This window comes from Rhinoraja longicauda, chromosome 26 (assembly GCF_053455715.1).
Source record: "Rhinoraja longicauda isolate Sanriku21f chromosome 26, sRhiLon1.1, whole genome shotgun sequence".
Lineage (NCBI taxonomy): Eukaryota > Metazoa > Chordata > Chondrichthyes > Rajiformes > Arhynchobatidae > Rhinoraja > Rhinoraja longicauda.
Window position 1 is genome coordinate 23,759,570 of NC_135978.1, and position 288,358 is coordinate 24,047,927.

The following is a 288,358-nucleotide window of genomic DNA, read 5'->3' on the forward strand; positions in this document are numbered from 1 at the left end:
AATAGATCTGAGGGATGATTTTTTTTCCACATAAAAGAGTAGTTGGTATCTGGAATAAGCTGCCAAAGGAGGTGATGGAGGCACGAACAGCAACATTTAAGTTTAAGAAGCATATGTACAGGTAGTTGAATGAGCAGAGCATACAAGGAAATGGAATTAATGCAGGCATGTGGATTAGGCATGATGGTCAGCATAGACAGGCTGGGTTGAAGAACAGAAAACAACGGAGATGTGTCCAGAGAAGTTTTGCTATTTAGAAGAGCATTGGTTTCCTATAAAGGCAATGATTGTTTTATAAAATATACTCTATCCATAGGAGGTCTATTCCAAAACATGAAACATGATTCAATTTACAAACACTGAATATGAAAATGTGGCAAAAATTCAATGTTGAATTGCCTGCATCGTCCATTATAGTTATTGGGTTTATATATATTAGGGGTTTGCAGTATTTACTAGGATTAACAACACACAAAATAATCATTGTACTCTGAACACAGAACATTTTGGAAATAAGATCAGAGTGAAAGCTCAATCATAAATTCATCAAGCATTCACACCTTTGATGTCCTGTTTCATTCAAGACCAGTCTGGACTATGCTTTCTCTGGGACCACTCACCTACAGCTCTGCAGAGGGGCCAAACAATTAAAAATCAGCTAATGGTTCCCTCGTATCCTTCAAAGACAGACATGTTTACTGTTGTACAAGGCCTCAATCAATAACAAAAAGCAAATGCTCGAGTGAAGCAAAGAGTTAAAGTGTATTAAAAGACATGTGACTCAAGCCTGAAATGTTAATCCAAGGCTGGGAGTTTGAACTTTCACAACTTTAAGTACCAATCCAATGTAGTTTTGGGACAAGATTATTATTGTATGTTATTATACATATATTCTTGTGAATCTCCTGCCACAACTATATCTTAAAAGTCTCAGCTACTTCAAGTTGCAATAGCATTATTGGCTGCAGATTTTTTTATTTACAAAAAAAATTAACAATATCTAACTTCCTCTACTTACTATGTCTATTTTATAGATTTAGTAATTATAGTACCAAATTAATTGACAGCTTTTTATGTTAAACATATTAGTTCATAGATTTATATTCTTTTATGCAGCCCAAATAGTAGGTTGTAAAAGGCTTCAAGTTTCAGGTGTCTTCCAAAACTTATGGTTTCCTGGAATTAAACAGCATAAAGTGCTATTCAGGTTTTCAAGGAGTTACTTAATGTAGCGAATTTGCTTACGTTAGCAAAGATGTGCTCTCATATATTCCGGCTTTGAAGGGAACGGGCTTAATCAAATTCCACAAAAAATTTAATCAACAACTTTCTGAAATCAACGGGACATGTGCACAGGCATGGCATCTTCACCACACACTACTGGCAAATTAACCCTTTTGGAAAAATTGTCCAAAATCAGCACCTTTTAATTACATATTCCTGCAGCAGACTCTCACTTAAATGGGAAGTTCTTGTTCTATGGTTTCTGGTGGCATATTTATATACCTGTTTAAATTTGAAATTTAATTTCAAAGCTGGTATCTCACTACTGCCGAGATGAATACATTCTCTAGCGATTACAATCTGTACAGTACTACATAGTAGTGTTTGTACCACAGCCACATGTTCAAAACATAGACTTCCTGTGAATTGTTCAGCAAATTATTTATGAGGAATTACTCAGATTTATTTGGCTGTAATTATAACTCTACCCAAGTGAAAATATTCATGTGTCACCACTGGCAAGAGTGCCCAATTACCATCTGTACACTTAAACAGTCAATTTTATATGGGGTCAGACATTTATAATGGTAAAATATGCACAAAAAAAGAACATTTTTTTAAAATGAGACCAAATTATATTTGCATAGCTAGTCCAGTTATCCCCCCCACCCCTCCCTCCTGTCAAACTACCACTGGTCTCTAATCAATCTGTTCAAGACTATGGGAGATCAACTGAGAAAAAGTGTCATCAGAATTTCTTCCCCCAAATTATATTACAGGTAACAAACCTCTGGAGTTGGTTTTGGAATTAGCTTACCCCCCCCCAAAAAAGTCACCATTTAGTTTAGTTTCAAACTATTTATGCCATTTATTATATTTGACCCTTATGATCTTATTACCTTGTGATTGTATAAAAATGAAATTGAGTTGTTTAGAAAAAAGGCACTGTGTCTACATCGCAATTTGACCAGCGATTAACATTGAAAAAATTTACTTTTCAAAGAAAATGTAACACAAGGGAAAATGAAGAGGTGCAAGGGCATACGAGGTAAATCTCAAGTCATCCACCTTCTTGCCCTATATTTCCGACTTACTGTGTCACCTGAGAAGCAATGTACTTTAATCTATGTTACCCACAATTGAGTGCTGAAGCTTTATAAAGGTTCTAGATGTCCCAAAAACTTTCAGTATTCCAAATTTTAAAACATTAGCGGTAATGATTAAACAATGGAAAAACGACATTTCATACAAAAGTAAAATAATGAAGTCGTAGAGTTGGTGTTAAAGTATCAGGTGTGATCACCACAATAAATGCAGGACCAAAACAAGAAAGCATATGGATGACATTTTTACAAAAACAGTACCTGGATCAGTCAAGCGGTCCATTCTCTAAAGTCATCATAAAGTTCAGACAATGATAAAAGTCTGGGGTCTAGAAACCTTAACACTACAACAGACCAACACACCTGCTTTGCATTGATTCAATTTTGGAAAAAAATTATGTTGCTACAAAATTTAGTTACCATTCTGCACATTTTTTTCTTTTTTTATACAGTCGTAACAAATTAAAGTTACTGATTTTGTTTTATATATACAAATAGGCAGGTGACAGGAACTGACCCAGCTAGAGAATTCTCTCCTCAGTCCTGTTACCTGTCAAAAATTCCCTCCCTCCCCCCACCCCCCCATACACCTCCCCATTTAGCCCTGGCTTCAAAATGCATGATAGGAAATGCTTAAGATGTCCTTTTTAGTTATAAACACAGTGAACATACTTTATTTACTGTACAAGTACTCTGCATCCACAGCTTTGCTGCGTTTTCACCACAGACAAGGTGTGGTCAACACTAACTCCTGCCCCTACTAAAATGTACATTGAGCCAATAGATATTTGCTGCTCTCGCTCCCGACTTTATAGCAACCTACTGCAAACTCTTAAGACGATTATAGATATTTTAGTACAACAAATGCTTTAAAGCCTGAAGGTAATATAAACCTTCCTGAAAAATTAAAAAAAATACAAAATATAAGACAATTTATACAACATTTAAAAACTTACAATAAATTAAGATGCAGGCATTTTTGGATAACTGCCCGTGGCTTTAAAACCCATCAAGCAATTAAGGGGACACCCTGGGGTCCCTCAGACACAATTTCATGAATCCCTCCATGTTTTCCTTGAGTAATGTCCGTTTCCCTTCCCACAGAATCCTGCTCTCAATGACGCTCTCAAATGACATCCTTTTTCCAAGAGTTTGCCCTGAATCCTGGGCAGCCTGGTCTACAACATGCTTGTGATAAAGTTGTACAGCTGCGTCAGCACCACAAAATGAACAGGGAGGCAGGAGCGGCGGTCCTGAGTGGCAGGGTCACAGGTCAGCCAAGAAAGAGCGTTGTACTGTTCGAGAACAAACCTGTCATTGGAAAGAATTTTACAATTTGAAACAGTCTACAAACAAAAATTAAAATAACAACAGCATTTACAAGGTAGATAACATGCCAGCACTTCACGATAATTTTCATGCTGTTTCTAAAGGAATAGAATTAACAATTGCAGCTGGGCAGACTATAAATACACACTTAAAAATAGTACGAGAATGCAGTCCTGTGTGCAGACAACCACATTAGTTGTTCTGAATTAACATGCTGAAAATCAGAAATGTAACTATCAGCTTCAGTGGAACGTGGATACAACATTGTTCAAAACAGGTTGATTAATATTTTTTTGGTTGTCTACTAGTTTTGTGTGACTCCCAAATAGTGATCGTCACATATAAATCACATTAAAAAGGCATCAGTGTAAAATTGAAAAAAAAAATTCCCCTGCTTAAGGAACTAATATTTTGTTTTAAACTTCACAAAAAAAATCTGGTTGTACATCAGTCTTGCAAAACAGAACTTTTAGAATAATGTGCTGTCCCTTACCTGAGCACATCAGAGGTTTGGTTTGAATCAAGTGGGTGGGAGTGCTTACTATGGAGCAATTCATCTGAATGCACTGAAGGCACATGGAGGTGCAAGGAGGCCTGAAAAACAAAAATATTTACACCAGTGAATTGAGAAATGTATAGGAGGTCCAGCTCGATACAGTGCTGCTGTACCTCATGTGCCAGTAGATGGCAGCAGTTTTTATTGGCAATTACAATCTCCTGGCACAGAACTACAGCTGGTAAATCTCTCCTGAAGTTACCAAATTAATTTCAGCAAAATTTACTCCTTTCACTCATTACGTATCCCTGATTTAATTAGAAATATTAATAAACATTAAAAATCTGCATGTAGTGCATCCCTCCACCGTTGACATTTGCGATTGGGCAAGGTGCTGTTTTTGCTCCTGTGCTGACTGCCAGCAACAGAAATGCTTACAGTAAAAGTAAGGCGTCCCCAACAACTGTAATAGATGTTGAGAAAGATAAACAGCAGCAACTGGGACTTTGGAGGACAAAAACTGAACTCTTTTATGATACCATTCTGGCAATTCTCCAATACAAAACCTGGCATATTTTTTTTAATCAGGTTTGGCTCCAAAGTTTTTTAGAACAGTAAATATTAGTGTGTGAAAAACATTAAAATCAACATTATGTGCAGAACTTGTTACCAGAAGTGTGTGTTCCATCACATGCCTGGTAATTCAACACCCAGTGCTAAAATACACAGAAATCAACCAGAGCCAGATTCTTCAAAACCTGTTGCTCCGTACAAACAAGCAATTGTCTGAGCAATTAGCAAGATGCTATAGCAATTTCCTACACAGGAATCTTAAATAATTTTCAAACACACTGCAGTTTTCCTGAAAACACAAACAAATAGTGACATGACTTACCTTGAGAAAAAGTGGACATTGGTTCTGTGCTTGAGGACAGGCTGACCAAAACCAATCGGGAAGTGGCCCAGCCTTGGCTGTCGAGACAAAATATCCTAGTGCCAGGGGCTGCTGCAAAATGGTTACCTCGTCATGAGATTCTTGGCGGTCCGTGCACTGTCCCTGAAACAGTTAAAACAAAAACTTAGTCATGATAATTCCAGCAGGTTAATTGTGGTAACTGAGCTCATCCACCCTACAAAGTTTTAAAGCCTTGTATTTCTGAACATCACATAGAATAGTCCTTTCTTTCGATCTAACTTCTGGCAGGGAGAATGCTACACATGCACAGTATTTTCGCTTGAAAGACTAAATGGTTAGTTGCCCGAGAGAGAGAGAGAGAGAGAGAGAGAGAGAGTATTTTGGGCTATCTTCTTGAATCATTTTGGCCCCTGGTGCAGAGTTACTTCCTCGAGCTGTTAGTAAGAGAGGGTTTTGACTATTTGGCAACAAGTGAACCAACGCCCGTGAATGGAATAACACCCAGGTCTACAGTGGGATGTATGTTGATGAGATGATGATTCTTCCATGTTCACTTGTCCTTCTAATTAAGAGGTAATAGTTTTCGGAGGTACAATGAAGTAACATAGAACAGTCAGGCACAGAGCAGGCTCTTCGGCCCACAATGTCTGTGCTAAACATGACATTAAAGCAAAGAAATCCCTTCTGTCTACATGCGAATCATATCCCTCCATTCCTTGCACGTCCATGTAGCCATCTAAGAGCCTCTTATACGTCACCCATTCCTTCTCTCCGGAGATGCTGCCTGTCCCACTGAGTTGCTCCAGCATTTTGAATCCACCTTCGATTTAAAACAGCATCTGCAGTTCTTTCCTACACATGTTCTTTACCGGTCTATTTGCTTACATTGTTACCTTCTGGGAGCTATCGACTTGGACCCGAAGATCCCTCGGTACATCAATGCTGGTAAAAGTCCTGCCACTAACTGTATTTTACCCTACTTTTGTTCTCTCAAAGTACAACATTACACACTTGCCCAAATTAAATTCCATCTGTAACTTCTCCCCCCATATCTGTAACTGATTTATAGTGGCGGCGCCTAACGGCTGCGGCTCGCCAGCAGTCTGTTCGTCTTTTTTCCTTTTTTTTTTGTTGTGTGTCGGTGTTGGGATGGTTTTTGTATTTTTTTTTTGGTTGTGTATGTGTGGGGGGTGGTGGTGTGGGTGGGGGGGGGGTGGTGGTGTGGGTGGGGGGGGGGGTGGTGGGGGAAACTTTTCTCTTCCTCACGGCGCGGGGTGCGGCTCGGCTGCGGGGCCTAACATCGCCTGGTGCGGCTCGGCCGCTGGACTTAACAGTGCCCGGTGCGGCTCGGCCGCGGGACTTAACAGTGCCCGGTGCGGCTCGGCCGCGGGACTTTTCATCGCCCGGTGCGGCTCGGCCGCGGGACTTTACATCGCTGGTGCAGCTTGGCCGCTGGACTTAACAGTGCCCGGTGCAGCTCGGCTGCGGGACTTAACAGCGCCCGGTGCGGCTCGGCCGCGGGACTTTACATCGCCCGGTGCAGCTCGGCCGCGGGACTTTACATCGCTGGTGCGGCTTGGCCGCTGGACTTAACAGTTCCCGGTGCAGCTCGGCCGCGGGACTTAACATCGCCCGGTGCGGCTCGGCCGCGGGACTTTACATCGCCCGGTGCAGCTCGGCCGCGGGACTTTTCATCGCTGGTGCGGCTCGGCCGCGGGACTTAACATCGCCCGGTGCGGCTCGGCCACGGGACTTAGCTGCGCAAGGCTTGGTCGCGGGGCCTTTCATCGCCCGGCTCGGCTGCGAGACGTTTCAGCGCCCGGTGCGATTCGGCCGCGGGGACTTCCATCCCCTTGCGGGGACTGTGCGGGTTGGTCGGGGACGAGCTGTCTGTCCGTGGGCGTGGGGAAGAGAGTGGAAGTTTTGTTGCCTCCATCACAGTGAGGGGGTGTTTGGAGTCACTGTGATGGACGTTTGTGATGGGGTTATGTGTCTTGTGTTCTTTTTTTCTATGACTGCTATGTAGTTTCGTTCGGTACTTCGGTACCGAATGACAAATAAAGCTCTGTTATACTGTTATACTGTTATATCTTGCTGCATCGTTTGACAGCCTTTTTCACTGTTCATAACGGCAACAATTTTGCTGTTCTCTGCATTTACATTTGCAACCCATCTACATTTAGGTCAAAATCAGTTCTATGTATCAAAACGAACAACAGGTCTTTGCACTAATCTCTGCGGAACACCACTGATCTCACAGGTCCACCAGAATAACATCTCTATTGGTAAGCCAGTTCTGGGTCCAAATTACATGTCACTGCATGAGTATCTGCACTGCGTCCATGCTTCTTAATCTTCTGGATCAGCCTACCATGAGGGATCTCATCAAGTGCCTTACTAAAGTCCATATAGACAACATCTATTGCCTTTACCTCAAAAATCACCATTGTCACCTCTTCAAAAAATTCAATCATGGGCTTATAGTCACTGGGCTTATATTCACTGGAATTTAGAAGGATGAGAGGGGATCTTATAGAAACATATAAAATTATTAAGGGATTGGACAGGCTAGATGCAGGAAAAATGTTCATTTTGGGCGAGTCTGGAACCAGGGGTTACAGTTTCAGAATAAGAGGTAGGCCATTTAGGACTGAGATGAGGATAAACGTTTTCACCCAGAGTGCTGCGAATCTGTGGAATTCTCTGCCACAGAAGGCAGTGGAGGCCAATTCACTGGATGTATTCAAGAGAGAGTTAGATATAGCTCTTGGGGCTAATGGAATCAAGGGAGAAAAAGCAGGAACAGGGTACTGATTCTGGATGATCAGCCATGATCATATTGAATGGCTGTGCTGGCTCGAATGGCCGAATGGCCTACTCCTTCACCTACTTTCTATGTTTGTATGTTTGTCCCTAATTAACTAATTACCTTCCAAATACAGGTCTCAAGAGATTGCTCCATGTACATCCTGTAGATACTACACAGTAGCCAAGCTGCACCAATGGTAGAGGGAGCAGATGTTCAATAAGTTGCAAGACAATCAAACTGGAACATGTACTTTATTTCTACAACTGAACCACTAACTAGTTACTTCTCTCGACAGAATTTCTTCCTAAACACAACTCCTATCCCCTTACTGGTACCTTTCTAAAAACAATAAAAAGGAATTAAAACAAATGCTTGGTGGATAACTAAAACATTTTTTAAGTTGGAAACATAGATAGCAAATTCTCCAGTTAAGTTTTGAACGAAACAAAGCAGAAAACAACTTGCTGTGAAAAGTCACAAATGATACAAAAGAACTGGAGAGTATTGAAGTGTTTAAAATCTTTCTTAGAAATTACGATCAAACAAAGGTAAATAAATGGGCATTTAATAAAAGATGCTTGAAAGGGAGTTCAATTCCTGGCACATTCGCAACAGTTCTTTGTTAACATATTTTCAGAGATTTCCAGTTAACATAAATTCTGCCCAGGGCAATTTAATCATGCTGGAGTTTGGCAGCTGTTACAATGCTCTGGTGGTGTGATAAATGTCAGGGCACATCACAGATACACAGAAAACAAGGACAAACTGGGTTCAGTGGGGGGACAGACATGGAATTTGAGACAATTACTAGGGATCCCAAAGAAAATCTAGTGACATATTTATTGTCTGATATCCAGTTTATTAATACAAACTCATCCACGACAGGGCAAGTTTTTTTTTGTGGTGTAATTTCCTTGCCTCAATGCTAAGTCTGCTAATTTGACCTTGTACCACTTAATTTAGTTTATTGTTTATTGTCACATGTGCCATAGGTACAGTGAAAAGCGTTTGTTGCATGCTATCCAGTCAGAAGAAAAACAGCAAAATGCCTGCAAAGTCCTATCAATGATAGTTCGAGGGTCACCAAAGAGGTAGATAGTAGTTCAGAGAGCAGTGCTGAACTACTATCTACCTCTTTGGTGATCCTCGGACTATCTGATTGGACTTTCCTGGCTTTACTTTGCACTAAACGTTATTCCCTTATCGTGTACACTGTAAATGGCTCGATAGTAATCATGTATTGTCTTTCTGTGGAATGGATAGCACGCAACAAAAGCTTTTCACTGTACCTCGGTAAATGTGACAATAAACAATAAATTAAACTAAGTGGCACAAGGTCAAATTAGCAAACTTAGCATTGAGGCAAGGAAATTACTTCATAAAAAAAGTAATCAATAAGTGGAAAGCGCTTCCCTCCAAAGTAGAAACTTTGAGTTATTAACAAATGCTTATTAATGATGAATCTTAATGGATGTACCAAATAGCTCTACTGTGACTTGGGAGGAGATTTACTGAAGTATCATTTGGAATTTATGTTTAACAAAAGGGATACGGATGTAGATGCGACATGGTTTACCTTGCTTGTATCACCGCCGTGTGGATAATGCGAACCTGGTGAATGTGCCGGTGGTGTGGGTGGAGATGCTGGCAAGTTAATTATTAGATCATCTTCTGGGTCCAGTAATTCAAAGATCCCGAATTCCTCTGCAAATTCAAATAAATTATAAGAATAATGGAGCATAAATATGAACACATTTTCCCCATCTTCCAACATGGCAATCAACACCAAATTAGATTAGTTGAGTTGCCAGAAATTTGACATGACAACATTTTTTCTCATGTGGTCCAACTAAAAACGACTGAAGTCAGAAAAAACAGATCCCACGAACAAACGTTGGATAAATATATTCCACCACAGCATGTCATGAGTGAACAGGACATAGTAACACAAAATGATCAAACAAAAATTGTTACTAGGCCAATCTCCAAGATACCCCAATTATCAGAATATGATTGCATCATGGCCGGGTATGGTAATTCCAATGCACGAGACTGCTGAGTGTGATCGACTCAGCCCACTCCATCATGGGCATGTCCCTCATCACCATTGAAAACATCTACATGAGGGCAGCAACTATCAACAAGGATCTCCACCATCCTGGCAATGCCCTCTTCGCGCGCGTGCTATTATCAGGCAAGAGGTACAGAAGCTTAAAGTTCCACACCACAAGGTTCAAGAACAACTGCTTTCCTACAACCATCAGGGCCTTGAACCAACTTGTACAACCCGAACCCTACCTCAGCAACGGAACGCCTCTTGCAATAACATGGACATAAAAAAAACTGTGTTTGGCATGATGTCTTGTTTTTTTGCAGCCAATAAGTATGGAAAGAGAAACAGCTAATGTTTCAAGTTGACGATCAGTCATTAGAACTCATGTTTAGATTTCTGTTGAACGGTCTTTAATCTGAAACGTTATCCATTTCTCTTTTCACAGGATGCTGCATGACCTACTGAGTTTTTCCGGCATTTCCTGGTTTTCTCTAGTAATGCATTTGAGTAACCATTCAAAGAATGAGTTAGCAATTAATCAACCATGTCGGCAGATTGGTTATTAAAAATTAGGAACTGAATTTTCCCATAGCCCGCATCAAACTTCAATCCCAAATTCTGCTTCGTCCCTTTTATCCTTGTGCTTTTAACACTTCCCTCTGATGAAACTCACTGGATATTTTCACTGTTATGCCAATTATTGATTCCAGTGAATCTATTATTCTTCAATTATACACATCAGGAAAAAATGTATCCCCGTATTCATACACATATTTCCCGCAGGAGGAGAAAATCAAGTTGATTTTCAAGGGCATCTAGTTTAATCATTGTACAATGAAAAGCTTTTTGTTGCATGATAATCAAGGGCAATGAACCTAACGAGACTTCCCAACCTTGTGTAGCATTTCAAGAGAGTTAGATTTAGTTCTTAGGGCTAAAGGAATCAAGGGATATGGGGAAAAAGCAGGAACGGGATACTGATTTTAAATGATCAGGCATGATCATATTGAATGATGGTGCTGGCTCAAAGGGCCGAATGGCCTACTCCTGCACCTATGTTTCTACAGTTATCCTACCCAAGATATGCTAACAAGGATCATACTCTGAATCCAGGGACTTCCTGTTTTTGTTCAACTCAGCTACTAATTAGGTAAATGAAGCAGAGAGCATTTAAAAACTACAAACAGGCTTTAATTCATTTTCATTTTAAAAATGGCAACAGATTGATCAACTATGCTACCATCCAATGGAGGTCACCAAACATTCCATAAACAAACAAAACCAAAACAAGAATGAGAAATCACTTGCCAATTAAAACAATGAAAAACTTGCAAATGCATGGTAAGAGAAAACAGACAACACTAACCAACATTTATTTCGTAGTTCCCAGTTTGCACCTGCACCATTGCCGAGGTTGGAAACACCAGAATGTGTGTGCATGATGTATCCTGCGGTGTGCTCAGTTGCGATGTCTGCATGTTGAGAGATGTACCACGGCCAAACACTGATCCCACGGACACAGAGTCTGCACCAACGGAAAACAGTCTTAAACCAACACTTGAAGATGAAGACTTTCTGTTAAGTATTTGACAATTCATCACAAAGTAACATTATTCCTAATAGCTTCAGGATAAGGACCTTTAGTTCCCAATAACATGCTTTTTAATAGAATTAAATGGCTCACATGATTCACAGCAGCACTCTAAAATGTAAAATGTGATTTGCAATTAGCAACATATTAACCTCGTGAATACTTGAGGTGCTTCTTGAACCCCTGGTTTCAATTATTCAGACTAGAAAAGCTTAGGAACCAATAAATTATGCACTCATCTCAATGTACCACATATAACTTTGAAGATTCTGTTGTGCTATTTGAAGGAGTAGAAAACTCCTTGCATCCTGGCCAAAATTCACCAGAGCCATGAAATACAAGTTACTCCTGCTTCCCAGACAATCATAAATGCAGCTTCCATTAACAGTCAACAGCTGTTCAACAGTTAATTCGGGAACAATATCATCAAGATGTTTTGACAACAAATTTTGCTCTATAATACTAGTTATTTCTTAAACATATCCATAGGAATCCGTAGGAATAAACGGGTCCTTTTCAGAATGGCAGGCAGTGGAGAGTTGAGTGCCGCCCGCAAGGCTCGGTGCTGGGGCCACAACTATTTACAATATATATTAATGATTTGGATGATGGAATTACAAGTAACACTAACAGGTTTGCGGATGACACAAAGCTGGGTGGCAGTGTGAACTGCGAAGAGGATGTTAGGAGGTTGCAGGGTGACTTGGACAGGTTGAGTGAGTGGGCAGATGCAGTATAATGTGGATAAATGTGAGGTTATCCACCTTGATGGCAAAAACAAGGAGGCAGATTATTATCTCAATGGTGTCAGATTAGGTAAAGGGGAAGTGCAACGAGACCTTGGTGTCCTTGTACACCAGTCACTGCAAGTAAGCGTGCAGGTACAGCAGGCAGTGAAGAAAGCTAATGGCATGTTGGCCTTCTTAACAAGAGGATTTGAGTACAGGAGCAAAGAAGTCCTTCTGCAGTTGTATAGGGCCCTGGTGAGATCACATCTAGAGTATTGTGTGCAGTTTTGGTCGTCTAATTTGAGGAAGGACGTCCTTGCTATTGAGGCAGTGCAGCGTAGGTTCATGAGGTTAATCCCTGGGATGGAGGGACTGTCATACGAGGAAAGATTGGAAAGACTAGGCTTGTGTTCACTGGAGTTTAGAAGGATGAGAGGGGATCTTATAGAGACGTATAAAATCATAAAAGGACTCGATAAGTTAGATGCAGGAAAAATGTTCCCAATGTTGGGGAGTCCAGAACCGGGGACACAGTCTAAGAATAAAGGGGAGGCCATTTAAAACTGATGTGAGAAGAAACTTTTTCACCTGGAGAGTTGTGAATTTGTGGAATTCTCTGCCACAGAAGGCAGTGGAGGCAAATTCACTGGATGAATTTAAAAGAGTGTTAGATAGAGCTCTAGGGGCTAGTGGAATCAAGGGATATGGGGAGAAGGCAGGCACAGGTTATTGATTGTAGATGATCAGCCATGATCACAATGAATGGTGGTGCTGGATCGAAGGGCCTAATGGCCTCCTCCTGCACCTATTTCCTATGTTTCTATTTATAATATATAATAATTTAGACCCAACTTCCATTTTCTCACCCCGTGGTACAGGGGGTAGTGGCATGGACCTTCTTTTACCCTGTCAAAGCTTGCCAGTGCTTGCACATATGGAAATGCATTTTCTTAAAAATGCTACAGAATTTTACCCAATTATATAATAATAATAATAATAATAATAAATATATCAATAATAACAATAAATATATCAATAGATTATTTGCATGCACTGTCACTGTCAATTTGAGTTATGGCAAGAATGAGTGGTCTGTGCTGGTTAAGCATTATTCCTTAACATAACAAAGCACTTTAGTTTTCTGGTAACTAATGTCCCATAACAATGAGGAGAAAACTCAATTACCTAATTACTTCATTGATGCAACCAAGCCCTCCAGTCTCAATAGCCATCCAGTCTCAATGGCCCTTTGTGTGGCCCTAATCACCTGCTTCTTTCCATTTCAATTCTAACATTTGGCCTAGTGACAATACATCTTTTATCAACACTCAACTCTCCGATAGTTATAAGCATTAGCAACTCAGTCAGACCCATCACTCATTTTTGTTGCCTTAAGTAGTGATGGACAACGCTATCTGCTGTTGCCATCTGTGGCCTGATGGTCCGCACATGTTGGTAATAATGTAGAGAATTCTGATAGAATGACTCAGTGACTACAAAGCACAATTCATGGCAGCATAAAAGAAAACTTGTTGATAATGGCTTTTTTAATTCAGCTTATCTTGTTCTCCGTAATAGAAGTCAGAGTTTAAAAAAATAGTCCTTCCTACTCAAGAGTACCTGCTGCACCAATGTAAAAAGGGAATGGTTACCAAATCAAAGGAACAATGAATATTCCATCTCACATCTGTTTTGAATCGTATACAAAGTTGGCGAGACATTATTCCACGATACACACCATTTGCCCCACTTCGTCAGTCTTGATGTGGTTGGCCTAATTAAGATTCTGATCAATTACACTCAGAATTCATTTTCCAATGTTCTATAGATTCAGGAGTGATCATTTTCCAATGTTCTATAGATTCAGGATCAGTTCCTGTGGATTGGAGGGTAGCTAATGTTGTCCCACTTTTTAAGAAAGGAGGGAGAGAGAAAACGGGAAATTATAGACCAGTTAGTCTGACATCAGTGGTGGGGAAGATGCTGGAGTCAATTATAAAAGACGAAATTGCGGAGCATCTGGATAGTAGTAACAGGATTGTTCCGAGTCAGCATGGATTTACGAAGGGGAAATCAGGCTTGACTAATCTTCTGGAATTCTTCGAGGATGTAACTAGGAAAATTGACAGGGGAGAGCCAGTGGATGCGGTGTACCTTGACTTTCAGAAAGCCTTCGACAAGGTTCCACATAGGAGATTAGTGGGCAAAATTAGAGCACATGGTATTGGAGGTAGGGTACTGACATGGATAGAAAACTGGTTGACAGACAGAAAGCAAAGAGTGGGGATAAATGGGTCCCTTTCAGAATGGCAGGCAGTCACTAGTGGGGTACCGCAAGGCTCGGTGCTGGGACCGCAGCTATTTACAATATACATTAATGACTTGGATGAAAGGATTGAAAGTACCATTAGCAAATTTGCAGGTGATACAAAGCTGGGTGGTAGTGTGAACTGTGAGGAAGATGCTATGAGGTTGCAGGGTGACTTGGACAGGTTGTGTGAGTGGGCGGATGCATGGCAGATGCAGTTTAATGTGGATAAGTGTGAGGTTATCCACTTTGGTGGTAAGAATAGCAAGGCAGAGTATTATCTGAATGGTGTCAAGTTAGGAACAGGGGACGTACAACGAGAACTGGGTGTCCTAGTGTATCAGTCACTGAAAGGAAGCATGCAGATACAGCAGACAGTGAAGAAAGCCAATGGAATGTTGGCCTTCATAACAAGAGGAGTTGAGTATAGGAGCAAAGAGGTCCTTCTGCAGTTGTACAGGGCCCTAGTGAGACCGCACCTGGAGTACTGTGTGCAGTTTTGGTCTCCAAATTTGAGGAAGGATATTCTTGCTATTGAGGGTGTGCAGCGTAGGTTTACTAGGTTAATTCCCGGAATGGCGGGACTATCATATGTTTAAAGACTGGAGCGACTAGGCTTGTATACACTGGAATTTAGAAGGATGAGGGGAGATCTTATCGAAACTTATAAGATTATTAAGGGGTTGGACACGTTAGAGGCAGGAAACATGTTCCCAATGGAGTCCAGAACAAGGGGCCACAGTTTAAGAATAAGGGGTAGGCCATTTAGAACTGAGATAAGGGAAAAACGTTTTCAGTCAGAGAGTTGTGAATCTGTGGAATTCTCTGCCACAGAAGGCAGTGGAGGCCAATTCTCTGAATGCATTCAAGAGAGCTAGATAGAGCTCTTAAGGATAGCGGAGTCAGGGAGTATGGGGAGAAGGCAAGAACGGGGTACTGATTAAGAAAGATCAGCCATGATCACATTGAATGGCGGTGCTGGCTCGAAGGGCCGAATGGCCTCCTCCTGCACCTATTGTCTATTGTCTATAATTGTACAGGATAGATGGGTAAAACCTTCAATTGTTGAAGATGGTCATTGCTTGGCACTGATGTGGCATGAATGTTACTTGCCACTTAATTGCTCATATCTGAAATCTTGTATGGATGTTTATCTAGGTCTAGGACTGGCAAATACTGCTTCAATTTCTGAGAGATGCAAATTGAATTAAATATCGTGCAATCATAAGCAAGCATCCCCACTTTACACCAAACCATGGAAAAACATTGATGAAGCAGCCAAATGTGGTTGTGTTTGGAATACTTCCTCAAGAAATGCAACAGTATCCTTGCATCAAAGTGGTGCCATTTATTACATCTTTCCAGCTACCCAAAAATCCAGGGCTGCCTGTTTTCACATTGAACTCTATCTGCCACACTCAGTTAATCTTACAACTATCCTCCTCACTGTTGTATTACAAGGTTTCGCCATCTACATCGACAAACATTGTTATTATCTTCTACTCTCTAAAGAGATAGCATCAAACACTACCTCCAATCTGAAAAAAAACCTTATCTATTGTCTGCAGCTTAATCAAAATCATACCGGTGTAAAATTACATCAGCATGCAACCAATCTCATAGCTTCAAATTAATCATTAATTTATACATCAATACATTCTCTGAAAATTCTTACCAGGCATGATCACAAATGATCCCTGTGGTTCCATTGCAACCAAGCAAGCACTAAGGATGCTTGGAGAATCAGCTGCAGAAATACCACACATCCTGCATGTCTCCTTTAGATGCCGGCTGAGGGACTGCAAAGTACGACGACCAAGTAAGCAACTCCAGTCTGCAGGAAATGAAGACCAGCATGAATTGGCAAGATGGAACTTGGAAACACAAATATGCACAGGAGATCAAGAAATATTTCTACTAAGGCTCTCACCATCATTTTGCATGTACATTAATTCTACAAAATTGCATTAAAAATGGAAGTTACTTTTGAGGATAATGATGTTTCAGCTTTGAATGACATTCCATCCTTCGCTGGATGCAAAAGTAGAAATATACATGCAACTCTACAATGTCTTTCAAGGACATTAGATTGCCTTAAATTTAATTAACCTCTTTTTGAAGTATAATCATTGTTGTATTGCAGGAAACATGGCAGTCATTTGCTACACAGATAATGTAAGCAATGCGACAATGATCGGACAATCCCTTTTAATAAAGTGAACTGAAGGCTACAACACCATTATTGACTATTTTGCTCTTCTTAACATCTATTCGATTTAACATTTCATTTGAAAGTCAGTTCTGTCAACTATGGCATGCCGCCTCAGGACAATGCTGGAATGTCAGCCTAGAATATCATGTTGGAAGCTCACTTGAACTCACAGACCAGATACAAAGAGGAGAATACTATTAACCAACTTAAAGCTGGAATGGTCTTGTAGATATTAACCTGTAGTTTAATACACTAAAGTCTCTTCCAAACCATAAAAAGATATATCATATTAGCATCCCCTTAAGTAAACTGATAGGCTGGGAACTTGTTGAGAAAATTAAGGATTCTGCATGTTCCGGGTCAGGTTATAATACTGGAGAAGACAGGAAAAAAAGAGTTTCTGTTTTCAGTTACTATCCAATAGGCCTTGCAAGGAAGTGAATTTACAGAAGACAGAAAAAATAAGAATGGATTCAGCTCTAATCTCTGCCATTTATTTAAAAACAAAATACTGTAGATGCTGGAAACTGAGAAAATTCCAGAAAACCCAAGGGTCAGGTAGCGTTTGTGAAGAAAAAGACCCAACATTCTGGTTGGTGAATTTTCGCAACAATTTTGATGAAAGGTCGACACAATGAAATGTTAACTCTATCTCTCCAGAAATACTATCTGAGTATTTTCGGAATTTTCAGTTTTATTTCAGGTGCAGGTTATTTGACATTTGAACACAAACTAATTTTCTATTGTAATCTATGCTTTCATATGAAGAAAGATTTAGTGGGGGTTACTGGTAGGCACAGTTACAAAACTCATAATTTTTGTATGACTTTCCAGTGTTTCAGTTTTACTGATTTGTCAGAAGCATTGTAAACTGATTGTATTCCCAGTTAAAGTGAAAGACTAAAATATCATACAAAAGTTTGCAGTCACTTTGGCTGCACTCTCTCAAGTTCATCACTGAAATGACATTGATAGCTGGTAGCTGGTTGAGCTGCTGTCTCACACCAGAGACCCGGGTTTGATCCTAATCTCAAACGCTGTCTGTGTGGAGTTGGCACATTCCTCCTGCAACTAACTGTGTGGGTTTCCTCCAGATGCTCTAATTTCCTCCCACATCCCAAACATGTGTGGGCTCATAGGTTAATTAGCCTTTGTAAAATTGCCCCCAATGTGCAGGGAGTGGATGAGAATGTGGGATAACCGAACTGGTGTAAGTGGGTGATTGACGGTCTCTGGGGACTCTGTGAGCCAGAGCCCACTTCGAAGCAGTACCTCTAAACTAAACCAAAGCATTTGATCAGCATCCTGTTCATTATGGTAAAGTATTATTCGCATTACGTTTACGCCCTCATGAGTAGCTCATTTGAATGGCATGTCTAATTTAAGTAAATTCAATTCTCTTAAAAATGGCGCAGGTTTCTAAATGCTCATAAAGCTTTAAGACAACTAATCAAAATTTCCTCCCTTGATTCATGAATCAACACCCAGGAAGGCAAAAGGTTAAAAATGTATTTTACATATATATATATTTCTATTAGGATCAACAATAAATGTTAAAATGTTAAAATAGCAATAGCAAACTAGTGTTTTAAAAAGGCACAAACCTATAAAAAAACTAGGTAAAAAAACCCCTAAAAAATATGAGCAGTTCTTCCATAATTGTTTTCCTGGAGAGTCCAGATAGTGCAGTGGATTGATCAAAAGCAACAAAACACAGCATTGATCACAGGTTGCAAGTTATATTTTTACAAATGTAACCCCTCAAAACCAAATGCTGCAGCCTCAAATTTCAAAGTATCTTCCAATTTATGTGGCTCCCTCACTCTGCCAGACCCAAATTCCCTACATGGTAGGGGAAAAAAACTACATCACATGATTACAATATTAATCTTATAAAAGAGCACAGCACCCAAATAAGCGAGATCGGTATCTCAACTGAGCATGCACAGGTCATAGGTCGCAAGGGCTAAACATTCTTGCCAGCTGATCTGCTGCGTGTATACAGGCCTGCGTTTCATCCGTATTTTCCAATTTTGCTTTGTAGAGGGAAGAAAATACTGCTTTAAAGATATTAATTAGGTGTATTTATGGTTAATTTGTACTCCGGTAGACACAAAATGCTGGAGTAACTTGCAGGCAGCATTTCTGGAGAGAAGGAATGGCTGACGTTTCAGGTTGAGACCGTACAGGAAGGGTCTCGACCTGAAACGTCAGCCATTCCTTCTCTCCAGAGATGCTGCCTGACCTGCTGAGTTACTCCAGTATTTTGTGTCTATCTTCGGTGTAAACCAGCGTCTACAGCTTCTTCTTACACCTTAAAAAATCCCCACGCTTGGTGCTTCATTGCGGGTACAGAGCTCCCTCCCACCCCAGGCAATGTCATTTGTGCCGCCGCCCAGAGTAGACACGGGCGCTGCACAAACGCACCCTCATTCCACACAAACCTCGCTCCTCTTCACCCTTCCGTCGCTCCCAGGTGCCAGCATAAGCTGTGTTCACCAGCGCTGGCTCCCTGTAGCCAGTTGTTTGGGTCTTGCTCCCTCGATGCGTGTTTCCGATTGCAACACACGTAACCTGATGGAGCGACACCCGGCAGGTATATACCCGCCTGTCCCAGGGACCACTCTCACAGCAGCGCTGGCTGTGAGGCTTGAGCTTGTCGGGTGCTGCTCCGTCAGGTTACAGGCGTTGCAATCGGAAATGCGCAGCGGGGGTGTGATCGAGGGAGCAAGACCGCAATGAAGCACCAAGCGTGGGGATTTTTTTAACGTGTAAGAAGGAACTGTAGACGTTAGTTTACACCGAAGATAGACACAAAAAGCTGGAGTAACTCAGCGGGACAGGCAGCATCTCTGGAGAAAAGAAATGGCTGACGTTTCAGGTCGAGACCCTTCCTGTAGGGTACAAATTAATCATAAATACACCCAATTCATATTTTTTAAAGCAGTATTTTCTTACCTCTACGAAGCAAAACTGGAAAATACAGATGAAACGCAGGTCTGCATACACGCAGCAGATCAGCCAACGAGAATGTTTAGCCCTTGCGACCTATGACCTGCACATGCTCAGTTAAGATACCGAACTCACTCTTTAGTGAAAATATTTGTAGGAAGGAACTGCAGATGCTGGTTTAAACCGAAGATAGACACAAAAAGCTGGAGTAACTCAGCGGCACAGTAACGGAGATAGAGTTCAGGGATTCGGCCAGTGTACGCCTGGAACAGGTTTTGTTCAACGTACCCTGCAAAGAGGCAGGCATAGCTGGGGGCCACGCGGGTGATCACCTTGGACTTGGAGGAAGTGGGAGGAGTTGAGGAAGTGGGAGGAGTTAAAGAAGTTGATGAGGGTGAGGACCAGCTCCGTTAGGCAGAGTAGAGTGTTAGTAGAGGGAAATTGGATGGTTCTGCGGTCGAGGAAGAGATGGAGGGCTTTAATGCCTGCCTGGTGGGGGATGGAGGTGGAGAGTGATTGAACGTCCATAGCAAAGATGAGGGAGTGGGGGCTCGGAAAGTGGAAGTCATTAAAGAGATGTAGGGAATGTGAAGTATCTTGGACATAAATAGGGAGAGATTGAACCAGGATGGAGTCGAGGTAAGAGGAAATCATTTCCGTGGGACAGGAGCAGGCAGAAACAATGGGTCTGCCAGGGCAGTTGTGATCGTGGATTTTGGAGAGAAGGTAAAACCGGGCTGTGCGGGGCTGGGAAACGATAAGATTGGAGGCTGTAGAAGGCAGACAGCCAGAAGTGATGAAATCAGAAATTATTTGTGAGATTAAGGCTTGGTGTTCACCTGTGGGATCATGGTCCAAGGATAAGTAGGAGGAGGTGTCTGAGAGTTGTCACCTGGCCTCAGCCCGGTAGAGGTCAGCGTACCAGACAACCCCGGCACCTCCCATGTCGGTGGGTTTAATTATAATGTCAGGTTTTCTGCTGCAGAGTGAGCGGAGGACAGTATGTTCAGAGGGGATGAGTTTAGAGTAGGTGAGGGGATTGGAAAAGTTGAGAGGTTGATGTCACGCCGGCAATTAGAAATAAAGAGGTTTAGCTAGAGAACTCTATCTCTGTTACATTGCTGACTACATCAGTGCTACCTCCTGCACCCATGCAGAACTCATGGACTTCATCAACGTCACCACTAATTTTCATCCTGCATTCAAATTTACCTGGAACATCTCCGAAACCTCCCTCCCCTTTCTTGATCTCAACAGTCTCCATCACAAGAAATGGACTATTGACTGACGTCTATTACATATCCACTAATGACTCCCACAACTATCTCGACGACATTTCTTCCCACTCTGCTTCCTGCAAAGACTCTATCCCAATTCCTCCGCCGATGCCGCATCTGCGCCCATGATGAGGTGCTCCATATTAGAACATCCGAGGTGTCCTCATTCTTTAGGGAATGGGGCTTCCACTTTCCCATCATAGATGAGGCCCTCACTCGTATCTCCTCTGTACCCCGCAGCTCCGCCCTTACTCCCGCTACCCCTTCCCCTAGTCGCAACAGACGAGTCCCCCTAGTCCTTACCTTCCACCCCATCAGCCGTCGCATACAACACATAATCCTCCGATATTTCCGCCACCTCCATCGGGATCCCACCACTAGCCACATTTTCCCATCTCCATACCTTTCCACCTTCCGCAGAGACTGTTCCCTCCGCAACTCCCTGGTTGACACATCTCTTCCCACCCAAACCACCCCCTCCCCAGGTACCTTCCCCTGCAACTACAGAAGATACAACACCTGTCACTATACCTCCTCCCTCGTCTCTGTCCAGGGACCCCGACATTCCTTTCAGGTTAGGCAGAGGTTCACTTGCACCTCCTCCAACCTCATCTACTGTATCCGTTGTTCAAGATGTGGATTCTTATACATCTGCGAGACCAAACGCAGACTGGGCGATTGTTTCGCGGAACACCTTCTCTCAGCCCGGGTGGATACTTTAATTCTCCTCCCCATTCCTACACAGACCTTTCTGTCCTCTGTCTCCTCCATTGTCAGAGTGAGGCTAAACGTAAATTGGAGGAACAGCATCTCATATTTCGCTTGGGCAGCTTACATCCCAGCGGTGTGTTGATTTCCCTCACTTCAGGTAGCCCCGGCATTCCCTCTCTATCCCTCCCCCACCCAAGTTGCACTAGCTTCTCATTTTCACCCTACAAACAGCTTACAATGACCTGTTTCCTTTATCATAGTTACTTTTTTGCATATCTTTCATTTATTGTTCTTTATCTCTCCAAATCACTGTCTAGATCTCTCGTTTCCCTTATCCCCTAACTAGTCTGAAGAAGGGTCTCGACCCGAAACATCACCCATTCCTTCTCTCCAGAGACGTTGCCTGTCCCGCTGAGTTACTCCAGCTTGTGTCTATCTTAGTGAAAATATATGGTTGTTTCATGTGTGTACGTATAATGACAATGGTTCCCCCATTAGCCACCTGGAACAAATACTTCAAGAATGAAAACCTTTTGTCAATACAAAAAACACAAAAATTGCTAAATAAATACACAATATGCCTGCAAGCAAAAGGATGGAGATTTACTGTAATTTATTTACCTTTCAACTCTCCATGTCCTATTCTCCCAAGGCGTCCAATGACAACCCTCCAAGGCAGTGATGTCATTTGCATAATACCCAAACACCAGTCCCAGAGCTTTTGCAAACCCATTCGCCTGGGTGAGCCTTTCCGCCTGCGAGCCCTGTCAGATAAAACAAATCACCCTTAAACCGAGTTAAAACCGATCCACTCACAACCCTCTCTCTTGAAAATGTAAGGACATTAATAAAGACCACTACCATGCTATCAAATTGAGCACTGCACAAATATCCTCAACACAATTCAGACACAAGAAAGACTGCCGATGCTGGCATCTGGAGCAAAAACAAGCTGCTGGAGGAACTCAGCTTGTCAAGCGACATCTGTGGATTTTTCAGGTCAGGAGCTTGCATCAGGACTGATATTACAAATGGCCACTATAAAGAGGTGAGAGTGAGGGGCAAGGGCTACAGATGGCACTAGTTGAGAAGGAAGATAATGGGCAGGTGGAAGAAGGATGGAGTCTGGAGATAGTCAGTGGCTGGTGAATGATAGTTAGAGAGAGAGATAAAGAGGGAAAAAAGGGGGGGATGGAGCCAGGTGGTGGGAGGCAAAAACAGAGCCCAGAAGGTGATAAGTGGAAACGCAGAGAGGCTGGAAGCTAATGAATTAGGATAATTGGAACCAGCAAGCTGGAGGTGGTGGTCAGATGGAACCCGTTTAGGAGATATGGGATGGAGGGAGTGTTTAGGAAAACCAGAAGGTGTGCACGGGTGGTGGGCAGATGGTACTCGGAACTAGGTAGGGGAGGGGAATTAAACTGGGTGACGGGGTGGACCATGCAGGGGGTACCTGAAAGAGAAAGGAGCACGGGTGTGTAGAGGACATTAGTTTAACTTGGCATTATGATCAGCACGGACATTGTGGGCCTTAAGACCTGCTCCTGTGCTACACTGTTCAATGTTCTAAACTTCAATGTTCATACCATTGAGTTGCTGACTTGTAGTTTGTGTTTGGCCTCACCTTGGCAGTGGAGAAGGCAGAGGACTGACAGATCAGTGTGGGAATGGGAAGGGGAGATGGAATGGCATGCAACCAGGAGGAAGGGATGGCCGTTGCAGACAAAGTGCAAGTGTACTACAAAATGGTAAGCTAGCCATGCTTGGTCTCGCCAATGTACAGGAGGCGACACCTTGAATACAAGCAGGTGAGTGGTTGAGTCATATAAAACAGCTTCACTTCTTGTAGGGAGTTAGTTGACCTAGGACAATTGGCCTGCATTGGGAAAAACATCCAGCGACTTATGCTGAGTCGCAGTCAGGCAGGTGGCCCGACCACTCAAGCTTAAATAGCCTTAACATTTACCTATCAGGCTAAAAAACTGGCTCCTTGACCAAGATTTGGATCATTTTGAAGAGGATCCATGAAAGTATACTGACACCTAAAGTCCTTATGTAGTTCAAGAAATTTCATAGCATTTAATTTGAGACAGATTACATCTATAAATTACAATGAAAACAGGGGGTCAGAGCACTGAATTGAGTCAGACAGGTAGACACAAAAACAACTCTTGGAATTACAGACCTTGAGGCAGTACCATAAATGTTCAGCACAGATAGATTAGAATGTTTTAAAAAGTGACAAATTCTTATATTTCCATCTCAAATCGTATACAATACATAAGTTTTCATGGTGAGTATTCAAAGAAATTGTTACCAGCAAGATCAACAAGTCTGTGGTGCAATATCCAAGGCTGAGGAACTGAAGACGTTAGGCAAGGCCACAGAGCTTCTTAATAGGAGTCATTAAGCCATAATTTACATGTCGTTTGACATCAGTTTATCTTATGCTTGGTGATAGTTTCTAGTGTTTGATTCGTTTTAATATTTGAACATCTTTAGCCTATACTAGCCTTGCTACATGGACATTGAATGGAAAGTACTGCCACTAGACTGGGTCACTAAACTGGCTTTTGACTATACGGGGTGAATCAGTGCATAGTTTGACATTCTCCGATAGTCTACAAACCTGTTTGGTACATCGATATTAATGACGCAGGTTTCCAACAGTTCTCCATAGAGATCTGTACACGTTCCAAGCAGCCACCTCTGGTCATGTGACAAGCAATAACCGACAAAAAGAACATTGTACTTCTGGCTTGCTTCTCCAAATGTCTCCCCCAGCTCAGTCTGCTTATCCTTCACTGGAGCCAAAATAAATGGTGGACTATAAATACGTAAATACTCTGGCCTCTGTAGGAAAAAAAACAGATTCAGAATTAGTTTATGCTTTAAATACTTCAACTCTGTAAATTGTTTAATGATTAGGTACACCTCTTATTGTGTCACAAATACAAAGCTGAGGTCATGAGCGTATTCCCATTCTTGAGTGTAACACTTGCTGGAGCTATCCCTATTGTTATCAACACATGGTAATAATGTTGGTAGTTTTGTTTTCAATTATCTGGTGCAAGTGTGAGTGTCCTACTCCTCACAAGAGTGGGACAGTAGTCACTGGATATACTAGATTAAATTTAAACAGTGCTAGACCAGCTCAGCAGAACTAAATGATGACTTCATTCCAAGATGCCTGACAGTTGCAGAACTGCATCAGTGCCAATGCCAAGAGGCACCAATATTCTTCTGCATTGCTTTTGTAGCAGAAATGTTATGTGGTAACAGTTAATACAACCCAGAAGGACCAAAAATAAAGTCAGTCATAAATGCAGTCAGTTGAGATGATGGTTGCTAATTTGGCCTCTATGTCCTTTCTCCAACTGGGGGTTAGCACCAGCAATGAGCATATCAAAATACCAACTATGCTCAATAACATTAGCAATTCAATCTGGAACCATATGGTCTTTTCCAAAGAGGTGGAAAGACTCTAAGGGGAGTAAGAGACACCTGTGGCTGACAAGGGAAGTCAGGGACAGCATAAAAATTAAGGAGAGGAAGTATAACATAGCAAAGAAGAGTGGGAAGACAGAGGATTGGGACTCTTTTAAAGAGCAACAAAAGTTAACTAAAAAGGCAATACGAGGAGAAAAGATGAGGTACGAGGGTAAACTAGCCAATAATATAAAGGAGGATAGCAAAAGTTTTTTTAGGTACGTGAAGAGGAAAAAAATAGTCAAGGCAAATGTGGGTCCCTTGAAGACAGAAGCAGGGGAATTTATTATGGGGAACAAAGAAATGGCAGACGAGTTAAACCGTTACTTTGGATCTGTCTTCACTGAGGAAGATACACACAATCTCCCAAATGTTCTAGGGGCTGGAGAACCTAGGGTGATGGAGGAACTGAAGGAAATCCACATTAGGCAGGAAATGGTTTTGGGTAGACTGATGGGACTGAAGGCTGATAAATCCCCAGGGCCTGATGGTCTGCATCCCAGAGTACTTAAGGAGGTGGCTCTAGAAATAGTGGAAGCATTGGAGATCATTTTTCAATGTTCTATAGATTCAGGATCAGTTCCTGTGGATTGGAGAATAGCAAATGTTATCCCACTTTTTAAGAAAGGAGGGAGAGAGAAAACGGGTAATTATAGACCAGTTAGTCTGACATCAGTGGTGGGGAAAATGCTGGAGTCAATTATAAAAGACGAAATTGCTGAGCATTTGGATAGCAGTAACGGGATCGTTCCGAGTCAGCATGGATTTACGAAGGGGAAATCATGCTTGACAAATCTACTGGAATTTTTTGAGGATGTAACTAGGAAAATTGACAAGGGAGAGTCAGTGGATGTGGTGTACCTCGACTTTCAGAAAGCCTTCGACAAGGTCCCACATAGGAGATTAGTGGGCAAAATTAGGGCACATGGTATTGGGGGTAGGGTACTGACATGGATAGAAAATTGGTTAACAGACAGAAAGCAAAGAGTGGGGATAAATGGGTCCCTTTCGGAATGGCAGGCAGTGACCAGTGGGGTACCGCAAGGTTCGGTGCTGGGACCCCAGCTATTTACGATATACATTAATGACTTAGACGAAGGGATTAAAAGTACCATTAGCAAATTTGCAGATGATACTAAGTTGGGGGGTAGTGTGAATTGTGAGGAAGATGCAATAAGGCTGCAGGGTGACCTGGACAGGTTGTGTGAGTGGGCGGATACATGGCAGATGCAGTTTAATGTAGATAAGTGTGAGGTTATTCACTTTGGAAGTAAGAATAGAAAGGCAGATTATTATCTGAATGGTGTCAAGTTAGGAGGAGGGGGAGTTCAACGAGATCTGGGTGTCCTAGTGCATCAGTCAATGAAAGGAAGCATGCAGGTTCAGCAGGCAGTGAAGAAAGCCAATGGAATGTTGGCCTTCGTAACAAGAGGAGTTGAGTATAGGAGCAAAGAGGTCCTTCTACAGTTGTACCGGGCCCTGGTGAGACCGCACCTGGAGTACTGTGTGCAGTTTTGGTCTCCAAATTTGAGGAAGGATATTCTTGCTATGGAGGGCGTGCAGCGTAGGTTCACTAGATTAATTCCCGGAATGGCGGGACTGTCGTATGTTGAAAGGCTGGAGCGATTGGGCTTGTATACACTGGAATTTAGAAGGATGAGGGGGGATCTTATTGAAACATATAAGATAATTAGGGGATTGGACACATTAGAGGCAGATAACATGTTCCCAATGTTGGGGGAGTCCAGAACAAGGGGCCACAGTTTGAGAATAAGGGGTAGGCCATTTAGAACGGAGATGAGGAAGAACTTTTTCAGTCAGAGGGTGGTGAAGGTGTGGAATTCTCTGCCTCAGAAGGCAGTGGAGGCCAGTTCGTTGGATGCTTTCAAGAGAGAGCTGGATAGAGCTCTTAAGGATAGCGGAGTGAGGGGGTATGGGGAGAAGGCAGGAACGGGGTACTGATTGATAGTGATCAGCCATGATCGCATTGAATGGCGGTGCTGGCTCGAAGGGCTGAATGGCCTACTCCTGCACCTATTGTCTATTGTCTATTGTCTATAATAGTGTGCAATCCAAAGTAGTGCAAGAAAATATTAAATTACAATAATGGAATAACTAAATGAGGTAGGATTAAGAGTAAAAGTGCAGGGCAACACCTCTGAGAAGGGACGTGAAAGTGGTGATTAGTTTAGGAGTCCAATAGCAGTGGAAGAAGCTATTCCTGCCTTTCAAATTCCTGTATCTTCTTCCAAAAGGTATAAGAGAGAAAAGGAAATGGCCAGCACAGCAAGCATCCTTGACAATACTTTCAGCCTTTCTGGCGCAATGCACCATGAAGATGGACTTGATGGAGAGTAGTGACGATCCCATGATGGAGAGTGGTGACAAGCCCATGATAAGCAGCGAAGGTGGTCATCACTCTCTCTAGGTTTAGGTGATCAAGCGCAAAGCCGTTGCCCTATTAAGCCGAGATGCATTCTGTCGGACTACCTTCTTTGTGCATCTGTAGAGGTTCGAGAGAATTTACGTGGACATACCAAATCTTCTCAGTTGCCTAAAAGTAGTAGGAATAAAGGCATAGACTATTTTCTAAATTTGATGAGAATCCAGAAATCGGAGATGCAAAGGGACTTGGGAGTGCTGGTGCAGGATTCCCAAAAAGTGAATTTGTAAGTTATCATATCATATCATATCATATATATACAGCCGGAAACAGGCCTTTTCGGCCCTCCAAGTCCGTGCCGCCCAGCGATCCCCGTACATTAACCCTATCCTACACCCACTAGGGACAATTTTTACATTTACCCAGCCAATTAACCTACATACCTGTACGTCTTTGGAGTTGAATCAGGAGTAAAGAAAGCAAACTCAATGCTTGCATTTATTTCAAGAGGGCTTCTCTACAAAAACAGGGATGTAATGTTGAGGCTCTATCAGGCACTGGTAAGGCCACATTTGGAATATTGTGAGCAATTTTGGGCACCCTATTTGAGGAAGGATATGCTGGTTCTGGAGGGGGTCCAGAGAAGTTTACAAGAATGATCCCAGGAATGAGTAAGTTAACTTAAGATCAGTGTTTGTCGGCACTGGCCCTGTACTCGCTGGAGTTTAGAGGAATGATGGGGGGACCTCATTGAAACATACAAAATAGTGAAAGGCTTGGATAGAGTCTCGGACTAGAGGTCATAGCCTCAGAATTAAAGAATGTTATTTTAGGAAAGAGACGAGGAGAAATTTATTTTGTCAAGAGGGTGGTGAATCTGTGGAATTATTTGCCACAGTTGGCTGTGGAGGCCAAGTTAGTGGATATTTTTTTAAGGTAGAGATAGATTCTTAATTAGTACATGTGTCAGAGGTTATGGGGAGAAGGCAGGAGAATGGGGTTAGGAGCGAGCGATAAATCAGCCATGATTGAATGGCAGAGTAGACTCGATGGGCCGATGGCCTAATTCTACTCCTAAACTTTATGACTTTATGACCTTAAAACTAATATGCTGGTGTTCTTTCTTGAAGTCAGATTAGTGGCAGTATGGATGCTGAGGAACATTAAGCTGTTGGCCATCCCTATATCAGCTCCGTTAATGAGGACAGGGTTGTGTTCACCCGCTTCCTTAGGTCAATAATCAACTCTTTACTCTTGCTGACGTTAAGGGCTAGATCATTGTTCTGACACCATGTTCACAATCTCTTTCCTCAACTACACCTCTTCATGGTTGCTGATCTGGCCAACAACGGTGGTAACAATGGCAAATTTAAAGATAAGGTTAGCCTTCTATTTGTCCACACAGTCATGGGTGTGGGGGATTAGAGGAAAGGACAAGCATACAACCCTCAGAGACAGCAGTGTTGAGGATCAAAGCATAGCATCCTGACATCAGTACTTATTGTCCAGGTGATCCAAAGCTGAATCTAAGACAAGAGAGATGGGTTCTCTGTGATCCTATTTTTCTTTTGCGTGATTTGCTAGATTGTCTGGAAAGTTGGTATAAATATCGTCAATAGCGGCACGGTAGCGCAGCGGTAGAGTTGCTGCTTTACAGCGAATGCAGCGCCGGAGACTCAGGTTCGATCCTGACTACGGGTGCTGCACTGTAAGGAGTTTGTACGTTCTCCCCGTGACCTGCGTGGGTTTTCTCCGAGATCTTCGGTTTCCTCCCACACTCCAAAGACGTACAGGTATGTAGGTTAATTGGCTGGGTAAATGTAAAAAAATTGTCCCTAGTGGGTGTAGGATAGTGTTAATGTACGGGGATCACTGGGCGGCATGGACTTGGAGGGCCGAAAAGGCCTGTTTCCGGCTGTATATATATGATATGATATGATAATTTCCAGTCTATCAATTACTTCATTATGGTCGATGTTAAAGTTAATGAGTGATTATCACTGAGAACGGTCACTATTTTTCTTTTGAATGGTAGGGTGGTTTTCTTGAAGCAGATGGGGACAGTAGTCTATTGAAGTGAGAAGTTGGAGATGTCAGGAAGAACTGTAGATCGGCGCACGATTACAAAATCCCTCCAGAGGCTCCATCTGGGCCGTGCGCTTTCCAAGAGTTTATCCACTCGAAAGCTGACCAAATTTCTGCCACAGAGATGTATGGGGCACAGACAAATGATACAAGGGTGATCACTGCAAGAAGATTGGAGCAGAGCAGCAAGGTTGTCTTGCCATGTAGGGAGTGTAATGAAGGCTTACGAGACTAATTCCTGGAAAGGCACTATGAGTATACAAAGAAAAATAGGCTCAATTATGCTTGTATTCATGAGAGTTTTGCAGCGTAAAATAGAATCTTAGAGTAAACATAACATTTTTTAATGCAGCACACAGGCTAGATTCAGAAAGGACGTTCCCATGGCTGGGAGTCAAGGGTGTCAGCCTCAGAATATGGCGAATGCCATTTAGAATTAAATATAGCATCTGAAGAATTCTCTACCACAAAAAGGCAAAAGTGGCCAAGTCATACTATGAACTCAAGAAGTTGTTAAGATATATTTCTTACTGTCAATGCTTCAAAGGACGTCGGTTGATAGATGGAACAGGGTACTGAAATGAATAATCATTCATGGCAATACTGAATGTCCTACGCTTCCTATGCTTCCACATCTGAGACACAGATTTTTAAGCTATCCATTCATAGTTTGTGATGTGATTGTCCATCCATAAGAGCATTCTAAACTGGGGAAGCAATTAAAAGTAAATCACATTGGTGGGTCTGGTGTTCCATATAGGACAGACTGTGTTAGGGATGTCAGATTTCCCTCCCTGAAGATTGGTGAACCAAATGGATCTTCACAATGATCTAACTGTACAACTAGCATTTTTTTTTACCATTTCTATCATAATGTTAAGAAGTGAGTTCGAGTCAGTCAAAACTGTCCAAGGGAAACAGAAATAAACTTTGAAAAAAAGTAGTTTACAGGGCCATGGGGATGGAGCAGGATAGAACAGATTGCACTATAGGGGGGGGCTGCCATCTCCTCCTCACCATAACAATCCTATGATTCTGTTTAATTATTTTAATTTAAACTCCCCAGCAACTGTAATACGATTCAAACTCATCCCACTGGGTGATGAGCAAAACACGTGGATTCCTGCCACATATCCTAACCACTAAGGTAAGTGGTATTATTTTCTCCTTTCTATTATGGACATGGTGCAACAGCAATCCCTACAAATACTTGAAACACTTCAAAATATATTAAAGCTATCTAATGTGTACTCGATATGGTTCAGAAATCAGGGAGAGTGATTTTGGAAGCAAAAGAATGCAGATGTTGGAAAGCTGTCAATGTGGTTTCATGAAAGGAAAATCACACTCAACTAATTTATTGGCATCTTTAAAGTTGTTACATGTGCTATGGATGAAGGAAAAATAGAGGAAATATTATACTTAGATTTCCACAAGGCATCTGATAAAATTATTGCAAAATAAAATCATGGTGTCAGTTAACGTTCTGGTGTAGTAGGTAATGATAATTGGCTGGCTAACAGGAAAGAAAAAGCAAAAATGTGTATTTTTCTAAATGTAATGAATAGTGTACCTCATGGCTCAGTGCTATTGCCTCAACTTTTCACAGATTTGGATGAAGGATCAAAGGTATGGTTGCCAAAAGTACCAATGATAAGTAGGAAAATAAGCTGTGAAGTGGACATACGAAGGCCTCAATGGGATGTAGATAAGTTAGGCGAGTAAGCACGGACCCGGTATTAGGAGCATTACTGGCAAAATACAAAACTGTCCATTCTGGAAAGAAGCATAATAAAGCTTTGTTGTCCAGGTGGTGAGATTAAAAGCTCCAAGACACATGATTTGTAAAGAATAGTACAGAAGTAATCGTAAGACTAGCAGGAAATTACCATTTATTGTAAAGAGAAACAGGATACAAAAGTTTGTTATGATTTGACAGTCATTGTTTAAAAATAAAGGGTTTCGCCATTTAGGCAGAAGTGAGGCCAAGCATTTTCTCTCAGAGAGTTGCGAGTCCTTTGAATTCTCTTCGTGGAATGGTAGAAGCAGAGCCTTTAAATGCTTTTAAGTCAGAGATAGTAGGATATTTAATTCATAAGGAGAAAGGTTATCATTGGTAGACAGGAATGTGGAGTTGGCGTTATAAACAGATAAACTATGATCTTATTCAATGGCTTAAATCTGTTCCTAATTCTTTGTATATCAGAAAATTCCATGTGTTTCCGATATATGGTGACTTTGATAAAGGTTCTGCAAGTTAAGCTAGGCACCACAAAATTGCCAGGCACAAGTTTAATTGGATGCTTGCCAATCGGGACCAATGGAAAAATGTAACACATCCATTTCTTGCTGCCTGGTGCAAGAATTATAGAAGCAACACATTCAATTTAGAGTTCAAGAAAGCAAACAGACAAAGTTATTATTGTACCATCAGTGGCATTTCCCCTAGAGCTAACCAGAATTGCTCCAGACGCCAATGGTATGTACAATGTTCAATGAAGTATGTTTTTAATAAAATAGTCAGACACATTACTTACATCTGGACTCTTTAAGGTGCTGTCTAAGGCCAGTCCTGGGCCAAAACCAGTCAGTGCTTTGACATAGGTGGAAGGTGGCAAGGATCTCCGACATTGCGTGAACACAGAAAATGCCAATGATTTAAGGTGCTGGGAATAGAGGTGTCGATCATCATTTTTCACAGGTTGCAAAAGATACTGACATGGAACAATCTGAGAAGAAAAGGATAGAAAATCTGTAAGTGAATCAAGATTCAATTTACAGGAAATTGTAGTAAATCTTAATCAAATACACAGTGTAGTTCCAGCCTGAAAAAAGTATACTGGTCTCTTCTTTTACCAGAACAGATATGTTTCATAATACTGATCCACCAATTTACAAGAGCAATACAAGGGCACTATTCTTTTTTAATTTCCACTTGGGAATAGATAGTAATGCCAAAGGGACTATGAACTAATTCTCACATTATAAACATGTTTAAACTTTGAAAACAATTCATAACATTTTGGAATCCCAAGAAATTCTTCAAGACACCATTATATTCCAAATGTACAATATTCTGGAGAATAATAACAAAGCTCAAACAGGCCAAACATTTCAATGGATTTGGCGCTCAGCATTACAGGGAATCATCTTGTTTCCTGTTTAAATGACTATGTATAAACTGCAAATGCAACAGCCTGCAACTGTCAGGAGTAGCAAAGAGAGGAAAAGCAAAAAGACCGAAGTCATTACAAGTCCACTAGGTCTATACAGTACTGATCACTGTATAAAAATCAGAATCAAATTCATCTTTCTCTTTTTTCCCCCGATAAGTAATGTCCCACAAGAATTCTATGCTGGGTGAGTAGTTGCTCAATCCTCACAATTGATTTGTATAACACAAAGTGTAAAAGCCATTTTGTGTTTATTAGTTATTTTTGCATATTAATATTATTACCTTGTATCCTGCTGTAGTTTGGACACTATAGAGTTAATGCAATGCTTACGTAGGGGCTGGGCGAAGCTAGAGTGCGGGCAGTTGGGTATGTGCTGGGAGTGTGTGCGAGTCAAGAAGGTGCTAACAGAGGTTCAGCCAAAGGTTCCGCCAAAATATTCATTAGCCAAGATGTAATCGGCTGTAAGTCTTGTTGACGAGAAGATTAATACAGACTCCGCCGAAGTTATATCTGGCAATTCGTATCGATCGCATAGACTGTGGTAAGATATGGAATTTTACCTAGCAAATCAATAACCAGTCGATGACAAGAGATATGCCAATATGTTTATTGCACCTTCAAAATAAAGACTAACTGTTCAAACATCGAGGAGGGTCTCTGTTATTGATAGCTCGAGTTATAAGCTTTATCGCTCACCATGCAAGTGGCAGCTTGGGAGCTAATTGATAGACGTTTGTACAGTTTGTATGTTCTCCTCGTGATCTGCGTGGGTTTACCTCCGGGTGCTTTGGTTTCCTCCCACACTCCAAAGACGTATAGGTTTATAGGTTAATTGGCTTGGTAAAATTGTAAATTATCCCTAGTATGTGTAGGGTAGTGTTGGTGTGCAGGGATCACTGGTCGGCGCAGACTCGATGGGCCAAAGGGCCTGTTTCCGCACTATATCTCCAAACTAAACTAATAAAATATATGTATTTATAACTAAGGTATCGCAGAATGCTGGAGTAACTCAGTGGGTCAGGCAGCATCTCAGGAGAGAAGGAATGGGTGATGTTTCGGATCAAGACCCTTCATCAGACTGTAATTTTATAACTATAATAATAAGATGTAAATTTATAACTAGATAGTTGCAATAGAAAGGAGAAACCAACTAGTTACTAAATGCTTTGGTTAGATTTCTTCTGGAGTACACTGGAGATTAATCGATTTTTAAATATTAAGGAACAAGCAAACTGGTAATAGTGCAGTAAAGTGGTGCTGAGCCATGATGTGATTGAATCAGACCTGGTACTTGGGGCTTCTGTTGCTTACATTCTTATGAAAGGAGAACACTTTACAATTTGGGATTGTGGATGCTCTTAGCCTCTGCTACTGCTAAGTGAACTTGGTTGGCATTAGAAAACCTTCCCTCTCTCCATCTAAGAAATCACATTTTCAATTGGTAACCTGGCAGATTACTTAATTGAGTCTAGCAATCCATCTCCTTTCCTTTGTTGTATGCCACAACATAGGAATGTCACCAAAGCACAGGTCACCTAATACAATGCTCCCATTCTACCCATCCCAAAGGGCAAATGAAAACACTTTGCATGAATAATTAGTCTTACTATTTGCTTCAAACAACACAAAATTAAATTCTTAATAAAACATTAAGAATCTCACCAATAAAAACAAGAATCAGATACTCAGACCAGCTTGCTCTTGGCACAAAAGGAGTTTGATCACAAATACACAAACGCATTATTTTGTTCAGATTTTGCACTGCAGAAGATCAAATCATGCAGATTGTTTGTATACAAGCTGAAAAGAGAGTTCAAGTTGCCTGCCCCAAACATTTCCAGCCTAATTAAACCTAGCGACTTTCAAAGCATTCTTTTGACATCACTGACTACACCAGCATCTCGAATTAAGTCATCATTGCAGATGACTTCAATTTTACCAGGAACCCGATTAATTTGTTGCTGCATTTTGCTAAAAATTAGTATGAGGCACTGAAAACAAAATTGGGAAATATTTTCATACCACACATTCTAGAAAGGTAATAGGCCAGGTGAGTAATAGCAAATATTTACAAATAATTTGATTCTGTTCAAGTCATGATAAAAGAGCACAAGAGTAAATATACCCCCAATTTTTTCCTTGCTGTAATCAAGTATACCTAGTGCTCCAGATATCTTTATAAATTCCCTAACATTGGATAATCATTGAATTACAAATAATTTCCACTCCTCAAACACATTTATGCAGCATAATAGCATAGCTGGTAGAGCTGCTGCCTCAGAGCGCCAGAGACATTTCAGGCTTCTTCAATCCTGATCTCTGATGCCGCATGTTGAGTTTGCACGATCTCGCTGTGACCGCATGTGTTCCCTGGGTGATCTGGTTTCCTCCCACATCTACAATACACGAGGGTATGTACATTAATTGGCCTCTGTAAATTGTCCCTGGTTTAGGGGGTAGATGAGAAAATGGGGTAACACAGAACTAGTGTGAACAGATGATCAATGGCCGCATTGGACTCAGACTGAAGGGCCCGTTTCCATGCTGTATTTCAAAATTAAACTAAATGTGATATAAGCAATATCAAATGCAGTGGTATGATCCTACAGGTTTGGTTTGGTTTGAAATGATAGAACATTGCAAGCAGCTCCCAATCATGGAACGAAAAGCTATGGTTTGCGTGCTAAAGTCTGCAACAATATGAAACAAACCATTTATAGTGTAAATCGCAGTGCACCAGTTTCTCTTCTAGTCAGTTTTACATCTTAAAGAACACCACCCACCTGTACAGATATTGCATTTTTGATGTTCTGGGGTAAGATATTAATCATTTCCAAGTAGCAACGCAATAGCCCGAGTGCCCAAACATTCGAAGACGATGAACTGTCATCTTCCGTATTATACGTAAAAGGATCCACAATGTATACAACAATAGATGGTGGGTACGTGATAGCATGTGATTCCCCCTCAGTTGGGACCCCGATTTTATCTCTTTCCATGGTGCTGCAATGCAAACGAAAAAGGAAGCAAAATCAGCAAAATAACTGCATGTTATTAACCAAGATGCCTCTGTTATGAATACATAGGATGCCATAGTGGTGAATGTGTGACATAATGGCAGAGCATTTAGTGCTACTGGTACATAGGTGACCCAGGTTCGATCTTTGGTGCTAACTGGGTGGAGTTTGCACATTCTCCCTACAATCATGCAAATGCCCCTCTGATCACTTCAGTTTCCTCCCGGATTCAATAGGTTGATAGGTTAATTAGCTGTATAAACGGTGACTGAAGAATCAGAGGAGAGTTGACAGGTAGCTGAGAGAATAGTTTACAGGGAAATAAATTGGGGATGGAATGTTTAAAATACGCTGACAGCCAGCATGCACCATGGGCTGCATGGAGTTTTCTATGTTGCAAGGAAATATTAGAAAAGCCAATTGCCATTCCTTCCATGAGGTACGTTTAAATTCACAATGAAGGAAAAAGGAGAAAGAATTGGAAAATCCCAAGGGCAATCAATTTAGCCCGTCTTAGTCCAATTCACGGTAGAAATATGTTTTCATACAAAATATTTTCATTTTGTATATCCTAAACAGCATTGTCATTCAGTCAATGGCAGATATCGGTTACAGAATAACTAATATCTCAGAAGATTTTCTTCTCTGATTGGAACTGTAACCAATCACATGACTGGGGGCGGGTAAAAGGCGTTTCATGCTTTACACAAGCCAGTATTACTGATACCTACAAAATAGTTCATTACTTCCAAATGCAAAATAAATGTTTTTTTATTAAATCCAATCTTCTCCTTCCTTTGGCCAACCAAAGCACATTTTCAGTCATGGATACACCAAACACATAACCACCGGGCCTCATTTACATTATCCAGAATTGCATGCATGTTATATTCTGCCATTTTTGCCAATTTCCTCCATTGTCCATGTAAAATATTTAACCGCTTTTGGGAGGTCTTCCAATAAAACCAAGGCATGTCTAGGTTTAAAGCCGTCTGAAAGGCATTTATCACTTTGGTGGTTCATTTAGTAGACACTAATTTATCAATTTTATGTCGAAATCAAGACAGCAATTTCATCTCCAACTCCTCAAAAATTCAAATAGGAAATAAAATATCTCTAACTGTCGTCTCCCCAAGAAGGAATACAAAACATGAATTATGAATCAGTAAGCCAACGAGGGCACTGTAACAAAAAAGCATTCAAACATTCTATTCTATTTCTCTGATGGGAATCCAGTAACCCATTATTAACGGTTGCTCACTGATTATATCAACTGTACAGATTATTATCTGTATTTTATAATAATCCTGTATTTTGGATGCCAATCAGTGGGAGCCACAAAAAACACATGAAAAAGTGATTTCCTATGACATATCAGTACAAGCAAAACCAGGGCAGGATTACTCATACCCGATTCATCCCATCCTAACCAATTGAATTGCTGTCAAAAAGTCTGGACGACAGTTCTGATTTTAACTGATAAAGTGCATTAAAAACAAGGCTGTGTAACACGATGAGCTAATTTATCCACCATCCAGTTATAATGGCAAAAAAAATGCTCAAGTTAGAGGATCTGTAAACATTTCAGGTTCCAGCTCAAAATGGCTTTTATATACGAATTGGATTTAAAAAAAATTCTTAGATCTGCGATAAAGACACGGCCTTTGGTAAAAGAGTACGAATTATACAAAAAGGATACTTTAAAAAATGTACGGCTCTTTAAGATTTATTTCAGCATTTTTCCCATGACTGTTGTTCCTATCTGTTACTGACAAAAGCACAAGGAAAATAACATTTCCAAACTGTGGTTGGACTACATCTGCTGTACTGAGTATAGCTCTGCATTTCTTTACACGCCTGACTTATGCCTTGTTGATGATGGAAATGCTTTGGGGTGTCAAGGGCTGAGGATAGGATCGCTGAAGGATAAACCAATGTCCTACTCTCAGAAACAAAGATATATATGTGGCTGGTTCAATTGCACATCTGGTCATATATGATTCCCTATATGTTAATAATGTAGGACTTGGCAATGGTACCTTCATGAATGACAAGTGGAGGTGGTTAAGATTCTCATGCCACATACCATCCTGATTTGGAAATGTATCCTCCTTCAATATCATCACTGGGTCTAAATTCTAGAATACTTGACCCAACAACAGGGAGGGTACCTTCTCGGGTGGGAATTAGTGATAGGCAATAAATGCTGGTTTTGCCAGACATGTCCAGGCACTGAAAACTAAATAATGTTTACCTTGAACTATAGTACAACGCGAGTTTTATTCTATATTTATGGGGAGGGGGTTTAAGCCTGCTAAATCTGAAATGCACCATTTTGTACATGAAAGATGTTCTTTGAAATTTTTGAATCAGGATAGAAACAAACTTTGATATTATCTAGTTTGCACTCAAAAATAATAAAAAAAATCTCTCAACATTTGTATGTGAAATTGACTGCAGCGCAATATGAATATTTTTCAATGCCAGCTCTCTAACCTCTCTGGAGGTTCCTGATGCTGCTGCCCTGCTCCACCTGTTGCTGAGTCAGTAGACATTCCAGTATTCTGCTGGGATAGTTGTCCACTCTGGGTGTTTGATCCCTGTGTTGTCACAGCACTGGACGAGTTGTTCAAATGTGCAAATGATGAAAAGGAGGATGACTGTTTCACAGCAGATGATGCACTGGCCAAGGGCACACTCGAAGTGGCAGTAGCGACTGTAGAGGCTACAGCAGTGTTTGTTAAAGTACTGGCAGGTACAGGAGTGGAGTTGGAGGTTGCAGCAGATGGAGCCCCAGTAGAATTCTGTAATGGAGTCTGAGAAGTAGTGGACCGAGTGGGTGGGGAAACAGGGTTGGGTTGTAACAATAAAGAACTGTCCAGTGTTTGACCAGCAAGATATGGGCCTGAAATAAAAAGATATGTCTTTGGTAAAATATTGAACATATTTGCAAGCTCCTTACAGAATGCATAAAACAAATTAACATTAATTTCAAATCTCAAACACTAATCAAAGGAACTCTGAATATAAAAGTAAAAAATGCTGGGAACATAGACATCTGCCGGAATCCTTAAAAAAAAAAAAGGATAAATTCTGTTTAACTTTGAGGTCAAGATTTTTTGATAAATGCCCTAACCAGAATTTTGTTTTGTAAATGTTTACTTCCTGATGTTAACACATTCCCAAAACTTAATAAGCTGCACACAAAAGGAAGAGTAGAAACCAGGTCCTAAATCATTTTTGTACAAGATAGCAATGGTGAACAGCCAATGACTACTAGGAAATCTCTATCATTTGCAAAGTACGGTGGCGCCGCAGTAGAGTTGCTGCCTACAGTGCCAGAGACCCAGGTTCGATCCTGACTACGGGTGCTGTCTGTACGGAGTTTGTACATTCTCCCTTTGACTGCGAGAGTTTTCCCCGGGTGCTCCGGTTTCCTCCCACATTCCAAAGTTGTACAGGTTTACAGGTTAATTGGCTTTGGTAAAGATTGTAAATTGTCCCTATTGTGTAGGATGGTGTTAGAGTATGGGGATCACTGGTCGGCGTGGACTCGGTGGGCTGAGGGGCCTGTTTCCAAGCTGTATTCTAAACTAAACTCGATAAATAAATTGCAATTTTCAGTATTTTATCTGATTCAGTAATAGAAATTAGACAATAGTACCATATGGAAAGGAGATCAAGATAATAGTCCACTTTAAATTAATCTGACCAAAAAATTATAATGCCGTGTTTAGTTACAAGTACTCACCTAGATCATGTCTGCACATTTGAGCGTAAAGCTTCAGTTTGGAAAATGCTTCACTGCTGGCGTTCACACAGTGCTGAGAGAACCAATCATTTATGGGCTGCTCTGCAATTTTCAAGGCTGCTTTGGTCCCCACTTTCATGATGCCATCAGGATGCAATTTTGAAATGGGCCTGTGCTGCCCAAGTCTGCAGGACTACATTTCAAACAACATTTTTTTGAAATTTCGGCCACAATTTTCCAGCAAGGTTTATTTTCAAACCATTTTGTCAACTTAAGAGGCAAAAGGAATTTAGCTTTTAAATATTTAGATACATATACATAAATGATGACTTACCTCGTAGACTGCACTGAGATCACGAAAAAAACTCCTTGCTCCATTTAAAAGCGCTTCATTTTCTGGACATACCACCACATACCCAATATCCCTCTGTGATCCGTATGGTTCAAGGAGTAACTTTTCCCAATACGGCAATGCAAATGGAGATAACACCAGAAAATCACATTCATAGCCCAACATAAATGTTGGGATGGGTAATGGCTCTGGAGACTCGTCTGTACCTGTGTGAGGAAGGAGCCAATTAGTTTAGTTTAGTTTGTTATTATTGTCATGGTACTGAGGTACAGTGACAAGCTTTTGTTTGCATGCTATCCAGTCAAAGGAGATTATACATGAATACCATCAGGCCATCCACAGTACACAGGTAAAGGATAAGGGTACAACATTTAGTGCAAGATATAACATGATAGTCCGAAAAAGTCAGATTAAAGATAGTTCAAATGTCTCCAATGAGGTAGATAAGGGGGTCAGGACTGCACTCTAGATGACGAGAGAACTGCTCTGTTGCCTCGTAACAGCTGGGAAGAAACTCCCTGAATCTGGAGGTATGTGTTTTCAAACCTGAACATGTTGCCTAATGGGAGAGTGGAGAAGAGGGAATGACCGGAGGGGGGACTGGTCTTTGATTATACTGTCAGCCTTGAAGGCTGCATGAAGTGGAAGGCATGTTGGTTTGTGTGATGGGCTGGACTACGTCCACAACATTCTGCAATTTCTTGCAGTTTTGGACAGAGCTGTTCCCAAATCAGGTTCTGATGCATCCCGATAAAATGCTTTCTACAGCACATCTGTAGACGTTAGTGAGGGTTGTTGGGGGCATGCCGAACATCCTAAGCCTTCCAAGTGTTTTCTTGGTCATAACTTCGATGTGCCTGGTCCAGGACAAATTACTGCTGATGTTTACTTCGTGGAACTTGACGCTTTTGACCATCTTTATTTCGGTGCATTCAATACTTACTGGGGCGTATGTACTGCTTCACTTCCTGAAGCCAATCACTAGTCTGCTTTGTTGTCTTGGCACCAAGTTACACGGTTACAAGCTTCTCAATCTCCCTTGATAATTCCATCTTGTCATTATTCAATATCTGGCCCACTACTGTGGTGTCGTCTGCAAATTTGTAGATCGAGTTGGATTGGTATTTGGCTGCACAGTCATGAGCGTTTAAGGCATATATTAGGAGGCTGAGAATCCATCCATGCAGTGTTAGGAATTTTCGCAGAGGTCGATTTGTCACCGATTATACAGTCAGTTGGTCAGGAAGTCGAGGATCCAGTTACAGAGAGGAGTGCTGACTCCATGTTCCATGACTTTGGAGAGGAGCTTGGTAGGAATAATGGTATTGAAAGCAGAGCTATAGTCGAGGAATTGGAGTCTGGCTTAGATGCCCTTCTTATCCAGGTGTTCCAGGGATGAGCATAGGCCAAGGGAGATAGCACCAGCCGTGGACCTGTTGCGCCGGTAAGCAAACTGTAGTGGATCAAGGCTGCTTGGTAGGCTGGAGTTAATGTGTGCCATAACCAGCCTCTCGAAGAACTTCATGTTGGTGGATATCAAGGCCACTGGATGGTAGTCTTTAAGCGAGAGATCTTGCTTTTCTTTGGCATGATGACAGTGATCTTCTTGAAGCAGGTAGGTACCTCAGAATGGAGTAGGGAGAGATTGAAGATGACCATGAACACTCCTGCTAGTTGGTCCATGCAGCTCCTCAGGACATGGCTAGAGACTCCACCAGGGCCAGTTGTTTTCCATGGGTTCACCCTCAAGAAGGCCGATCAAACTTCAGCAACAGTAATCCTGGTAACTAGGCACACTCAAGTCATGCGAGATGGATGTCATCGCCCTGTTTGCCTTCTGCTCAAAGCGAGCATAGAATACGTTAAGTTCATCATGGAGGGCCACACTATCATCAGTGATGCTGTCTGATCTCGATTTGTATCCCGTTATAGCATTCAGGCTTGCCACAGTCGACGGATGTCTGAGTGGTTATGCTGGGACTCAGGTTTATCCTAGTCGTGTCGCTTGGCATTTCTGATGGCTTTACGAAGATCATAGCAAGATTTCTTGCAGTGCTCGAGATCATTTGACTGGTACACAGCGATCTTGGCCTTCACCTACAAATGGACCTCATGATTCATCCATAATGGGGATCACTTGTCTTCCAAGCCACACATCCCTCTAAGCACTTACTGATGAAGTCTGTCACAACAGTGGCATAATTATTCAGGTCTGCCGCAGATTCCCTGAATACAGTTCAGTCCACCAACTCAAAGCAATCGTGAAGCATGACCTCCATTTCCGCAGATCAGCACTGACTGACTTTCTGTACCGGATCTTCCTGCTTCAGTTTCTGTTTATAGGCAGGGAGTGGAAGAACAGCCGGGGAATAGAGCAGCAGGCATTTTTTTATGGATGTATAGCAGTGATCGAGTGTTCTGGCCCCTGGTGGGACAAGAAACATGCTGATATTATTTTTGTAGTATGCTCGAGGTTGGCTGGATTGAAGCTCCCGATTTTAATGGCCACGGCTATGGGATATTTTTTCTCATGGTGGAGTACAGTTCATTCACAGCAGGCTTGACATCATGGGAAGGGATGTAAATTGCTGTCAGGATAGCTGCGATGAATTCCCTTGGTAGGTAGTAGGGATGGCACTTCACCATTAGGTATTACAGGTCCAGGGAGCATGAGCTCACCAGGACTGCCATGTAATACTCCTATTGACATCTTATCCATACAATACTCAGTAATACCCCTGTTGACATGTGCACTACATCAAGGCTTTTTGAACAATACTACAGAATGTGCTATTGCTATACTTTGAATAAGGCTTCTTTCAAACACAAAGAATCCCAGAATCTTTTCCATGTGATCAAGTGGGCAATTATTTTGATTTACAGCCAATTAAATTTTCAAACACAATATGATCGCTTACCCTGTTGTTTCTAAATATGCTGATATAGATCAGTTACCACAATTGCTTACATAAGATCATATACTAAAACAGCTCATTCTAAAGCACTTAGATCACAGTATTGTCAATAGTACTCCAAGAAAAAGGAAATGTTCTTTACGATTATTCTTTTTGTATGACCGGCATAGAAATGTACTTAGTTCAAGTTTGGCAAGTCAGATGTGTCAGTTCAAACCCCACCCCATTGTTTTCAATTCATAATCTATGCAGACATTTCACACCAGAAATTAGAAATGTTCAGATGGATTGCTTAACAAAATCCTCTCTAAACTCTAGGGGTTATGGTTAAAATAAATTGATGCCATTTTTAAAGGAGCAATTGAGCTCACCAGAACTCTTGATTTTTCTTTTATTGCAAATTGTTAACTGGTGGTTATTTTGTTATTATTTATAGGGCCCTGACGTGCACAAACTTGCTAATTCCCAAACATGATTAACTTCAAGACAATTTACTCGCTGCAAAGTGCTTTCAAGCATCCTAAAATTCACTACAAATGCAGATCCTTATTATTACAACATCTATCGCATTACATGATAATTGGAACACAGGTTAATCAAAATTAACTGATCATAAAAAGGAAGAAATTCTCAGACTCAATATAATTCCATAACACAAATGTGGTTGCAATATTGGGAAAGACACAGATAACAATCCAGTATCAAAAGCAAACCTCTGACTTTAAGATTCATAAGCATTAGCCATGTTAGTGCAACCAACCACGGTCTGAATATAATTCATGCTACAAAAAACTGGACTGTCCTTTCAGCTGCATGCATGTCTCGCTTTAATCCACCAGACCAAACCTAACCTAAGGTTCATTCTGGTCCTAACTCCTAAAGAGTTTCTCACTCAGAGACACAAAAAACTACAGATACTTTAATCTGGAACCAAAATCAAACCGTTAGAAGAACAAGGGTCAAACAACATCTGTGGGTGGGAAAGGAACTGTGACAAAAAAAAAACAGAGTAGAGAGGGAAGAGAGCTACTATGAAGAGGAAAGGTAGTGATAAGTGAATCAAGAGATGAGAGGTGGAAGCAGCTAGGTGGGAGAGGGAGGAGTGGATTTGAAAGACACATGTATGTGGGTGATAGAGAGAAGCAGACAAGGAAAAATAAGTGGCAGAAGGAGCAACATCTTGGATCGGAGGGAGGAAGAAGAGGAGTGTGCAAGTGGAGGTCGCGGCTAGTGCTGAAATCTGATAAAGATGGCAATGACAGGAACCATTATGGAAGAGAAGATCAGATGGAACCACATGGAGAAGGGGAATGGATGCGTAAAGAATGTGGGTATAGGGGGATCGACGGGGAAGGTGGGGGGAAGGGATATGGGAAAAGGAATTAAAAAAGGACCAAAGATAGATTGGATAGAAAGAAGGGACGATAGGAGAGAAGAAATACCTGAAATTGCTAAATTCAGTGTTCATGCCACTGGGGTAGACTACTCAGGTGGAATAAGGGGTGTTATTTTTCTGCTTTGTGTTGGGTCTCATCCTGGCAGTGAAGAAAGTAGAGGATGGACAGATCAGTGTGGGGCTGGGAATGAATGGGCATTGAAATGACATGCAGACGAGAGCTAGGGATGGCCATTGCAGAGTAAAGGTGCTCTGCAAACCAGTTGTCCAGTTGCACTTGGTATTACCAATGTATGGAAGACCACATCAGGACAACCAAATGCAGTAGATGAGGATAGGAAGAGGTGCACATGAATCTTTGGGACACCCAGAAAGGCTGATTAGGTTGCTGAATAGTAGAGAGGCAGGAGGTGCAAGAGCAAGTGTGGCACTTCCTGTGCTTGAAGGGGAAAGGGTGAGGGGTCAGGGAGGAATGAGCAGACCGGACAGCCAAGGAGAGAGTGATGCTGGCAAAAGGCAGAAACGAGTGGGAAGGGAAGATGTAACTAGAGGCAAGATCGTTTTGCTGCAGAAATGATGATGGATGATGTGCAAAATGCAGAGGCTTGAAAGGTGAAAGGATAGGACCATGGGAATTCAATTCTGTTTGGAAAATGCAGGGGAGGGGAGAAAGCAGAATTCCAGGAAATTGAAGAAATATGAGAGGGCTCTATCATCTGCTGGGCTCAGGAAGCCACGTCTATAATGGAAAGTGTAATTTTGAATGTAGATGCAACAGAGACTTAGAAACTAGAAGAAAGTGATGGCATCTTTACACAAAAACTGGGAAGAGATGGGAGTTCAGGTACTTGGGGAAAATCAGTGGGTTTGTATTAATATCAATGGATAGTTTTATCTCGAGAAGACGGGCATTCAGAAAAGGGGGAGAAACATTAGAAATGGTCCGAATGTATTAGAGAACCAGGTGGGAGTAGTGAAGGTGATAAAATTGACGAGTTCTGCACCCATGAAAGCAGCACCCATACAGTAATCGACATAACGGAAGACGACTTTGGGAATTGCACCAGAGAAGAAGAAAAGACTGTCCTATATTCAAAAGGTAGACCAACGTAAGTGCCCAAGGCCACAACTTTGTTTTGTACGACGTGAGAGGATTCAAAAGAGAATTTATTCAGAGTAAGACCAAGTTCTGCTAGGTGGACAAACATGTTTGTGGAAGGGAAAGGCTTGGATCTTTGTTGCAGAAAGAAGAGAGTGCTAAAACTTCCTGATGGGGGATGGAGATTTATAGGGACTGGACATCCACAGTGAAGATGAGGTGGTACAGGCCAGGGAATGAGAAATTGTCAAAATGGTGGAGGGTATGCAAGTTGTCCCAGATGCAGGTGGGAAGGGACTGGACAAAGGCCGATGGCACAACTGTTTAAATTCCAGAATTTGTTCATCAACACTGAAGAGAACCAAAATATATCTGCTCTAAAGCTGCCATCAATCTGAACTCATTACAATAAAGAATAGCATCTCAATTTAATAGAATTCAGCAGCTCATCACACTTCAGGTCCTCTAAAATACCTCTGCCACAGACTTTGCAACCACATACATGATAATAATCAAGAGTTAAAATTGTCAGCTGCCATTTCCACAGATATGTTCAAATTTGTTTCAAATAATCTGGGACTTCACCCTCTGTTTAAAACCTGAAAGAGATTAAGTTACCTGCAATGCATACTAAACTAAATTGATAAAAACTTAAACATTAAGTATTGACAAGCAGAAAAACCTGTCTTTGACAAATAAACTGTAGAAATAAACGGAGAATTGTTTCTGTGTAACCTCCCCACAGTAAATAGACACCATTGCCTCTTAAGAATAGTGTATCATTATCACCATGGGTGGCCACTGAAATAGACAATCAAACTTCTTCTATTGACACATGCTATGATACTTTATTAAATAATGTAACGTACAGTCTTTAATATTTGTAGCTTTCAGGAACAGAAAATAAACTTCTAGCTTTTAAAACGACCTTTCTAGGAAGGCAACTATCGCATGATAGCAGAACTACCTGTAATTACTTTTTGCTAGAAATCAACTCTCCACACTGGTCCCTTGATCCCTGGTCCATTGGCTGACATCAATTATGAAATTCACCATTAGGCCAGTGCAGCTACTGGTCAATTGAGGAAAGGGTTGATGCAGATCATGACCTCAAACTTGTATGAAATTTCTGTGGTCTACGGGGCAGCAGATAATCCTTGCCCCATTGGACTACATACAATAGGACCTCAATGCATTGCAGACACCATCATTCTCTCAATAAAGTTCGCCAAATCAACTGGAAGGATAAGCGATCAAACATCTCTCTAAGCCAATAATCACAGCGCTTAAGCCAAAATACAGTCAGTTCTAATGAACAGCCCGCATCATTCACATCCACTACAACAAACTCCCCAAAACAGTTACTGCATTTCAAAATCTGCACAGGAAGGGATTTTCAATCGGAAAGAGGAAAAGATTCAAGGATGTGTTCATAGCCTCTATAGGAAAATGCAAAGTACTCATCGACTCCTGGGAATTAGTAATAGCATTTTGTGCTTATATAGCAACTTCTGGGAATCCCTGGCCCATGAAGCTCAAAACAAAAAGGAGCATTCAGAATGATATTGGGATCCTTAAGTCTATGCATTTGGAGCCCAGGATAAGAGGAGTGCATTACCTTACAAACCATCAACTCACTGGCCTGAGCCAACACCTCCTGCCCCATCCGTGCAAGAGTCTTAAAGTTCCCACAGTCACAGTAGAATCAAAATATCAGAGTGGAGGCAAGTTACCCTTGATCCCAAGTCCCACGATAGTCCTCAAAATTTTGATTTCTTGATCATCCCAAAATTTAATTATTCAAGCGTGACGCTATGCTATGCGAGGCCCTAAACTGTGGATATCTCCCCTAAACCACTCACTCTCCCTTTCCTCCTTTAGCATCCACTTCTTTGATCAAGCATTTGGATCTCACTATATATGATCTAATAGTTCAATGTCAAATTTTACACAATAATGCCTAAGCACCTTGAGATGTTTTGCTGCAATAAAATTTGCCATATAAGCTCAAAATGCTATTGGTAATCATGATTTCATGATGGAGTTAAATATAGTAAACTGAATAACACAACAATAACTGGCATTGACATTTTGCAAATAATCTACATCCAATGGTAGCAAGTTAAAGATAGACAGTATTTTACCATAAGAACCCCGGCCAGCCAATTTGTGGAACTGTTGCCAGGTTAGAGGCCCTTGAACATGCTGTATGCTCTCCCATGACCTGACTGCTCGTTTCTTTTGAATGGCATCCTGCAGAACAGGTTGTAGTGAGAGAAGCAGGCGCAGAAGATCTTGTGAACACAGCATGCTGACGTCCACAGCTTGAGAGGGGGGAAAAAAACAAATTTTACTGTCAAAAACAGGAAGTCTCAAAATCTCAGAATGAATATAGTTTCCTTTTAGGTTAAAAATATACTATTTGTAATAAGAGATGAACACAAAGCATAGTTTATGCCATTTAATCAGTATTAACCCGCTTAGTTTAAAGTGGGTTAACATTCTAATTAATTAAACAGATGAATACAAACACTAAGTATTCATTCCTGATGGCATTTTCAGGGATCCCTTAACATTCAATGCATGCAATGAAAAGAACAAAACACTGGTTAAAATAGAGAAGCATTTTATAATATATAACCTTCAAATATATATATATATATATATATATATAAGCTTCAAATTCCTCGGTGTTAACATTTTGGATGACCTATCCTGGGCCCAGCACAGATACAATCATGACGAATGCATGCCAACACCTCGACTTTATTCGGCATTTAAAGAGATTCAGCACTTCACCAAATACTCGAACAAACTTCTACAGATACACTGCAAAAAGTATCCTGGCTGGTGGCATTAGAGCCTGGCACCGCAACACCAATGCACAGGACCACTAGAGGCTGCACAGAGTTGTGGACTCAGCACAGGTCTAGCTCTTCCCAACATCAAAATCATCTAAATGAGGTGTTGTCGCAAGAACATAGCATCTATCTTCAAGGATCCCCACAATCTGGACCATGCCCTCTGCTCAATGGAACCACCAGGCAAGAGGTACAAACGCCTGAAGTCCTACACCATCAGGTTCAGTAACAACTACTTTCCTGCAACCATCAGGTACCAACCTGTACAACTCTAATCCTCACTCAGCAGTAGAACACTGTAGACCACCTTTTGCACTACAATGGACTTATTTTCCCAATGTTTTTTGCACTAATGTCTTATACTTTGCAATGTCGTTTTCTTTTTACAGTCTTGTATAATTTATGTTTTTGTGGGTTGTCCAAGTTTATGCAAGCAGGAATAGCACGGTACCTCACCATTCTTGTGCATTTGACATTAAACATGATTTGACTTAATTTTGCATTCACCCACTCAGTTAGGAGTGATTGAGAAATGATTATACCAGGCAATGAGAACAAATAAATCAGAAACATCACATTGGTCTCTGCAGCTGGCAGGGAATATGTTATAGGATCTTACCCAAATCTGAAATATTAAGTTATTATTTAGTGGCATAAATCAATGGCTTCCAACATCTTAAGATTTTGGCATAACAAGGGAAATGCTGCTTTTGCAACTACTTGCTGTGCAAAATGTTTAAATGAGCTAGCCAAATGGTCCCACTTGACATGGTTATTTAGTCCAAAGGTTGATTCAGACATTAGATGCAAAATAAACAGCAGTTATTGAATACAAAAGTGTTTACACTTCATATTTAATTGTCTGAGATGATTTTTGGGACATCCCAAGGATGTGAAAACAATACATCCATCCATGTTCTCTCTTATTGTCATATTATTTGTTATATATCTTAAATAACTCCAAATCAAAATTTTAATAGTTTGAAAATATGATCAAATTTTGCTAGCAGAAAGGGGATTGGGGTAGGTGTGGGCTGACATTGAGTACAAGAATCAGGACATCATGTTGCATTGTACGAAGCATTACCTAGAATGCAATTGGAGTATTATTTGCAGTTCAGGTCACCACACCATGATTCGATTAAGGATGTGATGAAGATTAAGAGGTGGTAGAAAAGATTCACAAAGGGATTGTCTGATCTGGAGGGGATCTAAGGCGAGCTTCAATGGGCTAGGACTGTTTTCCCTAGAGTGAAGGAGGCTGGGGGATGAACTTACAGAGAGACACAAAATCATGAGGGGCATAGATAGGGTAGACAGACTTTTCCCCAGTATAGGGGAATCTAATACTTAAGGGCATAAGTTTCAGGTGAGAGGGGGAAGATTTAAAGGAGACCCAAGGGGCATTTTTTTCATACAGAGGATATTGGATATGTAGAACAACTACCCGAAAAAATGGTAGAAACAGGTACAATTACACTTTAAAAGACATTTGGACATGCATGGATAGGAAAGATTTATTAGAGGAATATATTAGAGGAATCAGGTAACGAACTAGCTTAGATAAGTATCTTGGTCACCATGTGCCAAAAGGCCTGTTTCTGTGCTGTATAACTCTCTAACATAATAATAATAATAATACAAATCACATTGGACATTGTAAAATTACCATACAAGGCCATAACAGAAAGCCTCCGGTGCACTGTTAAGGGTATAAATGTGTGTGTATGTAAACAATCACAGAGAGAGACTGCACTAGCTGCCCACTGGATGTTTTTGCAACTAGACTCTCTCCCACCTTGGTGAGTGCAATAAAGAGGTTAAACAAACTCGGTTGTCTGACTGTTTTCTGTTAATAGGTCACAGACTATAACAATGGTAGAAATCCTTAAAGCAAAATACTTTTGACAGCCGTTCCCATTTCCAAAATGTTAATTAAAAATTCTCCCAGATCTATTCTTGCAAAAATAAAATTTAGTTAAGAAAACATATTATTAGATAAAATATTATATTATCAGTTATGGTTTGGCATCTCTCAAATAAACCAATCAGATGCCAATCACTTTCTTTGTTCAGCGGTTAGAACTTTGACAATTTTTCCAGTACACAGATCCATGGAATCAACTGCCAAATAATTTGTATCATGTTATTGCTCTGTTTAAATAAAATGCTCAAGAAAAAGCACATTTTTGAATTAGTTGATACTTTAACTAGATCAATAATGCAAAATTACAATTGAAATCTAGCAACAACATTCGAACACAATAATTATCAGTGACTATCTGATGCATCCTTTTAGTTTTATCACTAAAAGCTTAACAGAAATAAAAGGCAACTGATGCAATTATTCATCGCAACAAGAAAATATCCGACATAATCATTAATTAGAAAACAAATGTTATTTGCTTCTGAACTCTGTATATACCCATCAATTTCAGAGCAACTCACCATTTCTTCTTGACCATAGATGTAAACATGAGCTTTTCAAGAGCGTTTCATCGAGCTTCCCTCCCGACATATTTTCCATGAACTGATATCCCTGTTCCAACGCCATGTAGCATTCCCTGTGATAATCTTTATCCTCCACACGTACTGGTGGTCCCACTGTCCGCAATTTTGCCACCATTGAAGGGTCCGCTGATCTCAACGGAGAGAATGGATTAGTGCATTGGTCCTGAAGTAGCAATATTAAGTCATCAGGCACTTTCAAAGACTCTTTGGGGCCTCCTTCTCCTTGTTCTAGAGAAACATTCCTGAGGTCCTCTAATCGTTTTTCAGCCTCGCTACTGCAATCTGTGTTTCGTCCAATGATATCCACTTCATCCTCCAAAAAGAGCCCAGAGTTGTTTCCAAACCTTCGGTTCATGACAGCACTAAATCCACATGTGCAGGAGATCTGAGATTCTTTGGTAGGGTCTGGGATGTATAAGCCAACATCGGCTCCTTTGATGTTCATGTTGCAGACACAGATGCAGCAGCTGTCGAAACTACAGTCTTTAAAGAGATTCATAATGGAATCAGATAAAATTAAGTTCACGTAAAGGCTGTGTGCCTCCGGGATGGATTGCACTGTTGCAGGTTCTACGGAATTTAACGGGCGACAAGTTGAAGGTGTTGAGGCGGGCGAGTACAAATCGGAATTCTCGTATTTCACCGAGCCTTGGACACTGGCTGGACCCCCACAACCACGAGGAGTGCGTGGCGTCCTTGGTGTTCTTGGAGTCGGTGCAGAAATGCGTGGAGTGGCAGGTGATGGAAGGACACCAGCACCACTATTACTGGGTGGAGCACTATTCGTCACTCCAAATGGAGTATGCATTTGTGGTGTGCAAGTCTGAACGTAGTCTTGATCCATACCACTGCCAACACTGGGAATGTTACTGAAAAGAACAAATTAGTTAAACCAAAAGCAAAAACATATTCGTTTCCAAATGGGAACTCAAGTTTAATTTAAAAGAATAAAATAGGATAAATGCTGCTGTTTACTTATTCTACAAATATGGAAAAATGCATTTCAAGTAAACATTCATCTATCAGTAAATATTGCAACAGATGGACTTTCAAAATTATTACAATTCCTCTAAAATATCAAATTTCATAAAATCAAACAAATTGTGGAATTCTTTTCCCCAGTTAATTCTGCACTGATTACTACCGATTTAGTCAGATTCAATCATAAACCAGGAAATCCTGCACTACAGTTGAGATACATAACATTCCACTTTACAAATGGTAAACATAAATTCAATTCCTGTTCTTCTCATTACAAATCTAAACTCTCAGTGGGATTAGCTATTCTTTTTGGGAATAACAGAGAGAACAGTTGTGCATTCAATGCAATCCCTTCACTATTTTGAGAGATGGTAGATGTAAAATGTAGAGATTGTGAACAAAGACTGTGAAAACAAAATCTTCATGTCGCTGGCCAGCATGAGTTTAATGACTGTCACACAATAATGAGAATTATCATTAAGCTCATGTTACCCAGCAAAAGAGACTAGAGTACATAAATCTCTTATAAGCACTGGATGCATGGAGGGCCAGCAGAACAGATAAAACAGTACTTACTGCACTTTAATCATTTTATAAATTATGACAATTTTTATTCCCAATGACAAGCAAAATAATTGATTTCTTAACCTCTCAAATTAATATCAACATAAAGAAAAGTTACCCAATGGAGGAACTCAGCAGCTCAAGCAGCATCTGTGGAGAGGTGATTCCCTTCCCCTCTTACAGATGCTTGGGTTCCTTCAGCATTTATTTTTTTTTGCTCAAGTTGCCACCATTGGCAGTCCCTCGTGTCTCCTCCGTCTTAATATTGAGAGTTTGGCAAAGTGCAAGGTACATATATTGCACAGGGAATAATATGCTGGCCACTGCAGTTTTACATTAAAAATGGTGACAGCAGATGCTGAGAAAGTAGCCAATTAGGCAACGTGATCAATGGAACAACTTGCTAAAATAAAAATTAAACTACTCCCACCTTTGCATTACTCCGTACCCTCGTCTGCACTAAACTATTACACTATTATTCCTGCAATGAATAATAACTGCAATGATTTTTGTCTCTATTTTCAATGTCTAAGCATTTCATGCTCTTAACCTCTCTTACAGAAATTTTAATTCATAATTTTTCAGTGACATCGCAGCCACTGGAAATTGTTTTGTCCTATGAAAATGGTTCACAATATTATCAATTCTCCCCTGACCCAGTGGACACAATTACTTCCTGTTTGAATGCAGTTTATACATTTGTCTGAACTTGATTTAGCAATAGTTCAACTTAAACTTACATGTCCCGGATATATGGCATGGGAGGTACAGGAGGAAGCAAGTCTAGCTTGCCAACAGTCCACGAAGGACGATAAATACACTCCTCTAGCAGTTTCACAGTAGGCATGCACTGGCTTGGTAAGATTTTCAGTGGTGCAAACATAGTGCAGCCCACATAACCTTGGCACTTCTCAGGGCAATAGACGTAAGAAAAGTCCTAAGGAAGAAAAATAGGAAAGAGAACTACAGACCACATTTTGGATTATACACAAGAATTAATGTTGGGTTTTCATGCAGAAAATTGCCATTGTTTTTCATCCCCCTCAAGGATTTTGGAATGACTTCCCACAATAAATGCAAGTTAATATCTTGGTAGTCATGACATTGAAGTATTTTTGAGAATGGGAATGAACACCTTTACAGTTGATATAATTAGTGTAATCCATTAAAATAGAAGTAAAATAAAATTATTTGCAAACCTAAAAGTTTTATTTTAATTTTTCAAGAAAGGTACATATATTTAATTTACTTACCTTGATCTCAGAGGGTTTAGGGCTACCCATCCCCTCCTCTACTTCAACCTTGAAATGATTCAGGCTTGTTGTAGTAAAATGATGGCCATCCAGAGTCATTCCTGGGTTGTTGTCTAAGCCTCCAAACTCTTTGCAGTTAATATTCATTGGAGAGTAACCTGGACCATGTTGCTCCAAGGATGGAGGTGTGGGAAACATTTGCTGGAGATCTGCAGAACCTTTGAGAACAAATTAAATTCAGAACAAATTTGGTGGAAAGAAAATCTAAAAGTCACAAGAATGAAACAAAATTCTCAAGTTAAAAGTTAATAGGGCCAGAAACTGGTAAAGCTGTGGTTAGTCAACTGTTGGAACTTTTGAGTCAAACATTTACCAAACTGTACACCTCACCTTCTCCACAATATTGCATGGTTCATAAACATATTCCACTACCCTTTCAACAGATACTGGGAGAATGCATATAGGCTTGACATTTAAGGCAGAACAAGCTGTTCTGTTAATCTTAACGAGGAATATAACTGGCCAATAAGATTTCAACATTTTAATAAGCATCAACCACTGGACTCAAGAATTACATGTAAAAGCTTTTCCTTGATCAGCGCAAAGGGACAAGCAACTCCTACACTAGTATTAAACAAATATTTCAGCTGTTTCAATCAGAGTAGGTCTCAGTACAGCTGAAAAAACAGTACACCTTTTTCCTTTTGAAAATGAAAACATTAAATACAAATTTCTAAAATAGGTATTTTGCTTACTTATACAGGGAAAAACATCAAAAGGCCCAGCTTTTGAATCCCTGTTGCCCATTTTTTCATCCAATCCAACGTGTGCAGATCGAGAAATAGCCTGCTAAAAATAATTAGATGAAGAGTCACTTTTGAAAAACATGCATCACTAAACAATGCCTTTTGATGACTGCACCTACTAGCATTTCGCCATTCCTTAATGATCCATAATTAACATTTCAAGACCAACTTGCACATGTATTAAGTAAACCATGAAACTTCCACCATTTAAAAAAAAAATCTACATTCTTTCAAGTAAAAATGCTTGGTTAAGTGGGTATTAAATTAACATTTCCAGTGGCACAAATCCAGAAGGTTTTAGAAGCAAATGTCCTAAAATAATAGAATCAAATTGATGTCTCCTCTCAAAAAATCAGCATAATTTACATTGGGTATTAGATGAGGCTCATATCAGAAATCACCGCACGGTATCAATCAGAATGTCGTACCAAACCTGCTGCCATGCATGTTATCTGCACAAGTCAAAGTTCAGGTCACTTTATCTATCTTCCTAATGTAACTACTGTAAAAGCAAGGGAAACAAATAAACCAAAAAAATATCTCACCACAAGTTCATCATCGTCATCAAATAGATTGTCAAGGTCTTTGTATGAAACAACCAGATCAAGCTCATTCATGAGACTGGTGGATGCAGTCCGGTTGTGCGAGGGTGACTTCTGTCCATCTATAATATTTAGAGAAAACCTTTTAAAACTTAATAACTTGAGGATTTTTTTCGTTTATGGGACAAGGATGTTACCAGTGAGGACGCATCTAATTGCTAAATGCATGCAGCCCTCTTCTACTGCATGTTGCTGCCCTCTTGTACTGCTTTAAGCAGTGCAACAAAGGGTACTGGTGGAAAGGTGTTATGTTGTGGAAGATTGGCCATATTATTCCTGTCAATATAGCATGCAACTTTGTTGTTAGCATTCCCATCCACCATGGAGATGGTCTTGGTTAATGTCCTCCAATGATCCAAATGCCTGCAATCTTAGCATGTTCCACAGAAAAACTGATGGCCTTGAGAAGGAATTTAAAAAGGAGAATCTTAAATTCCCTGTTAAATTGACAATGCTTTACAACATTGTTGTTTCAATCTAAGGTTTGTATTTCAAAGGAAGTTCTAAAGCTGTTCAATTCAAATGCTATCTAGCACATCTACAAGTCACAAGGGACCTTTGTATTTATAAAGTCTACAAAGTAGTGAAGCATATAGAAAAATAGTCTATTTTGCCAGAAGTAAGCAGTCATATTCCAAATCAAATGAACGTTTTTGACATGCAAAATGCGATTGAAGTTGGTTTAATGCATTTTCGAAAGGTCTTTGTTTAATTTGGATGTAAAAGACAGATATCTGAACATCAAATTCCTATCTGCTGCTAAACCAGCCCCCTAGTCTAATGACAATCATAGAGAAGAAATTTAAGTTTTCGCCACCCAGATAAAGAACAAGATTGGACTCAGTTGTGGTTTAACTACCTCTTCAATTTAATTCTCCGCTTAGACTACAGAAAAAATATATGGCAGTGGAGCAAAATTGCCATTCCACCACTCTCACCCAGTGATAAGATGGTCAGCCTTAGCGATATCAATGTAAAGAAACTCCACACAGATGTCATACCCCATAATATGAACTAAATATGCAGTCAACACACTCCAATTAGCTCTCAAAAACACTGGAATTATAATGCTGCTGATGCTGTCTGTAATTAATTTGTTATCAACACGTCTTCTTTGAAAAAGTATTTGTAAAATTCCAAACAGACATCTACATAATTGTAATCACAATTTAAGATAAAGGAGAATATAAAATAAACAAACTAAAAAAAAGATCCTAAGTTTTATTCAAAATATGGTCCCATCTTTCAGTTCAAAAGAAAGTAAAGACCAAAGAGCAAATAATTTTCTAAAAGTGGAAAATTATTAAAAGAGGATAGTCTCCTCTGCAGCAGTGTTTTAGATCTGACTGATGCCTGCATACAATAAACCATACCCAAACTAGCACACAAAAAAATGGTCTGACCACTATTTGATTAATTTGTGCACAACAGTTTTAGTCAAAGCAAATGATTTTTGACTATTACAAATTTTTAAACATGAAAATACTTTCAAACATACTATCAGTGAACAGCATTGACTTGGGCATCACCATTGACTTGGGCATCACCATATTTCTTAATAATTTAGAAGTAGCACTAATAATTAACTATAATAATGCCCAGCTTCCAAGAAGAAAATACACTGAAGTAAATTAAATCCAAGGGTTTCTAACCTAAACATTTTAACCTTCCTCAGTTTGCTGTTCATTTCCAGCTCTCCAAAAAAAATCCTGAATTCATCTCAAAGTATACAAAATACTTCTGTAATTGATTTTTGAGAGAGAAGAAAGACAAAGCAACAGGATAGAGTAGTAAAAAATAACAGTCAGTCATACCTGACTTTGTTCCGGAATTGAATAATGACATAGCATCCTCTCCTTCTACTGATGATATAGAGTGGGAAGTGCCACCACTTTCACTGTCTCCCTGTAATACAGAAATTGAAATGTATTTATATATCCATGAACACAAACACTAGTATACGGAGGACTCTCATGACCAGACAGTCATTAATCTACAACTTCAGCATTTTCATTCAATTGGAATTATTTAAAATGCTTTTAAACATCAGTCCTATTGGTTACATCAAGCGCAGGAGAAAATTGTCGGAGAAATGTTTGGCAAATTTGTTGCACTAATATGCCTGTTGCAAGCAAGAATTTTATCATTTTGGTCCTGGTGCACATGACAATTCAACACTAACTCAACTTAAAAAACCTTAAACTAGCAAGTCCTCTCAACAGAGATTTGTATGGTGTCTATCCATACAAATTAATTTGCAATTACATCTGCATCGCTACATTCATTTCTGCTGTAGTACACAGCATTTGCTATTGTAACATAAAGAATTATGTTCAATAAATTATGGTTTAATCCTTCCTGAAGCATTGCGTGTAACATCCCCAACGTACACATTCTTAAGCCTCTATATTCCTGCTCAAATTCCATCGCACATCACGGTCTACTCACCTATTGCTCTGTGCTTGTTGAACCGTGGTGGCTTCAAGTTCCACGAAGTGCACAATTCAGAATTTTCTTCATGTTTGAAACCCTTCCCGGCTTTACTGCTTCCTATTTCTGTAAAGTCCTCTACACCTGCCACCCCCAGTCAATACCTCAGTATTTATCTTTGGCTTATTACCTGTGAATCTCCCTTTCCCTGCACTGTTCCTTTGGTGTGCATGCTTTCAGTCATCTAGGCTGCAAGCTCTGGAATTCCAACCTTGTAAATTAACACTTTAACAAAACATTTTGGTTGTTCGCGCTTTTGTGTGACAACCTAAATTTATTCTAAGCACCTTGGGATGTTTTTGTTGCATTAAAATAGAGGCAGTTGATGTTTAAAGAAACACTCATGGAGCAAACACAAAAGACATGTACCTGCTCCAGAAGAAAAACAGGTTTAAAAAGTTCTTGAACTAAAAAAACAAAACAGCACCTCTCAAAATTTCTTATGCATTAGTTTAGTTAGCGTTTCTGAGGAGAAAAGCAGCTTTATTTCTGTACAAATATTTTTTGTCCACAATTCAACACCTCAAACCCTTTTCAAATATTTAATTTAATATAAATTGTTCTGACCAAATATTCAAGTCATGTTTCATGCATAAAAAGCATTTTGACCAGTTCATGTTTGAAAAGGGAATACAAGTATTTCAGTTGTACTTTTTATAATATGTTTTAAACACTGGAGCTATCCATGCCTATGTGTAATGAAATTGTAGTGATATTAATTAACTGCACAAACTGAACTATTCCTGAATTGCAACATTAATGAAAAAACATTTATCATAACTCACCTTCTGTGCATGTTTCCTTCCAGGATCTCTCTCAGTGGTTTGCTTGTCTTTCTTATCAGGAAAGCTGAACTCCTCATCTCCATCATCAAATGCATATGGATCAACTTCAGACTTGGAATCAGCCTCCAGATGACAACTTTTGTAACATTGGTTTATTCTCTGAAGGTACGCTTGAACCCGTTCTTCAGAAATCTTTAATGGCTTATTTGAGCGCACCACCAACCTATTAAAAAAAGTTTTTTTTTAATTAGTCAACCTGCCTTAAAGCAGAAGAAACTGAAGATTCATTTTCTCAGTCCATCTTTTTTTAAACCATTCTTTATCTCAAACCTTCAATAGCTGAGAGCTTCGAAGGGCTTAGAGTCCAAAGGTCAATAGTAAATCTTGAAAAGAGTGCTTTATTTAAAAGGAAGTTTGCTTATATTGTTGCTTTCAACAAACGAGGATATTGTTCCAATCGACTTCTACAATCTTCTTCAAAAATGTATCAAGCAGTCACCACTGAAGGATCTAACGCAGCAAAGGGCAATATTAGATGAGTGTTTACCCCTTCCTCAAGGCTTTGTCCCCTGCTGTTTTTAGTATACGTTAATGATTTACATTTAAGTGTGAATATTGGGCCTGTCCTTGAAAGCAAGGAGGAAAACACCAAGATATTGACAGACTAGTCAGCAAACTCAAAAACTGACAGATAGAATTTAACTCAGAGAACTATGACGTTTTGTAATTTACAACCATTGTAGAATTTCTAAGACTGGCCTGGATCTGGATTTTGTATATTAAGAAGAGTAAACCATGGGCAAGAATCAAGTACAGGTGGATTTTACTTATCAGTCCCTCCCCCACCCACTATTATATCATGATGGGCGAGGTCAAAAGGCTTGATATGGCAAGTAAATGCTGCATCATGCCTAATCAGCAGCTACTAACTAAATATTGTTTAACTTTAAATCTCAGGAACTAGTAACTCGGGTAACATTTATTGAGCATCACTGGCGACAATGCAATGGCAGCAGCTTATGTTGATGATGCATCAATAATGGCTTTACACAAGCAATTCCAGGATATTATCTCAGCATTGATGAAGGTACACTAATATAATTTCCCCATCAGAACGATGGTGTACCCTTGTTGAATTCTCTGGCACTTCCTATCAATAGAGCACAGTGCCATCACTATGCACCAGCAGTAAAAAGAGGAAGGCGAGTGCCCAAAAATAAATGATATTCAGGTCACAATGTTTCTGTGTTAATCTAAAACAAGAAAATGGTGAACATTCCACCACATTCACGATTCAAAAATGCAAAGAGTTTTGTTTTGGTTTCAGTTAAACCATTTGCTACAAAGTCCCAAGCCTCTAACCATTTTCCTTTTGTAATCAAGGAGATGATGTGACTGGTGCACTGAAGTTACCGGTTAATAAGGATAAGAGGGGATCTTATTGAAACATAAGATTATTAAAGGATTGGACACGCAAGAGGCAGGAAACATTTCCCCAATGTTGGGGGAGTCCAGAACCAGGGGCCACAGATTAAGAATATGGGGTAGGCCATTCAGAACGGAGATGAGGAAAAACCTTTTCACCCAGAGAGTTGTGAATCTGTGGAATTCTCTGCCTCAGAGGGCAGTGGAGGCCAATTTTCTGCATGCTTTCAATAGACCATAGGTGCAGGAGTAGGCCATTCGGCCCTTCGAGCCAGCACTGCCATTCACCGTGATCATGGCTGATTATCCACAATCAGTACCCCGTTCCTGCCTTCTCCCCATATCCCTTGACTCCGCTATCATTAAGAGCTTTATCTAACTTGAATCCAGGGAATTGGCCTCCACTGCATTCTGAGGCAGCTTTCAAGAGAGAGTTAGATAGAGCTCTTAAAGATAGCAGAGTCAAGGGATTGTTTATTGTCTATTCCAATCCTCCCTTACCTCCTCTTCCCATTTACCCACCATTCCTCCCTCTGGTTCTACATTTCCCTTTCCTTTATCAGGTTCCACTTATTTGCAGCCCTGCATTTTCTCCACTTATGAGACCATCTCCAACTTTCTCTACCTCATCTGCCAATGAACACCTGCTTTTCTGGCTCCACCATCCATGTTCCGCCCTTCCCCTCATCTCTTTCTACCAGCTATCTCCCCTCCAGTCCAGTCCTAAACCCGAAACGTTGTCTAACCATTTTGTTCAACAGATGCTGCCTGGCCCGCTGAGTTGCTCCAACATTTGCACTTTGCTCAAAAGATATCGAGTGTCATTTCATGTGCTGAGACAGTGGGTAAACTTCATTTTGTTGAATAGGTCATTACTTGGTTCTCTCATGATTGAAAAAACTCTGTTGTTTTCTGTCTTGGCCTGGATGATCATTGATGCTGTTACAGTAGAGATTGTGTTGCGAGGCTTACACAATAAACCTGTGCATGGGTATCTAATTTTATAATTCTCATTAGAAAGGTATGGAAACATTGTAGAAAAGCGTAGACTTACAAGCGAGTTTGCAATATGCGAGTTAAAAATAACATCAGGGTCGCATCTCTGTTTATGCGATGTTATAATGACCCTGTTGAGAGCTGTTTTATTTAGTGCTCCATTTTGTAGAACGTGCAAAGACAGACACATCGAAGAAAAATTGGATTTCTTGCCAACATATTCAGAAGCCCCGAGGTCAGCCCGACCAGGCACCCTCTGCACCCCGAGGGTATGGTGCATGGTATTCAAGGGTTGAAGTCTGAACGTACAGCACTCCGCTCACTCTGCAGCAACTTTGACATTAGAATCAAACCCGCCAACAAGGGAGGTGCCGGGGTTGTCTGGCGTGCTGACCTCGACCGGGCTGAGGCCAGGCGACAACTCTGACACCTCCTCCTAATTATCCTTGGACCATGATCCCACAGGTGAACACCAGGCCTTAATCTGACACAACATTTCTGATTTCATCTTTCTGGCTGTCTGCCTTTCTCAGCCTCCAACCTTATCGTTTCCCAGCCCCGCACAGCCCGGTTTTACCTTCTCTCCAAAATCCACAAACACAACTGCCCTGGCAGAACTATTGTTTCTGCCTGCACCAGCCCACGGAAATGATTTCCACGTACCTCGACTCCATCCTATCCCCCCTGGTCCAATCTCTCACAACCTATGTACAAAATACCTCAAATGCCCTACATCTTTTTAATGATTTCTGCTTTCCGAACCCCCATTCCCTCATCTTTACTATGGACGTTCAGTCACTCTACACTTCCATCCCCCACCAGGAAGGCCTTAAAGCTCTTTGTTTCTTCCTCGACTACAGAACCATCCAATTTCCCTCTACTAACACTCCACCTAGCGGAGCTGGTCCTCACCCTCACCAACTTCTCCTTTGACTCCTCCCACTTCCTCCAAGTCCAAGGTACAGCCACCCGCATGGGCCCCCTCTATGCCTGCCTCTTTGCAGGGCATGTTGAACAATCCCTGTTCCAGACAGACACTGGCTCTATACCGAATCTATCTCCGTTACATTGATGACTGTATCGGTGCTCCTCCTGCACCCATGCAGAACGTATGGACTTCATCAACTTCACCGCCAATTTTCACCCTGCACTTAAATTTACTTGCACCATCTCCGACACCTCCCTCCCCTTTCTTGATCTCACAGTCTCCATCACAGGAAATAGACGATAAACTGACGTCTATTACAAACCCACTGACTCCCACAACTATCTGGACTACACTTCTTCCCACCCTGCTTCTTGCAAAGACTCTATCCCCCTCCTCCCAATTCCTCCATCTACGCTGCATCTGCGCCCAAGGTGAAGTGTTCTACACTAGGTCATCTGAGATGTCCTCATTCATTAAGGAACAGGGGTTTCCCTCTCCCATCATAGATGAGGCCCTCACTCGTGTCTCCTCGGTACCCCGCAGCTCCGCCCTTGCTACCAACCCCCCCCCAGTCGCAACGGAGACAGAGTCCCCCTAGTCCCTACCTTCCGCCCATTAGCCGTCGCACACAAATACATAATCCTCGGAAATTTCCGCCACCTCTAACGGGATCCCATCACTAGCCACATTTTCCCATCTCCACCGCTTTTCACCTTCCGCAGAGACCGTTCCCTCCGCAACTCCCTGGTTAACTTATCCCTTCCCACCCAAACCACCCCCTCCCCAGGTACCTTCCCCTGCAACTGCAGAAGATGCAACACCTGTCGCTCTACCTTCTCCCTCGACTCTGTCCAGGGACCCCGTCAGTCATTTCAGGTTAGACAGAGGTTCACTTGCACCTCCTCCAACCTCATCTACTGTATCCGTGGTTCAAGATGTGAACTCTTATACATCGACGAGACCAAACGCAGACTGGGCGATCGTCTCGCGGAGCAACTTCACTCAACCCGCCTAAACCTACCTGATCTTCCGGTTGCTGGACACTTTAATCTTCCTTCCCATCCTCACACAGACCTTTATGTCCTAAGTCTCCTCCATTGTCAGATTGAAGCTAAATGCAAGTTGGAGGAACAGCATCTTATATTTCGCTTGGGCAGCTTACAGCTCAGTGGTATGAATATTGATTTCTCTCACGTCAGGTAGCCCCAGCATTCCCTCTCTCTCTATCCCTCCCCCACCCAAGTCGCACTAGCTTCTCATTTTCACCCTACAAACAGCTAACGATGGTCCGTTTCCTTTATCATCGTTACTTTTTTGCATATCTTTCATTCATTGTTCTTTATATCTCCACATCACCGTCTATATCTCTCATTTCCCTTATCCCTAACCAGTCTGAAGGGCCTCGACCCGAAATATCACCCATTCCTTCTCTCCAGAGATGCTGCCTGTCCCGCTGAGTTACTCCAGCTTTTTGTGTCTATCTGAAGTCATAATAAGCAATGTTCTCCCCAAAAATGAAGATTTTTTTTTCAATATAATTATTTAAAATCACTCCACACAATAGATTTTAAAATTCAAACTCCAAATCTAACACATGAAAATCAGTCTTTAATTTTGGTTCCTGGAAGTTACAGTATGTCAAATAATTGTGTTTGTTTACCCTTTCCGTGGTAAGACAACAATTGGCTGAGACTGCGTAATGGTTCCAGTCTGGTAGGATATTGTGGCTTGTTCTATCAAACAAGTGAGGATCTTTCTAAGGATATTACCTTTATTTCTAAAGGTAAAAATAAAATCACTTGCTGTGCACATCTCAGAAATGGGAGGACTTTATATAATCTTATAATTAAGATTATAATTCTTATAATTAAGAGTTGTATAAAATAACTTACAGCCATGTCAGATATGCTTAAAGTAGCTAAAAGATTTTAGGACACCTACAGAGAGGGTTGCAGATCCCTTCAGCAAAAGGGTACACTAATTTTGATTATATCAAACAACTATATAATAGATAAGATATGTGATTCTCAACAACATCGGAGTTCTGATCTTAACAAACTAAAATAATTTCAATATCATAAGCCTTGCACATCACCCAAAGTTGACAAAAATAAAACTTTGCAGACTTTGCTCCATTTGCCCAAAATACTTTGAATACTTGCTGAGGTTCTGGCCCATAAGCACATTTAGTAGCAGGGTGAAAATGGAATTCAGCAAGCAGCTTAACATCTGTACTTGGAAAGTTACTTGGAAAGCAAGATCTGTACTTGGAGAGTTTCTGGGGCATTTGGATGGGCAAGGGCTGATTAGGGATAGTCAGCATGGTTCTGTACGTGGGAGGTCATGTCCCACAAATCTGATTTGAGTTTTTTGTAGACGTGACCAAAAAGGTCGATGAGGGCAGAGCTGTAGATGTTGTATACATGGATAAGGCATTGGACAAGGTTTTGCATGGTAGGCTGCTCTAGAAGGTTAGATCGCATGGGATCCAAGGAGATAGTTGAACGGATAGAAAATTGGCTTCATGGAAGGAAGCAGAGGGTGATGGTGGAAGGTTGCTTATCGGACCGGAGGCCTGTGACCAGTGGTGAGCCTCAGGGTTCAGTGCTGGGCCCGTTACTGTTTGTCATCTACATTAATGATTTGGATAAGAACATACAGGGCAAGATTAGCAAGTTTGCTGATGATACAAAAGTGGGTGGTTTTGCAGATAGTGAAGATAGTTGTGAAAGATTGCAGCAGGATCTGGATCGATTGGCCAGGTGGGCTGAGGGATAGTTGATGGAATTTAATATAGAAAAGTGTGAGATGTTGCATTTTGGGATGTCTAACAAGGGCAGGACCCTACACATTGAATGGTAAGCCTCTGGGGAGTGTTGTAGAACTGAGGGATCTAGGAGTGGAGGTGCATGGTTCCTTGAAGGTTGAGTCGCAGTTAGATAAGGTGGTCAGAAAGGCTTTTGGTACATTGGCCTTCATCAGTCAGAGTATTGTATAGAAGTTGGGAGGTCATGTTGCAGTTGTATTTAGAGTGTTGTGTTCAATTCTGGGCACCATTTTATAGGAAAGATATTGTCAAGCTTGAAAGGGTTCAGAGATGATTTACAAGGATGTTGCCAGGACTAGAGGGACTGAGCTATAGGGAGAGGTTGAGTAGGCTGGGTCTCTATTATTTGGAACGCAGGAGGATGAGGGGTGATCTTATAGAGGTGTATAAGATCATGAGAGGAATAGATCAGATAGATGCACAGAGTCTCTTGCCCAGAGTAGGGGAATCGAGGACCAGAGGACATAGGTTCACAGTGAAGGGGAAAAGATTTAATAGGAATCTGAGGGATAACTTTTTCCACACAAAGGGTGGTGGGTGTATGGATCAAGTTACCAGAGGATGTAGTTGAGGCTGGGACTACCCCAACGTTTAAGAAACAGTTAGACGGGTTCATGGATAGGACAACTTTGGAGGGATATGGACCAAGCGCAGGCAGGTGGGACTAGTGTAGCTGAGACATGTTGGGCGGTGTGGGCCTGTTTCTACACAGTATCACTATGAGTGATAGGATCAGCAGAAAGAGGATGGTCTCCCATATTTTGTTGCTGGAAGACCATCAATTCAGTGAAGCATGTTTGTCGGTCTGCCCAAAACATGGTCTCCCAGCACAGCAAGATGTCTGCCAGCGAATATTCTGACTGGTCTATTCCAGACTGCAGGAATACACGATGTGGGATACTTTGAAGTTTCATGCAACCAACGGGAAGGCTATGTGGACGAGGACCACAGTCTAGGATCCTTCTGCTGCTATCCAGTAGGGACACCCCTCAAACAGGGACGGGATATCACCCCCAGGAGCTGAAAGGAATCAGCAAAAAGAGAAGCAAGCTGCGCAATGATTGAAGACCCTCTTAAAGATATGGAAACTTTGGACAAGAGTACATGAAGCAAAAGCATGTTTTGCTGGAGGTCTTCAATGCTAAATAGACACTGAAATCAAAAAGGGAATTCAAAGCACATTTTCATCCATAAAACGGTGAAAATGCCCATCTTGCCACAGAGAATAGCTGTGGCAAATTATTTTGATGTCTTTCAGATAAGCACAAGGGAGAAGGAAAGTGCTGATAGATGAGGAAAACCGAAACTTAAACCCTGTCACAGCTGTGTATTCCACAAAGAACTCACACATTACACGATAAAAAATAAATAATTTTGGCAATAGATATGAAGAACAGTCATGGTATGAGACCAGTGGCATAATGGCATACTTCAGTAGAGTGTGAACAATGGCTGTGTGGAGTAAAGACAATTCCATGTACTCTGTTCCACAAATGGTTCTGATCAAAATTTATTGAACAGAATTCACTGTTCCATTTGACAAAAATACATCCAATATTATAAAGCTTGCGCTGATCAGTTCACACCTAATTTCAAAATTTTCCAGCTTCAAAATATCAAAATTAATAGTTGTTCTGGGCAGACTGTACAAAAACATTACAGTAGTCATGTCACCACAGTCAGAGGATGGGTGAGGTGGTCTTATTGGAAATAAGAGAATCTGATACTTGTGGATAATAATATGGGCGTTTACTGAAAATTCCAACTCTCAACAAACAAAACCTTTTCAAAAAATTAGTTTTCAATTTACTTCATTTCAAGGTCAGTTTATTGTCACGTACCAATTAAGGTACAATGAAATTTGAGTTACCGTACAGCCACACTAAGTGAAAAGCAACAAGACATACAACCACATAAAAGTTAACATAAACATCCATCACAGTGGATTCCACATTCCTCACTGTGATGGAAGGCAATAAAGTTCAATCTCCTTCCTCTTGGTCGGGTTTCTGCTATGAATAATGGAAATTAGTAAAACAAAAAAAGGACATCACAAGCAAAACTTTTCATTCCAATAAAACACTGACAATAATTAGTCAAATAAGCAGTTTAAGTGTAGTCATTATATAACTGAACTAATCAACTGTGATAGTTTGATATTAATTACTTTAAAGATCTGGAATCTTTTAAAGAAAATACATCAAATGCAACTGTGCTGCTGTTTAAAAAATAATGGCTAGCTCATGTTGCTCAGGAAACTAGTTATTACTGGACTCTAGAGAATATCAAATTATTCTGGCAATAAAATTACTGTGAACTCCTCTGTACCAATGAAAAAACATTCATAGAGTCGTACAGTGTGGAAACAGGTCCTTTGGGTCAACTTGCCCACACCAACATGTCTCATCTATAGTCCCACCTGCCTGTATTTGGAGCTTATCCCTCCAAAGCTGTCCTATCTATGTACTTGTCCAACTGTTTCGTAAATGTATTCAGTTAACTCAGTATAAGATGGATAATATTTAGAATGTTTTAATCTGTATGTTTCAACTATTTACTATAGAAACTGCAACTGCAATACTTACTCAGAGGCAGATTGAAATGCATGTTCTGAGTTATTTGCTGCAGCGTACTCCTCCCTGTATTTATCTAATGGCAGCTGTGGTGTTGCAAAATCATTTTCCGCATGACAGGGCAGTCGATAACACTTCCACGTGACAGCAGAGCCTTCATCGTCCAAATGAATCGCACTGTTGCTGTAGGTTGTAGGCTCCATCACTTCAGGAAAACCTAATGGGAAAGCCTGAGTGGGAAGTGTATCCATCCGATCCTCAACAGCTTTGGTTGGAAGTAGTGGATCTGGTGCGGGCATCTGGCAGAATGATTGACTGTGAGGCGTCAATGGATTTTTAAATGCATCTCCAACATCCTCACCCCTCTCACACGGATGAGGACTGAGTGGTGGTGGTGGTGGTGAATTTGCCATCTCTCGCATGTGTAACTGAGAGGATTTTGTTGAGCTATGGTCACTAGGCCTTGCATTTGGATACCTTCCTCGACTGTCTTGCGGCCTGATTCCAAGTCTGTGATTTCCTGAGTCCTGTTCCATTGAAACATCATCACATGTTGAATTACGATGATGGAATGGAGTTAGTGGTCGCTTCTGTTGTTTATCCCCTTTTTCTTGCTTGTCATTTATTTTGTGCTTGAGTGCTGCTGTCAGTTGAGGGCCTGGAGGTTGAGACTGTCCTTGCATACCAGTGCCTCTTTTGTTTTTATGCCTGAAATAATATTTATAAGGACAAAATATATATTTTAAAATAGTAGTTATGTTCACATCAAGGTGACTAAAGCTAAACCATTCAAACAAAGATAAATCATTCAAACGGGGGAGGGGGGGGAGTTACTAATCGAGAAAATGAAGGCAGTGTTTCGTGTTAAAAACAGATTCGATTATATTACAAAAAGTCAGAAATGAAGACCTACTTACCGTTATCTAATGATATACCCACGCATAAAAGTTAGATAATTTTTATTGTCTACACCACCTGGTTTTCCCCACATCATTCCTTCTTCAAAACATCTGCTACTGAAATACGTCATCCATATACTCAAGTACTTCATCTCAAATTCAACTTTTCCAGGACCAGCCTCAACAGTCGAGAAACCAGCTCATTCTAGACTCTGCTAATCATCTGACATTTTACATATCCAAGTTCTCAACCCTGCCCTTACTAGTCTACAGTAAAATCACAGGAGAATCATGAGTCAATAGAAAAATGATTTTCTTTGTGTATAAATGCATATTGGGTATAACACTGCAAAATTTCATCTCTAAAAACCATATCACTCATTTTATTTTCTATGGATCAAAATTTGTGGGTAGGAAATAATTGTAACCAGGGGCCATAACTAAAACCATTGTCTTTTCAAAGTTTGCAGACAATATGAATTATGGAAATGTAGCATAGAACAAGGAATAAATTAACATGCTTGTGTAACAAACTAGTGACAGACACGTGAGGAAAATGAAATTTCATGGAGTAATTGTGAATTAATACATTTTGGTAGGAAGAACGACAAAAGGCAGTTTGAATAAACAGTTCAAATCTTAAAATGATGTTACCAAAAGAGGTATACACACAAATCTTTAGAAATGGTGGGACCTATTGTTTATAGAGTTGTTGGCATTATATATAGGGTGTAAAATCAAAAGAGTTATACTAAACCTCCAATAAAACAAACTGACACCATCTGAATTGGAAAGTTGTACTTGATTTTGTCTAGTTTCAAAAAAAGATGCAGATTAGATTTTTTACGTTTTACACAAAAAAGAGACTTATATTATTTGGACCTGAAACGGAACAATATCCCTTATGCGTTAAAATAAATGGAGAAACCATCTTACAGTAATGGTCAAATTATTATTCAACACATTTTTGACCTTTTTAGTTTTCCACTATAGGCTTCCTTTCAGTGTCATGGCAGTTTCACAATTCTCAACCTCAGCTTTCACCTCTTTGCCAACATTAATGAGAGTAATTACATATCCAAAAGTTGTCACTGAAAGTTTCATTTAAAAATGATCGGCTTGACATTCTGTTGAGATGATCCAAATTCAGCTATGTTCAAGAGCAGTACTGGCCAATTACTGGGAAAATTCAGAGATGCTAAATAAGTATCAACTCAATTTAGCAGCCACTCTAATCCAAAACAACAACTATTACGGTCTCTTTACATGTTGAAAAGTAGTTTTGTGCAGCACCAGGATTAACTGGTTACAATAAAATACAGGAGATACTCTCAACAAATAGCACCCTTACAAATATTTGCAATATCAGAAACTTCCATCTGAAGAATGCTATTCAGCATGCTGGATAACTTTGCTCTTAGCTGATAAGCTATGCATGTCTATTATGTTATTTTTTTTTTATACACATCTTCTGACAGCTTGAACTACTTTTTAAAACATATAAATTACATTCTAGAAAGTATTAGTAATATTGGTACATAATATTTTTTTCCTATCTTTTTTTAAACATTCAAGTATTAAGTAATATTCCTGTACCTTGAACAGTTGCAATTCACTCTATGCATGGCTTCAACAAAATCCCAGGATGTTTCTTTGTCTGGTGTATCTTCTTCACAATCATTCACAGTGGAAAATTTTCGCCTAAAAGTGATCAAATAAGTTTGGTTTTGATCAATTTTAGTACTGAAGATTTTACCCAAAATAATGTCAGACTACCACAATGAGCAGCTCCCAGCCTATATGCAGGGTTATACCATAGTAATTTTTCCTGCTTAATTCATAGAAGAACTAGTCTATTGTCCTTAGCTTCTAATTTATAAATTCCCTTCATTTTCTTTGATCTACCAAATTCACGCCCTGTAATTTGATTCTATGAATGGAGTTATGGAATGCCGGAAATTATGTTTAAAAATAAGTCTAGAGCAAGTGAATAATACCAAATATAAAACTACAGTAATTTCAGAAATAAAGGACGTTGTAGAAAGTGGTGTCAAAAGAGGGAAGGTGAACAGCCAGAAGTAGTTGTGCACGTGGGCACGAACGACGTCGGGAGGAAGCGGAAGGAGGTTCTGCATCGCGAGTTTAAGGAGTAAGGATGAAGACTGAAGAGCAGGTCTTCCAGGGTGGTTATCTCTGGACTGCTTCCTGTACCTCGTGCTGGTGAGGGCAGGAACAGGGAGATAGGGGATATGAATGTATGGCTGAGAGGCTGGTGCAGGGAGCAGGGATTAAGATTTTATAGACCATTTGGATCTCTTCTGGGGTAGGGCTGACCTGTACAAAAGGGACGGGTTACACCTTAACAGGAGAGGGACCAGCGCTCCGGCAGGGTTTGCTAGTGCTACACGTATGGGTTCAAACTAAATAATGGGGGGTAGGGGTTGACAAATAGGGAATATAAAGATGGAGTTAAAGGGGAAGTGATTACAGGAAAAGTTGCAAAAGACTCCCGAATTAATGGGAAGGAAAGTTCGAGAAGGGATAAGAGAGTAAGGTCAGGGACAATAGTGAGAGGGGAGGTGAATACCGAGGTTAAAGTATTGTATTTGAATGCGCGAAGTATAAAAAATAAAGTGGATGAGCTTGAGGCTCAGTAAGATATTGGCAAGTATGGTGTTGTTGGAATTACAGAGACATGGTTGCAAGCAGACCAGGGCTGGGAGCTGAATATTCAGGGGTATACGACCTATCGAAAAGACAGACAGGTGGGCAGAGGAGGTGGGGTCGCGCTATTGGTAAGGAATGATATTCAGTCCCTTGCAAAGGGTGACATAGAATCAGGAGATGTAGAATCAGTATGGACAGAACTGAGGGATTGTAAGGGAAAAAAGACCCTAATGGGAGTTATCTACAGGTCCCCAAACAGTAGCCTGGATATAGGGTGCAAGTTGAATCAAGAGTTAAAATTGGCATGTCGCAAAGGTAATGCTACGGTGGTTATGGGAGATTTCAACATGCAGGTAGACTGGGAAAAACAGCCTGGTCCCCAAGAAAGGGAGTTTGTGGATTGCCTCCGAGATGGATTCCTAGAGCAGCTTGTACTGGAGCCAGTTGTCATAGTAGAGGCTTTTAACTTTCCCAATTTCGACTGGATCTGGCATAGTGCCAAGGGCTTAGACAGGGTGGAATATGTCAAGTGTGTTCAGGAAAGCTTCCTCAGGCAAGATATAGAAGACCCGAACAGGGAGAGGACAAAGCTTGGTGTACTTTCAGGGAATTGAACAGAGTACAGTGCCCTCCATAATGTTTTGGACAAAGACCCATCATTTATTTATTTGCCTCTGTACGCCACAATTTGACATTTGTAATAGAAAAAATCACATGTGGTTAAAGTGCACATTGTCAGATTTTAATAAAGGCCATTTTTATACATTTTGGTTTCACCATGTAGAAATTACAGCAGTGTTTATACATTGTCCCTTTTCAGGGCACCATAATGTTTGGGACACAGCAATGTGTTAATGTGCGGGGATCGCTGGGCGGTACGGACTTGGAGGGCCGAAAAGGCCTGTTTCCGGCTGTATATATATGATATATGATATGATATGATAGTCATGTTTAGTATTTTGTTGCATATCCTTTGCATGCAATGACTGCATGAAGTCTGCGATTCATCAACATCACCAGTTGCTGGGTGTCTTCTCTGGTGATGCTCTGCCAGACCTGTATTGCAGCCATCTTTAGCTTATGCTTGTTTTGGGGGCTAGTCCCCTTCAGTTTTCTCTTCAGCATATTAAAGGCATGCTCAAGTGGTTTCAGATTGCATAATTGACTTGGCCATCAAGAATTGACCATTTCTTAGCTTTGAAAAACTCCTTTGTTGCTTTAGCAGTATGTTTGGGATCATTGTCTTGCTGTAGAATGAACTGCCGGTCAATGAGTTTTGAGGCATTTGTTTGAACTTGAGCAGATAGGATGTGTCTGTACACTTCAGAATTTATAATGCACTACCATCAGCAGTTGTATCATCAATGAAGATAAGCCCAGGCCATAACACCCCCACAACAGTGCTTCACAGATGAGGTGGTATACTTTGCATCTTGAGCAGTTCCTTCTCTCCTCCATACTTTGCTCTTGCCATCACTCTGATATGTTAATCTTCGTCTCATCTGTGCACAAGACCTTTTTCCAGAACTGTGGTTGCTCTTTTAAGTACTTCTTGGCAAAATGTAACCTGCCCATCATATTTTTGCGTCCAACCAGTGGTTTGCATCTTGCAGTGTAGCCTCTGTATTTCTGTTCATGAAGTCTTCTGCAGACAGTGGTCATTGACAAATCCACACCCGACTCCTGAAGAGTGTTTTTGATCTGTCGGACAGTTGTTTGGGGATTTTTCTTTATTATAGAGAGAATTCTGTCATCAGTTTGGAGGTCTTCCTTGGTCTGCCAGTCCCTTTGCTATTCGCAAGCTCATCAGTGCTCTCTTTCTTCTAAATAATGTTCCAAACAGTTGATTTTGGTAAGCCTGTTTGGCTGATGTCTCTAGCAGTTTTATTCTTGTTTCTCAGTCTCATTATGGCTTCTTTGACTTTCATTGGCACAACTTTGGTCCTCATGCTAATAAACAGCAATAAAAGTTTCCAAAGGTGATGGAAAGACTGGAGGAAAGGCTAGATGCTGAGTGCTCTCTTATACCTGCATTAAGGAGGCAAGTAAACACACCTGAGCAATTACAAAGGCCTGTGAAGCCATGTGTCCCAAATGTTATGGTGCACTGAATTGTGGGGACTATGTATAAACACAGATGTCATTTCTACATGGTGAAACCAAAATGTATAAAAATGGCCTTTAATAAAATATGACAATGTGCACTTTAACCACATGTGATTTTTCCTATTAAAAATCTCAAATTGTGGAGTACAGAGGCAAATAAATAAATGTTTGTCCCAAACAGGGCACTGTAAGTAACTGAAGTGTCAGTGAGCCTTTTGGTACCACCGAAAGCAGTTCTATTAGCTTTAAAGTAGTTAAGGGCAGGGCTGGTCCACAAGCTAAAGTTCAAAATTGGGGCAAGGCAAGGCAATTGGTTGATCATATTGGACAGAGAACCTCCAAAGTTGATTGGATTACGATCTTTGTGGGCAAAGGGACATCGGAAAAGTGGGAGGCTTTTAAAAGTGTGTCAGTGAGAGCTCATGGTATGCATGTTCCTGGTAGAGTGAAGTTGGGAGTCAGTTAGGATTGAAGAATCCTGGATGATGAAAGAATCTGAATCTCTGCTCAGGAAATGAAGGAGGCATGGGTCAGGTATAGGCAGCTGGGATTTATGAATCCCTGCCAGTGTTAAAGTAACTTATCTAATTTGTGTCATAACATTTGTGAAACTGGAGGAAGTGTCAAATCTGCAAAATGAAGACAAGCATAAAAACCATGTGCCAGTGAAATGGTTATGCAGGAAAGCAAAAGTTTTTATATATTTTGTGAAAACAAAATGGTGAGACTATCGCAAAGCAATCTTTAACGCAAGCAAAAGGTAGTTTGAGATGTTCCCTCTTCACCAAGTTAAACTAACTACAAGGTTGTAACAGTGGGTGGAAACATGACAACATTAGTTTAGCTTGGAGACACAGCATCTAAACAGGCCCACCAAGTCTGCGCCGACCAGCGATCACCCAGACACTAGTTCTATCCTATACACAGAGGACAATTTACAGAGCCAATTAACCTACAAACCTGCATGTCTTTGGAATATAGGAGGAAATGGGAGCATCCGGAGAAAACCCATGTGGCCACATGAGGAACATACAAACTATATACAGACACCAGCCATAGTCAGGATTGAACCAGAGTCTCTGGTGCTGCAAGGCAGCAACTGCACCGCTGCGCCACTGTGCCGTACATCCTGCCAGGCTTCTAAAATTAAAATAGTTTGACTGCTATAGGACTTTAATTTAGGTGAGACTATCTTATGGAGTAGAAATATGCAGGCAAGAACATTGTCGTTCAAAAGTAAAGAGCATCAGACTTGAAGGCAGCCAAGGATAGGCTAACTTTACTTTGCAGGAACACTGTGGGCCATGCGGTAAAGCTGTTTGTGCTGATTTAATCAAAGAATCATAGGGCTGTAAAGGGATGGAGGGGGCCAAAACAATGCAGGCCGGTTTAATGAAGTACTCACTTTTTCTGCGTTCTGTTGAGATTACACTCCTGCCACACATTTTCTACCACCTGATTGGCTAATTTTCTTGGGATTTTCCCACCATGCCCAGAATTTTCCATATTAAATCCCTCTGGTACAGAAGTAAGTTTTGTCCATTTCTGGGTGGATTGAATTTCAGCTAGAAGAGAGAAAATGTGTAATTAACAATTCGTATAATTTAATTGGCAAAAGACCATGAAACAAGGATGAGTATCTCAAAGGGGATTGTACGGATAACATTTAAAAAAGGTAATCAGTGTATTTATTGGGCTAATTTGTAAAACTATGGATAGAGAGTTGAGGTTTAGTACTAAATTAGACAACTCTTAAAGGGCATAGAGAGATGTACTCAAGAGAGAGTTAGATTTAGCTCATAGGGCTAACAATCAAGGGATATGGGGAGAAAGCAGGAACAGGGTACTGATTTTGGATGATCAGCCATGATCATATTGAATGGAGGTGCTCGATCGAAGGGCCGAATGGCCTACTCCTACACCTATTTTCTATGTTTTATTATCAAATTGCCTCCTTTTGAGAGTCACAGAAAATTACAAAAAACTACATCTCAACACTTCAAAAAAACTGAAGCAACAATAAAGGCCAAAAAAAACCTTAATTCAGCTCAGTATGTCTTTTCAAATAAAATTATGAAATTAGTTTATCTCTATTTCTAAAAATGGTAATGTATCATCAATAAATCTCTCCTAATTACCTGTTTCAGTCTCTTCAGGTGATGTGGGTGGAGTCAATGTCACAGAGGAAATAGCAGGATCCCTCATTGGGGCAGGCACTTGGTGGGCACTTGGAAATGTAGCTGTGCAATGCGAAGATCCAGTGGAGTTGCTCAGAACAGTTGGCGCAACATCAGGCTGAGGCACCAGGACAAAGCAAGCTGGATACACCATCCGCACACCAGCTGCAAATAGAATAGAGTGCACGTTAACAAAAAGCGCAGTCTGTTTTTAATTAATTCATGGCACATGAGCATTCCTGGAAGGATAAGCACTTATTGTGGATTCCTTATTATTCTTGAAGGCTGAAGTGCAGCAATCAAGAGGAGGGAGAGAGGGGGGGAGAAGAGAGGGGGGGGGAGAAGAGAGGGGGGGGAGAAGAGAGAGGGGGAGGAGAGAGGGGGAGGAGAGAGGGGGAGGAGAGAGGGGGAGGAGGGAGGGGGAGGAGGGAGGGGGAGGAGGGAGGGGGAGGAGGGAGGGGGAGGAGGGAGGGGGAGGAGGGAGGGGGAGGAGGGAGGGGGAGGAGGGAGGGGGAGGAGGGAGGGGGAGGAGGGAGGGGGAGGAGGGAGGGGGAGGAGGGAGGGGGAGGAGGGAGGGGGAGGAGGGAGGGGGAGGAGGGAGGGGGAGGAGGGAGGGGGAGGAGGGAGGGGGAGGAGGGAGGGGGAGGAGGGAGGGGGAGGAGAGAGGGGGAGGAGAGAGGGGGAGGAGAGAGGGGGAGGAGAGAGGGGGAGGAGAGAGGGGGAGGAGAGAGGGGGAGGAGAGAGGGGGAGGAGAGAGGGGGAGGAGAGAGGGGGAGGAGAGAGGGGGAGGAGAGAGGGGGAGGAGAGAGGGGGAGGAGAGAGGGGGAGGAGAGAGGGGGAGGAGAGAGGGGGAGGAGAGAGGGGGAGGAGAGAGGGGGAGGAGAGAGGGGGAGGAGAGAGGGGGAGGAGAGAGGGGGAGGAGAGAGGGGGAGGAGAGAGGGGGAGGAGAGAGGGGGAGGAGAGGGGGGGTTATATATGTTATATAGTATATATGAGTTATATATGTTTTGATATGGACTGCTAAGAGTTGATCTCTTGGTACCCCATTAGGGACATGCTGCTACCCAGAGTTAGCATTCCATTCATTCTCTCTCTGTTTTCTGTTTTCTGTCTGTTAATCAGCTCTCATTGCAAACTGATATATTGCGTAATACTATTTGCTCTAACCCAGTTCAGCAACCTCCTGTGTGGAAAAACAGTCGCTAGCCAGCCACCCTTTGAGCCTGCTCCATCATTCGTAACCTCAGCACCATCCTTTTTCTCGATTCCTTCTCTGCCCATCAATCTCTTTTTCAAAAGAGCACGAATCCCCACAGCCCTCTGGATTAGAAATTCCAAATGTTCACCTCCTTCTGCATAAATTTTTTTTTCTCATCTCATTCTTGAAGCGCTATTCTTTATTCTCAAATTGACCCCTCTAATCATAGTCTCCTCAGATGGGAAAGATATCCTCCATACATAGAGTCTGTCAAGCCTACTTGTGAAGTACAGATCTACAATATTATAGCCAGGTGTAGTCACGACCTATGGCTTTGGCTACATGCCCCTATGATATCTGATGGATATAACAGATAAAATCAAATTGAATGCACGTTAAACAAGTTGATTTAATAATTACACAATTTCCTCCATTGGCATCAGTCACTGGATAAATGAAAATATACTATTTAGTCAAATGTTTTCTTATGTCTCTAACTTCTCTTTTATTAAATCTTTTTATTGCCTTATGCAATGTATAATGCACAAGTGGATTTCAAGGAAATAAACTTAGGCTTTCATCACCTCTATAGGCCACTTATTCTTGCAATATTCATAAACCAATCACCAAAAAAAGTGTAATTATTGCTTCATGTCACCTCCAGTTAGAGTCAACAGCAAAGCTCAAACCATTTAAACAAAATAATCACAATACATATCAATACCAGACAATTCATTTCTAAGATGCACTTCCCAATAACTTTAAAACCAGATCAATCAATAAAAAATAACTTTATTGTCATATATATCATAGAACAAAATCAATAGTCTCTGTTGTCAACTAACTTCTTCCTTCTATACTTCGTCTAACAGCTGAGAAATTTCTCAAGATAAAGAAAAACAGATTTTTGAAAGAAAGACGTCTGGAGAAGGGTCTTGCCCCGAAACATCACCCATTCCTTCTCTCCAGAGATGCTGCCTGTCCTGCTGAGTTACTCCAGCTTTTTATGTTACCAATCAATTGTTAGGTTTTGCCTGATGATATTACACTGGTGAGAATCATTGGTATAAGTTACACAACTTTAAAAGATTTTCACTAGCAAGAGAAATAGAAACTTAAATTACACAAAAAAAAATGAGCAGGTCCGGCAGCATCTGTGGTGAGGGAAAAAGAGTTAACATTTTAGATTGATGACCCCTTGATTAGCTCTTGGCTTCCTGACCCCTTTATTAGCTCATGACTTGCAAATCTCAAACATTTTCTATTTATATTTCAGACTTCCAGCATTTGCATTATTTTAGTTTTCAGTTATTGTGCAGTTACTGTTTTTTTAATGTTTGTATTTACATTTTAACTCTTCGCCACTTTTTTTTACCAACAATTTACAAAAAGTTGAATTAAAACCTTAAAACTGCCTCAATATTTTCATTTCCACTTACCGACAATGACTTCTACAGCTGCTATTGAGTCATCATCCCAATCTAGCTCCTCCTGTTTGTCATCCGTAGCTTCCTTTGAACCCGTCTTGATTGGATAGAATTGCTTCCATTCTTCTATCAGTTTAAGAGTGGGAGGATCAGACAGCTTGAATGACTGACCTGTCAGTGTACCATTTAATCCAAAGGGGCTGAGGATCACTGGAAGATTCAAAATATGTTGACAATACAAGTTAGCTATGATTAAAACTCAACCAATGGATTGTAAATATCCATCATTAAATAAAAGTAATCTCTGTGGAATGTGTTGAGGCTCAGCAAGAGGGGAAGAATATGAATCAAAATTAACAAAATTACATTAGTGCAAAAGACCAAAAGATCATTAAAAAAAGTAGTTTTTAAATAGTATCTTCTGGTAGAGCTGCTGCCTCAACACCACAGACAATGGTTGGATCCTGACCTCAGGTGCTCTCAGTGTGGAGTTTGCACTTTCTCTCTGTGACTGGGTGGGTTTCCTCCAGGTGGGCTGGATTCCTCCCACATCCAAAGTCATGCGGGTTTGTAGGTTAATTGGCCTCTAAGTCACCTCTAGGTAAATTTCCCCCAATGTGTAGGGAGTGAATAAGGAAGTGGGATAACATAGAACTAGTGCAAACAGGGACTCGATGGCCGGTGTGGACTCAGCGTGCCGAAGGGCCTGTTTCCACGCTGCATTTCCCAATCAACCAAATAAAGCACAGGATATTTTGCAAAATGAACAAGGAAATTTATATCTCAGTTCTCTGGGAGTCAGATTGACAACTTTATGCCAATTAAGAGTGTAAATTGTTTGGAAAAACCTCTCATGCATACTTTTAATTATATTTTCATGCATACTTAGAGTGATATCTATCAGCAAGTAACTCAAACAAAAAAAGCACTTTTTGTGGAATAGTGGTTAAATATTCAAGTACATCATAATACAGGGCCATGAGAGCAACCAAAGACACAAGTTAACTTTTGATTCACTTAAAAGAAATGTGTTTTTTTAATACACATTTTCTTCACTGACAACCTTAAGATTAATTTCCTTACTACTTGTTCATGGAGCCCATCACTACCAAGACTACACTAAAAATACCCTAATGGGAGTTATCGACAGGCCCCCAAACAGTAGCCTCGACATAGGGTGCAAGTTGAATCAAGAGCTAAAATTGGCATGTCGCAGATGTAATGTTACGGTGGTTATGGGAGATTTCAACATGCAGGTAGACTGGGAAAATCAGGTTGGTAATGGACCCCAGGAAAGAGAGTTTGTGGAGTGCCTCCAAGATGGATTCTTAGAACAGCTTGAACTGGAGCCTACCAGGGAGAAGGCAATTCTGGATTTAGTGTTGGGTAATGAACCTGATCTGATAAGGGGACTCAAGGTAAAAGAGCCATTAGGAGGCAGTGATCATAATATGATACGTTTTACTCTACAAATTGAGAGGGAGAAGGGAAAATCGGAAGTGTCAGTATAGCAAAGGGGATTACAGAGGCATGAGGCAGGAGCTGGCCAGATTTGACTGGAAGAAGGCCCTCGCAGGGAAGACGGTGGAACAGCAATGGCAGATATCCCTGGGAATAATGCAGAAGTTGCAGGATCAATTTATCCCAAAGAGGAGGAAAGATTCTAAGGGGAGTAAGAGGCCCCTTACTAAGGGGAGTAAGAGGTTGACAAGGGAAGTCAAGGATAGCATAAAAATAAAAGAGAAGTATAACATAGCAAAGAAGAGTGGGAAGCCAGAGGATTGGGCTCTTTTAAAGAGCAACAGAAGTTAACTAAAAAGGCAATAGGGGGAGAAAAGATAAGGTACGAGGGTATGCTAGCCAATAATATAAAGGAGGATAGTAAAAGCTTTTTTAGGTATGTGAAGAGGAAAAAAAAATAGTCAAGGCAAATGTGGGTCCCTTGAAGACAGAAGCAGGGGAATTTATTATGGGGAACAAGGGAAATGGCAGATGAGTTGAACCGGTACTTTGGATCTGTCTTCACTAAGGAAGATACAAACAATCTCCCAGATGTTCTAGTGGCCAGAGATCCTAGGGTGATGGAGGAACTGAAGGAAATTCACATTAGGCAGGAAATGGTGTTGGGTAGACTGATGGGACTGAAGGCTGATAAACCCCCAGGGCCTGATGGTCTGCATCCCAGGGTACTTGTGGTGGCTCTAGAAATCGTGGACGCATTGGTGATCATTTTCCAATATTCTATAGATTCAGGATCAGTTCCTGTGGATTGGAGGGTAGCTGATGTTATCCCACTTTTTAAGAAAGGAGGGAGAGAGAAAACGGAAAATCATAGACCAGTTAGTCTGACATCAGTGGTGGGGAAGATGCTGGAGTCAATTATAAAAGACGAAATTGCAGAGCATTTGGATAGCAGTAACAGGATTGTTCCAAGTCAGCATTACGAAGGGGAAATAATGCTTGACTAATCTTCTGGAATTTCTTGAGGATGTAACTAGGAAAATTGACAGGGGAGAGCCGGTGGATATGGTGTACCTCGACTTTCAGAAAGCCTTCGACAAGGTCCCACATAGGAGAATAGTGGGCAAAATTAGAGCACATGGTATTGGGGGTAGGGTCCTGGCATGGATAGAAAATTGGTTGGCAGACAGAAAGCAAAGAGTGTGGATAAATGGGTCCCTTTCAGAATGGCAGGCAGTGACTAGTGGGATGCCGCAAGGCTCGGTGCTGAGACCGCAGCTATTTACAATATACATTAATGACTTGGATGAAGGGATTAAAAGTACCATTAGCAAATTTGCAGATGATACAAAGCTGGGTGGTAGTGTGAACAGTGAGGAAGATGCTATGAGGTGCAGGGTGACTTGGACAGGTTGTGTGAGTGGGCGGATGCATGGCAGATGCAGTTTAATGTGGATAAGTGTGAGGTTATCCACTTTGGTGGTAAGAATAGGAAGGCAGATTATTATCCGAATGGTATCAAGTTAGGAAAAGGGGACATACAAAGAGATCTGGGTGTCCTGGTGCATCAGTCACTGAAAGGAAGCATGCAGGTACAACAGGCAGTGAAGAAAGCCAATGGAATGTTGGCCTTCATAACAAGAGGAGTTGAGTATAGGAGCAAAGAGGTCCTTCTGCAGTTGTACAGGGCCCTAGTGAGACTGCACCTGGAGTACGGTGTGCAGTTTTGGTCTCCAAATTTGAGGAAGGATATTCTTGCTATTGAGGGCATGCAGCGTAGGTTTACTAGGTTAATTCCCCGAATGGTGGGACTGTCATATGTTGAAAGACTAGAGCGACTAGGCTTGTATACACTGGAATTTAGAAGGATGAGAGGGGATCTTATCGAAACATAAGATTATTAAGGGGTTAGACACGTTAGAGGCAGGAAACATGTTCCCAATGTTGGGGGAGTCCAGAACCAGGGGCCACAGTTTAAGAATAAGGGGGAGGCCATTTAGAACGGAGATGAGGAAAAACTTTTTCAGTCAGAGAGTTGTAAACCTGTGGAATTCTCTGCCTCAGAAGGCAGTGGAGGCCATTCTCTAAATGCATTCAAGAGAGAGCTAGATAAAGCTCTTAAGGATAGCAGAGTCGGGGGTATGGGGAGAAGGCAGGAACAGGATACTGATTGAGAATGATCAGCCATGATCCCATTGAATGGTGGTGTTGGCTCGAAGGACCGAATGGCCTATCTCCTGCACCTATTGTCTACACAAAGGTGCTTTCAAATCAAGATCATTCACATCAGGAAGAAGCGGAACGTTTGTCAAACTCTATGTGAGATTAGAAAGACTGCAATCTCCTTGCCTACATCGTTTGGCAATGGATTTGGCATCTTCATTCAGTAACATTTGACCCAGCCAAGTATTGTTTCTTTTCTATTATCCCCAAATATACAAGAACCACTCCTTCAAATTCTGCTAGAAGCATGCTTTTCCTACCTTGGAAGGGATTGGAGGATCCTTGGGCAGCAGTAACATGCTCTTCACTCAGACGGTATACTGGTTGGTGCTGGTTTATTTCAACACTGGTACAGACTTTACTATCCCCATGCAAGAAAAACATGAAGGAACAGGACAAGTGCTCACTAGAAAAGGGAAATAAAGACAACAGTTAACTCTGAACTAATTCAACAATATCAAATATAGTAACCAAAAAGAATAAGTCTCGTCTATATTCAGATTTCCACATAACATTTAAACACTATTAATTATAGAAAGTGACCCATTGTTGCTCACCTCCTGCCGGCAGCTCCAGGCCTCTTTCTACCGCTTGTGTAAATTTCAGGTATTGACCAAGGTGAGATTCAACATTGTTCCCTCCTTGTGTTTTTTTTAAATAAGAGACTTTTGGTAAAATGGGACCAGGTCAGTTTTAGCTTTGCTTGCTTATTGTCACATGTACCAAGGTACAGTGAAAAGCTTTGTTTTGCACACTATCCAATTAAATCAGATAATACATTGAAGCCAAACTCAAAAACAATAAGTAGTGCAAAGGAAAATAAACATAGGAGAATATGGTTCTCAGCATTATAGCACACTAGTTTCAAAGGCAAAGTCCAATGTTCACAATGAGGTAGAGAGGAATCGGGACTGTAGCTTATGGAAGGACGGTTCAAAAGTCTGATAACAGATGGGAAGATGATATTCCTGCATCTGATGGTGCAAGCTTTCAAGCTTCTGTATCTTGTGCCTGATAGGAGTTGGGAGAAGGAGGAATGGCCGAGATGGGAAAGGTTTTTGATTATAAGAAAATAACTGCAGATGCTGGTACAAATCGATTTATTCACAAAATGTTGGAGTAACTCAGCAGGTCAGGCAGCATCTCGGGAGAGAAGGAATGGGTGACGTTTCGGGTCGAGACCCTTCTTCTGACTGAAGTCTGAAGAAGGGTCTCGACCCGAAACGTCACCCATTCCTTCTCTCGCGAGATGCTGCCTGACCTGCTGAGTTACTCCAGCATTTTGTGAATAAAAAGGTCTTTGATTATGTTGGCTACTTTCCCGAAGCAGCATAAAGCCTACATGGTGGTGAATCTGGTTTGTTTGATGGACTGGGCTACATTCACAACTCTCTGCAATGCCTTGCGGTCTTGAGTAGAGCTGTGATGCAAACAAGCTGTGATCCTACCTGACAGTATGCTTTCTATGGTACACCTGAAGAAATTTGTAAGAGTCATTGGTGGCATGCCGAATTTCCTCTGTCTCCTGAGGAAATAGAGGCATCGGTGTGCCTTCTTGGCTATTGCCTTAATATGGTTGGTCCACGATAGATTATTGGTAATATTGATGCCAAGAAACTTGAATCTCTTAACCACTTCCACTTAGGCATCATTAATGCTGTTGGGGCATGTACTCCATATGCTTTCTGCATTCAAGTCTTTTACCCAGAGTAGGAGAATCAAGAACCAGAGGATAAAATTTAAGGTCAGAGAGTAAAAATTTAGTAGGAACCTGAGGAGCGACTTTTTCATACAGTAGAGGGTGGTGGGTATATGGAGTGAGCTGCCAGAGGAAGTAGTTGAGGCAGGTGCTATAAGACATTTGAACAGGTAAATGGATAGGAAAGTTTTAGAGAGATATTGACCAAACTTAGGCAGGTGGGAGCAGCGTAAATGGGGCACCATGGTCGTAATGGGCAAGTTGGCCTGAAGAGCTATTTCTGTGCTGTCTGACTCAATGACTCCAAGTCGATAACTAGCCCCTTCCTCTTGCTGACAATGAGTGAGAGGCTGTTGTCCTGACACCATGTTACTAAGTTCACGATCTTTCTTTCTGTGCTGTCATGTAATTGTTCGTGATCCGGCCCAGCACAGTGGTGTCATCTGCAGACCTATAGATGGAGTTAGATCTGAATTTGGCCTCACAATCATCAGTGTATAGGGTGTACAATTGGGGACTGAGATGCATCCTTGCTGGACACCAGTGTTGAGAATTATCGTAGTCGAGGTGTTATCACCTATCCTCACTGATTGTGGTTAGTGGGTCAGAGAGTCGAGGGTCCAGTGGCAGGTGTGCGCTGACTCCTGTGTCCAGGAGTTTGGAGATGAGTTAACTTGTTTTACTCTACTCTTGAAAGCAAAGGGGCACAACTCACATACAGTAACCAATGTGCTACCACTAATAGTGTGAATGCTCTTAAAAATTTACCAGTTGGGATTTTAAGCCTCAATAATGAACTGGCAAATAGTCAGGATGGTTAAAACATTAGTGCTACTGCTTCGCTGGCATATTCGAGATAGCCTCCAGGCACCACAGCGAGTCCACAATGAGAAAATATAACGTAATGTGGTTAGGCTTTTTTTCCCCTTTAAAAAACACCCTAACCAGATGGCAACAGAATGCTCAAAACAGAGAATCAGCAGAACACAGGTAGCACTCATTAACAGTTCCTCACAACTGCAGGGGCTGCTGCTGGCTTGAAGCCGAAAAGTATGGCCAGCAATCCTGTACTCATTACATTACTCCGAGACATATTTTATTTAGTATACCATTAGAGGAAAACCTTGGAACATCATTAAATTCCATTACAGTATTGAGAGTTAGGGATTTATGATTGCTATTATTGTTCACATAATTGCAGCAAATGTAGAATTCCTACTTCCTAATAAGAGAATTTAAGACAAATTACACTTCAGTGCTGCCAATTGTGGTTATCAAATCAGATATGCGTTTCATGATTAAAGTAAAAAATGATAACACAAATGAAATTTTAAACACATTTTTGCTATTAGATAAAGCCCATTAAAGTAATGGCAACCAAATTCATATAATCAAAATTACTCAAAATGTTGGAATGTCAAATGTAACTAAAGAGAAAGATTTGCTCAAATATACATGACCCCTCAAAATATATTAATTGATGAGGTCTATTCCAACACCTCCACACCCCAATCAGTAATTGGATACAAAGCATAAATGAGACTAATATTCTATCCGAATATAAGAAATACAACAACACAATCAATGTCTGGAATCATATTTTATCTGCAAGCACCTAGCTAGCTGCCATAATGCCATCAGTCCAGATAAAAGTCAGACAGACAAAAAGGCGACAGACAACACACAGAAGGGTTTCTAGCTCTTACTGATAATCGAGTCCCTCGCAATTTAACAGCATAGGCTGTCAGAACATATTATCAATACTTCAATATAAAATGAACTACAAACAAGTTCCATTAATCTGCTGACTCAGTCCAATGAGGAGAAAAAAAAATCACAGGGGGAAAAAAGTGATCAAAATTTTAAATACGCAGAAAGGATTTCAGGTAAAGGGTGGCTTGTGGTAATAGATTTTTTTTAAAAGACAACATCTTGAATATAAAACAATCTGGACCACATTGGCATTGCTGCAGAAAACTAACTGAACAGTGCACTCCATTTTAATAAATCCAGAACAGTACTGTGACTTATCTTCACAAAAGCTGAAGTGTATAAAACAGATGGTAGAAAAAGTAGAAAGGCAGAGTATTTTTTTACATGACAAAAATTTTTAAACGTTGGTGTTCAGTGAGACCTAGGTTTCTTGGATGTGAATTACTGAATATTAACGTGCTAAATTCTCAACCAATCGGGGTGGAAATGGCATATTAGCATTTATTGCAAAACAGTTTGAGTACAACAGTAGGTATATATTGCTGAAAGTATATACAGATCTGGTGAGATCATATCTGGAATACTCTGTACAGGTCCGGTTTTGCTACGCAAGAAGGAATATACTTGCAATAGGCAGGTCTGCAGAGAAGGCTCACTAATCAATTCTTGGAATAGGGGAGGGGAGGGCAGCATTGTCTAAGAAAGTGTAGAGGAAGCAGGGAGTCTGCAGAAGGACTTGGACAGGTTGGGAGAGTGGGCAAAGAAATGGCCGATGGAAATGGCAGTGTCACGAGGTGTGCAGCCATTCTCTTTGGTAGTAGGAATAAAGGCATAAACTATTTTCTAAATGAGGGGAGGATTTAAAAAATCAGAGGTGGAAAGGGATTTGGGAATGCTGGTGCAGGCTTCCCAAAAGGTTCATTTGCAAGTTGAATCGGTAGTAAGGAAGCCAAATGCAATGTTAGCAGTCACTTTGAGGGAACTAGAATATAATAATAATAATAATAATAATAATAATAAGCATTTATTTTATATAGCGCCTTACCAGAAGCTCAAAGCTCTTTACAAAAACAATCATAACATAAAAACAAACAGACAAACTATCCTAACGGAGAAGCGGTGAATAAACAGCGCCAGCGTCCTCTCACGTCAGGGTCCGGCAGTATACAACACAAAGCACAGGACACATAGATACAATTTATAACACAAACAGCCATCACAGTGATTGCTCCAGGCACACCCTCACTGTGATGGAAGGCAAAGAAAAGTCTTATCTCCTCCTCATCCTTCTCCCGTGGTGCCACGAGGTGATCGAGGCTCCCAACTTTTTGAAGCCCCCACCGATGGAAAGTCCCAGGGCCGAGCCGAGCAGGCCGATGAAGGTCCTGAGCCCCCACTGGGCGATGGAAAGTGCCGCGGCCAGGCCACGCAGGGCGATGAAGGTCCTGCGGGCGGGTCGATCGTACCTCGCGCTCCGGGGCGGTCGAAGCTGCTACGGCTGGAGCTCCCGAAAGCCGGCCGCCAGCCAGGGACCTGCCGTAGCCTCCGAGATGGTAAGTCCAGGCCCTGCGACCGGAGTCTTCAAGGTCGATCCCAGTTGGAGGCCGCCGACTCCACGATGTTAGGCCGTAGCGCGAACGGAGACACGACACGGTAAAGGTCGCATCTCCGTTGAGGAGGAGATTAGAAAAAAGGTTTCCCCCACCCCCCCCCCACATACACAAAGTTAAAAATAGAACAAAACGTACATTAAATGATGACAATAGACAAAAAACAAAAAAAAAGACAGAGAGACTGCCGGTGAGCCGCAGCTGCAGAACACCGGACTGAGGCTTTATAAGGCACTGGTCAGACCACATTTGGAGTATCACAAGCAGTTTTGGGCCCCATATCTGAGGAGGGATGCACTGGCTTTGGAGAGGGTCTATAGGAGGTTTATAAGATTGAACCCGGTGATGGTACGGTACGGCACGGTAGCGCAGCGGTAGAGTTGCTGCTTTACAGCGAATGCAGCGCCGGAGACTCAGGTTCGATCCTGACTACGGGTGCTGCACTGTAAGGAGTTTGTACGTTCTCCCCGTGACCTGGGTGGGTTTTCTCCGAGATCTTCGGTTTCCTCCCACACTCCAAAGACGTACAGGTATGTAGGTTAATTGGCTGGGTAAATGTAAAATGTAAAAATTGTCCCTAGTGGGTGTAGGATAGTGTTAATGTACGGGGATCACTGGGCGGCACGGACTTGGAGGGCCGAAAAGGCCTGTTTCCGGCTGTATATATATGATATAATATGATATGATTGGGATTTACTCACTGGAATTTAGAAGGATGAAGGGGGATCTCATTGAAACTTACCACATAATGAAAGGCCTGGATAGAGTGGATGTGGAAAGGATGTTTCCACTAGTGGGAGAGTTTAGGGCCAGAGGGCACAGCCTCAGAAAAGGGCATACCTTTAGAAATGAGATGAGGAAGAATTTATTTAGCCAGAGGGTGTGAATCTGTGGAATTCATTGCCACAGGTGGTTGTGGAGGCAAAGTCTTTGGGTATTTTCAAAGCATAGATTGTCAGGTTCTTGATTAGTAAGGGCGTCTAAGGTTACAGGGAGAATGGGGTTGAGAGAGAATGATAGATCATTCATGATTGAATGGTAGAGTAGACTCAATAGGCCAAATGACCTAATTCTGCTCCTATGACTTATGAAAAAGACCAGGTGGATTAGGATTCTACTCATGTTTAGAAAACAATTTAGAAGCAATAAGTGATCTCATTGAAAGCCTACGGGTTTTGATGTGAAGTCGATGCTTACCCTGATGGGTTATGAACAGTTCACAAGTACAGAACCCTGCCGTAACCTGGGAAAGTCTAAACAAATAGCATATTTTTCTCCAGACAAATGCACTTTACTGAAAATTCTTGTTTATTGACCAGCATTGAACAGATCAACTTTTTGGTTCAGCATGACTATTAACTATTTGTGAATTGAATGGCATTAACTAGTGCAATTGCTTAATTACTGTAAAGAGTTTGCATTATGAACAGTTAAGTACAGTGTAAGAGTCACTTCCTCAAAGGCAACTATGCAACCAGTTACTGCAGCACATCTAAAATACAGTTTACTGCACATAGGATATCAAAAGTCAATGCCTGCCATTTAGAGACAACTAATCAGCTGAAATTCCGCACACAAATATATTTGAAACAAAATGCATTTACAAAATCCATTCACTTTGTAATGATAAAGGAAACATCAACTGGGCAAAACAGTATTCCCAAAATAATCTTTTAAACTGTTCAAAGCTAATAAAGTTAGTGTCTAGAAGCAGGGCTACAAAGATCATTAGCACAGTTTGCCAATAAAATGTTATATTACCAGCTTTAGATGTTTAAATTATGCAGGTTTATTGGGGCTTCGGGCAAAATGTATATTGCAATGGTTTTTAAAACAAACATTGAAATTTGACTACACTTAAAAAGTGTTTTGTTGAATGTTAAATGGGTCAATGGTGACTTGCTTCACTCTAGTCCAAAACACAAAGTGCCGGAGGAACTCAGCGAGTAAAGGGCCTGTCCCACTTAGGCGATTTTTTAGGCGACAGCCGGCGACTGTCAAAGTCGAAGCAGGTCGCCGAAATTTTCTTTTACCCGACGACAATGACCACGACAATGCTGAGTCAGGTCGAGATTACAACGTCTTCAGAAACATCGCAAAATTCCCACGCTGTCAATGCTTCTCCGGCGACCTAATTTTCGCTGAAATCACTGACAAGTCAGTAAGTACTTGAGAGTTATGAACTATAACATCTTGTATGGGTTACTTAAAAAACAAGCATCACTGTAACAAGGCATAAACTGGATTTACTTCCAGTTTACTAATAGCTGTATTAAAAAAATTAATTTAAAAAGTGGTTAAGTGGATTTTTGTGAAAAGTGTGTGGGCATTCTTTGAAAATGTACGGGAGATGCATCTGGTTTCTGGGTTGCATATCTGGGTTGGGAGCCCACTTTAAATGTAATGGCTGATGGCCATAAACATCGCGAAATTCCCACGCTTACCTGACCGTCAAACTGTCGCCTCCAATCTACCTGTCAAATGTCCTGACGGTAAATAAATTGCCTAAACACAAGCATTTTATGATATTTTGAAATTACTTTACTTATTTTAATATTATGTGCTTCTAAATGCATCGAAGAGAACCTAGCAAACCTGGGGGCGGTATGCGACAACAGCGCCCGCAATAAGCAACGATACGTGGCGACAAGCCAGTTGTCGCCGGGAAATTTCACTCCGGATGATTTCTCAGCGACGCGCTGAGATCCACTACGATTCTTGGAAGACTCCTCACGATCATGCCCGCGACACCCGGCGAACTGTCGGCCACAGCATAGTCGCCAGCAGTCGCCATATAATCGCCTAAAGTAGGACAGGCCCTTTAGGAAGCACCTGTGGAAGGTTGATGTCTTAGGTCGGGACTCTAGTTCAGTGGTTTCTGAAGTGCCTGAGGAGTCCAGCAGAGGTAGGCAGGTTGCCAGGCTTAGACGTTTCAATTTTGGAGACTTTAGGAATTAATCACCTTTCCCAACATTCCATTTAGATTACCCATAGGGATTCCTGAACTAATGAGGATGCAACATTGTTCTTAAATTGTGGCTATGAAAACATTTCTGAAGATTTACTATGACCTCCTGGAAATCTCTTTTCTTGTTTTGAAAATACTATCAAGGGATTTAAGAATCAATCACTTGGGGGTGGACTTACAGATTCACATGTAGACCCAATGAGGGAAGAAAAGCAGATTTCCTCTCTTGAATGGTTAGTAAATCAGATGGATTTCTACAATAGCCCAGAAATGTTGAACTCTGGTCTCTGGATTCCAAATCTGATAACTTTTGCCCCTCACCACGACATTTCTTGTTGAGACATTTATTCATTTGTCTTACTGTTAGTGCTACTTGCATTCAGATGAAGATGCTTTAATCTGTCTTTTGCACTACTTATCCTAACATAGAATATATATTGCAGGTGCATTCTTATGTTTGTATGCTCTATTGCTTCGTGTCCCAGTTATCATTTGCATTTCACTATGCTGCATGTTCCACTTGTCCATCAAATTTCTAAATTTCAGCTCATCTGAACCACGCCCCAACTATTTAGTTTAAAACACCAAACAGTTCTAATTATTCAATTCACCAAGGCACAGAAAGAACACAGAACTTGCTGTGTGATGTGGATGGAATTCAGGGGGGAGGGGGGAGAATAGAATCAAAGAAAAGGTGATCTTATAGAGGTGTATAAAATCATAAGAGGAATAGATCGGGTAGAGTCTCTTGCCCAGAGAAGGAGAAGCTAGGACCAGAGGACATAGGTTTAAGGTGAAGGGGGAAAGATTTAATAGAATGGACGGCACAGTGGCGCAGCAGTAGAGTTGCTTCCTTACAGTTCTTGCAGTGCCGGAGACCCAGGTTCGATCCCAACTACGGGCGCAGTCTGTACGGAGTTTGTACGTTCTCCTCTGGGATTTCTCTGAGATCTTTGGTTTCCTCCCACACTCCAAAGACATACAGGTTTGTAGATTAATTGGCTTGGTATATTTGTAAATTACCCCTAGTGTGTGTAAGATAGCTTTAATGTGGGGGGGATCGCTGGTCGGTGCGAACGGTGGGCCGAAGGGCCTGTTTCCGCGTTGTATCTCTAAACTAAACTAAGGAATCTAAGGGGTAACTTTTGCACACAAAGGGTGGTGGGTGTATAGAAGAAGCTGCCAGAGGAAGTAGTTGAGGCTGGGACTATCCTAACCTTTATGAAGCAGTTAAGACAGGTACATGGATAGCACAGGTTTGGAGGGATACGGACCAAACACAGGCAGGTCGAACTAATGTAGCTGGAACATGTTGGCCGGTGTGGGCAAGTTGGGGCAAAGGGCCTGTTTCCACACTGTATCACTCTATGACTTTAAAACAACCAACTTAACCTGGTGCCTAAAATCCCTCGCACCTCCAATATTCTGTTGATTTTCCCCTGCATCACTCAAGGATGTTCACATTATTCCCGAAAAATGGTGATCACAGCTGAACACAATGGTCTAATCATGGCTAAATTAGAACTTTATGAAAGTGCAGCATCATTTCCCTGCTTTTAAACATGATACCATTAACATCCGAGACTTCCTCACAACTTCCAAATGTCCCACCACCTTCAAAGACCAACGCTCACAAACTCAATATTGCCACTCTTTATCGTTTCTTGGACTTGGACTACTTACAGCAGACATTTCAGGATGCAGCTGACACTTCTCTGCATTAAATTCCATTTGTCCTTTCTGTGAGCCCATATCCTGCTGCAGGACATTGATATCATACAGTTTGTCACACATCCACATTGGGCGGCACGGTAGCGCAGCGGTAGAGTTGCTGCTTTACAGCGAATGCAGCGCCGGAGACTCAGGTTCGATCCTGACTACGGGTGCTGCACTGTAAGGAGTTTGTACGTTCTCCCCGTGACCTGCGTGGGTTTTCTCCGAGATCTTCGGTTTCCTCCCACACTCCAAAGACGTACAGGTATGTAGGTTAATTGGCTGGGTAAATGTAAAAATTGTCCCTAGTGGGTGTAGTAGGATAGTGTTAATGTGCGGGGATCACTGGGCGGCACGGACTTGGTGGGCCGAAAAGGCCTGTTTCCGGCTGTATATGATATGATATGATGATATGATATGATATGATATCATAGTTTGTTACACATCCACATTCAGCATCATTGGCAAATCTAAATACAGTGCACTCAGAAAGTATTCAGACCACTTCACCTTTTCCACATTTTGTTACGTTATAGCCTTATTTTAAAATAGATTAAATTATTTTTTTATCATCAATCTACACACAATAAAAAAAGCAAAAACAGGTGTTTAGAAAATTTTGCAAAGTAATTAAAAATAACTGAAATGTCACATTTACATATGTATTCAGATCCATTATTCAGTGCTTTGTTGAGGCACCTTTGGCAGCGATTACAGCCTCAAGTCTTCTTGGGTCTGACGCTACAAACGTGGCACACCTGTATTTGGATAATTTCTCCCATTCTTCTCTCAAGCTCTGTCAGGTTGGATGGGGAGCATCGATGCACAGCTATTTTCAGGTCCCTCCAGAGATGTTCGATCGGGTTCAAGTCCGGGCTTTGGCTGGCCATTCAAGGACATTCACAGACTTGGCACGAATCCACTCCTGCGTTGTCTTGGCTGTGTGCTTACGATCGTTGTCCTGTTGGACGGTGAACGTCCGCCCCAGTCTGAGTTCCAGAACGCTCTGGAGCAGGTTTTCATCAAGGATCTCTCTGTACTTTGCTCCGTTCATTTTTCCCTCGATCCTGACTAGTCTCCCAGTTCCTGCCGCTGAAAAACATCCCCACAGCATGATGCTGCCACCACCATGCTTTACCGTAGGTATGGTATTGGCCAGGTGATGAGCAGTGCCTGGTTTCCTCCGGACGTGACGCTACGCATTCAGGCCAAAGAGTTCAATCTTGGTTTCATCCGACACAGAGAATCTTGTTTCTCATGGTCTGAGTCCTGTGGGCTGTCATGTCCCTTTTACTAAGGAGTAGCTTCAGTCTGGCCACTCTACCATGAAGGCCTGATTGGTGGAGTGCTGCAGATATAGTTGTCCTTCTGGAAGGTTCCCCCATCTTCACAGAGGAACTCTGGAGCTCTGTCAGAGTGACCATTGGGTTCTTGGTCACCTCCCTGACCAAGGCCCTTCGCCCCCGATTGCTTAGTTTGGCCGGGCGGCCAGCACTATGAAGTGTCCTGGTGGTTCCAAAGTTCATCCATTTAAGAATGACGGAGGCCGCTGTGCTCTTCGGGATCTGCAATGCTGCAGAAATTGTTTTATACCCTTCCCCAGATATGTGTCTCGACACAATCCTGTCTCGAAGGTCTAAGGACAATCCCTTCGTCTTCATGGCTTGGTTTTTGCTCTGACATGCAGTCAACTGTGGGACCTTATATAGACGGGTGTGTGCCTTTCCAAATCATGCCCAATCAATTTAATTTACCACTGGTCGACTCCAATCAAGTTGTAGAAACATCAAGGATAATCAATGGAAACAGGATGAACCTTAGCTCAATTTTGTGTGTCATAGCAAAGGGTCTGAATACTTATGTAAATGTGATATTTCAGTTATTTCTTTCTAATTACTTTGCAAAAATTTCTAAACACCTGTTTTCACTTCTTCATTCTGGGGTATTGTGTGGAGATTGATGATAAAAAAAAAAGAATTTAATCCATTTTTAAATAAGGCTGTAAAATAATAAAATGGAGAAAAAGTGAAGGGGTCTGAATACTTTCTGAATGCACTGTACATTTTGACTCCCCCCCCCCCCCCCTCCCCCATTTCCAAATCACACACAACTTTACCATTCGAAAGTCTGAAAAACAACCCATTTACGACAACGTGTTTTTTCCCATCCTTAAGCATTGTTTTAATCAAATCCAAGCTGGTCTATAAGCCTCAATTAACCGCCACAGTTCAAAAATTTTGACAAACTCTTCTATAAATGTATACTAGTTGTCTTTTCTAAAATTCCATACATTTCTGGAGCAGTTCCCATAGATTTGCAAGAACAAATATAAACCCTCTAAGGCGGGGAGGGAAAACTAGGAATTACAGACGAGATTGCCTGACATCAATTATAGGGAAAATACTGCAATCTATTAAGTGCTAACAGAGTATTTGAAAAATAGGATCGCTTTAACCTGTTGGAATTTGAGGTCATGTCTAACAGAGGAGATAAAAACAAACCAGTTGATGTGGTCTATTTGGATTTCAAAGGCATTCAATAAGGTCCCATGAAAAGAGAAGAAACAAAATTTAGAGTTCACACCGTTATGGGCAATATCATTGCAGGGGGAAAGGAGGATTGGTTAACAGACAGAAATGATTGTGATTTTCTGGACAGGCTGCAACCGGTGGAGTGCTGTGGGGAATTGGTGCTGAAGTCCCAAACGTTCACAATCTGTATCAAGGATTGCAAAAAGATCTGTGTCATACATATGTTAACTGATGAGAATTCTAGAAACCAGTAGGCTAAGAGGAGGATACATTGAGTTTGAGCAGGTACAAGGGAAATACAATATGAAGTGAAAAAATAATGTCATCAACTTTGGTATCAAAACCCAAGGCAATTTTTCTTAAAAATAGTGAGAGATTGGAAGGTAGTAATGTTCAGTATGACTTGGAGGTCCTTGTACACAAATCATTGAAAGTAAATATGCTGGTTCAGCAAGCAGTTAGGAAAGTACAGATTAGATTGGCCTCGACTGCAAATAGATCGGAGAGAGAAGTTTAGAACCGAGATACAATACGATAGAACTTTATTTATCCCAGGGGGAAATTGGTACCGAGCCCTGTGTGACTGCATCGGCAATATGATGTATAATTGTGGTCTTTCTACCAAAGGATATACTTGTGCACATACTTCCCCACTGTATGTGCAGTGAATTTTCACCAGATTGATTTCAGCAAAGGTAGATTTGTCCCGATGGGAGATTACGCTGGCTGGTTCTATCATCTCTAGAGTAAAAACAAGAGGTGATTTCATTTAAATGTAGATGCTCCTCAACATGCCCTGCTTCAACCTATGATATTTTGACTTTACGATGGTGCAAAAGCGATACTCAGTAGAAACCGTATTTCAAATTTTGAATCACAATCATTTCTGTCTGTTAACCAATCCTCCTTTCCCCCTGCAATGATATTGCCCATAACGGGCTAGCAATAGGCATTTTCAACTTACGATATTTTCGATTTATGATGGGTTTATCGGGACTTAACCCCATCGCAAGTCAAGGAGCACCTGTACTAAATTCTCTCATGTTGTAATGGGTATATGCAAAGCCAATGTTACTCCAACAGAATTCATTTCGAACTCCAAGTCAGAGGCTTGAAATAAGGAATCATTCATCCATAACAGATGAGAATCTTTGGAATTCACCTCAAGGCCACTGTGGAGATTCAGTTGCTGTATATATTCAAGACAGATCAATATATTTTTAGATACTAAAGGAATCAACAATATGAGGGTTTTTTAACATGGTCATACAGAATGAGAGCAGGCACAAGAGGCCAAATGGCCCATTCATGCTTCGATTTCATAAATTCACTGTTAAACTGACTACCCTATTACTACTCGGATTTTCCCAATGACCTTTGGATAAGGGTGCGTTATTTGTCACTTTCTAATCCATTGCCATCTTCAGCACGCTACCCTGCATGACATTCCCCACCCTACATCTAAGACTGGAAGATTATGGCAAACTTGCTATCTCCACTATTTACTTAGCAACTTGGGAACACGCCATCCAGATTATCAATTTAGCCACCAAGCACCAGCAGCGTTTTCAATGCATGCTGCCTATTAATTTCTAGTTTTAGAACCAAGTTTGGTGCCTCAAGTACAAAAATGTACTAGTCCCCCTGCAAGCACAGTTGGCCAACATAATGATCAATGTCAAAGATCAGAAATATCATCCAGTGGATTTTTGGCGAAAGTTCACAGACCTCAATTGGGGAGGAGATGTGAACTCTGCCTCAGGGGAAATAATGTATTTGCAACTTCTAGTTAAGTGAATGGTGCTGTTAAAAACAGGATTTAACAGGGAAGTTCGTAAAATTACCCAGGCATTTTACGCACTACAGGTGCTCCTCAACTTACGATGGGGTTACGTTCCGATAAACCAATTGTAAACCGAAAATATTGTAAGTCGAAATGTATTTAATACACCTGATCATGTGGCCGGAAGCGAGCTGCGGCTCGTTGCCGTTGCCCAGCGTTTGCACCATCGTAAAGTCGAAATATCGTAAGTCGAAGCATCATAAGTCGGGAAGCATCTGTATACCTATGTGTCCAGATATACAAGGGCAGGGCAGCTGGCTGAGGCCTTCGAGCATGGTTCGTGCCTATAGTCAGAATGTAGTATAAATTGGTGTTTGAAGTCTTATTTACAACAGAAATCTTAAACCTGAGCATCCAAACTTCACGTAGTATTCCAAATGATTCAAACAAATTTATGACAGCCAGCTGTAAATGAAGCTAGATTTATGCTTACCTAACTGAATGATCCTTGAGCTTGTGCCTTTATCCACTAACCTACGACACTCACCAAGAGAGGGACAAGTGGCCTGAAAGAAGCAGCTGAGCCCTGCTTTTAAAATTAAATGATCGCCACTTGTTTAACTCTGGGTCAATTTTGCTTTGCGATTTTAATACCAAGGCATTCTAACAATTTTTTGAGTGGGTTCGGGCAATGGTAGCAGTGGAAATGCATCTGTTCTTCAATTCCAATAGCTCATAGGCAAATATTTTATTAAATCTTGACAGCGTTGGACTTTTGAGTGTGCAATCTGCATGTTCAAATGCTGATTATGCAATCCTTTTGTAACTGCACAAGAAAGGAATGGTGATCAGAAGTGATGACATTTAGCTTGTGTTGCAGATGGTTTGAAATCAGATCTGTTAAAGTGCTGGATAAACTCAAGAGAATTTAGTAGCTTGGTCACATGATAGTCCCTCAGAATAACATGTCCCAGAAGAGGCCGCGGGGAGATAAAATCAGCACTTTAGACCACAGCAATTCTTCCTTAAAAACAGCAGCACATTCATTTTCCTCAATCTCAAGGGGTCAAGAGGGAGTTGTGAGCAAAGAGTGTTAAAAATTCAGTTTTTCAATCACCGCTTTAGTAAAAGCAATTTGTAAATTACTAACAGGGGAATATGATGAATTGACATGTTATACCCACACACCCCTAGTGAATTCAATGCATTACTCATTTTGAATTGCAATATGGACCTAGGAAATGGTGGACCACAGAAACAAGATGTCTTGCTATTTAGCTGTTGTGGAATAGCATGCAAACATGTTTCACCAGTACAAGCAGGAACAATGCCAATAAGTTGTTTCACTGAATTGTGCATTGTTCTGTTCTTATTTGTTTCAGTAATATATTCTGGCAGCATTATCAATACAATATGGCTAAACAGTTATAACCTTTAGTGTCATTAGTATATGTATATTTTTCCTCCTCTAAAATCCTTCATTCCCAGACCTACCTGATATACTCATTCACCAACAGTAGCTTACTCTCCATTACCACCATTACAATATAACTCACAATACATGTGAGCTACTTTCTACTACTGTGAATAAATGTGAGCTCCAGAATAAAATTCAGGTTGTAAACCTGATTCAGGTTGTAAACAGTATTACATCTTCAGATAAAAATCAATTGATAACCTGGGAGATGCAAAATCCCAAGAGAGGAAAAGTCATTTTCAAAGTCTAAATCAAAACATTACGTACATTTAAAATGTGAACAATCTTACCTATAATCATAGAACATTCAGGTGGTGCATAGGCAAAAGCTTGCTAAGTCTAACTTAGAAAGTACTAGGCCAAAGTCATAAACTTGCACTTGTACAATAGCTTTTTGGTTAATCTGCACAACAACACCTTTACCAGAATGAGGTCTTAGATTACATGCCAGTTCTAACCAGGGAGAGGTTAAGAGTGCAAATATACTAGGAAATTTCAAAGACATAGCCCTGCAACTATGTCCAACGTGGAATCTGAGTACAAAAGTTGAGACAATTCATCCAGATTCTAAGTTCACGACTTCCATATTTTGGCAGCACAGAGTGCAAGCTCCAAACTTGCTTCTACATACCAGTTAAAAAGTGAACCAATATAGCTGTCATTTAAAACAAACAATTAGGATTTAATTATTTTATTAAACTGACTAAAATTTTGCAGTTGTGAAATCGAAACTTGTAGTGGTCAGGATGTCTCATTGGTAAATTAATTTTCCCAAATGGCAAGAGGCCAGACCATCCATAACCCCACTTCAATTCAAGCTAACATCCAATTACATGATCGATCCCAAAAAGTTCCCATCTAAACCACTTGCTATTCCCATTGATTAGTGGGAAAATATTAATTTCTTTTCTTGTTGAAATAAAAATAAAAGTGTTAAAAGCTGTCGTACGTCATTTGAAATTTTCCAAACCAAGTGAGTCAAATATGATGCAAATAAACTCCTTTACCCAAGGGCTTAACCTACAAATGGGTTAGGCCAGTAATGTATTCATTATTGCTTGTCGTCAATGCCAAGCTAAACCAGTACATATTTAACATTTTGTAATAGGCCAGGAATGGTTCAAGTTCATCTCCAAAATTTAAGAGGTGTCCAAAAACAATTCAGCAATAATTGTCATTGATCAATTTAACCCATATGTGCACAGGCTCTTTTCCACCACAAGCATTTGAACACGATTTCTTCTAATAATACGAAAACAGTTCTCCATCAGCTTTTGTTCTATCTAGAAGTTCAAAATATTGTTACACTGGTATCATTAAAAAAAACCCCAATTGTTTTATGATTTTTCAGATCTTACATAACTTCAGAGTACAAAACTGTATTCCCCACAACACCATTCCTCTTTCCTGTAAAGTTTCAAATATATTTCAAATTTCTGCTGCCAGATAATGTCAAAATGAGCTTTATTTCTTGATCTAGCATCTAATAACATTATAATTAACCAAGGATCTAACATAATTGGCAAGAAGAACCAATGTACAAGAAATAAAATCACAGATCATCTCAGACACTTCTGTTAGTAACCACGACGATTTTGTACGACTCAGATTCATGTGGAATCATTAGTTAGTGAAGACGATTGGATTTATATGTCGTTAAAGTGAAACCCAACAATTCTGAAGAATGGCCTTAAACCTGAAATATTAATTATGTTTCTCTTCTCAGATGCACCCGACCTACTGAGCATTTCCAACAAAAAATCAGTTATTCTTAGAATTCAAAACATGAGAATAATTTAAGTTAATTTGGAACATGCACACGAATGGCCCAGACCCGAAACATCACCTCTCCATGTTCTCCAGAGATGCTGCTTAACCCGCTGTTACTCCAGCAGTTTGTTTCTTTTATGGTAAATCAACATCTGTTTATTGCGATTGCAAGTTTTCTTAAAGCAGTTTAGTCATAAATCTTCTTAATCATCTAATCAATGTGGCCAAAGTGAACAGCAGCTATTTAAGTTATAAACAAAACTGAAGATTTTCTTAACTAGTGCTGTCCCTAAAACACAACCATGAACAGTTGCAACTTTGTTTTGTACATCTAAACAAATTCACAACAGTTGTGCCCACGGTGGAAATAAATTAGCAGACCATAATGACCGCCTAGCCATAATGAAATAATTTGTTTCCTTGGTTGCTGTGCCTTGGCATCATACTTGAATAACCATTTTATATCCCTTCATCTAACGTTGGTTCACATTATATAAACACTGCTGAGAAACCCAAGAAAGTTCATTTAATAGCTTACAGCAACCATAACATATGAGGGGCTTAATCAATAAACAAAGGTAAATGTATAACTTAGTATTGCATCAGTTACTCAAAAAGCTGCAATCTAAGTACTTCACCAATGTATTCAAGTTTAAATATCAGCAAAATTTGAAAAGATTAATTTTTAATAGGATACAACTGGGGTCAATCTTACAAACTAATCAAAAAACAGATATACTAAAAATGCTGGTAAATTAAAATGAAAAAAATAGAAATACTCAATGTTTCAGATTGACGTTGCTACATCAAAACCATGAACACAAGGATGTTTCAAATTGCAGACAAGTGGAAAGTTTGAGAGAACAAAAACAATGTTTGTGATAGAGAAGAGATCAAGAAAAACTGTTGCAAAGAATGGTGTTGCCAGCTGATAAGGAGTTATTGATTCCAGATGATCAGTCTGGAGTGGATGTAAATACATGAATAAGTAAGAGAATGCCAATGTTACAATTGAGAGATGCAGAAGACTATATTTGATGGAAATTCATAGGTCCCGACCATTTATCAAAAGCAGCCAGTTCCAATAAAAATCAATTGATAAATTCAGCTACATTCGATAACCATTGGTGAGTCCAGAAAGCTACAAAGTATCCAAATGGAAGACTGTATCCTAAAGATATCAAGTTAGGAGGTTAAGTAGCTACTGTAATTTCCCCTTAGTGTGCAAATGGGAGGTCAATGGTCAGCAGAGTCTCAGGGACGCTAAAGTGCCTTCTTCCATGCTGCATCATTCCATTACAATGACTAGATGCTATCACTCAAGCTACTTTGCACTTCATTGGATCAACATAAAAGCCAAAGGCACAGGTATCAAATTGGAACTGGGATACACAATTAATGCAACAGATAACCACCGCCACTCAACTGAACTTGCTCTCACACGGACCAACTCCTTTGTCCTAAATCAAAAGATGTGATTACTGGTACCCACATAGGTCCGAGTTATGCCTGCCATTGTTTCAAAGTTATTTAGGGCCCCCTTCATAGCTCTATTTCCAGTATTTTTATAGCTGTTTATATACTGATTCCTGCTCACATACTGAAGTCATAAAGTTCATCACTTTTGCTGCTAATTTCCATTTGGCTCTTGTAGTTAATTTCAGACTCTTCCCCTCTCCCGACTCCTCTATTTCCAACTCAGGGGATGCTTGTGTCCAATATCCATTGTAAGCTCAGATTCCTACAAATATCTTATCTTCCTCCCATCTTACTTTCTCCAAGAACACCATTGGACCTTCCCCAATGACACATTCCACACAGTCATAGAGCTATACAGCATGGAAACATGCCCGCTAGCCTACCTTGTCCATGTCAACCAAGTCGTTTTGGGCTGGCCCCATTTGCCTGCAGTTGGCCTATAGCCTCCAAAGACCTTCCTATGCATTCATATATCTAAATGTCGTCATTTTCTAAATACATGATTGTATCTGCTTCTGTAGCTTTCTCTTACACCATGTATTCTTGGATCTTTGTTTTTTCCTTAACCATAGCATCCAGTCTGTGCTATTTCTGGCATTTTTGCTTTCCCTTGCTCTTCCCTACAGAAAATACATTCCATTGTCCTCCTGTTCCACCTCACCAGCTTCCACCTTCAACAAGATACCAAAGCCGATACATCTTGAGGGTCTCGACCCAAAACGTCACCCATTCCTTCTCTCCAGAGATGCTGCCTGTCCCACTGAGTTTCTCCAGCATTTTGTGCCTATCTTCAGTTTAAACATCAGCTTCAGCTTCAGCATCTGCAGCTCCTTCCTACACATCTTTCCCTCCTCTTTCTCAGCATTCATAGATTAATAATTATACAGCATGATTCAATACCCAGTCCCCACCCAGGACATTTTCCCATGCAAATCATAGAAAATGCAACATGCTCGTTTACCTCTTCAAACTATTAAGAAACCCAAAAACCTCTTCCGAGTTAAGCAGCAATTCACTTGTACAAATATAGTGTACTGCATTTAATGTTAGCAATATGCTCACCTCTACAATGGAGAAATCAAACACAGATTATTTCAAGTTCTGACGATTGCCTTCATCCTGAAACATTAATTCTATTCATTTCTACAAATGCAACCTTCCTGCTAGCCATTTTCAGTCCATCTTGAGTCCATTGTACATTATTCATTTTAATGGTCCCAGGTGAAATGCACAAAGAAGTCATAATGTGAATCGGAATTCTTGAATATGAAACCAAGAGATTGGCCAGCTAAATTCCAACAGTTCTTATTTAGGGAGAAGAGTGCAAGAGTAGACCCACGGGTCACAAAGCTGAAGTGGCAACATTAGGATCCAAAAAAACACACATGCAACTGTGTATTTCCTAATATTAGAAACTACATCCATTCCGTCATTTCAAAAGACAATAATTAAGCAAGTCGCCAATGATGGAATATTACACAACTTGTACAGTTTAAGGCTTGGAGACACAATGAACTGTAAATACTGGAATCGTAAGCAATTCACAATGTACTAGAGAAACTCAGCAGGTCAGGCAGTTTCTGTGAAGAGAATGGATAGGCAATGTTTCAGGGCAGGAATCTTCGTCAGACTGGAGAAGCGTCCCGGTCTAACACCGCCTATGCATTCCCTACACAGATGCTGCCTGACACACTGAATTCCTCCAGCACTTTGTGTAGTTTAAACCTTATTAGCAAAAGTTTCTAAATGTATACAACAAAGGTCAAACTTGAGATTGACATGCCCCACAGTTTTAATCACACCAATGAGAGCTAACCCCAAGCAACAAACTTAAGTTCCAGAAACTAACAAATGACTTCAACTCGCCAAATTGTTAACTATTATAATTTCAGCAATAGTCAAGCAACTTAAAACATATCAATTACATTTTCAAACATCAAGATTCCACAGGAGGTGCACAAAACTTCTACAGTGACCATATTTACCTTTTGTTCACTGGTTTCTCATCCTTTTCATATGGTTTAACAAACCATTTTCCAATCCGCACAAAGTTTCTATTCAACAAACACCTATCGGAAAGAAAAGGAACAAGGTCAACAACCATTGAACTGAACAGTGAAATACCTTAAAAGCATTTCAATTGGTCAAAATGATTTTAAATGACTTTCTGGAATAAAATACAAACTAGAAATTATGACCATGTTTGGAGAAGGATCCTAGTTCAAAATGCCAACTTTACCAGAGAGCAAAAACTCAACCATACACTCAAGGAAGAAAAATTGAAACCAAAACTTAAAGTACAAACTTAAAGCACACGGTATTGAGGGTTCAGTGTTGAGGTGGATAGAAAATTGGTTGGCGGACAGGAAGCAAAGAGTAGGAATAAACGGGTCCTTTTCGGAATGGCAGGCAGTGACTAGTGGGGTACCGCAAGGCTCAGTGCTGGGACCCCAGTTATTTACAGTGTATATTAATGATTTGGACGAGGGAATTGAATGCAACATCTCAAAGTTTGCGGATGACACGAAGCTGGGTGGCAGTGTTAGCTGCGAGGAGGATGCTAGGAGGCTGCAGAGCGACTTGGATAGATTGGGCGAGTGGGCAAATGCATGGCAGATGCAATATAATGTGGATAAATGTGAGGTTATCCACTTTGGTGGCAAGAACAGGAAAGCAGAGTATTATATGAATGGTGACCGATTAGGAGAGGGGGAGATGCAACGTGACCTGGGTGTCATGGTGCACCAGTCATTGAAGGCAAGCGTGCAGGTGCAGCAGGCAGTGAAGAAGGCGAATGGTATGTTGGCATTCATAGCAAGAGGATTTGAGTTTAGGAGCAGGGAGGTTCTACTGCAGTTGTACAGGGCATTGGTGAGACCGCACCTGGAGTATTGTGTGCAGTTTTGGTCTCCTAATCTGAGGAAAGACATTCTTGCCTTAGAGGGAGTACAGAGAAGGTTCACCAGATTGATCCCTGGGATGGCGGGACTTTCATATGAAGAAAGACTGGATAGACTAGGCTTGTACTCGCTGGAATTTAGAAGACTGAGGGGGGGATCTTATAGAAACATATAAAATTCTTAAGGGGTTGGAGAGGCTAGATGCGGGAAGATTGTTCCCGATGTTGGGGGAGTCCAGAACCAGAGGTCACAGCTTAAGGATAAGGGGGACGTCTTTTAGGACCGAGATGAGAAAACATTTCTTCACACAGAGAGTGGTGAGTCTGTGGAATTCTCTGCCACAGAAAGTAGTTGAGGCCAGTTCATTGGCTATATTTAAGAGGGAGTTAGATGTGGCCCTTGTGGCTAAAGGGATCAGGGGGTATGGGGAGAAGGCAGGTACAGGTTACTGAGCTGGATGATCAGCCATGATCATATTGAATGGCGGTGCAGGCTCGAAGGGCCGAATGGCCTACTCCTGCACCTATTTTCTATGTTTCTATGTTTCTAAAAATATTTTAAAAACATACTTTCAAGTGACCAGTTCTGAGCCGACGAGCAGATTCCTTGAAATATTTTTACCATCTGTCCTGGAGAACCACTTCTGCCTTTTCCCTACCACCCCAATGAGAATCATCTTTTTTAAAAGGTTGGAATTAAAAACTTAAATTCACTGCCACAACTTTTATTCATCATTCTGCTTACACACACACACACACACACACACACACACACACACACACACACACACACACACACACACACACACACACACACACACACACACACACACAATTTTAGCAATACTGAAACCCTGGACCGAATCATTAGAATATCTGTGTCAAATAGAATGCCACGTTATCACGAAATTTTGCATTCAGCCTTGTCTATTTAATGTTCTTCCAACTTAAAATTTCACAAATTCCTGATTTACTTTTACAATTGTAGCAGTGACAATGATGCGGGTATTTCAAAAGTTCAATAATGCACCTTACAGCAAATGCCAGGAGGTTGTGGAAATTAAAAGTTTTACTGTTGGTCAGAAATTGACCTGTAAATTAGAGTCATAGAAAGGATCATACAGCACGAAATAGGCCTTTTCTCCCAACTCATTCATGCAAACCAAAATGCCTGATCTAAGCTAGTCCCGTTTGTGTCCCTCTCCCTCTGTGGAGTCATTGAGTCACACAGCACAGAAACAAAACTTATCAGAAACTCTCCATCAGCTGCATTTAGTTAGTTACTCGTGCTTTTTGATATGACAAGATCTCCAAATATATTTTAAACATGGAAGGTACATGCTGCTTTCAAATCAAATGAACTTATCTATCACAGAACACCACACCGTACAAGCAAATTTGTTTGGGTGGAATGGGACATTATGTCAGAGTCCATTTGCATCATTTTAGCAGTTAGATTTCTCAGCCACACTGTTGGAGAAAGCTAATACCAGTTTAGTTTTTTTAGCACCATTTGTTGCTACAAGACCAAAAACTGACATAGCCATTATTTCTTCAAAATGTGCACCTACTGATAAATGCAGAATAATTTTCTACAGTTACCATGGTGTTAATAAAGGGAATGTAAAAATTCTTCAGCAGTTTTCCTAAAATGGCAGTTTTAAAGAAAATACACTACTGGTGGGGCAAGGCATTCTGTGCCACAAATAGAGAAACCAAAAAAGTTTTGATTAAAGATTAAATTGTTTCAGGCCATTATTTCAGATTCAGATTGCTCATAAATGAATGAACTCAATGAATGAAAATAACATCAAATTAATAGAAGGCCTTGATGCTAAATCCACAATTTAGACAACTTTTGAACTTGGACTACTCACTGGAACAATACAAATTATATATACTAGACTGAAACCAGAATAAAAAGCAACAGTTATTTTGCAACAACTTCAAAGTTGTTGCTTCAGCTATCAAAGCAATCTTAGTTCAGGTTTGATATTAACCTGCTGGTCATCGAGACGGTGTCTGCAATTTGTTTGCTGCACCAGGTTCCTTTTAAAGAAAAAATCAGGTTTCAAGCCAGCAAGGCAAATAAGTGATTCACCAAACAACTCGAGCACTATGTTGGGAGGGAGGGTGAGAAATGGGAAGTGGGGGGAGCTGTAACATTTGTCTTAGTTCAAAAGGGGTTCAAACTATAGTAGAAGTCCATAGGGCTATATTTGACAGAAAAAACATTTTACTTCAACAGAATCTTGTATGTCAGTAACCCTCATGCTTGTTGCCATTTTTATACATGACAACTGGAAGGTTGTTCATTAATGGGGGGACAGGGATATCTAATTCTGCCCGCTTTCTGACCTTACTGTATAAAGCAAGATTCACTGGATAATCAGATAAACCTTCACTGTTAGTGTTCTATCAACATGGGAACTACAGGGGGAAAAAGCAGGAGGTGATTACGGAATTTCACTAGGAGGAAAAGCGATTTTTAAAAAGGAGTAGATTACAAAGGGAGAAATCATTATAATTGTCTTCCTTGTGATTGTTCAAATTATAAATAGACAAGTGAAAAACTGCAGATGATTATCAATGTTTATTAAAGAAAATGAGTGTAAATTTGACAAAATACAAAATAATTCAATTTATCATAGAGGCAGCTGTGGTGGAGAGGAGAAAATAAAATGCTGGCAAAGAGTCCGTACACTTTATATTAACAGTCATGACTGGTGATAGGAGTGGAAAGAAGAATTTTGAACAATTTTACTTGCTTAGATGTCAGTACATGTTCCTCAGGTAGTCAAGTTGAATGTTCTGGATCACACACACACACACACACACACATAGTACAAATTACTTTTTCTCCTGTGTGAAAGTTTCCTGACAGCCTTTCTTCAGGGATGTAAAAGTAGCTGTTAATGTCACAAACTTGCAAAATATATTCTGGAGTGGTCAAACCCCAAAATTTAGGGATTCAAATACGTCAGCATGTATTACAATAGTTAATTTACTAAAACTATTGGGCCACCCACATCCTGATTCAATGTTCACGGTCATATGATAAGCCAAGCAGGCTGAAAAAAACTAAACAGAGCAGTTTCATTAACATAATTATTTTTTTAACTCAAGAGTTTTTGAGTAGTGATGCTTGAAAATAATTTTGATGAATAATGATGCTTGAAAATAATTTTGTAAATATACTAACTACACCAGTAGTTGAAAAATTAAACTAATAATATTTGCATATAGTTTAGCTTCATGAAACTGCTTTATTTAGTTTTTTTCAGCCTGCTTGGCTTATCATATGACCGTGAACATTGAATCAGGATATGTTGCCTTGATGTATTCAAACTACTTTGCTCGTTTCCTCTTAAAATTGCCAGGATGATTCTGTTGGTTGTGCAGTAAAAAAAAATAGGAATCATGGAAATGAATAATACTTTCGGAATCAAAAAATTGAATCCAGCACAAATACTCCACTTCATGACAACTCTTTCTGACAATTCGTTAAAGCATACTTGCTTTCATGAACGACATTCTTTTACTGGGGTTGGTATGTCCTGATCTGTAGTGAAAATGGATGGAGTGGGTAGAACAAATAAAAAGTGGGAAAAATTCAAAATGGAATAATTTCTAAATTCTAGTATTACATTTATAACACACCCACGTATGAAAAGTCAACTAACAATCTCCAATGCTCAAATAATCAATATTTGATTGCAAAGATTGACAAATGTCAGCCAAGTTGCTAAAGACCATTAGTGGGTCTCAGCATCATTTTAAAATTTTTTTTTTTTTAAGAGCACAGGTAATTCCTTCCTGTAATTAGTTTATCATCGCTTAACTACAAATGGGCAAGATGAATGTGATGACACGAGAGACAACAGATACTGGAACCTTGAGTAAAGTTTCTCTTGATGCTGCAGTAGTGGGGAGGAAGATAAAAGTGATCTTCCGGGGAAGGGGAATGATGAGCATATCTGTACTGTGTCCTCCACAATACCACTTCAGACAGCATCTGTAGACATGGACAATCTACGACAAAGTGTTTGTCTAATTATGGAGGCAGATGCTATTACACTGGGACGCAGCACAACACTACGTGTCAATTTGATCTTCCAATTAAAACACTCAAAGGTAGGTCCCCCCAACCCCCCGAGTATTTTTAAGAAACATTTTCTCAGGCTGCATATTCCTGTGCCAGGCACCTAATGCAATCTCAGCCCTCTCGCTGGTGCATGTCCCTGTACCAGGAACATGGCATGAATCTCTGTCCTCCACTGGCAATCCTGGAGCAGAGTCCCTCGCAGTTTGATATGGAGAGGCTGATGGGAGAGCAGCATGGGTGCGCAGCCTCAAGCTATGGGACTTGAGTCAACATTCTATCCAGCAATGCGAGTGTGGGGCAGTGTTGGGGGACTAATAGCAGCATCTCCATGTGTTGACAACCTGGATCCAATGGTCTCACCCGTTACCTGTTAGGTACAATGGAAGTTGCCATCTTCTCCTCCCGTTTGGCTACACACCTCTCTCGAGCCCAGAGGTTTCACTATGTAAATTAGCTGAAAGGTGGCCTCAGGGCATCAAGCTCTTTAATAGAGAAATCCGTGGGTTGGAGAGAGCCATACAGCCAAAGAAAGGGGGAAGTCAACAGCTTCCATCGCCTCCAAGAACAGGTGATTAGGAAAATCATTACAATACAGGAGGCAGACATTTGCTTATTTGATACATGCCACCTCCTAATCAGTCCCATTCCCCCTTCATTTTCCTGTAATTTATTCTCTCAGCCCCTCAACTCGACCATAAGAACATGGGCAGTCCTTCAGCATTTGGAGAGCTGTTGCTCGTCCTCAGTAATGGCCAGCACAGACCAGACCAATCAGGACCACACATCAGTGCTGTGCAGTCACTTTTCCTCATTCTGTCCCACACCAGATCTCACAGGCAGATTCTCCACACTTAAGCAGTGAGCAATATATTGAAGCAAGCACAACAATGGAGAACTTCACCAGGTTCCTGGCAGAGCAACTTTCAGTAATGGAGGAAGATTTCAGTGAAGGTCTGCTCCCGAAACATTCATCTGTTTTTTACTCCAGACATGATCAAAAATACATAGTGGATTCACTGTTTATGATTTTCAATAGTTCTCATATTTCCTCCATTTATAGAGAGGTTTTTTAATAATGTTTTCAAATTGCTGAACTGATTGTTTTCTACGTTTAGAACATTCTGTTACAATTTTTAAATATGCATTATTAATTCAGAATATTATTTTCCTGTGCTCATTAACGGATGGAATTTTGGACTGAATACAACAACTTCGCAGTTTTCTGAAGACCACATCTTTAATTCCAGAGAGCAATTTGAAACCAAATCTGTTAACCAGTTCCATAGCCTAATATATGTGATACTTCAAGGAATGCACATAAAAGAGCACTTTTTTCAGGGTCAAACCTTTTTAAATCTGCAATAGTTTTTTGATTACTAACATTGTTCAGGACTTGCATGGTACAGAATACACCCTATAATGAGCCATTCACGCATTAGAATTACCCCTACGAGCTGGTCAAACACAGAAATGTCTGTACACACTGAAATTCAGGGAAGAGTCACTAAGCCGATTCTATCAAAAGTGAAGACGGGGGGAAAAAAAGAAATCGGCAACTTTCTGGTCTTATACGGTAAACTAAGATGCAATTTCATTGTAATTTAGAAGATAAATCATGTCAAAATGATGAAGGAAAACATTGGTTTAAGCTAGTGAATTTAGAAACAAATTTCATACAAAAGACGGCCGAATGGGATGGATTTCAAAGGAGAGTAATAAAATCATTTAAGATAACACTGCTTCAGAAGCATCTTTGAATCTTCGGGATTTGAAGATTTTGTCATTGTTTTGTTATTTATTGACTACTCTGTCCAGCGTAATGCTTGACCATACAATTTTATTTATTTGAAAACCATGCTATAAAATAATTAAATGCAACCATGCTATAAAATAATTAACTGACATTCTAAATCATACTAAATAATTGGTAATTAAATCTCATAAATCTCACTGAAATGTTTCACAAGACATCTAATAAATGAAATAAAAAGCTACACAAAAATTACATGATGATTAAAGCAATTGATTATGAAATCTAAACAAATGTTAAACCGAGAAGCAAGGACAATTCTCTACTGAATCTCATTCGTTGGTAGAAAAGAGCAATTACAAGAACATCCAAGAGACTTTGGGTGTTAACAATCTCTAAATTTACCTGGCATTTCAATGCAGCTGGTTAAGAACCATTGATGGGGCAAGTGTATGAAGACGACTTCCTCTGCATCCATTCTATAGTGCAGTTGTATTACTAAGTAATCTCAAATATTCAATGAGAATAGTCATATAAATGACTAAGATTTACAGAAATACCTAATGTTAATCACAAACTTCCATATACAAGTCATTCCATGACCACCACCCTAGCTCAATTTGCATGAAACTTCACAGTTACCACTAAGTTTTATCCAAGAAAGAAATTTCTATCATAGATGTGTTTATACTTAACTTAAGCAGTTCTGAAACCAAAAGTGGGTTAAAAATTGTAATTAACGTGTCAAAAATTGGTATATGTTTCACTGTAGGATATTCTAGCAATTACCTTTCCAGCAAGTTGTGAATGGCCTTAAAAAGCAGAGTTCGGCATTCGTAAGACAGACCCTGTTCCCACAATCCATTCTCTTCAACTGCAAAATGAAAAGTAAAATAAAATGTTAATTTGTCAGTTGTTATAGCTAATAACCTATATACTAGAATCCATGATCACATCTGAATTCCACTTGAACTTTTCTTTATCACCAATTTCTCTAGTTTACATTTTCTGTATCTGAATGCTGGGTCAAGCATGAACAATTCAAATCACGATTAAAGACAAGCTGGTTTTACAAAAATAACACAACTTAAACTTTAGATTCTGTAAGTCATAATACTGGACACCCATGGCTTAAACAACCCTAAAACAGTCAAAGCAAGGATAAATAAATACCAGGGATTATAAACATAGCACAAAAAGTAAGGACATTTGTGTTTGGTAGATTATTTCTTTGTTGTAACAATGCTTCTTGGCAATAAATCTTATACCGTTGGAAAGCCTGTTTATTTCCCTTTTAAATGGTGCCACATTTGTAAGGAACATGCATTTGTGGGATGAGCAGCAGAGCTGAGTATATGGGTTGCGCCCATGAAAAATTTGCCAAATCTTCTCTGCCAATGCCAAACAGCTTATTCTGCTGTTGCTATTGACTCTTGTTTTGAGCTTCTGGTACCCCCAGGTGCTGACAATCAGGTGCCTGATTGGCACCTGATTGGCAGCATCTGTGAGCATGGGCCGGGCTACAGTGGTCAGTAGGTGTCTGCTCCAAGAATCGGCATGCCACGTTTGACTGATCTGGATAGGGCCCGTGCGATAGGGCAACTTCAAGCTGGTGTTCCGCAAAACCAAGTTGCGGCATTATTTGGAGTGAGCCCTAGTACCATCTCCAAAGTGAAGACCAAGTTCCATATAACGGGGGATGTCAGAGACAGGCCGCGAAGTGGGCGTCCCAAGAAGACGACACCCGAAGAAGACCGTTTCCTCACCCTGTCAGCACTTAGGAACCGTAGGCTGTCTTCTACAGATTTGCAGTCAAGGTTTGCAGGACGATATGGCCGATGGCTCTCTGCCCAGACAATTCGGAACAGACTGCACGCAGCCGATCTCCGGTCTCATAGGGCTGCCAGGAGGCCTGCCATGACTGCCCTTCACCGTCAGGCCCGTTTGCGCTGGTGTCGGCAACACGTGCACTGGAACCTGAACATGTGGAGGAACGTTATGTTCAGCGATGAGTCCAGATTCTGCCTACGGCAGTTGGATCATAGGGTCAAAGTGTGAGAAGACGCGGAGAACGCTATGCTGATTGCTGCACCGATAGAGTAACATCTTTTGGTGGAGGCAGTGTGATGGTGTGGGGCGGCATATCCCTCACTGGAAAAACGAGGCTCGTCATCATTGGAGGCAATCTCAATGCAGAGAGATATCGAGATGAGATTCTGCAACCAGTGGCAATCCCATATCTCCACAGTCTGGGACCGAACTCTATCCTCCAAGATGACAATGCTCGCCCCCACAGAGCAGGGTTTCTCAGAGACTACCTCCAGAATTTGGGAGCGGAAAGGATGGAATGGCCTGCCAGCAGTCCTGACCTCAACCCCATTGAACACTTGTGGGATCAGCTTGGGCGTGCTGTTCGTGCCAGAGTGACCAACACAACCACGTTGGCTGACTTGCGACAAATGCTGGTTGAAGAATGGGATGCCATCCCACAACAGTGTGTGACCAGGCTGGTGACCAGCATGAGGAGGAGGTGCCAGGCTGTTGTGGCTGTGTATGGTTCTTCCACACGCTACTGAGGCTCCTGTTTATTAAATGAATAAATTGTTAAATTGCCAATATGTCTTGTTTCTTCAGACTTCAATCATCCAATCCACCAAACAACACCGAACAAGAGTCAATGGCAGAATAAGCTGTTTGGCATTGGCAGAGAAGATTTGGCAGATTTTTCATGGGCGCAACCCACATACTCAGCTCTGCTGCTCATCCCACAAATGCATGTTCCTTACAAATGTGGCACCATTTAAAAAGGAAATAAACAGGCTTTCCAACGGTATAAGATTTATTGCCAAGAAGCATTGTTACAACAAAGAAATAATCTACCAAACACAAATTTCCTTACTTTTTGTGCTATGTTTATTAATATAACCATTTTAATAAAATGCCTACTTTACAATGCAGTATGGCACATGAACTGACCCTTTTTGTCTGTATTAAACATGGTGCTAAATTAAACTAATCCTTTCTGCCTGCACATGATACAAATGCCTTCATTCCATGCTTATTTATCTAACTATCCAAGAGCCTCAAATACCATTATCGTATGTCTCTCCACTACTACCCTGAAGAGCACATTCCAGGCACCTATCTAAAATAACTTGTCCCAGTACCTCCTTTAAACTTTCCTCCTCTCACCTCAATGCTATGCCCTGTAGTATTCGACTTTTTACACTTTTTTTCCGACACAGCGTGGAAACAGGCCCTTCGGCCCACAAACTCTGTACACCAAGTCAGAATCGAACCCAGATCTTTGGCACTGTAAGGCAGCAATTCTACCGCTGCGCCACTGAGCCACCCTTTTTGTCAACATTTCCACCCTGCAGAAAGTTCTGACTGCCTACCTTATCTACGCTTCGCAAAAATTTTAAAACTTCTATCAGGTGTCCCCTCAGCCTCTGATGCTCCAGAGAAAACAATCTTAAGTTTGTCCAACCTATTTTTACAGCTAGATCCCTCTAGTCCAGACAATGTTCTGGTAATCTTCTTCTACGCCCTCTCAAAAAGTCTCCGCATCCTTCATGTAATGGGGAACTCCAAATGTGGCCAAACGAAAGTTTTATGAAGCAACATGATTTCCTGACATGTCTCAACCGACGAGGGCAAGCATTCGATATGCTTTCTTTATCACTATCTATTTGTGTCGCTACTATCAAGGAGCCATGCACTTGGAACCCAAATCCTTCTGTACATCAATGCTGTTAAGGGTCCTTCTATTAACTGTGTACTTTTCTCTTGCATTTGACCCCCCAAAGTACAATATCTTGCACTTGCCCAGATTAAACGCCATGTGTAACTTTTCTCCCCTTATCTGTAACTGATCTACATCCTGCCTATCTTTTGAATGCCTTCTTCACTGTCTGCAACTTGTAAAGTTATCAAACAAAAATCTACATTTTTGTGTATATAGATGTCCAGCCAGAATAACACCCTTTCACCAGTATCTTGTCTTCTATAGGCAAGACAGTTCTGAATCCGAACTACCAAGTCACCATGGATCACATATATCTTAAAATGTTTAGGATCATATGACCACAAGGGACATTGTTAAAGTCCATGTAGACAAGTGCTGGAGTAGCACAGCGGGTCAGGCAGCATTTCTGGAGAACATGAATTGGTGACATTTTCAGGTCGGGAACCTTCTTCGGACAGACCCTCGGGGAGGGGGGGGGGTGGAGGAATGAATGGTGGAAAAGAAAAGGGGCAGTATAAAGTCAGGTGGATATCAGTGAGGGGGGGATTGATAGGCAGATGATTGGACAAAGACCAGAGATGAAATGACACATGATGAGAGATAAAAGCATTGAAGAATTGTGAATTGAGAAGCTCAAGGAAGGAATGTCAATGGAAGGGTAGGGGAGAAATAGGTGCAAGTCCACTTGGGGCATAGGGGAACGAGGAGGAGGCCACCTTATATAAGTATAAAGGGACTGGACATCCATGGTAAAGATGAGGCAATGGGGCCGAGAAAATAAGTTATTGAAAAGTTGAAGGGTGTGTGGGGTGTCTCAGATATAGTTCGCATGGGACTGCATAAAGGATAAAAACAAGTTTTTTGGAGATCAATTCTGTGGGGCAGAAGTAGGCAGAAACAATTGGTCTGCCGGGGCAGACCTGTTTGTGGATTTTGGGGAGGAAGTAGAAGCGGGCAGTGGAGACCAGAAAACGATTGGTCGGAGATTGGGGTGGGGAGATTGCCAGGTCATAAGATCGGAAACAATCCGGGGCATGATGGCCTGCTGTTTGTTTGCGGCGCCGTGGTCAAGGCGTAGGTCTGAGTAAGTGTCTTAAGATATGGCTCCTGGCCTTAGCACCGCAGAGGTCAGCCTGCCAAAATGTATTGGCATCTCCCCTGTGGATGGGGTGTTGCTGAAGGAGCAGAGGACTGTGTGTTCAGAGGGATGGAGATGGGAGTGGGTAAGGGGAGTGGAGAAGACTCCATGGGGCTGTCCCCATGGGTTATCATGGGTGACTTTAATCTACATATCGAACGGGCCATCCAAATTGGTAGCAGCGCTGAGGAGGATTACGTGGAATGTACATGGGATGGTTTTTTAAACCAATATGTAGAAGAACCAACTAGAGGTCAGCCCATCCTCGACTGGGTATTGTAAAGAAGAAGGATTAGTTAGCGATCTTGTTGTGCAAACCCCCTTTGGCAACAGTAACCATAATATGGTGGAATTCTGCATTAAGATGGAAAGTGACATGGTTAATTCAGAGACTGGGGTCCTGAACTTGAAGAAAGGAGACTTTGATGGTATGAGACGAGAATTGGCTAGGATAGACTGACAAATTATACTTAAAGGGTTGACGGTGGAGATGCAATGGCAAAGATTTAAAGATCGCATGGATGAACTCCAAAAATTGTTCATCCCTGTCTTGCAAAAAAAATAAAGGGAAGGCGGCTCAACCAAGGCTAACGAGGGAAGTTAAGGACTGTTAAATCCAAGGAAAAGGCATATAAATTGGCCAGAGGAGGCAGCAAACAGAGGACTGGGAGAAATTTAGAACTCAGAGGACAAAGGGGCCAATTAAGACGGGGGGGGGGGGGGAAAGATTAGTGAAGACAAATGTAGGTCCCATACAATCAGAGACAGGTGAATTTATAATGGGAAACAAGGAAATGGCAGAACAGTTAAACAAGTACTTTGGTTCTGTCTTCTTTAAGGAAGACACAAACAATCTCCCAGAAATACTAGGGGGCCAAGGATGTAGTGGGAGGGAAAAACTGAAGGAAATCCACATTAATCAGGAAATGGTGGTAGGTAAACTGTTGGGACTGAAGGCCTGATGGTCTGCATCCCAGAGTACTCAAGGAGGTGGCCCTAGAAATCGTGGATGCATTAGTGATCATTTTACAATGCTCTCTCGATTCTAAATCAGTTCCTGTAGACTGGAGTGTAGCCAATGTAACCCCACTTTTTAAGAAATGAGGGAGAGAGAAAACAGGGAATTATAGACCAGTTAGTCTTACATCGGGAGTGGGGAAGATGCTTGAGTCAATTATTAAAGATGTTATAGCAGCGCATTTGGAAAGCAATGACAGGATCGGTCAAAGTCAGCATGGATTTATGATGGGGAAATCATGCTCGACTAATCTTCTGGATTTTGAGGATGTAACAAGTAGAATGGATAAGGGAGAGCCAGTGGACGTGGTGTCTCTGTACTTTCAAAAAGCCGTTGACAAGGTCCCACACGAGAGATTAATGTGCAAAATTAGAGCAGATGGTATTGGGGGTAAGGCATTGATGTGGATAGAAAACTGGTTGAAAGACAGAAAGCAAAGAGTAGGAGTTAACAGGTCATTTTCTGAATGGCAGGCAGCGACTTGTGGAGTGCCGCAAGGCTCGGTGCTGGGACCAGTTATTTGCAATATATATTAATGATTTAGATGAGGGAATTAAATGTGACATGTCCAAGTTTGCGGATAACACAAAGCTGGGTGGCAATGTGAGCTGCGATGAGGATGCAAGGAGGCTGCAGGGTGACTTGGATAGGTTGGGTGAGTGGACAGATGCATGGCAGATGCAGTATAATGTGGATAAATGTGAGGTTATCCACGATGGTGGCAAGAACAGGAAGGCAGATTATCTGAATTATGTCAGATTAGGTAAAGGGGAGGTGCAATGAGACCTGGGTGTGCTTGTACATCAGTCACTGAAAGTAAGCATTCGGGTACAGCAGGCAGTGAAGAAAGCTAATGGCATGCTGGCCTTCATTGCGAGAGGATTTGAGTTTAGGAGCAAGGAGGTCCTACTGCAGTTGTACAGGGCACTGGTGATACCGCAGCTGGAGTATTGTGTGCAATTTTTGTCTCCTAATTTGAGGAAGGACATTATTGCTATTTAGGGAGTGCAGCGTAGGTTCACCAGGTTAATTCCCACGATGGCAGGACTGACATATGATGAAAGAATGGGTCGACTGGGTTTGTATTCACTGGAATTTAGAAGGATGAGAGGGGATCTTATAGAAACATATAAAATTCTTAAAGGATTGGACAGGCTAGATGCAGGAAAAATGTTCCCGGTGTTCGGGGAGTTCAGAACCAGGGGTCACAGTTTAAGAATAAGAGGTAGGCCATTTAGGACTGAGATGTGGAAAAACTACTTCACCCAGAGAGTGGTGAATCTGTGGAATTCTCTGCCACAGAAGGCAGTGGAGGCCAATTCACTGGATGTTTTCAAGAGAGTCAGCTCTTAGGGCGAAAGGAATTAAGGATTGATTCCACTGAAACTATTATTCTTCACTTGTACACACCAGGTAAAAATGTATCCCAGTATTCATACACGTATTTCCAGCAGGAGGAGAAAATCAAGTTGATTTTCAAAGGCATCTAGTTTAGTTATTGTCACGTGTGCCGAGGTAAAGTGAAAAGCTTTTTGTTGCATGCTAACCAAGGGCAATAAACCTAACAAGACTTCCCTACCTTGTGTAGCATTTCAAGATAGTTAGTTTTAATTCTTAGGGCTAAAGGAATCAATGGATATGGGGAAATAGCAGGAACGGGGTATTGATTTTAGATCAGATCTCCCAACATTTGATTTTACAAATTCATAATGTTAATGTCCAAAATTCAGAACTTTACATCAAAATTCATAATATGGCGTGTAATACAACTTTTCAGCAAAAAAAGGTAAGCACACCAAATGCGCATACACGTTGCACTACTTTCACGTGTGAAAAACGACTATTATTTCCAAGTCTGTAATTCTTGGACTGCATGTACAATGTCAGGCCTATCATGAGTATATTAGGCTATTTATAGGCAGGTTATTGAACAGAGATACTTTTTGCAACACAAATAAATAATTGTTTTGTTTTGTTTTTTCTATTTTACTTTTTCCTTACACATCCCAATTCTCTTGGTATTGAATAAAAGAACAATGGTCATAAAATGTATGACTAAGTTATGAAGAGTTGATATATGCGACTCGACTAAGCATACAGGAAGTACTTGAAGTAAATTTGCACATTATTTGATAATCAGCCCAAAAAAAGTGGTAATTGGCTTTTCTGCTGTGTTTTATATTTTAACCCCGTCTTAATTAATATAGTTATATAATCTTGCACTTAAATTTAATATTTACTCATTACAGTTCCACCACTGATTTTCTGGCACTCTTGGTTCCAGAGCTTTGCTGGTTTATCCAGCCGGCCAAGGAAGTAGGCTATGGGGATAGATGTGCTGGCTCCAGCTGGGCTGGAGTTCCAGAGCCCCGGCCGCAGGTTGCAAATTCAACCCACTGATCGGCCATTGGTCGAGATTGGCTGCCTTGCCCAGCCTAGGTGCCACATTTTCTGGGAGACTTCCAGGGCGCGAGGGATTTCTCGCGGAACCCCTAGCGACCTCTAGCAGCTGAATTAACAAATTGCAATTACCGACTGTTTTGCGGAAAAATGTGAGCGCAAATCAGAATGGCGGAAATGAAATAGGAATGTGGAAACTTGCCGCCAAATTCGGAAGGGTTGGGTGGGGTGTTAGATGATCAGCCATGATCATATTAAATGGCGGTGCTGGCTCGAAGGGCCGGATGGCCTACTCCCGAACCTTTGTCTCCCCCTATGTTTCTAAGACAGTTGATGTCTTACCGGCATTTGGAAGTAGAAAGTTCCAGAGAGGAGGCAGAAGGGTAGCAGCAGGGGTCAATGAGGATGCAGAATGTTGGAAACAGGAGATTGGGTTGTCACTGGGTAGCGGTGACTCCTTACCAGGGAATATAGCCTTGAGAAAAAGGCTGAGGTGGAGACGATGGAAGAACAGCTCAACATCATGGCAGGCTCAGACGGTGGGATAGAGGTATAAATGGACTGGACGTGATGAGGCAATGGGGTTCCGAAAAACTCTGACAGTCAGACATCCTTTCAATGTTTTAGATAACAACCACTATGAACAGCATGACAATTTTTTAATTTTTTAAAAAAAGTATTTCTATTTTTCATAATTTCATGCGGCAAGTCATCAATAAAAACATCCAATAATGTGCTCACCACAGAATAAAATACTTGTACTTTATTATGCATCATATTAGACCAGGTTACACTACCTTTCTGAATTACTAAACATAATCATGTACTGCATCATGTAAACATAATTTTTTAATCTTATAAATTACAAAGGCTGGTTGAAATGCACCAAGGATATTTTAGTAGTGTATTCTTGAGTGGTGGACTATTGATTACAGCAAAAATGAATTTGAAGCCATGTGCCCCAGAGGCAACAGTGTCATCATGAAAATTAATAAATAACCAAACAGGCACCTGTTTAAAGAAAGCAGCATTGCAAAAAAAGGTTGATAAACTACATAAATATCTAGCAATAATTGTAGATTCAGTTAATGCCATAGAAGTAAGCTGCATCAGTCCACAGTTTAAATTACTGCCATTTTCCAGCTCTTCGTCCATAACATTTTATGGCTCAGGTACCCATCCAAGTACTTGGAATGTGATGAAGGCTTTGATTGCCACTAACTACTTAAGAAACGTTTTAAATAATCACCTGCCTTACAAATTTTCTAATAACCTATTTCAATCCATGTCTAGTTAATAACTTTCCATTCCCTTCAACTTCATAATCACAACTTAGTTTATAGAATGCCCAAGCAGTGACATATCGTGACAACTTCCCCGATTTTGTATTCTACACCTCAAAATGACGTAGGTGTATCCTATATACCTATTTAACAGCCTTATTTACTAAATTCATTGCTGCCTTCGGAAATACACCAGCAGGCATTTAAGACCTTCAAGATGTTCTTCTAAACTTTGTATCTTGTCTTTTATTAGGATAATCCATCTTCTCACTAACTTCTCGGAAATGAATCTTGTTTGCCACTGTGCCCACTTAACTAGTCAATTGATGTCAGCCTGCATCCGAGAACTGCCAAATTTTCTATAACCCTTCAACTTCTTAAAAATCATTGGCCCTGCAATTCCAATATATTAAAAACCACAAGTACAGTCCAGAATTAATTAATGCACATACCTATTACACCTAACCTGAAGAAGGGTGACCAAAGACGTACAGGTATGTAGGTTAATTGGCTGGGTAAATGTAAAAATTGTCCCTAGTGGGTGTAGGATAGTGTTAATGTACGGGGATCGCTGGGCGGCACGGACTTGGTGGGCCGAAAAGGCCTGCTTCCGGCTGTATATATATGATATGATATGATATGGGTCTCGACCCGAAACGTCACCCATTCCTTCTCTCCCGAGATGCTGCCTGACCTGCTGAGTTACTCCAGCATTTTGTGAATACACCTAACCTACATCCCTTCTCCAAAACACACCCCAAAAATTCCACTAGGCATGAATATCTTCTGCTTTCTGCCATACTTAATCCATAGTGCCATTTTACCTTGGATTGTATGAGCTTTCACTTTTAAGTTTTATAAAAGTAAACATGCAAGAAAACATTAGCTGTTCCCTAATATTAAATAACCAGGTTGCGAAACGGTAATTCTACAAGCAATTATCCTTAACTACGTTTTAAAATTGTCCATGCAAAGATATCCATATCTGTAAGCGAATGCTTAACCAGATCAAATTTCAACAGCTATGAAGGTGTGGTGAACATGTAGGAGCCAGATAAAAAAGTGAAATACATTTCAAGAATTCTACCAATAGGGGAGAGTGCGATCAATAAACAAGTTGTGACTCTTGGCAGACCTTGAAAAAAACAGGCTCTATAGAACAGAAAACTGCAACTGTTGCCAAAAGTAGGCAGAAATTGAGTAAACATTAACTGAGCTGAATTTACCAATGGACTTTAACAAAGCACTAAATACCTTAAAAGTCCAGGCAGTGATCAAGTTGTATACAACATAAATATGATTTTATGTGCATCATGACAAGATATACCCAGAGCACCAAAAGCAAATACATTTTGCAAATAAGGTCTCAGCAAGCCTCTAAGACTAATGTGTTTGGTTAAATTTAACAATGCCGTCTGGTTTAAAAGCTTAAATTAATATTTTGATCAATTCCTATGAGAAGGGACTAAAACTTCCCGGAAAACTAACTTTGCCAATCTAGTGTACATCATCTATTTATTGTTTGTTCCTGAACTACAGCCAAAACGGTACACTATAGCGTGACAATTTTAGGCCCATCTCACTCACTGTCATCCCTTTGATATCAATGAAACATCTTCCATTAGCACCAGTTATATATTTAAAGTTATGCACATTTTAAAGTTTAAATCTATCTCCTAGGGAGGGAGGGGGGTGGAGGGGAGGGGAGATGGGGGGGAGGAGGAGGAGGAGGGGAGGAGGAGGAGGGGAGGAGGAGGGGGGGAGGAGGAGGGGGGGAGGAGGAGGGGAGGAGGAGGAGGGGAGGAGGAGGAGGGGAGGAGGAGGAGGGGAGGAGGAGGGGAGGAGGAGGAGGAGGGGAGGAGGAGGGGAGGGGAGGAGGAGGAGGGGAGGAGAAGGTGCTGCACCAATGCAAGAGAGGGTTGGGCCCAATGGGTCCACTTGGTCTAGTTGGTATATAAAAAACAAATACCATTTCCAAAAGATCTCAGAAAAACAAACCATTTAAAAGTTGGCAGGTGCCCAATGGTATTGAACAGACTCCCACAACTTGCTTTTCATGGAACTGTTTGTTCTATGAAATGTAGAAGATGCTCTGCTTTAAAAAGATTCTAATTATAAAACACAAGAGAACACCAAGCATTGCATTCAAAAAGGCATTAAAATGTTTCCCTTAAATGAAATGTTTAAAGTGCTCATTTTGCATTGTAATGTTAATGGTACTTGTTCTTCAGTGTTGCTGAAGTGTAATATTCAGTTTTTTAAATTAAACTGTGAAACATTCTAATCACACTGTACCACCACTGTAAGGATGGAACGGTCCTGCACAAATTCTGGAATTATTTTTTTACTATCCAGCTCCCTAATTAGAGTTTCCAAAAAACTTGGATACTTTAAGCCTCTGATTTAACATGGACAGGAAAGGTTTGGAGGAATATGGGCAAAATGTGGGCAAATAAGATTATTTTAGGTGGGACATCTTTGGCATGGACGACTTGGACCAAAGCGCCTAATTCCATGCTGAGTAAGTTAATTTCTTGAAAAGCTACTTTCTGACAATCCTACATCGGCAACAGAAAACTACAGGTCACCTCTTGCACTCTCATGGACTTGTTTTCTAATTGTGTACATTTGCACTGATGCATTGTTTTTGCGTGCAGTCTTTTTCTTTTCACAGTCTTGTAGAATTGGTGTAATGCATGTATAATATATGTTTTTGTGTTGCCTGAGCATATGTATCCATACTGTTACTGCAAGCAAGTTTTTCCATTGCACCTGTACCTCAACATACTTGTGCATATGACCATAAACTCAACTTGACAATCCTTCAACAAATGTCAATGGATAGAAACACTTGGCACAATTGAGAAAACAAAACCCAGCTGGCTTGAACAAAATGCCATAGAGATTCCCTCATTGTTACAGTCCTATAAAAATACACATTCAACCAGCCACGCTGCTACAATCCCAGCTCTTGCTGCTAGGCGTGGCATGGACAGAAAGGAACAGAGCGCTCACAAAATAGAACAGATTGGACTCTCATAACAAATTACAGAACAGAACATAGTTCAAGGCTGTTATACAATATTGCTATTTAGACAGTCATGCGCAATAAAAAGATATAGCAATTGTCAAAGGGATGCAATATTTCAATACTTCAGAAATACCATCTCTAGGTGTATTGCGTTAACACAGAAACAATAAAGGATAATTTTCAGACTTGGAGGCAGTGACCAATGAGGTATCACAAGGATCATGCTACGGCTGTAGATAATGATTAGCTTGGGTATTTTAGCAAAATTGAAAAGTTTTGGTGCTCAGGAAGTAACTGGGTTCACGTGCACAAATTAATGAAGGCTACTTAATGTGCTAGATAGGAAGGCAAACAATATGTTCATCTTTATTGGTGGACTTTAATAAACAAATAGAGATGTAATAAAGAGGAACTGCAGATGCTGGTTCATACCAAAGATAGACACACAAAGCTGGAGTAAATCAGCGGGTCAGGCAGCATCTCTGAAGGGAATGGATAGGTGACATTTCTGGGCAGGACCCTCTTCAGACAAATAGAGATGTCCTGCTTTAATTATATAGGGTCATGGTGAGGCCATACCTGGATTTGAAAAGTCATGCAGACCTCGACCATTTAGATGCAGGACAGAGCTTTTCCATGGCTGGAGGCTTTAGAACAGGGGTATCAAGCTACCAGCCCGCAGGCCGCATCCGGCCCACGAAGGGGTCCAATCTGGCCCGCGGAATGATTTGGGGGGAAAAAATATATATTCGCGACCATTTATTATGTATCTGTATGACAGCCGCTCTCTCTCACAGCTCTCTCCCGCGACAGGCCATGCGGTGACACGGGCGGGAAGGCCCTGGCACTGTGGAAGGTGGGGAGTCTCGGCGTTGTTGTGGACACCAGGAAGTGCCTGGGCTGCCACCACAGAGACCGCCACCATGTACCTGAGACCCAGGTGAGTGCGTGGATAGAGGATGGTGGGAAGTCACCGCACTGTGAATGGGACCGCAGCCAGTGATCCAAAATCTGAGATGCTCTCCAGGGTGGGGGCTCTGGGTTTGGGTTAAGGTTAGGTGGGATGTGTTGACGTGTAGATAGTTATGCGGGAATAGGGAAGAGTAGGGATAAGGTGGTGGTAAAGGAAGGGATGGGGGAGCAGATGAGGGAAGGGAGGTTTTTTAGGGATGAGGAAGAGGTGTCGAGGGAGGGGAGTGGGGGAGTAGGTGATAAAGAAAGGAAATAGGGAGGGAGGTGGTGAGGAACGGAGCAGATGAGAGAAGGAATGGTGTTTAGGGATGAGGAAAGGGAGGGGATTTAGGGACGAGGTAAGGAAAGAGAAGATGAAGTAAAGGAGGGGAGTGGGGGAGTAGTTGGAAGAAAGTGGGGATGAGAGAAGGGATAGGCTGAGGAAAGGGAGAGGGCAGGTGAGGCAGAAGGGGAGGGTAGAGAAGGACACGAGAGGTGAGGGGAGAGGATGTGAGGGGAAGGAAAAAAGACATGAGAAGGATGGGGAGCGGGGCCTTCAGGTGAGATGATGGACAGACCATCTTTCACCATGCCAGGTAGCTGCTGTTTGGCTGTTCGCCACCCAGCCAACCCATTGTGGGCAAAACATAAACACTGTAGGAAGACTATAAGACAGGGGAACAGAATTAGGCCATTTAGCCCATCAAGTCTACTTTGCCATTCAACCATGGCTGATCTATTTTCTCTCTCAACCACATTCTATTGTCTTCTTTCTCCCTGTAACCTAATCAAGACCTATCAATCTCTGCCTCAAAAATACCCAATGTCTTGGCCTCCAATTAAATCCACAGATTCATCACCCATTCCTCCTCATCTCCACTTTGAATGTATGACCTTTTATTCTGATGCTGTGGTCCTAAACTCTCCTATTACTGGAAACATTATTTCCACATCCACTGTATCTTGGGCCTAGATACCAATCATAAAAGTAATGCTTGCTAGGCAATCTTCTTCATAAGAAACAAAATTTGTAAAGTGAAACACTTTGTAGTTATAGCAGAGACTGAGACACATGAGAGCAGGTTAAAAAAACAAAGGCAACGAAAGCTGTGGGAGCACGCGTGCATGCGTGCGTTCGCGCGTGCACAACTGATCCAGCCCGCATGAAGTCGCATTTTGCCCATTCCGGTCCATGACCTAAAATGAATTTGACACCCCTGCATTAGGACCAGGAGCTGACCATTCACGACTGTAGAAAAGGTGGGTAATCACCTCAAAGATGGTGAATCTTTGGAATTCTCTACCAAAGATGATTTGGAGGCTCAGTTACGAGTATATTCACAGACAATTGATATATTTTCCATTATCATATGTATTATGCGAAATGGAATAAATGCTAGAAAAAGGCAGAGGTATATGATTAGCCATGATCTTATTGAATGGTGGAGCAGGCATGAAAGATCAAATGGCCTATTACTATTTCTGGCTATGTACCTAAAAATACCAAGAGAGTTACAATTAACACATGCTAATGTTGAACTATGAGCTGCATGCCCTCAGCTTATTTATTCAAGGGACATTACTGGTAAATCTGGCATTTTGTTCATCCCTGAAATCAACCCCGTGAGCTCAGCGGACTGCTGGAATACCTAAATAAGTGGATCGAGTTACATATAGTTTACACAGTTCAGGATCTTTGTTTTCCTCCTTTTAAATCGATTAATAATCTTGATGGATTTGTAACAACAATCCAGTAATTTTCTGATTATCATTAGTACTTTGTGCTCCCCCCACCTACCAAGATCTGTTTCCACCATGGCAGCTGGGAAATACAGGTCTTGCTTGCGAATCAATTGACTTGCCCTACTTCTATCACTGTGAAACCATATGTCAAAAATGGTCTTGCTAGAAATTACAGGCCTGTATCAACCCGTGTTTCAACACAACTCTTCTACAGGTCAGTAGGCTCTCTGGACCTATTTAGGAACTTTAAAAATCTCAGTAACTCTCTGAAGATTGGCACAAAATGCTGGAGTAACTCAGCGAGACAGGCAGCATCTCTGGAGAGAAGGAATAGCTGACGTTTCGGGTCGAGACCCTCCTTCAGACTGATATTAGGGAAGAGGGAGATACATAGATAAGGAAATGTTGGGTGTGAAAACAGGACAAAGGGAATGGAGATCAAGGAAAATGTGGAATAGGTCATTGATAGCTGGGAGAAGGTAACAACAAAACAAAGAGATAAAATGTAGTCGGAGACAGTAAGACTGGTCGGAGAACTGGGAAGGGGAAGGGATAGAGACGGAAAGCTTGAAGTTAGAGAAGTCAATGTTCATACCGATGGGGTGTAAGCTGCCCAGGCGAAATATAAGGTGCTGTTTCTCCAATTTGCACTGAGCCTCACTTTTACAATGAAGGAGGCCCAGGACAGAAAGGTCAGTGTGGAAATGGGAGGGGGAGTTAAAGTGTTGAGCAACCAGGAGATCAGGTAGATTTAGGCAGACTGAGTAGAGGCGTTCAGCAAAACGATCACTGAGCCTGCGCTTGATCTCACCAAAGCGAAGGTATTTATTCACAAAATGCTGAACCTGAAGGGTCTCGACCCGAAACGTCACCCATTCCTTCTCTCCCGAGATGCTGTCTGACCTGCTGAGTTACTCCAGCATTTTGTGAATAAATACCTTCGCTTTGTACCAGCATCTGCAGTTATCTTCTTATACTACTTGATCTCACCAATATGCACCGATCAGCCAAAACATTATGACCTAATGAGCCAAAACATTATGACCACCTACCTAATAAATATGCTGTTGGTCCTCCATGTGCAGCCCCATGTACAGCAGGATGCGATGCATTGTGTACTGTGACACATTCCTCCCTTGACCACCATTAAAACTTTCTGCGACTTGTGCCACAGTAGACCTTCTGTCGGTTCGGACCAGACGGGATAGCTTTCGTTGCCCTCGCGCATCGATGAGCCTTGGGCGCCCAACACCTTGTCGCCAGTTTGTCCCTCTTCGGACCACTGTTGGTCGGTACTCACCACTGCTGACCGGGAGCACCCCACACGCCTTGCTGTTTCAGAGATGTTCTGACCCAGTCGTCTGGCCATAACAATTTGGCCCTTGTCAAAGTCGCTCAGGACTTTACTCCTGCCCATTTCTCCTGCATCCAACACATCAACTTCAAGAACTGACTGTTCACTTGCTGCCTAATATATCCTACCCCTTGGCAGGTGCCATTGTATCAAGATAATCAATGTTATTTACTTCGCCTGTCAATGGTCATAATGTTTTGGTTGATTGGAGTCCACACCCAGAACAGCGGATACAGTAGATGAGGTTGGAGGAGGTGCAAGTGAACCTCTGCTTCACCTAAAAAGACTGCTGATGTATTTGGACAGAGCCGAGGGGGAAGGTATAGGGTCACGTGTTGCATCATCTGCAGTTGCAGGGGAACATACCTGGAGGGGGTGGTTTGGGTGGGAAGGGACGAGTTGACCAGGGAGTTGCGGAGGGAATGGTCTCTGTGGAAAGGGGTGGAGATGGGAAGCTGTGGCTTGTGGTGGAATCCGGTTGGAGGTGGCAAAAATGTCAGAGGATGGTGTGCTGTATGGACGGCTGATGGAAGGTGAGGACTAGGGGGACTCTGTCCCTGTTGCTACTGGGGGAGGGGAAACAAGAGCGGAGCTGCGGGAAATCGAGGAGATTCTAGTGAGGGCCTCATCTATGATTGAAGAGGGGAACCCCCATTCAGTAAAGAATAAAGGCATCTCCAAAGTCCTGGTATGGAACACCTCATCTTGGGCGCAGATGTGGCATAGATGGAGGAATTGGGAGTAGGGGATAGAGTCTTACTGGAAGCAGGGTGGGAAGAAGTGTTGTCTAGATAGCTGTGGAAATTAGTGGGTTTATAATAGATGCCAGTCGATAGTCTGTCTCCTGTGATGGAGACGGTGAGACCAAGAAACGGTAGAGAGAAGTCGGAGATGGTCCAAGTGAATTTGAGTGCAAGATGGAAATTAGTGGTAAAGTTAATGAAGTCAGTGAGTTCTGCATGGGTACAGGAGGTAGCACCAATGCAGTCGTCAATGTAGCGGAGGTAGAGTTTGGGGAAAGGGCCAGTGTACCCCTGGAACAGGGATTGTTCGACGTACCTGACAAAGAGACAGGCATTGCTGGGGCCCATGTGAATGCTCATAGCTAAGCCTTGGATTTGGAGAAAGTGAGAGGAGTTGAAGGGGAAGCTGTTATGGGCGAGGACCAGCTCTGCTAGGCAGAGGAGAGTGTTGGGCGAGGGAAAATGGCTGGTTCTGTGGTCGAGGAAGAAACGGAAGGCTTTGAGACAGGGGTTCCTAACCTTTTTCATCCCGTTTGCCACTGGCAACTTTTCAAAAGTAAATTTACCCCCACCCTGTTTTGTTCAGTAATTTGAGTTTACACTAAAACAGCTTTTTTCCCACGAGTTGGAGTTCTACTCAATAACCAAAGTCTGTAGTCCCTTTTTGGCTCTGGTGTATTTTCATCCACATGTTTAGACCGTGATGTTGTATCCTTATTGTTTTGATGTGTTTATGCTTTATTCTTAATTGTTAACTGTATTTTGTGTTGTCATTTGTGAGCGGAGCACCAAGGCACATTCCTTGTATATGCACATACTTGGCCAATAAACTTATTCATTCATTCACTTCTACCATAATAAAGCAACCGACAATGGGGAAATTTAAAAATACTGTTTTTAACATTATTATTTTAAGTTCAAATAACAATAATAATAGCACAACAATGTTATTTCACTTATTTATGAACAACTAATGATGAACAGATACCAATATACCAGAACCAAACACAGCCAGTCAATGAGAACACATCAAACATTTCTACCTCTAAACTAAATACATTTTTTTAATATTGTAATTGTAGTTGGGAAAAAAAAACAAATCCAGAATCAACAAATTTACCCCCTGGGTAGGCGAAATTTCCCCCCTGGGGGTAAATTTGCCCCAGGTTGGGAACCCTTGCTTTAAGACCTTCCCGGTGGGGGATGGAGGTGCAGTGACCGACCAACCAAAGTAAACATGAGGGAGTGGGGGCCTGGAAATGGAAGTCATTGAAGAGACGAAGGGGGTGTTAGGTGTCTTGAACATTGGCAGGGAGGGATTGGATGGAATCGAGGTACGTGGAAATCATTTCAGTGGGACAGGAGCAAGTGGAAGCAATGGGTCTGCCAGGGCAGTTCTGTTTATGGATTCTGTAACTCTCTGGTTGGAAACTGGTGAATTGCCCCTAAACTAATATTCAAGACGCACCAAGGATAGTGTTATGCTCCATCAAGTTTGGTGATGGCTATTGTATAAATACTATCTAGAGTTGCAATTCCAAAAAATACTCTGAAAGCTTTTGCAGTTTTAACCAAAGTCAAAGCCAGTAACATATAGGGGGGGAATACATACAGGGAAAGTGAGATGACCCATGTGCCACCCAACAGAGTCAGAGTCACTGTGGCTAGTTGAGGTTGGGCTCCCAAAGGACAACTTTATTTTCAATATGTATTTAGAGCAACCAAGTGGAGGGGTTTGCCTACTTTATTGCTCACAGGCCCAGCCACATTCTTATGCCATTTCTCATGAAGAAAAATTAGAAGTAAACCATATCATATTCCCCATCAAAAGCTCAAGACAAATATTGAATGTAATAAGACTTTGCAGAAATCCTAGCCAACAAAGACATCCTACAAATGCCACAAAAAAAACTTATTGTAGAACCTGATTAAAATAGAATCCGGATGTGTTTGCTATAGAAAATATTTCCTTAGGAATTTTTTATTTTTTTTGCAAAGGAGAAGCACAAAAAAAAGGAATTGCAACTAAAAGATTCAAGGCCAAGCACATAAATTACTCGTCAAATTTTAATTTTCCATAGATTGTAGAATATATTTTAAAGCATTCTCCAAGATATTGCCAAAAATGTTATTCATAACTCTTGCTTAAATACATCCCACTAATATACTAAATGAACTTCAAAATTCAAGTTTCAATTTCAACTGTAGGTCAAGCTTAAATATAACAGCTGGCCACTAATACACGTCACAGCAATTCAAATGATGAAACTGGGAGACACTGGGTTTAAATAACAAAATTATGTTTGAGAATAATCATAGATCAACAACTCGTTTTTCCCAATCAGCAATGTACGATCAGTATACATTCAACAAATGGACAATCTTCCAATTGTTTTTTTTCAAGCTTCTAAACTGTGAAAATGTAATTTTGATTAAAAAAATTAATCCAGCAATGCAACCATTAAAATTATAAATTTAAACAAACAAAAATGTAGCAGATCCTTGTTGCTAAAATGGTTTTTTTAAACCATAATCAGTTAGACCTCAGATAGCTGCAACAAAACACCGATTCTAAAAATAACAGCAGTAACATTGCCAAACTATGTAGTCTGACTATTGAAAGCAGAATCTGTATCCAAAAAAAAATCACTAGTATGGTAGAAAAATTTGGAGTTAGAACTTGACCTGTGGCATAGTCTGAAGCAATAAATTTTAAAAGGAAACAAGATTTCAAAAAAACCTATGAAAGGACATCTAAGCTGTTTTCACATGACATCTTTAGCAGGTTTGTGGAGACAGTAGCAATAAAGAGCATCCATCCCTTACGGTCACTTAAATAATCTTGGATTTCTCTGAACTACATTTTTTAGTTATCCTTCAGATTTCTGTATTGAAAAATTGGATATATTTAAATTCCTGCAAATCAGTAGCCAAAAGTTCATTTGCAACCAGTAATTATATAGATTTGTCCCAATTTAAGGATAATGTTAGAAAAAAACTATAAAGATTTTTATGTTTCTTAAGTGAGATTTGCAGCTAATCATGTGTTGAAGTAGTAAAACAATATTTTCTCAGCAGTTTTTCCCCCCCTGGTATTCATTGCATATTACATTAATTTCTCTACACCAACGACTGCACCTCCACAGACACCTCTGTCAAGCTTCTCAAGTTTACGGACGACACAACCCTGATTGGGCTGATCCAGGATGGGGAGGAATCTGCCTACCGACAGGACATGATACAGCTGGCGTCCTGGTGCCATTGCAACAACCTGGAGCTCAATGCTCTTGAGACAGTGGAATTGATTGTAGACTTTAGGAAAACCTCCCCTCCTCTCACCATCAACAACACCATAGTCACATCTTTGGAGTCATTTAACTTCCTTGTAACCATCATCGCCAGGGAGCTAAAATGGGAGACCTTCAACGACTCCAGTCAAAAAGGCCCAACAGAGGATGTACTTCCTGCGGCAGCTGAGAAAACACAATCTGTCACAGGCAATGATGGTCCAGTTTTATACTGCCATCATAGAGTCTGTCCTCACCTTCTCCATCATGGTCTGGTTTGGCTCAGCCACCAAGCATGACATCCGGAGGCTGCAGCGCATCGTTCGATCAGCCGAGAAGGTTGTTGGCTGCAACCTTCCTACCATCGACGAACTGTACACTGCAAGGGCCAGGAAGCGAGCAAGTAAGATCATCTCTGACCCCTCTCACCCTGGCCACAAACTCTCTGAACCACTTCCCTCTTGGAGGCAACTCCGGACCATCAAAGCCACCACAGCCAGACATAAAATCAGCTTTTTTTCCATGAGCAGCAGTTCTACTCAACAGCCAAAAGTTTGTAGCCTCCTTTTGCTCTAGTATTTTATTTTATTTTTCATGTGTTTAAGTGTTTTATTTTTTAATTGTCTACTGTATATTGGGTTGTTATCCTTGCGACCAAAGCACCAAGGCAAATTCCTTGTATGTATATATACTTGGTGAATAAAATTTATTCCATTCAATCACCAAAGACTATTGACCCCCAAACAACTAAAGAATATTAGAATTTGATGCCAAAAGATCGGCGAGGAATTTAGGCGACTGTCAGGAAGGAATATCCTGCAACGATTTGTGGTCTTCGCCACAGACTTGCTGAAAGATTTCACGTGGAAAACAAAAGGTCGCGGAAATAAACCTACTAATCACTCCGAGTAATGTTACGCCAGCACTCAAGATAATTCAATATAAATTTGAGTTTTATGGCAAATTACTGAAATAAGATCCTGAAGTAAAATGTGTTAACGTTGTGTGTATTCTTGTTGTCTTTTACTTTCTTTTTTTTTGTATTTTTCTTTTTGTTTTCACTTTTAATTGATTTCTAATTGATTTTCAACACCTGGTAACTTTTCAAAAATTGCTTTTACAATTTTATAATTAGAATAGATTTCAAATAAAATGTGTACGTTTGCAAGAACAATTTCTTAAAATTACAAACATTGAAATGAAGGTTAAAACCTGCAGAAAAGCACGGTGTAACTTTCAGAATACAGTCAGAGGCCAAAAGCTTTCCCCAATAGGGGGATAATAGAGGAAATATTTTGTCAACCTAGCAAGTTGCACAGCAAATGTTTCCCCAACTCTTTCTCCACTACATCAATGACTGCATCAGGGATACCTCCTGCACCCAGGCAGAACTCGTTGATGTCATTAACATCACCACTAACTTCCATCCTACCCTCAAATTCACCTGGACTGTCTCTGACACCTCTCTCCCTTTCCTTGATCTCTCCAGGTTTGACAGAGGTTCATTGGCACCTCCTCCAACCTCATCGACTGCTGATGTTCCCGGTGTGGCCTCCTGTGCATTGGCAAGACCAAGCATAGTCCTGGCAACAGTTTTGCCAAACACTTGCACTCGGTCCACCATGACCTACTGGATCCCCCGGTTGCTAACCATTTTAACTCTTCTTCCCCCTGACCTTTCTATCCTGGGCAACCTCCATTGCTGGCGAGACCACAGGCAAACTGGAGGAACAGCACCTCTTGTTGGTAGTTTACACACCAATGCTATGCACAAATTTAGGTAACAACAACCCCCACCCCTCCCCCTTTCCTGTGCCCCACCTATTTCTCCCCATCCCCCTACATGATCACACATCCTCGTCTTTTCATTCCTGGCCTTTGTCTAACCACCTACTTATCAAAACCCACCTCACCCATACCCGCCTATTACCTGTACCCACATATTGCATCAGAGATGTCCTTATTCTTTAGGAAACAGGGGTTCCCCTCTTCTATTATAGATGAGGCTCTCACTTGGGTCTCTTGGATATCCCACAGCTCCACTCTTGCTCCCCCTCCCCCCCCACAAAGTTCCCCTTGTCCTCATCTTTCACCCCATCAGCCATTTTCGCCACTTCCAACGTGATCCCACTACTGGCCACATCTTCCCATCTCCACCCCTTTCTGCTGTCCTCAGAGACTGTTCCCTCCAAAACTCCCTGGTCAACTTGTCCCTTCCCACCCAAACCACCCCCTCCCCAGGCACTTTCCCCTGCAACCGCAGGAGATGCAACACCTGTCCCTTTACCTTCCCCCCCCCCCCCCCCCCCCCTCGACTCCATGCAAGGACCCAAAAAGTCTTTCCAGGTGAGGCAGAGGTTCACTTGCACCTCCTCCAACCTCATCTACTGTATCCGCTGTTCCAGGTGTCAACTTCTCTACATCGGCCAGACCAAGCACAGGCATCATTTCGCTGAACACCTCCGCTCAGTCAGTCTCAATTTACCTGATCTCCCGGTTGCTCAGCGCTTCGACTCCCCCTCCCATTCCCAATCTGACCTTTCTGTCCTGGGCCTCCTCCATTGTCAGAGTGAGGCCCAGTGCAAATTGGAAGAACAGCACCTCATATTTTACTTGGGTAGATTACATTCCAGCGGTATGAACATTGACTTCTCTAACTTCAAACACTTGGTTTCCCACTCTATCCCCTCCCTCTTCCCAGTTCTCTGACCACATTCTATCTTTGTCCCACTCACTCCCCTAAGATCAGTCTGAAGAAGTGTCTCAACACGAAGAGTCACCCATTCCTTCTCTCCAGAGATGCTGCCTGTCCTGCTGAGTTACTCCAGCATTTTGCGCCCATCTATTACCTGATAGGTTTTGTCCTGCCCTTCCTCTCTTCCAGCATTATCCCCCATCCTCACAATTAGTCTGAAGAAGGTTCCCAACCCAAAACATTAGCTATCCATGTTACTCCAACACTTGTGTCTTTCACTGCTATTTCTTGCTGTCTTGAGCAGAGCAACTAAACTTGGATGCATGCTGATAGAATGTTTTCTTTTGTTCAGCAGTAGAAATTGGCAAGAGTCATTGGAGACATGCTGAATTTCTTTAATCTTCTGAGGAAGTTGGTGTGCTTTCTTAGCTGTAACATCAATGTGGTTGGACCAGGTCAAATTATTTATACCTACAAATCCAATGCTCTTGCCCATCTCCACACCGATGCAGACTAGGGCATGTATTTCACCCTGATTTCTGAAGTCGATGACCAACTACTTAGAATCATAGAGTAATACCGCATTTTAACAGGCTCTTCGGTCAAACTTGCCCACACTGATCAATATGTCCCAGCCAAACTAGTCTCACCTACCATTTGGTCCATATCCCTCCAAACCTGTCCTATCATTTTGCTGAATGAGGGAGAGGTTGTTGTTTTGACATCACCCTACTAAGCTTTCTTGAACTCCATCTTGTGATCGTTCTTAATCATATGAAACTCTGCCATGGAAATAAGGGCCCAAAAATAGTAATTAGTGAAAAGCTGGTCGAAACATAAACTGCAAATTCAATGTTTAATTTAGCTGAAGCTTGAGCTTTCCATTATAGATACCATTAAGTTTCCCCAAACCCCCCAGAAATCAGCACAAACCTGTATTTAAGGGGGAAAAAAAAAAAGCGTTTACCCATAGGGAAAGACTTCCTACAAATATATAGTGATCTACAGGAAGTGTAGATCAAAAAATTTGTTCAAATATTAGCACTTTAATCTTAAATCCTTCTTCTTGTAAAGCATGAACTTTGATCAAGATGTCCCATTTAGACATGAATTAACCTTAAGCAATCTTTCAAAAGAGTGCACAAACTACATTTTAGAATTAAGCAGTCTTCAGGAAGAGGGTGGGTTGTAGATTCCAGGAAAAAAATTGGAAACTGGAATACACAGCAGAATAGGCAGCATTTGGAGAGAAAAATTTAATATTTCAGGCTGATGAAATTTCATTATATTCAGTTTATGAAAAGTAATTAACCAGAGGTGTTAACTCCGAGCAGTTTGAATTTCTCTTTTTTTTAAATTTCAGATTTGCAGCATCTTGTTCTTTGCTTTTCTCTCAAGGATAAAAAGTTGATACCTCAAAGTTGCTTCTCGTATTCCACTTTTGTTCTCCTTAATCTAACTTGAGACTTATTTCCAGAAAGTACACTTTGATAGCATTGTGCATTCTTAACTACAGTATATCTAAAGTAGATATTTCAATGATATGAATTTCTGAATATATATAAAATTTACTTCAGTGCTGATTCAACTCCATTGCATTTTGCCTCAGCAATTCCTGCTGACCAATAAATGCCATCCAATGAGACGCCTAGAAAGATCTTGACCAGAAACATCGACTGTCCATTTCTCTCCAGACACTGCCCGGCCCAGAGTTCTTCCAGCAGTGTGTTTTTTTTTACTCTAGACTTCAGCATCTGCTTTTTTTTGTGACCTCATTGGATGGGGGATACAAGTTTAAGAGTGCAAGCAGTGTAAGTAATCTAACTATATTTTTAAAAGATAACCACAATGGAGAGATACCCTTTGAGAGTTAAGGTTACAGTCCAAATGTTTCTAGTAAGACATCAAGCTGGGATTACAGGTTTATTAGAAATATGTAGAGTTGCAAGGATTAAGGAATAAGATTTTAAAATGACCCACTTGCTAACAATATTTTTTTCCACCCTCCACGAATTCTATCTGATCTATCGATTTTGGCAGCATTTCTATTTCAGATTTCAGCCAAATCCCTGGAAGACTTTGACCCTAAGACTGAGTGGTGCAGAGCCTGGAAAGATGCCAACACCAATAACGGAGGGGTCATCACAGACCCCACAGTGAAACCACCGGGATTTGACCTCCATCACAAGTAATGGCTAATCCTGAACAGGATCCGCACCATCCATGCAAGAACAGCCCATCACCTACACAAGTGGGGGATGACAGACAGCCCTGCTTGCGACTGCGGATATCCAGACCAGACAATCCCACACCGTGAATGACTGCTCACTGAGGCTTTTCTCTGGTGGCATCAAGGCCATCCACCCAGCAACTGATGCAGTGGAAGCACCTTTATCAGATAGATGTTAGTGGTTCAAGACTGCAGATTACTGCCACATTTAAGGAAGGACATTAAAGACTGGCCTTGTTAACTGAAGACATGGAAATATTCATCTTGTACGATGAGGTAGACCTGTGGGGAGGGGGGGGGGGGGTGTAGGGATATTGTCACCATTGAGAGAAGCCCTTGCAATAAGATCGATCCTGTTGCAGGATCTTCATTCAATGTCATTTCAACAATTGCTTTCCCACACCCAACCATCCCCTCCCAATTCACTCTCATTGCAGCTTGACCCACTAAATTTGACCCACTAAATTCTTCCAGCAGTTTAGGTTTTTTTGCTCCACATTGCTGCTTCTGCAGTCTCATGACTGTTTAACTGTAAGTCAGCTTTTTACCCACAGAGACACAAGAGACATACGCTGGGCATACGCATCTCTGGATTTGACCTGGGACTAGCACTTTAATGCACCACCAAGATAGCTCATCAATGCCTCTAGTTCCTTTGAAGATTAAGAAGTTTCAGGCTATCACCAAATACTGTATCACGGGGCTTGCAGCCTGGTTCAGTAACTTGAATACCCAGGAATAAAGGAGACTGTAGAAAGTGGTTATCACAGACCTCTCCACCATCGAAGAGATCAAAAGGCGACGCAGCAATCATAAGCCAACAATATCAAAAAGCCACACTAACCTGGCCATGCTCTTATTTTGGTATTACCATCAGGAGGATGGCACAGGAACCCAAAAACTGTGACACAGGATGCTTGCCTTCACTGGCCATGGCATATAATACAAAAAGGATGTCATGTTCATGTTACAACTTCAAAAAACATTGGTTAGGCCGCACCTGATATATTGCATATTCAGTTCACCACACAATAGGAAGGACAGAGAGTACAGTGCAGCTTTCACCAAGATATTCCATAAATTGTAGCATCGAATTATAGAAGAGATTAAACATCATAAAGGGTCAAAGATCTGTTTCGTGCTGTAGGATTCTAAAACTCTATGACCATGACTTTAAAATCTTGCAAAATATTAACCTCATCTTTGCTTGGAACAACAAAACCAGTTTAGCACCTGTAGCTAATAAGACTCACTGAAAAAGTTTTGTGGCATGTTAAAATAGCATTTTCAGTGTAGAAATACATCAAGATGCTTCAGAGGAACAATCAAAAATACAATTCAACAATTTTCCTTCAAAGACCAAAAAGGTGGTGAAAATGGTCAACAAGCGAAATTCCAGAATCATAGCATCCAATCAATAAAGAGAAGGGTGCACAAGTTTCCTGGTGATCAAAGTCAGTGGTAAGAAGCAAATGCATCCTCTCTGGAAGTTTTGCAAAAGTTACAGAAATGGAGAACAAAGGCTGCGAACAATTGAAACTAAGAGGTAGTTGTTGAACTAGATCAAATTAATTTACAACTTTAGAGTGCATTTTAGGACAGTGGGAAACAAGATGGAATAGAGTGTTAGAAAAAGAAAGCACAATTCACATTATATTTCTCCTGACACAGTTCACTTGTTACACTGCCACATATATTGGGGAAAATGTTAACCATTTACTGCTGGCATAAACTTCAATAATCTAAAACAAGTGACAGCAATTAGATTTCAATTCTGCTTCACTCTCAGATTACTATCCTCATACCTATCCAATCATTTGCTGGATGCAGCTATTTGCTATACGATCCAAGAACATTAACAGATTTGATCAAAGTCTGAGATCATATAAGTGTTTAAAAAGGCAACTTTAGATCCATTTTTATTCTCACCTTTGAGCTCATGATGAATGAGATCAGCAAAATTTGGCACTTCGCCCCACCAGAAAATCCAAAGCTCTCTGTGGCCTGGTGTCATATCCCTTCGCCAGACACAAAGTACATTGGCCTTCAAGCAACGGCTAAAACTGCAAAGAATAGCATCATCTTCAGCCACCGGGATGACGAGTGGTGTCCCCACAGGACCTTGCCACGAATAACGACGCCATTTAATCCCAGGCAGATCAGCCTAGAGAGAAATGAAAACATGTTACCCCAATATTACATAATTGACTGCCCAGTCATTTCTACTTTAATGGAAAGAAACATAATCAAATGCAAAGACAACTTTTGAAATGTCAGGACATTTGATTTTCAGCCAAAAGGACCGGAATTTTTTTGGTCCGAATCTCTGGTGAAAAAACTAAAATTGCAGCAATTCTCATCTACCTCGGGAGCTCAAGTCTAGAAAAAACACATTTGTAATTTTTCCCACATTCAGCATTTATCTATAAGACAAAGTCATGAGAAGAGTTAAGTGATCTAGTTTATACTATACAAGTGTAATGTGGCTTCAATATGAAAAGGGTGCAATAAACATGATAAAGCGTAACATTGGATTATAACCAAATTCCTGTTCACCATGGCATATAATCGATGTAAAATTCAACAGCACCCTTTTTTCCAACTGACTTGGAATAGGAAAGAGAAAGCCGGAAGAGAGGTGGGGTGGGACAAAGCCTGGCAAGTGATAGGTGGATACAGGTTGGGGGGGGGGGGGGGGGGTTGGGTGATTGTCAGATGGATGGAGTATGCGACAAGATTATCAAACAAAATTAAAACCATGGTTCTGTTCCTAAAGTAAAGGGCGGCACGGTAGCGCAGCGGTAGAGTTGCTGCTTTACAGTGAATGCAGCGCCGGAGACTCAGGTTCGATCCTGACTACGGGTGCTGCACTGTAAGGAGTTTGTACGTTCTCCCCGTGACCTGCGTGGGTTTTCTCCGAGATCTTCGGTTTCCTCCCACACTCCAAAGACGTACAGGTATGTAGGTTAATTGACTGGGTAAATGTAAAAATTGTCCCTAGTGGGTGTAGGATAGTGTTAATGTGCGGGGATCGCTGGGCGGCGCGGACTTGGTGGGCCGAAAAGGCCTTTTTCCGCGCTGTATATATATGATATGATATGATGATGTGAACGGCAACAATGAATTGGCTAAATGTACAACAAAAAAGTAATAAACAGATTACTTTGGGGGTTGGGAGCGTGCAACCAGTGGAGTGCCACAGGGAATGGTTTTCGGCCAACTAATCACAATCTATATCAATGACCTGGGAAAGGAAATCAAGAGGCAATGTATCCAAGTTTGCTGATGATGCAGACTACACTGCCATATAGTTTTATGAAGAGGATGCAAAGCAACTTCAGGTGAGCGAGCAACGACATGGCAGATGGAATATATAATGGGGAAAAAAGTGCAAGGCATTGGTTAAAGTGCTGAGTGTTTTATTGTAAATGGCAACCAATTGAAAAGCAATGGTGTTCAGAAGGATTCAAGTGTACTTGTACCCAAATCACAACGTTAATATGCAGGTTCAACCAGCAGTTTGGGTTAGAGATGCAGCATGGAAACAGTCCCTTCGGCCCACCAAGTCCATGCTGATGACCAATCACCCATTCACACTAGTTCTATGTTAGCTCATTTTCTCATCCACTACCTACACACTAGGGACGATTTACAGGGGGCAATTAACCTACAAACCCACACGTCTTTGGAATGTGGGTGGAAACCAGAGCATCTGGAGGAAACTCATGCAGTCACAAGGAAAACCTGCAAACTCCACACTGACAGCACCTGACGTCAGGATCGTCTCTGGCGCTAGAGCCACTACTCTACCAGTAGTGCCACCGTGCCACCCTGAAAAGGCAAACAGGGTATTGGTCATTATTACAAGAGAATTGGAGTAGAGACATCTTGCTCCAATTATATGAAATCCTGACAAAATCACATTTGGAATATCATAGCAGTCTGGTCTCCATACCCAAGGAAAGATATTCGTCATAGAGGGAGTGCAGGGGAGTTCACCAGATCAATATTTCGTACAGTGGCTTTGTCTTATTCGGGGAGATCAAATAGATTAGGCCTCAAATTCATTTAGAATACAAAACTCTTAGGGGGAAATCTAGATGCAAAGTTGATGCTTTTCCTGGCCAAAACATTTAGAGCCAGGAAATAGTCTCACAATAGAGAAACAGCCATTCAGGGTAGAGAAGAAATTTCTACTCACCGAAGCAATTAATCTTTGACATTCACTACCCAAGGCGACTATGGAGGTTAATCATTAAGTATGTTCAAGATGGATCGATAAGCTTTTAAAAAGTTATTTAGGGAATCAGGTTGCGGTGTTAGTACGGAAAGCAGCACTGAAGATATAAGATTAGCCATACTTTATTGAATGGTGGAGGTGCCAAATGGCTTGCATTTACTTTTGTTTCTATCAAAGGCCATGAATATACAGGTTCAAGTAATTCTGTGACATACAAGAAATGAAAAGCAATGTATTCAATTCAACGCACAGAAAAACCATCTTTTAAAAGTATAATTCCTCTTTGCTCCATTAACTAGGAATTGAACTGTTCTCAAGACTTCAAAATACAGAACCGATCGACTATACAGAAACTAGTGATTCAGCAGTGAATTAACCCCAATGTTACAATACTAATGAATACATTTCAATGCAACATACGCATAGCTGTTCTTTGTATGTATTGAATACAGATCCATTTTTAAATGATTTGCCAAATCACGCATTAACAATTTCAGTTCAGCAGTAATCAGATTAGCAACTCCTTAGCTTTCCTTTCTACTGTGGCTTTTTGAACTATGCACCAAAAATGACAACTTTGGTCACTAATTAAATACTTAATTAGGAGATTTATCCATGGCACTCTCAAGTTAGTTCCTCTTGTTTCTTCGGGGTGATTTAATTCTAACTAGAAAGATGTCCTGCTACTCACTTATGACTACCATATTTCTCATACATCTATCTATATACTAAAACTCTCGTTTGTTTGTTCCTGAACTACAGCCAAAACGGTACACGATAGGGCGACAATTTTAGGCCCACCTTACTCACCGTCGTCCCTTTGGTGTTAATGGAAGAAGTTTCATTGAAATCAGTGTTGTATTTTTAAAGTTAATCACATTTAAAAGTTTAAATCTATCTCCTAGGGAGGGAGGGGGATGGAATAGGGGGGAGGATAAGGGGGATGAAATGGGGGAGGGGGGGGAGAGGGGGGTGGAATGGGGGGAGAGGGGGGTGGAATGGGGGGGGAAGAGGGGGTGGAATGGGGGAGGGGGTGGAATGGGGGGGGAAAGAGGGGGTGGAATGGGGGGGAAGAGGGGGATGGAATGTGGGGGAGAGGGGGATGGAATGGGGGGAGAGGGGGGTGGAATGGGGGGGAGAGGGGGGTGGAATGGGGGGGAGAGGGGGGTGGAATGGGGGGGAGAGGGGGGTGGAATGGGGGGGGAGAGGGGGGTGGAATGGGGGGGAGAGGGGGGTGGAATGGGGGGAGAGGGGGTGGAAGAGGGGGTGGAATGGGGGGGGAGAGGGGGATGGAATGGGGAGGGAGAGGGGTATGGAATGGGGTGAGGGAGAGGGGGATGGAATGGGGGAGGGAGAGGGGGATGGAATGGGGAGGGAGAGGGGGATGGAATGGGGGGAGGGAGAGGGGGATGGAATGGGGGAGGGAGAGGGGGATGGAATGGGGGAGGGAGAGGGGGATGGAATGGGGGGAGGGAGTAGAGGATGGAATAGGGGGAGGGAGAGGGGGATGGAATGGGGGGAGGGAGTGGAGGATGGAATAGGGGGAGGAGGATGGAATAGGGAGAGGGAATGGGGGGAGGAGAGGGGGGTGGAATAGGGAGAGGGGGATGGAATAGGGAGAGGGGGATGGAATAGGGAGAGGGGGATGGAATAGGGAGGGGGGGATGGAATGGGGGGAGGGGGATGGAACGGGAGGAGGGAGAGGGGGACGACTTTTTTCCCAATCTCTTACCTCGACGGAGACGCGATTTTTATTCCGTATCGTATCTCCGTCCCCACTGCGGCCTAACATCGTGGAGTTGGCGGTCTTTCCTGGAGACAGACCTGGCGCTCCAGAACCTCAGGAGTTTGCGGGACTTTAACATCGCGGAGCTTGCGATCCCTTTGCCGGGGGATCGAAGTTCCAACCGCGGGGCCTGTGGACTTTAACATCATGAAGCCCGCTGTCTCTGGCAAGAAGAGGAGCTCCATGCCACGGAGAGTTTCAACCGCCCTGACGCAGGAGTTTCGATGACCCCAACGGGGGCTTCGATCGCCGGCTGCGGGAGCTTTGATCGCCCCGACTGCGGATGGTTTGACTGCCCCGACCGCAGGAGAACAAAGAGGAAGATTGAACTTTATTGCCTTCCATCACAGTGAGGAATGTAGAATCCACTGTGATGGATGTTTATGTTAACTTTTATGTGGTTGTGTGTCTTGTTGCTTTTCACTTAGTATGGCTGTATGGTAACTCAAATTTCTCTGTACCTTAACTGGTGCATGTGACAATAACCTGACCTTGACACCTTTAAAAACATTATTTTCTATTAATACATGTTAAGAGTCTAAAGTAGAATTCCATTCCATTCACAAAATATTTAAAGACAGACTTTTCTAATATATCTCCAGATTCCTTGACAGTCCAAGAAATGTGCAAGTGGAAATATATCTTTCGGAAAAATGAAGCACAAGAAAATATTACATGAATTCTCAAAAGCAAATTTCAAAAGTGACTAAAAAAGTGCTAGAGAGGCTCAGCAGGTCAGGCTGCATCTAAAGGGAATAGACAGACGACACTTCAGGTCAGGACCCTTTTCCTGAATGATTCAATCCAAAATGTAATTTGTCTATTCCCTCCCGGCACAGTGACGCAGCATTAGGGTTGCTACCTTACAGCGCCCGGGTTCAATCCTGACTATGGGTGCTGTCCATACAAAGTTTGTATGTTCTCCCCATGAGTTTTCTCCAGGTGCTCTGGGTTCCTCCCACATTCCAAAGACGTACAGGTTTGTAGGTTAATTGGCTTCTCTAAAATTGTAAATTGTTCCTAGTATATAGGATAGTCCTAGTGTACCGGGTGATCACTGGTGAGCGCAGACTCGGTGGGCCAAAGGGCCTGTTTTCATGCTGTACCTCTAAAGTCTAAAGAGGCAGCCTGGCCTGCTGAGTTCCTCTAGCAATTTGTATTTTTTGTTCAAGATCCTAGCATCTGCAGTTTTTTGTGTCTCTGCAAGTTATTTTCTACTTCAGACAATTGGGTTGGAAGTGTATAAGAATTCAGAAAAATAAAGTATGCCATTTATTCCAAGGATCTTGCTTCTAAGAAGTTAAAAATAACAGGAAGGCAGTTTATGCAGAGAGAGCACTTACATTTCATGTTAATGACCTTTCATCACAACTTATCAAACCTATGCTAATAAAACTTGATCTGCAGACTATTTCCAGTATTTAGGTTCTTTTTCTGGTTTCTAATATTTGTAATTTCCTGTTCAGGCTTGTGATTTAAAAAAAAAGAAAATCCAGAGTCCTCTGTAATAGCCACCCTCACGCAGTAATACTTTTACTACAGATATTTGTGGCAAGTAAACAGCAGGTTTAATACTAACTTCTCTAACTGCTTTGGAATGTGTTTGTACAGCTAAAAAGGCACTGCAGAGAACTCTCTGTCTGTGTACAACTAAATTGGAATGCTGGGCTGATGTTCAACCACAGAGTGCTGCGCCAGACTACATTATGAATGATTTTACACTCTGGTCAAAATCCAGAACTATATAAAGAAAATTATTTACACTTGTCTTTAAACAAAGCTTCAGATAAAGTTTAAAAACAGGAAGGTACTGCTAAAATGTCTTGTATTGCAAGTAAACGCATTAAAGACTACAGTATTTTAGTTACAAGTTCCTGTTTAAATGTTGTTGACTCAAAGACTTTAGCTTGTTACGTTTCTGTTGTTTTATGGACAGGTCACTTTTCAAATTATGAATGTAGTCCAAATATTTTTTCCTTGAAAATTCAATGTTGAAAAAAATAATCACTTCTGTAAAGTATTAATGGAAAGATGAGCTGTGGTGGGTGGAGTTTAACTTGCTCCACATACTGGAATATGTTTAGATATCTCAGTTGCAGGCAGTGTGACATATACATTGTCACTTATCCTTCTCACCCACGTACTAATCCTACTGATTAAACATGAGCACAGACAGAAAAGCAGGCATTCTCCTACAAACTTTTGTATCCAAATTGAGTTGCCAAAACCAAAACCTCAAGGTAGGTTTAAAAACAACTAGCCGGGCGTGGACCTGTTGGGCCCCAATCTCCTCTCCTGTGGGCCCGGCAACCCTCCCCCAACTGATGACATCACCCACTCCATCCCCTGTCAACCTCCCTTTAAACTCCTCCGGCGCCAGGCAAGGGGGGAGAGGAAAGGGAAGAGGGAGTCACTCACTGGTCCCGTGCGAAGGAGAGCTCTCCTCCCCTCCTTCGCCCCCCACCCCCCCCATTGGCTGCCACTCCAGTGGATCCCACATCCTCCGAGTGGCAACCATCCCCCAACTGCGCACAAGCGGATCTGGCAGCCTTAAGTATTAGATCAACGGGCCCCAACTGCGCATGCGCGGACCCGTTGGGTTCCCATTGTGAAGGCAAATCGGAGGTAGCCAATCAGGACGCGCCGGACGGACCCCACGTGGGGAGAGGTGGTAGAGGCAATCAAATTTATTAAAGTTTAAAAATTGTTTTAAGTTTAAAAAGTCAATTAAAAAATATATATAACAACCATTTGAACCGCAGGCCAATGGAGAGTAAGGTGGGCCTAAAATTGTTGGACTATCATGTACCGTTTTGGCTGTACGTTGGGAACAAATATATATATTAACAAGATGAGAGCTTTAGTAATATATAGAATAGATATTCAAGTATCAAGCTCATTTAAAACAAATATTACATTTATGCATTTTTTCAGTGTCCCAAAGCACTTAAAAAATACTCGATTTAGTCAAGTGTAATTTGTCATGGTCCAGCAGGGAAACAGTCAATTTACACTGTCCCAAAGAAACATGGGAATAAAGATAATCTTTGAGAAATGTTGGAAGGGAGATACATTTATTACATAAAATATGCTGCTTTAAAAATTAAACTGTTTACATTTCCCTGCTCTTCAAATAATGACAGGATCTTTTACTCAAAACGATACACAGACACCAGTTTACCTTTTCATCCAAAGTTAAAACTTTTAACATTGCGGTACTTCTTTAGAATGCATGCCTGAAGTATTCCTTCTGACTCAAGTCCAGATTGCTATCACAGAGAAACTAAATTTTAAAAAACTATGCCAAATGTTCAGAATTTAATCCTGATGCAAGGTCTCGATCCAAAACATCGACAATTCCATTTCAACCCTCCCCCACCCACAGATGCACAGATGCTGCTCAACCCACCGGAATCCGTCAGCAGTTTGTTTTTTACTCCAAATTTATAGTTATACTCACAATAGGATTGAATATATTAAATCTGTGAAGCAGCTATTAAACACAAGAGGTTAAAAGTAACCAAATGGCAATAAATATCAAAGCATATTCTGGAAATGTTTGAAATTGAGGAAACTACATTACTTCATTAATTTCAATTAGGATTCTAGTACATGTGGGGACAAAAATCCTTGCGCAAATCTACTTAAGTCTAAACATTCATCAATTTGAAAGATAACCAAATTAACTTTTTCTTTGTGTAATTATTTCACACCAAACCAGCCTAGACTATAAACATCTAATCACATTGTAAAACAAATTCACAGAAGACCCTCTACTCTCCAGTGTTCCACCCGTAGCAGCTGCCACTGCAATATAGTTGCACCCTTCAGTCGCATGCAAAGCAAAAATTTAGAGACCCTGTGCAAAACACTATTTTAGATTCACTAATATAGATTTAAGGTAATGGGAACCCAACAACAAATTAGAATACAAGGCATTAGACAACTCTCAACTGAAAAGATACCATTGTAACTACTACATTCAGCAATACCTAGGCAACACATTTCCTTTGCATAAATATGTACTGTGACATTTTGAACCAAGATCATCATGAGAACAAAATAATCAAGAGCAGTGTTAACCAAGGTGTGACCTGATAGAGATATAAAATTATGAGGGGAATGGTTAGGGTTTAAAGTAAAATTTCCCCCCCCCCCCTAACCAGAGCATGGTTTAAGGGTGGAGGTAGAAATCACGGGGCTATAAGCAAAGGTTCAGCGAGGATCCGAGAAGCCCTTCCCGCCCCGCCAAACATAGGTGGGTTGGAGGCTGGAAGGAACTACCCAAAAGGTCAGTGGAAGCAAAGAGTCTCATGACAATTATGCATTTAGGCAACAAAAATTGAGCCCTTGAAGGCAATGGACTTAATGTGGGTAAATGGAATTAGTGCAGATACTTGGGATGGCATGAGCGCAGTAGTCCAAAGGGGCTGTTTCCACACTGTACAACTCCAGAATCAATTACTGCTTTTTAGCTGGAAAAAGCATAAGTACATGTATAACATTATCCACATTTGGATTCCTTCCCAAAGAGCTTGCCTACCTGCTTATAATGCACTAACAAGTGTCATGATATCTTAATATTCGAAATGAAAAGGAGTTCTTACTTCAGAGGGGAAAACCTGCTGGAAGACATTTCCACTATCAATATTTCTTTAATTCATCAAGATACAAAAAGATGAAAAATATATATTTTTTAATCTTCAAGTACGTCTACAGTATATTAAACTGCACTCCCATCATTGTCCGATTACAGCAAGTCCCAAGAAGAGCCACATACAGGCATGGAACTGTTAATGACTGCTCATCTAAGCATAACAGCAGCTGCTCTCCTAACTATTCCTGAAATACCATTTCACACAGATAAAATTTGGATTAAAAAAAAATAGTATGTGGTCCTAGAATGCACAACAGAGAGGAGTAGCAGGGCAAGCCAATGTCTACAATTCCATGATCTTGGCCCTCATCAAAATAAACACCATACTTGATGGGGAGGGGGGACACACACGGACATTTACACCATGTGACTGTCACTCCCCAAGAGTCATTCAATTCAAAGTAAAATGGTCAGAAGGAGATGCAGATATCCTGTTCCTTTGGTCATAGAATCAGTCAAAACAGGAAAATATTTTTGAAAACACAGTAATGCAAAGAACTACAACTTAAAATTTAAATTTCTGACTTAAGAATATGAACATCTATTGAATTTAGGTGCAATATGGAATTAATATTTTATTAATTTACTTTGAAGTTACCAGTACAATGGGATTTCAGAACATTACATTTTTCTAAGTATCAATAATACTCAACGAGCTTTAAAAAGCAATCTAAAATATCCCATGCTTCGGGCCAGTTGCAGAAATGGAACACAACAGGAAATTATTGGACCACACTTTTCTAGGAATAAACACCAACTTCACAAAAAGATATCGAAATTCAAATAGTTAGTCAATACAAATCAATACACAATGTTAATTAAAATATTTTACTCCATACTTTCTCTACATTAAAATAACCAAGCCAGCTATTCATCTGCTATCGCTTAGTTCAGTCATTTCTTCTTGTGCTTCTGTATAGGAGCTTAGGGCATTTTTAAAGTTAAAAGATGCCATGTAAAGAGGGCAAACTAAAATAGTTTAATTATGATTAAAAAACATCTTAATTTTGGAATTAAAAATTCATCATGCCAAAAGTAAGAGTATAAAAACTATAATAATGGTACGGGAAGTAATTATTTTTATTTATAACTATTACTCCCTACAAGACAGTTGGTCACTCATTTGGAAGTGTTTCAGTAAATAAAGACAAGGACAAACAGGTGTCTTTGGACTCTGAAACTAGTCACATCATCGTAGATGGTATTTATTCCTGCATAACAAATCCCATTAGCTATATAATTAGCTAATCCCGCAGCATATTACTAACACAGATATCAGATTTCAGTTTTAAACTTTGGAAGACCCAGATATATCTTGGATAAAGAAAAATCATGAGCAATGAACATTTCCTTGTAATTTTCTCCTTTCTGGTGGTAAAGTAAAGCCATATAATCCAAATTCCAGCAAATACTTCATATTTTACAACCCTGAACAGAAATTCCCTTTATTTTTCTTTACATTAAGTATCATGCAGAGCTGTGTTTACATAGTCAGCGCTTATTTTAGATAGATATCTTGCATCCCTCAATGAAATTTGCTCCTGAAAATTTAACAAAACCATCCAGTCAGACTGTCATCATTATAATGACATCTTCTGCAAATAGTGACAGAGGTTTCTCCATGCCAACTCGCCTCAAAACTATTCTTCTGCAGACAATATCAAAACGATTACTCTGCATACTATGCTACAGGATTATGAATTGCTATGGGACTCTATCACATTAAACAATACAAGCAGCCTGCATAACTAGAATTAACCATGATACTGTTATGACATAGTGCATCATATGCTGACCTAGTATTACAGCAGAACTAGACAAGATTCATTTGCTTCTGTCAAAGGGCTTCATTCTGCAAATACAACAGAAACAAATGCCAACTTTTAGGAGCAAGCCTGCAAATTGGCCACACATTCAAAATCAGAAAATAAGTTCATAACCCACTCCAGAATTAATAACAATCTCAACTAACTCTCAAAGCAATGCCAAGATCAAATGCTCCTTTGTGAGAAGAACCATCTTTCATGCACAATATTAAACGGAGGCCCAGTCTGACGGGACATATGGAAAATATTCCACTGTACTCCAAGGAAAGGGGAAAGAGGGCTCTGGTGTTAACAATGTTACTTCAAGTAACACCAAAGTAAACTAATCTATTAGTCATTCATCACAACAAAATTGACAGAATCTGCCATCTCCAAAATACTGCAGAAAAGAATTTCTGATTTTAAGTAATTCCAACATTTAAAAGAAATGTGAACAGGTACGTGGGTGGAAAAGGTTTAATGGGACATGGGTCAAACGTGGGCAGATGAGACTAGCACTGATATGGCATTGGGGTCAGCACGGGAAAATTAAGCCGAAGTGCCTGGTTCTGTGTTGGGGTTTTTTAAACCCACAGCAAGACTGCAATATTAACAGAGTCAGCCCACAATTGGTGGTGTCTCCATATTAATGAGCAAGCACACAGTTCTGACAGAAAATGTAAAATCAAGAATGCAATACACAAAGATCTCTCTAAAAGGGATGTTTAAAGTCCAAGTAAAAACACCTACACACAATATGCAGGGAAATAAGACCAATTAGACTTCTTCCAAATTCTGTACATGACTCAGTATTTATTGTATTTGTTAAATGGGGGGGGGGGGGGGTCAAAAGGGAGACAAGTATTCTAGGTTTATTTTAGTCAAATCTAGATTTTCTTTGTAAGCCAGAACAGAGACCTTCTCTAATCAGATATTCTCATTCTTCAGCTGTTAATGACATCAACACCAACAGAAATCCTATGGATCCAAAAGTGACTCCATAAAACCCAAAAAGAGAAGTGGGCAGCTTACAATATCAGGACCAATGGAACATTGCCAATTCCAGGAACATACAATGCCCTCCATAATGTTTGGGACAAAGACCTATCATTTATTTACTTGCCTCTGTACTCCACAATTTGAGATTTGTGATTTTAAAAAAAAATCACATGTGGTTAAAGTGCACATTGTCAGATTTTAAATAAAGGCCAATTTTACACATTTTGGTTTCACCATGTAGAAATTACAGCAGTGTTTATACATAGTCCCCCCATTTCAGAGCACCATAATGTTTGGGACACAGCAATGTCATGTAAATGAAAGTAGTCATGTTTAGTATTTTGTTGCATATCCTTTGCATGCAATGACTGCTTGAAGTCTGCGATTCATCAACATCACCAGTTGCTGGGTGTCTTCTCTGGTGATGCACTGCCAGGACTGGATTGCAGCCATCTTCGACTTATGCTTGTTTGGGGGGGGCTAGTCCCCTTCAGTTTTCTCTTCAGCATATAACAGGCATGCTCAATTGGGTTCAGCTTGGATTCAGATTGACTTGGCCACTCAAGAATTGACCATTTTTTAGCTTTGAAAAACTCCTTTGTTGCTTTAGCAGTATGTTTGGGATCATTGTCTTGCTGTAGAATGAAACGCCGGCCAATGAGTTTTGAGGCATTTGTTTGAACTTGAGCAGATAGGATGCGTCTATACACTTCAGAATTCATTATGCGACTACCATCAGCAGTTGTATCATCAATGAAGATAAGTGAGCCAGTACCTTCAGCAACCATACATGCCCAGGCCATAACACCCCCACCACTGTGTTTCACAGATGAGGTGGTATGCTGTGGATCTTGGGCAGTTCCTTCTCTCCTCCATACTTTGCTCTTGCCATCACTGATATAAGTTAATCTTTGTCTCATGTATCCACAAGACCTTTTCCCAGAACTGTGGTTGCTCTTTTAAGTACTTCTTGGCAAATTGTAACCCAGCCATTCTATTTTTGCGGCTAACCAGTAGTTTGCATCTTGCAGTGTAGCCTGTGTTTCTGTTCATGAAGTTTTCTGCAGACAGTGGTCATTGACAAATCCACACCTGACTCCTGAAGAGTGTTTCTGATCTGTTGGACAGATGTTTGGGGTTTTTTTTCTTTATTATAGAGAGAATTCTTATGTCATCAGCTGTGGAGGTCTTCCTTGGCCTGTCAGTCCCTTTGCAATTAGCAAGCTCACCAGTGCTCTCTTTCTTCTTAATGATGTTCCAAACAGTTGATTTTGGTAAGCCTAAGGCTTGGCTGATATCTCAAACAGTTTTATTCTTGTTTCTCAGTCTCATAATGGCTTCTTTGACTTTCATTGGCACAACTTTGGTCCTCATGTTGATAAACATCAATAAAAGTTTCCAAAGTAGATGGAAAGACTGGAGGAAAGACTAGGTGCAGATAGCTCGCTTACACCTGTATTAAGGAGGTAATTAAACACACTTAAGCAATTACAAACACCTGTGAAGCCATGTGTCCCAAACATTATGGTGCCCTGAAATGGGGGAACTATGTATAAACACAGCTGTAATGTCCACATGGTACAACCAAAATGTATAAAAATGGCCTTTAATAAAATCTGACAATGTGCAATTTCACCACATATGATTTTTTCTATTACAAATCTCAAACTGTGGAGTACAGAGGCGAATAAATAAATGATGGGTCTTTGTCCCAAACATTATGGAGAGCACTGTATATTATTAGCTGGCTATAACACACTATGTTAATAGCTAGGCTTCCTGGACTTGAGGCTTGTCCTCTGCTCCCCTGAACAAAACCAATATTTTATAATCAGGCCATTCCTTGATACTACATTCATGACATCACAAATAGGCTAACAGCAAGATCAGATTTGCTGGCCAGAAAGTCTATGTATGTGGATTTATTTATAGAAAGCTCAGCTCCTCATAAATTATCCTCTGAGGAACCAAGTATTGTTACATCTGAACGGCACAAATGTGAAGCATGATGTCCTTCATTAGTTCCATTCCATAATTTTAAAATACCATTACTAAAATAAGTCCACTGCTGAAAGACTAAGGTAGCAAAACTGAATACCCCGATAAAACGGAACAAATACTTAACACTGCCTGCGATGTTGTTCCTTTATAAAACTGTTAGCCAAGTTCATGCCCTTAATATGATACCAAGCAATACAGATTATAATCAGCAACCTTGGGAAAGACACTACTAAAAATTGGGCAGGAAAACACCCTTGGAGGATGAGCAGGAACAGTAGAGAAGGGAAGATAGTCATGGCACAATTTTGATTCCCATATATATGTTGAATGAAAACAGGTTTGGGCTTGACATCCCATGATCCCAGAGATGCCAGCATTTAATAGATATATAGAAGAATGTAACTCTGAAAATACAACAAAAAAAGCAGCATCAGTCATGGTGCCAACTCCAGCAAGAGTCTTAGAAACATTGCAGAAGGAAATCATTCAGCTTAGAGTCTGTACCATAAATGGCAGGGGGGAAAAAATAAATAATACTGCATTTTTGCCTTGTAAAACCAATATACAACCATAAATCAGGTTAGACCTGCTCTAGTTATCTACTCTACATCAAGAAACCTTAATACTTTCAAAATTATGGCAATTAGGGAAATGAAGTTTTTACTAAGCCAAGAGCAGATCTTCAAAATAATATTCAGAGTTCATCAAGATCTTGTTGCAAACCAATACAATAAATTACATCTAACCATAAAGATCACAGGTGCATGTATTAGTTTTACCTTAAATCCTGTTACCGCATTTCTTCCCAAAATAAAATGATTTTGTTTTCAATGGTGCATGGGGGAAAGGGGAAGATGGGCAAGAACAAATTTTATTTTAGAGAATTTAGTTTAGATGTGCAGCGTAGAAACAGGCCCTTCGGCCCACCGTGTCCATGCCGACCAACACACTAGTGCTATTTTATCCTACTTACTCATCTCCTTCTTAAATATAAGGGGCCGCAAAAGCCAAAAAAACCACACATCTCTGGAAGTAATGGTAATACTATTCTCACTCCATTTGAATATATCTCCTGTCAGACACCAATGAAAACTACAACAGTCATGAAGTCTCCAGCTCAGATTATTCATATTATCTCAAGGAGGACCAATCAAAGCAGTAAGAGCTCCTCAATGGACCCAAAATCGTTGGGGGAGGGGCTCAGAAGTATGAAAACAATTTTAAAATTAAAATTGCAATTCCATTTTTCTTGATGATTATGTACATTGTTTGTAATCTGAAATTGGGTGAAGCCCATTTTATCTTCCATATTCCACAGCTCATCCACATTTTCCTCTCTTTAAAAGTGCTAAATGGTGACACATTCAACTGTAATGAGAGTAACTAATCATTTTTAGCAGACAGCTGGGCAGCCATATTAAGGTTTCCAAAAAAGCTTCTCAAAAAATGTTAAAGGTTATTTAAGACTCCCACAGGACCAACAAACTCCTAAACTTTCCATTCCACCACCCTTTCCCTTAAATTCAATGTTAATAAAAGCAAACATACAAGGTAGGCAAGTTTTGTCAGCTTGGAGGAATGCAATGGCCACATTTGTTCGACAGCAATCAATTCTGCTTTCCAAATAAATACACAAATGTTAATTTCGTATACAATGCACTTTGCTGCCTTGCTCAAAGGAAAAAATGGTTTCTGAACTACATATTCCACCAAATATATTTAGAAATATAATTTAAGTAATCTGATATCTTTCTTTTTCTGCGAATTAGACTATTCGTTAGAGTTTTTAAAAAGTTATACGTCCAAGAAAACATGCCTAACGTTGCATTTAAACACTTAAAACCCGTGAATCTTTCTCCTCGGTCGACTGGAATTTTCATTTTGAAACTGATTGCTTATCTATTTATTTTTGCTTTTCTCTGGGGGTTTTCAAAAACACTTCCCTTTCACGATGCAGTTACTCTATCCGCCTCCAGAGTGAACGACTGTGGTGGCGGGAGGGGAGAAAAGAAATAAAGCGTAAAAAGGCTGTATGCTTCAATATAATCAGTCATCTTTAAATCAAAATTCACACTTAAATATCCTGAGATAAGATGACAGCCTCCGAGCTTATCGCATTCTTATGGTTTTTAAACGACATTTCACCACCAACTCCAGTTTCTTGTTAAAATACCTTTGCTTTTTCACATAACAGAGAAGGCAACAAACGATTAAAACATTTTGTTTTACAAATGTAAAGCAGATATCCCCCTGCAAGTTTAAAAGGCGATCTTCGTTACCAAGTAGTACGTCAAGAGGAGAAAGAGTCAAGTTAGCTTTTTTTTAAAAATACACGAGCAGTTACGAGTTTAAATGTGTATTCGGCACAATGTATACTTTTTGTTTCAAATATTGCAAACTAGGAAAAGAAACACTTTCCCCTGTCATGTATACAGGAATGTTCACTTCAAGCCATCTGCAAGTTAAAGAGGGGGAAGGGAACTATGAGGGAAAAGTAGTGATTGGTTTTAATTTTAAAAAAAGAGTTGCATGTATTTTTTCTCTCTTGTCCATTTAGAAATGTGTATTGTAAATAAGGTTACAGGTATTTTTTTACAACACCCCCGCCCTCCCCTCCCCTCTACTACGCCTGAGTGAAGGCCGCGGTTTGAAAATGGCTGCACGACGGCCGCTTCAATCACTCACCAGAGAGAAGAGGTTGGAGTAGCAATCCTCCAAACTCGCCCCGTTCGCCACCCAGCAGCCGGACGAACTCATCATCACGATCCCTGCATCGTCCAAGCAGACCTAACGCGCACTTCGAAAGGAAATACATAAACAAGAAAAATAAAAAAGTCTTCCCCTCGAGAAAATTCCCTTAAATGTTTTCTCCACATGAAATCCAAGATGTTTTATTTTAAGTTGTCCTTCTTCCCCTCAGAAAAAGGAACGAGGTGAAGGCATCTGTCTTCTGTCTCCTCTCTTCCTGCCTTCTCTTCCTTCCTGCCCTCCCTCCCTCCCTCCCTTCTCCCCCCTCCCCCTCTTCCCCCCCCCCCCCCCCCCGCTCGCCTCTCTCTCGGCACTCAGGTTTGTGTTCAGTCCTTTCCTTTCATGGGAGCCTCCGTCCCAGACTTAATGGCGGAGGTCCGTCACGTGACACGTTCGGCGACTCCGCTGGGCGGCCGCTTGGGGCGCGATGGAGCACAAATCGTTATGCGCACACTTCCCGCCCTGGCCACTTGAGGCGCAAAACCAAGCCAGCCCAATACACCGCAGCCCAGATACTCTGATTTTTATTTACATTTTCATCCGACACATGCTGTACCTTATCAGCAAAATACTTAGAAAATTATCGCCTGTTCCCTCATTTTCTATTAACAAATGGTGTCACATTTCAACTTTCGCACCAACCAAGTCCAGCATTTTAAAGGGTTTTGAAAAGTTTCTAGAGATAAAATGATTATATCCAAACAAATTATATTTAACTCATGAATGAATGAATAAGTTTATTAGCCAGGTATGCATATACAAGGAATGTGCCTTGGTGCTCCACTCACAAATGACAACACAAACATACAGTTAACAATTAAGAATAAAGCGTAAACACATCTAAACAATAAGGATACACCAATACGGTCTAAACATGTGGGTGAAAATAAACCAGAGCAAAAAAGAGACTACAGACTTTGGTTATTGAGTAGAACTATCACTCGTGGAAAAAAGCTGTTTTTATATGCTTTGACAGTCCGGAGTCGCCTTCCAGAGGGAAGTCGCCTTCCAGAGGGAACAGTTCACATTAGGAAAAACGGAATAAAAAAGAATCAGATTGTGGTAAAAAAAAAGGTTGTTCATCACTCAACAGATCTGCAACTGTATGTGCACTTTCAATAAAACATTTTCATCAAACTACAAAATTAGTTATACTTAGTTTGGCACCAATTCTCACCAACTTTCTGACTTGGTGGCTTCAAATACAACTTTGTAAATTAGTCCTCTATTTATTTCCTTTAAAGTAAATTTTAAATCCAATGGAAGCAATTGAGCTTCCCTTGTGGGGAAGCTTTTTCTGTCATAATGCAATACTGTCAACATAAACACTGTGCATTTGTAATTAAAAATCAAAACAGTGCATATGCTGGAAGACTGAAAAACAAACAAAATGTTGGAAACACTTGTCAGATACTGCTTTGCTAGTTAAGTGCTTCCTGCATTTTCTGTAAGTATTTTGTAAACAAGTTCATTTATGACATCGTTTGAAATGCTCAAATAAAACTACAGATGTCAAAAACTGAAATAACTAGAAAATGCATTAGACAATCAGCAGTGTGACAAAGCATCTTTGACTCAAAATATTGATTCTGTTACTATTTCTGCAGATGCTACTTGACTTAATGAACATTACCAGCATTTTCTGCTGTTATTGTTTGCAAATACTTTGGGGCAATGAGGAAAAGGTACAGTGCCAACAATGTTATACAAACATTGACACTGCAAAACATCCTTGCAAATACTAGGAGCTCCTATCCCGGCATTAGATTGCCAAAAGGGAAATACTTGCAACATTGCAGGGAATTATATCTATACAAGAGAAAAGTTAGTCAATCAACAAATACAAAAAACATGCAGAATTCAAGACACTGCAATCCCCATGGGTTACAATATGTCTGGCTTCAACCCAAGAGAAATCTGATGAGCTCACAGACTATTTATAATCCCCTAAGGGGCACAGACAGAGTCAGAAAGCCTACACTTTAAATTCACCAATCTGTCACGGTTTGCAAATTACAGCCAATTTCACAAATAAAAAGAGTTACCACTTGTCTTGCCATCCAAACGATAGGGCTACATAGCCTAGATGAAAACGTAATAAACTTCACAAGGACATAGGGCACAAAGAAATGATCTCATAATGACAGATTTCATTTGCAGCTATGGAATACTAATAAAAGGACCATTCAGTTTTAGAGGAGGCACAGTGGGAATCTGAAGTGTTCATTAAAATTGCACAGCTCCCTATCCCACAGTGACTACAAAGGGTTATATTTTGATGCAATTTTTAAGGCAGAGATAGGCATAGATTGAAGGAACAGAATGAAGCAATGCTCATATGCCCAGTTAAACTTTGCACTGACACTTTCAAAGACTGTTCACTTCAATTGTTAATGTACAAACAAATTCAAAATGGTACTTTTATTACATATATTAAACCCAGGTACCATTGAATTACAAACTACAGACAGTAACTTCTTTAATATACAAGCTAATCATGTTATGTATAAACCATAATAATGTTGTTAATGAGACAATTATTTCTTTATTAACAATGATAAGGGGGCATGCTTTATGGTACAAAATTACTGGGTAGATGAAGAAATGATTCAAAGATATTCTCAAAGTTTCTTACAAAAATAAAAATAATAGCCTTGTATACATATGGGAAGCAATTGTCATAGAACATGGAAACAGGCCCTTTGGTCCAACTTGTCCATACCAACCAAGATGCCCATCTAAGCCGGTTGTATTTGCGCTTATTTGACCCATTAACCTCTAAACATTTCCCACCCATGTAGCTGGCCAAATATCTTTAAAATGCTGTTATTGTAAATGCCTCAACCACTTCCTCTAGCCGCTCATTCCATATACCCACTGTGTGAAATCGTTACCCCCCAGGCGCCTATTAAATCATTCCATTATCACCTGGCAAACAGGAAGCAGCACGTGAGACTGGGAAAGCACATCTCGAACCCGCAAACCCTCAGCATAGGAGCACCGCAAGGCTGCGTACTCTCCTCTCCAATACTCTCTCTACACCAACAACTCCACCACCTCTGTCAAGTTTGCGGATGACACTACCCTGATTGGACAGATCCAGGATGGGGAGAAATCTGCATACAGATGGGAAGTGACACAGCTGGCGTCCTGGTGCCACCGCAACAACCTGGAGCTCAATGCTCTCAAGACAGTGGAACTAATTGTAGACTTTCGAAGAGATCCCCCTCCCCTCCCCCCACACACCATCAACAACACCATAGTCACATCTGTGGAGTCATTTAAGTTCCCTGGAACCATCATCTCCAGGGACCTTAAATGGGGAGCCACCATCGACTCCACAGTCATAAAGGCCCAACAGAGGATACACTTCCTGCGGCAACTGAGGAAACACAATCTGCCACAGGCAATGATGGTCCAATTCTATACTGCTATCATTGAGTCCATCCTCACCTTCTCCATCATGGTCTGCTTTGGCTCAGCCACCAAGCACAACATCCGGAGGCTGCAATGGATCGTTCGCACAGCTGAGAAGGTTGTTGGCTGCAACCTTCCCCGGATTGAAGAACTGTACACTGCAAGGGCCAGGAAGCGAGCGGGCAAGATCATCTCTGACCCCTCTCACCCTGGCAACAAACTCTTTGAAGCACTTCCCTCTGGAAGGCGACTCCAGACTGTCAAAGCAGCCACAGCCAGACATAAAAACAGCTTTTTTCCACGAGTGATAGTTCTACTCAATAACCAAAGTCTGTAGTCTCTTTTTTGCTCTGGTTTATTTTCACCCACATGTTTTGACCTTAATAGTGTATCCTTATTGTTTTGATGTGTTTATGCTTTATTCTTAATTGTTAACTGTATGTTTGTGTTGTCATTTGTGAGCGGAGCACCAAGGCACATTCCTTGTATATGCATACTTGGCCAATAAACTTATTCATTCATTCAAACTTATACCCTCTAGTTCATGATTTCCCAACCCTGGGACAAAAAAGACAGTGCATTCACTCTATCTATGCTGCTTATGATTTTATACACCTCTATAAGATCAATTTTCAGTCTCCCATGCCCCAAAGTTCTAGCCTGCCCAACCTCTCCCCATAATTCAGCTCAAGTCCTAGTAACAGCCTCACAAATCTTTTCTGCATTATTTCCCGCTTAATGGCATTATTTCTATAGCAGGGTGACCAAAACTGAACACAATAATCCAAGTGTGGCCTCACCAATGACATGTACAACTGCAACATAGCATCCCAACTTCAATACGCATTGTGAATAACTGATGGCTCGTGTGAAAAGCTTTCTTCATCACCCTGTCTAAGTCACTTTCACAGAATTTGTACTCGGAGATCCCTCAGTTCAACAACACTCCCCAGGGCACTGCCATTTACTGTGAAAGTCCTATCCTGGTTTGATTTCTCAAAATGCAACATCTCGCACTTAAGCTTCATTTGCCATTCCTCAGCACACTTACCCAGTCGATCAAGTTCCCATTATAATTCTTGATTATGTTCTTCACCATCTATGTTACCTATTTTAGTGTCATCTGCAAACATACCTTGTACATTCTTATCCAAATTGTTGAAATAAATGATAAACAATGAGACCAGCACCGACCCCCGAGGCACACAAGTCAGGGGTCTCCAGTCCGAAAAACATCTGATTCTTACCACCAAGATAATTATACATCCAATTAGGTAGCTCTCCCTGAATCCAATTCTATCTAACATTCTCTGAGCAACCTACTATGCAGAACCTGAAAGCCACAATGACTTAAAGCAGGAGCATAAGACATAGGAGCAGAATAAGGACATTCAGCCCATCAAGTCTGCTCTGCCTTTCATTCATGGGCAGATCTATTTTTTCCCCCTCAACCCCATTTTCCTGCCTTCTCAAGGTAAACTTTGATGCCCTTACTAATCACAAACCTATTAATCTTCGCTTTAGCAATATCCAATGACTCAGCCTCCACAGCCATCTATGGCAATGAATTCCACAGATTCACCACCCTCTGGCTAAAGAAATTCTACCTCATCTCCATTCTGAAGGCATGCCCTTTTATTCTGTGGCTGTGCCCTCTGGTTCTAGACTCTCCCACTACTGGAAACAAACTCTCCACTTCTACTTTGTCTAGACTTTTCATTATCCAGTAGGTTTCAATGAGATCCCCCTCATCCTTCTGAACTCCAGCAAGTACAGGCCCAGAGTCTTCAGACACTCTTCATAAGTTAACCCAATCCCCTGGGTTATTCTTGTAAACCTCCCTTGGACCCTCTCCAGCACCAGCACATCCTTCCTCAGATAAGGGGCCCAAAACTGCTCACAATATTCCAAATGTGACCTCTCCATTGCCTAATAAAGCCTTAGCATTACATCCATGCTTTTATATTATACTCCTCTCAAAATGAATGCTTACATTGCATTTGCCTTTCCTACTACTAACTCAGCTTGCAAATTAACCTTTTGAATATTCTGTACCAGCATTCCAAAGTCAAATTTCTGAATTCTCCCCCCCCCCCCCCCCCCCCACACCCACCACTAGAAAACAGTCGACACCTTTATTCCTTGTACCAAAGTGCATGACCGTAGACTTTGGTACACTGAATTCCATTTGCCACAGCTTTGCCCACTCTCCCTATCTGTTCAAGTCCTTCTGCAGACTCCCTGCTTCCTCAATACTACCTGCACCTCCACCTATCTTCATATCATCCGCAAGCTTGGCCACAAAGCCATCAATTCCATCATTCAGATCATTAACATATAACATGAAAAATAGTGGACCCAACACTGACCCCAATGGATCATCACTAGTCACTGGCAGACAACCAGAAATGACCCCTATTTATTTCCACTCTTTGCCTTCTGCCAGTCAGCCAATCTTCTATCCACACTTGTACCTTTCCTCTAATACCTTGGGCTCCCATCTTGTTTAGCAGCTTTATGTGCAACATCTTATTAAAGGCCTTCTGAAAATCCAAGTAAACAACATCCACTGACTCTCCTTTGTCTACTACGCTTATTAGTTCCTCATAGAATTCCAACAAATTTGTCAGGCAAGATCTCCCCTTTACAAACAATGCTGACTTAGGCCTATTTTCTCATGTGGTTCCAAGTACTCTGAAAACTCATCCTTAATAATGGAGTCTAAAATTTTACCGACCACTGAAGCCAGGCTAACAGGTCTATAATTTTATAGAACAGGAGCAGACCCTTCAGCCCACAATGTCTGTGCTAAATACTATGCCAAGATAAATTCATCTCATCTGACTGCACGTGATCCATTTCCATGTGCCTATCAAAACTTCAATCTTCTCTGCCTCCACTATCCCAGTGGCAGCACATTCAGGACAGCAGAGAATCTAGAATCCTTTTATCGTAGGCACAATAAGTCCAGCATGTTTCAGGAGGAGTACACCACCTTCCAATTTATCTGCTCACAAACCCTGTCATGCACCTACTTTGCCACATATGCCACACTGCAGACCCCTCCTTGGTCTCATCATCTCAAGTCCCACAGAAGTGTAGAGCAAGTTACCTGCAAGCCAAATTTCCTGAGAAATTGAGGAAAATTCAATCCAAGATAAATAGTGAAGCTGCATTCAATGAAGTACGTGCAACTTGCACAATAAACATTGGTTCATTAAAGATGAAGACATTTAGGTAGTAGGGGAATTACTACAATTCGCTTCAGGGACCCTTGGGGCAGGGAGGGGAACGCGATTCCCACTTCTTACTGCACTGTGCAAATATCAGAAGAGGACACGGTCAGATGGTTGGATTATGTTACGTTGTCCCTCAAAGGCAAACACAAAATAGTCTGATGTCATATATGGTCCAGATTCATTAAATGAACCAACTTTAAGGTGGAGGGGAGTGGTAGTTAAAGTTGGTGACAATAACACATGTTAATTCCCACTCATGATTCTCAACCTCTTCCCCCCTCCCTCCTGCTCCCTCCCCCCTCCAAACCAAACATATATACACACAACCACCATTGGTATGAGGAATGACAGAAGGTGTACTTATCCACCTAGCAAAGTGCCCTTGATCGGAATTAAAGGGAACCCATCATGGAAATGGAAGCAGCTTTTTAAAATTCCACCTGAGAAAATATGTTAATTGCACATCCTATGAAAAAGCAAAAAAGCCAAATGTTTGCTTGCATATTTGACATTAGGCAGAAAGTGGTGCACAATTCCCAGTGGAACATTTTCACTCTGGAGTGGAATATTGAATTCTTGTCGATGTGAGTGATAGATATTAAGGGCATAGTAAAGATGTAACTTTTTTCGGTTCCTCATGGGAACCAGATCTATAAACTGGATTAGAAAATTAGAGATGGAAATCTGCAAGTGGATCGCTGTATAACTAAGAATTCATTTTTGACAAAAATTGTCATTCAACAAATTGCTAAATGGAAACACAGTGGAGATGAAAAAAAAACAAAAAATAATTTGCTACTATACTTTAAATTCTATGTAGGCACATTGTTAAGGAGTTTAAAAATAAAATAAATCAGCAGAAAATTATATTGCCACCTCCAACATCTGCAGTGCACCGATGGAAATTAGTACGCAAAAAGCCACAATCTCAAACCTATTACTAACAGAGGTTTGAAGACGAGTCCAGACTTTACGATATACTTTAATGACTTAGGCGAAGGGATTAAAAGTACCATTAGCAAATTTGCAGATGATACTAAGCTGGGGGGTAGTGTGAATTATGAGGAAGATGCAATAAGGCTGCAGGGTGACTTGGTCAGGTTGTGTGAGTGGGCGGATGGCAGATGCAGTTTAATGTAGATAAGTGTGAGGTTATTCACTTTGGAAGTAAGAATAGAAAGGCAGATTATTATCTGAATGGTGTCAAGTTAGGAAGAGGGGGTGTTCAACGAGATCTGGGTGTCCTAGTGCATCAGTCACTGAAAGGAAGCATGCAGGTACAGCAGGCAATGAAGAAAGCCAATGGAATGTTGGCCTTCATAACAAGAGGAGTTGAGTATAGGAGCAAAGAGGTCCTTCTACAGTTGTACCGGGCGCTGGTGAGACCGCACCTGGAGTACTGTGTGCAGTTTTGGTCTCCAAATTTGAGGAAGGATATTCTTGCTATTGAGGGCGTGCAGCGTAGGTTCACTAGGTTAATTCCCGGAATGGCGGGACTGTCGTATGTTGAAAGGCTGGAGCAATTAGGCTTGTATACACTGGAATTTAGAAGGATGAGGGGGGATCTTATTGAAACATATAAGATAATTAGGGGATTGGACACATTAGAGGCAGGAAACATGTTCCCAATGTTGGGGGAGTCCAGAACAAGGGGCCACAGTTTAAGAATAAGGGGTAGGCCATTTAGAACTGAGATGAGGAAGAACTTTTTCAGTCAGAGAGTGGTGAAGGTGTGGAATTCTCTGCCTCAGAAGACAGTGAAGGCCAGTTCATTGGATGCTTTCAAGAGAGAGCTGGATAGAGCTCTTAAGGATAGCGGAGTGAGGGGGTATGGGGAGAAGGCAGGAATGGGGTACTGATTGAGAGTGATCAGCCATGATCGCATTGAATGGCGGTGCTGGCTCGAAGGGCTGAATGGCCTCCTCCTGCACCTATTGTCTATTGTCCATTGTCTATTGTCTAACCAAAATGGCATCTATCAATGTTTTCCAAAAATGCTGCCTGACCTGGTGAGTTAATCCAGCATTGCATATTTTATTGTAAACCAGCATCTGCAGTTCCATGTTTCTATCTAGCAGCACCAGCAGAAACATGACAACAGAGTAGATGCTTTAAAGAACTGAAGTACAACCAATGCTTCCTGTCCAAAATCCTCTAAATGCACTGGGAGGAGAAACAAACCAATGAGTAACCTCTCGCAGGGTAAATCCCCCAGCAGAACTCTGATGCACAGGCCATACTTGTATATTTGAAATCGTGCTTGCAAAGCTACCATTCCAGAATGATTTGAATACAGGATTAAAAATTCTGCCTGCAATCATGTAGGGCCTTAATGAGAACACACCTGGAGTAATGTGTGTAGTTCTAGCCTTCCCCAAACTAAAAGAATATACATCTGAGGATGTAAAGAAAAGATTCATCAGGCTGATGACTCCTGGCATCGTGGGTTTGCAATACAGGGGAGTTAAAAAAAAAAATCTGGCCTATATTTCCAACTGCTGGAGAAACACTGCAGTTCTGTAGTATCTATGGAAGCAGAAAGATGGTCATCGTTCAGGACCTGATGGGTGGTCTCAATCTGAAACATCAACCATCCCTTTGCCTCCACCAGCACAGATACCATCTGACCTGCAAAATTGCACCAGCTGTCCGTTTTTTTGGCTCCAGATTACAGCACCGCAATCTTATAATTCCCTGCATCCTCAGAGTTTAGAAACTGAGATTTCATTGAAACATAAATTAAAAATCCACAGACTGACGGCAGAGAGAACCTTTTCCCTTGCTCAGGAGTCCATAGCCAGGGGTCATTGTCTCTGAATAATGCTTTACTATCCTTCCCTCAAATTCACCTCTCCACCCTTTCCTCCCATTTTTGTACACAAATGTCCGATCCCAACGTTCCTCATTTCCCTTTTGTCCTCCTCTCCCGACTACATCTATGTCCCTCCCTCTGGCTTGACATTTCACTCATCTTTTCCTTACTGACACCTGCTTTTCACTTTAATGGTCCTTTATTGTCACGTGTATCATTTAAGGTACAGTGAAATTTGATTTACCATAGTCATACCGGAAAAAAGCAACAAGGGGCAGTCGAACCATCTGCAGTCGGGGCGATCGAAGCTCCCGCAGCCGACAATCGAAGCTCCTGTGGTCATGACGGTCGAAGCTCCTGCAGTTGGAGCTCCTGAAGTCGGTCCCTAACCAAGGGACTGCGAGCTCCACGATGTTACGTCCGCAGGCTCCCACGGTTGGAGCTCCCTAGGTCGATCCCTGACAAAGGGACCGCCAGCTCCACGAGGTTAAATCTGCAGGCTCCCGCAGTTGGTGCTCCCAAAGTCGATCCCCAGCAAGAGGCCACCAGCTCCACGATGTTAGGCCGCACTTCTAGCATTTGTCACTTATTCTACCCATCTGCCAATCAAACCCTTCTCATCTGCATCCACCGATCACTTGCCAGGCACTGCGCCAATCCAACCTCTTTCCTCTCCCCCCCCCCCCGACCAAATACAATCAGTCTGAAGAAAGATCCTAACTCGAAATATCGCCCATCCATTCTGTCCAGATGCTGCTTGAGCTGCTGAATTCCTCCAGCTCTGTTATATTTTGCAAGTTTCTAGCAAATACAGTTCCTTGTCTCTCTAGTTCCCTTCTCGTTTTGTACACCTCACTTTCTCCCACCTGGCTCAATCTGCCCATCATCCCTTCACTATCTAATTCCACCTATCACATCAGCCTCGGGCCAATCCCCCCCCCCCCCCCAAAATACTACTGTATTTTGGCAATCGTTCTTCTTCCCTCAGTCTCGGTGAAGGGTCTGGACCCACAACATTGACATCTGCATGACTTTGAGTTCTTCCAGAGTTGTTCCAGAGTTCTATTTTCTGTCCCTCTCTTTAATTTTCTCATTACTTCCCTGTTGATCTGTAGTCAACATGTTTGAACTGTGGCCAATAATACTGTTGCTTCCCTTTGCAGAAACTAGACTTCAGACAAAATAAACTCATACAAATGCAGTTTGCTAAAAATAACCACAGCTCCTTTTAGAAAATTGTGTTATTCCAGACGTAAACTTATCATCGGCACCCCTTTATTTTTGTCATTCCTATACAACTTAAACTACACCAGTTCTGATGAAAGGACACCCACTAAAAACATTAACTTCTTTTTTTCTCCCCAAGATTGTGTCATGGAAACAAGGAGCAAGGTAGTCAGATCTTCCAGACTACTCAGACCGAGTAGATTACTGGAAGTACTCATCTCAATTTAAGATGATTCCTGTAGTTCCTTACCAAGGTTCATCAGTCATGAAAACTGCATTTGTCCGAGCAGAATTGTTTGGAAGAGTGAATTCTATTATTTATCATTACAAACAAAGTATTTTGCAATTTTTTTCTTAAATTGGACCGATTTAAGACCAACCTCCTGGCCTGACATATCTTTCACTCTGCATTACTGTGAACATAGGGGAACAATCGTGGTATAGCGAATGCAGAACGGCATGCCTGGAACAGTAGATATATATTAGCTATATACCGCAGCTATTTACAATATACATTAATGACTTGGATGAAGGGATTAAAAGTACCATTAGCAAATTTGCAGGTGATACAAAGCTGGGTGGTAGTGTGAACTGTGAGGAAGATGCTATGAGGTTGCCGGGTGACTTGGACAGGTTGTGTGAGTGGGCGGATGGATGGCAGGTGCAGTTTAATGTGGATAAGTGTGAGGTTATCCACTTTGGTGGTAAGAATAGGAAATCAGAGTATTATCTGAATGGTGTCAAGTTAGGAACTGGGGACGTACAATGAGATCTGGGTGTCCTAGTTCAGTCACTGAAAGGAAGCATGCAGGTACAGCAGGCAGTGAAGAAAACCAATGGAATGTTGGCCTTCATAACAAGAGGAGTTGAGTATAGGAACAAAGAGGTCCTTCTGCAGTTGTACAGGGCCCTAGTGAGACCGCACCTGGAGTACTGTGTGCAGTTTTGGTCTCCAAATTTGAGGAAGGATATTCTTGCTATTGAGGGCGTGCAACGTAGGTTTACTAGGTTAATTTCCGGAATGGCCGGACTATCATATGTTGAATGACTGGAGCGACTAGGCTTGTTTACACTGGAATTTAGAAGGATGAGAGGAGATCTTATCGAAACTTATAAGATTATTAAGTGGTTGGACACATTAGAGGCAGGAAACATGTTCCCAATGTTGGGGGAGTCCAGAACAAGGGGCCACAGTTTAAGAATAAGGGGTAGGCCATTTAGAACTGAGATGAGGAAGAACTTTTTCAGTCAGAGAGTTATGAATCTGTGGAATTCTCTGCCTCAGAAGGCAGTGGAGGCCAATTCTCTGAATGCATTCAAGAGAGAGCTAAATAGAGCTCTTAAGGATAGCGGAGTCAGGGGGTATGGGGAGAAGGCAGGAACGGGGTACTGATTGAGAATGATCAGCCATGATCACATTGAATGGCGGTGCTGGTTCGAAGGGCCGAATGGCCTCCCCTGCACTTATTGTCTATTGTCTAAAATGAAGAAGTGGCAGCCTAATGAAGCAGCAATACAGGGTAGCATGCATGCACATTAACAACAATAGCATAGACAGAGCTAAACAATTTCACTTGCAATGGATCAGATCAAAACTTTGCAGTCTTGCATCTAATCATGAATATTGAGGGAGAATAAAACAGCTAACAGGCAGCAGCAGTTCCAAGAACATTTTCCATCCTCAATGACAGGACCCAGCACAAGTGCTAATGACTGAAGCATTTACAACCATATTCAGCCAGAAGTGCTTTGTGTATGATCCATCTCAGCCCTCTGCCGAGATTCCCATCTTCGCAGATGTCTCCAGTCAATTTGATTTGCTCAATGTGGTACAAAGAAACAGTTGACAGCACCAGATATAGCAAAGGCTATGGACCAGATAACATCCCAGCTGTAGTACTGAAGAACTGTGTTCCAAAACGAACTAAGCCTCCAGCCAAGCTCTTCCAGTACAACACTGGCACTTACCCAACCATGTAGAATATAACCAAGCAGGTCTTGTTCAGAAACAAAAACTGGACAAATCCAATCAGCTAATTAGTGCTTGGTCGGTCTTCCCTCAGATTGATAAAAGCCTGCATCAAGTGTTATGATGCAGCAATTACTCACCAAAACTTCTTGCCATAAGATAGATACAAAATGTTGAAGTAACTCAGCGATTCAGGCAGCATCTCTGGAGCGAAGGAATGAGTGACAATTCGGATTAAGACCCTTTTTCAGACTGAGAGTCAGGGGAAAGGGAAACAAGAGATCTAGATGGCAATGTTCCTTCCTACACCTCTTGCCAGAGTCTATTTGAATTTTGCCTGGGCCATTCAGCTTCAGAGCTCACTGTCTTGGGCTAAAGAGCCAAATGCCAGAGAGCAACTGTCCTTGCATCAAGACAGCATGTCAGAGGCTGTATCTGTGTAACTCTCTGTCACAGAAGGCAGTGGAGGCCAATTCACTGGATGTACTCAAGAGTGAGTTAGATATAGCTCTTGGGGCTAATAGAATCAAGGGATATGGGGAGAAAGCAGGAACAGTGTCCTGATTTTGGATGATCAGCCATGATCATATCGAATGGTGGTGCTGGCTCGAAGGGCCAAATGGCCAACTCCTGCACCTATTTTCTATGTTTATGTTTCTATGTATCACGGCGTCCTGATAAAACTGAAGTCAATGGGTTTCATATAGGAAAGTGCTCTGGAGATTAAGCCAAGCATTTCGTGGGTGAAAGGTCAATAGTGTGGTTGTACCAATCCTGAACAACATTAATTTCATTACTCAAATCGATCAGAGAAGATGGAAAATTCCAGAAAATAAAGATTGGGGCTACTCATTTGGGGTCGAAAAAGGAATGCAACTCCTAGATATTAAAGTAGAATTGTGTGGTTGGAGTTAGAAGGCTATTAACGCAAATCAAGTTAACCAACAGCCCTCCATGTTCTTTATAGAACAAATAACTTTTTGGTTCTACAAAAACATCAGTACATGTATAATCCTCAGTAATTTCTTCCATTTTTTGCCAGCTGCAGAAAGATTTCTCCACCTAACACAGTCTCCACCTCTTTCAGCTTTGTTGGAATTGCTTCTTTCAAGACTCGTGGATCCATTCTTCTGTTTCTGCCAAATACTCCCCATCCAAAGGCACTTTCCCCAAGCAACCATGGGAGATATGGCCCTTTCTTTCAACAATCCAGGGAGCCAGTCTTTCCAGGTGAATCAGTGTCACAGTCAGAGTCATACAGGTCCTTCGGCCCAACTTATTAATGGCAACCAAGATTCCGTCCTCAGCTAGTCCCATATACCTGCAAATTTGGCCTATACTCCTATAAGCCTTTCCTATCTGTGAACCTGTCCAAATCTTTTAAATGATGTAATTGTACCCCCTTCTACCACTTCCAATGGTAGCTTATTCCATATACCCATCATCTGAGCGAGTAAGTTGCCCCTCAGTTTCCTAGTTCTTGATTCCTGGGGGGAAAAAAAGACTGATCATCCACCTTATCTATGTCCATGATTCTGTACCCTTATACCGTCACCCTTCAGCCTTCTTCACTACAGATAAAGCAGTTCCAGCCTCTCCTTACAACTCAAGCCTTCCTTTCCCAGCAACATCCTTGCGACCCTTTTCTGCATCCTCCTAAGCTTAATGACATTCTTCCTTTAGCATGGGTGAGCAGAACTGCTCATTATATTCCAACTGCTGTCTCAGCAATATCCTCCTATACATCTGACATCACAACTTTTGTATTCAGTGCCCCAGACAATAAAGGCAAGTAAGCCATACGCTTTCTTTACCACCTTGTCTATCTGTGTTCTATGTTCCCCTAGGTCTCTGTTCAGTAACACTCTCCAGGCCCCTGTGATTTACTGTGCCAGTCCTACCCTAATTTAACTTCCCATTTATACCTTCTATATAATTTCATACTTGTACGAGTCAAATTCACTGCCACATCTTGCAATCAACCAAACGCTGATTTGGTGATCACTTTGTGGAGCATCAGTATTCAGTTCAGAAGAGTGACCTTGAGCTTCCAATTGCTAAACATTAGAAATCTCCATGATTTATCTGTCCGTGGCCTCCTGCATTGTTACAATAAGGCTCTAGCCAAAGTTCAGGAATAACATCTCATCTTCCATTTAGGCCTTTTGCAGGCCTCCAGATTCAATATGAAATTCTCCAACTTTAGGTAACTCACTCTTGCATGCTTGATGTATATATCAAAACTGGTCACTTCTGACAGTCTTCAATCTCTGACTTGTGACTCAGCTTTTTCTCTTTTGATCAGTATAGTCTAAGGGGATTTCCCACACCCTGCCATAAGCAACACATAACAGACAAAAACACAAACTACAATTCTAACTGTCACAATTTATTTGGCCTCACCCCATCCATCCATCTGAAAATTGACTAGTTTTCACCCTTACCCAGTTCTGACAAACATTCTCTCATTGTTTCTCAATCTCCAGATGTTGATCAGCCTTTCCTACATTTTCTGTTTTAATTATTCCTCAGTAAAAAGCTTAATGTGAAATGAGACCTTCAAGTGAACTGCATTAATACAAAAAAAATGTTGGTCAACAATAGGTACCTGGGCAGATTTTTTTCTGTCAGTTTCCTTTATAGGGATGTCTATGAGATTGGTGTATCCTCTTTATCATATCATATCATATACATACAGCCGGAAACAGGCCTTTTCGGCCCTCCAAGTCCGCACCGCCCAGTGATCCCCGTACATTAACACTATCCTACACCCACTAGGGACAATTTTTACATTTACCCAGCCAATTAACCTACATACCTTTGTTAAACCTTACAAACAAGTCAATATGTTAACTACTTTAACCAGTTGTTTTTCTATTTATTGAAACATCGAATTAGCTATCATAGCACTTACATTGCTGTGATCGACAGTATATCATCGTTGTGATCTGATTATACCACATATAGGATCAATTTTGTCATAGAACTGCACAGCATGGAAACATGCACTTCAGCCCACCTGGTGCATGTTGACAAAATTGACATACCAAACAAATCTCATTTGCACGTTTGGCACATATCCCTCCAAAACCCTTTCTTAACCATATATGAATTGTGGAGCTCTGGCAGAAAAAATGGAATAGAACTAAAGAGGTCATCTCAAAAATAAAAAGGGATGAATGGCCACTTATACCTGGCCTGAACTAACTTTACAAGTTCTATCCATCAGATTTTTTTAAAAGATGGGAGTTTTCGCCCCCCAATAGTTCTCCTTTGTAAAGAGGCTCAAATACCTTAGAAAGACTTTGTCTCTCCATCACTCAGGAAGAACTGCATCGATCAAAAGTCTGCAACTACACAAATTTAGCCCATTAAGGTGTTCATTTATGAGTCGTTCCCAGTTTAAACAGCTTAAAGAAGAATTCAGAGAAATTAGTATTTTTAAAAAATGAATACAATTCTGTAAGAAATACCCTCTACACAGAAGTTAAGATTTACAGAGTATAGACAAACTATAATAGATGTATAGCTGTTTATATAACCTTGTGGTACACAACATGGAAATAATGGCGAAATTGTTTATTAAAGTAAATTCTCTTTTAAACACCCTTGCTCGTTACAAATCTATCCCATTGTGCTATTCAGATAACTCAAATATCCTTTGAACATCAAAAATCTACATTAGACGGAGTAACAAAACATTTCAAAACAAAGTATTCATTCATTCATTTCAAGAATTGCATATCCAAGTAAATGAACGAGGCCACCCACTCTCAGGAAATATCTAAAATATTAGTACCAATGATTATTCAAATACTACATTTTAAAATGGTAATGTTGGAAAGTTAGCCATCTTGGAAAACAAAACACATTTTTGAAAAGACTAAAACCCTGTAATTTATTTCGTGTTTGTATACACCTACAGCACTGGTTCCTGGCTTTAACAGTAGCCAATTAATAATAAAACTTCACTATAAAATATTGCCTGTGTTTCTAAAAAACATCCACTATAAATAAAAAGTACCAAAAATAGCATAGAAGAGCTAATCATGTGAAAATGAATTTCTTTAAACCCATATATTACTAACATTAGACAGCATAAATAGTGACTATAATCGTAATCACAATTCAGCATTATAATATTCTGCAATGAATGATCTTTTGGAATAGTACCTAAAATGGGTCATACCTAGTCCCTTTTCACCCACTGTTTAAAAACTGAATACATCCAAAGAAAGTAACAGGCAATTCATTCAACCCATTGTGGAGTTCTAAGACACCTGTTGAATACAATAGACCAACACACCTGCAACACATTTCAGAGAAATCACTGACATTGTGTAAAACTGCTCTCCAGTTCAGAATGCTGGATTTATATATTTTTTAAAACAAAGGTTTTCCCTTCCAAACAAGGACAATCCAAATGATTTTATTTCAACACATTACACCCACCTGAAACACATTTTGTAGTGGACACAACGTGCTGGAGTAACTCAGCAGGTCAGGCAGCATCTCTGGATAAAAAGGATGGGTGACATTTTGGGTCAGGACACTTCTTCAGACACAAAGGTATTCTTTCTGCACACATTTTGAAAGTCAGATTTTTGGTACTTACTACTCTACATTAACTCCAATCCTACAGCAAGTGGGCTAACATTTTTGAGATTCAATTTCATATTTAAGTTCTAATCCCAATTCAGTAATTGTGTAAACTTTTGGATACATCTAGCATCTACATCAGTCATTAAGCCCAGCACTTTAACTCCCCCTCCCATTCTGACCTCTCTGTCATGGGCCTCCTCCAGTGCCATAGTGAGGCCCGCCGGAAATTGGAGGAGCAGCACCTCATATTTCGCCTGGGCAGTTTGCAGCCCGGTGGTATGAACGTCGACTTCTCCAACTTCAGATAGCTCCTCTGTCCCTCCCTTCCCCTCCTCCTTCCCAGAGCTCCCTCTATCTTCCTGTCTCCACCTATATCCTTCCTTTGTCCCACCCCCGACATCAGTCTGAAGAAGGGTCTCGACCCGAAACGTCACCCATTCCTTCTCTCCCGAGATGCTGCCTGACCTGCTGAGTTACTCCAGCATTTTGTGAATAAATCGATTTGTACCAGCATCTGCAGTTATTTTCTTATTCTCTTAAATCTCTTCCCAAAACGTTTTGCTTCCCTCTCTTCAAACAAGCATTTGTATCACCTCTTCAGATTCCCAGCACCAATTCAACCTATCAATTAAAGGCAGTTCAGGAATCTCACACAATTTTTTATCAGTAGGTTCACAAAAATGTGCACTTTTACTAAACCCCTCCATATTCCATACTTGAGGTCCATGTAAAGAATTTAGAAAATATCCAAACCCATTTACTTAATCAAAACCACTTTTTTAAAGTCACAAAGATTAATCCACACTTCAGGGTCCTAATGCCCCACAGCTTCTATTTTAAGTATATATTGTATAAATGTTTTCTCCAATCAACATTGAATGGAAATATTATTGTGGGGATGCTCATTGTGGGGCTCTTATAAATTAAACACACCAGTTTAAAAGTCTGCACTATGGCGAGTCTGGAGGCTTGTACTTTGTTAAAGAAGTTTATTGCGGCAGCAATATTCAATTACAAAGGATAACAAACGAGATTACAGATAACCATTAACTCAAACTGTTCACATCGAAGTTCTCTTCCCACTGCCTGGTTTTTGGGCCCAAAGCCACCCTCTGACCTTGCTGGCCAATCAGCGGGTTCGACTCTCAGGACCAATCCCTATGGTCGCACCACCATGTGACCTTGCTGGCCAATCCGAGGGTTCGACTCTCAGGACCAATCCCTATGGTCGCTACAGCACTCAAGCAAATGTTATGGTTTGCTGATCTAATCAACTTAAGTGTGGCTGTGGAGCTGGTAATCATGCATTGATTAGACATGGAATGGTATATGTGCATTGATTTCACCCATGATACTTACAAGGACGAGAGAATTTCAAAATGGTTCAAGATCTTAGCAAGAGGGTGATATAATATCCAGAGGTGGAAGGATGAAACTCACTTTGCTTTCCACTCATTCTTCCCTGCGGTGACGCAGCTGCCTGGCCTCATCTTCGTCTCCGCATTCTAAATACAACCAGAAAAGATCCCTAAACAGTCCTTGTGATATCTATAACATAGTGGACAGGACTCACACATTTTAGTTCTCAAATTTAAAACAAAATGTAAACATTTTACAAAAGTGTCCCTGAATGTGTCGAGATGTGCCTGAAAAAATACTTTTCTAATGCACTGTTATCCTCCATTGGGAAAAAGAGAAGTGTAACATTTTGGCATAGATTTGAATGGCCCCAAAAACACTCAGCAGCATAATGGCGTCTGTTTGAGGAGTTTAATCATTGCAGCACCAGCATAAAACTGAGGACAAGAGGAATTGGAGTGCATCATCTCTGCTTGCCTGCCTTCCACCAAGGAAAATAGTTTACATCACATTTACATTTTATATTTCTTAAATTATTCACAATTTGAATTTTATTGGTTGCTTTAAAAATAAGGTTATTGTTAACACTTGTACAATGATCACAACAATTAACATACCAGCAAAATGGTCTGGGGCCTTTCTAATGAGCAACAGCAGGCAACATAATTGTCAATCATATTGTTAATGATCCTCAGGATTACACCTCAGACTTACTTCAAATCATTTACTTGCTTTATTGTGCTAATGTTAGGTTAAAATGACACTGGACTTCACCTTAAGCCATCACGCTGCTTAAAATATCAGGTCAAAATGCTTCAGACTTCAGATAATTCAAATTTTGGCAAAGCAGTGGTCTCAGGCTTTGTATTTTATATTTCAACGTTCACATTTTCTTTTCTCTCTGCTGGTACTTTCAGATAACTGTTAACTTCCTTTATTTATGCTCATGTTATTATTTACCAATACCTTTAATGCCTTCTTTATCATGGTCTGTCATCTGTAATATCTCCTGCCCTCCACCCTATTATAGATTTTCCTTTGTGTTCTAATAGCTCATCCCCTTTGTTTGCATCTAATACCTGCTTTATCTCTACAATACAATACATCTTTATTGTCATTGTACAGGGGTACAACGAGATTGGGAATGCGCCTCCCATACGATGCAATAAATTAATTAGCTAGTCAGTATTAATTTAAATTTAAACAACCCAATGAAACAGATTGGAACAGTTTTAAAACAGAATAAAGTGCAAGTAGATCTGTGCCGGTTCACTGTGCAATGTGACCAACCGGCTCAGCAGGACCGGTTCATAGCAGCCATGGCCCTGGGGATGAAGCTGTTCCTGAGTCTGGAGGTGTGGGCGTAGAAGGCCTTGTATTGTCTGCCCGATGGTAGATGTTCGAACAGACTGTTGCAGGGGTGTGAAGAGTCTTTGTGGATGCTAGTGGCTTTTCTGAGGCATCGTGTGTTGTAGATGCCCTCCAAGGCTGGTAGCTGTGTTCCGATGGTCCTCTGAGCTCTATGGGCTATCCGCTGAAGAGCTTTCCTATCTGCCTCCGTGCAGCTGAGATACCACACAGGAATGCCATGTGCTCGGATGCTCTCTATGGTGCAACGGTAGAAGGTCGTCAGCAGCTGTTGGGGTAGACCTGACTTTTTCAGTGTTCTTGGGTAGAACAGTCGTTGCTGTGCCTTCTTGACCAGCGCAGCAGTGTTATTGGACCATGTTAGGTCCTCCGAAATGTGAGTGCAGAAACTTGAAGCTGGACACTCTCCACACTGTCCCCGTTGATAAAGATCAGGGCGTATTCCCCGTTGTGTGACCTACGGAAGTTGATGATCAGCTCCTTGGTCTTGGTGGTATTTAGGGACAGGTTGTTATCAGAGCACCAGTCCACCAGGTTCTGCACCTCCGCTCTGTATTTTGTTTCATCACCGTTGGTGATCAGCCCGATCAACGTTGTGTCATCTGTAAACTTGACAATGGTGTTGGTGTCGAATGCAGGGACACAGTCGTGTGCGAATAGGGAGTAGAGCATGGGGCCCAGAACACAGCCCTGTGTCGTGCGGGTACTCAGGGTGATAGTGGAGGACAGGTGCGGGCCCATTCTCACTGCCTGCGGTCGCTCCAACAGGAAGTCCAGGATCCAGTCGCATAACGATGAGCTGAGGCCTAGCTGGTGGACAATAGACAATAGACAATAGGTGCAGGAGTAGGCCATTCAGCCCTTCGAGCCAGCACCGCCATTCAATGCGATCATGGCTGATCACTCTCAATCAGTACCCCGTTCCTGCCTTCTCCCCATACCCCCTCACTCCGCTATCCTTAAGAGCTCTATCCAGCTCTCTCTTGAAAGCATCCAACGAACTGGCCTCCACTGCCTTCTGAGGCAGAGAATTCCACACCTTCACCCCTCTCTGACTGAAAAAGTTCTTCCTCATCTCCGTTCTAAATGGCCTACCCCTTATTCTTAAACTGTGGCCCCTTGTTCTGGACTCCCCCAACATTGGGAACATGTTTCCTGCCTCTAATGTGTCCAATCCCCTAATTATCTTATATGTTTCAATAAGATCCCCCCTCATCCTTCTAAATTCCAGTGTATACAAGCCCAATCGCTCCAGCCTTTCAACATACGACAGTCCCGCCATTCCGGGAATTAACCTAGTGAACCTACGCTGCACGCCCTCCATAGCAAGAATATCCTTCCTCAAATTTGGAGACCAAAACTGCACACAGTACTCCAGGTGCGGTCGCACCAGGGCCCGGTACAACTGTAGAAGGACGTCTTTGCTCCTATACTCAACTCCTCTTGTTATGAAGGCCAACATTCCATTGGCTTTCTTCACTGCCTGCTGTACCTGCATGCTTCCTTTCATTGACTGATGCACTAGGACACCCAGATCTCATTGAACTCCCCCTCCTCCTAACTTGACACCATTCAGATAATAATCTGCCTTTCTATTCTTACTTCCAAAGTGAATAACCTCACACTTATCTACATTAAACTGCATCTGCCATGTATCCGCCCACTCACACAACCTGTCCAAGTCACCCTGCAGCCATATTGCATCTTCCTCACAATTCACACTACCCCCCAGCTTAGTATCATCTGCAAATTTGCTAATGGTACTTTTAATCCCTTCGCCTAAGTCATTAATGTATATCGTAAATAGCTGGGGTCCCAGCACCGAACCTTGCGGTACCCCACTGGTCACTGCCTGCCATTCCGAAAGGGACCCATTTATCCCCACTCTTTGCTTTCTGTCTGTCAACCAATTTTCTATCCATGTCAGTACCCTACCCCCAATACCATGTGCCCTAATTTTGCCCACTAATCTCCTATGTGGGACCTTGTCGAAGGCTTTCTGAAGGTCGAGGTACACCACGTCCACTGACTCTCCCCTGTCAATTTTCCTAGTTACATCCTCAAAAAAATCCAGTAGATTTGTCAAGCATGATTTCCCCTTCGTAAATCCATGCTGACTCGGAATGATCCTGTTACTGCTATCCAAATGCTCAGCAATTTCGTCTTTTATAATTGACTCCAGCATCTTCCCCACCACTGATGTCAGACTAACTGGTCTATAATTACCCGTTTTCTCTCTCCCTCCTTTCTTAAAAAGTGGGATAACATTTGCTATCCTCCAATCCACAGGAACTGATCCTGAATCTATAGAACATTGAAAAATGATCTCCAATGCTTCCACTATTTCTAGAGCCACCTCCTTAAGTACCCTGGGATGCAGACCATCAGGCCCTGGGGATTTATCAGCCTTCAGTCCCATCAGTCTACCCAAAACCATTTCCTGCCTAATGTGGATTTCCTTCAGTTCCTCCATCACCCTAGGTTCTCCGGCCCCTAGAACATTTGGGAGATTGTGTGTGTCTTCCTCAGTGAAGACAGATCCAAAGTAACGGTTTAACTCGTCTGCCATTTCTTTGTTCCCCATAATAAATTCCCCTGCTTCTGTCTTCAAGGGACCCACATTTGCCTTGACTATTTTTTTCCTCTTCATGTACCTAAAAAAACTTTTGCTATCCTCCTTTATATTATTGGCTAGTTTACCCTCGTACCTCATCTTTTCTCCCCGTATTGCCTTTTTAATTAACTTTTGTTGCTCTTTAAAAGAGTCCCAATCCTCTGTTTTCCCACTCTTCTTTGCTATGTTATACTTCCTCTCCTTAATTTTTATGCTGTCCCTGACTTCCCTTGTCAGCTACAGGTGTCTCTTACTCCCCTTAGAGTCTTTCCGCCTCTTTGGAATAAATTGATCCTGCAACCTCTGCATTATTCCCAGGAATACCTGCCATTGCTGTTCTACCGTCTTCCCTGCTAGGGCCTCCTTCCAGTCAATTTTGGCCAGCTCCTGCCTCATGCCTCTGTAATCCCCTTTGCTATACTGTAATACCGACACTTCCGATTTTCCCTTCTGCCTTTCCATTTGCAGAGTAAAACTTATCATGTTGTGATCACTGCCTCCTAATGGCTCTTTTACCTCTAGTCCCCTTATCAGATCAGGATCATTACACAACACTAAATCCAGAATTGCCTTCTCCCTGGTAGGCTCCAATACAAGCTGTTCTAAGAATCCATCTCGAAGTCACTCTACAAACTCTCTTTCCTGGGGTCCATTTCCAACCTGATTTTCCCAGTCTACCTGCATGTTGAAATCTCCCATAACCACCGTAGCATTACATTTTTGACACGCCAATTTTATCTCCTGATTCAACTTGCACCCTATGTCGAGGCTACTGTTTGGGGCCTATAGATAACTCCCATTAGGGTCTTTTTACCCTTACAATTTCTCATTTCTATCCATACTGATTCAATTTCTCATTTCTATCCATACGGAGTTTGGTGATGAGCTTGGTGGGGATGACCGTGTTGAAGGCAGAGCTATAGTCAATGAATAGCACCCTCACGTACGTGACCTGTCTCTCCAGGTGAGTCAGGACAGTGTGAAGAGCCAGAGAGATGGCGTCCTCTGTGGATCTGTTTGCCCTGTATGCAAATTGATGTGGGTCCAGTGAGGCAGGGATGCTGGATTTGATGTGTGAGAGGACCAGCCTTTCAAAGCACTTCATGACTATAGGAGTTGGGGCAACCGGACGGTAGTCTTTCAGGTTGGTGATCTTTGCTTTTTTCGGCACCGGCACTATGGTAGCCGACTTCAGGCACTTGGGGACCGTAGCCAGAGATAATGACAGGTTAAAGATCCTGGTGAACACCTCAGCCAACTGTTCAGCACAGTCCCTAAGTACCCTTCCTTGAACTCCATCCGGGCCTGCAGCCTTTGCCTGGGTTGACCCTTTGCAGAGCGCGTTGTACTTCATGTGTGCTCAGTTGCAAGACTAGTCCCTCCGCCTTGGCTGGGGTTCTTCCACTCAAGGTGGTGTTGCCAGTTTTGAAGCGGGCAAAGAAGGTGTTTAGCTCGTTGGTTAGTGTGATATCTCTGTGAGGGCAGGCAGGGCTGCTCTTGTAGCCAGTGATGTCCCTGACACCCTGCCACATGCTTCTGGTGTCCGTGGTATTGAAGTGGTCTTCCACCCGTTGCCTGTGGGTGTCTTTGGCACTTTTTATATCTTTGTTCAGGTTTGACCTGGCTGAAGTGTCACCAGATTTAAAGGCATTGTTGTGTGCCCTCAACAGGTTCTGTACCTCCTTATTCATCCAGGGTTTCCGATTTGGGAACATCTTTATTTCCTTGTCCTCCGTGACATTCTCCACACAGCAGTTGATGTAGGAGAGCACAGTGGATGTGTATTCCTCCAAGTCTACCTCGGAACCGTAGGTCGCCTGTTGTGCAAACAGGTCCCACTCGGTGCGATCAAAGCAGTCCTGGAGTTGTAGGGTGGCGTCCTCGGGCCATATTTTGACTCTCTTAATTGTAGGTTTGGTCTTGTGGATGAGGGGTTTGTATGCGGGCAGTAGAAGCAGTGAGAGGTGATCAGATTATCCCAGGGGTGGGCAGGGGAGGGTTCTGTAGGCGTCCTTTATGTTGATATACACTTTACCAGCGTGTTTGAGCCCCTGGTAGGGCACTGCACATGCTGGTGGAATTTGTGGAGCGCGGCTCGTAGGTCGATCTGATTAAAGTCCCCGGCAACAATGAAGGCACCGTCGGGGTGGGCATCCTGCTGCTTGCTGATGGCCGAGTGCAGCTGTGCTAGCGCTAGGTTAGTATTATCCTGTGGGGGAATGTATGTGGCCATGATAATGACCACAGTAACCTCTATCTTATGTAGGAAGGAACTGCAGGGGGGAATAAACTGGAGGCAAGAAAAAACCAGAAGAAATATGTAGGAAGGTACTGCAGATGCTGGTTGAAACCGAAGACAGACAAAAAGCTGGAGTAACTCAGCGGGGGTCAGACTACATCCCTGGAGAAAAGGAATAGGTGACGTTTCGGGTCAAGACCCAGAAGTCAGGGCCGGCAACAGATAACCTCAGGAAGTGTGGAGCTCATAATGACCCATTCCTGAAATGTTAACTATGTTTCTCTCCACAGATGCTTTTGATCCACAGCACCTTTTCCTTTAAATTCAAATAAGCAGCATCTGCACAGGTTTGCTTTTGAAATGTTGCTTATTTAGTTGTACTGCATTGCAAAATAATGCATTATTGTAAGGAGGAAATATTTCCCCAATTAAATTGACAATGGCACAAAGATGAAAAATGGTGCTTAGTCAAGGGAGGCTGAATTAACAACTTGATTTAACCCTAATCTTTTTTCAAACACCCTGTCCCCCCACAACCTTCTGTTTCAACAGTTTTGCTCACAATGTTTTTGTAAAATGCTTTATGCATGAGCACTTTAATAACGTAAATAGATACTTTAAAATTAAATACATACACCCATAGCCAACGGACAAGCAATTATTATAAAAATGGGGCTTTAACAATAAAGCATATTGAATTTCAAACCTTTTGTTTAGCTGCAGCTTATTATTTATTGTACAGAAAAGATTTATATTTTGAATATGTTGATAGCTTACTACTTTTATTCATTTTGTTAAAGTGATAATGGATAGGTTAAAAAACCCAATAAATCATCAAAACAAGGTTGTGACATGAATCTGTAAAACTAAGTACCTCTTTAATCCAAGGCAAATCTTTACTACATAATGTCTCACTGATTTATTTGAATGCATAAAAAGTATTAAAAATGCTGTAATTTCACTTATCAGGGACTGCCCTGTGTCTTAGACAAAATCTCATTTTGTAATCAAACAAATATGAAAATAACATGAGGTTGCCATCTGCTTTTATACTGGGACCCATTGATAACCTACGAGTTTTAGTAGGGCATCACTTTCTATTCAACATATTAATTATATAGTTTTGATTTCTCAGTACAATTTCCAAACAAGTAACATGCTGTTTATTAACAAAGGGTTACATTAAATTAGACACAAGCTTATCTCCCTGAGATCTTGACACCAAGCCAGACTAGTGCGATGACAATCTATGAAGATTATTCTAAAACTCCGATAATCCGCTATCTGATTATTCAGAAATCCCAATGGTTCAGCATCTGGCTCACCAGATGCTATTTCCAGTGCTCTTTGTAAACTCATCGGGGCCCTGTTGCTAGCACTCATTTTACACTCACTGGGGTTCCATTTCCTGCACTCCCTTTAAACTCACCAGATTCACTGGAAGAATTTACGAGATGACTGTGTAGCATCTAAAACCAAGTGAATTTAAATGTATAAAATAAAAACAGAAAATATTGGAAATAGTCAGCAGATCAGGGCACACCTGTGGGAAGAGAAGCAGTGTTAACATATAAGGTTGAAGATCTTTATAAAATCTGGGAAGGAAACAAAAGATTGTTAAACTGCAGGGGTGGGGAGGGGAGGGGAGGGGGGAGTTTCTAATGGGGTGACCACATGGATTAACTATAAACAAGGTTATCTGGGCAATGAGTGGTTTTAAGCACCTTGCTAGATCTGATGAAAGGTCTTGGACATGAAACGCTTGCACTGTTTCTCTTCCCATAGATGCAGCCTGATCTGCTATTTCTAGCATTGTCTGTTATTATTTTAGATTTCCAGCATCAGCGATTTTCTTGTGTTTCATTGAATTAAATTATTAGTAGCAGAAATATCTAATAGTCCAGATAATTTGCCAATCCAGCATCACAAATGTCCTGAAGGTACTGGATTACTGGAGTTTTACCATATGTACATTTAGTTATGCTGGCAATCTATGAACCCAGTTCTCAATAGGAATTAACCAAGGCAAAATTCCCATTGAATAGGTCACATGTAGATCTAAAGTGATAAAAGGTAAATAATTTCATTGTCCATTCTTATACTGAATATAACCTGCTGTATGATAGATTCTATTCTTTTGACCTCCTAGAATGTTTAGTTTATTTAGAGATACACCATGGAAACAGGTCCTATGGTGCACTGAGTCCATGCCAGCCATCAATCACTTGTTCACACTAATTCAATGTTTTCCCACTTTCTCATCCTCTCACATGCAATTTCACAGACGCCTATTAATTTACGCATCTGCATTTCTTTGGGATGTGGGAGAAAAGATAATTTAAGAAAAATACTGGAGTGTATAAGCTAAACTGCTCCTCCCAGAGATACTGCCTTCCTTGAGAAGATAATGCCATCATCTCAAACAAATACCACTCAACACATGGCAGCTAATTAAAGTAACAAATATAGAAACATAGAAAATAGGTGCAGGAGTAGGCCATTCGGCCCTTCGAGCCTGCACCGCCATTCAATATGATCATGGCTGATCATCCAGCTCAGTAGCCTGTACCTGCCTTCTCTCCATACCCCCTGATCCCTTTAGCAAAAAGGGCCACATCTAACTCCCTCTTAAATATAGCTAATGAACTGGCCTCAACTACCTTCTGTGGCAGAGAATTCCACAGACTCACCACTCTCTGTGTGAAGAAATGTTTTCTCATCTCGGTCCTAAAAGACTTCCCCCTTATCCTTAAGCTGTGACCCCTGGTTCTGGACTCCCCCAACATCGGGAACAATCTTCCCGCATCTAGCCTCTCCAACCCCTTAAGAATTTTATATGTTTCTATAAGATCCCCCCTCAGTCTTCTAAATTCCAGCGAGTACAAGCCCAGTCTATCCAGTCTTTCCTCATATGAAAGTCCCGCCATCCCAGGGATCAATCTGGTGAACCTTCTCTGTACTCCCTCTAAGGCAAGAACGTCTTTCCTCAGGTTAGGAGACCAAAACTGCACACAATACTCCAGGTGCGGTCTCACCAAGGCCCTGTACAACTGCAGCAGAACCTCCCTGCTCCTAAACTCAAATCCTCTTGCTATGAATGCCAACATACCATTCGCTTTCTTCACTGCCTGCTGCACCTGCATGCTTGCTTTCAATGACTGGTGCACCATGACACCCAGATCACGTTGCATCTCCCCTTCTCCCAATTGGTCACCATTCAGGTAATACTCTGCTTTCCTGTTCTTGCCGCCAAAGTGGATAACCTCACATTTATCCACATTATATTGCATCTGCCATGCATTTGCCTACTCGCCTAATCTATCCAAGTCACTCTGCAGCCTCCTAACATCCTCCTCGCAGCTAACACTGCCACCCAGCTTCGTGTCATCCGCAAACTTAGATATCTATAACTTAAATATCTATAACTTTCAACATAAATCTTTTCTTAAATGGTGTTAATTGATATAACTTTAACCTTTATATACATTGATCTATTTCACACATTTGATAAATGGAAAAATAACTTCAAATCGTATTTTATCTGAGACTTGTTAAACTCATAACCCTTGTGATGATACCGTTTTGTAACCAGATTTGATTTGGTGACAATCCCTTTAACACAGCTGTGACAGATGCTTAATTTAAAACCACCTGCAGTTAAAATTATATTCTTAAGCATAACATGAAACAAATGTCAAGGTTATGTTTGGTGATTGCTGGGTGAATTTATTTGTAGCACTTTGTGATTGCCAGTTTCTATTGAATTATGCGAATTGTAACTCAAATTTAAGAAGTCCCAGCAACCATATGCAAGGAATTTGAGAAAATTGAGAATCATTGTGCTGTTTTCAAAGGAAGAGATCAGACCAGTTAACTCTCACAGTTAGTAAGTATAATAAGGGAATCATTGTGTATATAAAGATGAACATTTATTTCACAGCCCTAGATGCTCTTGACAAGATAGTGATGAGCAATTTTCTTGAACAGTTGGAAGACACTGTCTCGGCAACAATGAAGGGGTGGCAATGTACAATCAAATGCGAATGGCAGGACTTGAGGAAGCCTGGAGACGATGGGATTCCCATGGAGGAGGCATATTTTGGCATTGCTGTCAAAGGCACACAACTCAGTTAAAAACAATGGGCTTTAAATAGTAAATAAAATGTAAAGCTTCCGATCTCCCACAGATTATTTATTGGGCTGATCCAATGTATCCCACAGATGGTGCACCCTGCAGTCATGGTGGTGGAGTAAGTGTCACTCAAGTAGACAGATTTGATTTGGGTGCTGTCAAGGGTTTTGCATGTTGTGACTGTACTCATCCAGGCAAGTGAAGAGTTTCCATCATACTCCTACTATGCCTTGTAGATTATGGAGAGGCTTCGAGAAGTCATAAAGAGACCCTAAGGCATAATACCCAGCCTCTGACTTGATAAAATGTCAATTATAAAAGAGCAGATTTCTTTTTTTTTGCACAGATTTGGTTAATGATATTATAAATACCTGTGTGAGCTATATATCTACTAGTTCACATATTGTCTAAAAGGATTGCATACTGCTTAAAGTCTAAAACAAAGTTTGGTTTTGGGATGCTTTACTCATTGGATCAATGGGAATTCCTGCAGAAACACCAAATAGGTTAATTGCTAAGTTAATTTAAAGACAGAGACTTGCTATCAAAACCACATCTAGATATTGGAACCAGATTCAAGCGATGAAGCAGAGTCACACAAATCCAAAATATCTTGTGTCCTTCAATTTGTGCATTCACAAACAAGCTAAACTTCTGTGTACCTTCATTCAACGGATCGCCACTCGGTCTTCAGTCCTTAAATGAAAGCCATTCATTGGTGAGTTTACTGTCTCTTTAAACTTAGTCCATTGATCATCAATGTCTCACATCTCAGATGACATGAAGTCCCTTTTAAAGGCAGAATGTAAATACTGTCCCCAGTATTCCACATATTCCCAAAATAATTGTTAACCCATCTGGGGCTTTGGTCGGTTGGACAACTTCAGGTTTCAAGGAAAGGATAAATTAAATGTGCAGGCAGTTTTAGTTAAGTTTAGTTGAGAGATACAACGCGGAAACAGCGACCAGCGATTCCCCACACAATAACACTATCCTACACCCACTAGGGACAATTTTTACATTTACCAAGCCAATTAACCAACAAACCTGTACGTCTTTGGAATGTGGGAGGAAACCGAAGTTCTTGGAGAAAACCCACACAGGACACGGGGAGAACGTACAATCTCCGTACAGCCAGCACCCGTAGTTGGGATCGAACCTGGGTCCCCGGCACTGCATTCGCTGTAAGGCAGCAATCTACCTCTGTCCCATCGTGGCCGTTTACGCCATTACTATACACCTCTTAACAATAGGTCAAACCTACTTAACAGACACCAGGTTAAGTGGAACCAAGGCAACTAATAAAAGTGCAAGTTCCTCATTAGGGAACAAATAGCAAAATAATTAAATAGTTACAGCACCATAAAAAATGTTTCATAATATCGAAAAGAAGACCAGCAGCAATCAAAGCTGATTAGATTTTATTCATCAGCTCAATCATTTATTCCACTCACTGTTACTCGTTATATTTACAGTAACCAACCTTAATATTTTTGGTATTGCAGAAAGAAAACCTATAGGCTGAATTTAAAATTGATCGAGTATAAGTTGAGCATAAACTTTAGCATAGCAGAAAACGTGTTCTTGGAAATTAATTTTAAAAGTATATGCCAAGATTGTCCAATGCATTAGTTAGACCACATGTGCAGCCATGCATAATTCTCTTTACTTAAAAGGACATTCAACCACAAAAAAACGCACACAAAAACAAAACAAATGATTCTGAGCACGAAGGAAAAAAGGCTAAGAATTGATCTCTTCAGCAACTAAAATATTAAAAGGTTTAAATAAGGGAAATCGGAAGGACAGAATAGAACATCAGGTAATGAATATGAAGTAGTAAAAAGTAAATTGAGCACACATACTCAAAGGAGCTTGGGTGATAGGTTTCTGAAATAACTTCCATCACGCAGAATACAGAATACAGTTGGATATTGGGCTCAGCAATAGAATGCCACAGAGACAGGTTTCAGGGACATGAAAGTTTTTTTCAGAGATTGACCTTTTTTTAATTATCCTATTTTGCTTCCAGTGAGGTTTATCTCTCTACTCAGCCTATGCGTTTTGCTTCCCCAGTCAATAAAACGCACATCCTTCTCACACTGGCAACAATTAAGAGATAATTACTGTGCCCAAGACTTTACAAGAGGGAAATGGAGAACAAGCACCTTATAAAGATGGACTTGTATGAAAATTAAAAATGGCACTTTCATCTTTTTCTCTCTTAAAGAGCCATGGAGAATTATTTCAGAAGGTTTTGCCTCCAAGCAGAAATGGTAATATGACAATCTTATTCTCACTGTGTTACTACAGTCCAATTTAGCTTCCAACAAGTATGTATGTTGCATTCAAGCCTCCCCCACAACCACCACTGTGAAGAGATTCTATTGTATTGGCATCCAAATTCATTGAATTATTTGGGTGGAGTGAATATCTGAAAAAGTAGATAGTTTTGAAGGCTGTAAAGGAGTCTCCATGATTTTCCTTCCACTCTTTTAAACAGGTCCACCATAAGTTGAGCATATACTTTAGCATAGCAGGAAACTTGTCTTGGGAAATGAATTTTCAGAAATTATGCCAAGACCATCCATTGCATTAGTTTGACCACATGTGCAACTCTATACATAATTACTGTTTTGTTCAACTGTGCATTTTCTTTATGGTCCGTTTACAGGCTTGAGTTCTCATAACTCATCATTTCATCTTCCATGAATTCCTGTATCCTGGAAATTTCAATGGAAAAATATTTCCAACAGTGTTATGACATAGAAAGTAATAAAAGTAACATCTTGCAATGTCCTCCCTTCCTGTTACTTTTGGAGTTTGATTTCTTCAGCAGCTCAAAATGGTTAATTTTATCTCTTTCAGGGGGAAATCAACAGAATGGTGTGTAACTATGTCCATTAATGTTACCCTGCCCCACCCCCACTGCCATCCTCACCCACCCTCCTTCCCCATCACATTCAATAAGTAATATCAGGCAGAGTTTAAAACAAAGATTATGCCAAGCATTTGGCTTTCATGATAGGTGTAGAAGGCAGTGAAGAAAGCTAATGGCATGTTGGCAGGCAGTGAAGAAAGCTAATGGCATGTTGGCATTTATGACAGGAGGAGTTGAGTATTGGAGCAAAGAGGTCCTTCTGCATTTGTACAGGGTCCTAGTGAGACTGCACCTGGAGTACTGTGTGCAGTTTTGGTCTCCAAATCTGAGGAAGGATATTCTTGCTATTGAGGGCGTGCAGCGTAGGTTCACTAGGTTAATTCCCGGAATGGCGGGACTGTCGTATGTTGAAAGACTGGAGCGACTAGGCTTGTATACGCTGGAATTTAGAAGGATGAGAGGGGATCTTATTGAAACATATAAGATTATTAAGGGATTGGACACATTAGAGGCAGGAAACATGTTCTCAATGTTGGGGGAGTCCAGAACTAGGGGCCACAGTTTAAGAATAAGGGGTAGGCCATTTAGAACGGAGATGAGGAAAAACTTTTTCAGTCAGAGAGTTGTAAATCTGTGGAATTCTCTGCCTCAGAAGGCAGTGGAGGCCAATTCTCTGGATGCTTTCAAGAGAGAGCTAGATAGAGCTCTTAAAGATAGCGGAGTTAGGGGTATGGGGAGAAGGCAGGAACGGGGTACTGATTGTGAATGATCAGCCATGATCACATTGAATGGCGGTGCTGGCTCGAAGGGCCGAATGGCCTACTCCTGCACCTATTGCCTATTGTATGAGGTTAAAATTGTCTCATAAAAATCATTGGCCATTGCCTCAAAGCAGGTAGTAGGACCTCATGGGTTTTCAAGAAAGATCATTAATCCGAAACGTTAACTCTGTTTTTCTCTCCATTATTGCTGCTTGCACTGCTGAGTATTTCCAGTATTTTCTGCTTTTGTTTCAGATGTTCAACATTTTCAGTATTTCCTGTTCTGAGTAAGTTAATGCTTGTTTTGCTTGTAAAATTTTCACTCAAACTTTTGTCAAATAAAATAAAAACTGGAGCAGAAACATCATGGCCTCTTAAGAGAAAAGCTTTGTAGGCAAAAATGTCCTAGTTGTTGTATAATAAACAAATAATTTACATGGTGGTTGCTAATCCCTTTCAGGCCATGAAGTTTACATTTGCTGCTTTCACAACTGTAGAAACCTTACTCTGTCTGGCTATTGTTCAGAGAGGTCCATATCCTGCCGTCATTAGTGCTGACTCCTGTTTCAGAAGACAAGAAAGGAAATTACAATTTAATGAATACATCTGCGCTTCTGTAAACATTTTAAACTTAACTCTAAAAGAAAGTTCTGAACTTATATGAGTTTTAAATCAGTGAAATAGCTCTGAAAAGTGGCTGTTGCTATAAATGCCTAAATCTACCACATTAATGGCCAGATGATCTACATTTAATTGTTGAAGGATAAATAATGGCCAGGACATTGAAGGTAATTGAGCTCTCTTGTTCATTTTCAAAATGATTCTGAAGAGGGCAGACAATGCAACAATTCAAACTCTTACTTGAATAATGTTATCACTCAAGTGTTGGCCTACGCTTTGCAAGGGACGAAAAATAATAACTTTAAAATTCAAAGGCAAGAGTTTGACACCCAAGTATTCAGTTCCAATGGATGCTGACAACAAGTTCAAGTACTTTGGAAAGCAAATACCTGAGCTGAGCAAAGTTATTTTTCACAAGTATTTAGAACCATTAAATGATTACAATGCATGAAGTCATTCAGCCCAAAATGTCCGCCTTGGCTTTTTAATCAAAATAACTCATTAATTCAATGGCCCTTTTTCCATAGCCTTACAGAAATGTCTTTACCATATCTCTATAGAGTTCTCTCTTGCAATACTACAAAGGTAGCTATATGGAAATGGAATACACATCAGCACTGAATGATAGAATGAATAACTACTGCAGATCCTAAATTAAGATGTTTTCAATGTTACTTTCACTGATACTTTATTGTCATATGTTCCTACATATGCTTTGTTTTGCATACAACCTGGTAAAATCATGTAGCAAATATCACCTAGGCAGTACACAAGTGTCATCACGTTTTGGTGCCCACAAAGTTAATAAAGTTCACCGAACAGTCCTATGTACTAACTGCCAAATCAAAGCCCATTATCCAATGGGGTCAAAATCAATAATGGTGAATGCAGCAAGCTGTGTTGAATGTTGACCGAGGCATAGTTATTAGTACAAGAGGTGAGACTATGATGTGGAGTTTAGATTAATGAGTAAATGTAAGAATTATTTTAAAGGGTGATTTTAATTGGAATGAGTAATTAAAATTTTAGGACATCTTCACTTTGTTGCTCAGTAAAACAGAGAGCAGCGTTAGTATCTCTGATAAATACAATGCATAATACCCCATTTTGTTAGATGTGACTCACTGAAATGGGTGTTGGACATAAATCATGATTCCTAGAAGGGCTTTTGTCAGGTCAATATTCTCCAGACTGTAAATTGAGACAGGAATGGCTTATGAGTGGGAAGTCAATTTTTACAGATTTCATCAATATTTCTTTGATGGAATTTCCTTTATTGGTTGAGAATGGAAATGTGGGGAAAATAAAATGGAATTATTGCAGTAGTTTTTTGTAAATGGACAATTGATGATGGCAAAGGGTCAACCCACGCAAGGCTGCAGGACCGGATGGAGTTCAAGGAAGGGTACTGAAGGACTGTGCTGAACAGCTGGCTGAGGTATTCACCAGGATCTTTAACCTGTCATTATCTCTGGCTACGGTCCCCAAGTGCCTGAAGTCGGCTATCATAGTTCCGGTGCCGAAAAAAGCCAAGATCTCCAACCTGAACGACTACCGCCCGGTTGCCCTAACGCCGATAGTCATGAAGTGCTTTGAGAGGCTGGTCCTCTCACACATCAAATCCAGCATCCCTGACTCACTGGACCCACATCAATTTGCATACAGGGCAAATAGATCCACAGAGGACGCCATCTCTCTGGCTCTTCACACTGTCCTGACTCACCTAGAGAGACAGGGCATGTACGTGAGGATGCTATTCATAGACTATAGCTCCGCCTTCAACACGGTCATCCCCACCAAGCTCATCACCAAACTCCACCAGCTAGGCCTCAGCTCGTCATTATGTGACTGGATCCTGGACTTCCTGCTGGAACGACCGCAGGCAGTGAGAATAGGCCCGCACCTGTCCTCCACTATCACCCTGAGTACCGGCACACCACAGGGCTGTGTTCTGAGCCCCATGCTCTACTCCCTCTTCACACATGACTGTGTTCCTGCAATCGACACCAACACCATTGTCAAGTTTGCAGACGACACAACGGTGATCGGGCTTATCACCAACGGGGATGAAACAAACTATAGAGCGGAGGTGCAGAACCTGGCGGACTGGTGCTCGGAAAACAACCTGTCCCTAAATACCACCAAGACCAAGGAGCTGATCATCAACTTCCGTAGGTCACATAACGGGGAATATGCCCCGATCTCTATCAACGGGGACAGTGTGGAGAGAGTGTCCAGCTTCAAGTTTCTGGGCACTCACATTTCGGAGGACCTAACATGGTCCAATAACACTGCTGCGCTGGTCAAGAAGGCACAACAAAGACTGTTCTACTTAAGAACACTGAAAAAGTCTGGTCTACCCCAACAGCTGCTGACGACCTTCTACCGCTGCACCATAGAGAGCATCCTAACGCATGGCATCCCTGTGTGGTACCTCAGCTGCACGGAGGCAGAAAGGAAAGCTCTACAGCGGGTAGTCCATAGAGCTCAGAGGGCCATCGGAATACAGCTACCAGACTTGGAGGGCATCTAGAACACACGATGCCTCAGAAAAGCCACCAGCATCCACAAAGACTCTTCACACCCCTGCAACAGTCTGTTCGAACTCCTTCCATCGGGCAGACGATACAAGGCCTTCTACGCCCGCACCTCCAGACTCAGGAACAGCTTCATCTCCAGGGCCATAGCTGCTATGAACCGGTCCTGCTGAGCCGGATGGCCACAACGCATAGATCAACTTGCACTTTACCCTGTCTAAAACTGTTACAATTGTTTCGTTTCGTTGGGTTGCTGTTGTCTAAATTACTTAAATTATTGCATCGTATGGGAGGCGCATTCCCAATCTCGTTGTACCCCTGGGTACAATGACAATAAAGATATATTGTATTGTATTGTATTGTATTGTATGATCTCAGCAAGCTGAAGGTAGACACAAAATGCTGGAGTAACTCAGTGGGTCAGGCAGCATCTCGGGAGAGAAGGAATAGGTGACGTTTCGGGTCAAGACCCTTCTTAAGACTGAAAGGTCTGTTTGCATGCTGTATTATTCTCCAACTCTATCACTTTTGGGATTCTATTGGTGGGTGCCTCTTTTACTGATGAAACATTATGGCAGCAAAATGGAAAAGAACCCAAGTATCATATGCTACAGTATGTTATGAATCACAGTAACATCTGAACAGTGATCATTTTTGTCAGCCCTATAGAATGGATATTTATAGGGGATAGGTATGTAGTTTTATAAAATGTCTCTGGACTTAGAGATGTTGGAACACTTACATCCACCCCGAAGACCCATAACCTGATTGATTACACATTGAATACAGGAACATAAATCATCCAACTGCATGTGGTTGTTGGAGTCGAATATCATAGAGCACAGAGAAATGACAAATTTAAACACATAAAGACTGTCTTGCAATAACACGTTTTCAGGAATCCAATTAATCTAAAATATTATAAGTCATTTGTTTACAGTTTATCTATGCTTCAAGTTTAGGATTTTTGTGAGTTGGAATGTGAAATATATCTTAAAATGACTTAAACTGCTTGTGAAAAAGAAATATGAAATATGAATCAGTGACGTGGAGCTACCCAAAGCAGGTAACTATTAAGATGTCTCTTTAGATCTTGTTACATTTCTTTCTTTGATGCACAGATCAATTTGGAATATGTACCATTAGTGTAAAATATGTTGAATATTTTCATTCACTTTCAATTGAGAGCTGAAAAGATTTTAATAATGGAAAACAGCTTTGAATGTTGTCCTGGTAGAGCACTTTCCAGTGTTGACAGATGCTGCACGGAGCGGGATGATTAGGGAGCAGGAAAAAATGCATTTCTGGGTGCTGAAATGTCATGTCTGAGTGCTCCAGACTTCGCAGAAGACTACTTTGGCACCAGTGTAGCTGAATTTAACAAACTGTGCTTTGAGACCTGTAGTGCAATGGGATACTGGGTTGGAGTTGGAACATGCTGTGCCAGAAATAATGTTCTCATGCAAAGGTCCTCCAGAAGAGAAGAAAATCAGAGATGTTACCCAGCCCTGCCAGTGCACCCTCTTGCAACAAAAAGGCACAAAGTGCTGGCATAACTCAGCGGGTCTGGCAGCATCCCTTGAGAAGATATCCATCTTTATGTTATGTTTCGCGTCGGGACCTATCTGAACACTAATTGTAGGGGAGGGGAGGGACATGAAGAAAGCTAGAAGAGAGGATGGGCAGGAAAAATCTTGGCAGGTAATAGGTGAACACAGGCGAGAAGTGGGGGGGGGGGGGGGGGGGCAATGGTTGATAGGCAGATGGTTAGGCAAAGGCCAGAAATGAAAAGAAAAAATGTGAGACAAAAGGATTGAAGAGTTGCGAATTGTGAGGCCGGAGGAAGGAATGTAGGTGGAGGGGGAGGGGAGAAATAGGTGCAAGTCTAGATAGGGAGTGCAAGGGAGAGTATTGTAAACCACCATCTGCAGTTCCTTAATTCTACACCCTCCTGCAATCTTGCTTATGAGTGTGCTAGTCAGCTTCCCCAGAAGCAAGGTTCCAGACCATCCTCCCAACTGGAGCCAGATTCAGAGAGGGAAACTGGGTATAATATAATAGATTTATAAGGAATTGTTTTTCATCTCAATTATTAAAAACTAAAAATAATTGAATAGCTATAATATTTTGGTATTGTTATGGAAACTCAAGAATAAACTCATTGTATAGCAATAGTTCTTTAAGCAAAGCCCTTCAATATGGATTTAATTATAATTAGGAAGTAATTGGTGCATGAGAAGCTACTCACGGTAAAGGAATTTTCCCATTAATCATGTCAACATAATATTGTAGTAAAGAGACAGTTCAGTGGCAGAGCTCATTACTGCAAAACCCACTGTTGTTCCACAACAGACCGTGCAAGTATTTTGTTATACAAACCATGAGCCCATAGAATGTCTCTGCCATTGCTTCTTCAAAGAACTGTTCCTCGCGTTTATAATCTGGGTGATTTCTTCCAACTTTCTGGATTCTCTGATCCAATCTCTGCAGGACAAGCTGAGTCATGTCTTTTCCCTTCCAGTTAGATTGCACCTTCAGAAATTTACTCTGCTTATCTACTGCGAGAAGATCATTAATAACCTAATTCAGATGAAATGAAAAGCAAAGGAAATCAGATAGTAGTACACAGGGAAGTGACATTTTCAGTTACAAACTTTAACACTTTAAAATATGCCTTGCTAAGGGGCTGGACAATTCATAAGATCAAACTCCTTCACCTTCCTGTAGCTCAAAACTCTTCCACTTTCCTATGTATTCGGTCTTCATTCATTTCGATGGGCTCCTCCGTTCCTAACAAAATAACTTCAATATCATTGACCCATTTAACTCTCTCCAACCTTATAAAGTACGTCCTTCAACTTTGAATGAGATTTTCTTCTTTCATTGGCAGTGCATGATCAATAGCACTGCTTTTTACAGACATTCTTTCAAATGGACCAAGTGCTTGCAAGTGAGACGAGCTCAATCAGGCAACGTGGGCAGCATGGACGAGTTTGGCCGAAGGGCCTTTTTCCATGCTATATAGCTCGATGACTCCAGAACTATTTTTTTTTAAAGTTCCTCAGAATCTATCTCTGTCAATTTCAGGTTCAGAGATTAGTTGCTGAGCACAAAGGTGAGGATAAATTTCTTTACTCAGGTGATTATAAATATTTGAAATTCGCTCACTCAAGATGTCCAACCATTGAGTATATTCAATACTTTTTACATTCAATACCAAGAGAATCAGGTTGTGAAGATCAGGAAGAAAAGTGGACATGATACACAGAATCGGCCATGATCTCAATAGAGTAAATAGAGCGATAGTTTAAAGAGCAGAAGGAATCCATTTTAAGACTTTAGCAAAAAATAAAATAGGGATGTGATGCTCACATATAGAATAGCTATGATCTGGAACTCACTGCCTGTGAGCATGGTGAAAGTAGTCAATTAGGCTTTTCAAGGCAATGAAGGAAAATAATTTTTGAGCAAACAGTGGGTGAATTGGATAGGTCAACTAGTAGCTGGCATTGACTCGAATGGACTAAATGGCCTCCTTCACTGTCAAAACAATGTTATTTTGATCTTTTTGAGAGTTCATGAGGTCCACACTAGGCACTGGTCCTTATGTTTCTATGTCTTTCTACTCCTACAATTTCTCTACCTCTTCAATTCCCTTGCTAGGAAGTATTTTGTGGGCAGATCAATGAAAATGAAAACACCTGGTCGGAAATTTTGTGATGGAAGGGTAAGGCAACATTTTCTAGTATTTATTAAAATTCAGAAGCTTTAAACATAAGCTAGAAAGGGTGCAGAGATTTACAAGGATGTTTCCAGGACGTGAGAGCTTGAACTGAAGTGAGAAGTTGGGCAGGCAAAGGTTTATTCCTTGGAGTGCAGGAGGCTGAGGGATGATCTTATAGAGGTGTATAATGTTATGAGGGGAATAGATAGGGTGAATGTGCAGAGTCTTTTTCCCCCCAAGGTAAGGAAATCAACAGCTAGAGGGCATAGGTTTAAGATGAGAAGGGTAAGATTTAATAGGAATCTGAGGAGCACACAGAGGATGATGGGTATATGGAAAGAACTGCCAAATAAAGTAGCTGAGGTAGGTACAATAACAACATTTAAAAGACATTTGGACAGGTAAATGCATAGGAACAATTTAGATGGATATGGGCTAATCGTGGGTTAATGGGACTACCTTAGATTTGACGACTTGGTCGGCCATTCACAAGTTGGGCCAAAGGGCCTGTTTCTGTGCTGTAGGACTCTTTATCTTAGTCGACAATTAATTCTATTACATGTATCAGCAAATATTGTCACTAAAATGTTTCTCAAAACCAATTGGATTTGACATTCTCATGAAAGGTTTTGGTGATGCAATCTACACATTTTAAGAAATACATTTGCTGCAACAGTTCTTAAAACATTGACAACAAAAAATCACAAATGCTGTTTTCTTTTTTTGAGAAAAAGAAATTGTCTCAACATGCCAAAAGATTAGACAATTCTTGCTGTAACAAACATTAACTAGCAATTGGATTTTCACTTCTCAGATATATTTCTTGTAAGAACCTGTTGCCAGCACTGAAAATAAATTTTCATTCTATCAATCTGAACCTGATTTAAATTCATATATCAAAGATGAAACAAGAGTGTTTATATAAATATTACTTTCCTAGTCCCTGCCGTTCACTTTGCATCAGGTCTTTTTTTAAACAAAATTAAATACTTTATTTCACAATATATAAATGCACAAAACCATTATAGGTATTTTTGTTCTTTGTAAACAGCGCCAAAATATGGCGACTGTGCATTTGTGGTTATGCAAAAGGATTTAACTGTACTGTGCATACATGACAATAAAAGAACCATTGAACCATTCTAGAATCAAACATACTGTATATACCAAAGGATTGTGGACAGTGGTCTTATTTGGTAGCGCCTTTCCATGACGCCTTTGTACAGGATGCACCTTGCTTAAGAACATGTACTCCTGCACCGTAGATTGAGCTAGTTTGCAGCACTTGGTCATGGACACTTCCAGCAACTAGAAGATCAGCATGTTATAAATGGACCACAGGGCCCCTTTAACCGAGCTTGAGATCTTCTGGCTGTCAGTGTTAATTGTCTCAGTACAAGGCACAGGGAACAAGGATCTTACTTTGTGCAAAGTGGCTGTTGCAGTTACCAACATAACAAAAATGACTGCACTATAACAAATAATTTATTACCTTTGGGGCAGAGTGAGAATATTAATAATGTTAGATTAATCCTAATTATTTTTAATTTTCATATATTACTTTGATTCTGCTGCACAGAATCAGGTGCTCCTTGCATCCTTCATTTTATCTCTTCAGCATTTCAAATAATTCATTTGTCCCTCATGTATTCCTTCCTCTTAAAACCCTCTATGTCAGCTAATGAACACAACAAGGTGGATGTAAGAGCACATTTTCTACAAAGAAGCCTCAATGGATATTCTGCAAGCATAATCACAGCAGCTGAGGCAGGTACCTACTGGTGACTTAAGCATCAGCTTGAAAGAGACCCAGCCCTTGCTGTGGAGCTGCAAGTCAAGAGTCAAAAGTGTTTACGATACGATACGATATAACTTTATTTATCCCAGGAGGGAAATTGATCTGCCAACAGTCATAAAAACACAAAATACATGAAACATGAAATTAAAGTGACGAGTGGAAAGGATTGGGGATGTGCAAAGATTGGGGAGGGGGGGGGGGGGGGAGAAGGGAGTCAGTCTCAGTCTACCCCACGACAGAAGGGAGAGGAGTTGTACAGTTTGATAGCCACAGGGAAGAAGGATCTCCTGTGGCGTTCTGTCCTGCATCTTGGTGGAACCAGTCTGTTGCTGAAGGTACTCCTTAGGTTGACCAATGTGTCATGGAGGGGGTGAGCTGTATTGTCCAGGATGCTCCACAGTTTGAGGAGCATCCTCCCCTCCAAGACCACCTCCCATGAATCCAACTCTATCCCCAGGAAGGAGCCTGTCTTCCTGATGAGTTTGTTAATCCTATTGGCATCAGCGGCCTCAGCCCTGCTTCCCCAATACACAGCAGCAAAGATGGCACTGGCTACCACCGCTTGGTAGAACATCTGCAGCATCTTACTGCAGACGTTGAAGGAGCGGAATCTTCTCAAAACGTACAGCCGGCTCTGTCCCTTCTTGTACAGGGCCGCAGCATTCCTGGACCAGTCCAGTTTACCGTCAAGATACATTCCAAAGTATTTGTACTTCCTGGTAAATTGCACATCCACACCATTGATGGAGACAGGGGACAGGGCTGTTCCTCTCCTCCTAAAGTCCCCCATTAACTCCTTAGTCTTGTCGGTGTTGAGCTGCAGGTGATTCAGCCCACACCACTCAACAAAGTCGTTGACTACACCTCTGTATTCAGCTTCCCTCCCCGCCCTTATGCAGCCCACAATTGCAGAGTTATCTGAACATTTCTGCAGGTGACAGGAGCCCGAGTTATATTTAAAATCCGAGGTGTAGATGGTGAAGAGAAAGGGAGAGAACCGTCCCCTGTGGGGCCCCTGTGTTGCTCACTACCATGTCCAAGACACAGTTCTGTAGCCTGACATACTGTGGTCGGCCAGTCAGGTAGTTGGTGATCCAGGACACCAATGGAGCATCCACCCGCAACTTCGTCAGTTTGCTCCCTAGCAATGCAGGCCGGATGGTGTTAAAAGCACTGGAGAAGTCAAAAAACATGACTCTCATAATGCTTAATTGTCATATGTACAATATATACACTCAACAGGACAATTAAATTCTTACGTGGGGCTGCATAACAGGTCTGTAAATGCAATATACATAGATAATAGGTAATAAACAAAAATAAAATTCAATAAATTAATACCCACAATCCTAGCGTACAACCCGCCATCCTTAGTGCAACCAAAGACAGAACATGGAAGATTATGGATAAAGTTAGTGTTGTATAGGGTTCAAGGTTGTTAGGAAGATGCTGTTCTTGAAACTGGTTATCAGATTCCTATATCTTCTTCCCGATGGTAGAAATGAAATTAGAGCATGCAAGAGTCAGTTTCCAAGTGGAATGGGATTCGGGAGGAATTATTTACTTTGCCTTTTGATTTTTGGATTGTTCCCCGAGTCTCTGCAGAATCAGGGACCATCATCTCCTCTTTTTTATGCTGCTTTTCTTTCTGAAATCCCTTGAGCATACAGAATGATTGAGTTGGAATTGCTGGGATTCCCAACTCCTGAATCTTTCTCCTTTTTTTGCATATAGCTCTAGATTTTGCTGCTTCTAGAAAACTTCAGAAATGTCAGAAGGACAAGCAATTTAGCTAAACATTTCCAATTCCTACTTGGTGGAAAGGAGTCTGAAGAAGGGTCTTGACCCGAAACGAGTCTGAAGAAGGGTCTCGACCCGAAACGTCACCCATTCCTTCTCTCCCGAGATGCTGCCTGACCTGCTGAGTTACTCCAGCATTTTGTGAATAAATCGATTTGTACCAGCATCTGCAGTTATTTTCTTATGCTCCCTGGATCCAAACTACCCCATCATGGTAACACATTCAAACACCTTTGTTACCTCTGCTGTGACATAGAACAAAATCATGAGAGGAATAGATTGGATAGATGCACAGAGTCCCTTGCCCAGAGTCATGTTAAAAACCTACCCGGGGTCACGCATGATAGACAAAATGCGAGGACTTCTGAGCATGGGAATATTAGGAATATCCAAGAATATCAGTTCCCTTTTAGTTCCAGATCAGTAGCTCAGAAAATACACTCACCATAGGACAGAGAGACTATAGGAAACACTTCAAAGTTTTAAAACTCACTGGTAAATCAAAGTGTTCATCATCAAAGTAATGGCCATCACACACTTCTACTGCAATACTGCTGTATTCTTTTGTGAGTTTCAGCCATTTTTTGTGCAGACATTCTTCCATGACAGATTTCACAGGATGTGAAATCACATAATCCAGAAATTTCTAAACAGGAAGAAAACAAACAGATTTTTTGCATGAATTTTGCTGTTGTAGTTAAAATAAGTATTTTACTCAAGTTAGGTACAATAATAAAACAATTGAACAAGTAGTTAAGAAGAGAGGCCTAAAAATTATAGTGAGCATACAAACAAGTGCACTCTCAGACCTAGCAATTCATGAGTGTTTCTGCTGTTAAATCCCTCCATAAATCAACACATCTCTCTCCACACCCTATGCAGAGTTGTATTCCATCAGAAATTAGTGCTGTAGAACCGAGGGCAACTTGGAGTGGCGCGCATTCCAATCAAAGTACATTTGTTCTTCCATCCTCAGCCGATATTACCAACAAGGACGAATTAGTTGTTCGTCTCAATTCCTGTTAGCAGAATCTTGGTTTGTGCGTACAACAGATTGTACATATGCAAATGTACATTGCGCAAAGTACATTTTCAAAATTGAAAATATCCCAACCAGTTCTCAGCTTTGATTGGGGCTCTGCTGCGGTCTAGGTGAACCTTTAATGTGGCTAGGAGAGGGGAAAGCACATAGTCACAGAGTCATTGAGTGATAGTGTGGGAAAAGGTCCTTTGGCCCAACTTGCCCACACTGGCCAACATGTCCCAGCTGCATTAGTCCCACCTGCCTGCGCTTGGTCCATATCCCTCCAAACCTATCCTATCCATGTACCTGTCTAACTGTTTCTTAAATGTCGGGATAGTCCCAGCCTCAACTACCTCCTCTGGCAGCCTGTTTCATACACCCAGCACTCTGTGTGAAAAAGTTGCCCCTCAGATTCCTATTAAATCTTTTCCCCTTCACCTTGAACCTATGTCCCCTGGTCCTTAATTCCCCTACTCTGGGCAAGGGACTCTGTGCATCTATCCAATCTATTCCTCTCATGATTTTGTACACCTATAAGATCACCCCTCATCCCCCTGCGCTCCAAGAAATAGAGACCCAGCCCACTCAACCTCTCCCTTTAGCTCACACCCTCTAGTCCTGGCAACATCCTCGTAAATCTTCACTGAACCCTTTCAAGCGTGACAATATCTTTTCTATAACATGGTGCCCAGAAATGAACACAATATTCTAAATGCGGTCTCACCAACGTCTTATATAACTGCAACATGACCTCCCAACTTCTATACTCTATACTCTGACTGATGAAGGCCAATGTGCCAAAAGCATTCTCCTCCATAACCTCTGACACCTGTATTGGTTGATTCATTGCTGCCAATTAATAACCTAAATAAAAAAACATTACAACATTGATTGCTCATCAAAAGAGCTTTTCTGACGACAAAGCACATTGAGATATCTTGTGGTCGTGAAAGTCAAGTCAAGTCAATTTTATTTGTATAGCACATTTAAACACAATCCACGTTGACCAAAGGGTTGTACATCAGTGCAGGGACTAAAAAAGAACATACAATAGCACACAAACCTAACAACACATACATACACAGTTTACAGTTTACACGGCCCCATCAGAGGGCCTCAAACGCTAGGGAATAGAAGTAGGTTTTGAGCCTGGACTTAAAGGAGTCGATGGAGGGGCCAGTTCTGCTGGGGAGAGGGATGCTGTTCCACAGTTTAGGAGCTGCAACCGCAAAAGCGCGGTCACCCCTGAGCTTAAGCCTAGACCGCGGGATAGTCAGTAGCCCCAAGTCGGCCGACCTGAGGGACCTGGAGATTGAGTGGTGGGTTAGAAGATTTTTGATATGGGGGGGGGGGGGGCTTTTAGCCGTTATGGGCTTTGTATGCAAATAGGAGCTTGAAATCGATTCTGTACCGTACTGGGAGTCAGTGGAGAGAGGCCAGAATCGGGGTGATGTGGTACCCGTCAGGAGTCTCGCTGCGGCGTTTTGCTCCAGTTGCAGGTGGGTCAGGGATGATTGGCTGATCCCAGTGTATAGGGAGTTGCAGTAGTCCAGGCGGGAGGAAATGAATGCGTGGATGATTTTTTTTAGGTCGTCAAATTGGGGGAATGGTTTGATTTTAGCTATGGTACGAAGCTGGTGAAAGGCTTTCCACTCTCCAGTTTTATTGGTCATCAACAGAATAAATGTTTGAAAAGCAAACCCAAATCACAGACTTCCATTGGACCACAATCCCAGTGGCAGGGCTGGTATTAACTCTCACTGAAGATGCAAGGAATTGTAGATGCTGGTTTACAAACAAAAATCTCAATGTGCTGGAGTAACTCAGCAGGCTATGCAGCAGCTCAGGAGGACATGGATAAAGTTTCAGGTCAGGATCCTTCTTCAGACTGGACATAGGTGGTGTTTTGGGTCAGGACCCTTCTTCAGACAGGGCAGGTTACGTTTTATGTCGGGACCCTTCTTCAGACTGGGATAGGTGATGTTTTGGGTCAGAAACCTTCTTCCGACTGGGATGTGATGTTTCTGGTCAGAACCCTTCTTCATAATGGGAGAGGTGACATATCAGACCGAGACAGAAGATGGTGCTTGACAGTAACTGACCTGTTCACTGGAAGAAGCTGGCGACTGGCATTGAAGACTAACTGCATCACAGGGTGTCTACGATACTCATTACTTTAAGTGCTGTAAATTATTTTGTTGAAAAGAGAATAATTTATACAGGAAAATTAAGTGAAAATAGTTATGTATTTCTCCAGCGTAAGGCAATGAATGGATTGTGATTTCAAAACACAAAATGTGTTTAATTAACAGAGGAATTACATAATCATTCTTTCTCGAATTGTTGTTAGCATGATATGCAGCCCAACTGTAGGTCATATTTTTCTGTTGACTTAGGCCACTGCAAACTTTAATGTCTACTTCCCAGTCAACTACCACTTTGTATTTGCAAACTTCAGCATCTTCATAAATCTATGGTTTCTCTGTGTTTTGCAAGTTTCCATCCCAAGAGTGGTGTCATTTTGCATACCCAAAGAAACTCATGACTGCTGAGACTTAACCACAGAGAAACCACAAATTCACCTCTAGGTTAGAGCCTTCAGATGTAAGGTGACAATACTGATTGAGAAATATGGACAGAGAAATCTGAAATGATACTTATTAACAGAAAACTATGGCCAAAAATTCTGCCAACTGGCTATAATATATTTATCTGTTCAAATATTTACATTTTATACTTTGAAATTAACTATTAATAATATTTACATCAACTAATTAATATTTATTTCCCAGAGCTAAAACATACTATATGGTTTGTGAAGAAATAAGAATCACCCACTATCAGCTGTCATGCAAAACACAAAGTACTGGAGTAACTCAGGCAGCATCTGTGGACGGAATGGATAGGTCACATTTCGGGTCGGACTCTTCTCAGACTGATTGTAGTAGGGAGGAGAAAACTGGAAAAAAGGTGGGGGCATGAAAAGCCTGGCAAGTCAGAGGTGAACAGATGGTGAGAGGGCTTTGATTGGCAGATGGGTGGAGTAAGTGACAAAGGCCAGAGATGAAAAAGAAACAAAAGGGTATGCAGCACCTGAGACTCGGGTTCGATCCCGACCACGGGTGCTTATCTGTACGATGTTTGTACGTTCTCCCCGTGACCGCTTAGATTTTCTCCAAGATCTTCGGTTTACTCCCACACACCAAAGACGTAGAAGTTTGTAGGTTAATTGGCTTGGTATAAATGTAAATTGTCCCTAGTGTGTGTAGGGTGGTGTTAATGTGTGGGGATCACTGGTCGGTGCGGACTTGGTGGGCCGAAGGGCCTGTTTCCGCGCGGTATCTCTAAACTAAAAATGATAAAGAGCGAAGAGGAGTGATATGTAAAGTCAGAGGGAGGGATAATCATGCTACCATGCAACTGTTTGGGAACATTTTCTGCAATACTACTGAAATGCTGTAATTGGCTAAACCATCAGTCCTATATGAAATTTCTTAATTATATTTTAATGACCAGTCACTAAACTATGCAGACGTAATCTTTATCCTAAAACTCTTGTTTGTTTGTTTGTTCCTGATCTACAGCCAAAACGGTACACGATAGCGCGACAATTTTAGGCCCACCTTACTCACCGTCGTCCCTTTGGTGCTAATGGAAGAAGTTTCATTGAAATCGGTGTTATATTTTTAAAGTTATTCACATTTTTAAGTTTAAATCTATCTCCTAGGGAGGGAGGGAGAGGGAAGGATGGGGGAGGGGGGTGGAGGGAGGGGAGAGGGAGGGAGGATAAGGGGGGGCTGAGAGGGATGGAGTGGGAGGGGACAGGGGGTGTAGGGAGGGGGGAGGGGGGAGGAAGGAGGGAGGGGAGGGAGGACGGGGAAGGGAGAGGGGAGGGGGTGTGGGGGGAGGGGGGATGGGGAGGGGACGGGGAGGGGGGAGGGGGAAAGGGGAGGGTGGAGGGGGAGGGAGAGGGAAGGGGGAGGGGGGGAGGAGAGGGTGCTGCACCAATGTAGGAGAGGTTTGGGCCCAACGGGTCCACTAGGTCTAGTATAGATTAAACCTTTGGGATATGTCTTTTTAAAAATCTTGGGTATAGATATTAAATCCTTTATTAAAATTGTCTACTTCTTTATTGAATATACTCACTCCATCTTCTTCCCTTCTTGTATTTCCGGCAGAAATTACTGAATAGTAATTTAGCAGCCGGAATTTTGAATATTTTTTCTTCACAAACCTAGCGTTGTGATGGACATTTGGATCAGGTATTTTGCCACTTAAATTTGATTAAAGCTACTTTTCACACCTGGGATGTTTCTGGATTGTGTAGCTCTTGTGATAAATCCATCAGTAGAGCTGCTCAATTTTAAAACAAACAAGTGTATCCAGTAAGCAATTAATAAATATACCACTTATGCTGATCATTTCTTATTAATATGTATGATAACAAGGACTACTAGTATGCATGCTGAGACAGATGTGAATTAATGCATAATTCAAGTCTGTAACACAAGAGATGACATGTTAATAAAAACTTATTATAACATTGTCGTCTCTCAATGTGTTCTTTCCTCTGCACCGATGAACAAAGTATAATATGGCTACAATAAAGCATGCAGGTTATATGGTGTGGGATGGAATAATACAGCACTGGAGTAGGCCCTTCATCCCATGATATCTGTGCTAACTTAAACTGTGCTAACTAATCCCATCTGCCTTCAAATGGTCTATATCCCTCCATTTCCTTCCTGTTTAGGTGCCTGCCTAATTACCTCTGAAATGTTGTTAATGTATCACCGTCCACCCCTGCAGTGGCAATGCAGTTCAGGCACTTACCATTCTGCCGTAAATCTCCTTTAAATTTCCAATCATCTTAAACCTATGCCCTCTGCTATTTGACATTTTGACGCAGGGAAAACCATTCTGACTGGAAAATGATTCTGATTATACTCCTTCTAATTTTATAAACTTCTTTCAGGTTCCCTTCTCAGCCTCCAATGCTCCTGAAAAATCGATCCAAATTGGGGCATCTCAGTGATGCAGTGGAAGAGCTGCTGCCTTACAGCACCAGAGACCTGGAATTCAATCCTGACTACGGATGCTGTCTGTACAGAGTTTGTACATTCTCCGTGACTGCATGGGTTTTCTCAGTGTTCTCTGGTTTCCTCCCACATTCGAAAGACGTGCGAGTTTGTAGGTTAATTGACTTCTGTAAATTGTTCCTTAGGTGTAGGATAAAAGTAGTGTATGGGTGATCATTGGTCGGCATGGACCCGGTTAGCCGAAGGGTATGTTTCCACACTGTATCTCTCAAAGTAAAAACTAAACTAAATTTGTTCAATCTCTCCTTATAGCTCATACTCTCTACTCCAGGAAATATTCTGAACCTCGTCTGCACCCTCACCAAAGCCTCCACATCTTTCCTGTAATGCAGTGACCAGAATTGCACAGTGATGCAGCAGTAGAGTTGCTGCCTTACAGCACCAGAGACCTGGGTTCGATCCTGCCCACGGGTGATGTCTGTATGGCGTTTCTACGTTCTGCCTGTGACCGTGTGGGCTTTCCCTGGGCGCTCTGGTTTCCTCCCACACTCCAAAGATGTACAGGTTTGTATGTTAATTGGCTTTGGTAAATATTGTAAATTGCCCCTAGTGTGTTAGGATAATGGCGCTGGGGTCACTGGTTGGCGCGGACTCGGTGAATGGAAGGGCCTGTTTCCACGCTGTATCTCTAAACTAAATTAAACTAAATTGCACATCATACTCGTAATATAGCCTAACTAAAGTTTTATGAACTGCCAACTTTCATTTTCAATATTCCGGCCAACAATGGCAAGAATGCTGTATGCTTCGTTACTGCCCTAACTACTTGTGATGCCACTTTCAGGAAGCTGTGGACTTACAACCCAAGTTCCCTTTGTACATCAATACTCCTAGGGGACTTGCATTTGACTGTATACTTTCCTCTTTCATTGAACCTCCCAAAATGCAATACCTCACACTTGTTTGAATTAAATTTCATCTGTCATTTCTCCTCCCATATTTCCAATTGATCTAATTCTGCTAATTCTGCAGCATCCTTTGACAACTTTCCTCAAGAATTCTTGACAATCCTGCCAATTCTTGTGTCATCGCAAATTTACCAATCAAACCACCTACATTTTCGTCCAGATCAGTTATATATATCACAAACAACATAGACCAGCACTGATCCCTGTGGAAAGTCTATTAGACAACATTGATATGCCATAATCGACGGGATAAGCCTACCCCGAGAGACTTTCTTGAATGCTTTACCAAAGTCCATGTAGACAACATCCACTGCCCTACATCGATTGTCTTTGTCACTTCCTCGAAAAACCCAATTGCTTCCATAAGACATAACTTCTGCTGTACAAAACCTTTTTGGTAATCCCTACAAGCCATTAGCATCTGACTTAACGATATTAAGTTATGATTGCTCTAATTTACAAACAATAGGGCAGACGATGTGTCAAAGATTTAAAATGGTGTCACCAAAGTTTGAAGTTAGCAAATAATTAGCTTCAGCTATCAATTGTATAAACAGAACAATGTAGGTAGAAGCAGCAGCAAATGATTTTTTTGTTCCAGCTGTGTAACGGGAAATTTGCCCGTAGTAACAGTATAAAATCACCAGGCCCAAACTGTTTTGTACAGCTATTGCTGTCCTGTTGTTGATAAGAACTTTCAAGCTTTCTGAATACTTACAGCATGAGGAGAACCTTGAAAAAGTGGAGCATTATGCACTCCTGCCTTCACATAGGGGCTGGAAGGAAAGAGTGAGAGAGGAAAAAAAACATAACAGTTCAGCTATACATTTAAATTGTCAGGAAACTCTGGGCCATTAAAATTCTTTGGTTCTACTTCCAGGCAGAATTTTAGGAATCCTTTGATGCAGTAGAAATCATGCTAGGAGACACCAACAACAGTTCAGATGCAACTCGGTTAATTAATCTTAACTAAGTTAGTCTTGGGCATTCTGCAGTACTGGAGACGGGAACTGCAAGTACACACTAGCAGGCTTCACACTAGCTTCATTACTTTCTGTTTACAGCAGGGCTGTGTTTATGCAAGAAAATGAAAAATAGTTTATCTTTCTCAAGCATGTAATTTTGCTTTTCTAATTATTTCAATTAAACTTAAACCATGTGCCCTCATCTTCACCCTCAGGTAGATGCAGAAAATCCCATAGAACTATCACAAAGAAGACCACTTGAGTTCTCCCTGGTTCCTTGTGAATAATTATCCCTCAATCCACATCCGAGAAAGCAGGTCGTCTGGTCATTATTTGCTCAGTGTGGGAGCCGCAGCGTTGTGGCTATCACATTTACTACATTACAATAGTGACTGCACTTCAAAAGTATTTCACTGGTTGGAACATCCTGGGGTTGTGAAAGATGCTAGAGGCAGAAACATTCTTTATTTTGGATGTTTGTACAAAAAAAATATTCTTAAACTTAAAAAGATGGTGGCGTGTCACAGGAAGCAGGGTAAACACACTAATTTTCCCCAATAGAGTATGTTCCTTACTCGTTTCACTTGGTCTCATACATTTAAATTGTTGGGGACCTCTGGCCCTTTAAGGTCCTTAAGCTCAATGAGGCAATCTCCCAGGCAGAATTAGGGAATCCTTTGCTAGAGTGGAAAGCACACCAGAAGGCCAACAACTGAATTAGGTTGAGGCAGTTGCAGATTCACTATCCATTTCAAAGGCCCCACCACCTTAACTGCGGCAAAACATTGTTTTCCTTTAGGCTCCAGTTCACAAAAGACCAATTTAATGAAAAATGTCTCCGTGAAAAAATATCCTTCTACTTTTATGCTCGGTCCTCCAATTTTACTTTCTTTCTCTTCACTGTCCACCATTTTATCACTCCTCTTTTGGACATTTTATTCTTTATTTATTTCTATACTTTTTTTACTTTTCTTCATCTTAAAACATTTGTAAACTTTGTAAATTTCACCGGTGTGGGACGAATAAAGGAATATATTATATTATTATTATTATTATTTAAAAGACAATTGAAAGGTTTCAAAGATCTTTTATTGTCATGTGTACCAATTAAGGTGCAGTGATATACGAATGATCATACAGCCATACTAAAAAAGCAACAAGACTGGTGCATGGACAAGAAAGGTTTAGAGGGATAAGGGTCAAATGTGGGGGAATGGATCTAGCTTAGGCCATCTTGCATGGATGAATTGGGCTGAATGATCTTTTAATAATAATAATAATAATGCATTACATTTATATAGCGCTTTTCATATACTCAAAGACGCTTTACAGAGATTTAGAGAACATAGGGAAATGAATAAATAGATAAATAAGTAAATAAGTAAACGAACAGAGAAAGGAGACAGAAGGTGAGGTGAGCTTCAGTGGTTGAAGGCAGTACTGAACAGGTGAGACTTCAGCGATGTTTTGAATGTGGTGAGTGTGGAGGAGTCTCTAACGGTTTGGGGTAGTGAGTTCCATAGGGTGGGAGCAGCGATGGAGAAAGCCCTGTCCCCCCAGGATCTGAGTTTGGTCCGGATGTGGGGGGATAGGAGATTGGCAGCAGCAGAGTGGAGGGTGCAGGTGGGAGTGTGCCTGTGGAGGAGGTCGGTCAGGTAGGATGGGGCCAGGTTATGGAGGGCTTTGTAGGTTATGAGGAGGATTTTGTACTGGATTCTCTGGGGATGGGGAGCCAGTGGAGTTTGTAAAGGACGGGGGTGATATGGTCACGGATCGGGGTGTGGGTGAGTAGACGGGCAGCGGAGTTTTGAATGTATTGAAGTTTACTGATGATTTTTGAGGGTGCGCCATAGAGGAGGCTGTTGCAGTAGTCCAGACGGGAGGTGATGAAGGCGTGGATGAGGGTTTCTGCAGCTGTGGAGGAGAGGGATGGACGGAGGCGGGCAATGTTTTTGAGGTGGAAGAAGGCTGTCTTTGTGATGTGTTTGATGTGTTTGTCGAAGGAGAGGGTTTGATCAAAGATGATTCCAAGATTTTCCCATGTTAACTGTGACTTTTGTTCCTTCAAAAATCTCTGTGCAATCTACTACACTGGAACTTACTGCATGAGCTTTGGCATAAGGAATGTGAGGAAAGCTAGATCAGAGAACCAAGTAAGAAGCCAGGCTTTGAAAGAAATTCTAAAACTGAGATTTGAAAAAACTGTAAACTCAGTCATCAAAAGAAGTGTCGGGACTGGTACTTCAAAATAACCCTTCAGAACCTGAAACTTTAAAAACTTTTTTTTTCTCTCAACACATTCTCAACATATAACTACATAAAGCTTTAATAAATCATTGGGGACAGGATAAAATGTAAAATTTTATGGAACAAAACTTTGGAGCAGGATATTAAGAACTCTGCTCACTCTAAATAAAACCTGGGAAGCTGTTGATCAACTTAGAGAGCTGTTGTGCGTGCAGCAGCTTGAGTACCTGAGTTGGTGTTATCGCCACAAGAAAGAAGAGAAGAGAAAATAGTCATCTGGGTCCTTGATCTGCCTGCTGTGCAATAACGCTATTGGGTGCAGACATTAGATAAGAACAAATTTAGTTTTTAAGAACTCCATTTTCAATTTTCCTTCTACTTAAAGGCAAAATATGCAGATGCTGGAAATCGAAATGGGAAATACTATAAATATTCTGCAAGTCTGGGCACTATTTGTGGAAAGAGAATCAGAGTTAACATTTTAGGTAAAATAACTTTAAAGTGGGAAAAGTTAGAGGTGAAAAAAAAATTACAGATAAAGGTGGTGAAGGAGTGGAGATAACAAGAGGTCTATGAAAGGGTGGAGGGCAAAAGAGATTAAATGTCAAAAACAGTAATGCTTTCAAGAGAGGGTAAAGGAGAGGGAATGATGTCTACACGGAAGGTGGGAAATAAGATCTGAAATGATCAGAATTGGAGGAGAGTAGCACCATCTGAAATGACTAGATCTTACTCAAGTTCACCTCTCCTGCCAGCCCCCCCATCACAGACCCTGCTCTTTTGATCATTCTGTTCCTTCCCCTCTGCTTTGCAACTTGAAGCTCATCTTATCTCTTGTTTTTTTCTGCTTCTGACGAAAGCCTGTGGATCTGAAGCATTAACTCTCTGTCCCCGGATGCTGCTTAACTGGCTGACTGCTTCCGGCATTTTCTCTTCTCTTTCTCAATTGGGCATGGAGCCATTGTTAATACGTTAATACAAGAAACAATATTTTTGAAAATGGAAGGAGGAAAATAGACAATATACTAATGAAACCTAGCATATTTTCAAGGATTTGCTGCACTTTTTTCTGAGAGCATTTCTTAGAATATTTACTCCACAATAATGAGCAGTTGCACAAAAGGAACCTGACTCACTTGTCCTGCAATGTTTGGAAACAGAATTTCTTAGCTTGCAAAGTTATAAACCATAAAATACACCATCTCTAAAGTTTCAGTGACATGTTTGGCTTGTTGGGATAAATAACAAAAAGAATCAATGTACTCACCCGTGAAAAAGAGGGATTGCTGACCATCCAAACTGTAACAAATCATCTAGGTCTGGCTCTCTTCCTGAACGTGATTTGACCTGTCCTGGTTCTTGACCACGATGATCAGGAGTGTAAATAACATTGATGCCAAAGATCTGGACTAGCAGCACACTGTGGATATCCCAGTTTGGATGTAATACCTGAAGAATGAAAGGTTTGAAAGATTGCAAACAAACGTATTGAGGAAAAATGCATTTAGTTGGGCTCTATTTTTGGCAAGGAGTCTTGGCAGGTGAGATTGTGAACTGAACAAAGGACATGAATCAGGGGTTTATTAATGCTCTGGATTGTTCAGCTGTCCATTTTAATAAACAGAAAATCAAAGGTATTGCAATTGGGCATGCTGAGTTCCACAGACTTCATTTTGAAGAAGATTCAGTGCAAATTAGAGTCTTGAAATACTTATTGTTGAATCGAACAATTTAAAGATGATGTTAAGGATGTTAATGAATAGATAATTTACAATTATTGTACTGGGAATGTTCATTTAATACTGAACTAAAAATCTGTAATGAACTGCTTCTGCATGTAATTTTAGAAAGCAAGAATAGCAGCCAATATTGTACATATCAGGGAGATCAAATGAGTGGTTAATACACTTTTGGCCATTTTTGTTGAGAGATAAATGTAATCCAGGACACCAAAAAACTCTTTTTTGTTTTGTGAATGGTGTCATGGGATTTCTTTTTATGCCTCATCTGGAAGATGAATCACTGACAATGCAGTACTCGAGGAGACTTAGTCTGATTATGTACTCAAATCCCGTGGTGCACTTTATCCTTTAACCATTTGACTTCAGAATAAAGTCAAGTATTTATTGTTATATACACAGGTATGACTACAATTGGTGTAGCATACATTAAAAAAAAATCTGAGTATCAATAAAAACATGTCTTTCAACAGTCAAAGGCTCAAAAATGAAACAACGTGTCATTTGATTGCACTCCAAAAGTAATTCACTTTTTCTGACACATTTGGCAAATATTTTGACAATACAAAAGACATTGTAAGAAACATGAAAAAAAAAGAAAAAAATGATTCTATTTACATTTTCTGTTACCTACCTGAGATGGATCTATCCAGCAAGGTGATGTCTGAAGGCTGGAAAAATCATGTTTACGGGTCAAGAATTTCTCATTGAATTCTACTATCTCAGGCAGTCGCAATGAACTGCCTCCTTTAAGGATTCTGGCAAAACCATTCACATAAAAGCCATCTCCTGTACAAGACAAAAGTGATGTTTATAAAATAATCATTACACAGGGAGTTGTGTAATATTACAGCTGTACTATTCATATTTAGCAAGATAAGCATTTTATGTTATAAACTATAATATTAATCAACTATTTTGATGCTCTGTTACTTTTCATATTTATTTTGGGATGTGGATGACATTCAAGCATTTACTGATCATTTACAGTTATATCAGGAATTCACCACAAAATGTCTCCTCCTGTCACCTTTCCAAATTTTGTGTCCCACCTCCTGGTTACTTGAACCTTTTTCCTTCTAAACTGCTGATCACCCAAATGCTTTTTCTGTTGATCTTTGACTTTTCTGAATTTATAAAACACCATCCCATCTGCAACTTCCATTTCATTTCTAAAGACCTTAAATGGGTTGTAATCTCTCAAATTTGTTCCCATCTTTCCTGTTTGAATCTATTCAGTCAAGCTTTTGGCCCTCCTGTGGTACTAAAACAGCTCCTGTTAAAACATCTGCAATACAGTTTGTGGTGAATTCCTGTTATTCTGACAAAAGTAGCCTAACCTTCTTTGTTGTTCTTCAGCCATCTGGAATGTTTGACCTCTCCATCCTCTTTCATTATCTTTCTACCAACCAACTCAATATGAAATGCATCATTTAATACCATTTGCACCTTATAATTGGTATAATTTCTTCCCTTACACTTCACACTTTGTGAAGCCCTTAACAAATAGTTCCAGTGAATTCTGAGCTCTCAGTTTTTGTTTGGAAAATGACCAATGTGGCTCTGTCCACAATGGTCATCCCAAGCTCTCAATTGCATATCATTTGAATTCTCCTTCCTATTCCCACACCGAACTGTCCATCCTCAATGTTCTCCACTGCCAGATTGAGATCCCATTTAAAGTAGAAGAACAACACTTCACATTCCAACTAAGTAGCCTACAACCCAATGGTATGAACATTGACTTTTCCAATTTCAGGTAAATCTTACCTCCTGTGTTCTCCTGTGTTCCCCTGTTTCTCTCTCTCTCTCTGAGTTATTTCCAATCCTCCATCTGATTCCATCTGCCCTTTATCTTACTCTTAATGGTTCTCATTATCATTTTCATTACTTATGACATTCCAGCACTTCTGGACTTTGTGCCTCTGCTCATTACCCTCTAGCCTCTGTCTCCTTCACCCTGCCCTTTCCCTCCTGGCTCCATCTGCCTTTTTGTTCCTTTTTCCTATTACCCACATGCAACTGTCTCCCAACTTCAATACTCTAACTCCTCCATCTGATTCATTCTGCTGATCATCTACCACTCCGTATCAGTACATCTATCACCTCCCGGTCCCTTTCTCACCCCTCCCCTCGTTATACCGCCTACTTTCCCTCTTTCCTCTCAGTCCTGATGCAGGGCCTCGACCAAAAACATCAGCATTTGCCGCTCGAGTCTCTCCAGAAATTCTTTTTTCGCTCTAGTTTCCAGCATCTTCAGTGTCTCTCATATCTTCCTTCAGATTTTGATGGTTAACCCCTCATTTATTTTTCTCAACAATGAATCATTTTAAATGTTCAACTCTGTACTACATGAGATTGAAGTATAAATTTACTAACCTTTCAATCCATGAACCTGGATAATTCGAATGCGTATTCCAGCTCTTTGACGATATCGAACCATATGGAATATACTGAGGTGCTCTGGTGGATGCTGAGATGGGAGGTGTTTCCTGCCATCGAGTCTTTCCTCATACCAAGCTTTCCACTGTTCAGGGGGAACTGTAAAGACAGAAAATAAAAACTTAATTGACATACTGATTACCAAACCTACTAATTTTCCAGAGCTTATACAAAAGGCATTCAGATCAAGCTTCCAAAGTCCAAGCTTCCATGATCACCATAGTAGAGATTTGGCAAGATGTGCTGCAAAAGGAAAATGCAACCGAATGCAGCAACACCAGAAGTATCAGGGTTGAACGGGGTCCAAAGTGTCCAAAGCATTGACGTTAACATTGAGGACTTCTGAAGTGCTATAATTTCACTGGAAATAAGGCAGTCACATATATATGGGAAAGAGAAGCTATTGTTGAGGCACGATAATGAATTTACATCCTATTTGTTCTGACAATTTCCTCTCTTGCCTGCCACATCTTCCCAATATTACTAAATGTATATATGGAATTCTTCTTTAACAATGAGGAATATTTGGTATGTCTGCAAGCACTAAATAAATGTAAGTTGTTCTTTCATTGGTATGTTTTATCATGTTATAAAGGCGCATAAAAATGCAAGACCATTGATTTAATTATTGTGACATCATTGTCTGTAGTTAATTGTTTTATAAAAGCTTGCAACTCCGTTTTATAAATGCATGGAAGTCTATTAATTAATTGATTGAATTAGGAATCAATTATGCACCATCTTTCATATCTTGATTAATCAAGGGATCGTAAAAACACACTATTGACAATGTTTCAGATTAAAACATCTCCAAGAGGAAGACCATAGCAAAGTCACTTGTCCTGCTGGCTTGCCTCATCTGTATGGTATATAGATCAGGAATATTGCACGCTGTTCATTGAGCCAGTCCACCAGAGGTCAGTGCACAGCATTGATTCTTTTGAATCTTTTGAAGTATTTGAATACTTTACAACTCCAATTCTGTGCTCCATTTTATGCTGTATGTACGATTGAAGTACAATTTCAGATGAGTTTCCAGACCACAACACGTGATTTTGGTAAATAGTGGAGAATTATTTACTGTAGTTATACATACACTTTATTATAAAATCCTGGTCAAGGCTGACTGACCATGAATTGGCTAAATAAATCCTCTTGCCCTTTTATTACAGGGAAAGGAAATAATACATTTATCAAATGGGTACTTCATTAAATTAGGGCGACTACATATAAAATACCTGGGAAATTAAATTCAATTAAAAATATCCTGAGATTGACTTTAAAATGGACAGGTATTTTTGTTTGAAAATTTCACTATGTTCCTGAATAGATATTGTGCATTATGGGATGCATTACTCATGGCTGTTCAACATTTGTGAGTCTGGAATTTGAATAACAGCAAGCTCATGTGATATCACAAATGCAGTCAAACCTGCCTTGAACTAATGTGCCCTTCCATCAAGTGCCCCGGGGCAACAATCTGTCATCCAATATGTACTCTAAGATATTGATATCCACTGCAGAATCACAATGACCGACCTGGCTGAAATTAATTAACTTGTCACAGACTGGAAATGAAAAATTAAATCTTCTAAATCACTCCAATGTTTGGATAAGAACAAAGGCAAGACAGTCAAGCTGAATATAATTTTCTAATTTAAACAGGAACTAGAGGAACACCTGAGCAAAGCATGTGAGGTAGGGCAGATGTCTTGAAATGCAGATCAAGCCAAGTCAAGTTTATTGTCCTAGGCACAGGTATAGTGTGGTCCAGGTTCAATGAAAATCTTGCTTGCAGCAGCATCACAGGCACATAGACACAGACGACACACAATAACATATATTATACATTCTGCAAAATAGTGAAAAGAAAAGAACTGTGATAATGGAACAGGATATTAATCATCTACCTTGGTAAGAATTAAAGTGATACGCCGGAAAAAACTATTCCAAACCTCCGTTCAGAGATTATATTTACAGGATTCTGAAAAGGCTTGACAGATTTCAACTCTTGGCTAAAGATGTTGGAACTATGGGTCACATCTCTAAACAAAGCATTGAGTACTGTGGAAATTTCTTCAGACGGTGGGGGGGGGGGGGGTGAATCTTTGGAATTCTCTATTCCAGACAGCTGTGAATGCTTAGTTATTGAATACACTCAAGAATGAGATCAACAGATATTTAAAGTGCAAAGGAATTAAGTGATATAGGGCTTGGTAGATAAGTGGTGCTGCAGAGGTTAAACAACTGAGTTCTTGTCAATTGACAAAAAAGGGCCTTTGTGGATTTCTTTGTGGAGTAATCTTTTTGTTTTTTAAGCAGATTTTAGAAAAAAAATGTAAGGGTGCACTTATTTATTTGTGTCATCACACAACTGTTTGCCAATAGCGAGCAAATTTTAGTGCCACGTCGTTGGCCTCTGCAAAATCCTTTGCAGTGCATGTGTCATGCAGCATGTCACAGCTCAGGAAATGTTCCATAGTCTGGAGGCCCCGTGCGCACTTGCAGTCTGCCACATCTTCAGTATATCCCCACTTCAGCATGTTCGATTTGCTCCTCCCCATGCCTGTTTGCGGTTTGTAGAAACTGTGGCAGGTTATTTACGGTTGGTCGGAACCTGGTGGGAGTTTCTCAGAGGGATCGATTGCCATGTGAATGTCTTCTGGAAATTTTTCTAGTCTCTCTTCCCAGCTTGAGCCTTCTGGACGATGCACTGCAGTCCAGGGGATGGACAGAAGAGAGGAAACTTCTGCGTGATTTCAAACGCTGAGATAGCAAAGGGTGGTCATGTAGGGGGTGTCCTTCATCCTCTGATTGTCTGAGACGTTCTTTTTGACTGGCTACAGCTCTTCGGATTCCAGGAGGAGCAATGCCAGAGAGTAGGTAGATGTTGTCCGTCTTGGTAGGTTTCATGCATCCACTGATGCAGTGACAGCTTGTGTTTAGCACAGGATCAATCTTCCTTGTGCACTGAGGTATGCAAAGGCTATTTTAGCCTGTAGAACTGTCTGTGCTTTAATACTTGGATTATCTGGATTGCTTCTGGGATAGGTGGGACTCCAAACACAGGCTCCACCTAAACTGAAGGGACTAATATCCTTGCAGAGAGGTTTACTCATTCTGCTTAGGAAGGTTTACATTAATTTGGCAGGGGGAGGGACGCACTATAACAGAGTAGCAGGTAGGGCAAATCAAATGCAGAAGAAAAATCCAATGGGCAGAGAGCAAAGATAGGTTTGGGAGCATGGAAAATGGCAGGCTTAACCATTTAATATAATGCAAGGCACTTTACAAGTTAGGTGTCATGAGCTTGGAGCATGAACTAGCACATGGAATTATAATGTTATTGTAAGCACAGAAACATGGTTGAGGGGAGGGCAAGGCTATTAGCATAATTTTCTGGGGTACAGAAGTTTTGAAGTGACAGACTTGAATGCAAAAGTGGAGAAGAGTTGCACCACTGACAAAGAAGAACATAATGGAAATACTTAGAGATGATATCCTTGAGAGATTATCAAACGAGGCATCAAAAGTGTGGTTTAAGCTGAAGAGAAAGAACTTTATAGAGGATTTGAAGGGAAAGTGATTGATAGCTGGAACTTGCTGCCAGAAAATGTGATGAAAACAGATACAATCATTACTTTTACGAGACATTTAGACAGGCAAATCGTAGGATACCGACTTGTGCAGACAAATAGGATTAGTGTAAGTAGGCATACATGTTAGCATGGACATGTTTCTGTGCTACAAATCTATGACACTAAAACTAACTTTGCATACATGCTAACTTAATTACGTACTTTGATTCATGTTATTGCCTCTTCCAAGAATAAATACAATGATAAAAATTACTACACATTTTTCAAGATGACATTCTCTCAATTTGGAAGGAGGTTGGAAGATAGCTGTAAGAGTGTATTATAAAAGCAAGATAAAATAAACTGCAGATACTGGAATCTTGAGCAAAGAACAAAATGCTGTAGAAACTCAGTGGATCAGGCAGCAACTGCGTGGTAAATGGAGACGAATTTTTGGGGGAGACCCTTCTTCAGGCTCGTCTGAGTATTGACAGATAGAATTTAATCCTGACAAGAGAGAAGTGGTGTATTTTTGGAAGTGAAAAATATATATGTGTACGTGTGTGTATGTTTACAATAAATGACAGAGCGTTACGAATGTTGGATAAACAGAGGGGCCTTGGGGTACATGTTCATAGTACCTTGAATGAGGTAAAAAGATGATAGGGTGCAATGAGTCTGAAGAAGGGCCTGACTCAAAACATTGTCTGCCCATTCCCTCCACAGATGGCCTGACCCGTTGTGTTCCTCCAGCACTTTGGATAAGCAGAAAGTAGTTTACATATAAGACTATGACTACAGCTAGTGTGGAAGTTGGACAACAATTTATACTGGTTATGTTAAATTGTCTTTTTACATGGTATAATGAAAGCTAAAACAAAATTGAGCCTTTTTGTTTATTATTTTGATTATTTCTGTGTATATTTGTGTTGGATTGGTGGACAGTATGTCTTCTGCAACAAACAATATTAACATATTGTCAGTGGTTGCACGCTTCCTACACAAAGTCCAAAATAAAATGAGTAGCACAAGGATATAATAAATTATTCTGATGAGAGAAATGGTTAATGCAATGTACACCCAATTCTAGCCATGCTGCCAAGTGCAGATATTATATAAACTAGATAAGAAGATGACAAAGCACACACGATAGATGCCCATTAAAAATATTTATCTATGTGTTTGCCTCAGCAAATGATCCATTTAGTTTATCCAAATGGCTAGTAAATAAGTGTAGATTAGCTACGCTCTAGATGCGAGACTCATTCCATGCTAAGTTTGCCAATCTTCCATGATTACCCTTTAGCCTTCACAAATGAAAGATTAACCTTGTGGATACTGTTGCATAAAAATTCAGGAGAAAAGTCAAAGAGGCGTTAACCTTTCTCACATTCTTTGGACATTTCTATTTATTGGCTATAGAAATATTGGGAAAAGAGACACACGACTAATTGTATAGGTACAATGACTGTGTCAATGGTGCTGGATAGGGTTGAATAAAGTCAATCACAGTTCTCACAACTAATGATTGGGTCATCCGTACCAGAAATACATAGATGGGATACAGATGTGGGGACAGTAAAAGTCTGCTGACATTCACCAGGGGGATTTATGCATGAACAACATTTGGACAACGTACTATGAGGCACTGCCTTTGAACTGGTTTCAGTGCCCCATTTTCTGGATTAGATGCTGTTTATTCCTTCCATTCTTCCATCTTCCCAGCTGTAACCTAGCAGTCAGAAACCTTGCCTCTGATGGGAAGATCTGGATTTAAGTGGCATTGTTGAGATTTGATTGCAAGAGTTTAAACTGACATTTTAATTCAGCACTGAGGGAACTGCTGTTAAATGTGTTGTATTGGATAAGACCTTAAACCAAAGCTCCATCCGCTCTCCTAGGTGGATCTGACTTCCTTTAAATGAAGAGCTGGGATGCTTCTGCCCAACGTCAGAGCTAATAGTTGTCTTTCAAACAACATGTTAAATTAGATTATCTGGTTATTGACACATTGCGGTGTATAAATTGACGGCCCCATTTTCTACACTTCCAAAGTGACTCATAAAGTCACGGCACATTCTTCGGGTCATGAAAAGTGCTATTTAAATTTAAAATGTTAAACTCCATCACGGTTATGCATCAATGGCTAATTCATCATCAAATGGGAACCCTCCCCAGAGAGTGAATCATTACCTTCAGTCTGCTCCTTGCTCATTAGGTTTGCTGCTGCATCACTCACAGAGGCTACAAATTCCTTCTCCTGTTGGAAGGATGAAATTATTTCTAGCTCAGAGTTATTTGGTTTTGCATTCTCTGTGAAGTAAAATCCACTCAAGTAGTCTGGAGGGGGCATGGGAACCTGAACAAAAAGAGAGAAAAACATGGACATTTTGGAGAAGGGCATCATTATTGAATTTACATTCACCAGAGCATCCATTCATTTTAAATACTGATCCAGAGGTATCATATGGAAAGGTTCATGATTAAATTGAGATGCATAGTACAAAATCAAACCTTACTACAGCTCACACATATATATGTGACTGCCTTATTTCAGACACCCTCAGCTGAGAGAAAAGAAAAGTTAATGGATATGGTACCCACATTTTGAAATAATAGCTTAAAATACCAGTAAATTCCTGGTTCAGTTCAAAGTCTTAGCAGAAGCTTGCCATGATACATCAAGAACAGAAGCAGCCACAAGTTTAGCACCATTTTATAGGTTGGAATACCCACTTATTCTCCTCAACTGGATTCTTGACTTCCTGACCCATAGGTCACAATCAGTAGGATAAGCGATACAACATCTTCCACAAAAATTCTCAACAAAGGTGCCTGCAAGGATGCGTTCCCAGCCCTTATTATACATCCAATGTTTGGCAAGTGAAAGGCAGATACAGTTGAGCGGGGGGGGGGGGGGGGGGGGGGGGGGCGGGGGGGGGGGGAGGGGGACAGATGGGTGGATTGTGACAAAGGCAAGAAATAAAAAAAAGACAAAAAAGGTATCCGATAAGGAGTGAATTGTAAAGCCAAAGCGAGGGATGTGGGTAGAAGGGAACTGGTGGGAGGGGTTTGCTCTTTCCAAAGATGTCTTGATGGATGTAATAGGAACCTTAGAAGCAACTTTTTCGTACAGAAGCTGGTGGATGTATGGGAGGAGCCTGAGGAAGTAGATAATGTAGGTACAATAACATTTAAAAGACATTTGAACAGGTACATGGCTAGGAAAGGTTAAAAGGGTCATGGGCCAAACAAGGGCAAATGGGACTACTTTAGATAGGGCATCTTGGTCGACATGGACTAATTGTGCCGAAGGGGATGTTTTCGTGCTTTCTGACTGTAATTAGATCTGAAGCACTGCTGTGAGAATCAATGACTTTTAACACGAAAATTTATATTCTCAGCTCAGCCAACTCTGTCGAACATAGATCATATAATTATTAGTTATAATCCTTTTTGACAGTCCTTATGATGTGCAGAATGGACACTGTGTGCATCCCTCCAGTTATAGCAGCTGCATTTCAACATAATTCAATGTTGTGAAAGTACTGTCCATACATGTCATAAAACAAGTTCCATTCATTCTTCAAATAACCACTTCATATGAAAAAAAAGCTGTACATCATCACTAGAGCTATACAAATACTGAACTAATCTAACCTAATTGAGTTAAATTACCTTTGTGTGTGGTAATTGAGTTAAATTACCTTTGTGTGTGGTAAAAGTCGTATTAACAAACTGCAGCAGGGTATGATAGGATGATGATTCAGTGACGATGCAGTGAGAAGGGTCTGTTCTTTTGATGGCATCCCTCCTCTCAGTTTAACTTGGAATCCTCCAATATTTAACTCTCCACGTTCATTAAACAAGGAAATCACAGTGTTCCCTACAAGATCAAACAAATAAAAAGCAGCATTAAACTGGATAGGAAAGGTTTAGAAGAATACGCACCAAATGCGGGAAAATGGGACTAGCTGAGATAGGGTATCTTGGTTGGCATGGGAAAATTGGGCCAAAGGACCTCTTTCCGTACTGTATTATTCTATTACGCCAAAAGCCAGAGCAATGTTAGGCACAATAACCCAGCAGTGCCATTATTCAGAAGGTTATAAATGCTGTATTTTCCTCATAACAACATAGAAACATTAAAAATGGGACAGTTTTGTTCTTTGCGTCAATGCATTCATGGCCAATCATCTATCTCTGTACCATGTTTCTGCTTTCTTCCCATTTCCATAGATGTATCTACTTAAATATATCAAATGACTACAACATTTTTTGATTGCAAAACCAACAGGTTTGCCGTCCTCTGACTGAAGAATTTTCTGTTCCTCTCTGTCCTGAATGGTTTACCCCATATCCTGAGATTGTGCTTCATATTCCAGACATACCAGCCAGGCGAAACATTGTGAAGAGTAATTGTTTTACTCTTCTTTAAGTCTCTTGTACCATTCGCTATCCAGTCAATAATATTGACCAGCCTTATAACTGAGGCAATACCACTTAGTATGAAACCCTTATAGGTGCAGCGGAGTGGTTCTTCATGCCTCTCGTCCCACATACTGCTTCCCTCTTTCTTTCTATCACGAGGAAGCAGTTAACTTATGCACAGTATTTCTTTACAACATTAACATTTGTGGAGTGCAAACACTAAATTTGGGAAGTTGCCCCATTAACATCATGACATGACCCTGAGCCAGGAACAAGCCTTTCAGTCCACATTGTCCATGCCGAAGATGCCAAGTTAAGCTAATCTCCTCACCCGGCATGATTCATAACTCTAGGTCTTTCAGCACATCAACACTCCTGAGGACCTTGCCATTTATTGTATACTAGACCAAACCTCTCCTGCATTGGTGCAGCACCTTCTCCTCTGCCCCTCCCCCCACTACCCCCTCCCCTCCCCCCTCCCTCCTCCCTCCCCCCTCCCCTCCCTCCCCTCCCCCTCCCTCCCCCTCCCCCTCCCCACCCCCTCTCCCCTTCCCCTCCTCCCCACTCCATCCCCCTCAACCCCCCTTATCCTCTCCCTCCCTAGGAGATAGATTTAAACATTAAAATGTGAATAACTTTAAAAATATAACACCGATTTCAATGAAACTTCTTCCATTAGCACCAAAGGGACGATGGTGAGTAAGGTGGGCCTAAAATTGGTGCGCTATCGTGTACCGTTTTGGCTGCAGTTTAGGAACAAACAAACAAACAAACGAAAGTTTTAGTATATAGAGATGCTCTGTTGGTCTTTGACATCGCAAAATGCATTACCTCGCATTTATGCCAGATGCGTCGTTTGTTGATATTGTCATAGGAAGTTGTACACTTTGTTTAGATACAGATCGTTATGTTTTAGTTTTTAATGCTTTTCCTATATTTGGTTCACTCAGACAACTAGAGTTAATTCCTTGATTTACTAATTGACTGTTACTCACCTATAACAACCAGTTTGCCAGTGTCTGCATCGATTGTGTAAACTCTAAGTAAAACGACTGCATTAAGATCTAGAGTTTCTTTGCCTTTCACATTTACAGTCATGCAATAACGGAATTCTGAGCACCTTGCTTGGCTGGTGCGTACAGGGAAAGCTAAGATGTCAGGAATGTCATCCCGGCCTGAATGCATCAGTCGTCCAGTCACCTTAAATGGATCAGGAAGAAAATAAAACATTAAACATCTACACGGTAAAGTAAGCTTACTGCCCACCATTTATCTTCTTGTGCCAATAATCCTTTCGATTGCTTTTGCAATTGATTCAACCTCCTATTCTATTAATCCCTTCTATTAGGTCCACATTTCCCTTCCCCACCCAAAATACAAGATGCCCATCAGTGATCCCAAACTACTGGTAGATCTTTGCTCAGATGCAAATAAGTCCTAACTATCAGAACCCTTTTGTCAAAAAAATTGGTATTCTTTGTAATGGATTTACTCTTTACCCACCAAAGATGAAAATCTAAACAAAGCGATTGCAAGTGTGTTCTGTTTCCTTGTTACATAAATTGCACATTGCTCATTCCTTACCTTGGTGATAGTTGCATTGTCTGGAATATAATGTATTGCATCAATGTACAGATCAAAGGGCTCATTTACCATTGATGCATCTGGTAATTCTACAGTTGGATTATGAGCGACCCATGATACAGTTAGAATGCGTTCATCAGAGGGTGACGATCTGGTAAAAATCAAACCAGATACGTTAAGAATCAAAAATGCAAAAATAGTTTTAAGCATTTCTTTCATTGATGTTGATATAAAGATGGTCTAAAGAAGGGAACATAAAGAGAGAGCCCTCCACCTGATTTATTTCCATTTTTCACTGTCTGCAAAGTACCTTGAGAAGTCCTGAGGCCATGAATGACATTATAAAAATGCAAGTTTATTTTTATTATTTAGCCCCGTCTCTGAATGTTTTGTTGTAAACAATTAGATGTTGTAGGCTGTAGCTATCTCCATACAGACTGGTAATATCTATATATTACTAAAAGTCTCATCTTGTCTGTACCTATGTATGTTCCCGAAATACAGCCAAAACGGTACATGATAGCGCAACAATTTTAGGGCCACCTTACTCACCATTCGCCTGCGGTGTGCAGTATCAAGTTTTGTTATATTTTAAAAGTCATTTACTTTATAAACTTTAATAAACTTTAACGTCCAAGTTTCAACGTGGCAGTCGTGCCTTCGCAGTGCGCTCCCACTTGCCGGGCCCGGCAGCCGTGCCTGCGCAGTTGGGGTAGGGTTGCTGGGCCCAGTATCCATGCGTGCGCAGTTGGGGGAGGGTTGCTATGCCTGGCGGTGATGCACCTGCCCAGCAGCGCCGGGAGGACCGGCACCCATCCCGGCGTGCCCCGCGCCTGACCTTCCTCCCGTGGTGCAGCCCGGCGGCAGAAAGAAGGTCAAAGAAGATGGCCGCTGGCAGGACGAACATACGGCAGTGACTTGTGGCCACTCTCCTGCTGCTGGTCGCCGCAATGACCAACCGGAGCCGGGGTGAGTGGCTCCCTCTACATATATATATACACAAGATGAGATCGCCATTTAGAGATCGCTGGCGTCACAACAGGAACAATGGGTCCATGGGTCGTCTAGTACATAATAAAATCATTAGGGAACATAAGATTTATGAAATCTCATCTTCCTGTTCACCTACTTGCATTGGGCAATACTCCTTCCACAGTACTGAGGCCTATCTTATTCCCACTCAACAACCAGCAACAAGTAGATGATAATCAGTAATTGCAATGCTCTATCACTTTTCTATTCCTCTCTACTTCAGGGACCTGAGGCTGCTAATACACCTTTATAATCACCAACTAACATCAGCTAACTCAACATAGCTTGGGGATCAACCAGCTTGCTCCCTAATCAAAACACAAAGTGCTGGAGGGGCTCAGTGGGTCAGGCAGAATTTGTGGAGTGAATGGACAAACAATGAGTTGTTTTGTGGCCCGTCCTTAAATGTTGCCTATCTATTTCCTCCACAGATGCTGCGTGACTTGCTGAGTTCCTCCAGAACTTTGTGCTTTGCTCAAGATTTGAGAATCAGCAGTTGCTTGTGTCTCCAAGCTCCTTCTGAATCTGGAGGCATCCAGATGAGTCATCAGGTGAACCATGGGGATAAGTAGAGAGGTGTATAAAAAATGTCATTCTCTGTCATCTTCTACATTCTGATAAGAGACACATGATTTTTGTTTTATTTGGATCGGTGAACATTAAGCTGTGCTGTTTTAACTTAAAGCTTGTGATCACTTATGGAAGTCCATTGCAGAAGATAAAGGCAGTCCAAGCCAGCAGTCTTTTATAGATCCTGAGGGACTTACATTTTGATTATTACAATTCCCTTTGTGAAATGTTGGAGCATATCTGACTTAATGATGGTAAGGGGTCACCTTTTCTACAAACATTTTTTGCTGCACCAGAAATAGCATTAGAAAATTTTCGAAAGTATATTTGTGTTGTTATGTAAATGTTACAGGAGGAGTGAGCGTTTTTGTTTAATGTTTAATGTTACAATTGCAATTGCTTCTTATTACAGTCTTGAATTACATTAGACAACTTAATTTAATCACATGATAACTTTGTTATGAATATCGTTTCCATTATAATCTCAATAAAATAGAAGTGCATTTCTCCCACTATTCTTCCCCTTCATCCCACTCTCACCCCTCCCCCCCCCCCCCCCCCCCACTGCCTCCCCTCTCCCTGTGCCATTATTCATCTACAGATGCTGCAGTTTAGTTTCTTTTAACTCTGTGACTCTTTTTGATTGTAAAGTTATTACATACATTTTTTATCATATCATCATCTGATCTAAGTTGGGAAAGGTGACAGCAGAATGCTCCTTTGACCTCAATAGCCATGGGACAAGGGAGGGAAACAATTGAGGCAGACTCTCTGGTCCCCATTGCAATTGAGTGACTCCGGTATTAATAGATGTTTATTATAACAACCATCATTCTGAAGAATAAACCGAAACATTGTTTATTCATTTTCCTCCACAGATGCTGCCTGACTTGCTCAGTTCCTCCAACACGCCTCTTTTTTTTTGTGACAGAATCAGCACTGGCTTTAGCCCTACCCTTATGGTTCACTTTAGCAAAGTACTGAGAGATGCCACAGATATGGGTGCAACAATTAATTAATATGTTCAATAAATGCAGTTTGTAGGGGTGGAGGATTATAGGCGACATTGGGGTATTAATGTTGAAAAACAATCCATTAATTTAAAACTGATTTCCTTGACCCCCACCGACCCAGGAGAACCATGTTCAAAGGGAGGTCGGTCTCTCTCTCTTCAGAAACACAGAAACAATTAATTTATCCAAAGGTCCCAGTGGAGTGACTGTTTTCCAATTTCAGTTCTTCTCTCTATTGAATGGGTGACTGAAGTAGATCCATTAATTGGATAAAGCAACATAAATACAGTTATGCAGACACAAGGAACTGCAGATTTTGAGCAAAACAAAGTGCTGGTGTAACTCAGTGGGGCAGGCAGCATCTGTAGATTAATAAGGGTACAGTGAGAGGGGAGGCAGTGGGGGGGAGGGAGTGGGAGGAAGGGGAAGGATAATGGGAGAAATGCATTTCTATTTTTATTAAGATTATAATGGAAACGATATTGATAACTAAAGTTACCATGTTATTAAATTAGGTTGTCTAAAGTAATTCAAGACTGTAATAAAAAGCAATCGCAATTGTAACATTAAAAAAACCTCTCACACCTCCTGCAGCAGTTACATAACAACACAAAAAATTTGAATTCATGCATGAATGCGATATACTAATTTTCTCAGTGGCCATTTCTCGGATTTTCAAACTAGAGAATCTATCCAAGGGGATTATGTATATTAGAACCAGTTAAAAATATATACTGACAGGAAGGTTTCATATCCAGGCTCAACTCTGCCTGTTCAACACAATATCACCCCAGGTGAGGAAATGCTTCAGAATTATTGTACCTGCAGTGTTAATGAGCCACTGGTCTCTGATGTCTAATTGACAGCACTGTTATTGCACTAGCAATATGAAATGTGATTTCAAGTGAGCGCCTTAATTGACACGATCTTTTAAGTTAGGCAGTCAGCCAAGTTGATAAACAGGTATGAATTTATAGTCATATTTTGTAAATTTAGCTGGTGAACATTTGCTGTCATGCTATCGAACGAGGGAACAATAAAATGACAGGAACAGCAGAAGTAATGAGAGATGCTGTCTTCTGGTGGGAAACTACCTCACTAATTAAAGTCAGGATTGGGAATTTTATCATTTCTGTTGGATTATCATGTATATGAAATACATTTTTAAATGCCTGCAAGTCTTCATTCAGAGGAAGTGATTTGTTATGGGTAACATTCTGAAATAAATCCCAAGATGTTCACCAGACTGTAAATTCCCCAGACAGCTTCCCTTTACACTGACATGTTATTATTAATCAGCAGCTCAATTTAAAGAGCTGCCATACTATATCACCTTGAAATAAAAACAGAAAATATTGGAAATACTCAGCATGTCGGCTAACGTTTGTGGCGAGTGAGAGTTAACATTTTAGGTTATGCCCTTGCATTCAAATATATCATTATGCCTACCTAACCCATTACTAGCTGGTGGAATGACCAGGAGGCTCTCAGCTCTGCACACCAGTACCATTTAAAGTCAGGGTCTGAATTACAGTGTGCTTACTAATTGTGAGGCTAGCAGTGTGCTATGTATGTAGTTTCAACAAATTCTCCAATTTCCCCAGCAGCACTAATGTGGACTTGTGACTGAGAGGAAAGTATCGCTTTTGTCAGCTTGCAAATTTTGTCATTTCTCCCACAACTGCCTCCTGATCTGAAACAGTTTAATGTATAGCTTAATCACTTGTACAATCTGCACTTCATTCATCACTTTAGGCATGCTGCTGTGTGGAAGTGGCTTGGTTCTTCCATGCATAAAGAGAAGAATTATAGGAGAAACCATTAAACAATACCTCTGCACATGTCACAATGGCAGGTTATGTATCAGTATTAGCTGGAGCTCCAGGTTATTTTTGAGTTGAGTTAAAACAGTACACTGAAAGAATATTTCAAAATTAAGCTATACTACTGCTCCACAACTATCGTCGACGATAAGTCCCTAAAGTTGTCTTGAATCTTGGTAATACTGTTCCCACTCTGTTACACTGCCCTGAGACATGGCTAATGTAGGTGACATTTCAAATAAATAATAGAAAATATTAGCAATTTACTTTTTCTCCTCTGTTTGCTGGTCTTGATGCTTCTGCTTTTCGAAGAATGGATCATAAGCAATTAGTGTGATCTCTGACCCTTGCTGGACATGTTCTGTAAAAATATCAGACACATAAATCAGATCTAGTCAAATTGATTGAATTGAATTGATTAAAAGTAACAGCATGGAAATAGGCCCTTCGGCCCACCAAGTCCATGCCGACAATCAATCACCTATTCATACTAGTTCTATATTATCCCACTTTCATATCCACTCCCTGTACCCCAGGGGCAATTCACAGAGGCCAATTAACCTGTCACCTTTGGGATGGGGAAAACCAGAGCATCCGGAGGAATCCCTCGCGGTTACAGGGCGAATGTGCACCCAAAGTCAAGATTGAAGCCGGGTCTCTTGCGCTGTGAGGTAGTAATTCTAACAGTGCACCACTGTGTTGCCCTTGTATTTTTTCTGCATTTTGTGTGCTTCATTTCACCCACTTCCTATTTAAACCACAAACATTGAAAATATGAATAAATGATAAGGGTTGATCATTGATAGGCAGGCAGGAAACAAAGAGTGGAGATAAAGGGAACTTTGGATCAACCTGCTTTTGAATCTATACTGACTGATTCTGAACCACATTCTGACTGCTTTGGATCTATACTTGAGCCCTCAGCTTTGCATACCACAGGTTAACAAGTGAAATGAAAAAATGCAGAATATATTTTATTCTACAGACGATACTTATTTATGTGAAGGCAGCAAGAAAGAGATACAGTCTAAATGAGAAGGGCATTATCTTGAGCAAATAGAGCTCAAAAAGGGGAAATGTGAAGTCATGCACTTTGGCTCAGAGGAAGATAATTCAGATTATTTTCTTAATGAAGGGAATTTAAGTTCTGTGGAACTGCAAAGGATGGGAAAGTTTTAGTGGGATGTGGCCAAATGTGGGCAAAAGGGACTAGCTTAGTTGGGGCATCTTGTTCAGCATGGATAAATTGGGCCTGCTTCTGTGCCGCATCACTCTATGAGTCAATGGGAAAATCACTGAAATAAAATTCATATGCAATCAGATACAATCAGAAAGATTAATGGAATGTTTGACCTTACCACAGATTGTTTAGAATTTAAAAGTGAACAAATTGTGTTTCAGTCGTATGGTAGGAACCCATTTGGACTCCATTTTGGTCAATGTATCTCACTAAAAATACAGGGCTAGAAATACATTTACACAATGTTTCAATTGTTAAAACATTCAAACCAAACAACAATCATATAAACCTACAGCGTAGATGTTAGTAAGTGTCCTGAAAAGTTCAAAAGAAATAATGAAAATTATTGTCACCAGTTTCAAAATAGTGCTATTAGGATTCCTCATTGGACACTAATTTGCCTTAAGAAACACTGACCCTTAGCGGCTCAATTTCCTGTGTTTACTTACTGCACTGACTCCAGGAAGTAGTCCTTAAATTCTAAGGATACAATGTAGTAGGTGCTTCCTGTATGAGATTAATTCAGGATGTCAATTTCCCCAGGAAATCTCAAAGGATATCTGCATGGCTAGGAGTCTCCGGGACAAACATCTGTCCTTAAAAGGAACTACCAGAGACATTATTACCCTGTTGCTACTGACGCAATGCCTGATATGAGCATCAGGGTTCATCCTGGGCCTGACATTTATCTCAATGTCATCAATTGCAATTTAATTAATCTCCTTTAACTGGGCTCTCTGATTCCTGAATTAGTATTCTTGCCCTGAAGGCTTGCTGGATAAAACTGATTTTTAAGATTGGATAAGGGTTTTGAGCCAGGGGAGTGCGAAAGATGTATCTTCTGGGATTAAAATATGAATTGGGAGTCTTTTGAGAAAAAACACATGAACTTTTTTTTAATGACCTGCGGTGATGCCCTTACTAATAAAAACCATTCTTAGCTCCAACATTTTACAAACATTTACAATATTGTAACACCTGTTTTAAGGCAGGTTGATCATCACTGAGTTCCACCAGAAGAAATGTAACACCAGGCCTTAGACCTCCTCCCTTCCCTCCATCCAGGGACCCTGGCAGTCCTTCCAGGTGAGACCGAGGTTCTTGTGCACCTCACCAAACATTTGTGCTCGGTCCGCCAAGGCCAATTGGATCTCCCGGTTGCTAACCATTTTAACCCCTCTTTCCATTCCCATACTGACCTTTCTGTCCTGGGCCTCCCCCATTGTCAGAGTGAGGCACTAATGCAAACAGGAGGAAAAGCACCTCATATTCCACTTGGGTAGCTTACAACCTAATGGTATGAATATTGAATTCTCCAATTTTAGATAACTTCAAACCCTTCCCTTTCTCCCCCCCTCCCCCCTCCCCCCCCCTTTTATACTTTTATCTCAGGCATTTGTCCAACCATCTGCCCATATCCCCCCCCCCCTCACCTGCATCCATCTATTACCTGCCAGGCTTTGTCCTCCCTCTATTCTTCCAGCTTTCCTTCCCCCCCTCCCCACACACAATCGGTCAGAAGAGACCTGACCCGTAACATCACCTATTTATGCTCTCCACAGATGCTGCCTGACCTACTAAATTACTCTAGCCCTTTTACTTTTTTTGTAAACCAGCATCTGTAGTACCTTATTTCTACACCATGGAACAATGTTAAAAAATGAATTCTCAACTATTCTCAGCCCCTTTCAGATTTAAGTCTTTTGTAACCCTCTTTGCGATCTCCAGATAGAACCCACTTCCATCTTTTTAGAGGTTTGTGGCAGATTGAGCTTGTCAGGGATTATTCAGGAGATATGCAAGTATGTGGATATAGCAAGCATTCATTGAAACAAGAACAGTCTTCAGAAAACCGGTTCCAATGTACATTGCAAGCAGTAATAGGTTTGAAATGAAAAGTTTTATAAACAAATTGTGCCGTCTACCAAACGGAGGATAACGAGGTGTTAATTGGTTTACATCAAACCAGACAATCTTCAATTTTAGTTATTTCACACCATTGTGATAGAGACGAAGGAAACTATCAGAACTGATTTTTGTTTTGTCATTTCAAACATGTTCATAGAAATAGACACATATTTATAGATATATAAATAGACAGGTCATAGACATATTTATCTGTGTATCATTAATTGGGATATTTGGGTACTCAATAGAGTCAGCATTACAACACTAATTTTGAGTGTCTGGGTCCCTGTTCTCAGATGCCTTTAGAACATTCCTGTGAATTACTTTGTCCCAGAAAAGGTGTTTGAACATTCTCAGAGGTACCTTGTCAGCTGCATTGTAAATATGTAATTCAATTTAATCTGCTGTTAGGTTCAAAATATAAATGTAAACAAAATCATTGTAGCTCTTGAAATTGTTGGTTGTGCCCCTCCTTCTCTTCCAGCTTTAAGAAGAAGAGTCCGAACCTGAGACATTACCTATTTGTGTTCCCCAGAGATGCTGCCGAGTGATCTGCTGAGTTACTCCTGCACTGTGTCTTTTTTTGTAAACCAGCATCTGCAGTTACTTGTGCCAACCCACTGTTATTGTTGTCTTAAGAATATTAAAAATTGATATACTTTGAGTTTGGGAGATTCTAGTGACAGGTTCTCCAACAAAATGTCTGCTCCTCCTGATGAATAAAGACTCATGTTTCCCAGCTTCAGCCTCCGAGTGGCATAGTTCACATCATAACAGAGCTACTGCCCTACAAAACAAGACGCAGGAAAGAACAAAGATCAACACCACCAACTATCTAACTTTGCAACCCTTCTGTTGGTCTCCTTCCAGACGACACCAGTACTCTGCATGAATTATTTAGTTATCATTGTAGTTTTTTGTGCAGTTTGACAGTAACATAGACAGTGTTTGGAATTAATAGGATTTTGCTTTTCCACTGATAAAAATCATATTGTGATATTAAGAAGGACCAGTTTGTTTGGATCATTAAATATTTTCTGGATCATTATTTTTAGTCTGATTTATATATTTTTAAATTACCTGAATTGCAATAAGATGGAGCTCCATCGATAATATTGTCAGGGACATTTCCCGGATACAGTATAATGCCCAGGGACTGTGGTTGAGGTGCCCATACTAGCCTGGATGGTGTGGTTTCCTGATGGAATAGGTCTACCTTAACCCAGCCCATGGGTAGTGGTCCAAAATCTATAAGGCAAAATTATATTTTGAGTATTTTCACAAATGAACAAGATAGTGTGCAAAAGATAAGTTGCAAAATTAAAATCAAATCAGACTTCTATCTCATTTACATATCAAATGTGAGATTTTTAAAGGATTTCATAAATTTTCAATAAATGTTGCAGCTCTGGCTGATGCACTGATTTATTGATCAGTCTTTATAATTTCCAGGATCAGCCTTTAATTCAACAATCAAATGAAAATTTCCCTAATTAAAAACAAAATTAAAACAATGATGCAAACGATTCTAATGTCAAGAATCTTTTGTGACCTCAGAACATTCCAAGGTACTTTACGGCCAACCACATACTTTTGATGTGTAAGTACTTTTGCCAAACTCACATTGAAGATCAATACTTGCTGCTTATGAATGTTTCGTTGCAAGCTTTGGAATGCAGCAATTGAACTATATTTGGAATATTATGTTCAGTTTAGTTTGCCACAATGTATGTGCATTAATTATTGTGCAGAGAATCAAACAAAGCTAAATATATAAATGTCATATCACAAGTAGTTCAAGATGTAGATATTATTTAGAAGGAAAAGTAAATGTAAACCAGACATTTGAAAAAACTTTTTACTCAAAACAATATAATTAGAATCATACCCCATGCAGAATAATGGAGCCAAGGAAAGGACATTAAAATTCAGCTTAACATTCGTGTGCATGTGAAATTATAAATTTTTAGACTCAAAGTGAACCAAGGGATTTGTGGATCAGATGGTAAAGTGGATGGGAAGTAGGTCAGTTAAGATATCAAATGGTCAAGTGAGGGCGGAGACGGGCATGGGGGGAGGGGGGGAATTATGCCCGTTATTTTTGTCCTGGGAGTCAGGTTTTAATAGACTTTCTTGTGATTGATTGCCATTACGTTGCCAAGTAAGTGAATGCTTGACAGCATTAAAGAATCGAAAGAAGTCTGTTGGGCATGACAACAAGCTGCCTATTACACAGAACCCTTGTTCCTGCACCAGAAAGTATGTGCATGGTGGAAGAACTTGGTAAATAGCAAAGTAAAGTTGTGAGAATGTTTCTAAGTGTGAGAAGGGGTTGTGATAATATTTAAAAGGAGAGAAATTCCAGAGTACTGTTGGAAGAGTAGCCTACTGATCAATTGCATTAGTCTGAATGTTAATATCATACATTGAAAGCCTTGTCTACAAGCATAGCTTGCAGCTGCCACGTTTCCTGTAATATATTTGGCAATGTATGACAACTTTGATTGTTGGAAGAACTGATTTAGGAGTATGCTGTCTACACATAATCCAGAGTTACTGTTAAACATGAGATTTAAGATTAAATATATAAATCATACAGTATTTAGAAAGTCAATATCAGCAAGGAAAGAGAGCAAGAAAATAAAATATACTCACTCAAAATGTGGTTTATTCATTATAGCAATTATGAACAGCAATTAGAAAATGGACAGCACAAAACTTACATCAAAATATCAATAGATTACAAATTATCAGAATGCCTCGACTTGAGGGTATAAGGAGGGACAAACTTGGATTTTTTTTCTCTGGAGTATCAGAGGCTGAGAGTAGACTTGATAGAGGTATATAAAATTATGAGAGGCAGAGATGGGGCAGACAGTCAGAACCTTTTCCCCCCAGATAGGGAATGTCAAAGATTAGAAGACATAGCTTTAAGGTGAGATGGGGAAAGTTTAAATGAGATATGCAGGGCAATATTTTTTTTCCACAGAGAGTGATGGGTTCCTGAATCACGCTGCCAGGGGTGGTGATGAAGGCAGATAGTGGCATTTAAGAGCCTTTTAGATAGGCACATGGAGGGAATGGATCAAATACAGGTAGAGGAGATTAGTTTAACTTGGCATCATGCTCAGCATGGGCATTGTGAATGATATGTCTGTTCCATGTTCTATGATATTGCTCAAGCTGAGTCAAGGAACAGAAACTTTACATTTTGTAGTGTACCACGTATTATTAAAATTTAAAATGTTTGAAAGTGTGCAAGTTAGAACAAAGCATAACTATCCTTTTAGATAAAATCCTTTTAGATTTTTTATATCTAAAGTATGATGCCGATTTTCTTGAAGCTACTTTGGTGAATCACAATAATGTATTTATTTTTAAAAATCAGATCCTTTAACACAGACCTTTCATAGTGGGACAATACACCACTTTGATAACAACATATGGTTGGCCAGCTGGATTCGTGACTTTGAACTCACTTAAATCAAGTGATTCAAACTCAAATATATCTGAAAGAGAAAATACAACAAAAAATGATTTAATATTTAGTTACCAGAGAAATAAGAAAAATGATTGCAATATTAATCAGCTTTAAAATTGGCCATTTCAATTATGACTTAAATAAGTAGCTTTGAATGGTAGAGTGGATTTATCATGCACAAAACAGCACCTTAAAGTAAAAGACAGACAGACCTGTTTGTCTACCTTAAAATTATAGTTAATCCATTCAGGATAATGGCCGAAAGTACTACTTCATACAGAAAGTAATGGAAATCTGGAATTTTCTCTCCCAAAAAGATATAAAGATTGGCGATCAAACACAAATGTCAATACAGACGTCCGAAGATTTTGTTAAGTAATGGTATTTATGGTCTCAGATTCAAGGGTGGTGGATGAAATCAAGACACAGCCGTAACCTTATTTAAAAAGAACAAAATAGGCTTAAGGTTTATTCGCCTATTTCTGTTCCTATTCTACTTGTCAGAAATGTTCCAGAGCATTCACAAATAGGAGTTTGTAATGGAGTCATTGTGTAGAGCTCTGATGCAAGATGCATTCTAGAGACTCTGTTGCATATGGATTTCAGAGAAAAAATAATATAATGCTATCAAGGATCATTTGGATATAAATTTAAGGCATTTAAGCACTGTCCATTTGTTGAATCCCTTAAATAGCTGCATTAAAATTGGTCGGCAAAGTCAGAGTGGCAAATATCACCACTCCTCCATTGTCAATGGCTCAAAATAGTGCAATTCCTGAGCTAACAGCGTTAGTTAGGAAATTCTAATAAAAACACGAATAAAGACTTCACCACGTAGACTGCACAGGTTTTGGAAGAGGTACTTTCAATTTCTCAAGGGCATTGAGGATGTGCAAGAAATGTTGGTTCCGCCAGTGATGAAGAATGATTTGAAGAAAAGTGATCCATAGAGACATATTTTGTTCATACCATTAAACTTAAGAGTTACTTCAATCACTGCTGGTTCATTGGATGTACTTTCTTTAGTCCATTTCAGAAGGGTTGGCATAGAAAGAGATGGCTTTGAGCGTAATTTTAAGTTTCCATAGAACACAGAAACAGACAACTTTATAGCAAGTGGATCGAACTCCATTAACCATTCCTGAGAAAAAATGCAAACTTTGAATCAGAGTCTACGGTATTCTTCACACTAGAATATTTAACTTTAATAAATATAGACGGGCGTGGACCTGATGGGTCCAAATCTCTCCTGCGGGTCCAGCCACCCTCCGTGCAAACCCCTCCCCCCCCACTCACCCACTCACCCACTCCATCCCCCGTCAACCCCCCTCCCCCCCGCTCACCCACTCCATCCCCCCTCAACCTCCCTCCCCCTCCCCCCCCCACTCACCCACTCCATCCCCCTCAACCTCCCTCCCCCTCCCCCCCACTCACCCACTCCATCCCCCCTCAACCCCCCTCCCCCTCCCCCCCACTGACCCACTCCATCCCCCCTCAACTCCCCTTATCTCCCCCTCCTCCCCTCGCCCACCCCCACCGTTTGCACCATCGTAAAATCGAAATATTGTAAGTCGAAGCATCATAAGTCGGAGAGCATCTGTATTGGATCACGTGGCCGGAAGCGAGCTGCGGCTCGCTACGGGTCGCTGCCGTTTGCACAATTGCAAAGTCGAAATATCGTATGTTGAAATATCGTAAGTCGGAGCATTGTAAGTCGGGAAGCATCTGTATTAGATCAACGGACCCCAACTGCGCACGCGCGGACCTTCTCCCATTGTGACGTCGAAAACGTAGCTTGGCGGCGATGGCCATCTTGTTTGACCCTCTGCCGCCGCGCTGCACCACGGGAGGAAAGTCAGGCGCGGGGCATTCGGGAAGGGCGCCGGTCCTCCCGGCGGGGGGGGGGGAGTGCATGTATTAAAGTTTATTCAGCAGCTGGATGGCTCAGCAGCCACCCCCCCCCCCCATTGGCCACCACTCCCGTCACTCGGGCGGGTCCCATTGTGACGTCGAACACAGCAGATGGCCAGGAACCCGCCCGAAAAATGATTTTTTAAACTTTAAAATGTCAATAACTTTTAAAATATAAGATAAGACCAATTTGAATGAAACTTCCTCCAGCCCATCCCAGAACAATTGTGATTATGATGGGTCTAAAATTGTTGCACTATCGTATACCGTTTTGGCTGTATTTCCGGATCAATGGACATAAACAAATGGCACAAACAAATGGCACAAAACATACAGCCACAAGAGTTTTAGTAATATACTAGACTGACGTGGACCAAATCTCTCCTGCGGGCCTCTCCTGGGGCAACCCTCCCCCAGCTGACGATCCTGCAGGGCTGGCAACCCTTTCCAACGGACAAAGCGTGTTGCTGGGAGGGGAGTGTCCCCCGGGGCCATGGGCAGGCTAGGGGGGACAGGGAAGAGGAGAGGGAGCCACTCACCTCGGCCCTGTGCCGCCAGCGCTGCAACCAGAGCGAGCCGTTGACCCAAAGCCTCTTTTGCAGCACGGTGGCGATTGTCGGTGGACAGCATCGACGGCCATCTTGTTGGACCCTCTGCCGCCGCGCTGTACCACGGGAGGAAGATCACGCCGGGACGGGTGTTGGTCCTCCCGGTGTGGGGCGGGGGGGAGCGCATCTATTAAAGTTAGCGGCAGCTCATGGGCTCAGCAGCCCCCTCCCCCTCATTGGCCCGAAACCTCTCCTGCATTGGTTCAGCACCCTCTATTCCCCCACTCCCCCCTCCCCCACCCATCCCAGCCGCCCTCAACCCCCCTTATCCCCCATTCCTCCCCTCCCCCCGACTCACCCACTCCATCCCCCCTCAAACCCCCCCCTCCTCCCCTCCCCCCCACCTACCCACTCCATCCCCCCTCGACCCCCTCCCCTTCATCCACTCCATCGCCCCTCAACCCCCCTTATCCCCCCTCTCCTCACCCACTCACACACTCACCCAACTATATCCCCCCACAACCCCCCTTCTCTCCCCCTTCCCCTCCCCCCCCTACCCACTCAAACACTCCATCCCCCTCAAGTGACCGGAAGCGAGCTATGGCTCGCTGCGGGTCGCTGCCGTTTGCACCAGTGCAGGCATGGACTGATGTCGAAACGCAGCTCGTCCTCCTGGTGGAGGGGGGGGGGGGGGGAGGGGGGGGAGATGGTGAGTGGGTGAGGGATAAGGGGGAGTTGAGAGTGGATGGATTGGGTGAGGGAGAGGAGGGGGGTTGAGGGGGGAAGGAGTGGGTGAGTTGGGGGGAGGGGAGGAGGGGGGTTCAGGGGGGATGGAGTGGGTGAGTTAACGGCAGCTCGTCGGCCCATAGCCCCCCGCCCCTCATTGGCCGCCACTCCCGTCACTCTGGCGGGTCCCGCCCCTGGCGGTCATCGTGGGCCCCCCCTTCCTCGTTGACCATCACTCGGGCGGGTCCCATTGTGACGTTAACGCTGAACATGGCAAACATCAGTTTAATAAGGTAATTTTAAAACTTTAAAATCGCTCTAACTTTAAAAATATAAGACCAATTTGAATGAAACTTGTGTTAAACACTCCCCAGGACAATGGTGAGTAAGGTGGTCCTAAAATTGTCGCGCTGTTGTGTACTGTTTTGGCTGTATTTCTGAAACCGCACAGAGAAACAACCGCACAAAGAAACAAAGGAACAAACATACGGAACAAACAAGATGAGAGTTTTAGAGAGGGAGAGAGGGAGGGAGGGAGGGAGGGAGGGAGGGAGGGAGGGAGGGAGGGAGGGAGGGAGGGAGGGAGGGAGGGAGGGAGGGAGGGAGGGAGGGAGGGAGGGAGGGAGGGAGGGAGGGAGGGAGGGAGGGAGGGAGGGAGGGAGGGAGGGAGGAAGGGAGGAAGGGAGGAAGGGAGGAAGGGAGGAAGGGAGGAAGGGAGGAAGGGAGGAAGGGAGGAAGGGAGGAAGGGAGGAAGGGAGGAAGGGAGGAAGGGAGGAAGGAAGGAAGGAAGGAAGGAAGGAAGGAAGGAAGGAAGGAAGGAAGGAAGGAAGGAAGGAAGGAAGGAAGGAAGGAAGGAAGGAAGGAAGGAAGGAAGGATGGATACTTTAAAAAAAATTGCTAGTCAATTAATACTTTATGAATATAGACCAATTTATTGCTGAGTTCCTAAGATTCTAAGAGAGCAGACTCACTCAGAGAATATAGAACAGTGCAGCACAGGAACAGGCCCTTCGGCCCACAATGTCTTTGCCAAACATGATGCCGAGATAAACTACTCTTGTCTGTTTGCACGTGATCTTTATTCCTCAATTCCTTGCATATCCATATGCCTATCCAAAAGCCTATTAAATGCCACTATTGTATCTGCGCCCAACACCACCCTTTGCAATGCATTCAAGACACCCACCAACCTCTGTGTAAAATACTCACCCCTCACATCTCCTTTAAACTTTGCCACTCTCACCTTAAAGCTATGCTCTCTAGTGTGATATTTTCACCAAGGGAAAACACCTCTCCTGATAACATAACAATATGAATATGTGGCAAATCACAAATATACATTTTCTTTCTCTGATCCATCACCAGAATATAAATAATATTCGAATATTATCCAAACAAATCTACTTACCTCTAATTTAGATTTCATCAAATTTAGTTTCACGGAAATGTTCTTTATTCCAATGGGTCGGATCTCACCCAATATCCCTTTAGTATCTGTATCACTGATACCTACATCAAAATAAGAATAACAAAACATGAGATTCCACATCCTTTCAAATATGAGGCAATTTCAATAAAAACAGTGGCTAATATCACTAAAATGTAGGCCACGTGTACCATGAATTTCAATATAAAGTCAAAGTAAAGGAACAGTGCTACGCGCAAAACATTGTAAAATTCCTAATAATTAAAATTATAACATTAATTGTGTAACCTAAGACATCTGTTAAAATGATAGGTTGCAGACTCATGGTCATGAGTTATCCAATCTATGGCTAATTTCTGTTAGTTGAAGGATGTTTAACAGATTGGTGCATACCACAAGCAGAAGATCAAATCCTAAGCTAGTAAGAATATATGAACTAGGAACAGGTTGCTTTTTGGGCCTCGAATTTATTCATGTCCAATCGTCCGTCTCAATTCTACTTTTAAAATCTATTCTTAGATTCCCATGGATCCCCATATATTTAGATTGCTTTAGTAAATCAGTCTTAAAATTACTCAATTAGATTTCTTATATCATTTCTAAGTGGTTAACCTTCCTATTCTTAATAGGGATAGATTAAACATAACCCTATTTTTTTGTTTGGAGAGAGTTGTGAGCCTCAGAAATACATTGGCAGCTGGTGCTATGGGTGCTAACTTTGGATTCAAGAGAGAACTAATCTGTTTTAGGCAGAGATATTGTTTTTACAAATATTTACAGTGCATTCAGAAAGTATTCAGACCCCTTCACTTTTTCCACATTTTGTTATGTTACCGCCTTACTTTAAAATGGATTAAATTATTTTTTTATCATCAATCTGCACACATTACCCCATAACAAAAAAATGAAAATAGGTGTTTAGAAAGTAATTTAAAAGAAATAATTGAAATATCACATTTACATAAGTATTCAGACCCTTTACTCAGTACTTTGCTGAGGCACCTTTGGCAGCGATTACAGCCTCAAGTCTTCTTGGGTATGACGCTACAAGCTTGGCACACCTGTATTTGGGTAATTTCTCCCATTCTTGTCTTTCAGCACTAGGGTTCGATTCTGACTGTGGGTGCTGTCTGTACGGAGTTTGTACGTTCTCCCTGTGACCGCGTGGGTTTTCTCTTGGTGCTCCGGTTTCCTCCCACGCTCCAAAGACGTACAGGTTTGTGGGTGAATTGGCTTCTGTGAACTATAAATTGTCCCTAGTGTGTAAGATACTGCTAAAGTTTGGTCGGTGCAGACTCGGTGGGCCGAAGGGCCTATTTCCACACTGTATCTCAAAAGTCTAAAGTAAAGTTTAGCAAGTTCTTGTCTAATATTGTCAATGTTGGCCTTGTTCCAATTCTCAATTTTAAATTGTGGGCCTGCTCTGTCTTTATCCATACTGTGGTCTCTGGTCCCAAAAAGCTCGCCCACTGACACTTCATTCACTTGTCCTTCCCAATTTCCTGAGAGTAGATCAAGCTTTGCCCTCTCCCCTGTAGGGCCCTCTACATATTGCCTGAGGAAATTTTCCTGAACACATTTGACACATTTCACCTTATCTAAGCCCTTGGCACTATGAATGCTCGGATTGTTTTGTTAACTCTTTAAAAGTTATATTGTATGAGGGAGACATCAGCTTTTAGAAAGGAGCTCTACAAAAGACAATTGCCAATATAGATTTACAACTATTTCTAAATAATAATTTTCTTAGCTATTCCATAGTGCTTCAAAAATCAGTGACTCTACCTGTCAAAGCTCTTTTGTTCTTTGGGTTTGGTCCATACAGATTCCTGTAGATTAAATGTTTAAATAACTTTAATTAAAATTTAGCATTAAGGAGGATATTTCTCTTTTAAGTAAAAAAATCAGAGGAATTACATAGATTATTAACCCTGTTGATGTTACAAAATCTCATCATATTCAAAAACAAAGGAGCACAAGGGCATAATTCAATCAGTGAAAATTATAAGTGAACCTTAAAAACCAATTCAAGTGGCAAAGTTAGCCAAACATCTGAAATGGGATCCGTAAGGTGTGGTACACTTTCAAATTAATGTAAAGACATTACACTGTCGGCTCTATATAGTTTCTGCCATGGAATTTTTTTTATCCTGTTCTTGGGTGTAGAAGGTTATTTTGATCACAGAGCTCCATCAGAGCTCAGCATGGAACTCGACTCTGCAGCCCAGAGTGTCCAGTTATTGTTAGTGTTTCTGGGCTAAAGAGGAAGGAAATAAAAATCATATAAGAGCAATATCATTGATCATTATCTATGGACCATGCTGGAAATATAACGTTTAGAAAACTTCAGTTTTAACCTGGAATGAGTTTTGGCCTGTCAGTTAGCACAGCAAATACTGAAAACCATTTCACCCCATCACTGTTCCAACTTTAACAGTGGGGCATAGATAATATTTACTGGACCTATGATGGGCAAGAATGGGTCTTTGTACAACTAGAAGCTTACCAGCTTTTAGGTAAGTTGTGGGTGAAGGGGTGTTTAGGGTCTGGGACGGTGTCGTGGAAAGGAAGGAAGGATTATGAAGAGGACAATGGGATCCAGGAAAGCACATTTGCAGGTGATGCCTAAATTATGCTTTTGGCACCTGAAGGAGCATTCCTGTACTTTCTGGCCTACATGTAAAGTATAAATGAAAACTGTCTTACACATGCTTTTCCTGTTATCTCATTCTTGTAAGAAAGCCATAAAATCTTCCTACCTTCCCTACCTGAGCAATTTTTGTCATTGAAGAGTGTTTCCCCCCTCACCTTAAATTTATGTCTTCTGGTTCTTGATTCCCCTACTCTGGGTAAAAGACTGCATTTACCTTTTCTATTCCCCTCGTGATCTTATACACCTCTATAAGATCACGCCTCATCCTCCTGTGCTTCATGGAAAAAAGTTCTAGCCTGCTCAATCTCTCCCTGTAGCTCTGGCCAGCTCAGTCCTGAAAACATCCTCGTAAATCTTTTCTGCACCCTTTCCAGCTTAACAACATATTATCTATAACAGGGTTACCAAAACTGAACACAATACTCTAAATGTGGCCTTAACAATGTCTTGTACAACTACAACATGACCTCCCAACTACTAGACAATACTCTGACTGATGAAGGCCAATGTGCCGAAAGCCTTCCTGACCACCTTATTTACTTATGACGTCACTTTCAAGGAATTATGTACCTGCACTCGTAAATCCCTCTGCTCTACACCCCCCAGAACCTTGCCATTCCTGTGCAAGTCCTGCCCTGGTTTGACTTCTCAAAATGCAACACCACTCGTATTAACCTTCCACAGCCCACCTGCCCAACTGATCAAGATCCTGTTGCAATTTTTTACAACCATCTTCGCTATCGACAATACCGCCCACTTTAGTGACATTTGCAAACTTTCTAATCATGCCTTGTACGTACTCATCCAAATCAATGATATCGACAACAAATGGCAATGGGCTCATCACCAAACACTGAGGCACACCACTCTGAAAAACAACCTTCCACCATCTCCCTCTACTTCCTTTTTCTATCCAGACAGCTAACTCTCCTTGGATCCCAAGTGATCTAACCTTCCAGAGCAGCCTACCATGTGGAACCTTGTGAATACCGAATGTATTATTGATTAATGTGCATTGATTTGTGTGTTATTACGTTAAAGGGCGTGTTAACCTGCTGGAAGTTCGAATTTTATTGTTTCATTGCCAGTACAAGAAACAATTATACATCTTGACTCTTGATTGATATCTGGGAATCCCATAAGGAGAGGGGAGGAGAAGTGGTGAATCTCAATGAAAGTAGCAAAAATTGCAAAAGACGATCCATTGACTGCAGAGGCTGATGTGGGGAAAGTGAGGACCAGCAGAACTCTATCCTTGTTTTAGCTGGGGAAAGAGGAAGGAGAGCAGAGTTGCAGGAATTAGATCAGATGCAGCTCAGGGCTCTTTCAACTATGGTAAAGGGAAGTCACAGTTCATGAAAAAGAAGACATCTCAGAGGCAAAGATAATGCCCCCCTGAGTTACTGGGAATTAAAAGCACATTCAGAATTATAATATTGTGCATCATATTCTGATCTCACATTTTTGCCCCTTTACTCTGAATGAAACCAAACATTTTTAACAGGGCTTATAAAATATTTTGTGTAGGAAAAAACTGCAGATGCTGGTTAAACTCAAAGGTAGACATAAAATGCTGGAGTAACTCAGCGGGTCATGCAGCATCTCGGGAGAGAAGGAATGGGTGGAGTTTTGGGCCTTCTTCAGACACATTTTGTGTCTACCTTATAAAATATTTTGGTACTTACTAGTTGTAATGTTGTTTTACACAATGGAAACTGAGGTTCCTCTGCTGAGACTAGAGAGATGAGGCAAGTGTGTATCACTGCCAATTTTAATGGAGTCAACAAATGTGATACTGTAATTCATGGCTGTTCTTAAGCCAAGAAATCTCCAAAATAAAACAATTCTGGCTCACAATATCCAAATACAGAAACTCCTTACTTCATTTTAAATTGGTTTAATCCAGGAATATCAGCTGGTAGGCCACCTTGTTGCAAATGGATCCAAGATCTTTGAATATCTACTGTGTACAGGTGGCTGGCATGAGAATAGAATACCTGAGGAAAATTATTTGATAAGTATTAATTAAATGCATAATGACCAGTTTGAAGACTAAGAGCCCTTCTTTATTGCACATTTTTTGTTGTGACCATTGGCTGATCAGGTGGCTGCTTAACACTTCTCTTTTGACAACTCTAAAATCAAACAGCAGGCCAAACAATCTACTAAACGCAAAGTGCTGAGGGGTTGGCACCCTTCAAAGGGTCCCAACCTGAAACGTCACCTATCCACTCCCTCCACAGATGCTGCCTGACACAGTAAATTACTCTAATTCACCTCATTTTTAAGTGGATACACCCACTCCTGACAATCAGGTGTGTTTCATTGGTACACATATATTGCAAGGTTTTGCATACAAAGTGAAGGTTGTTACATACCAAGTATCAAATACTACAGAACAAAAATAAAGTACATATCCTAAAGTGCCCAAGCTAATGCTTAGGCTTCACACAAATCATTTTCAACTCCTATATATTTTCTTGTCCAAATAAAAACATGGATGAAGAAGGGTCTCGACCTGAAACGTCACACATTCCTTCTCTCCAGAAATGATGCTTGTCCCGCTGAGTTACTCCAGCTTTTTGTGTCTATCTTCAATTTAAACCATATCTGCAGTTCCTTCTTACACAAAAACATGGGGAGATGGTTTCATGCACAATGGCACATGTTTATTTCTATAGCAATAATATCCTAATTCCAAGTTATTCGTCATACAGAGCCTTTGAAACACCTTGTTAAAATTATTTCTTTGGTGAACGCGCATATTTCTAAAATTCAATTTAGACTTAAAGTTGCATGAGTGCATCGCTGGTCTTCTTGTGTTTTGAGTCTGAAGAAGGGTTGCGAACTGAATCATCACCTATCAATTACCTCCCCAGATACTGAGCACCTCCAGCACCTTGTGCTTTGCTCAAGATTTCAGCAATTGCAATTTCTTGTGCCTGCATCTCAAATCTTTAATGGCTCTAGAAACTATTAAATCCGGTTACGCCAGAGAGTACTACCAATGTACATTTCTAATTTCCATTTGCCACATAATAAAACATTACCAAAAACCAAGACGGCTAATTTCTGTTAGTCTGTATTTTTAATAAAATAGTAAATGATCTCATACCTGACAGAAAGTAATTATGTTCCAAAAACACAAAAAGGAAGAGGTCATTTGGTTCACTGCTTTCACATTCCCACCCTTCATCCCTAAATGCAAGGTGCGCCAGTGGTAATTCTTGCAGTAAAGAACTAGGCAAAAAAAAGCTAATCAATTTTTTTTAAATGACATAAAGAAGCATAATGGAAGGTCGGAAACCTGAAATGTTAAGTCTGTTTATCATTCAGCAAATGCTGCTTTACCTACTGAGTAATTCCAGCTTTTTCTGCAGATGCATCGATAGTTTTTTGCTTTTTTATTAAAGTTGATGTTTAACTATTTCCTTAATAAGATTCTGGATTATTTTAAGTTTTATTATAGAGATAAATTTATAAGTGCCTAGTTTTGTTTTAGATTCAAAAGTTTATGCTTCTCAATGTTATTACATTTTTTTTTAAATTGTCTCCTGATTGCTGATTATTTTCAGCATTTTCTGTTCTTATTTTCAAATTCCATTTTGGCAACCTTTTATTGTGCTGTGCTGCGAGCTTCACCTGTGAATTCCATTTCTTTTTTTTTTAATCAAAGTGAATAGGTGGAAAGTATGAAAGGAGTTTAAGGCAATAATATTTTTTGTCTTACTTGTTTCAGACTGTGATGATCATCAGCCTCTATTAAAGGTTCCCTCAGTAACAAGAGGATTGTCAGGCAGAAATCTTCCAACACCCGCGGCTTCCAGTCTTGCATAAAGAGCTGGTCCCAGATCAGCAACATGGCTGGCATGTCCAAGATGCCTACAAAACCCTATGGCACACAGGCAGTTGAGTGAAACACCTTACAGCTCATCCACCAGTGTAATGTATAAGTCAATTCATAATGATTTATGCCAATCAGGTAGATTCAATCCTTGATCTACGCTTAGTTTTTTAATCTCGGCATTACAATTGTTCTCAATGTTCTCCAGTAGAAAAATGATTTTAAATGTGGGAATTCATTTTTTTTCCTGCAATCCCAAGTGATGTGTATGCACAAGGTGGCTGTTGTGAGAGACCTGTGTTGAAATCATGTAGTTCAACAGCTCATTGTGTAGGCTTACACAAGAATAGTGAGGTATCTAAAGACTGCAGAGTGCCTATTAAATTATGAATAAGATACTGCCTTTGCTAAGAAGCACAGGAAAGAAAGAAAAGGAATGAAAGACTTAAGAAGATACAAGGAATGTAGAAGCAGATGCTGGTTTACAAACAAAGACACAGAATGCTGGTGTAATTCAGCAGGTCAGGCAGCATCTCTGAAGAACATGGATAGGCAATGTTTCAGGTTGGGACCCTTCTTCAAACTGATTATGGTGGGGTGGTAGAAAGCTGGAAGAGAGGTGGGGAGGTGGGGACATGACAAAGCCTGGTGCATGATAAGTGGATACATGCAAGCAGAGATTTTGATAGGCAGATGGTTGGACAAAGGCCAAAACATAAAAAGTGTGAAATAAAGATGGAAGGAGAGCAAATTGTGAAGCCAGAAGAAGGAATCTATTTGAAAAGGGATGGGAGTGGCCGAAGGGGACACATGGATGCAAATCCATGCGGGACACAGGGGAGAGAGAGGGCGAGGAAAGAAGAAAAAAGGAATGAAAAACTTGCATTTATAATACAGCTTTCATAATTCCCAGAACCCACTAAATATTTTCCTTACCTCTCCGATCCATTTCCTGAGGAGTATAATTGGGTTTTTCAGTAATTCTTTGCTTATGTGTTGCATATTTTCAGAGTCGTGCCCAATACTATGGAACTGCTGAACCTGTGTCTTTTCCCATGCAACTTGCTCCAGTAGGAATTCCTGATTATAGAAATGAAAAGGCATTAACTGAAGCAGGGATAGTGTGGAATGGGGCAGCTCAGAACGGTATTTCCTAAAACATATTCATGATGAAAAGTCAGCAAGGAAGGCTTGAAGCCTTCCAGTAACAGCTGCTCTCAAGTTCTAACAAAGAGCCCTGGACCTAAAAAGCTATTGATTTTTTTCCACAGATACATAGCATATAGAACAGTACAGCACAGGAACAGGTCCTTCGGCCCACAATGTCCGTGCTGAACATGATGCTAAGTTAAGCAATTTATGCATGCATGTAATCCATATTCCTCTTAAAGCCTCTTAAAAGCCGTTATCATATCTGCCTCCACCTCCACCTCTGAGAGAGTGTTCTGGGCATCCACAGCTCTCTGAAAAAAAACTTGCACCGCTTCTTTAAAGTTTGACCCTCTCACCTTAAAGCTATGCCCTCTAGTCTTTGACATTTCTATCCTGAGCAAAAAGTTCTGATTGTCTACGCTATCTATGCTCTCACAATCTTATAAACATCTATCAGGTCTCCCTTTGGCCTCTGACACTTCAAAGAAAACAAGCTACCTTTGTCCAACCACTCCTTATATCTAATATCCTCAAATTTAGGAAGCATTCTAGTAAACCTGCAGCTGATATGTTGTGTATTTCCAGTATTTCCTGTTGTTATTGTATCTTTCACAGTTTAGGAAAACTCGGAGTGAGTTTATATCCTTGCAGCCTCGCTAAATGATTTCAAATACAGTGCACAGTCAGTACGACAAGCTAAAGTCTCATTAATTAATCGTTAGATGATTGTAATTATCAGAGATCTTCCAGTTTTCTAATCCTCTCTCCCTTCCAATCAGGCTACATTCGATGAAAGCACAGTTTTGCAAATAGACTCATGTCTATTTGGTGCCTTTTTCTGTCTTAAGTGCACCAGTAACTTGAAATATTTTGAAATGTAACAAACATTTTGACGTTATAGAATGATTAGATTGATATAAATTAACCAGTTGTGTATAAGCAACGTTAGCAATAACATTGGTTGAATCAACACCCCTAAGATGGGACGCTTCAGATTTTTTTCACAAGTAGGTGTCTTCAGAAGGACACTTGATATCTGCCTTTGACATTGTTTCCATACCGCTGACTGCCAAGACACAGCTTTTAATTACTTTATATCTGACTTCCAATCATCACTCCAACTCCTGGCCCTTTGCCCTCAAGGTACGACCCTATCCCTTATGCCCTGATATGCCAATTTCCTCTCCTAATCCCCCAATCAATTGTTCCTCCCTCCTACCCCATGGCACCAATTCCTGAAGCCTTGATGCCTCTACCTCCACCCGTCATCTGCTGGCCCACAATTACTACAAATTCACTCTTCCACCTACTTTCAAAGTCCTTCTGGAGCTCCAAAAAGCACCCGACTACCTCCACTCACTCTAGCCCCCATAACTCACCACCGCCACAGCTATGTTGATGGATATCTTGCTTTCTACACCCCTTGGCCCTGATTGAAGAATATCACCACTCCCCAGTGGTCACAGCATACTCCAAAATGTATCATGCTTTTAGCATCCTACCAAACATAGATAATTGTTACCCAATATTATGATGATAGATCCATGACATAAACTGTTGTGGTCTTATCGCATTACTCTGTTTATTCACAGTTATAGGGCTGTTCTTCATTATCCTGGTCTTTGATGTCAATGAATTCTTACTTTGGGATCAATTAAGGCATTCTTGGTGAACGAAGAATGGAGGTGAGCAAAGAGTACCGGGTCTTCATTTCCTAAACGAATCATCACTTTTTCAGCCATTCCAAAAACTTCCGGCCAAGTTGGGAAAACATTGTCAATGAGCAGGTGCAGATACATTGCCAACTCATACGGATGTTCAGCTGTGGCACACAAAATAGATGTTTTGAACAATTGGATAAATTCGAAATTATCAACTGCCTCTCTATCATCCAACCTCATTCTATATTAGAACCTTCTCTTATCTCTGAATTGCTTACACTGGTTTACTGCCTCTCTGAACTTTTCTATCATTTTTTTCCTATGCTTATTCTTTTTCCTGTCACATCATTATGTTGAAGATCACAATATTCTACTTTGTAATAATAATAACGTCTATTCCTGTAGCATCTTAATGTAGCAGGGCAGAAAAACTAATTGCATCACACAGGACACAATAGTGCAAAGACAATGAGGTAGGATTGGAGGATTATCTTAAAAGAGGAAAAATACATATCTGAGGGAGGGGGATTTCAGTTGTTTGAGACCATTGGCAGTTGTGGTTAAATTTGAGTATGATCAAGAGGCCAGAAGAACTTTGGTATCTCAGAAGTTATAGAGCTGGAATAGATTACTGAGAGGGGTATGATAATGGAGGATTGGAAAATAAAGGTAGGAATTTTAAAACTCAAAAATTACTTAACTGGTGCATAATCATAACTCAGCAAGTACAAAATATATAATAAATAAAGTGTGGTGCAATGCAGTACCAGGAGCAGACGTTTGGATGATGTCAAGTTTGCAGAAAATGGAATAAGGAAGACTGACCAAGAGTGCATTTGAATAGTTAAGTCTGGAGGCAACAAAGACATGGCTGAGGGTTTTAGCCATGAATATAGCTGAGGTTATGGAGGAGTCAGGGGATGTTATGGAAATAGCCATATCTATGGCATAGATATTTGGTCTGAAGCTCAGAAACAGTTATGATACCAAGGTTGCTGATTCAGATTCAGTTAACTGTAAGGGAGAGGGAAGAATTGGTGGTTTGGGAACAATGTTTGCGACAAACCTTCAGACAACAGGCTTGATCTTCCCAATATTATTTTGGCAGGAAATTTCTGCTCAACTAATATTGAACATTAGATAACCCATCATACAATGTAAAGACAAAGAAGATGGGTCAAGAGAAATAAATGTAGAAACAAATGGCAGCAGTATACACGTAGAAACGGATGCCATAATACTGCTGTGGGTCAGCATATGGACATGAAGGGGGAAGGGATTTAAAACGATGTTTCAGGGAAAACAAGAGGTAATACTGCGAGCACTGTAAGATAAATTATTACTGATGATTCTATTGTTATGACTCATGTGGCAAGAATGGAAATGGATAGCTGGTGTCACCCGGCAAGTCATAGCAGAGATGCATTGCAGTTGGATGTAAAAGGCTGCAGACAGTTTGAGGAATCACATAGAATGTCACTTATGCCTTACAAGGACTTTGGAGAAGAAAAGATGGAGACAGCGTTCTTGTTTGTAAGGAAAAAGGGCTTATTTGTAAGGCAGGGTGGATGAAGGAAAGAGTGACAACTGCATCTGAGGATATAGAACTTTCAATTTCATTTTCTCAGCTTTTCAAATCAAAACAGATTCTCTCCCTCAGCGTTGGCTTCTATTGAGATTATGATACCTGCTCCTAGATACCACAGCAGGAGAAACAAGAACCTTGCATGACCAGTAATGTATTGATTGAAAGACATAGCATAGAATCAGGCCCTTTGACCCACTGAAAACACACCAGCCATTGATCACCCATTCATACTAGTTCTGTTATCCCACTTTTGCATCCACTCCATACATGCTAGGGGTAATTTACATACAGCAGGCCAATTAATGTACAAACTACCACATATTTGGGATATAGGAGGAAACCGGAGAACCCGGGCAAAACCCATATGGTCACAGGGAGACACTGCAAACTCCACATAGATAGCAACCAAAGTCAGGATCGAACCCATACGTGTGAGGCGGCAGCTCTACCAGCTATCCTAGTGTGCCACCCCTGTGCTGGATTGTTTTAAAAATTAATGCTGGGTGCTAACCAGTCATTACCTCTTGACTAGTCTGTTTTGTCCCTACTTTGTTAAACAGTATTGCTATTGATTGATTCATTACATGAAACATTAATTAGCTGCATTGTTTTGCATTTAAATGCATTGACTAGGAATATTGCCTTTGAAATGCTATTTTGAAAATTAAAAATCAATTCCCTCAACCTGTACAAAACAAGTCAAACATCTACACAGCATGCACTTTATTTTGAGCATGTATTAGGAACATTTAGAAAAATAGATACAATTACTTATGAAAGAACTACAATTTATCATATTCTATTTTTGAACACTTTGGTGAATCATGTCCTTGCCTTGGTTATCTTTAAAGCCTTTGGGGTTATTATAAAGTTAAGCTGTGCACATCTAGACCATGATTGTGTATATTATCATCCATCAAGGCTATGTTCATAGCTGTCCAGTTTCTTGTCACATTACTGTATCTGTGATGCAGCTGGTAGTTCATTACGTAATTGTTGCAAATAATTCAAGAGATCACTACAGCTGAGTCCTCTTCTTGTTATTTCTGTTCTTACTTCATATCAATGAGCTCCTACAGTCATTATTCAAACCTATCCTTTTGAAGATGATTTCATTTCACATTCATTAACATTCTTCAACTGTAACCTGCAATGTTTATGACCTCTCACCTCTCAGTTACAATTATGAATCACCATTTTTGACTCCTCCATGCTAAAGAATAGAAAAATAGAGAAAATTGTTCTTTCAATTAAAGGGAATATATTTATGATTTTTGTCTAAGCAACATCTATTCATAATCTTTGATGGCTCCAAATTTAATTTCACTTCCTGAGTACAGGAACAGGATTAGGCTTTGCAGCCCTTGAGCTATTGGTGATATTCAACTGGTTCATGAAATACATATACTTCAACTCCATTTATTCATCTTTGATTTTTATCCTTGATAGTGTTACTAAATAAACAATTCAATATGGACCTCACTATCTCCCTTACCTTGATTTAAAAAAACTGTATTTATATCCTGAGTCCCTTTTAGGATATTACAGACAGTTTTACAGCAAATTAAACTCAATGGGCCTCTATTCCAATGCTCCTCTCAAACTCAATGAGCCTCAGCTTCTGCATTCCACCCAAACACAGGGGAGGGATGCCCTTAGTTCCAATGCCACTCCCAAATTCAGGAACCTCTGTTCTTATGCTCCTTTCATTCTCAAGATGCTGCTGTTCATGTGCTTCTTCCAAATTCTAGCATTCTCAAGTTCACCTTCTCCTCTTAAACTCAGTGAATCTCCATGTCTGTGCTCCTTTCAAACACATCCCCCCTTGTTTCTGCACTCCTCTTTATATTCAGGGAGGGTCAATTCCTCTAGACAGGAGCAGAAGCTCCTCGTGTTTAAGATTCCTTCGGGGTTCAAGAGATGGGCAGGGATGGAGATCCCTAGATTTTAAGAGGAGAACTTGAAAATACTGTAGATTACTTGAGTTTAAGACAACCCCAGGAATGGAAACCTCTTTTGTTGATGAGCAGAGCGAGAGGTAGAAGCCCTGAGTTTAGATCATTGTATATGGTGAGTGATGATGTGTTGGAAATGAAGCAGAAATTAGAAGGAATGAAATGGAAGAATAGAGACAAGGTATAGTGAAGGGAGTGAAGAGAGAAGAGGACTGAGGATACGGGAGAGAAGGATGGCAGTTAGGGAAAAGAGCATTGAGATAGAGAAATTGAGAAAGCAGGGTGTAGAGGGATCTGAGGAAAAGTGTGAGTCACGTGTGTGCATGCCTGTATGTATCTCTCTTGCTCTCCCTTTTTGTATGTTGTTCCAAGTTTGTGCAATAGATGCCCGTCTCCAGTTATGATGTAAGTAATATGGCAGCAAAAGTATGTGAAGCAAATTCCCACAAACAGCAAAATGATGATGACCTGATAATCTGTTTTAGCATTCTTGAGTTAAGGATAAATACCAGAAGGGAGTGTAACCATATTCTTCCTGTTCAAATCCACCTCAGAGAAAAAATACAGTACGTGGGGCTAATGCTTCATCTAAAAGTAATCTCCTTTGATGGTGCAGGTTTCCTTCGTATCTGTCAAGGAGTGCCAGCCTATTTCCTCCATCACTGGAAGCATTCCCTCAAAAAGCTGTACTTTAATATATAAATGTGAAGACATTTGTTGCAATATCTGAAGAAATCTTTCACTCTCCTCGTTAAGAAACATATTTATGGTAATTAATCTTTCTTGCCTTTGGCTTCCAACCTTTCTTTCTGATCTTCTGTCTTACTCTTCCTTATGATCTACATTTCTCCGAACATTCCTTTTGCACTCCTTAAATCTTTCTACTACATATTGTGCTGGTGTTCAATTTATTACTTAATTGTTTCTAAAGTCAGCATAAAAATTTAAAACATTTTAAAGACTGATTAATTTTTTTTCATGGTTTTTCACCTCTGCCGCTATAGGTTTCATAGGTTTGCTGAACTATTGCATGATGTCGATCTATTCATGAATAAGAGGCATCAAAATTGAGCTTGATTTTACACCATAAGTGTTAAAATATGGGTACCTTCCTGAAGACATCTGCCTATAATCTCCTGCAGACCTGTATCCCTGAGATGTGTGTAGTCCAACAAGTCTGGGTCTTGAGAATCTCCAAACTTAACTATTTCCCCATCAGCAGGTCTGGAATTCTTTCCCTTAGCCTTGCCTCCCCAGCATGTATCATTTGCAAGTTAAGGCTCTTGTTAAAATCCACCTGTTTGATCAAGCCTTTGGTAATCTAGTCTGGTATCTCTCCTGTGCATCCTGTGAATGTTTTCATTTTGGGAAAGTTGATGTTGTTGGATAGCAACTCTATGCTACTATCTGATTATTCTCTCCCTGATCAAGTCTTGAGACCAATTGCAGAGCATTTACTACAACATGGGATGTGATCAGGACCTACAGGAGTTAAGCCATCTCTTCTCTTTGTGTAAATTACAATGATCTTTATTGAGTTAATCAATTCAGAGTTTTGCTAATCTAATCTAATTTTAAATATTTACCGATATAACACAAACTTTTTGGTTACTCACACTTGGATGATGCATGTTTAAAAGCAATCTGAAGAGGAAAGAGCCAGTATATTAGGTGTGGTTGATATGTTCCATCATAGACGTATAGGACATTGAGTGCTTTGCTGACTTCTAAAATCATCTGCTCATTTGTGGCAAAGGGCTGCATGCAGGGTGTCTTCTCAAATTTCTGTTTCAATGGGAAATATCAGCATGAACCATTGTTATGATTGTTTTGCATACATTTATACACTAGACTTGTACTTATTATAATAAATTACCAAAATCCCAGTTAAATTCAGGAAAATTAGTACTTCATTGTCTTTGAATTTAGCAGCTATCAGTAATGTACGAGATGCATATTGGTCTCTAATAATGTGAGCTGACTGTAGCATGAGCACTATTCAATAGAAACTGATTGAAAAAAAAACCCAAAATACTGGGGTAACTCAGCAGGTCTTGCAGCATCTCTGGAGATTATGGATAGATCTATCTACATTCTCCAGAGATGCAAAAAGTTACTCCAGGACTTAGTGTCCTTTTTTGTAAACCAGTATCTGCTGTTCCTTGTATCTCCAGGAACTGGATTGAGTCTGATCCAACATATTTTTCACTTAACACCTTTACATCTGATTATAGAAAGGAGGCTTCCATCCAGTCTGATAAAGGATACTAGAGAATTTAAAATAAAATGTGCGATCTCACCTCAACCACAGCATTTTCTACTAGTCCTGAAATCGGAGAACGTGTCGCACTTCTCAGTTTCAGTTCAGTCACTCTGCGTTCAAGTACCCACCCAAACCTTTCTCTGGTAGTTTTCTCAACACTTCTGTGAGAAGAACAAATATTAAACACACAGCCATCCACAGAGAAAAGCAACATTAAAGTATGAAGAAACACAGAATTCAAACATGTGTTAATTTCCATGTCACCTTGCAAGATTACCCAAAGCAACCTACATCATTGTTGTTTTGCAATCCAAGCAAAATACATTGATGTAACATAGAAATTTGGGCAACCCGCACCCAGCAAGCTCCTACAAATGACTCTTTAATAGTAACCAGGTACTGAACATGGAACTGAATGGGTGTGCACTTGAAAGGGAAAATAAAAACAATGAGGAGAGCGTGGTGTAGTGTGTCCAGCTTAACAGCACGTATGGAATTGATAGGTCAAATGCAGCAACCTTCTGCGATTCTATAATCTGATTTAGAAATATTGATTGAAGGATGAATTTTGATCTTCTGAAGAAGAATTATTTTGACTTTCTATATACAATAATACAATGGGATCCTTTAAATCCACTTGAGGAATCACATTGAGTTTCAATTTTGCCACTTCACACATGATAGTGTATCATTCTCTCATTATTGCACTGCAGTGGATATATTTAAATGATCAGGTGTATTTCTGCTCCTCAGGCCTTTTGTAGTTTCTTCACAGAATATTCATCCAATAGAGTGCTGAATTGTGGATTGGTTGCCCCAATTAATTTATTAATTTTATTTGTTGTCAACCCTTTCTGTGATAAAAACCTATTTTGACATATCCATTCTAAAATTAGCTTTTACTAGTTTGAATATTTGACTTCTGCTCTCCATTTCTCTGGAACAAGCTATTCAAGGCTGAGTTTTAGGAAAATCTCTTTACTCATGGGTGTTTAATTTTTCATAATTATCTAAACTGGAGGGCCGTAGATGCTCCATCATTGCGTGTAGCAGTACGTGAATACCTTCACCAGAAGGATTACAGTGGTTTAAGAAGTTGCCTCACCATTATTTACTTCAGATGTAATAAGGTTAGATAATGCTAGGTTTGCAATAATAGTCACATACCAAGAAATGAATATTTGAGAAATATTCAAAGCTGAATTCCATATAATAATTCCATATAACCTAAATATTAGACTAGAGGGCATAGCTTTAAGGAGATGTGTGGGCACATTTTTTTAAACACATTTTTTGGGTGTCTGGAATGGCCGCCAGGGGTGGTAGTGGAGGGAATATAATAATGGCATTTAAGAGGCTTTCAGATAGGCACATAGATATGCAGAGAATGGAGGGGCATGGATCATATGCAGGCAGATGATTAGTTTATTTTGGCATTGTGTTCAGCACAGACATGCTGGGCCAAAGGGTCTGTTCCTGTGCTGTACTGTTGTATGCTCTATTACATCAGCTATTTAAAATATTGAAATGATATGACAAACAAATTCTTCTTACTCTACTGAAGCTCTGGTCTGGTACTTTTCATTCATTTTCAGCAGCTTATCCAGCCAAATGAAACTTCTCAGTGTCGATGGAAGCAACTTTCCTTTCAGCTGTTCACTAACAGCAAGCATCTGTTCACGATCTGACCTGAGGACAGCACAGACAGAGGTTCCAAGTACCTCACTCTGCACACAGTTCAGCGCTGGAGGGTTGAACTTGGGACTCATGTTGTTGCCATCTGCAAACCACTTAAGTCATTATATTCAAGAAGATATTTCACAGGGTATAATAATGCGATGCAAAATTGTGACTAAAATATATTTAATCAAGTGAGAAGCAAAATCTGTTCAGAAAACATGCTAAGGATTAAACATAAATGATTGTGCACCTAGAATCATAGAAAATAGGTGCAGGAGTTGGCCATTTGGCCCTTTGAGCCACCACCGCCATTCAATATGATCATGGCTGATCATCCAGAATCAGTACCCTGTTCCTGCTTTCTCCCCATATCCCTTGATTCCATTAGCCCCATGAGCTATATCTAACTCCCTCTTGAATATATCCAATGAATTGGCCTCCAGTGCCTTCTGTGGCAGAGAATTTCACAGAATTCAGTAGAGAATTCCACCTGTGAAACAACTCACTGGTGCAGATGGAATAGTTTACAGGGTATATTCAGAAAACTGGTATTTGTGAGATTGAGATTATTTGTAAAGTGACCTATCGTCTTTTACTGTCCCTAAAAATATTTGTTTCTGATATGGAAGATTTTTTTATAGTTTATCATTTGAATTATGTGTATCAATCTGTAGGCAATTCTAAATTTGTACTTTCCTGTTCTTTCTATACTTTTACTCAAATACATAATTTACAAGATAGGCTAAAGAATATTTGATCTTCATAGTGATATTCAAACTAGCAAACTATAAAGTGCATAAGTGAAGGTATCACAAAATGCTGGAGTAACTCAGCAGGTCAGGCAACATCTCTGGAGAGAAGGAATGTGTGACGTTTCGGGTCGAGACCCTTCTTCAGACTGATGTCAGGGTGGGCGGGACAAAGAAAGGAGATAGGTGGAGACAGGAAGACAGTGGGAGAACTGGGAATGGGGAGGGGAAGGGAGGGACAGAGGAGCTATCTAAAGTTAGAGAAGTCAATGTTCGTACTGCTGGGCTGTAAGCTGCCCAAGCAAAATATGAGATGCTGTTCCTCCAATTTGCGGTGGTCCTCACTATGAAACTGGAGGAGGCCAATGACAGAAAGGTCAGACTGGGAGTGGGAGGGGGAGTTGAAGTGCTCAGCCACCGGGAGATTCGGTTGGTTAAGGCAGACTGAGCGAAGGTGTTGAGCGAAACGATCGCCGAGCCTGGGTTTGGTCTCGCCGATGTAGAGAAGTTGGCATCTGTAACAGCGGATACAATAGATGAGGTTGGAGGAGGTGCAGGTGAACCTCTGCCTCACCTGCAAGGACTGTTTGGGTCCTTGGATGGAGTCGAGGGGGGAGGTAAAGGGACAGGTGTTATATCATATCATATATCATATATATACAGCCGGAAACAGGCCCTTTCGGCCCACCAAGTCCGTGCCGCCCAGCGATCCCCATACATTAACACTATCCTACACCCACTAGGGACAATTTTTACATTTACCCAGCCAATTAACCTACATACCTGTACGTCTTTGGAGTGTGGGAGGAAACCGAAGATCTCGGAGAAAACCCACGCAGGTCACGGGGAGAACGTACAAACTCCTTACAGTGCAGCACCCGTAGTCAGGATCGAACCTGAGTCTCCGGCGCTGCATTCGCTGTAAAGCAGCAACTCTACCGCTGTGGTACCGTGCCGTACCGTTGCATCTCCTGCGGTTGCAGGGGAAAGTGCCTGGGGAGGGGGTGGTTTGGGTAGGAAGGGACAAGTGGACCAGGGAGTTACGGAGGGAACGGTCTCTGCGGAACGCAGAAAGGGGAGGAGATGGGAAGATGTGGCCAGTAGTGGGATCCCATTGGAGGTGACGGAAATGTTGGAGGATAATTTGTTGGATACATGGGCTGGCTGATGAGCTGGAAGGTGAGGACAAAGGGGACTCTGTCCTTGTTATGAATGGGGGGAGGGGGAGCAAGAGTGGAGCTGCGGGATATAGAGGAGGCCCTAGTGAGAGCCTTGTCTATAATGGACGAGGGGAAGCACCGTTTCCTAAAGAATGAGGACATCTCTGATGCCCTAGTGTGAAACACCTCATCATGGGCGAAGATGCGGCGTAGACAGAGGAATTGGGAGTAGGGGATAGACTTTTTCCAGGAGACAGGGTGGGAAGAAGTGTAGTCCAGATAGCTGTGGGAGTCAGTGGGTTTGTAGTAGATGTCGGTCACAGTCTGTCTCCTGTGATGGAGATGGTGAGATCCAGAAACGGTAGGGAGATGTCGGAGATGGCCCAAGTATATTTAAGCGCAGGATGGAAATTAGTGGTGAAATGTATGAGTTCTGCATGGGTACAGGAGGTAGCACCAATGCAGTCGTCAATGTAGCGGAGGTAGAGTTCGGGGATGAGGCCAGTGTACGTCTGGAACAGGGATTGTTCGACGTACCCGACAAAGACGCAGGCATAGCTAGGGCCCATGCGAGTGCCCATAACTGCGCCTCGGGTTTGGAGGAAGTGGGAGGAGTCAAAGGAGAAGTTGTTGAGGACTCTTTCTATGGAAATATTCTGTTGGCTATAGTGTTTTTAAGCACCGATATACAAGGCATGGCAGGATTCTATCTAATGATTGTCAGCAGGCGGAAAATAAGATATTGGTAAACCAGATGGATGTTTAATATGATCTGATAATTTCAGAATTACTCCACCCCTTTGCCAATCAAACTCACTTCACCTGTTTCCACCTATTACTTGCTAGGCTTTATCCCACCCCAACCTCTCTTTACCAGAACACAACCACTGCCAATTGGTTGCAATGCCCTTTGAGAAGAGATCCGAGAATAGGAAGCCAAACAAACCCTGAATTACTAATACACTGTGATGTGAACTTGTGCTCGAGGTTCATCAAATAGGGTTATGAACAACTGAACCATTCATGTGAACGAGACAAACACAAACAACGGAGATTTTTAATCTGTTCCACCCTACTGAACTCTGGAAATCCAATCTCATGGGACTTCCAAAGAACTTCAGAGAGAAAATTACTTGCTCTTAATTAAAGCTAGTGGAATAGCATTTCCAAGCACCTATAGTTTATGGTTAACCAAGAGTTATGGCTAAGGACTACTGCTACTGTTTGCATATTACCATTCAAAGTTAATTGAAATTCAGATCGTCTCCGCATTGTCAGGTGCAAATCTTTACTCTCCACTGATTTTGGGCGTCTTCCAGCCAATTCTGCGCATGAGAACTGTTGTGTTGCTGAATTGTGTGCCAAATCAGAGTCATAATCCTGTGGGAATAAATAAATAGGAGCAATGAAAAAAGTAAGGCAGTGCACCACCTTATGGCAAATAATTAGATGTAATGCATTCTCTTCCCAACTCCATGCAGAATTTTCAAGTGGGCTACAGTTCTTTACTATTGAAGCTGATGACATTTTTCTGCTGAGTGTTTCCAAAAAGTCTATTTCTTTGTTTCATAATTCTAGGAAGCGCGATATTCAATTTCTTACCTTTAAAAATAGTTTAGTAAATATTCCATATCAATTGGTAATTTAGCCCTTTTATTGTTGGAAATGTTTTTTATAATATTTATTATTATGTCTTTCTCTTCATCCATCATTGTGGATCTCTAATTGCTGCTCATGCCCATGCCTATATGCCTGGATGGCATTAATGGAACATTAATTGCTGCCAATGTGATTTTCTCCCCCAATGTGTTTACTCTTCCTTTGTTGTTGGAGAACTATTGTGCCAACCAGTGAAATTAAACAAGAGTGTGGTACGACTGAAATAAATTGCCCATCAAAAAACCGTGGGGTTCTGCTCTTTGCAATATGCAAAAGATCCCATCCCATTTAATGATCTGGGAAATGTTTATCCATCAGAGTAGTCCAAATACTGCATGATAGGGTTCCTTCATTATTGCCATTCATGGGCCCTACACATCACATTTGCCTGAGTCTGATTTGAAGGGGCCTCCTCATCGACTTTCTTGAGACCAGCACCTCGGTCAAAGCAATGGCTGCAAACAGTAGAAATACTGACCCTGTAATGTCCCTCATTCCCTCTGACAAAGCAAACCTGGAACCAAAGATTAATCATTGATCTTTACAGTGTTTAGATGTCTGATATTTGGACACACATCTATATATTAAAAAACTCGTTTGTTTGTTTGTTTTTTCCTGAACCACAGCCAAAACGGTACACAATAGCGCGATAATTTTAGGCCCACCTTACTCACCGTCATTACTTTGGTGTTAATGGAAGAAGTTTAATTGAAATTGGTGTCATATTTTTAAAGTTATTCACATTTTAAAGTTTAAATCTATCTCCGAGGGAGGGAGGGGGGGATGGAGGGAGGGGTAGGGAGGGAGGGGAGGGTAGGGAGGGGGGAGGGAGGGAGGGAGGGAGGGAGGGAGGGAGGGGAAGGAGGGAGGGCGGAGGGGGTGGAGGGAGGGGGTGGAGCGATGGGGGGAAGGGGAGGGGAGAGGGGAAGGGGAGGGGAGGGGGAGGGTGGGGGGAGGGAGGGAGGGGGAGAGTGGAGGGGGGTGGAGAGCGAGAGTGGGGGGGAGAGGGAAAGGGAAGTAGAGGAGCGCGGGTGCTGCACCAATGCAGGAGAGGTTTGGGCCCAACGGGTCCACTTGGTCTAGTAAAATATTAAAATTGAGATAAATAGTTAAAAGAAAACATTTAAAATAAAATACAAAATTAATTAAAAAACACTTAGGAAATATTAAATACTTTAAAAGAAAGTACAATAATGAAAATAAATGCTCTTCTCTGCTTCCCAATCTGCAAGATTAGAAAACTCATTAAAATCAATACGGTTTTGGATCCTGCCACAAGATACAAGTACTACTAGTATTACCATTGTCTTTAATGATACCTTTAATGATTTCCATGTGTTTTAGAATTGACTTTGTTTTTTTAAATTTAAAATGTTTTCTTTTAACTATTTATCTCGATTTTAATACGATGGTAATACTAGGGAATACCAGCAGGACTTTGCCCTGTCACTGGACTCTGAGTAGAGACCAGCGGCAGGCAAACTGACAGATGCTGCTCTCAAATCTGTCAATAAATCCCAGACTGGCAGTGTGCTCACAGTCCAGGATTTACTTCAGTTTAAATTGCAGAACACCAGCAGTTCCATTTGGAACCGTCAGCTGCGGAGATGCAATTTGGCCAAAAAACTAAAACTACCCTTTATTGCAACAGCAACAACAATTCAAAAGTAGATAACTGGTCAAAAAAGTGTTTAAAAAGTTTCTGAGGCCTCTGAGGAGGATGAGAGATGTGGATAAATATAGGAGAAGAGGGTATCTAAATTCATGAAGAATCTATAGCAAGTGGATATAAAGAAAAACTGTTCTTATTGGCAAAGAAAGATCAAAAACCAAAGAATAAAGAATGAAAGTTTCTTACAAAGAGAAAATCAAAAGCGATATAAGGAAAAGTCATTTTTATGCAGCGCGTGATGAGAATCTGAAATGCATTGCCAAATGAAACAATGGAGACAGATTCAATTTGGTGCTCGAAAGAGGAAAGAAAACGCAAAACTATGGGGAGAAGACATGGGAGTGGGACGAGATGCCCTTATAGAGAACCAGTAGGAGCTTGATAGGATGCATGGCCTCTTTCCACACTGAAACTATTCCATGGTACTATAAAAGGTGCTAAAGAAATGCATGTATTTCTTTCTCTTATCTTCCAGTTTTGATGCTGATTGACACCTAAGCAGAGTGTGACTTGAATTTTTGTCCATTCCTACTATGTCATTCAGATTAAATCTCTTTATAAATATGCAACAAATGTTCTTCAAGCAAACACATTACTTACTTTGGACTGGAAAGTTAGAAATATCACCCAATACATCGTAAATTTTACTGCAAATTAAATGGTCAACCAAAGCTGTCAAGCTCTGAGAAAGATTAGATTGAGATTTATGGCAAACATCACCACTCCCAGTTAATATAAGTAATTAGGCATTCTTCTGATTGACATGGGTTTAAGTAGGGTTCATTTTTAAACCAAGATACTGTAAATTAGACTTGTTTGAATGACTTTCAGCGCCTTTCCACATTACAATAAATTCCGTATGTACTGCTTGAATGTTTATACACATTAACAAGTTAATGAGGAGTGTGCTTCTACCCAAGTCATTATTATTACCTTTTTTTATTAAAAAATGATGCTGCTGAAACTAATTGCTTAACAGCTGAATTCAGGAAAGAATGGGTTCATTCTCCAGAAATGAAACATTTGTATATCTCATACATCAATGGAATGCGCAAAAGTGTTTTGTGCCCACATATTGAGACTGTAATATTACACCACTTTCTGTTATTTTGTTAGAAATCATTTTGTGACTTGGTACAATGACTATCGGTGGTGATTTTGGAAGGAAGGGGAAATGGATAAATCAATCACAGTCAATAAATCTCAAAAAGATCCATGGTCACTTAATTTTCATCAAAATCCAGGCATAGAGTATCGATAACACTGGATATGAATGAAGATGAAAAATAAACTGTATTCCATTAACCATCTGCAAAGACTACTCCAGTTTCTTCAGGGAGTGGCAGTTTTAAGTGTATACTGAAAACTGAAGGGGGATAGGTAAACTGCACTGTAAATTTTTCAACCAGATATAATCACTTTTTTTTCCCAATAATCGCTCTCTCCCACTTAAATATTTGCTTTATCTATGACTTTAGAAAATGAAATAAAAAGGTGTACTACATGTAAATAGATTAGTTTTAAACTGAATCTCAAAGCCAGTGTGAACCTTATAGGAAAACGTAAGCCAATTAAGAATATTAATAGTATCAACAACAAACAAATACAAACATTTAAATCATGCCTGTTAAATAATTTTATGACTAATTACTGTATATTGAATGATTTATTGCATTGTATTTTAAAATTATCTGTTTGGATAACTGAAGAAGAAACAAAATAACCATAAACTACCCCAGTCCCAATTAATTGAGCCAGTATGTGCAGGAAGGAACTACAGATGCTGGTTTAAACCAAAGATAGACACAAAAGGCTGGAGTGACTCAGCCGGTCAGACAGCATCTCTGGAGGAAAGGAATAGGTGACATTTCGGGTCGAGACCCTTAATTGAGCCGGTATATTGTTGGAATACTGCTCCATCTCTCCCTCACAAGGTCGTAACACTGTTGGCCATCACATGGCTATCATATATTTAGAGCAAATGCCCACATCTGCAAAACAAATGCATAATTGGGAACCGCTGCCTAATGCAGCAGGGATAAAGTAATGTCAAGATTTCTGCTAATTCCCACCAGGTGAATTCACTGTCAGGGTCACTTGGCTTACCTTGCAAATTGGGAATCATGCAACAATCCTATCCGCTGGCAAACTCTTGAGAACTGACTCTCAGACATACTGCATAATAAGGGAAGGAACTACTTTGAACACAATGAAAACTAAATATTTTATAAATTCCGCTGCCTGTGCCTGCTTGAACAATTCTGCACCTGTGTTCAAAAATCATAATGTGTGTTAATACTGTATACAATTGCACCAGTAAAGGCAGAGATTCACATTTTAAATAATAGCTAAACTTAAATTATTGAAAGAAGTTCATATTACATTTTGCTTTGCCTCGTGTCTTGCCAGTAGCTGTTCCATCTCCATGAAAACCAGTTTGTAGGTATCATCAATGAAGTTGATCATCTCAGATGATAGGTCAGAATAATCACCAGCTGTGGTTACAAACAAAATAATGAAGTGATCAGATTTAAAATCTCTCTCTCATTCTGGAAAGCTGACATATAATTGGAAGAGTGAGTGAATGTTGAAGAGGAACACACAAAATCAAAAATGGAGAACAAATTCCTGTTACTGCTGCAAAACTTCAAAGGTAATGGTATATATATGGCGTCGTTGTTAGTTTAACAAGCCTACACATACTTTGCTAATTATCATACTGAAAATTATAAGCAGAGCAACAATTCTAAGGACATTTTAGGAGCACAACAAATCAAACAAAGCCATTTATCTTGACCTAAACCTAGATGTCCATGTCCAACTGCTCCTGAACACATTTTCACTTGTGTCCTCAATGTGTCCTCATTTATAATTACTGTTTCACCATACTTCCAATAGTTATATTGTCATTTACGTGGGAAAAATAGTTTTCACTGCCAGAATTGGTTCGATAAGAATAACCAGATTGGATTGGAAACTCCACCAGGACACAAAGAAAGTTTTAAAAAAACCATTTCTACTGGCACCAGAAGGCTGAGCTTCACCGAAAACATGAGATCGAAAGAACAGGTTGTGGGCGGAAAAGGCATAGAAGATCAGGTGTCTCACAGACAATTAAAGATGTGCAAATTGCTCAACACTGCCAAGCACATCTGCAGCCCAAACACAATAAGCCAAGAATGGAAAAAAAACTTATCAGGGACAGAAAGGTAGTCAATGCCAGCTAGAAGGTATATTTTGAAGATTTCTTCAACCATGATTCTCTCCTTGACACGAGTGTACTTGACCCTACACCATAGCAAACTGACTTGTTAGACACAAAATGCTGGAGCAACTTAGCGTGAGAGGCAACATCTCTGGAGAGAAGGAATAAGTGACGTTTCGGGTCGAGACCTTTCTTCAGACTGATGTCAGGGAAGAGGGAGATACATACTTAAGGTAGTGTAAGGTGTGAAAGCAGGACAAAGGGAATCGAGATCAAGGAAAATGTTCCTTCCTATAAACCAGCATCTGCAGTTCCTTCCTACACAACTTGTCTGCCTCATTGTTGCCCAGATAAGAAAATAAACGACCATATGCCAAACAAAAACAAGGCCTGTGAAACAGACTACATCACTGCTGAAGTTTCAAAACTCTGGTGAGGGAAACTTCATTCATAAATTTATAACCTCAATTCCTGATGTCTTCATTCTCCCAGTAAAGAGTTTTTTTCCTCATTGCAGTCCTAAATAACTTATCCCTATCCTGAGACTGCGGTCTTTCATATAAGACCACTGTTGGAGGAATCATCCTTGCATTAAGGCTGCTAAATCCTGTCAGAAATTTGTACATTTCCATGCTATCTCCTCTCATTCTTCAACACTCTGCTGAATATAAGCCTAATTGGTCTAGTCTCTCCTCGTATCCGACAATCTCAGGAATCATTGTCAAGTATATATTTTCTTAGATAAAGGGACCAAAGTTGCACACAATATTCCAGGTCTGGTGTCACCTAAACTCTGAACAATTGCACTAAAACATCCTTGTACCTGTATTCAAAGCCTCTTGCACTATCCAACATATAATTTGCCTTCTGGTTGGCTGCACCAGCATGTTTACTTTCAGATACTTTTTAAAGCAGCTGAAAAATAATTAATAAATTTAAAACTATTTTTAAAAATTAAAAAATTAAAAATAGCAAATGTATCTAAAACATTAAATTGTTGTCAATTAATTACAAATGCACACGGAAGTACATGAAAATAACCTGTCAATGTTATGAAAGGACTGTTCAGAAGCCTGATAACTAAGGGAAAAAGCAGCTCCTGCCTCTGGTGAAACACACTTTCAAGCTTCCGTATCTTCTGCCCGACGGGAACTGAGAGAAGAAGGAATGATTGGCATGGATCGAATCTTTGATTATGTTGGCTGGTTTTCCGAGGCAATATTAAGAGAGTCAAGAGTGTTTAATTATCACATGTAGCGAGACTGTAAAATGAAATTCTTACTTGCAGCGGCACAACAGGTTTGTACACACAGTACTCAATAGTTAACATAATAAACAAACAAAAAGGTTCAATAAATAAAAAACCCAATAAAGTGTAAAACAAAACAAAGCTCGAAGAGTCCCTCATGCAACCAATATGGTTCGCAGTTCGTAGTGTTCAATAGCCTGGCAGTTGTTGGGAAGAAGCTGTTCCTGAACCTGGACGTCACAGTTTTCAGACTCCTTGGCCTTCTTCGCGATGGTTGGAATGAAATGAAAGTGTAGCCAGGGTGGTAGGTCCTTGATGATGAACATTAAGTGTAGTTGGAGTCAACAGTGGGGAATCTGGCCTGTGTGATGGACAGGCTACATATTATGTTTCAAATCCCTATTCTGTTTTTTAAAAATCTGCTAATTTCCCCTCTCATCGTTTAACAAATACATTACATCTAAAAATGAATCTCCCTGCTAAGGATAAAATGCACCTTCCTGTTCACACATGCCACGGGTACAACAAGGTTGATGGTCTGAAAATCTTATTTCATATAGATATGCAGGAAATGTAGGATATGGATCATATGCAAGCAGATGAGATTGTTTTATCTTGGCATCATGTTCGGCATTACATTGTAGGACTAAGGTTCTAGGTTCTACGTTCTATGTTATATTAACAGAATCAATTCCAATAATAACTAAAATACTATCATAGGATACTTATGTATATTGTAGAATGCCAAAATCTTACCTAGCCTCCTTTGGCAGCCACACTTCTCAGCTGTCTTCAGCACAATTTCTTGTAACCACACTCGTGTATCCTGAACTAAACCCTCATGGCGGTCAATGTTCATATTGGGTGACTGCTATTCCAGGGAAGGATAAAGAGTTGAAAAATTACTTGTTTGTGGTACAGGACAATGGGAAAGCAGAAATTCCAAAGTTTCCTGAATAACTTTAACAATTTTAAGACGTGTTTAATTTTGAGCTATAATGAAAATTGTGTTGTTACTGCTATGTCACTTAGCCACATGTAAATAAAAAACTTCAGTGCGTTATATTCTAAAACATAATTTTGAGGGAAAAAATATTATATATAGATAAGATCTGGTGATATCTGAAACTTGTTTTGTTAATTGCTCATAATATAGCAATCTATTAGTGTGAAGCACGGATATTCATCTACCAAACCTTTCACTTGATTGTCCCCGCACGCTTTAAAAAAATTAATGGCTCTTCATAGGTTTTCGTTCTTTTTTTTGCCAATTTCAAGACCCGACAAAACATCACCCTGATTAGTAAGGGGTTATGGGGTGAAGGCAAGAGAATTGGGTCAAGAAGGATAGATCAGCCATGATGAAATGGCGTAGTAGACTTGACGGACCTAATGGCCTAATTCTGCTTCTAGAAGTTATGAACTCATTACCCAACAAGTTAATCCTTGCTGTTTCATTAAATACTTAACTGAAATTGACAAAACTATAAACAGTTACAGTTTTACTGCTACCCAGCACTGTGTAAATAACAAACCCATCATGGCATGGCATTTTACTAGGAATGAAGGTCTCTTTAAGGCAGTAGTATAGTATCATTGCTGTATCTGCTGTAGTATAGTATCATTGATCATGGCACAGTGATTAATTCAAATATAAATTTAATTTGTGAGTATTGTACCATGAGCACATAACAGCTAAGCCTGGTCCTGTCCTACTGCATGTTTGGATGCATCTGTTTTCCAGCAGGTGTCACAGGATAAAGAAGAAAGCCTGGCTGATATTTTTCCTTGTGTTGACAGATGTCAAATCTAATCAGGGCTTCCAAACCATTGTCAGCTAATTCAGAGAGATTAGAAATAGGATCTGCAACCTTGAATTCGTGCCATGCTGGCCAAATCCTAAGCAACATAGCTGTCAAACTGGGTCAATGTCAATTGGTAAAGAATAACACAAAGAAAAAATGAAAAAGCAAAAACAATTGCAGATGCCAGAAATCTGAAATATAAAGAGAAAATAGTAGATGTATTCAGTAGGTTAGGTACCATTTTGTGGAAAGAGAAACAGCGTTAATGTTTAAGTGTCCTCTCAGCAGACAAGGTTATTGACCTGAAATATTAATACACACAAACACAATCTATCCATCAATCAATTTATCAATCTATCTCACCATAAGAAATGTTTGATTCACTATTTCCAGTATTTCCCATTTGCGTTACACACAAAATACATTATTTCAACTTGTTTTCAGCCAGGGGAGTGGTAGAGTAATTAAAATTGGCAATTACTGTCAGGGGCCAGAAGCCGAAGTCAAGGGCAATCTCTGATAGTGACTTATCGATATCAGTTGATCCGAATGCCTTTTGCGCCCCTTTTGAATAGGCAAACAAAGCTCTCCTTAAATACATCCCCAGATCCCCAATGGATCAAAATGATCCCCAATCCCCACTGATACATCTCAGTGGCAGAATTCAGAACTACTTTCACAACTGTAAACTTTTGGAAAGGGCCTCGACGGAGACCCGAGACATGTTCTGAAAGCATGCAGCAGTCAACTGGCTACAGTCATATCCTTGTCTACTTCAGGGAAACCTCCATCATTCCAGTCCCCAAGAAAAATAAAGTAACCTGTCTCAATAACTCCCACCCAATTGCTCTATTGTCAACCATAATGAAATGTTTGGAAAAATTGGTAATGTCCCATATTGTGCCAGTCATCCAGACAATATAGATCACTACAGGAAAAATAAGTCTAATAAGGACGCCATCTCTCTTGCATTACATTCAGCCATGGATTGTCTTCATGTGAACAAGTCATTTAATTACACCCCGGTATTCATGACAATAATCGAATCCAATCTATTCTGTGCAAGAAACCATCATTTGAGGATTATATACTGCTGAAGGAGATTACACAGTTAGAGTTTTGAAATTGTGGAGGAATCTGAGAAGAGGACGAAAATGTTTATTAAGGTATTTTCTGACCAGAAGACAATGTACATCAGCAAGTATGAGGGGATGGGTGAAGACGTATACTATTTAGTGGCACACTGGCAATGAAGATGTGAGTGATCTCTAGATCATGGAAATTAAAACAAAGGATAATGACAAGGTATGTAGTGGAATCTATCTATACACTAAAACTCTTGTTTGTTTGTTTGTTTGTTCCTGAACTACAGCCAAAACGGTACACGATAGCGCGACAATTTTAGGCCCACCTCATTCACCGTTGTCCCTTCGGTGCTAATGGAAGAAGTTTCATTGAAATCTATGTTATATTTTTAAAGTTATTCACATTTTAAAGTTTAAATCTATCTCCTAGGGATGGAGGGGGAGGGAGGGAGGAAGGGGGAGGAGGGAGGGAGAGGGGGAGGGTGGGGAAGGGTGGTAGGGGGGAGGGGGAGGGGGGAGGAGGATGGAGGGGGGGGAGGGGGAGGGTGCTGCACCAATGCAGGAGAGGTTTGGGCCCAACGGGTCCACTTGGTCTAGTATATTACTAAAACTCTCATCTTGTTTGTTCCATTTGTTTGTTACCCCGTATTTTTGTGCCTTATCTTTGTGCCCCCGTTACATGATAGCGTGAGAATTTTAGGCCCACCTTACTCACCATTGTCCTGGGGTCTGTAGTACCTAAGTTTCATTCAAATTGGTCTTATATATTTAAAGTGATAGACATTTTAAAGTTTAAAAATTACTTTTTCAACTTACCCGGGCCGTCTTCAGCATTCGACGTCACAATGGGACCCGCCCGAGAGACGGGAGTGGCAGCCAATGAGTGGGAGGGGGGGGCCCACGATGGCCACTGGGGGCGGGACCCGCCGGTGACGGGAGTGGCGGCCAATGAGGGGAGGGGAGCTGCTGAGCCGACGAGCTACCGCTAACTTTGATAAATGCGCACCCCCCCCTCCCGCCGGGAGGACCAGCGCCTGTCCTGGTGTGCCCCACGCCTGACCTTCTTCCCGTGGTGTAACACGGCGGCAGAGGGTCCAACAAGATGGCCGTCGCTGCCGTTCGCCGCCGAGCTGCAGGAGAGGCTTCAGGTCCATGGCTCGCTCTGATTTTCAGCGCTGGCCACATGGGGTCGAGGTGAGTGGCTCTCTCTCCCCTTCCCTGTTCCCCCTCGCCTGCCCACGGCCCCGGGGAAAACTCTCTGACTGGCAACAGGTCCACGGATCGTCAGTTGGGGGAGGTTTGCCAGGGCCCGCAGGATCGGCAGTTGGGGGAGGGTTGCCGGGCCCACAGGATTGTCAGTTGGGGGAGGGTTGCCGCGTCCGCAGTAGGGCCCACAGGAGAGATTTGGACCCAATGGGTCCACGCCCGTCTAGTAATAATATATAATCGGCAAGATAAGGGTTTCAACAGTTTTGAAATCATGACACAGTATGAAGGCTATTTTAGCTGGTCTTGGTGAAGACAGATGAGGTTCAAAGCTCAACTGTGGGTCAAAAATAACATCAAAGTCATATAAGGTCTGCTACAGTGAGGGACAGAGTTGATGACCAGAGACAAAACTTTTCTTCAGGAATAATGTCCATAGCTTCAGGTTTCCTTGGAAGAGTTTTACATTCATTCAGTAGTAGATGTAAATCAAATTATCTGACAATTTAGACAGTGGAAGTTTCTTGTTAAAATAAAGCTCGGCTTCATCTGTGCACACGTGGAAACTAAGCAGAGCTCACCTGTATACCAAGCTGCTCCGGATGGCTGATGTGCTTTTGTACAAAAGGACGTCCCAAGAGCTGTAGAATTATCTGTCTTCGTTCAGAATTCTTCAATTGATCCTCCATTTCAAAAGCAAGGGCAGATTCTAATTTTTCATAAACCTGAGTTTAAAATGTAGGCAAGCACATGAGTTATCACACACTCTTTGCAAAGGAACTACTGTTTTATGATTAATTTCATATTTTCTTAAGGTCTATGTCACCTCACAAAGCAATCTCATTCCCCTGTTAATTTTTCCCTGTAATCAACTCGCTACAGAATCTCATTAATCACCCCAAATTATAACACTCACCTCCATTTTTGGAGTAATTTACAGTGGCTAATTAAATTACCAACACATACATCCTTGGGATGTGGAAAGAAATTAGAAAACTCAGGGAAGCAGGTGCTTTCAGTAGGAACATATAAACTGCCTGGGATGTTGCTGGATCAGTGAGCCGCTCCAAGAAGCCAAGCGTGCAGGTGGCCAGGACAATAGGCCTTTATGGCCAGGTTAAGAACTCTGCATTTACAACAACTTGGACTTGAAAATTGTGCCAATTATGGCTACTCTTGCATACTGTCTCAGTGTACTATTTCTATGCACTTGTAATAAATCTAAGATGTGCTTATGTATAGTAATACTTTTACTGAACTGCAGTTAAAAAATAATTTCACTGTACCTCAGGACAAGTGACAAAAAAGTACCATTGATTGAACCATTGATCTCTGGAGGACTTTGATAGGTGATATTTTAGGTTAGGGCCTTGCTTCTTGAAAAAAAAATTGCAGATTCTTGAAAGGTCAAGATGTGATGAAACTTCCTTCTTCAAGATGAGTATAATGTGGATAAATGTGAGTTTATCCACTTTGGTGGCAAGAACAGGAACAGGAAGGCAGATTACTATCTGAATGGTGTCAGATTAGGAGAAGGGGAGGTGCAACGAGACCTGGGTGTGCTTGTACATCAGTGACTGAAAGTAAGCATGTAGTTACAGCAGGCAGTGAAGAAAGCCAATGGCATGTTGGCCTTCATTGTGGGAGGATTTCAGTTTAGGAGCAAGGAGGTCATACTATAGTTGTACAGGGGCCTGGTGAGACAGCACCTGGAGTATTGTGTGCAATTTTGGTCTCCTAATTTGAGGAAGGATATTATTGCTATTAAGGGAGTGCATCATAGGTTCACCAGGTTTATTCCCGGGATGGCGGGACTGACGTATGATGAAAGAATGGGTCGACTGGGCTTGTATTCGCTGGATTTTAGAAGGTTGAGAGGGGATCTTATAAAAATGTAAACAATTCTTAGAGGATTGGACTGGGTAGATGAGGGGAAAATGTTCCCGATGTTGGGGGAGTCCAGAACCAGGGGTCACAGTTTAAGAATAAGGGGTAGGCCATTTAGGACTGAGATGAGGAAAATCTTTTTCACCAAGAGAGTTGTGAATCAGTGGAATTCTCTGCCTCAGAAGGCAGTGGAGGTCAATTCACTGGATGTGTTCAAGAGCAAGTTAGATTTAGCTCTTAGGGCTAAGGGAATCAAGGGATATGGGGCAAAAGCCGGAACGGGGTACTGATTTTGGATGATCAGCCATGATCATATTGAATGGCGGTGCTGGCTCAAAGGGCCGAATGACCTACTTCTGCACCTATTTTCTATGTAATACACCTGGTCCAAACTAGATAGGTTATTTCAGTCCAGCATAGACTTTCCTTTTATAAGCAAAACACTAGCAAAGTCATGTTGGTGTCCTTCTCTCTGCTGATGAACTGTCACCAACAAAAAGGCCAAAACATTGGCAGAGGGATCTGGAAACTGAGCATTAAGGAACTGACCTAAGAAAAATCGAGGAACTAAGTAGGGATTGTGCAGTTTGTAGAATGTTGAAGCCCATTATTCACATTCTGATGCATGCACTGATGGGAAGCAATCAATGTAAATATCAAGAGGTTCTTCATCTTCAAGGATGTTTGAAAGCCAATGAGTCAGAGGGAAACATGCCAACTCCAAAAAGGAATGGAGAAAGTATTCCTTTTCTGGTGGATGTTAAGGAGGAACCTTGAGAGGTAAAGAGCCAGAAAACTGTGTACTTTACCTCAGAATCCTCCAAGATTATTTTCTATTTTAGAGACTGCTCCAATGAGATGTGCTCATGCATCTTCTTCCAAAAGGTTCATAGATGGAGCTCTGTGAACAGCAGCCTTCAAGATTTCAAGATCAATTTATTGTCACATGGACCAATTAAAGTACAGTGAAATTTGAGTTACCTTGAGGAAGAGGTTAGATTAGCAACATCTTCACAGCTTGACATATCAAGAATCTGCAAATCTTTCCAAGCTAGGCTCTATGATCTAAAGGCGACAGGCAGCATAGCCTCCCACAACTTCCTGACCACTATCTTGAAGATGATGCAAATAGGAGAGTTTGGACAACAATTGATCCTGGACAAGCTGACAAGATCAGCCCTTTCTTTCATGGCACATAAAACTCCTGGAAGTGAAAGCTTGCCATTCGAGCTCTGTGTTGATCTGTGAGAGTGAATCAGCCCAGACCTGCTGAAAGTACACAACACTATGCTTTTCGCTATCACCATTTCAGAATCCACAAGAAAGAATTTTGTTACACTCATCTGCAAGCGAAGAGGGAGAGGGAGAAAATTAGAAATTGGTGACTCATTCCACCATTAAATGCCAATTACAAATTCTATCGTAGATCATCATTAACTTGGCGATTCACATGGACTTTTTTTGTTTGTTGAAACCATGCATTGCTCAGGAATATGATTGAATACACATGGGATAAAAGGTGTGGCATCGGGGATGATACCAGGTTCGACAGTGACCACCCCGACACACTGCAGGAGGGTGAATTCACATGATATATTTTGTTTGAAGTGAGAAGTCCAGTACTGCATGGGAAAGATTTAAAGGGGACCTGAGAGGCAACTTTTCACACAGATGGTGGTGTGTACGTGGAATGAGCGTCAGAGGAAAAAGATATGGTTATGATGTTTCTATCCATGTACATGGTAGGAAAAGTTTTTTGGAGGACTTGAGACAAATGCAGGGTAGGGACCAGCTCATGGAAGCAATCTAATCAGCATGGACAAAATGGGCCAAACATATGTTTCCATGCTATATTACTCTATGCATCTATCTGTTGCACAGTTCTAATCAATGTGTGAGAAGCAGAAAATACCCTGATCAAGAATGGAATGAGGTAGAGTTACCATCTTCTGCTTGAAATCACTGTCAGTCCTCAAATTAATGTGCATCAAATAATGTGTAGATTGTGTATGGGGCCAAAGTCAACTACTCCAAAAACAAACATGTTCTTTGAGAGCTAATCATACCAATCCTTTATTCCCTTCACTATAAAGTCCAAATATTTAAGGTGTTGGCAGTAAGCAGAGTTGAGGCATGTACTTAAAACTGGGTGGAGTGTGGAGATAAGGTAAAGAGAAAATATAATAATAATATATTCCTTTATTCGTCCCGCACCGGGGAAATTTACAGTGTTACAGCAACAAAGTGGATAGCAAGAGAGCAAGAGATCATTCATTATAAATAAAAGATACATAGATTGGCATTTGTTTCCATGTGTTCTTAGCTGTTATTGTTGACTCGTCTGCTGGGAGCAGTGCTGGTTGGGCAGTCTCACAGCAGCTGGAAGGAAGGACCTCCTATATCTGTCCTTCACGCACTTGGGGTGATGGAGTCTGTCAGTGAAGGAGCTACTCAGTGCGGTGAAAGTGTCCTGCATGGGGTGGGAGTCATCCAGCAGCGATGTTAGCTTTGCCATCATCCTCCTCTCTCCCACCACCTGCACTGACTCGAGGGTGCAACCCAGGACAGAGCTGGCCTTCCTGACCAGCTTGTCGAGTCTCTTCCCTTCCACCGCTGAGATGCTGCTGCTCCAGCAGACCACTCCATAGAAGATGGCCGATGCAACCACCGTGTTGTAGAAGGTCCTTAGGAGTGCCCCCTGCACTCCAAAGGACCTGCGTCTCCTTTGCAGATAAAGTCTGCTCTGGCCCTTTCTGTATAGCACATCGGTGTTTTCAGTCCAGTCCAGTTTATTGTTGAGGTAGACACCCAGGTACATAAGAATCCACCCTCTCGATGTCCATTCCCTGGATGTTCACCAGTGTCGGGGGGACCTGGCTGCGCCTGCGGAAATCTACCACCATCTCCCTGGTTTTCCCCGCATTGATCCGGAGGCAGTTCTGCTGGCACCAGTCCACAAACTCCTTGATCAGTTCTCTGTACGCCCTGTCCTCGTCGCCCGTGATGAGGCCGACGATGGCAGAGAACTTCTGTAGATAGGAGTCTGCAGAGCTGTGCCTGGTCCTAAATTGGCATACTAGTTTCAGCACTCACTCACATCACACAATTGTGCTGTTTCAATCACCCAATGTTCAGCTTCATATGGAACTTCCAGAAATGGAATGGGTACATAGAAAATTGATGAATGAAGCTCAAGAAAAAAGGGGAAGAATTGTTCCACAAACATGGCCTTGTTCTGATGGCTGCCTTTGAATGTGGTTAAATTAAACTGTTCATAGACCTTGGGTATGCAAACACCATGTGTTGAGATTCTATCTATCCCCAGTGACCTGAAAGATGGATCTAGACACATTCCTTTGGAATATCCATATTAGTTGGGTCCTACCACGTGGAACACTCTATGCATAAGAACATTTGTTGATCACAAATCAGTTAGGTCATTAGAGAATATCATTATAGCTCTGCAGGAGAAGATAATGCTGGATTAGGTGTAGTGATTCTTAGGCAGACCGTCAAAATCATTGAACAGTATGCCTCATCACCTAAAGTTTCAAAACAAGTACAAAGATGTGTATTGGTGGTGATAAATGTTCTTTCTGTCAGATTTCCCATGAACAATGGGCATATTGGCCTGACTGCGTGCTCCCTTCAAGAGAGTTACAGTGGAAATTAAAGTGTTGCCCAACTCCTTGGACAACATGCCTGGGAAGTGATGCAGAGGGTTTTGTTGAGGCTTGTCCTGGACAGCTGGACAAAATGGGACAGGCTGTTCCCAGGGATTGCACACTGAGACAAATATCAACTATTGGTGGAAAGCCAGTGCAAGGTGTCTTCTGCCCTGCCTGAAATTCACTGATGCAAAGGTATTATCCACAGATGTATGCTATAAATAAGTCACATTCAAAATTCCACAACTGAGTGCTAAGTGACATGCTGAAGCTCAATGCAGCCAGTGCATGGGCTCTATGGGAAAGAACCATAATTTAGGGCTCACTATTAGTATTGCACACTAATTAGCCAAGTCTATATTATAATCCTGAGAAGTATTTGCTTTAAGGTTGAAAAGAAACAATAACTGATGATGTGCTAATTTTAAGCAATGGAAAAAAACCTGTTATGAAAATATTGAATTGAATGTTATATATTACATTTTCATTTTTCATGATAAAGTATATTTTGAAATTAAAGAAATACTTTTCCAGTGATAGCATTTTTTTTTAAAAAGACAATCCAGTCACATCCTGACCTTGTGCCATGGTTTGCCAGGGAATAATGTCTCCCACAGGCTTGAGTCCAGCCAATCCATCTTGAATGGATGGTTATTCATATTGGATCCCAGATGATATTCAGTGCTTCTTGAGACACTCATCCGTCATTAATAACTTCTGAGCTTTGGATTTAACTGCAATATCGATACTGATAAATTAGATTAGATTTAAGAAGTGTTCAATGGTGGGCCTCTGCATTATAAAAAATTGGAAAAAGGATGATTATGATATATAATGTTAAATAATTAGAAGTAAAAGTTATTCTTATATCCATTGTAATTAAATGCCTCAATTAATTGGTTGTAATATTATTTATTACTGTGAGACCATTCAAAGAGTGTTATCATGCTCTTTGACTACTGAACTATCATAGTCAACGCAGAATAATTTTCTTTCCGATACTCATACATGATCATGTTATGCATTTACTAATTCTTCCATTGGAACCATGAAATAGTTCAGCTTTACTCTAAGAACAAAGTGCTGCTATAATAGCACCTTCTGGGATCCATGGAATAGTTCAGCTTTGCTCAATTACCTTTAGTGCCTGAAAACATTCCAAGATACTTTATCAGAGCACTATCAGACAAAATTTGATCTTGATCCATGCAAGATGATATTAAGACCAGCATGCGGTAGATTTTAAGATGCCTTTTAAGGGATGAGACAGTTGGAGACAGGCATAGAAATTTAGGAAATATATTTGATTGTTTGTGTCAGGACAGCTGGGCACTAATAATAGAATGTGAAATGTATAAAATGCAAGAATTGGAAGAAGGGTTCAGAGATTATGCATTCAAGGGACGTTTTGAAAATAAAGACGAGAATTGTAAAACAGACCATAAACATCATAGGTTACATTCTGAGAAATTTAATTACCTTGGAACTAGATAACTACACTCTAAATTTTAACACCATTTGGCTGCTAATATGAAATCAAAAAGATCTTAAATGAAAGCCTTTACAACAACTTCAGTGACAGATTTTTTTTCCGGCTTTCCTACTTTCTAATGTTGCATCTTTAGAAAAGAGGAGGATCTCAGATTTAATCTGTTCTCTGTGCTGAATAAATTGAGCTCAGAGGGGATGTCAGAATAGTGAGACTATAAATAGCGTAATGAAAGGAAATAAAAATTGTATTTGCAATATCTGCTGCAATATATTCCAATAGAATGGATTGACCTGGATATTTCAACTCAATCATCATGCACACTTGCCAGTGAAATCAAAGCCAAGCATGGAGCTGAAGTCTTTGTTTGGGTAGGGGAGGAGAGAGAGGATTGGGAGAGATGGAGAGAATAAGTAAAAGGATATTTTAGAAAAATCGTTGGGAGCTTTTCAATGGTACAACAAGTTGCCTTCTTACTCTGAATAATAGTGTCAAATATCTTTTTATTAAGAGATATTTTAATAGAGTAAAATCTCTTAATATTTTACTCTATTAACTCTTAATAGTTAAAAAGAGTTATCCATTAGGAGACAAATGTTGCTGGAAATAGAATAGGACTTTGCATCATATAAGTGTCAATAACAAAGTAAAATGATCTAACGTGCTTCACAAAAAACTTTAATTAAACGCAATTTAATAGCGCAGCGGTAGAGTTGCTGCTTTACAGCGAATGCAGCGCCGGAGACTCAGGTTCGATCCTGACTACGGGTGCTGCACTGTAAGGAGTTTGTACGTTCTCCCCGTGACCTGCGTGGGTTTTCTCCGAGATCTTCGGTTTCCTCCCACACTCCAAAGACGTACAGGTATGTAGGTTAATTGGCTGGGTAAAGGTAAAAATTGTCCCTAGTGGGTGTGGGATAGTGTTAATGTGCGGGGATCGCTGGGCGGCACGGACTTGGTGGGCCGAAAAGGCCTGTTTCCGGCTGTATATATATGATATGATATGATATGACACGTCACATAAAATGATTGAAAGCTGGTATGGACAGAATATGCTAAATAGGCTAAATGGCCTTCTGTGCATTAATCATTCCACAATTCTATAAAATGAGCAAAGCAGAGTCAAAATGATAGATTTTAAGGAATAGCTAAAATAAGGTAGAAGATGCGGAGAGTCTTAAGCATTGGAATTTATTGCTTAGTTAGTTGAAGGCAAGGCAGCCAACAGTGGAATAAAGGAAATCGATGAAGCAGTAGCAATCAGAACTGAAGAGCACTGAGATCTTGGGGAGCTGAAAGACATTGCAGACATAGGGAGGAGAATTGGAAAAGCGAGGGTGGAAGTAATTAAACACAAAAAAATACAAGGATTAAAATGGCACGTTATGACATTTTGCAGTGTATAACTTTTCATCAGAAATTTCTGAAACCGCAACATTCACTCAGCAAGGCATTATTTGGCAGCTGTGGTTCAGTTGGTAGCAGTCTTGCATCTGAGTAAGAAGGTTGTGGGATCAAGTCCCACAGCACAGAACTGACCACAAAAATACAGTGTAGCTCTCCAGTGTAGGTTTGAGAGAGAGCTAATTTTGGAGATGCTCGATTTCAGACACAATGTCAAAATACTCTCTTGGGTATCCACAAAAGATCCCAATGTTGTTCCCTTAATTATCAGATTAACTATCAAATATGACAGTTTGTGGGTTCTTCTCAGGCACACAATTGCTGCTGCATTGCCCATACACTAACCACAATCATACTTCATAACAAAACCTCACTGCTTGTTAAGTATTTTGTGACATCCTGACGAAGTTACCGGGTCTATAAAAAAGTACAACTTTCTTGTTAGATTGTAGAAGTAGGCTTTATACCGTTAAACCTATGGACTGGCATTGTAACAATATAGCATTAAAAAGCCCACAGGAAAATTGATGTTGGAAGACATATCAACAAAGTATGTTAATTTAATAACAAAACCTCTGGGTCTGGTGCCAAAATGTCCAGAGTTTACCTGATCACTGCTCCCGTTGCTAGAGCAACGGGGCGACGTCGAGCGTCATTGCGTCGGATGCAATAGAAGTACTTTTTTTTTCATGTACTAAATATAGAGAAAGCACTATTATTCATCCAAATCGAACCCGAATTCCGTAGACTGCGTGTTGTTGTGCTTTTCAAAGGCGTACATGTAATTTATTAAGGCTTTAGGTGTCACCTTTAACCTATGACCTGCTGTGAGGCGGTTTGTGACCGCGGCCGAGGAAATGGCTGCTGGGGGTTGAGGAAGGCGGCGGGTGCTGGGCTCTCGCCAGCATGAAACTCTGGCCTCAGAATGACAGGTAATTAACGCAATACCTTGGCAGTGACGGCATGAAGAAGCAGTTGACCGTCATTTTAGGTTTGTTTGTGTTGTGGAAATCAACCAGCTTTTTTGTTGTTGTTTTTTTGTTGTTTTGGGCGGCACGGTAGCGCAGCGGTAGAGTTGCTGCTTTGCAGCGAATGCAGCGCCGGAGACTCAGGTTCGATCCTGACTACGGGTACTGCACTGTAAGGAGTTTGTACGTTCTCCCCGTGACCTGCGTGGGTTTTCTCCGAGATCTTCGGTTTCCTCCCACACTCCAAAGACGTACAGGTATGTAGGTTAATTGGCTGGGTAAATGTAAAAATTGTCCCTAGTGGGTGTAGGATAGTGTTAATGTACGGGGATCGCTGGGCGGCACGGACTTGGTGGGCCGAAAAGGCCTGTTTCCGGCTGTATATATATGATATGATATGATGTGAGTACATGATGTGATGCTTGTGGTGTTCGCCTTTAAAATGTACGTTGACTGCAGGCCCCGGGGGACGCTATTCCGCTGGAGTCAATGTCCCCACTTTCTAGAACAAACTCAAAAAGTTCTCATTCCAGCTGTCGCCCAATTACCACGTTATGCTCCGTCAAATTCTTAAGCAAGTCCCCTTTAGAACTAAAGATAGACAAAAAAAAGTTGGAATATTTCAGCGGGTCAGGCAGCATCTCTGGAGAAAAGTGACGTTTCGAGTCGAAACCGAAACCCCCTTGTTGGATGAGTTCCCGATCATAACCTGCTTGGTTCCGTTCAGAAAGCTCGTGGCTCTTTATTTCTGTAACTGGAAGTGTCTCTACTGATCCTCTTTAAATTTGTAATGATCGAATCTTATCTCTTGTCAGAGGGAATGGGTGACGTTTCGTGTCGAGACCCTTTCTTCAGATGAAGTCACTTATTCCTTCTCTCCAGGGATGCTGCCAGTCCTGCTGAGTTACTCCAGCATTTTGTCGATCTTCGGCGTAAACCAGCATCTGCAGTTCCTTCCTCCACTTATCTCTTGTTATGTGTCTTTGCCCCCTTTACTCCAATCTAACATTGTACTTGAAGTTTATCCTCTCCAGGTATGCTATCTCAACATATAATACCACATAACTGTATCAGGTAGTATAAAAGGCAAAATAGTGCAAAACAAAATATTACCACTGCCAAGAGGTAGATTGGAAGATTTGGAAATTTGTCCTGAGCATATGTGAGATCAATCATGTGTCTGATAACAATAGGGACGGAGTAGCTTTTGTATCTTCTGCCTCATGGGAGAGGACAGATGAGAGGTTGAACCATCGGGTGAATGGTGCTTGATTATATTGTCTCTTTTAAGTATCGATGAAGTTGAAGCGGGGAGGTTAATTTGCATGTGGACCGGACTGCGTTCACACCACTGCATTTTCTTGCATCTCAGGCAGAGCAGTTGCCATACCAATCTGTGATGCATCTGGGTAGGATGCTTAAGAGTCATTGGACACATGCTGAATTTTCATAGACATCAGAGGAAGTCGAGGCATTGGTGGCTTTCTTGGCTCTGGTGTCTATGTGGTGAGGACCCTGCCTTGTTTCTTAACTGTTATAGAGGAACCCTTGCTTAAAGAGAAATAACATTTATTGATGTCATATACAAGGTACTGCATAGGGTGAGCTTCTTGTTAATGGTTGAGTAAAGAGTGCTTAATTGACCTGGAATGGAATAATGCGATTATTTTCTGTAGCTTTACATGCACATTAATGCAACAACACAAGGGATAAATATACAATAAACAATAATATAAATTATCAGTGTTACTAGGTAACCAGACAACAATAATGCAAACCAAAGTACATTGTGCAACCTAAACAAAGTCCATGGTAGATCGTTGCTGAGGTCAGGTTGCAGTTGGACTATCCCCTACTCTCAATTCCTCTAACTACGCCGCATCTGCGCCCAAGATGAGGTGTTCCATACTAGAAGATCCGAGATATCCTCATTCTTTAGGGAACGGGGGTTCTCCTCTCCCATCATAGAGGAGGTCACCACTCGTGTCTCCTAGGTACCCCACAGCTCCGCCCTTGCTCCCCCTCTCCCTAGTCACAACAGAGACAGAGTCCCCCTAGTCCTTGCCTTCCACCCCATCAACTGTTCAAATACAACACATAATCCAAAATTTCCACCACCTCCAACAGGATCTCACCACTAGCCACATTTTCCCATCTCCACCCCTTTCCGCCTTCCGTAGAGACCGTTCCCTCCAACTCCCTGGTTAACTCATCCCTTCCCACCCCCGCCCCAGGTACCTTCCCCTACAACCACAGAAGACGCAACACCTGTCGCCATACCTCCTCCCTTGACTCTGCCCAGGAACCCTGACAGTCCTTTCAGGTTAGGCAGAGGTTCACTTGCACCTCCTCCAACCTCATCTACTGTATCCATTGTTCAAGATGTGGACTCTTATACATCGGCGAGACCAAACACAGACTGGGCGATTATTTTGCAGAACACCTTTGCTCAGCCCGCCTGAACCTGCCTGATCTCCTGGATGCTGGACACTTTACTACACTTTACTACACTCTCCTACACAGACCTTTCTGTCCTCGGTCTCCTCCATTGTCAGAGTGATGCTAAACGCAAATTGGAGGAACAGCATCTCATATTTTGCTTGCAGCCCAGTGGTATGAATAATGATTTCTCTCACTTCAGGTATCCCCTGAATTTCCTCTCTCTCTATCCCTCCCCCACCCAAGTCGCACTAGCTTCTCATTTTCACCCTACAAACAGCTTACAATGGCCTATTTCCTTTATCATCATTACTTTTTTTTGCACATTGTTCTTTATCACCACATTACCGTCTATATATCTCATTTCCCTTACCCCTAACCAATCTGAAGAAGGGTATCGACCCGAATCATCACCCATTCCTTCTCTCCAGAGATGCTGCCTGTCCTGCTAAGTTACTCCAGTTTTTGTGTCTATCTGCAGTTAGGTTTAGGCATTTCAAGAGCCTAATAGACAATAGGTGCAGGAGTAGGCCATTGTTGATGGGAACTTTTTTTAATGAATATGGTCAAGACAAGCCATGTCTGAGGTATCCCTCACACTCCCTGGAAACAATTTGTGTGAAAATGTAGGCAGCAGTAATGCAAGAACATGAAAGCTGGCAGCTTATTCAGAGTACTTTCTCTGCAATTATTCCCATTTGATGAAACTAACATTTTATTTTTAACTTGATAGGAGACATTCGAGCCATAATTCTGGAATACCACACAGGCCTGAGATTCTGAACAGCCGGTTGGTAGGGCCTGACATGCAGAACGAATTTGTTACTGTGCACACTGGTATCAGCCAACCCCATGTGCAGCCACTAACTGAAACCACAGGGGAAAGTACAACTTCGCATCCTGACTTATTTGTTGGGACTTCAGAGAGTGTGTCACATCATTCCAAAGAAGTTGTTCAAATTCAAATGGATGCATCTGAAGACCAGAGCAGGCGACTTGGAGCAGGACCCCAGCATGCAAACTCTTCTCATTCGCACTTGCACTCTCACTTGCATTCTCATGCCAGAACGGAGGGTCCTGCAGGAGAAAGGTCTGAACTGGATGAAAGGGAACTCAACTCAGGCTCAATCTCGGAACTCCGGTACCTCTTCCTTTGGCTTCAGAAGAGTCTCCCATTTATTGTCATCATTTGTGCCAAACTGATTTTTCAACATGCACTAGGTATGAGAAGTATTTCATGAGCACATTAACATTTGTAAAAGAACACGGAATGTCACATTGAAATCTTTTATTCTGCATCCATGAGATTCTAAATATCGTTCTATATCACCTCTGGAGGGAGATAATTTGGTGGGGGCTCCCACAGAATTCTGTTTTTTAAATTAAAATAAAGGTTTTAATATTCAGGAACTTCCACAATTATTCATGGGAAGTAAGCCTACCTGACCATTAATAACTCTAGTTCAATATTCTAAATTTGCTGACATAATCTGCTTGACTGGTAAGTCTTTTCACATTCATTAGTGGATGCAGGATTTGAGTTTAGCACAGGCTGATGTTTCCTGAACAGAGAGAACTTGAGTAGTGAGGCCTCAGAGGATTGACTAATAAAATGACCATTGTTTGCGAGATGGGCAGTGAGTTTGTATGTATTCTTTGATTGAAAGATACAGCCCCACCAAGTCCAAGCCGACCATTCATTCTTAACCCCCCCCTTCACATTAGTTCTATGTTATCCCACTTTCTCATTGCTCCCTACACATTAGGGGCAATTTTGAGGCCTATTAACCTACAAACCCACACATCTTCAGCATGTGGGAGGAAACCGGTGCACCCAGAGGAAACCCACAGAGTCACAGGGAGAACATGCAGACTACGCAGTCAGCACCAGAGGTCAGAACCAAATCCGGGTCTCTGGCACTGCAAGGCCTTTTTGGTTTCTGTGCATACTTTTTGGGTCTGTGTGTCTTGTTGACATTCTTGAATGGAAATAGTGCTCCTTAAACTTAATGGAGTTTGCATTACAGTCATAGAAATATTCAAATAAATGGTATGAATAGGTACAATCTACATGTGGAATACCAACAGGTGTCATTACAGCAAACTTGTTTTACTGTGAAAGAGATGTAATCCAAATGACTTTTCCCCACTTTATCTTTTGCTGGAGTGCTGTTAAATGGCAGCTTGGTACAACTTAATCTTCGTAGCTGGCTATACTTCATATGCAAGTCTATACTTCTGTTTTCCAGGCTCACACTTCCTCATCTTTACCTTGGTGGTCCAATCACTCTACACCTCCATGCCCCCCAAAGCCCTCCGTTTCTTCATTGACTGCAGAACCAGCCAATTTCCGCCTACTAACTCTCCTCCGCCTAGCAGAGCTGGTCCTTACCCTTCGACTCCTCCCACTTCCTCCAAATCCAAGGCGTAGCCATGGGCACTCGCATGGGCCCCATTTATGCCTGCCTGTTTGTAGGGTACATCGAACAATCACTATTACAGGTGTACACTGACCCTATCCCCGAACTCTACCTCCACTACATTGACGACTGCATCGGTGCTGCCTCCTGCACCCATGCAGAACTCACTGACTTCATCAACTACACGACTAATTTCCATCCTGCACTCAAATTCACTTGGACCTTCTCCGACATCCCCCTACCGTTTCTGGATCTTACCATCTCCATCATAGGAGACAGACTATTGACCGACGTCGACTACAAACCTACCGACTCCCATAACTATCTAGACTACATTTCTTCCCACCCTGCTTCCTGGAAAAACTATCCCCTACTCCCAATTCCTTCGTCTACATCGCATCTGCGCCTAGGATGAGGTTTTCCATACTAGATCATAGGAGATGTTCTCATTCTTTAGTAAACAGGGGTTCCACTCTTTCATTATAGATGCGGCTCTCACTGGGGTCTCCTCGAGCTCCACTCTTGCTCCCCCTCCCCCCTTTCGCAACAAGGACAGAGGCCCCCTTGTCCTCGCCATCTACCCCATCAGCAGTCGCATACAGCATATAATCCTCCAACACTTTCGCCACCTCCAACGGGATCCCACTACTGACCCCATCTTCCCATCTCCACCCCTTTTTGCTTTCCGCAGAGACCGAAACTCCCTGGTCAACTTGTCCCTTCCCACCCAAACCACCCCCTCCCCAGGTACTTTCCTCTGCAACTGCAGGAGATGCAACACCTGTCCCTTTACCTCCCCCCAAGAACCCCAACAGTCTTTTCAGGTGAGGCAGAGGTTCACTTGCACCTCCTCCAACCTCATTTACTGTATCTGCTATTCCCAGGGTCAACTTCTGTACATCGGCGAGAGCAAGTGCAGGCTCGGCGATCGTTTCGCTGAACACCTCCGCTCAGTCCGCCTTAACCTACTTGATCTCCTGGTTGCTCAGCACTTTAACTCCCCCTCCCATTCCCAATCTGACCTTTCTGTCACTGTCAGAGTGAGGCCCAGTGCAAATTGGAGGAACAGCACTCATATTTTGCTTGGGTAGCTTACACCCCAGCGGTATGAACATTGACTTCTGCAACTTCAAATAGCCCTTGCTTTCCCTGTGTCTCAATCCCCTCCCCCTTCCCAGTTCTCCCACCAGTCTGACTGTCTCCAACTACATTCTATCTCTGTCCCGCCCACTTCCCTAACATCAGTGTGAAGAAGGGTCTCGACCTGAAACGTCACCCATTCTCTCCAGAGATGCTGCCTGTCCCGCTGAGTTACTCCAGCATTTTGTGTCTACCTTCTATACAGTGTTGGTCGTCCAAGTCTGCAGATGCAGAATTGCTGGATCATTGCACCAGGAGCCATTAACCTACATTTTTGATATACTGATCTGCAAGGCTGCTGTATAATTCTGATGTCTGAGATGAGGTCTGCCTTTTTTTTTAAAGGGCAAATGGTGTGAATTCGGCTGACTTTAGATAGTAGTTTTGATCGTTGCTGAATCTATTTCTAGTAACTAATTTGTTCAAACTTGCAACATTCACCAGTGCAGATCTCCTGAAACATGCCAAACCACACATTCTGATTGACATGCCATCCCCCATATTAAAACATCTATTCTCTCCATGCAATGTGAACCATTTACAAAGCAACTTGGCAGGGCTTCTTTGATGGCATCTTTCAAATATTCAGCCTCCTCCAGGAGAAGAGCAGCAGGTGCATGAAAAATATCACAATCTACAAATTTGCCACAAAAGTCACACACCATCCAAATACATATGTGCCTTCACTTAAACACCAGCCAATAAAATGGCTCACAGTCATGCATTAGATGCAGGCAATCTCTCCAGCATGGATTTTATAATTCCAATCAAATTTGCAAGTTTCTCATTAAAGTTTCTATAGAAGGCAGATTATTATCTGAATGGTGTCAGATTAGGAAAAGGGGAGGTGCAATGAGACTGAGGTGTCCTTGTACATCAGTCACTGAAACGCAGGTACCGCAGGCAGTGAAGAAAACTAATGGCATATTGGCCTTCATAGTGGATTTGAGTATAGGAGCAAGGAGGTCCCACTACAATTGCATAGGGCCCTGCTGAGACCGCACCTGGAGTATTGTGTGCAGTGTTGGTCTCATAATTTGAGGAAGGACATTCTTGCTATTGAGGGAGTGCAGCGTAGGTTCACCAGGTTAATTCCAGGGATGGTGGGACTGACATATGATGGAAGAATGGATCAACTGGGTTTATATTCACTGGAATTTAGAAGGATGAGACGGGATCTTATAGAAACATATAAAAAGGGATTGAACAGGCTAGATGCAGAAATGTTTTTCCCTATGTTGGGGGGCGTCCAGAACCAGGAGTCACAGTGTAAGAATGAGGTGTAGGCCATTTAGGACTAAGATGAGGATAAACCTTTTCAGCCAGAGAGTTGGGAATCTGTGGAATTCTCTGTTATAGAAGGCAGTGGAGGCCAATTCACTGGATGTATTCAAGAGAGAGTTAGATATAGCTCTTAGGGCTAACGAAATCGAGGGATATGGGGAGAAAGCAGGAACAGGGTACTGATTCTGGGTGATCATATTGAATGGAGGTGCTGGCTCAAAGGGCCGAATGGCCTACATCTGCACCTATTTTCCATGTTTCTATTATCAAAAATGCTGACAAGTGATGGGTGCTGTCAGGGGTTATCACAAATGTGAGTCCCACAAATGACTATAATGATGACCCTACTTTAAGGGCTGTTGATAAGAAGAATAAATATTGGATGGTTCACTTTGGAGAATTTGCTTTATATAGTGCTTTGATCATCCACCTGAGCAGGCGGGCGGCAGTGATTTACGATAAAATGCATATAAAATAGAATATTAAGCACAGTAAGTAGGAATGTCCGAGTATCCAAATATCGGAATGATTGTATTTACATCACAATTCAACTGCATTCTTACCTTTTCATTTTACTAATAAAATTCCACGATAGACAATCACAACTGTTTGTCATTTTATTAGGTATTGCAGTTGGTGCTGGACTGTGGATAACTTCCCTTTATGCAAACAAGATAATTATAAATCAGGTCTTCCTACAGGTAGGTTTCTTTTTCTTTAAATACAATCTTATTTTTTTCCTCCCTGATGGCTTTGAATTATATTGGCACTTCACTGGGTTTCAAAGTATTCTTGCATCAGTGGTTATTAATCAGCTCCATACTCATTTACGTGCTAGATACACTAACAAAAATTCAGATGTGGGTGCCCCACTGTGGATTAATAAATTGGAATAGGTTTAGTGGAATCTAACATGGACCCAATGGACTGAATAACTACTTTCCCTATCTTAATCAGTGGGAGATGCTTTCTTGTGTAGGAATGAACTGTAGATGCTGGTTTAAACCAAAGATAGACACAAAAAGCTGGAGTAACTCAGCAGGTCAGATAGCATCTCTGGAGAGAAGGTGACATTTCGGGTCAAAACCCTTCTTCAGACAGTCAGGGGAAAGGGAAACAAGAAAGATATAAAGGGTGATATGGAACAAATGAATGAAAGATATGCAAAAAAGTAATGATAAAGAAAACAGGCCATTGTTAGCTGTTGGCTCAGTGAATACGAGTTAGGCAATTAAACTCTCCAGGACGACAATGAAACTAGTACAATGACTAAGGTGGGGGTGGGATGGAGGAGAGGATGTATAGGGATAGGTGTAGCATCTCCTGCGTTTGCAGGGGAAGGTACCTGGGGACAGGGTGGTTTGGGTGGGAAGGGATGATTTAACGAGGGAGTTGCAGAGGGAACGGAATCTTCGGAAGGCGGAAAGGGGTGGAGATGGGAAGATGTGACTAATGGTGGGATCCCAGTGGTGAAACTGTTGGAAGATTATGTGTTGTATGCAACAGCTGATGTGGCGAAAGGCAAGGACTAAGGGGACTGTCCCTGTTGTGACTAGGGGGCATGGGAGCAAGAGCAGAGCTGCAGGGTGCCTCGGATGTCCTGGTGTGGAATACCTCATCTTGGGCGCAGATGCAGCGTAGATGAAGGAATTGGGTGTAAGGGATAGAGTCTTTGCAGGAGGCAGGGTGGGAAGAAGTGTAGTTTAGATAATTATGGGAGTCAGTTGGTTTATAATAGACGTCAGTCAATAGTCTATCTCCTGAGATGGAGATGGTTCGATCAAGAAAAGGGAGGGAGGTGTTGGATGCAGGATGTTAAATTTGAGTGCAGGATGGTTTCTTATTTAAGGATGATACAGAATCTGATCTATTTTGGGAGTGTTGTATGTTTTGAGATTTCCTGTGATCACTGATAATATTCTTGAATTTAATAATATACTGAATATGACAATTTTTTATTTTAGGAGCGCCGCTCTGTATTAGAGTGTGGCTGGTTACTTGGGTTTCTAACTGCCTCCACCTTTCTCCTCTATGACACTTTCCAGTCTCAGTCACTCTTCTACAGGTACGTTTCATAGAAACATGAGGGAGAAAGAAGTTGGCGAAATCTTTGAACGTGTGGGTAGTTGTGATTAGTGGTACAAATAATGAGTTTATTCTGGGCAACAATAAAATCGGGAATTTGAAAGTTTAGTTTATAATCACATGTACTGAGGTAAAATTAAAAGTTAGAAGCATAGATATGGCCAGCAATGAATAATAGTGGGGCAAAGAACAAGCTGCTGGAGGAACTCAGTGGGCTAGGCAGCATCTGCAGGCATGTGAATTTTCTGTGGATTTCCGCGTTTTAAAAATCCATTTTCAGCGCTTTTTGGATGGTTTCCGCGTTTTTCATTTTGCCAAATAAACGGAGAAATCGGATCGAAATAAAGAAAGAAAAATAAATAAACAATGTATAGACTTGTAATGAATACCAGAACCCCCCCCCGCGCGTCCTGGAAGTCTACCCGAAAATGTGGCACCTAGGCTGGGCAAGGCAGCCAATCTCTACCACATCGGGACTTCCATGGCCGATCGGTGGGTTGAATTTGCAACCTGTGGCCAGGGGTCTGGCCATAGCCGGCTTCCTTGGCCTGCTGGATAAACCAGCAAAGCTCTGGAACCAAGAGTGCCAGAAAATCAGTGGTGGAACTGTAATGAGTAAATATTAAATTTAAGTGCAAGATTATATAACTAAATTAATTAAGACATGGTTAAAATATAAAACAGCAGAAAAGCCAATTACCACCTTTTTGGGCTGATTATCAATTAATGTGCGAATTAACTTCAAAATGTTATTAGTGTACAGTGACATATTCACATTATTTTGTAATGTCTGTTTTTGAAATGCACTAAAAGAGGCTTGAAACTGGTAATTTTTATGTGTAAATTTTCAATTTTTTTGACCCCCGTTGCAAGCGCTCGGCTCTTTTCCTCTTTTTTTTTACCTCGCTCACACGCCTGCATCTGTGAATGCAGAGGGCGGGGGGTGGTGAAGAGTGCTCAACAAAATAGTTTCAGCCATTAATCCATATTTTATGGACATGAACTCACCACCAATGTTGCCCGTTCCTTTTGATTGAATCTGTAAGGCAGAATTGCATTCTCACGGGGTAATGGATTCAAGTGCGTGACTGGCAGCATGGCCCAATCTCTTACAAAACCTTCAGAAATATCTAACAATAATCACAAAAGAAATTTAAATGTATTGATAAAACAAAGCAACCAAACCACATTGTGAAATAATTATTTCAGATGTAACAAGTTTAAAGAAAATGATATAAGCATGTTACATTCACTTTCTTCCCCACAAACCTACCATCCCCATTCAAATGAACTGGGGTGAGAAATGTAAAAATGCACACCTCCAGATTCAGAAACAGCTTCTTCCCAGCTGTTATCAGGCAACTGAATCATCCTACCACAACTAGAGAGCAGTCGTGAACCACTATCTACCTTATGGTGACCCTCGGACAATCTTTGATTGGACTTTATTTGCATTACCTTGCACTAAACCTTATTCCCTTATATATCTATACACTGTAAATGGCTCATTTGTAATCATGTATTGTCTTTCCGCTGACTGGATAGCACGCGACAAAAGCTTTTCACAGTTGACAATAAACTGAACTGAACTGAATGGGCTTGTGATCCAAGAGACAGTTCCCCAGCATAAATCTGGGCGTCCCACCAGAACCCTGCTCCATAAGTGCATCAGGGAAATGGCTGACAACTCATCTATTTTTTTTTAGAAATTGTGCATTTCTGCTGGAATTCCAAAATGTGCAACTGCTTGAACTAAGGTGCAGATGTTTCCATGGAGTACTGCAAGCATTTCTTAGTAAGATCCAAGCCATGAGATAATTTCTCATTGGTGAAAACAAGACATAAAGACCAGCTTTGTTTCTTGAATACATTCCTGGGAAGCAGTTGATGTACAGGGAAAATGTGGGGGGGAAATGTACCCAGTGGGGCCCACATTCTGATGGCTATTTTGTATGTGGCTTAATAACCATGTGTGGAGTCCGGGTTTGTAAATACCAGTGTTACTGCTTTGAGGTTCTATCTATCCAAACAAACAACCAAATTATTCTTTAATACGTTTAACTTGCAAGTTCGGTGCAGATATCGTTTGAATTTTTTTTGCTTCTTTCCCTTTATAGCTTAATTTTTCTTCATACCAATGTCAATCCTATTGGATTTTGGGATGCACTGTGGATCGTGGGAATTGCAGACTTCACATTGAAGTTTCTTTCTATGGGATTCAAGTGCCTTATCCTATTGGTGCCTTTATCAGTGATGTCATTCAAATCAAGGGTAAGTTTATTGGCAACAATCTGAGTTTGAAAGTAGAGTCTGAATCAGGAAACACATCCACTTTTTAAAGTCAGCAACTTCTGCTTGGAAGTTTTAAATTCTTTGAGTAAATTTTTCACACAACAGATAGTATCTGGGGTGTACTGCCAAAGGAGGAAGGCAAGAAAAGTATTATCAACTAAGAGGCATCAGGGGATATAGTTGAATGAGTATTGAGGGACATTGAATGAATGCAGGCAAATTTGAATAGATAGGCTTGACGGTTGAACATACACGGAGGTATAGCTATACAGCATGGAAACAGGCCGTGCCCAGGCCAACCAAGTTTGCATTCTGGTCTATTCCCATTAAGCTTATATCCTTCTAATCCATTTCTATCCATATTGTCCAAATGTCATTTGTAATGAGCTTCCTTTGACAGCTCATTCCAGATACGGGCTTTCCTCTGAATGATAAAGTTGCTCTGAGATTCCTCTTAAATTTCTCCCCTCTCATCTTATGCCTATGCTCATGAGTTTTAGAATCCTCTACCCTAGGAAAAATACTGAGCATTCACTTGATTCATGAAGCCAACTGCATGCTCTTACACCCTAATAAGGTCACCCCCTCAACCGTTTACATTACAAAGAAAACATTCCAACCTATACGTTAAGCCCACAAGGCCAGGTAACACCCTGATGAATCTTTTCTGTACCTTTTCCAACTTAATGATATCCTTCTTAGAGCTGGGTGGAGAGAACTGCACATAGTACTCCGTTGTGTTGTCTTACCAATGACTTGTACAACTGCATCATGATGTCCCTAGTTTTGTACTCAATACCCTTTCCAATGAAGGCAAGTGTATCAAACGCCATCTTCGCCAACCTATCTGCTTGAATCGCCACTTCCAGGGAACCAGGCACCAAGACTACCAGATCTCTTTATCTACAACACTCTCCAGGGTCTACATTTACTGTGCAAATCCTACCTTGACTTGACATACCAAAGTATAACACTTTACACTTATTAGTTAAATTTCATTTTCTCAACTGATCAAGATCCTATTATAAACTTATCCTTCTCACTGACCATGATACCAACAATTTTGGTGTCATCTGCAAATTTACTTACAGATTTATTTACATTGTCATCTAAATTGTTAATGTACATTACAAACAACAGTGGACCTAGCACCAACCTCTGCGGCATCCTCCAATCAAGAGGTCACAGTCCTCCAATCAAGAAACAATTCTCTAATTATCCTTTGCCTTCCTTGAAGCCAGTTTTGAATGCAATTGACGAGCTCATCTTGGAGGGCCGAATGGCCTGTTTCTATGCTGTACAAATCTGACTAGATATTAGGACCGAAGTTGCGTCTTCTGTGACTGGAAGGAAAAGATGTGGAACTGATTTGACTGCACATACATCAAACGGCTTATTCCTGTCTACAGTGCATT

General features: G+C 41.1%; 2 protein-coding genes across 4 annotated transcripts in view; one reads left to right on the forward strand and one right to left on the reverse strand.

The window, feature by feature from the left end:
* Positions 1–2,924: 2,924 nt before the first annotated feature.
* On the reverse strand, positions 2,925–152,717 carry med13a (mediator complex subunit 13a). Of its 2 annotated transcripts, none has more exons than XM_078422084.1 (31): positions 152,424–152,717; positions 136,180–136,414; positions 109,419–109,503; positions 101,861–101,944; positions 81,393–81,538; positions 77,461–77,658; positions 74,785–74,988; positions 74,052–74,211; positions 69,470–69,574; positions 66,987–67,682; positions 58,226–58,448; positions 56,765–56,855; positions 54,894–55,012; positions 54,298–54,388; positions 53,543–53,760; positions 53,030–53,226; positions 50,682–51,613; positions 47,517–47,696; positions 39,945–40,168; positions 39,611–39,803; positions 38,356–38,764; positions 35,626–35,845; positions 32,204–32,395; positions 24,339–24,562; positions 22,331–22,473; positions 16,233–16,391; positions 11,297–11,455; positions 9,454–9,581; positions 5,048–5,209; positions 4,150–4,250; positions 2,925–3,638 (listed from the first exon to the last, which is right to left on the reverse strand). In XM_078422084.1, exons 1-31 carry the CDS (start codon positions 152,496–152,498, stop codon positions 3,506–3,508), a joined length of 6,486 nt encoding a protein of 2,161 aa, XP_078278210.1. In that variant the 5' UTR covers positions 152,499–152,717; the 3' UTR covers positions 2,925–3,505. The 2 variants fall into 2 exon arrangements, with proteins under 2 accessions (XP_078278210.1, XP_078278209.1); XM_078422083.1 differs by having other exon boundaries at positions 54,298–54,391.
* Positions 152,718–275,115: 122,398 nt separating this feature from the next.
* Positions 275,116–288,358, forward strand: part of rnft1 (ring finger protein, transmembrane 1) — a 30,674-nt gene continuing 17,431 nt past the window's right edge. Inside the window, exons 1-5 of one of the 2 annotated variants that reach the window (XM_078422191.1) lie at positions 275,116–275,247; positions 278,456–278,943; positions 283,191–283,267; positions 284,531–284,631; positions 286,769–286,922. In XM_078422191.1, coding sequence (XP_078278317.1) covers positions 275,222–275,247; positions 278,456–278,943; positions 283,191–283,267; positions 284,531–284,631; positions 286,769–286,922 — 846 coding nt within the window. In that variant the 5' untranslated portion in view covers positions 275,116–275,221. Of the gene's footprint in view, positions 275,307–278,455; positions 278,944–283,190; positions 283,268–284,530; positions 284,632–286,768; positions 286,923–288,358 lie in introns of both variants that reach the window. The other variant, XM_078422192.1, reaches the window with a different exon arrangement.

Excerpts from the sequence above, each read along its gene's own strand:
- med13a (XM_078422083.1), bottom strand. The coding sequence starts at position 152,498 with ATGATGAGTTCGTCCGGCTGCTGGGTGGCGAACGGGGCGAGTTTGGAG. Across the intron at positions 74,989-77,460 it reads AGCTGTAGAAGTCATTGTCG|CTGGTGTGCGGATGGTGTAT; the intron begins GTAAGTGGAAAT and ends TTCTATTTGCAG. Across the intron at positions 58,449-66,986 it reads GCATTTCAATCTGCCTCTGA|GTTGGTGGTGCGCTCAAATA; the intron begins GTAAGTATTGCA and ends TTTTTTTAATAG.